The sequence below is a fragment of the Pagrus pagrus genome (assembly GCF_965226575.1).
Source record: "Pagrus pagrus genome assembly, chromosome: 14".
Taxonomy (NCBI): domain Eukaryota; kingdom Metazoa; phylum Chordata; class Actinopteri; order Spariformes; family Sparidae; genus Pagrus; species Pagrus pagrus.
The window spans coordinates 12,607,993-12,868,443 of record NC_140198.1 but is presented as its reverse complement, the minus strand read 5'-3'; the positions used below and the strand labels follow the sequence as shown (position 1 = coordinate 12,868,443).

Here is a 260,451-nt window from a genome sequence, read left to right as displayed (position 1 = left end):
CAGAGAAACCAAAGGTGGCCTTCTACACAGCTCTGAGTGATGCAGGAACTCTTGGACCATACAACACAGACACCACACTGAAATTCAGCAAGGTCTTCACCAACACTGGCAATGCCTACAATCCATCTACAGGTAATATACTGCAGATCACATGTGTCAATTTTAAATGAATCAATTGTTCCTGTTTTTCATTTTCTGCTCTCACTCTGTAGGTTTCTTCACAGCACCAGTCAAAGGGGTCTACTATCTCCAGTTCACTGTGTTTGGTTACTATGCTGGTACTATGGGTGTACATGTGTACAAGAACAACCAAAGTATTATGGCTAATTGGGAGAGGAACAAAGATGTGGATCCTGAGTATTTCACTAACTCTCTTGTGTTGGAGCTGACAGCAGGAGATGAAATTCACCTGCTCCTCCCATCAGGCCATTCTATCTATGATAACAACAATAATTACAGCACCTTCAGTGGCTCCCTCCTCTTCACACTGTAAGGATGTTGTTCAGGCTGATGTGTGACTGATTGTCACAAACCTTGTTCTTATTGGTTAAACTGTGAATCTTTATAAAAAGCCCATGTATCTCAGCACATGACAACTTTCTGTACATTTACTGCATGTATCAAATAATGTGATTCTGAATCTGACTTCACTTTTGTGTCGTCACATGAAAACAACACTCAAATAAATCAAAGGTTCACCGAACAATTTGGGATTCTGTTTGTTATCACTGAGTGTAGGTCTTCACATAGAAACTTTACATGAGACAATAGCATGAACTGTACTGACGTTAACAAACTGTAAATGTTGAGTCAAATCTGCATCAAACTACTGTATGCTGTAAAGCTTGAGAGAGGTTTTATTTATTCACTATTTGATCTATATTGGGCAAAGCTGGGCTTATTACTGTAAAGTTACATTTTTATGTTAATTGTTTAATGTCAAAATGATATAAAAATATGCATCTGCAATCTTTTCATTACTGTCCAAGTAAACAACCATGATTTATCACAACACAGCAAGTTTTCATCACATACGCTTTCTTTAAACTATGAAAAAGAGGGCCTCGGGAGAACTCTTAAACAGTGCATGTTGGGAAATATGCTAAAATGCTAATTATGTTTCTTTAATAAGCTGATTGAACTCTGAGCCGTATATTCATCCAACTCAACATTTCAAGTCAAAAAGACATGAAGTCAGAAAAACTTCTGAAAATAAAAAATTTTAAGTGTAGTGAACTTTGCGTATAAAACGTGAATATTTACAATACGTTAAGTTAATAGGAAAAGATCCATAGATCCAAATTCATTTTTGTAAGATTTTTTACAGTGTTGAGTCAAATTGTCATTAACAAACACACTTGGGGTCCGATCTAACACCTGGCACAAAGTGGACAAAGTGAACTCCGACTGATGCAGTTATCATTTTCACACCCTGCACCCACGTTGTGTAAGAAGCAATTGTACTATGAGGTGTGGTCAGGCAGCAGAAAGTCACTGGTCCATAGACTAACAAAAATATGTTCATAAGTCAATAGCACTTTGAACTGTGTTTATTTTACAGTTTGGACAAGTAGATGATCACAGAACGTTAATTAACACTAACTCCTGACTGATGATCGATGGAGTTAAGCTGTTGCACCTCATGTGTAATGCATGCTGGCTCTTACACATGAGAATGAACGCTTTGCTCTTCATCATCACCTGCAGTTGTTTCAGATTCTGGTTTGAAATTCTGACAAACATTTAACCCAATAAATGTATACAGCAGCCTACACTAAGGCTAAGAAACAGCCTGCAACATGTGCAGTAAAACAGTAATTGTTCATTGGATAGTTGATGTGATCAGCATACTGTGATATCCACATGCATAACATTACCCATCCATACTGTAGTTATCTACTCTGACCACATACTATCTCCCCATTACATTGCCTTAACTGTTGAAGACTGTTGAAACATTTTTATGTCCCCACCACTTTTCAACACAAACTGAAACCCTTTCTTGTGGACATGCCCTAAACACACTTGTGCCATGGACTTTAGACCTTGCGCCATAGATTGTTTAAATAGGACCGTTGTTGTTTTTCCCATTAATTCAACCAGCTGAAGTTTGGAGACTATATAAGACGGACCAACTCTACCACTGTACCTTTGTGAAGACAATGAGGCTTGTTCTTGGTTTGCTGTTGTTGCTGCTCGGTCTGTGTGGGTCAGGAGCTCAGGGGGAGGGTGGAGGCCTCGGCGAGGTGGGTGCGATCAACGAGAAGACAGCTCCAAAAGATCCAGCTGAGGAATCAACTGAGCAGACCACAAAGCAAACCACCTGTGACATCGGGACGGACCTGAGGGCACTGAGAGACATGGTGGTGGAGCTCAAGGTGTACGTGGAGCTGCTGCAGAAAGAGAATTCAGGTACAGACTGATTTGTGTTGATCATGTTTTCCTTGAAGAGTTTGACTGAAGTGTGTCAGTGCACTAAAAAACTTATTGTGAGCTCCAACAATAAAGCTTCAATCAATATGGATAAGATGAAAGCGTCATTTAATGAAACATATAACAGAGCTCATGTTTTGTGTTTTTGTATTTTTAGAAATTCATTTACGCATTCACAAACAAAAATCAAACTTATTCTGTTTTTCAGTCCAAGCCAGAGACCTGGTATCTTTGGAAACGAGACTGACGGCCTCCGAGAGCAAAACAAGTGACCTACAAAAAGAGAACGCAGGTATCACACTGACAAACTTCACCACAACCTTCACCTAAAATTAAGAACAGTTTATGGTGTCCAAAGAACTCCTTAACTACACAGGTGTTGGATGAAAAATGATTTTTGTGAATAATTTGTGTAACATGTACATTTTTTCGCACTGGTTCAGACGGACAGAGAAGATATGGGTCAAGATACTGTATATAACGTGTTGTGCATTTTAACAGTTTGATATTTTGATGTCTGCTCTGTTCTGTAATTCACTGTCATTGTATTAAATTCAGACCTGCAGACCAGACTGAGCAGCAGTGAGAGTGAACTTCTCATCAGCAAGTCCAGGATTGACCAGCTGGAGAGAGAAAATACAGGTGAGACTGTATCTACTCATCCAGACACACACACACACACACACACACACATTATTTATTTAGTCCAGGTTAAGTTTAATGACACAGATGTTCTTTTTGTGTCATCAGAGAAACCAAAGGTGGCCTTCTACACAGCTCTGAGTGATGCAGGAACTCTTGGACCATACAACACAGACATCACACTGAAATTCAGCAAGGTCTTCACCAACATTGGCAATGCTTACAATCCATCTACAGGTAATATACTGCAGCTCACATGTGTCACTTTTAAATGAATCAATTGTTCCTGTTTTTCATTTTCTGCTCTCACTCTGTAGGTTTCTTCACAGCACCAGTCAAAGGGGTCTACTATCTCCAGTTCACTGTGTTTGGTTACCATGCTGGTACTATGGGTGTACATGTGTACAAGAACAACCAAAAGATTATGTCTAATTGGGAGAGGAACAAAGATGTGATTCCTGAGTATTTCACTAACTCTCTTGTGTTGGAGCTGACAGCAGGAGATGAAATTCACCTGCTCCTCCCATCAGGCCTTTCTATCTTTGATGACAACAATAATTACAGCACCTTCAGTGGCTCCCTCCTCTTCACACTGTAAAGATGTTGTTCAGGCTGATGTGTGACTGATTGTCACAAACCCTGTTGTTATTGTTTAAACTGTGAATCTTTATAAAATGCCGATGTAGCTCGACACTGCTGCCTCCAAGACAACTTTCTGTACATTTACTGCATGTATCAAATAATGTGATTCTGAATCTGACTTCACTTTTGTGTCGTCACATGAAAACAACACTCAAATAAATCAAAGGTTCACCGAACATTTTGGGATTCTGTTTGTTATCACTGAGTGTAGGTCTTCACATAGAAACTTTACATGAGACAATAGCATGAACTGTACTGACGTTAACAAACTGTAAATGTTGAGTCAAATCTGCATCAAACTACTGTATGCTGTAAAGCCTGAGAGAGGTTTTATTTATTCACTATTTGATCCATATTGGGCAAAGCTGGGCTTATTACTGTAAAGTTACATTTTTATGTTAACGTGTATGCATGTAGGTCAGTATCAGTGTGTGTGTGTGTGTGTGTGTAACGCAGTTTAACAAATGAGTCAGGTTTTGGCAATTTGGGATGTGGGCTGGTAAATGAAATTCCATAGATAGAAAAAAAATGAGATTAACACTTGCCATGTTCATTAAGTTTTTGGTTTCTAATGTAAAGGGAATCATTGTAACATTTTAGTATGACAGTCCTTTTTTTTTTTCCATCCGAGCCTTTATGTACCCACCACTTTTCAACAAAATGCTTCAGGCATGCTGGTTAAACGCACATTCAAATATTTGACTTTGAGAGACCCCTCCTCTCTCCTCCCCATTGTTAGAGCTGTAGCTATAGGCTATCACTGTCAGGTTTCACAAAGTGGCAGGCAAGAACCCAATAGCACGACACAAGAACAGTTCAGGTGCAGAAACAGAGTTTTATTACCAAGCAGAGGTCAAACCAGGTGATCAGTCAGCGTAGCAAACAAATCCAAAGGAGCAGGCAAAGGGAAAGTCCAAGGTCCAAGAGGGCAGGTCAAAATTCGAGCAGGCAGCATCAGATTAACAGAATGCTGGAGAGCTAGGCGAACACACTAGACAATCTGGCAAAGAACTGAGGAAAAAGGATCTGTATAAATACTGAGGGGCTGATTAGCTGATGAGGAGCAGGTGAGTATGGGGGTGGGGCAGGCCAGGTGAATCAAACCAGCAGGTAATGCAGAGCAGGAGGGAGTGGCCGAGTCTGAAATGACATGAGAGTTAGTGTGGCAAAACAGGAAACAGACAGATGAAAAACTAAAGCCTGGCTGAAGTTGTGACAGAACCCCCCCTACAAGGGACGGCTCCTGACGTCCCACCGGGCTGGTCAGGATGGTCAGGATGGTCCCTATGGAACGCTGAGATGAGGCCAGGGTCCAGGATGTTACGGGCCGGAACCCATGAGCGCTCCTCAGGGCCATAACCCTCCCAATCAACCAGGTATTGGCAACCCCATCCCCGCCGTCGCGACTTGATGAGACGATTAACAGAGTAAGCAGGACCTCCGTCGATGAGCCGGGGGGGTGGCGGGGGTCTGGAGCTGGCTCTCCTTAACGGGTTTGACCTTGGAGACATGGAAGGTGGGATGAATCCTCATAGAGCGAGGAAGGCGGAGACGGACTGCAGCAGGGTTGATGACCTTACTGATGGAGAACGGGCCCACAAACCTAGGGGCCAACTTCCTAGACTCTACCCGGAGTGGGAGGTCATGTGTGGACAGCCAAACCCTCTGACCAGGGGTGTAGTGGGGTGCAGGGGTCCGACGGCGCTTGGCATTCTTCAGGTACCGGTTGGACGAACGCAGGAGAGCAGAACGGGCCCGCAACCAGGTGCGCCGACAACGCTGGATGAACGCCTGGACAGACGGGACACTGGCTTCTTGCTCCTGCTCAGGGAACAGTGGAGGTTGATATCACCGAGAGCACTGGAAAGGAGAAAGCCCTGTTGCTGAGCTTGGAAGCGTATTGTGAGCATACTCAACCCACAGAAGCTGCTTGGACCAGGAGGACGGGTTCTGGGACGTGATGCAACGCAAGGCAGTCTCCATTTCCTGGTTCATCCGTTCAGTCTGTCCGTTGGATTGAGGATGGAAACCAGAGGATAGGCTGACCGTGGCCCCCAACAGCTGGCAAAACTCTGTCCAGAAACGAGAGGTGAACTGTGGCCCCCGGTCTGAGACCATGTCACAGGGGAGGCCGTGCAGACGGAAAACATGATGCAACATAAGTTCAGCTGTTTCTTTGGCAGATGGTAATTTGGGCAATGGAACAAACTGCGCAGATTTGGAAAATCTGTCCACAATAGTAAGAATGGTGGTATTACCCTCTGAGGGAGGCAGTCCGGTGACAAAGTCGAGTGAGATGTGGGACCATGGACGATGAGGAATAGGGAGCGGCTGAAGAAGGCCGGAAGGGGCATGGCGAGCGGCTTTGTGCTGAGAGCAAATCTGGCAGGCAGCGATAAACTCCTTGGTGTCCTCTTCCATGGAAGCCCACCAGAAACGTTGCTTCAGCAGAGCTAGGGTGCGTCTAACCCCTGGGTGACAGGCAAGGCGAGATGAATGTCCCCACTGGAGGACCTGAGAGCGAAAATTCACAGGCACATACAGACGATTATCAGGGCAAGCACTGGGAGCCGGGTGGTCGGCCTGAGACTGTTTTACCTTGTCCACGATGTCCCAGGTAACTGTGCCGATGACCACCTTAGTGGGGAGGATACTCTCAGGTTGTGTGGGACAGTTGTCAGACTGGAACTGACGGGACAGGACATCTGGTTTGACGTTCCTCGAACCTGGGCGATAGGACAGGGTGAAATCAAAACGATTAAAGAATAGTGCCCACCTGGCCTGACGGGAGTTCAACCGCTTGGCTGACCGGATGTACTCCAGGTTTTTGTGGTCTGTCCACACCACAAACGGCTGCTTCGCCCCCTCCAACCAGTGCCTCCACTCCTCGAGAGCTATCTTGACAGCCAATAGCTCCCAATTTCCAACATCATAATTCCTTTCTGCTGGGGACAATTTGCGGGAGAAAAAGGCACATGGATGTAGCTTTTGGTCCTGTGCTGACCGCTGAGACAGGACTGCCCCCACCCCGGAGTCCGAGGCATCCACTTCTACAACAAACTGGTATTCTGGATCTGGAAGGATGAGAATGGGAGCAGAAGAGAACCGTGATCTTAACTCTCTGAACCCCCTTTCTGCAGCAGGGGACCATAGAAAGGCTACCTTCTGGGAGGTGAGGGCTGTCAGGGGAGCTGCCACAGAACTATAGTTGCGGATAAACCTACGATAGAAATTGGCAAACCCCAGGAACTGTTGAAGTTTCTTCCGAGTGGTGGGAACTGGCCAATCCACCACCGCTTTCACTTTGGTGGGATCCATGTGAATACGTCCGACTGAAATGATGTATCCCAGGAACGACACCTCAGTGGCATGGAACTCAGACTTCTCTGCCTTCACGAACAGCTGGTTCCTCTAGGTAATGCAGAGCAGGAGGGAGTGGCCGAGTCTGAAATGACATGAGAGTTAGTGTGGCAAAACAGGAAACAGACAGATGAAAAACTAAAGCCTGGCTGAAGTTGTGACAATCACAGCTGGGATAAAGGACGGTGGTAGGTGACAGAACCCTTCTTCCACGTCAAACACTTTGAGCAACTGGGAAGGAAACCCTTTTGAAGTTGTAAGTACTCTTTTTACTCTGCTTAACAAGCCAACATTAGGGATGCGTGATATATATGTAATACAATGTTAATTGCATTTTCAAGATCAGTTCTTCTGTTGGAAAGTGTAATTATACAATATTAGTGTTTTAGCGTTACTTTTTACAATTCTCTGTTGATAACTTAATTCTCTGCTAATAACTCATGTATGTCAGAACACAAGATTGCATTAATGGTAAATAACAAATGTTTATTGTATGAAACCTGAAACCACAGCAGAGAAGCAGAAGATACATGAAGAGAAGTTAGTTGATTGTTGTGAACAAGCTAAAGCCAAAAGCTACATAATGTAACGATTGAGTCTAATTAGTGATTTTCAAACTGTAGCCTTCATTGTCATCTTTACATTTCTTATTTGGATTGTTAAAGCTGTTGTAACAAATATTTGCTGATTAAAATGAGTTAAATAGCTCTCTATTCCAACAGTACTCACTGTTATAGAGTGTTTTGTACAGTAACCTGTGTGTCTCCTCCCTCTGCTCATGTAGTCAAACATGAAAGGGATCCAGAGCAGGATCATCCTGTTTGCTGCTGCCTCTGGCGATTACGCATTCATGTGATGACATAGAGAACAGGGAGGGGATTGCTAACAGTAAAACAGACTGGAAGTTAGCTAAATTACCCTAACGCGTACAGCAGCTTTAAGTAAAAGAAGAAGCAGTAACCCGCCTTTAAATTGGAGGGTGCACAGAGAGATTAGGATTAGGAACAGTCATTACTAGACCTGATCAACCCCCATACAACTGGTCACCAGGGAATGTCTCTTTCCAAGGCAATAGTCACCACACCTATCTGTCAGGTTTATGATTCAATGCAAATGAGCACAATGTGTTAATTTGCCTATTTCAGGTTACAGGTTTATAATTGATTTACAGATAAAAGTGCGTGGTTGACGAAACACCTATTAAGAGAGGAGATTAAAAAATTGTGAGCAGTTGTTGTACCCATGCTTCATCAGACATTCAACTCACTGTTGTCCCCTTATCTCATCAGATGGCTGGACAAACGCAAAAATCGCTTGACACAGTGAGAGGAATGTTCAACGAGGTTCACGCTAAGACTACTGTTGGTGATAAATTAGCTTTCTATGGCGCCTGGGCAAACAGCTACGATCAGGTGGGTTAAATATGAGGCTCTTTTGAATCATTGGTACCACACTCTTTGTCCATTAATGACGTGTCTAAGAAATAGTAGTTCACCCATATACTCATGTCTGTTTTAACTCCACTGACGTTTAGAGGACCATCGTAATAATACATAAGCTGTCAGTCTTGTCTTGAATGTGAAGTAAGAGATTTTTTCAGACTCCCAAACAAATGTAAAATCAATATCAATATGTCTTATACGTCTTGAACAGCATGATTAGTTTTGTTATTCTGGTTACACTTTATGTCAGGGTGCATATTAACCATTAACTAGTTGCTTGGCTGTTAGCATGCATGTAAGTAGCTTATTAGCTCTTTATAAAGCACTTAATGAAGAGTAATTTGTAAGATATGGCTAGAATTTGTATTAAAACATCCCAAAAAATGATAGAGCATGGTAGTCTGATAGCCGCCATACGTGGATGCGCCCACTGCTATGGCCCTGCCTGATCATGGATGCGCCCACTGCCATGGCCCTGCCTGATCGTGGATGTGCCCACTGCTATGGCCCTGCCTGATCGTGGATGCGCCCACTGCTATGGCCCTGCCTGATCGTGGATGCGCCTACTGCTATGGCCCTGCCTGATCGTGGATGCGCCTACTGCTATGGCCCTGCCGGATCGTGGATGCGCCTACTGCCATGACCCTGCCTGACACCCACCACTACTGTCGCTAATATTAGTCACATCTGTTACATACGTTCCACTACTATTATTGTAATGCATTACTACATACTATCCTTACCATTAATCACTACTACTGTTATCACTAGTAATCACATTTCCATGTGCATTTCAGTATTATTGCTGTAATACATCTTTATGTACTTTCACTCCTGTCAACCATCGCTTATAATTGAATACATTGTGATCTCGTTGATCTGCTCTGTACATGCGACATCTATTGCACGTCTGTCCGTCCTGGGAGAGGGATCCCTCCTCTGTGGCTCTCCCTGAGGTTTCTTCCGCATTTTTTTCCCTGTTAAAAGGGCCTTTTTTGGGGCAAGTTTTTCCTCACTCGAATCGAGGGTCGAAGGACAGAGGGTGTCGTCTCTGTACAGATTGTAAAGCCCTCTGAGGCAAACTGTGATTTGTGAATTTGGGCTATACAAATAAAATTTGATTTGATTTGATTTGATTTGATAATAAATGAACAAAACTAACCGACAAAATGTCAAGACATATCCCAACAGAAAAATACAACCATAGGCTATAGCCTACCTTCAGAATTCACTTTTCACTTTTACCAAACTAAGACGAGCTTAGTTGCCTCGTTAACTCATCATTAAACACACTTCATTCCAACTCGCAATACACTAAATAAAACTCAACAACGCAGTCTTGTTTGTCTCACAATCACCAGTGGTTTGGTCGAACGAAGTCTCAATTCACAGAGTAAAATGTGAAAATATTCTAGCTCCATACACCGTCAGACTCTCTGCTGCTTCACACCTCTCCCGTCTCCACCCACCATGTCTTGTCGTCCCTGAAGTCATAGTCAAAACCACTGTATCACTTCTGTAATGTATCCTGTTGTCCAGTCACAGTTTGGTGAACAGCCATGTTCACTCTCAGGCTGCTAAATCCAGTTGCCCTGTTATCCAAGGTGCTGCTCCATACAAGCTCTAGGGCCACTGGCTCCACGGCCAACTGAGACACAAGCTAATTAGCTAACAATACCTAGCTATAGCCAATGATAGCTAGAAAAGAGCAGCAGTTGTCATTTACTCTGGTGATACGCTGCGCCCCATGTTTTTGGAGCTACCTTTTGAATTCTGGCCATATATTTTGTACGTTCTGTGCCTGTGTACGAGAAAATATATCTTTCCATCTGTCTACAAGGGCCAATAAGGGCTGACTAGTGCCAAAGTGGCCAAAGACACTCACAGACAACCCCATTAGCCGATGGTCAGTCTTCATGACTAAATAATAAGAATTTACTTGTAGAGCTTGTCTTGGTAAGTTAGTGTAAAAGTGTGTGATGATGTGTAATAGGTGTGAAACTAATAGTTCCATTGATACTACCACCATATACAGTAAGGCCCATACTGAGCAAGGCACATTAAGATCATAATTCATGTTCAACAACTTCCTTACTTACTATCACTAAGCAGCAGTAGTTGTAGAATATGACCATAGTGACTAAAAGAGAGACACTAAAACGTGTATCTAAGTCATAAGAGGTATACAAATTCAGATATATGATGGGAAAATATAATTTAAAAACATATTTCTACCTAATATTTTCAGAGTTAAACAACCTAAATGAAGACAAAAACAAATGGAGTCGGCATGAGAGAAAATCTTCCAATTCTACTAATAGGCTCCAAACTACCCTGTCCTCTAGAAAGTATGTTTATATACTACTAAATGGTTTGGCCCTTGAAGCCTTTGAATGAACAGTTGTTAATTGAATGTGATTCATTTCTGTGTTAAGGATTATTGGAGAGTCTAGTTGTAAGAACCACTTTGCTCTTTTATTCCTACCTTTAATAGGATGCTGCTGTTATTGGCTATAGTGCTGCAAGTAATGCAGCTAAGAGCCTCTCCGCCCATTTCAATGGTGACCGTGAAGCTGCTGTCGTGCTGGATGTGGCCTGTGGTACAGGACTAGCGGCTGAACAGGTAAGAAAAGCTTTTCTTAAATCAGTTTTCAGTATCAACACTTCATCATTTTGAGCTTAGTGACATGTATCTAACCACCCGTGTGCGTTTTACAGATGAAAACTTATGGTTTTAGAAATTTTGTGGGCATTGACGGAAGCAAGGGTATGTTGGAGGAGGCCCAAAGGAAAGAGCTGTACCAAGACCTCAAGCAATGCATTTTGGGAGAACAGCAGCTACCTGTCCAAAGAGGTAGAGTAATTCTGTCTTCTGTACTTTCAGTACATGTTTAGCAAGAAATGAAGTGACTATGCTTGATGTAATGGAGCCACCCACAATGAACCAACTAAGAATTACCATCCTACTTTGCAGCTCTAATTGTCAGCTTGTTGTGGAACCAAAAAAAATGAAATGCAGCTTCATTGAGAGGAAGTTTGACAGGGAAAGGGTTTTTTTTTAATCTGCTTATAGTGTTAACCCTCTCTTCACTGCCTCTTCACTTGCTTGTGCAGGATCATTTGATGTGGTTGTGATATGTGCTGGGCTGAGTGTCCATCTGGCTCCTTTCACTGTGGTCAGAGAGCTGTGCAACGCCTGCAAACCAGGTAAAATTTTGTGTTGGGCACTATAATCCTCTTCAACGTCTTCAACAGCTCATATGACCTGTGGTGTCCCTCAAAGCTCCTTTATGTTTTCTATGTATATGCTGCCAGGTTAATTAAAATCATAAGATGTCTTCCCATTTTTATGCTGATGACGCTCAGCTATATATGCTGCTAAAACCCTCAAATCCCTAACAGCCTAGCTAAACCTACCACCTGTAAGTTGTTCATGCTTTTATCTATTCTCAGTTTGATTATTGTAATGGACTTCACTCCAGTGTCAGCCAGGGCTCCCTCCACAGTCTCCTGCTTGACTCATAACTGGTAGAAAAAGGCATGACCACATTACTCATGTGCCTGCCTCCCTACGTCGACTCCCTGTTAGTTTTAGAGTTGACTTTATCATTTTATTACTTACATTTAAAGACTTGACAGTGTTGCTCCTGAATACATTTCAAATGTATTAACCTGGTAGGACAAAGGCCCCCATCCTATGAATCTCTCTGCCTGCTGAACTGAGAAAAAAGTATTAAAGGATAACTACCGTTTTTTACAACCTGGACCTTATTTCTAGCAAAATATATGATCATTTACTCACCCAGATAACTTTGGTGTCATTTGAAGTCGTTCGGACGAAATTAGATCCGGTGTACCGCCGATATATCCATATAATGCGGGTGACGGGGCAGCGACACACAGCCTCTATAACGCATTATCTGTCACGAAACTAGTTCATTTCACCAATATTTTGTCATGATACGCTAGCGCTATTCCCCTCTGAGTCCGGGCTCGTCTGTTATCAACATCCGGGGTCAAACTAGCAGTAGCAGCTACAGGTAAACAAGCCGGGCTGTCGCGGGTGCGCGCGCAGCTCAGAGACGACATCCTCCAGGTCAGAGGTAGTAGGTCAACCTACAGACCCCGGATGTTGACAACAGACGAGCCCGGACTCAGAGGGGAATAGCACTAGCATATCGTAACAAAATATTGGTGAAATGAACTAGTTTCGTGGCAGATAATGTGTTATATAGAGGCTGTGTGTCGATGCCCCGTTACTCGCATTATATGGATATATCGGCGCTACACTGGATCTAATTTCGTCCGAACTACTTCAAATGACACCAAAGTTATCTGGGTGAGTAAATGATCATATATTTTGCTAGAAATAAGGTCCAGGTTGTAAAAAACGGTAGTTATTCTTTAATCTCTCCATAAAACTTTTTTTTTTGTGCAAGCTTTTGGAAATGTTTGATACATGTTCTTATATTTTTGTAATTGATCTTATTTCACTGTCCTTCATGTTCCTGCCTTTTTTTTTCTCTTTACATCTTTAGTGTCTGGTTTTATTTACTTTTGTAAAGCACTTTGTACCTTTGTAAAGAAAAGTGCTTTATAAATGAAGTTAATTATTATTATTATTATTATTATTATTATTATTATTATTAATCCTTTTTGCATGAAAATGATTTTTTTTTGTGTCACACACCAGATAAGTTGTTTCTGTTGTTTCTACTAGGTGGCTATGTGGTAATGACATGCGTTCACAGCCCTGAAAACCTGGAATACAAAACTGCCCTGGAGTGTGAGCTGAAGCAGATGGAGGAAGAGGGGCTCTGGAGTTGCGTAGAGTGCAATGTGATAGAAAAGTGGGTCTACAAAACAGCAGAAGAAAGCGAACCTGGTTCTGTGTACCTCTACAAGACAGTGTAGCTGACTCATGTTTCATGACACATTAGGCAATTGCTATCAAAATAACATTTGATTAATGTTATTTTTTTGTGTTCGAGGTTAGAACGGCAAAAAAACACAAGAAACATGCACAAATGTGTACTGAAGCTCTGAAGCAAAATATGGTGGTGTGTGATATAACATGCAAGAAACATACTTGGTATTTGAAAATATCTGAAATAAAATTTGCAAAGAAAAAGCATTTAAAATAAAAGTTATTATGATGATATAAATGTAAAATGAAAGTTTTTGCATCAATAAAAAAATTCTCCAGGAGCGAATTTTAAGTGTGAAGTTAACCTCTCTTTTTCCTTTTTTGTCCTGTATCTATACCAGACTGGATATAGATCTGCACTGATCTGTGTGTACGCCTTCTTTTGTTGCCATATATTTTAAATCTACATAACTGTGATGTGTTTTTTTCTTGTTTGGTCTTATTCACGAGGAGTTAAGCAATGAAAAAGTTTATCAGTTTATCTGTTTCATCAGGATTGTGTGGTTTTGATCAAATTTGATTGACACTGACTGAAACATCCCATCACTGTCATCAGTGGCTTAATCAGATGTTGCTTTCTGATGGGTGCGCAGAAGTAAGTGATATCATCATTTCCTAATTGAGTCAGAGGATACTTAAAAAAGCTGTCACCACAGTCTGGCACCAAAGCAAGATACAGTGACGTGATGACCCTTCTTCTTTTTGAGGGTCCTTGACTGAGTCCAAGGGTCTGATGTGTCTGTGTGCACCACTGACCACAAGATGGCAGTGTTTAACACTATGAGATGAGCATTATGCTCAAAGTCATGCTGCACAGCTAAATATTGTTCAACTTTATTTTAAATCTACACATCAGCAATACCACACATCAGGCAAAATTTTGGGGAGAATGTGTATAAAATTACACACAAGACATCAAGAATATTTAGTCTTGTATAACCTTACAACTCATACTATTTCTATGCATTTATGGACTTACAGTATCTAGTAAATACAATGTTACAGGATCAAGTATCTACAAAAAGTGAAACTTGTATTTTGCATTTTGAACTGATAGCATCTGACTAGATAACGATGCTACTGTACATTTGAATATGAAAAAGTACAAGGGCCTGTGCCATGAAAATGATTGACTGAAACTAAGTTCAAATCCTCAACAAACACATTGTGCCTCCCTCCTCTGACGCTGCACACTAACCATACTCTCTGTCAAACCAGTTTGTCCTGTGGATTTTAATAGCCAGGGAGAGGACTGAAAGTCCAGGGGGACGCAGTCAACCTCAAAGAAAAGGCTCTTTTCACCTCATGTATGACATTTTTGCAATGCATTTAGATAACAGAAAAAAGGATATGACTTGCTTGATCAAATTACAGTCATTTATTGACACATAAACATACGAATATCTTTCAATGTTACATGTCCAAATAAGATATTTGAAAACACATTTCACAGTTGTGACAAAAAGCAACATCTTAACAGAAACTCCTGTTTGCAGTCGATGTCCTACAGTAAGTGTAACTTTAAAATTGCAACAGGAACCAGAAAAAAGTCTGAGGTAAAATTCTTTATGGGGACGGATTCATCCTTATATAGTGCATTTAAACAGTGAGGAAAAAAGGATATCAGTTAACACAAGTTATTATTTGTCATTATTAAATAATGATTTTTATTTAAAGAAATTCTTGAAAAAGAAGACAACGATGGCATACTTCACTTGTACCTGGATTTAGTTTGTTTTTGTATTTGGTTTATATTCAGATTTAGTGCTAAATTATATCACTGCTATTCTCCTGCATATTGGTGAACATAGTCCAGACCTTTTCTCCTCTGTCCTTAGATCAAAGCAACATGGCGGAGGGGCGTCCTGGCAGAGCCTGTGCCCCACATATACCAAGTCCTCAGCTGGGGCTTCAATTCCAGCCTGAGTCCTCCCTTCTCAAGGCTAAAAGCCACCCCAAAAAATCGTAGAAAACATCATGGTGGAGTAAAGGTCACTACTTAACTACAGTGCCACACTTCAGCAACTTGTTATCAACAATAAGTAAACAATAAGAAAAAAATAAGTAAACAAACTACTTCTAAATTACTTGCATTTGTGTGTATCTGTGTGTTGTCCACATTACAGGTATGTTCTTGTGGGATTTGAGGACGCATCCTCATTTTCACCCTCAACTGATAAATTCTCTTCCATTTCTGCTCGTTTCAGCTGAGACTTTGTAGACGGTGCGTCACTGTCTTCAGATCTTGTTGACTCCAGTCTTTTCATCTGAGACTTTGTTGATGGTGCCCATGATCTCTCTGACTCCTGCCTCGAGCCCTGCCCTGACTTGTCCTCCCAGGGAGGTCTTGTGTACAGCTGAGACTTTGTTGATGTCCCCTCGTAGCTTTGAGACCTGGGCATCACGGCTCCAACAGGCTGAGACTTTGCTGTCGGTACTCTGCTCTGGTGAGGACCTGCCTGGGTGGACCCGTTGGAAGAGCGGACCACCAGGTAGCGGACCGAGGGGCTCTTGTCTGTGTTGTGGGCTTTGAGTGGACATGAAGAACTGATGAACAAACCCCCTCCCAGAATAAGTAGGATGGACGCTCCCCAGCCGATGTAGAGACAGGCTCCAATCTCCCTCCTCTGAGCGTCAATGGAGGCGCTGTAGAACTTCCTCACGACAGCCCCAGCCGCCCATGATGTGGGAATCAAACACAGCAGCCCCGTGGCAATCAACACTGCCCCTGCAGCTACAGCCACCTTCCCCTTAACCCCTTCTCCTTCTTCATCCAAGAAGCGAGTACACTTCCCTCCAACGAAGGCCAGAATGAGGCCCATGCTGCCCGTGGCGATGGCGAGGACGGTGAGAGCTCTGGCGGCCTGCAGGTCTGCACTGAGAGCAAGGAGAGACTCGTAAGGTTTACACTGGATCTGTCCTGTGCTCTGGACCACACAGGTCATCCAGATGCCCTCCCAGATGGTCTGGGAAGTGACGATGGTGCTCCCCACGAAGGCTGTTACCCGCCACATGGGCAGCATGCAGCTGATGATGACCCCTGCCCAACCCAGGAGGCACAAGGCGCTCGCCAGCATCTGCATCCCCAGAGAGGCCATGATGAGGAGGTGGAGGTAAAGACCTCTGAAGCCAATCGAGATATCCTCACAGTCCTTTGAAAAGTGCAGAGATGTTTTTTATCTTCTTTTGCTTTCTCTCCTGGGCTCTCTGTTCACTCTTGTCTTCGCTTGTATCTTTCCGTGAGCTTTTCTTTCTCAGTCTCTCTCAGCATGTACTGTTGCAGTTTTCATACGCCTCCATTTTTGTGCATTTCTCCAATTATTTTTTTCTTGCCATTGTTGCAGTGTTGTGAAGAAGTCCTCCCAGGAACAGAGAGTCCTGACCAACTATTATAGTTGTCAGTCCAGTCTCCAGGTGTGCCTCACTTCAACCGCAGTTCATTTGTTTACAGCCTTCTTTCCCTCTCACCCCCCCTCTTCCTTCGTGTCCCTAGCTGCTGTCCTCTCCTTCCCCCTCTCTCTCTTTATCTCTCTACCTGAGAGCGTTCTTTCTTTTCTGTCACCTGAGCGGCTGCCTGTGTGCTACTGGCCAGGTGAGGATGCACCACACCTACTCTTTTGGGAAGAGAAAGGGGAGGAGGTTGACAGAAAAACAGAGAGAGAGAGAGAGAGAGAGAGAGGTAGCTGTGAAACCGTGACATCATCAATTCCCTCCCTCATTATCTTCTTTTGACAAGATTATTTTGGAAATATCTTGGACGAGATTACTTTGAATGAGATAAAGCAGAAAGAATGATCAGCCTCTGGGCGTAAGACTTGTTTAGATGATTCACACTCTTGAGGCGCTGCATCGTTGTCTTTTTATTCAAACATCTTTCTACAGGAGAGCCGAATTGGATTGCAGATAGAAAAAAAGGGACCTGATTTAATTTGCCTCAAAAGTTAATACATGTGTGAGTTCAGTGTGTTTGTGTGTGCAGCTGTATTTGTGTGACAAAAGGAGAATGATGTGAAACATAATCTCCCGGGAGAGAACCAGTTTCATTCTAGCAGCGTCGTCAGTGCAGAAAAACCTGTTTGAAACATGCAAACCCCCTCATCCACACACACACACACACACATACACACACACACAAAAACACACACACACATTTTATCCTTTATCCTCGCTATTCTTGTTTTTGTCAGTTGTGGGGTCCATCGTTTTTTTAGTCACTTGTGAGGTCTGAAAAAATTTGAATAAGATTAAGAGCCACAGACCAAACACACACACACACACGCACACACACACACACTTGATCCAGGCCTTGCTATTCTTGTTTTTGTCAGTTGTGGGGTCAGTACTTACCCTTTTAATCAGGCTCAAAATAATCTTTAATCTTGCTGTCCTTGTAAAGTTCAGAGGGATACTTTTTGTGTTTATCCCTTTTTCCCCCACATCATTATGACACACAAAATATTCATTTGTGTTAAAAAGGACACAAGAAATCTCTTTCTCTTGTGTAAAAGTTCACAAAAACAATCAGCCTTATGAGATGAAAAGAGAGAATACTGGATGCACATTCAAAATGAAAACACACACACAAACACACCGTTATCACTCACTCTGTTTATTTATCAATGTTTCTCTGGCAGGAAGGACACACACACTGTCACACAACCTGTTAGTGAGGATTCTTTCAGGTACACTTGAGAAACCAGATCCACTGTTCAGCGAGTCTTTTGGCATTTGTCATCACTGTAACAGCTCTTCCTTTTGAAAAAATAAAACCCGACATGACGAGATGGAAAATGACTTAAGAGAAATGTCACATGCTCACAAATGTGTGTCTCAGAGATGACATGATACAAAAACAGAAGGAAAAAAAATGCAAACAACAACAACAGCTTTTCTAAATCAATCACATGATCATCGATGTTCTACTAATTTGATCAAGAAAGAATAGCCAAAATATCAGGCTCAGACACAAACAGTGATTACACAGGCAGAAAAATGAGGAAAACCATGTGAAAGTGTCCATAATGGTGTAAAATACAAAAACATCCTATCCTCATAAATAAAGAATCAAAAACCTTATGATTCTTATGGATGTTTTAAAGTTAACACACTGATACTGCAGAAGTTCCTATCATCTTTAGTCACATTATTGACATTATTATTCTAAATGGTGCAACTTGAATCATCGTCAACCTTTATGAACTCTTTGTCTTATCTCTTTCCAACACACTGCCCCAGTTCTGCTTGAGATCTAAACATACGCCTTGCTGCCCTCGACAGAACGAGCCTTCGAGTACTTTACATCATAGCTGTTCTCATCCCTGGGGGGACAGGAGCTGCAGAGGAGGCCCCCACCCAGAAATAGCAGCCCTGCAGCAGCCCAGCCAATGTAGAGCGAGGCCCCCAGCTCCCTCCTCTGAGCGTTGGTCAGGATGGGGTTGTAGAAATCACGAATGATGTTGTTGGCGGACCAGCAGACGGGGATAAGCACCATGAGGCCTGCGATGATGAAGATGATTCCAGAGGCGATGGCCACCTTGCTCTTTTGCCTTTCCTCCTCCACGAAGTTGGTGCACTTGCCCCCGACCACGCCAAGAAGGATCCCAAAGACTCCGGCGATGATGGCGATGATGACAAGTGCTCTGGCAGCCTGCAGGTCTTGAGGTAAAGCCAGGAGAGAGTCGTAGATTTTGCACTGCATCTGGCCTGTACTCTGGGTCACACAGTTCATCCACAAACCCTCCCAGATCACCTGAGCGGTGATGATGTTGCCGTCAATGAAGGCTGTGACTTTCCAGGTTGGGAGAGCGCAGATGATAATGCTCCCCAGAAAGCCGATTACCGCCAGGGACAAACCCAGAATCTGTCTTCCACTAGACACCATGCTGAGGTCCTGTCGATCCCTTCAAAGAGGTGAGTTGCTGATAGCTGGAGTAATTTACCAGTAAGAGAGACAGAGGAGTGGGTGGTGGTTTTTATTACCCACTCAGATTTGACAGTGGCCTTGTTCTAAAAGTTTCGTTGTTAAAGGAGAAGTCAGAGGAGGAGTTTGCCTCTTAGATGAAACTGGTTTATGAAGAAATCTCACCTGATCAGATTTCTTCTCAACGCTTGTAGAAAGGAGACTTTCAGAGACCATTATAACGACAAAATGACAGACATACATACAGTACAGCCCACAGACTTAGTTTCTCATTAACACACAAGCTGTTCTGGACATTTAATAAGCTATTTGAAATAATTAATCAGTTATGAAGATGGTATAGTGTCTGCCTGGATGGTATTAACTATGCAAAGAGGGACTCAAAACCTAAAAAATGTCGGTGCACTGAGGTAACCTCAGTTTCAGTGTCAACTTCTACTTTATGTTAAAGGTGCACTATGTAGTTTTGTGGAAGAAATGTTAATCAGAAGAGAAAGATCTTCATTGACCGAGTACAACACAATTTCATTCCGTTTTACTTTGTTTACATTTGGTGGACCCTGCCACCTTTGCCAACTTATTTTCCTCTGAGAACAGCTTGTTTATTCAGTTATGGAACAAAATAAATATTTCTGATGTTGTATTATTACCTCATTTATATTGTAAATATTAAAATTCCAAGTTTGAATTTATTCTCCAGAACTACATAATGCCCCTTTAAGATAACACAATCTTGAGTCTATATTGATTTCTCAGAAGGGAAGTGAGCACAGGAAAAAGTAACAAATTAATAAATAACAGGAGACATATAAGAAACTAACAATAGAAATAAAAATAGAGACTATGCAAGAGTTTCACCTTCTTTTTTATAAATAACAGTGATGTGGCTGGTTTATTATATTCAAACAGTGTTCACCAGAATGATATATAATATGAATAATTGATGGTTATCAGTGTTAGTCTGTATTAATATAGAAATATAATGAAGTATATACTGTAATAAGGCAGAAAAATATGTTAAACTGATATTAAAATATGAGATGAAGTGAAATGTAATATAGTATATATTGTATAATGTATAATAGGCTATAAAACAGCAAACAACGTTGATTATTGAACATAATGTGGTATAGCGTAGTACAGTTTTAATATTGTATAATATATAATACATTAGTATAGTATAACACATCAAAATATTTGATAACATGTAAAAATTAGTCCAACATAGAGACATTAGGGAGGGTCAGTTAGTTTTCATTGATTTCAAATGAAATGTAAATATTTGTCAAACCTGTGTGTAGGGTTGCACATATAGTTGTGAAAAGTGACAAAACTTGATTACTTTCTATTACTTTTCGATTCCCTGATTACCAAAGATATGCACATGAAGACAAGACAAAATAAATATCAGTAGGATGACTCTTATTTGATCTTATTAATGAGTGTGTGTATTTGGTTTCACTCAAAACCAGAGTGATGTTGTGTCAGACTCTGTGTGTGCGCAGATTATATCATTCTTTATTTCAAAATTGTAATCCTGTTAGTAATCCCCTTTTTTATTAAATGTATCTGTAATCTAATTACATCCTTTCCCCCCCCTAACTTTACCGTAATACAGATAACTTTTGTTTTGTATCCTAATCCAGTACATGTATTCTGTTACTCCCCACACTGCCTGTGAGACCATCCAGTTTAGGTTAACTATTATTGATTGATTAACTTAACACAACTATTTATTAACGTTTAAAAACAAAATTTAATCACTTTTAGGGAAGTTCCTGTTGAGAAATCCAAGGTCTTACAGTATCACTGAAATATGCGACAGTCATTCGCAGTGAATGAACAGATGCTCTGAAGCTTGGCAAAGATCAGGTGCATCACGTCCAGAGAGATCACACTGCCAACCGATACCAGCGTGCAATGACATGTAGCTGACATGTGACAACATCCCTGCAGGGAAACAGCAGAGGGAGATCGGCTTCACCACCAACAGCACCACATGTGTGATGTGTTCACTGTTCATCGTGTTGCTAAATGATGCAGCAGATATTCTCTAAACAGAAATATGTCCTGCAAAAGTGTCTTAAACACAAATCTAAAATAATAAAAAAGACACTGTATAATCAACAAACACTGACCAACAAACTTTTCATAGAGGCTGAATAAAACACAAGATTACAAAAATTAAAGAAAAACACAGCGATAGATAAATTCATAACACACATGTTCAGCCAAGACTTTGGAAATAAGTTCCTGTTGATATTTCCTCTTGATAACTCAAAACTCTGCCCTCCGACTGACCTGCATCTTCTCTGTCATCTTCCTACAATAATTCACATCCGTTAACATGTCATGAAGTTCACAGCTAAACCATTTCATTGAGTGAAAACTGTTTTGACTAGTGTTTATTTAAGGGTACAACCGTACTTGTCCATCCTCTATGAATTATTTTTGGTAACGGTTGAGATCAGTGAACACACTCCACGGTCTTCATTTAGAGGTTTATAGAGGTACGCACCTCATTTTAAAGCCTATAAATCATTATACATGTCATGCTGTATATGTATTACCTAACCTTAATTGCTTATTAATGAAAGCTAACTGTTACCCTTATTGTAAAGTTGATAATATGTATTTTTTAAGTAACATTTTACACCTTCTAAAACTATTCATTTATAAAAACAAAAATTAACTGTTATCTTTTGATGAAATGACTTAGCTGTAAACTCCATTACAAATGTTGATTAAATTTAAATCAAACATATGTTTGATAAACATGTAAACTTTATTTTGTTGACAGTTATTCAATGCTTATTTTTGTATTGATTTACTTTTACTTCATGCTCATTATTTTATTAACCGTTACATAATGTATAAATTAATGGTGTAGTTAACATGAGCACCTTCAGCAAACACACCACGAAACACATTAGTTAACTATTAATGAGCTATTAGTTAATACGTGTTACTGTCCTCTGTCTCCTTATTGTAAAGTGTTACTGGTCCTCTCCGACGATAAATATTATTTCTTATCTTGAAAATGCAAAATAAAAAATTGCATTACTGCAACAGCAAATATTTCTACTTTTATCTTAATCTGATCACATTCCTGTTTTCTTTAGATTGTACATGATACAATTATATATATATTGGCCTTTTCTATTTTGCTTTGCCAAAAAAAAACATACATAAAATGTGGTCCTCAGCATTTTGTCATCACAGCTTTTATAACACCAATAAATCTAGAGGAATGAACAGGGGCATTGCTGACCATCATCTACTGCAGGTAATACACTGAGTAGGGATAAACACCTCACACAGCCTCACATCAAAAGACCCCAACTATCCCTTTAACCACTTAACATACAGATTACTGTTTTTATTTTCCTACATATAGCTTTAAAGTTGATAAAATAATCTTGTTTTTCACAGTCGGTATGATATATTATGTTTATAATTTTCAAACCTGGGACTCTTTATGGCTGCCCCATTCCAGCTTACTCGTCTTTTTATACATAGTTCCCCAAAATTTGGCCTGACATATTTGTATATTTGGAAATGTTGGCATCTCTCTTTATTGATCTGTCCAAAGACAGTATTATTAACATACGCACAGTGACCACAATTGACATCAAAGTCATTTTTGTGTTCAGTTACTCTCAGAACAATGATCCATGCAGACCCACCCATCCAGATTTACTGCATGCTATAATCATCATTACTCTGCGCTGTTGTAGCTCCGCTTGGAACATCATGCACCAGATTTGTGAATAAGCTCTTCCCTTGTCTGGTGTCCCCGGTGTGTTTGACGGATTACTGTCCAAAGTCTCCCGTTGTGGTCCCCTGAGGCTGATCATACATCCCACTCCAACTCTGAGCTTTATTCGGGGAGTTATAATCATGCACTTGGGCTACTTGGTCGCCCATCCTCCTTGGTGACTGACGATCAAACATCCTGGAGTTGTTTGATCTCATGGCATCAGACTTCAGAGTGGCCATGCGGGATGAAGCATCGCTGAACTGAATGTTTGTGCCATACGGCATGTAGGAGTAGTAGGGAGGTTGGGTTCTCTCCGTCTCCCCGCAGATGAAGCAGATCAGAGCACCACCCAGCAGGAGCAGCAGGGAGGAGGCCCAGCCGATGTAGATGGAGGAGCCCACCTCTCTCTTCAGGGCCGCAACCACCAGTGGGTCATTGTAGACTAAGATGGTTGCTGCTGCTGACCAGCTGACTGAAACCAGGCAAAGGATGCCAGCTAGGACACACAGAGCTCCACCCAGCAGAGACGCCTGACCAAACAAAGGATATCAGTGATTTAAAATGATTTTCATGAGTTTTTTGTTTTTAGAAAAATGATTGAGAACAACATGGTGACACTGAAAGGGTTTTGCACATCATGGCAAGATACTCATCTTAAATAATAAAATGATCATGCATTTATTTTTATCTATAACTATTTATTTTTGTTTTTTGTTTTTATTGTCCTTTACATGCTATTTTAAAATGTTATCAATGTCTTAATGTCTTAGCTTAAATGCAATGCATGTCTCTGTAAAGCACTTTGAAATGCCTTGTGTCTGAATGATGCTATATAGATAAACTTGCCTTGCCTTAGAATTGACTTTCTGTGTTTTAGTGCCCTCTACCAAGCCTGGATTACCAACCAGGTACTTTACCTACATCTAAACCTTTACCACTATTATTTTTATATTTCCATATATCCCATGCTATGATTTATTTCATTACATTGATTCCCTTCAGAGACCCAGTCTGCACAGTATAAAATAGGGCTGCAACTAACAATTATTTTAATTATATTTTTTTTACTCTATCAGTTAATCATTTAGTCCAGGGGTGCCTAAACATGTTAGTCACAGGTCTGCATCTAGATTTTCATATTCACGTCAGGGGTCCAGAATGAATGACGATAACAAATGAACCTCATTAGATTAATTAGCATCAAATCTCTCACATCTGTCGTCTCTAGTATTTAATTATTAAAAATGATGCAGTGAAACAACTTGAAAATGATCAGAGATCAGGCACCTGTTTTACAACAATATGGCTTGCTGATAACAATTTATTTTTAATTGCATATGTAGAAATGAAGATTCATTTTCACTTCAGCAGCTAGTCGTTAAAAGTGTTGTAGTGAAAGAACAAGTAATTACAGAAGTAGCAATGTATTTCCACAAAGTAAAAAATCAAAACTTGTCTGTTTTATCAACTTTCGTAGCCATTCGAAGATACAGATACAGCCACACTGTGAATTCAGCATCATAAAAAATATATTGATCGATAGAAAAATGATATGCAAACTGAAACTATTACACTTCATAATGTATTGTAGTCTTCATAATACGAGATGTGGGCTGAGACTGGGTTTGGACTTTAAGAAGTCCTGCTTTACTCAATGAAATGTCAAAAATAAATAAATAAATAAATAAATAATGAGAACAATTGATCTATTAATCGTTTAACTGACTAATTGTTGCAGCTCTACAACTTCAGCACCTTCTTTCTGGACGAAGAGGTGGTCGGAGGCTCTAAAGGGTCAGGTGGAGCGCCGCTGCAATTGACCACGCCTCCTCCTCCGAGGGTGACGATGAAGCCCAGGAGGCCAGCGAGGATTGAAAGCAACGTGAGGGCACGTCCAGCCTGGATGTCGAAGGTCATAGTGTTGGATGTTTTGTGTCTCTTGCACTGCATCTGACCTGTGGCCTGAAAGACACAGTGTAGCCACAAACCATCCCACACCTGAGACAGAGACAGAGGGAGATTTAAGAGGCTGGACAAGATGTTTGTTTGATGATTGTCTATAAACCCCAATTTCAATTTAAAGTATTTTATTTATTTTTGTTTCTCTGTAAGTCAAAGGGTGAAAACAATGTCAATGTCCCAGCTTCTTATCCCTTCACTTTCATGCAGTTTCATGCAGTCTTTAAGGCGTTTTAGTTGGTAATCAGATACAAAAATGTCTGATAAATGATCTGTGAATTTATTCTGTGAATTGAATGTGTTTACGATATATGTATCGATGTATATCGACTTACCGTTTGTGCAGTCACAATATTTGCTCCGACAAAAGATGTCTCACGCCACATTGGCAGCCCACATGTCACACACACTAACAAAACCCCCATCAGAACCAGTGTTAAGCCCCCAATCTGCCTGCCCTGCCCCGCCATTCAAGAAACGCACCACCAAGCTAAAACCAGAGCTACAAAAACAAAAGCTAAGTCACCGGAAATATCCAGAAGTTATAATATTTCAAACTTCGTGTCAGGTCTTCAGAGGAGAAAAAGTCATTTCTCTTGTCTCTATTGAAATAGACAGTAACATCCTCCTGTCAGCTGTTATATTTTGCTGTTATGTTAAGTAGTCAGATGACTCAAAGATCAACAGAGATGTGCAAACGGAACACAAACAGAGGCAACATGTTGGGTGTCCGTAAATACACAGAGTATTCAAACACCTCTGAGCCAGAACCAAATCCAGTTTTTCTGGCTTTTATACACAAGGAAACAGCAGGTGCAAAGCAAAGTAATATATTTTTCCTTCATCTCTTGAGATAATTCAACTTTTGTTACTTTCAATACACTAAAAACCTGCAGTTGTAGAAAATATAGTGTAAGAAACATCTGTACAGCAATGCAAATTTACAAAGTGAATTTATTGGCTTGTAAAAATACAAGGATACAAACATTAATTGTTTCCTCCACTTGACATGGCAAAGAATGACCAACAACTGAACAACTTAAACACAAACATATTGTTCATTCACTGAATACTGAGGGGGAAGAAGGTGAACTGTGACATCTTTCAACTTCAACTATAAACTTTTTTCACAACTTTTGTGTCATAAGGAGGAATAATAACTCAAATTCGTGCTGCAAGCAACGAGGCATTTCCTCTACACACAGGCTCTAAAAAAAGAAAGAATATGATTACATCAGACCCCCATGATCTTTAAAGGTCTTACAGGAGACTTATTATGCTTTTTTGTTTTCTTCTTTACTTCAGTGTGTTATACAGGTTACTGTGCATATAAAAGGTGTTGAAAGATCACAGGATCAAAGTGTGCACCAACAGAAGCTCCTCTCTCCCCCAGAAAACACTGCTCCTGAAACGCCTCGTCAGTAGCCCCATATTTAGTTCTGTGACTTTGTGACATCACACTATGTCACCATGTCACACATTCGCACAATTAATGCTGTGCCACTAGTGTGGACACTTAAGAATAGTTTTAGCTCAGCTGCTCTGTTGTTGTTTAACGGTGCTGGCTCAGGCGTGTGTGAGCTGACCAATCAGAACAGACTGAGTATTTGGGAGGCGGGCCTTAAAGAGACAGGAGGTAAGACAGAGCGTTTCAGACAGAGGGGGAATACAGTGCTGCAGCACAGTATGAGAAAACTGATGTGTATTTTTTGAGCATTACAGCATGTAAACATATTCTAGTACTAACTCAAGATACAATTATGAATCTGAAAATGAGCATAATATGTCTCCTTTAAAAACTGATTATTTTTGCGATTGAAGTTAGTGCTTCATATTAAACACAAAAATATAAACTCAGATCTTTACATTAAACATCTTTTCTCAGTTAACATTTGTGTAATATGTTACCTCCACCAGACTTCGTTTTCAAATCCTTCACTTTAAAAATAACAGTAAACACTACAGGTCTTATTCATTGTTGTACATTTCAATATGCTACAAATGATCACATTTTACACAGATTTGGAGCTGATTGTAAAATGGCATTACAGTGCAGTTAGCTAAAGCTTAAAAAGGAGCTTCAATCAAAGACTAAAACAAAGAAAGTCATTCACATCTGTATATATTTCAACTACGTGCATCACGTGCTCTCTTCCTCTTCTCCTCATCCTCAGCATCTGGAGGTGCCACACAAAATCCCTCCTCCAATGATGAGCAGAGCTCCAGATGCCCAGCCCACATATATGGAAGCCCCGAGCTCTCCCCTCCTCTCCTGGGTGGCCAAAGGGTTGTAGAAACCTGTGATGATGCTGTGGGCCGACCAGCTGACAGGAATCACACACAGGAGCCCTGCCAATATAAACACCACGCCACCAGCCAGGCCAATGTTAGCTTTGTACAGCCAGTCGTCACGGAAGAAGTTGGTGCAGCGGGCCCCGACCACAGTCAGCCCGATGGCCACCACACTGACGGCGATGGAGACACAGATCAGAGCCCTGGATGCCTGCAGCTCCTGTGGTAAAGCCAGAACGGAGTCATAGGCCTTGCACTGTGATTGGCCCGTGCTCTGGATCACACAGTTCATCCATAAACCTTCCCAGAAGACCTGAGCTGTGACGATGTTTGCCCCGACGAAGGCCGTCACCTTCCACATGGGCAGTCCGCAGATAAGGATGGTGCCAAGAAAGCCAATGATTGCCAAACACACACCGACGAGTTGGGTCTGCATTTTAGCAAAAATGAAAGCAAATCCAAGGCAGATGTTTAAGTTTGCCACAAAGTCAAAGACAGCAACAAAATCTACCTTCAGTTGAGCTGAAAAACATTTTTACTTTCACTCTGCTGTAACCGACGCTGTTTTGTGTTTTGCTGAATGGTTTTGCAGTTGCAGGTGTGTGAAAGGAGAGCAAACAGGGAGGAGACTCTGCTAGATTGTGGGTCAGGTTTCCTGCTTGTCCTGATTCCTGCTCACTATGAATAAGTAGGAGGAGCGACTTTGTATGAAAAACTGCTTTGTGACCTGAAACATGAGGTTTTGGTCACCTTTTAAAGCTTTCACAGATCTTCTAGTCAGACTTTTTATGGGAGTTAACTTTAAACCTTACAAGACATCTTGTACAGTACGAATGTATGAACTTTAGGGACAGCTTCTCCAGAAAAAAAGTATGTATTGTAGTAAGTATTCTACCAGTAGCCTACAGAGCTTGGGGAAAAACACGTAATACAAACTAGGCCTACAGTATATCACAACTGGTTCAATTAATGTTCACAGTGTGATTGTTTAAAACCATGGACTGATTATTGTACTGCCAAGAAAGAAGATATGTTATCCTGGTTAGGAAATATATTGTAGATGAATCAGAACTACTTCGGGAATGCTGGAGTTAAGTGTTAAGGGTAACTCCACCAATTCTACTTTTAAAGTGTGTGAAAAGGGAATATAAAACCTTTTGTGGCTCCCAGAGGAAGCTGCATCCGATCAGATAAAATGCTTCCAGTGGTGTCACTCAGTGGCTAAATTGCATTGTGGGTGATGTAGGAACCAGCTTTTCATACCTTTCCTACATCATTGCCATGCATCCTGCAAGCAGTGATAAAAAGGCACTATGTAACCTATATTCGACCTATAATTTTGAACTGTAGGACCTCTAGATGACCAATTGGCTCCTGATATCACCCTACCAAAACTCAAAAAACACACCTGTTTCCCTCAAATGTTTACACATTCAAATGTACACATGACTTTCAAGTACTAATGTTTGGAAAGTTTAGGATTTGATCTGTAAACAAAGAAAAAAAAAAAAAAGGGTATTTAAAATACATAGTCTTTCATACTGCTTTTGTTCACAATCAGCAAAAAAAGCAAAATGAAAGAGGCAACTTTAAATATGCTTGTTTTGTGCTGAGCAAGTGTTTAAGAACGGTTAAGCAATTGAATGTTTTAGCCAGTGTAGATCAGCACGTACTCCCTCTTTTAGCCGATACCATGACTTTCATATAAAATTGCGTAGCGTTGTTTACACAACGAATCAAGCAGCTCTTTGGCTCAAAATTTACTCCCACTGAACAAGACACTGATCTTGGAAGCTAGTTTACTGGGACACTTTAAAATATGGACCGTTAATAAGTAGCACCTGTGCGTTTAGTCCTAAAGTCTCAAAGACAATGCAATTGTAAATGCTGGAAAGAGTCACAAAACTTTGAAGACACGTCTTAAGTAGCATTTTATCCCCCACTGATACTTTAACATTAAGGATAGAATCTGGCCTCAAAGTCAGCTGCTGAAATGCTTCTTGACAGCCTAATTGAGCCACAATGTCGGCATTTTTGAAAGTGGTCAACTCTGAAACGACTTGATTAGAGGCACCAATACCAACTTTGTTTGATTCTGCCGAGCATCTTGACTTTTGTCTCCACTCAATACACCCACCACACAACACAAGAGAACCTGGTGATTATATGAAAGTTTAATTTAATAAAATAATCAGTAAAAACCTTTAAAGTTAAGACCATTAAAAACATTTCAGGGTAGTCTCCTGGAGCAAGAGAGGTTGTAGACTTTCAGTTAGACGTATGCTCCCCCACTGGCTGCAGAGCGAGGGGCAGAATATTTGGCAGAGTATCTGCTGTCCTTACGCTGCTCACACTGACAGCAGAGAAGTGCCCCTCCAATGAGCAGCAGTCCTGCTGATCCCCAACCGATGAACAGCGACGCGCCGAGCTCCCTCCTCTGTGCGTCGATCATAATGGGGTTGTAGAAGTTCCTGATGACCTCGTGAGCAGACCAGGACACGGGGATTATGCACAGGATACCACCGACGATGAAGAACACCCCTGCAGCAATGGCCACCTTGTTTTTGGCCACCTCATCTTCAATACAGTTGGTGCACTTCCCGCCTGCCACAGCAAGCAGGATTCCCATGAGGACAACCAGGATGGAGATCACAACCAGGGCGCGGGCCGCCTGCAGGTCACGGGGTAGAGCCAGCATGGAGTCGTAGACCTTGCACTGCATCTGTCCGGTGCTCTGCTTCACACAATTCATCCACAGGCCCTCCCAGAAGATCTGCGCTGTGACGATGTTGTTCCCGATGAAAGCAGAGACCTTCCACATGGGCAGGGCACAGATGATGATGTCTCCCAGAAATCCGATGGTTGCCAGGAAGATGCCGAGAACCTGAAGACCTGCAGAAGCCATATTTGTCTCACGTTGAGCAGCGTGGAGAGTCAGCAACACCAGCAGTAACATACAGATTTGTTTCTCACCTGCAGCTTTTGTACCTACATGAAGGTGGTGGTTTCTTCTGATTGGTTGTTCAGGATTTCTCAAATTGAAAACACCTGTGGTCATTAAGTTAGTCCCAGGGATTCTGAGGAGTTTAAGGCTGTCTACATAACAAAGGATTTGCTTCATGTTTTGCTTTTATTTATTTAGCTGAAATATTCCTTTATATCAGGTTTTTTTCCTCGCAAATCATAATCATCACACATTTTTTTCTTCTGCTGCTGTGTCTCTATGTGTTTACTTAAATTTTATTTTATTATTCTTGTATCATTCCTTATTTTTTCTTTTGATTTGTTCAGATTTAAAACAGTCAAGTATATGAGTGAACTGGCTCATTATATCTGAACCATGGGGAGAAATGAGACATGGAAGGATGTATTTTCATGTTTATTTTTACTGCATAGCTGTCGTATGTAACAACAGTTAAAATTAGTTCCTGTTTAACATTTTGAAGCTTCTGTAAAGTCCATGAATGTGAGATTTTACAGGCAACTGTCTGTGTGTCACCTTATTTCATGGTCTGTGAGCAGCAATCAAGCTGAGTGATTCCACCTGCTCTGATTAGTCAGTGAGCCTCAGCTGACCTGTTGGGTTTGTTGCTTTACACTCTTGTTGCACTGAGCTGTTGTGCATGTGACAAACATCCATATCAAAATGAACAACAAAGATCGAAAAGGATATTCTATTCAATAATGAGTAAATATTAGTACTTAAACCCTTATAGAATAGATTGTAAGGATCATTTTTTACCTAATAATACAGATAGCATTTTAAGTTTTAAAGGGGAGAACAGCCGTGCTAGCAGCACAATGATTGGGATGGTAATGTCAGTCAGCTGGTCCAGACTGAAATATCTCAACTACTGAATAGCCATGAAATTTTGGACAGACATCCATGCTCCCGGGAGGATATTCACACAGAAGAAGGCAGGAAATGTGGTCCATACCTTCATGATTCATAATTGAGTTGTTTTTGGTTTATGACTTGTGAATGTTATTAGTTTTTCATCAGCCTCAGTTAACCTTTGTGTCTAACCCTGTTAAATGCAGCCTCGTGTGACTTCTTCAGGACTTTTAGCGATCCGTTTAGATATTTCACTTGCTGACTGTTTTCACATACTGTCAGTAGCAGCATGTGGTTGTTAAAATGTATGTTGTAGTTGAATGATATTGTTGCAATTAGTATTATTATTTTTTCATTGTCATGCCAATTTTGTAATCCTACTGTTGTGTTTATTTTCCAGAAAAGGTTTTATTAATCCATTATTGTTTGACATGTATAGTTTGAAAAAGCCTTGAGGACTTTGATGTACCAACCTCACAGTAGGTTAATGCCCTACATTACACTCGTTCATTCCTTAAGTTATATTTTCATGTTTCTCACAACATCAGACACTTGCTGTAGCAAGTTTTTCACTGAACCAAACTGTTTGAGCTTCTTTCATTTCTCAGAGCTCTGCTGGGGCACCAGAGGGCCTCTTTGGAGGAGAGAAACACCCCTGAATTCAAAGGCAGCATGATGGATGTTTATATCTGAGCGCTGAAGCCAGAGCCCGCCCAGAGGAGGGGGCTACTCGGGGGCATCTGCGGGTCATATAAAACTTCCCCACAGTAGGAGAGCTTTTTGTTAGCAGCCCAGACCAAGTAAGAAAGAGAAGCAGCACCAGCAAACAGCAATGGCATCTTTAGGGCTGCAGGTTCTGGGCGTAGGGCTGGCGGTGCTTGGATGGATTGGAAACATATTGATATGCATGCTGCCCCTGTGGAGGGTGTCTGCTTTCATCGGGAACAACATCGTGGTGGCTCAGACCATCTGGGAAGGACTGTGGATGACCTGTGTGGTGCAGAGCACAGGCCAGATGCAGTGCAAGGTCTACGACTCCCTGCTGGCCCTGCCTCCGGACCTCCAGGCGGCCCGAGCCATGGTGGTCATCGCCATCCTGTGCTCTCTGTTTGGCCTGCTGCTCTCTGTGGTCGGGGGGAAATGCACCACCTGCATTGGGGACAAGGTAGCAAAAGCCAGGGTGGCAATCTCAGCTGGTGTTTTCTTCATCCTGAGCGGGGCTTTGTGTCTGGTGACCGTGTCTCTGCCTGCTAACACGATCATCAAGGACTTCTACAACCCCCTGGTTCCAGACGCCCAGAGGAGGGAGCTGGGTGCGTGTCTGTACATGGGCTGGGGAGCATCAGGACTGCTGCTGATCGGTGGTGCTCTGCTCTGCTGTCAGTGCCCGTCAGGAGGAGACCGCTATAATGGAGCGAAGTATTCGGCGCCAAAATCCACAACACCCGGGAAGGAATTTGTCTGAGTTGCTGCGTTTCATGAGAGGCAGCAGCCTTTGAAAAGCACCTGACTTTGCATACAGCTCAAACCTGTTGCTTATCAAGTTGTGATTTGCATTGTGACTAACTGTTTTTGACTAACACACTGTGGCCTTTTGTTTCTGAAGAGACTAAGGTATGTGCCATGTTAGGATAGTGGTTTAATTAACATTGTTTTGTGTTATATTTGCAGTATTAATTCATTCTGGTGGGACTCTCCTGATGTTTTGCGACATAAGCACTTCAAAATGACTCATGTATTCGTCATGTGAGATTTATTTTTAATTTTGTTTTTCATTCAGACAATAAACATAACTTTTTTGTCAACAATGTTTTTACTGAGCTGGCAAACATTACAAGGTACACCACATGTGAACAGGGTAACATTTTTAACTCATAGATATTACCACGAACCTTCCCCAGTTGATTTCTTACATTTAGATTTTTGTAGCACAAGTTTCAGAAATGTCTTGAAATGAGGCATTATCCAGATGGAAATGCACCAATTTGCGTAGATTGCCAGAACGGAAATTTAAACATTGGATGAAGCCAGTTTCAAAATTCTCGTTTCATTTTACTGACATATAAAGTCAAAGGTTTTTACAGAGGGAATTTTGATTATAAATCAGAAAATACCTATAAAAAAAACATCTTTTGCCATCTTTTTAGGAATAAAATGTTATGAATGATACATGAACACACCTTTAGAATAAAGAATCAAACTGGTGTTTGTTAGCGCTTCTTAAGTGGAGATTTCTGGCTCAAAGTAGTCTCAAAAACAGCCTTTAAAGGTACGTATTGTAAATTTCCATATGTTTTTAGACAAAAATGGGGAATAGGGTCCTATTAGATATCACACGAAGCCCCAGCTAATAACTTACATTAAGAGTCACTGCTAACCGCTGCCGTCAGCTAGTTAGCTCAGTTACAGTAGGTGCAGCTGGTGGTCCAGACTGGGAGCCCGGAGTGGTAACAAAGGACGGGCCGGGGTTATGGATGAAGTTATTGTCAAAATAAATGATTCCCCTCATCACTGTGGAGAAACCTCTCTCTGAGAACCACTGGGCTTTAAAAAATAAAATTCACTTGACTTCGCTCTGTGAATTATTTGGATTTAGCTCCACCATGATTAGCTAAAAACTGTTGCATTGGTATGAAAAATCCAATATATAAAACACCGACTTGGCCTACTTTTTCTCATTACTTTTAGATTCAGTACATTTTGTTTACAGTATGCAGAATTTTTATTGTAATCAACTACTTTTACATTGTGGTGCTGGTGCTTTCACCTCGGTAACAGATCTTCCTCCACCACTGGCCTGGTTTCAGCCAAGTGGACAAAATGGAAACAGACACATAAGTGAAAAACTACAGTGGCGCATTGTTTTTCTTGTCAGACTGGTTTCAACTGAAAATGTCTGTAAACAAAAAGACAACCATTAAAGAGCTTTAGGATATATCAACCGGACAGGACTTGGCAGATGTGCTCTCACTGGACAAAGTGTAAATATCCATTCTTTGGAGATATAAAACAGTTTCTTAGCAACGTGAATCCGAGCAAACACAGAGCACTGTTGTCTCGGGCGGTGACGTCCATTTTACTCAAGACAGAAACTGTAAATTACAACTTAATATAAGGGCTCTTGATTACAGCATGGCAAACATCTCAACCAGATACAGTAAATTCCCAGAAGTTGACTCCCCTGAATTCCTGAACGCCTTATCACGAGTTCGGTATCACTTCTGTTACTGCAGGTGCAGAGTGAGCATGAGACAAGAAGAAGTCAATCTCTACCAGTGATTCACAACCTTTTCCTATCATTGAATAAGCTGACAAACCTTGACTAAGTTACATATTTTATGGATGCTTCACGTTATATTCAATACATAACAGTAACAGCATAGAACAACAGATACGACTGCAAACTGTAAAATCTGTGTGAGTGACTTGAAAAATCAAGGAAACCGATTACCATGAAGTTGTTAAAACTTTTAAGCTCTTACAACTAACAAATTAAAAGTCTACTTTACTTGGCTAAAGCCAAAGCGTGATTACAGTAGGATTCTTACAGTAATCAGTTTCCTGACTTTTTAAAGTAAAGTCAACTTTTAAAATTTAGTGTGCAATTAACCAAAATAGTGAACGTATTAACTGCAGCCAGTTTGTTTAAAACTCTTGTAAATATTGCAACCCAAATGATTTAACTGATTTTTTTATCTGAACATTTTTAACGATCATACATATTTATCAGGCTTCTCCGTGACAAATTCAGTGTTTTCTTCCTCCTGACACCTGCCCATTGTTCTATAAGCTCTTTGGTTGTTTTAGCTGTGTACTTATAATGACAGAGAAAAGACAGAGGAGGCTCTGTGAATATGTGTTCAGGTCTTAAACATGCACTTTTCCTGTGAGATTTTTCCACATGTGTGTCCTCATTATGATCCAAACTTTAAAAAATAAGAATTTAATTTAGTTTTGTTCAGAGAAGTGAATGAAATGCTGAGATACGGGCATGTTATATATGTCCTTTTTAAAAGTTTTCTTACACCTTTTAAAATCAAAAGGGCCTCGTGACCCAAAGTACTGCATTTGGGACCCTGACAGGGGGCGGGACCATTGATCTATATAATAACTGATATAAATTACAGCAGTTTAATGAAGACATTATGTATTCAGATGTTGCATCAGTCCTAATAGTAGGCATTTTGCTGGCAGTTAAAATATTGTCTCAGAGAAATTTTACATGTTCATTAAAGATACTTCCATGTAAAAACTGACAATTGATGTTGTATGTCAACCTTTGATAGAGACACACACAAACAAATCAACAGACAATATACTCTGCTGTGCTGTCTTTCATTACTTTAATGCTCCAAATTGTTTATTGAGGTTAAAAGAAGGCTTTTTTTCCCCCCCTAGTCAATCAAATACACAGAATTCTTACTTTTTTCGCAACATTTTGAATAAACAGACCTGTTTGTGCAACCTCTTGGTGAGAACATCAACATTTTATGAAAAACTGGAGTTATCTTATAATGCATTACCCACATTCACACATAGTCCACATTTGAAGTTGCGTTTCTTGCAGGTGCAAACTTGGCAGGTACGTAAGGTCTGCCGTCTTTCGGGGGGCAGTTGTTGCAGAGCAGGCCTCCTCCCAGCAGCAGCAACCCAGCGGAGCCCCAGCCGATATAAAGCGCAGCCCCGAGCTCCCTCCTCTGAGCTGCGATCACCATGGGGTTGTAAAAGTCCCTGATGACTGCGTGAGCTGACCACGACACCGGGATCAGGATCAGCAAGGCGGCTATAATGAAGACCACTCCGGAAACGATGCACGCTTTGGCTTTGGCCGCTTCATCCTCCATGCAGTTAGTGCACTTCCCTCCAACCACAGCCATGAGGACGCCAAACACCCCGACGATGACGGCGATGACCACCATTGCTCTGGCGGCCTGCAGGTCTTGAGGTAGGGCCAGCATGGAGTCGTACACCTTACACTGCATCTGGCCCGTACTCTGGACCACGCAGGTCATCCACAGGCCCTCCCAGATCACCTGGGCGGTGACGATGTTTGCCCCGACGAAAGCGGTGACTCTCCACATGGGCATAGCGCAGGTGATGATGGTGCCCAGCCAGCCGATGAAGGACAGCAGCACACCCATGATCTGGAGGCCCTGAGAAGCCATGGTCACGCCACTGCAGCCTCAACTTCTACCAGAAGAAAGTAAAGATCGGTCTTTCAGAAATGTTCACGTCTCGCAGATTATCACACTAAAAACGTACTCCACACTCACACCTGCTTGAGGAAGTGTTGGCTGTGGTCCGATGCTCTGAGGTCCCACTGTGAGAACAAACCTGCCTCCCATTGTGGTTCCAACTTTCAGGGTGGAGTTTCTGTGCTCCCAGACAAAAGGGGGGAAAGCTGAGACCGAATGGCCACAACTGTTGTTCTCGCTCTCTGTTCATTGTTCCCTCACATACAAGCTTTGTTACTTCAAGCAAGGTTTATAGACTGGGAACAATGGCTCCAGATCTATATCCCACCTGTGCTCACACAAACACACAAACACACACACACAGGTCAAGCCTTGAGCAAACACAAACTTCAGAGTTTGGGTCAATAGAGCAGGAAGTTAGCAAAGTTTCTTGATTCAATCTTCATTCCAACAACAGAGATTTAACCCTTGAATAGCTTTATTAATTCAGACTTTATTTAATTAAAACTGATCTGAACGTGATTCATTCTAGATTGCATGTGCAATTAATGGTTTTTAATCATAGCAAAAGGATTAAAGCAAAGGGATGTGACTGCTCACTGGCTTTTTTAATATTCACTTTCTGAACAATTGAAAAGTTGATCCTGTGAGTCAGGTAGAGTAAGGTGTACTACAGGACAAGTAAAGCATAAGGTACAAATAGCTTTGCCTGTAGGCTCACAGTTTGAACAAAACCAGTTTCAAGCCGGCGAGTCTCTTTCTTCCTGACACACCTAAACCTGATCTACAAGAAAATAAGACAATATACTTTTCAAGTGCTGTTTAAGCTATCCTTGTTTTTATTACAAGGCAGTGGTGAATAGACACATATGCATCACTACATGTGTAAAATGTAACATTAATACCGATACCATTCTTTTTATAAAATAAATTAAAAGTTAATGTTAGAATTTGTTTTATTTGATTGTTTTGTTGCACTTAATGGCCACTGAATGTATCACGTTGATACTGTGTGAATGCATGAGGAAATAAAAAGCAAGCACAAGTCATCTCACATTTGTTAACAAAATATTTATTTACAGTTTAACCGACACATCATCACACACATGTTCCATAACCCACATACAGCATATTCAAAGTCAAACTGAGATTATAGAACATACTGCTTAGAAAAGACTTAGAAAATACTTAGAAAAGACTTCGAAAAGACTAATATTCATATAAACAATACATGAAACAGTTAAGCAAAATTTCCTCTTTGGGTGTGGTCCCCTTTTCCAATTTATTCCAAACACTCAGGAATACTTTCTGCTCGAGTGACATCCTGATTTCAACACTCACAACCCAGTAGCACCAGTTCATCTGTCCCAGTATTCATTGTGGAGGCCATTTACTGATTCATAGATCTGATTCAAACATAGTCTTTCACGGACACTGGTGCTGAGGCATCAGATCTGGCAGCTTTGTATTTTGCAGTGTAGGAGCCTTCATCTTTAGGAGGGCAGTTGCAGCAGAGTATCCCCCCTCCGATCAGCATCAAAGCGGCTGCTCCCCAGCCGATGTAGAGCGCGGCGCCGAGCTCTCTCTTCTGGGCGCTGACCAATAGCGGGCTGTAGAAGTCTCGGATGATGGTGTGGGCGGTCCAGCAGACGGGGATGAGGCAAAGGACCCCAGCCAGGATGAACATAACTCCAGCTGCGATGCCCACCTTGGTCTTGGACGACGGATCCTCCACGCAGTTGGTGCATTGCCCCCCCGCTACAGAGAGCAGGATGGCCATGACACCCACGATGATGGAGACGATGGTGAGGGCCCGGGCGGCCTGGAGGTCAGAGCTGAGGGCCAGCAAGGAGTCGTAGACCTTGCACTGCATCTGGCCTGTGCTCTGCACCACGCAGTTCATCCAAATACCCTCCCAGGTGGTCTGCGAGGTGACGATATTGCTGCCGATGAAAGCAGTGACCTTCCACATGGGAATGGCGCACACAACGATGGCACCAATCCAGCCCACGATGCCCAGAGCTGCGCCCAGCATTTGTAACCCAGCAGACACCATGGTGGACAGCGGATTTGATCTTCAAATGTAACTTCTTCCTCTTTCAAAGTGACTTGAAAGATCTCGCTCTTTGCGTTGCGATTCCTCCCTTGCAGTGACGTAAGCCTGTGTGTTGTTTGTCTTCTTCTGTGATGGAGGCAGGTCCTTTGTTCGACAGGTGAGCTGCTGGATGAGACAGGATTCAGAGGAGAGCAGGTATATATGACTGCCTCTCAGAAAGAGGAGGAGCCCCTGCTCTTCCGGTCCACCTGCAAACCCTACATAACCTGTTTCCCCTCTCCCAACCATCCATGTAACACAAGACAATATGTGAAACTGCTTTGCATGTAGCACCACAATCATTACAACACACTCTTACACACTTTTACATGATATAAGCATCTTATTTGGGAAAAGTTGATAGTAACAGAATAGGGTTTTTTTTGTTCATCTCACCTCTCCACTCCCCTTCCCCCACGGTTTCACTCGAAGCAGCTGGAGGGTGGAGTGACGTCATGAGGGAGAGGTGTGTCAGTCTGTATTGAATGACAATTCCTCAAAAACTTCACACTGACCAAATACGGTCTTGTGCTCAGTGATTTTACTGCATTACACCTTCGCAAACTATGGTTGACATGCTGCTGGAGTCAAAATAGAGACCGTATATAGTAGTTATTATCTTTGTCAAAGACTCTCAAAGACGAAAACCACCTGTTGGTCAGTTTAGGCAGCAAAATAACTTAATGGTTAAGGAAACGGTGGTTTCAATTCAATGTTTATGAAGTAAAAACATTATGGTTGGTGCTTTAAGTTGCTCTTGACGTTTACAATTTAACCAAAACCATAAACTTTCTCTTACACATAACCACAAAAATGATAAACATTCTATGAGCAGATTCTGTGTTAGAAGATAGGATGTTTTGGGGAAACAAAATCACACACACTGAATCAAAAAAGATATATTTTCTGTATGAGACCCTGATCCACACATTCACCACTTCCAGACTGGACAACTGCTATAGTCTCATCTACGGTTCACAATCGAAAACAGTCAAAAAAACTACAATATATCCATAATCTTGCTGCTCGTCTTGTCACACACCTGCCGCACCTGTGACCACATCACCCCCGTCCTTCATAACCTCCACTGGCTCCCCATCCCCCAGCGTATCCACTTCAAACTCCTTAGTATCACCAACAAAGCCCTCCACAATCTGCTCCACTCTACCCGTCTGAGCTGCTCCACCAGCACACTCCCACCCGCACTCTCAGGTCTGCTGACATAAACCCCCTTTAAAATTTTAATGAGTCTTATATATCACATATTGTTTCAAATAAACTGGAGGCCACTGGCTAATCCTAGCCCTGAACACATGATCACTTATACACATCCCAAAGCTGAGCATTGCAACTCATCTGTTCTTCTTCTCTCACTTAGCTGTGCCTCGGCACTGTTCCTCGAGTTCAGTTTGCTTGAGACTGTTCCTGAAAAACACCAGCTTTCTCCTTGAAGATGAGGCGTTCTGGTGTCGGTCAAAGTAAACAAGAGTATTGTTGTTGATGTGAAATGTGACATAAAGGGACAATTTTAAAGATCCAGCTTCACAGAATCGATAGAAAAATGAATGAAAGACCAGAGAGGAAAACTAAATGGGGAAAAATGTTTGAAATGATTTTGCAGGTTAGACGTAACTTTAATCTACAAACAAACAAACAAACAACATTTCAACATCTAAAGAGGAAAAAAAACTGTTCATTGAGATTTTGTGATCTAATAAACTTATTGCCTCGAATTTGGCATTAAATGTCTTTGAGTTGTGGACAAGACAAAACAAAACGTCATTTCAGGCTTTTTTTCACAATTTTCTGTAATTTTATAGACCAAACAACTAAATGATTTTTTTTTTAAAAAGTAATCCACAGATCAATCAACAATGAATGTAATTGTTAGTTGATGCCCTACTGTATATAAAACTGGATAAATGATCAACATGTAGCTTTAAATAACAGCAAAAACATATCTACCTGAACAAACAGTGATTAACTGATTCTCTCACACCTAAAATCAGAATATTAAACAGTGTGTCCACAGTCTGGTTTTAAACAGGCCTCCAGTATCATTTATGTGCTTTAGTGTAGTTGTATTCAGTTTTATGGTGGATCTTCTGCAATCCACAATGTTGTTGTACACTGGTGTGTACAGAGAGGAAGGGGAAAGCTCACTTACACTGTCACATATTTGCAATTAAACCATTTTAATAAGGAGACACATAATGTGACCTGGCTCTGATATAAAACAGGTTGATCCTCCCACCAGTACACTCTCTAAGGTTAGATGATTAATGGTGTGCATGTGCCTTGCTTGTTACTTTATGAGGCAGAATTACATTTCTCACTGGAAATGTGACAGGTTGAAAAGCTAATACACTTTGTTGCAGATTAAAAGGACATAAATTCATGGTCTGTGATAATATTAAAATCTGTGATCTATAGAGTGGTCTTGATCTAAGACTCTGAGATCTGTGTTGAGGTAAATAGGAGTATTCAAGAGTTGAAAATGGGTTAAAACAATAAAGTGTTTATTTGATATTGTTTACATTCATTCTGTATTCTTAAATTTAAGTAGTGTTGATCTGTGATCTATAGAGTGGTCTTGATCTAAGACTCTGAGATCGATTGCTTCTGGCTCCACCCACATAAATGGGGGATTAGCGGTATTTTTCCTCATTGCAGTAAACTAGGAGCAGACGAAAAGACGCTTCATCACTGTTGTGATTATTTTTCCCCTGTTTCAGAGCTGTAATATTTGGAGGCACCGCTGGGATGTGTGCGGCTTGGGTCAGCTTCTACAAGAGATAGATGTCCCCAACTGTCACACAGCCCTTTTAAACTACTAAGACAGCAGGAGTAAGTGGCGAACTGGCTACAGTGGGGTCCTGACAGCCTGAGAACAGATTGCATGCAATCTGAGGTGTTTCTACATACTAGGAGAGCAGCTAATACTCCGCGAAGGATAAAAAGGAAACACTTCACATCATTACCCACACTCAGCTACAAGGATGGATTAATCAGAGTTGGAACAATTACAGCTGGACGTAATTGGTGAATTGTTGGTGCTGTCCAGAGATATCCTGGTGGAACTGTGTGACTTTCTACTCATCGCAGGACCAAAGTTTGAGCATATCACTGGCAAGAGTCGGACAGCTCTCATTACACTTATTTCTAACCACATACAGAGGGAGGAGCTAGAAGAGCTTGAGGACAAGGGAATGTCTGACTTACTCCATCTCTAAGACAAAATTTCTGCGCTTCAGGCGGCTGGTGCAGGTGACGGACACGTCACCTGTCTGTCCAAATTAAGTGCCATTCACACATGTATCATCCACATGAAGATACCACACTCATGTTTGAGCCCGATGTAAACCCCCGCTGGACAGAAGGACTTGAATTCTGTGACACGCACATAAAAGTGATTAAAGGTATCAAACCAACTATTACTGTAAGTGTACAGAACCCCACAGACCACGACATAGTATTGGCAGGGGGAGATCGGGAATGTCCAGCATATTCAGGCAGTTTATCCAGCCTCCATGCTGGAAGGGTCCCACCTTCCACCTCCAGCTACAATGAACCACATCACAGTTGAAAAGGATCAAGCTACTGATGATGTATGGGACCCGCCTATGAATCTGAGCCACCTCAGCGAGCAAGAGCGAGAGACAGTTCACAAAATGCTGGGAGGAAACTCCTGGTTCTCGCTCTTAGATCAAGGGAAAGCATATCACCAGGGCTTCATGGCAAAAGAGAGTAGACCTGTGACCGCTTTCGTGACCCCCTGGGGTCTCTATGAATGGCTCAGGATTCCATTTGGCCTGATGAACGCTCCAGCTGCCTTCCAGCGCTGCATGGAGGAATGTTTAGAAGGCCTGAGGGATGAGATCTGCATTCCATACTTAGATGACACCTTGGTCTTCAGTAGAACATTCGAGGACCACGTGGAGAATGTGAGGACAGTACTACAGCAACTACGGCGGCATGGAATAAAACTCAAGCCCAGTAAGTGTGAAGTGTTCAGGCGTGAGGTCCACTACCTAGGCCGGATCGTGTCCGCTGAGGGCAGTAAAATGGACCCCACTGATACTCATGCTGTAAGAGCTTTAAAGGAGAAGAGGCCAAGGACTGTGGGAGAGCTGAGGGCAGTCATGGGATTACTGAGCTACTACCGCCAGTACATTAGAAACTTCTCCCATGTGGCTGGACCTCTGTATGCTTTACTCGAGGCAGACCCGGGAGCAGTTAAACAAAAGGACAGTAACACAAGGACGGTGAAAATAAAAGGGAAGAACAGAGGGGTCCCTTCACAAAAGCCGATTACATGGACTGACCGGCATCAACAGATACTGGAAAAACTGATTGACCGCCTGGTTGAGCCACCCATACTCGGTTTCCCAGACTTCAACAAATCATTCATCCTGCACACAGATGCTTCTAACCAAGGCCTGGGTGCAGTATTGTATCAGGAACAGGAAGGAAAGCTACGTGTAATAGCTTATGCATCTCATACTCTGACCAAAGCCGAGAAAAACTACCATCTTCATTCAGGGAAATTAGAATTTCTCGCCTTGAAGTGGGCTGTTACAGAACGATTTCAGGACTACTTGATTGGTTCATCTTGCACTGTGTATACAGATAACAACCCACTTACATATGTGCTATCATCAGCCAAACTCAGTGGGGGTGTAGATGAGTTGCTGAACTAGCAGATTTCCACCTAACTATTAAATATTGCCCGGGCAAAGAGAACTGTGATGCTGATGGCCTTTCAGGGATGCCCTGTGACATCGAAGCAATGATGGAAAAATGTACAGAGGAAATGTCCTCTCCTTCAGTACAGGCTAAAGTACAAGCTGTGGAAACTAGTGATGTTAAGTTCGTGAACGATTCGTTCAATATGAACTAATCTTTTTTGTGACTCAGGAGTAATAAGTCGTCTCAGTGAGTGATTCGTTCATTTTCATGCAGTACCTTTCCTCGCCACATGGCAGCTGCATAAGCTCAGTCAGGAGGACAGGAAACCGAAATGATTAGTTCACGACTCACTCAACTGTGCGTCCGTCCCCAGGTCCTCGTTCATTTGTCACGTGACAGCCAGGCCGCTCAGGCTGTGTGACGAGCAGTAAGCACAACCATTCGTTCATAGGCCTATGGATCGTTCATCTGGATCGTTCTTTCGTTCACTTGTCACGTGACAGCTGTAGCCCAGCTACGGGGCTGTGGCCTGAGAAACGAACAAGGAAATGAATGATGTCTGATTTGTGACGTTCATTCATTTGTCACGTGACACCCGACATACATTATTTATTCATGAAATCATAATTAATTAGAGGTCTTCGGTTCTTGTAGATGTGTATAGTGTTATTGTGTATATAATGTAAAGTGTGTTTGTAAATAAATACTCTAGAAGAGCCTCTGTCTCTGATGCAGCCTCAGGTAAACAGGCAGAGAGGATGCTGACAGGGATCTCACAGGACTCTCAGAAGATGAGGAGCATCAGCAACAAGACATACACCAGCTGCGAGAGGCTCAGGACAGAGGAGACATGTTAGAGGAAGAAGAGATAATAGTTCAAGAGGAAACTGCTTTAGAGAGAGATCCAGCAGTGTCACCTATCCAAAGTGAAAATAACAATGAAACAGGACAAGGATACCAGCGGCCAGTGAGAGAGAAACGAGCTCCGAGAGTCTTCACATATAACCAGCTGGGTAATCCAGTTTGTTATAGCACTGGACTCCCAAGAAACACAATGTACTGGTACACTCCAGTGTCTTATGGAGCAACGCAAGCAACATGTGCATGGACAACTCCGGTACAGCCCTTTAACTACCAACCTGTTGTTGTACCTGGGTACTGAATAAATAGCGCTTAAAGAACTAGTGCTCACATGCACACGCACGCACTCTACACACTCATGCGCTCATGGACTTTGAACAAGCCGAGTGCTCACATTTGCACACGCACGCACTCTACACACTCATGCGCTCATGGACTTTGAACAAGCCGAGTGCTCACATTTGCACACGCACGCACTCTACACACTCATGCGCTCATGGACTTTGAACAAGCCAAGTGCTCACATTTGCACACGCACGCACTCTACACACTCATGCGCTCATGGACTTTGAACAAGATGAGTGCTCACATGTGCACACACACACGCACACTACACACTCATGGACTTTTGAATAAGCCGAGTGCTCACATGCACACGCACACTACACACTCATGGACTTTTGAATAAGCCGAGTGCTCACATGCACACACACACGCACACTGCACACACATGAACTTTTGAACAAGCCAAGTGCTCACATTTGCACACGCACGCACTCTACACACTCATGGACTTTTGAACAAGCCAAGTGCTCACAGGTATATAAACCACGTGTGAAAACTATTGTAAGGTTGAGCAAATGGAATAATGTGTGCTTGATAACTGCTTGTAAAAATAGTCAGCTTCACATCATACTATCAGTTATGATGTCGGGACGACATCTGCTGTGATATGGACTGTGAATAGACAAGGAAAATGACAAGGTGAACTGTGACCCTTGGCCTTTTGTTCAAGCATCAGCTTACCAAAAAGGATCTCCAGGGTCAAGTTCATAAACACTGTTAAAAAGAAATGTTGTGTAATTGGTTTAATGTCGGGACGATATTTATTTTGTAGGAGAGAGTGTGACAGGTTGCAAAACTAATACACTTATACTTTGTTGCAGATTAAAAGGACATAAATTCATGGTCTGTAATAATATTAAAATCTGTGATCTATAGAGTGATCTTAATCTAAGACTCTGAGATTGATTGCTCCTGGCTCCACCCACATATCTAGGGGATTAGCGTCATTTTTCCTCATTGCAGTAAACTAGGAGCAGAGGAAAAGATGTTTCATCACTGTTGTGATTATTTCTCCCCTGTTTCAGAGCTGTAACAGAAACAGGGGAAATTTAGTGACAAATGAAGAGACCATGTGAAATAAAGGCTGAGGTCGTCTTTGAGCTCCGTTATGTTCGGTCTGTGTGTGTTCTGTGAATCAGACTGAAGGCTGATTGTAAGTGTGAACATACAAGGGTTTTTGTTCAGAGAAGATCACAGGAAAAGAGCTTGTATTTGATATTTATGTGAAACTGGTGTGAACAGAGGCGGGAGGGGCAACAAAGAGGGGTCAGTGTGAGTGCAAGTGCTGTGATAAACAACGTATTTGACAGGTCTGGATTTTGTACCGACTAAATGTTGTAAACCTGCTGTTCTCCGCTCTGTCCAAAGAGAGGCAGCAGCTTCCACGTTCTGCCACTTAACTGTGTGTCTGTTTGTGTGTGTGTTTGTGTATGTGTGTGTTTGGTGGAGTACACACTTGTGCAATAACCCGCCCTGAATTCCCTGGAAGAGTCACTTCGTTTCAACTCTGATTCGGAGGAAGCAGAAGCATAATCTAAATTTTATCTTTTTAAGACAAAACAAAAGAACACCGTCAGCTTATTTTCATGCAGTTTGGTATGAGCTCGTATACACCCAGGACGCAGCAATGAAACACACAGCTCTGGATTTGTTTGCTCTGCTCTGGAGCTTTCCACACACGAGGAAGAGAAAGAAGGATGTCTGTGCGCTTGTGAAAGTGTGGCGTCACCCACTGTTCAAAGGGTTTTTAACTGCGGTTTTGAATGTGTCCATAAATCTCTGAGCAGCCATTAAATCCAAGGCTCCCCAAGTCTTTCAAAGGACTTATTACTTAGTAACTGAGAGTCCGCTTATAGAGCAATATTCCCACTGACCAGTGACCTAATAAACGCTACCAGTGGAAATCCCCGTCTTTCTTTGAAATGAAGGAAGGTGATTGGTTCAGAGATATCTCAGTGTGATTGTGACAAAAAAAAAAAAAAAACGTAATTGGATGTGATGAATCCTCCTCAATACAAAACTTCTTTATTTAAATATGGGGTGTAACATGTTAAGGAGGTATTCTCAGGCCAACAGTTTCTATTACATTATACGGACCCTGCGTCATCATGATAGACAGTTTAAGAGCTTGCTATCTTTGATGTGACAGAAGAGAAGGTGTTTCAGTTTTTAATGGTAGTTATGAACAAGTTTCGTTCTTGCGGTCTCACTCCCCTGGCAGACATAAACCATTTTCAACATGCCGGACATTTTTTTATTTTTTTACAGACTTCCAAAATGCTCACAGACTCTTATGACAGAGTAATCAAGGTTTTACAATAAATAAATACATTTTAATAAGTTAATAATTTAGTGTTTATCAGACAGAAATGTGCCTGGGAAAGCTATGTTTCTTACTGATCACAAAAACACAACTTTACATTTGTATTCATTGATTTGGGTGAAACTGGATAATATAACTCTGCCATTTACGGTTTCCTTATGGACATACAGCTTGAATTGCTGCCTAACTGCCGCTAATTTTAGCTGCCGTTAGCTAGGTAGCTCACTTAGCCATGCAGCTAGCAGTCCTATTAGCTGACTCTCTATAAATCACTGACATCTGAGGCACAGCAGTTGAACATCAAAAGGAAAATCAGAACATATTTTGACCATGAAATATCAATCAGATCATGAGTCCTTGTCGGAGTCGTTAATCACCTTAGTAGGACCGCAGTTTTCAAAGTGAATTTCTCTCCAGAACAGGAGGGGGCGACAAGTTGCAAAAAATACCAATTATTGCATAATGATGCTTTAAATCACAGATTGAATGATGGTTTTACTTTAAGAATTAATTTATCAAGTGCTTTAAAAGCTTTTAATATAATATTTAAAACCAATACAGTTTTGCATTAATACCAAGTAATTAATGCACCACATATTTATCACATTTAGCTTTTGTCCACCATAAATGTTTTTGACTAAAGGAAAGCCAGTGAATCATTCTCTGAAGCATGGCCTGTTTACATTTGACACACTGAAAGAACGGATGTAAAGTTATGAACAGAAACCACAAAGAACACATTCTTATTTGTCTACATATCCTGGCCTTGTCCGTACTTCCACTCTGGTATATTTTTATAGCTGTCGTCCCTCCTGTATTTAGGTTACTGTGCTCAGTTGTGGGCAATAGTTGTAGATCCATGCTCGCATGCTATCTGAACTTCCTTTGGCACGTAACCAAATAGATAAAGCCATTACTCATAAGCTGAAATACTATCTCCACACACGCAGTTCGATTTGATGATAGATCATTTCTGAGTTTTTCTCTGCAGCTGGCGAGAAGGAAGTGTTCACACTCTCACAAATACACCAACGCACACAAGGAAACAACAGGAGAGTGGATCATCCCTCTGCTCACTGAAACTCACTTATCAACTCGGGTGAGAGATAGAGCCGGCCAGTGAAACTCCCAAATCTACTTCCCTGGAAAAATATATGTGTTGTTGCACTCTTTATAAGCAAAGAGATGTGTCAGTACAGGGAATGGACTTCATGTTCAGAGGCTAATCCAGGCTGCCTGGGCTATTAATGTGTAGTGAAGGGTTGTGTTTGACAAGAAATTACTGTGTAGCTTGTTTCCAGACAGAGTCGCTGCCCACATATTCTGTTTTTTCAAGGCTAGTGAGATATATTGTTTAAGGTACTAGCTAAAAGTGCTCTAAAGTGCCTGAAATGCCTCATTTTCTGTGACTTAGTGACTTTACTACGTCACCATGTCACACAATTGCATAATTTGTGCCCATATTTACTGTAGAAGCGAAGCTAACTGGCAGCTGAAAACACGGACAGAGCCAACCGGAGACATGGTGTGCGGTGCTGGCTCAGGCATGTATGAGCTGACCAATCAGAGCAGACTGGGTATTTTTGACCTAAAAAGAGACAGGAGCTAAAACAGAGCATCTCAGACAGAGGGGGAATACAGTGCTGCTGCACTGGCCAGTAGGAGAAAACAGATGCATTTTTTAGCATTAAGGTAAAAAATTTTACCGGAAATTGTGCATAATATGTTTCCTTTACTTGTTTTTTACAATCAGACCATGACAGAGTGACAGGTTTGGCAGAAAGTACCGAGCACCATTGCTCTGCAAAGGCCTTGAATGCCAGGTAAATCTTTATTTATTTATTTATTTGTATTTGTTTGTTAATGCTGCCTTATGTAAATTTTAAAATCCCAAAGCTCCATTAATCAGAATTTTTCCAAATTGACATAAGGTGAAGGACTCACTTGCAACTCTACAGATCTACCAAGCTTTTTAGCCTCCTTTAGCCGATTGTTTTCGTTTTACCGCCAGCAAATTTACCTCGTTCATTGAGACTCCGCTCATCATTGCCAGCAGTGGCAGGCAGCAGTTTTCAGCTCTCACATCTTTCATAATGACTATCAGGCAATCAAATATTTCTTGTCTAAGCGTGCAAACAAAGTATTTGATAGTATTGGCTGTCAGATATGATTTGAATTGTTGAATTGTTTGTTTTCGTCCTTAATACCGCGATAATGTCAGCGAATTGCTTTTTATTACGCTTTATCTTATCGCGGTTACTGGGTTAACCATTCTTTAGCGATTGTGTTTGACATACAATATTGAAGTGTGATAATGTGTACATGTATACAAGATAAAAAAGTCTGATAGTGGCCCTGTACAAATCTGTGTAGACATGCACATGGATTCACACTGACAGAGTCATGCAGATCTGGTTTAAACGAGAAACCAGAATCTGTGTCGCAGTTATATCTCATCTGACAGTTGAGCCATTGATGTGTGAAGCAGGACTAAACAGCATTGTACCTCTCTTAATCTGCCTCATGGGAAAAAATATCTGCGTTTCAGCATGACCACTATTACATTTTGGTTAGAAGTTTTGTTGTTTGCTAATTGTATGCTTATTATGCCAGTGGATACTGGCTGAACCAACAACGTTCACTTTGTATCATTTTTCCAACTAGAGCTCAGTAACATAACACAAGTTCTTCATGGTTCTCTCCTGCAACTGTTTGAATCACATACTTTTTAATTATATGGGCTAAGGGGAACATAACCGGTATTTTCAAGTTAAAAGGCTCTGATGTCGTCATATCTGGGAGTCCACACTTCTGCGGGGTGACATGTGCATTAATTTTAAGGAACATGGGAACTATAGGTAATTTGTGTAAATCCCACTTACACACCTGCTGCCGTAAATGCACGCTAGCGCACCAAATGTGTATTAATCCGGAGCTAAAAACAGTCCAATATATCAAATTTTTGCTCCGGTTTGAGTATTTTTTTCTCAAAACTAGAGTGCTGTTTTAGGAAATTATTGTCAATATTAAAAAAAGAACTAAATATATGTGATCCCTTTTTGTAAAGATGTATATCTGCAGTATGTACCAACAGGCTTACAACTCAGATTGTTTGTTTCGGTCTTTTCATTGGAGTTATGTTTCAGTTTAGCTTTAAACATTAATCATTGACTGATTTATTCACGGCTGAAAAAAGTGGAGAGCAGTTGGTCCAAAGAGGCCATAGACAGGCCACATATCTGTAAAAAAAAAAAAAAAAAAGATTCCCAGCCTTTCTCGTTTTTCATTAACCTGAATTTTATGACTGTGAGTGAGCCAGCCAAGATGGTACAAGTTTCGTTTATAAAATCTGTCATGTTGTAGTCGAGACTAGAAAAACAACAAAAACAAAACTAAAAGGTATGACAACAGAAAACAGATAGAAGAAGCCTGCACGGATTTAATACATACTCATGTTCCCCTTTTGTCTTCTCCCTCTCTCTCAAACACAACCCCACTCTATGCAAACATACACACTGGATACATGTACACACATACACATCTATTAGAATACATGTCTGTGTATCCGTTACAGTCTCCTGTGGTCACCTATCAACCACATAACAGGCTCTTCCTTGGCCATTCATTACCTACTGACAGCAATAAAGCAAACACACCCAGCGCTACCATGGGCAAAAGGTTAAACCATAAAAATACCCTTCATTTGAAAAAGCACACATGCGAGCACCAACACACCCAGGTGGTAAATGAGGCCAATGCCCTGGGCTTATATGATTGGCTTGGCTGAGCGAGTGATGTCATCTCTTAGGAGGGCCTGACCACTTGGCAATAAAATAATACACATATAAGGGTCATCGACTCCTTACTGGCAGTAGGAGAACACGGGAAGCAGCATCGGAGCAGGCACGCACACGACGCCAAGAGTTTGTGGAGGAAGAACGCTTTGAAAAATCTACACCTCTCGATCCAGCAGCAGGTGTAGCGACAGCTTGAGGAGGAGGCTCACCTGGTGGAAAGAAGGGGCTGTCGAAGAGGAGCAAATATCAAGAAGGCTATCAGATATTTGCTGGAAAGGAGGAAAAGGAAGAAAGGAAATTCAATAAAGAGGGACCAAGAGGACAAATAAAGAAACTTAACTTACTTATCATAAGCGGGGACCCCTGTCTGGGTGCACGATGGCGTCTTTTGGACTTGAACTGACTGGCATTTCTCTGTCAGTGCTCGGCTGGGTGCTGAGCATCATCAGCTGCGCCTTGCCGATGTGGAGGGTGTCTGCCTTCATTGGCGCCAACATCGTCACAGCTCAGGTGTACTGGGAGGGCCTGTGGATGAACTGCGTATTCCAGAGCACAGGCCAGATGCAGTGTAAGGTCTACGACTCAATGCTGGCTTTACCTCAGGACCTGCAGGCCGCCAGGGCGCTCACCATGGTCGCCATTATCGTGGGGCTAGTGGCTCTTCTCATCTCTATGGTGGGGGCAAAGTGCACCAACTGCATCGATGATGATGGGGTTAAAGCCAGGGTGATGGCCTCCTCAGGCGGGGCGTTCATCACAGCAGCTCTGGCCGAGCTGGTGCCTGTTTCCTGGTCCGCACACACCATCATAGTTGAGTTTTACAGTCCGATTGTCCCCACTGGTCAGAAGATGGAGATCGGGGCGGCGTTGTATTTGGGCTGGGCTGCCGCCGCCTTGCTGCTGGCCGGGGGGTCCATCCTCTGCTGCAGTTGCCCTCCACAGGAAGAAAAACCAACGAGGTACAGCCTGCACCCCCAGAGTCGTATAGCGTACTCCGCCGCACCGAGGTCAATCGCTCAAAGCTCCTACAACAGGAGGGACTATGTGTGAGAGAACAACAGAGGGATCAAGAAGATTACTATAATATTTTTACATTTGCAACATGTAAAGAAATGTAGCTAAGTAATAATATCACTGGTTTAACTGGAACCAGTTGTTCACTAGAAAATGGTAAAAGAGCCAAACCAGGTGTTTGATTGGTGTGCGGATAGTAAGGACCATAATTATGTGTAAATATGAAGTTTTTTAAATACTTTTGAAAAGAAATAGCTCTTTACAGATGTTCAGTGGACCTGTTTACATTACCACTGGTCCAACGGAAGCAGCTGATAAGATCCGATTCAAGGTGTGACGAAATACAGCAGGTGAATTTGGTCTATGCAGTCAGTTCAGTCAGGATATATTTATTATTTGTGCTCATAACATTTACATTGTGAATGTTCCTTATTGTGCTGATGAGCGTGTACATATCAGGTATCGTAAACTTTTGTGAATGTACTGAGTTTTAAATGGCTTGTTTTTCTGGGCTGATAATATTTTTCTTGCTAATATTACAAAACACAGACACACACTGAGTCATAGAAACATTGTACAGCCGAGCAAAATGGAGCTCACTTTGGGCCCCAAAGCAAGGCCAACATGGCGGAGTGGGCTGTAAGAAGAATAAGGGAAGTACATAGTTTATGTGGTATATCTAGCGTGTTTAAGCTTTTCATCTCTATCACATGTCACTTCATTGTGTTTGGACATGTTCTACAAAGGTTTATGGTTTTATATAACCTGTCTTTTGTTGTATTATCATTGAACTTGTTGTGTGCGGTGGGCTTTATGAATGCAAATGTTTTGTTTTAAGATGTACTGAAATTATTGAAATATTATAAATAACAATACATAATGAATTAATAAAGATTTTCACTGTGAAACATTATGTGGCCGTGATTCAACCTGATTAGACTCAAAAGCGATTAAGTACTTGGCATGGGAGAAAAGGCTCAAAAGCTTAATAGAGGTAAGGGTTTTGATTCTGCATAGATGATGATGATCAATAAGTATAAGACAACATGAGTACAGTGTTCAGAAATGTAATTATATAATCTGTATGTTGTTATTTATTTGTTATAGCATGAGAAAAGATACTTTTATTGTTGAGTTAGTGACATCTTCCCTGAATATGTCAGAGCAGCATGGTCTTTCTTTCAGATTCTGTTGTGCAGATATCTGATAGGAAGAGAAGTCCCTTCTGTTTGGCATATGACTCAGTGCCTGAACCACAGATACCAACGTTTTTCCTGTTTTGAATACCCAAATTATCCTTCTGTGGTCCAGCAGGTGTGCTCAGGTAAAGCAGAGACGCCCACTAAATCTACACCAAAAACATCACTGAATATGACCTACTTCTGAACAAAACTCTGTCAACATCGTCAAACTCTGAGACAATTCTCCATTTCAAGTTTTTAAAGGTGAAAGAGGTATTTTTTACCCCAAAAATGAAAATTCAGTCATTATCTGCTCACCTCATGCTGTTGGAAAGCGTCGGTACACCCCGTCTGAAGTGGGTGCACAGGCTCAACAAAAGTCAAAAGTCCTGTATCTAAAGATTAACTCAACTGAAATACAAAAGTGTTAGCAGCAAAATATACTTAAAGTACTAAATGTATAAGAAATCATTATGCAAAATGACTCATTTCAAAACAATGTATATTATATTGTTACTTTAAAATGATTGATGCATCAATGTGTAATCGATTGAGACTTAGCTCATCTAGTTTTTTGTTGACAACAGATGCAAATTAGCTGCTGGCTAACTCTGGTGCAATTACTTTTAATTGTGACCTGCCCCTGCAAAAATAAACTACAAAATGAAAAATGTAATTATAATAATATTAATAATAATACACTTTATCTAGTGCTTTTTATGGTACATACATTTAACAGAGAAACAACACATTAAAACATTTAGGAGAAAAAAACGTCATCAGAGATTTAAAGCACCTCTGACTGCAACATGTACTTAGTTACTTCCCAGCACTGGTGATACTACAGTTTAAACTCATATGATCTGCTAATGTGTCTGTACTTGTTTTGGTAACACAAGCAGCAGGTGAACACAGGCGCACTGATACAGGTAGCCTACAGGTTGTGGCTGTTATCTCACCTGTGATGCATCAGCTGAACGTTGTTACATAAACACGAGAGACTGACTGATGGATGAAACGGCAAACAGCCTCCCTGTTGTTCAGCCCTCAGGTTTGTTTGTGTGTTGTTGTTTTAGGCTCCGCATTCATGTCATGAAGACATTAGGACATTTTTTTGTAAGATGTGCTTGTTATTCGAACCTGTAAGTGATGAGCAGTCTTTCAGTTTGGAGATGAGTTTAAGAAATCTTCCAAGAAGAGAAAAAGTTGCCCTGTTTTGTAGTTTTTAAAAGATTACAAAATTACATAACAGGCAGTTAGTTCTATTCTGCAGTTATTTCAAGACATGAATAAATAAATAAATGAATATATTTTGTTAATGTATTTATTTATGTATTTATATACTTTACAGTAATGTGTTTATTTATTTCCGTATTTCTGTTATTCAGTTATTTATGTATTACATTTTTCTAATTGAATAGTTAAAATTCAATTAATAAAGCAAATAAACATAAATAAATTCTAGAGAATAAAGTTAATGTTAATAAATAAATAGATAAATAAATGAATAAACATGGAATTCATATTTACTTTGGTTTATAATATGGACGTTTTGGTGAAGAAATGAAATGTTGAAAATTATTAGAAAATGAAACACCTTTCATTTAAGGAATCACCTGACAAATGTGGCAATTAGCTGACTTTTTTAATCAAAATTTAACCAATTTGCAGTAAATTATTCCCCTTAAAGTCTCAATTTTCTAATTTCTTAGACTTTTTTACTAGATGTTGTGCTTTATCTTACTATTTTTCCTGAAGAAAAACAGATACAAACTCAGTATACTGAGCCTCATGTGTGTCCCTGGGAATGTTTTGGTCAGAGTAAAGAGTTAAACCGATACTGAGAACATCACGCTGTCTGTATGCTAAAGGTGTCTGAGAATTGACCTATTATGTTTTCTCCCTGCTCATATTTACTCTGGGTGCAGTTATTCCGGTTTCCATCCGAGCTTTGGGATTGTTTCCTTGACACTGAACGCTGACTGTTTGAGAAACTCACACGACTGGAACCAGGAAGTGACATGAGACCAACAGTATCAGAGGGACGATCCACTCATAGCCTGAGTGTGTGTTTGCACCAGTGTGTGTGTGTGTGTGTTTGTGTTTCGGTGCGTACACACAACAAGATCTCTAAGTAGCCACAGGCAGGAGCTGCTACTCTGTTCTTCACTACTGCATGTGTGTGAGTCAGCATTTATGTTTGAGGAACTACTTGGAGAAGTTCTGTTTATTTAAAACAGAACTTCTCTCTCCAATAAAAGAACCAGAAGTCATTTAAGGTCTTGTTTGATCACGACTTGTATTTACTCATCTTATTCAAATCAACCACATCAGGAAAAATCAGCCTTTTTGAAGTGTTGATTTTTCTTGGTAGTCAAGAGGCCACCATCTTACCAGCAACCAACCCCCACCAACCACACACAAACACACACTCAGACACACCCTACCTCCATCACACCCGCCCTGCCTCCAGCTCCCCTCCTCCACTGTATGTGCACAGGTGGTGCTTTTTTTGTATTTGTGAAGACAGCCTGTTCCTGACATCATCACCAGGGGACTCCTCCTTCGCTTCCCTGAGGTATAAAGGATCTCTTGTTTCCGTAGCAGCATCTCACAGCGACATCACACCCTCCTGCAGGTGCTCACACTTTTCAAAGGACACCTGAACAATACAGGAGGAGACTCTTTTCTGCCGTCTGACAAGGTTTTCTTTGTTGGGCCTTCAAGGTTTGTTCTGCCATCATGTCGATGGGCATGGAGATTGTGGGCATCGCCCTTGGAGTCATTGGATTTATCATTGCCATCGTGACATGTGCCCTGCCGATGTGGAGGGTGACGGCCTTCGTCGGGGCCAACATCATCACAGCTCAGACCATTCAGGAGGGTTTGTGGATGAACTGTGTGACCCAGAGCACGGGCCAGATGCAGTGCAAAGTCTACGACTCAATGCTGGCGTTGACACCAGACCTTCAGGCCTCCAGAGCCATGATGGTCATCGCCATCATACTCGGGGTGCTGGGCGTACTGATCTCCATCGTCGGCGCCAAGTGCACCAACTGCATCGAAGACGAGCCGTCCAAGGCCAAAGTGATGATCATCGCTGGAATCTTCTTCATCCTCGGAGGCCTTTTGGTGCTCATCCCCGTCTCATGGACGGCCAGCGTCATCATCCGCAATTTCTACAGCCCCATCCTGACCAACCCGCAGCGGAGGGAGCTGGGGGCGTCCCTCTACATCGGCTGGGGAGCGGCCGCCTTGCTCCTGATTGGTGGGGCCATGCTGTGCAGCAGCTGCCCGCCAAAAGAGAAGAAGTACAAGCCACCTCGGATGGCCTACTCCGCCCCACGCAGCACCAGCGCAGGTGGAGGGTACGACAGGAAGGACTATGTTTGATTGGATATAATGAAAATGTTTGTTGCATATGAGTGTTTTTGTGTGTCTGTGTTGTTTTTGTTGTCTGAAACCACAGGGTAAACCCCACGAAAGGACTCCGAGATGAAGACGAGTGTACAAATATTGATGTTTCTGCTTTGCTTTGCCTAAGATGGTCATACACATCATTTGCTTTGCTATAATCTGCAGTGTGTCTTGTTTAGAGGTTCTCACGTTCAGTAGATGACCAGCATGTTTTCCAGTGACTTTATTCTTTTGAAATGTCTGAGTACACGTTGTATGTATACTAAAACCTCTGTGGCATTATGTGAATTGAAAACACCTGCTTCTTGTGTGTGTGTGTGTGTGTGTGTGTGTGTGTGTCTATCATTAGCTGTTGGCTGGCTGGTGTTGGGTTACAACGAGACTCTCAGTTAAAATGTGGTGTGTCATTCAGCTGACAAGGACAAGGAAGAGCCAGCTCTCGTTTTACATGGATTTGGTTGTGTGATTGTCCATTGTGTGTGTGTGTGTGTGTGTGTGTGTGTGTGTGTGTGTGTGTGTGTGTGTGTGTGTGTGTGTGTTTTGCATGTAATATTTGCTTAGGAGAGTTTCTGCTGAGACTGAAACTGAAGATGGATCCATGATATGGCCCCGGGTAACAGCTTTATCTTCAGCCTCACAGTTTCACTGTTTGGGGACGAGACTGTTTCAGTCTATATATGAGATTTCTTTTTTTATATTTCTGTAATAAAAATGTATTTGTAATGTATTTTGACACCACATATTGGTGTGTCTGTTTTTCAAATGTGTATTGTGTGTTAGTTTCAAACATTTTAGCATATTTTCCATCTGAGGCAACATCCTGTACAGTCCTCTTATTGTCAGACAAAGAGCCGAAGAACCTCTTTAGCATGTGTGTGTGCATGTGTGTGTGTGTGTGTGTGTGTGTGTGTGTGTGTGTGTGTGTGTGTGTGTGTGTGTGTGTGTGAGAGAGACCCTGAGGGAACATGACTACAACTGTTGTAGGATGTTTGTTTCCAGATCATCAGGATGTGTTTTGTGTGTAGAAATCAAACATTTCACTTATTCATCTCCGTCTCTTTCAAATAAGATTTTGTAACACAATCTGTCACTTTGGTGTTGTTCAAAAAATGTTAAAAGAGCTGATTTATAAAATAAAATGCTTTGTTAAATGTTTTATAGTAGTGCTTGTATGTTAAAGATTTAAATAAAAGTCCATTTAAAGGAATGATGAGCGGTTTCTTCTTCTTCTTTGCTCAACAAGTGCTAAAACATACAAGAGGAACATCAAAAAGCCTGAGCTAAATCAAACATTTTATAAAGCTGACAGTTGGGCTGGGCCTTGGGAGTTGGGTTTCTTTGTTTAGCCAGAGGTACAACTGAGTTACATTCATCTATCAGTTGAGCCGGAGCTAAATAATGCTTCAGTGCACAGTTTGCTGTATTAAACTGAAACATACCTCTCAGAGACGAAAAAACAGATGAAATGAAGGAGAGAACATGTACACACATAACATTGTTACTGCAGCTCCAGTGACACGTCAGGAGGAAGTGAAAACAAAAGGAGAAAAAGAAGCTGAAGCAGAAGACTGAAAAAACAAGAAATACAGACACATTCAGTTAGAAAATCAGTCCACGCTGTACAGTACATTTTAAAAGTTGACTTTACCTTATTTTGATTTTAAGTAAAGTAAAGTAGACTATTACATTAATGTTGTACTAATAACTTTTAACAACTTATATTATTAGTCTACTTTACTTAAATTGATTGAAGAAGTAATCGGTTTCCCTTGATTTCTTTAAGTAAAGTCACTTGTCTGCATTGGATTATGGGTATATTATTTATACACATGCTCCACCAGCTACACTTCAGTTACTAGATGCTTTATTAAAGGGCTGCCAAAAGTTGGCTCACCATGAGGTTTGATTTGGTCCAACGAAAATAAAGTAACATTTTGCTGTTTTAATGTCTGTAAGATAAAATATAAAGTATTTCTGAATAGCATTTTCTTCTGTAATCTGAGCACGGTGAGCAGAGGGACACTTTGTGCAGAAGTCAGCAAATTCAAGGAACTTGGGATCCAAGTAACACAGAAGCCCTGGAGATGCAAGTGAAAAGAGGGAAGCTAAAAAGATAATCCTGGAAAAACAAAATAAATACATTTCCTCTTCTTAAGTCAAAAACACAGAACTGAAAACAACATCAGCACAATTCATTTTCTCTCACTTCCTCATCTGAGCTACCATTTTACATTTAACAATACAATAAAAGAAAATAAGTGTTTTTTCTTAGTCCGCTGTTCCCCATTAACAATCAGTTTTGGCCCTCCAAGGGAAGAAAATCCGACACCGCCGCCTCATATCAGAAAGCAGCTCTTTGAGATCAACAACAGGAAGGACCTCAGGTCTACTGACCCTCCTGACCTCTCTGTCAGTTCGAAGAGACTCAAACTAAAGCCGACTGTTTATATCCTGCGTGTGTTCTGCAGTGTCAGAAAACTCACTGCTACTTCTACTGCTGCTGCTTTACGTTTCGGAAGGTCTCCCAATTCAAAAGAGAAACAAACTGCAGCGTAATTTGAAGGTGGATCAACTCATTTATTAAGCTGATATTAAAAGTTTATTTGTGATTGACTATTGATTGATTGATTTTTGCCTTTTTTTGTCCTTATCTTAAATTTTACATAATCGCAGGTTTCTTTGTTTAATGTTTGTCTACTGAAAGCAGTAGACTCGGGGTCACCACCACATGATTCATAACACAAGCTAGTACGTTGACAGCCATAATAAGAACTAACGGCCTCCAGTCGATCAGATGTGAGTCACGTTGTCAACACATAATTGTTAATTGTCCTGTAAATAAAGGTCAGTCTGCCATTTCAGTGTTTGTCTTCAAAAGATTTGCATCTCAATTCCTTACATTTGTGTTCTTTGTGTTTATCTCACGCTAATCACAGTTCGTCCAAAATACTTATTGGCTCTTTAAACAAAGAGCTGAGCTGTCCTTTTTTCCAGAGCAGCTTGTTGAACTGCTGAAGAGCGAGTTTGATTTAAGTGTACCTCTTTAAATTGACATTACTAATAAATAGATATTGAGAATAATCAAAACTCAGAACTAAAATATAATTTTTTGACGCGTGTGCTCAGATGGGACTGAGCAAATCAATATTTTCATTGTTAATGCAGAGTCAGGAATTGTGAGAGTGTCACCTGAGGGGTTTGAACCACTGAGTCGAAACAATTTACAGCCTTATCTGTAGAAAATGCAACCAAAGGTACTTTATCAGCCTTGAAACGGCCCTGCTACACTCACTTCTTCACAGAACAGCATGTTTTACCAGTCAGTGTCTCACACACACACACACACACACACACACATCTTGCCATAGCCCTGTAATCTCAGAGGACCATGATCAAGGTTGGTCAGTCAGTGGAATTTGACCAATTCAGTAGAAAATTGTCTGCAATAAATACGCTAAAGTGTGACAGTCATTACTTCAAGAACACAGTGCACCAGTTGTGAATAAATCGTCAGTTCAGTTGTGGAGTTATCTATTAAAGCGAGCATAGCAAGCCAGTATGTATCATTTTGTTATTGTCATCTTTTCTATACAAAACACTGGATATTGTTGATTGCTGAAAAAGTCCACCCTGAAAGCTGAATGAATTTTATCTATGTAGACAAAATAAAGAAACAAAGGTTTGCTGATGCCATTGTGCTCACCGTTATTCCACTAAAATTTAACTTGGACCTTGCTTTGTTTGTTGCTTCCCCTATCATTGTCAGTGATTGATAAAACATGTATGCCAGAACAAGTTTGACACAAAACATTAACACTGGGAGAACTGCATCAGAGAAGTTATGTGTACAAATTTCTTTTTCTGCAGTCTAAAACACAACAAAGTCACAAATCATGGTATAGATGTGCCTGAAACCAGGCGATCAACAGATTACTATCTGAGATCAGTTTTATTAAGTTCATCACAATTATTGTTTTGTTTTGTTTTGTTTTGTTTTGTTTTGTTTTGTTTTGCTTTGTTTTGTTTTGTTTTGGGTTGTGTTTTATCAGGGATGTGGGAGGTCACAGTTGGGGGTGCTGAGGAGTCAATGTATATAATGACGTCATGGTAAATGGTGCACAACATGTCTTCTCTATTAATTTGAATGACCAGAATAACTTATATTTAACGGTTATTAACAACAATTTCCAACAATTTGAAAACATTTTGCACGGCAGTAGATAACAATCTTAAACACAGAGATACTACAGCAAAGAAATAAAAGAGCAATAGAAATTCCCCAGACTCCATTGTAAAGTTTTTGATGTAGGAGAAACTTTATAAACGTTGTGAAATGCTGTCTCTAACAGATTCTTAACTATTTGGGCTTTCGTATTAATTTGGCATAAATCATACGCTGCACTCACTAGTTCCTGCCTCCATGTGTGCAGTAATACCACTGCATTGGAGCATCTCTATGTAAAGGTGAAACAATGTGCTGCTGATATCGATTACTATGAAGTTAGCAAAGAGAGAACTAGAGTAGAGTCAAAACAGCGTTAGGACAGGCAGTACAGAGAAGTCCACAAATGTCACTGACTGCACATTTGAATGTCAGCTTCTCTTTCCTGCACAAACACGTGAAGTTGACAGGTAGCACAAACAAAATGATGACCGCACAGCAAAGTCCACCAGGTCCCTGATAGAGACGCTAGAAAGTATTAGCTCAGGTTATCACAGATTTTTTAACCTCACTGACTGATGGGCTGTAAAGTTGTGTAAAGCAGATAAACTATCTGTTGCAAACACATCAGCAGGCGTGTGTCAATAAATATGATATATTTTAGACGCATTCTTATCACTATTTTGTGTATGCATTTAGATATATATATAAATTTGCTTTAAAGGAGCACTGTTTCCAAAACAACTTAATATATTTCATATATTCAGTTGTGTATACATTATCCCAAATGTTTCCAACAAAGCCATCATTTTATTCAAGGGTAATTTATCGAGTGAGGAAAGAGGATGGCGAACTACTCAGCTAGCTATCGCTCACTCACTTGAAAACTTCCATTATCCGATGCTACTTCCCAACGTCAAACTCCATCTTTTGTTATTGTTTTGATTGAAAGACCCCTGACAACATAAAATCACATACTGTGTGTTCACTTTGGTAATTTGGCAGCATGTTGGTTCATGCTGTGATCTATCAGAGTCAAGCTGTCAGCAATTCCATGAAAAACCTTGAAGCACTCAATAAATATCAGATACATCCCAGCACCAGAGCCAAAAACATGAGCATGACCCGAGATTCTACATAACAAATCTTCTAGAGTAAAAAAGAAAAGGGCACCATAAGAATTTTTGACCTCTGTAGTTTTGTTTTGCTGGAGATATAGATAAACAAGACTGACACAGTTTTCTCTGAAAGGAGAACATTCCGATAATCCTGCAGCTCTTATCAGGGAGCTTTGTGCTGTGTTTTATGACTTAATGAGTCATCAAACCACTTAAATCTGCAAATACAGATAAATTGGAGCTGTTGCGAAAGACTAAAATAGCGACTAATTGGACGGAAATATTTTGGGATCGTCGATAAAAAATAAATACAGACTCTGTTTTGATACTAGCAGCAAATCCTGTCTGAGTAAGAGCTTTCCTGGAAAGGGTCTGACTTTTATTTATGCAAAATACAGCGAGTATTACTACAAAAAAAGGCAAAACATACAGAGAAAATTAACCGTTGATTGTGGAAAAGTTAGCGATTTCTTGAAACAGTAAGGCCAAAACTTATGTTGTGAGTGACATTATATATGAAGGGTAGGATAACAATATTCTGCACTAGAGTGCATCTCGGGTCACAGTTTCCTGTACGAGTCTGAGAGTGTAGTAACCCGGCCTGACACGAACTCGACAGGCGTTCTGTTCTTTTAGAGTAAATGTAAGCTGAAGCAGTCCAGCATTCATTTTTTTAAAATGATGTAAGATTCCATTTAAATATCTCAAGTAAGTAAAGACACATTAAAAAAAAGAAATGTACAATGTTAACTGTATAATATAGGGCGTTAGGTATATTTTTCCGATAAATACAAGCCTAATCAATTGCTTATGAATACCAAAATGTATATGTTTATAACCTTGAATATATACATAATTTTATACTTGGTATATACTTTATATTTAAAGTAGATTTATTGTTCATTGAACTTTAGTTGAACGTAAATGCTTTATAAACCATTTATGAAGCAACTATTTATTGTAAAGGTGCAATGTTTATACTTTGTAAATGTTAATAAAAATTATTTATTATTTTAATTAATTATTATTTTAACACACACCTCTAAACATTTTTTTTCCATTAATAAGGGCAGTTTGGAAACACACCGAATATTTCCAAAACTAATCTTTAAATACAAACATATCGATGGTTTATAAAGGTGACATAGACAGTGGTTACGTTTACATGCACACTATTATTTGAATTTGACAATATTCAGATTTTGATCCAGATTATGTAAACAGCATATTCTGTTTGGACACTTTATTCCAATGTAACATTTTCCAATTAGGACGGTGGATACGCCAGATTTTTTCTTGTTTAATGAGCATTCTTGACATGAATACAGCACATTCTAAATTTGCGCTTTAAGTGGGGTTTTTTGCGGCAGTTTGCGACTCACGTCCTGTCAACGATCAGCTCTGTGCATTGTAAAGAGGATCATTTGAAGAGCACAGTGTTGATAAGCTTTCAGAAGGGTGACAACGAAGGTACACGGGAGCAACATGACTGCAGTCTGAACAGGAAGCGCTTAAATAGGAGGCACGTCATGTTAATCGGAGTATGCATGGCTGCATGTAAACACGAACATCAGTGGAATATTGATTTTCATTTGTCACGTAAACAACTTAGTCTGAATATTGTATTTTTCGGAATAAGATCAAAAAACTGAATATTGATGTGCATGTAAACATAGCCACTGAAACTGTCACAGTGTGCCAGTAAAAGCAGAAGTGAAGTGGTTTCTCCTGAGCAGATGTTTGATTCATGTGACTGACACCATGAAAGATCCTTCTGCATACAATCTAAGGGACAGCTCTGGGTTGACACACTTACAATAAATGCTCCTGTTGATGAATCTTCATTTAGTCCCCTCCTACGGTCTTCACTTTCAAAGATCCTGAATGTTTGTCTGATGACACAGGTCAGTGGAGGGAACAATGTGTGACTTAATACATTACAGGGTACTGTCTACAAAAAACAAGACAGGGAATAACCAACCTGACGTGCTCGTTTTCATGTGACGACCAGCAGTGACAAATGTTTGCAGAGCTTTAACAAAGGTAAAAGTAGTCGTACCACAGTGTGGAAATACTACAAGTAAAAGTGCTGCGATCAAACTTTAAAGTCAGTAAAAGTATCAAAATATAAAAAAGTTAAAGGACTCATTATGCAGAATGGCCCGTTACAGAAAACTGAACATTATATTAGTGGACTATAGTTATTTACACAAATGTGTACATTAACAGTACATTACTTAACATTTCATGTTGAGGTGTGTGTCCCTTGAAGCTGGTACAGTGAAGTTAATTTTAACTACTTTATATATATATTATGCACATAACTTTATATACCTGATCTATCATAATAATCATCAAATGGTATAAGTGGAGTAAAGAGTACAATATTTGTCCGATTTGGCCGAATTGTAGTGGAGTACAAGTATAAAGCGGCAGAAAATGTAAAGTGCAAGTACTTAAGTACGTTACTTGAGTAAATGCATTCAGTTACTTTCAGTATTGGCAACAGCAGCCAATCTTTCACTGTAGGTAAACAACATCTTGTATGTGACAGTTTAGTGAATTATCTCTAGAGTTTCTTCAGCTGGAACACTTATGTTTATGCTTTTATGGTGTAGGTCAGTAGTTTCGGAAGTTTATAGGTCATTATATATTGCTTAAGTTTATGTGAGTCAAGCTCTGTTATTCAATGTGTGATAAGTTTGGATTGGTACTAAAATTCAATATTTGTTACCAGCTACCGTGGCTTTTTTTATTGGTAAGTTTGTATTATACTGACTTTCTACCAGCGCAGTTTCAAGACATTTTGTGAAATACTGACAAAATGTAATCAATAGGAAGTGTGTACGTTCGACGAATTGTCAATATCTGACATGATAGTCACAATTTTAACATGGAAAGAGCTTAACTGTCTGGACACACAGCTTCATTACACAGTAAAGATGTAAAATCAAATCATATACAATATCACTTGAAATGACTTCCTTGAAAAATGATTTGAAATACAGGCCGTAATTCAGATAATTTCACCACTTAAGAAAGTGACGATTGAAAAATAACTGTTGAAAAAAGATCAATTAGCATCAGAAACATTTTTGCTGGCAGTTTTTATTCTTAGTTTAAGGAAAACTGTAGTTGTAATACAGCATTTAACAGAATAAAAACGCACACTCATCCACAAATTCCCCTTTCTTCTCCTAGTTGGGTCTGTACCATCTCCTCCCCCAGGCCTCTGCCTCAGGCCATTGCTATGGTGACAGCTCATCGCGTGCTTTGTCCCAGCAGACACGTCTCCCATAGCAATGAATGTTTGAAGACACGGCAGAGGAGGCCAGGTTCTCCAAGCCCGCAGACTGATGGTTTGTATTTGTGTTCCTGTATATGACTGGAGACACAAACACAAGGATGGAAATCTCCAGCACTGATCACAAATCAAACCAGTGTGAGTGATGAACACAGGGAGAAGGGTGAAACTGGACAATATAAAGACATACCATGCTGAGCTCCTATATAAACTCAGCAGTGGCTAAAATTTGTTCGGTTATATTGAGATACATGTACAGGTGAGTACATCTGGCAAGTTTCACAAATAATTCAAAGTCATACAGCTGGACCTGCTAACTGTCATAATGAGGTGTTGAGACCAGGAACAGTAGAATAAATCACTGGAAATCCATGTGAACAAAAAATAAACATAAATAATTATCATTTGACATGATACTGACTCATGTCTCTTGTCAAAGAACAGTTCACAAGGCCTACTACAGTATTAAAACACGATGTTTTAGCTTTTCCTGAGGTGACAGAGCAGCCTGGTGTAAGAGACAAGATAGGACAATCAGTAAGAAAATCATTTTGTCAGGAGCTGTTGCCTACATTGTGACACTGTGGCACCACCTAGTGGCCCAACAGTGCAATGTGTATATTTTTACTTCTGGTTGCTACTTTTTAGTCCAATTCAAAGCGCATACACTTAAGACAGAAAAAGTATGCTTTAGACTGTAATCATGTTGAAGTGAACATTAAAAAAATAGACTTTATTGCACGTTGTCATGTGGAGTCAAGAAAAGTAAACACAAGTCTAGGGTCATTTTTTATTAACAATAAAGCAAAAAAGGGGGCTGTTAAGCCTCCAACATTTACAGAGACTTTACAGGGAGTTTTTTTTTTCCTGTTAATTTGGGGGCTTGATCTCAAAATGAACCTATCGATCTACATCGTCTCGCTCAACATACGTCACCACCACAACATGGCCGCCAACTCGGCACAGAAAAGCTATTAAAAAAGATGAAAGTCACAATAAATCTGTCCACATTGACAACTGCAGTTATGTGAAATGGTTGTTCGTCATTTTAGTGAGCAAACTAATATACAGGAGGAGCTCTACAATGTTTAAGTTACGGTTTTGGTGACCGTTCATGGAGACGACGTCACTAACGCGACTGCTGGCTGTGTAGTCTTTATAATTATGCATTTTCAGTTTTATATTTCATCTGCTTTATGACAAACACCGACTTTATCGGTTTGAAAAAATGTCTTTTAAATTGACAAACATCTTATGTGTAGTTCAAAGCACAAATCAAACGGGATCAAAACATTATTAGTCCCTCTCCATTCACTACCATACAAAGTTTTTCTTAAGGTGTCCACCGGAAGTGGCTCAATTGTTGCCTTACAGTTTGTCAACGTGAATTTTGTAAATTACAACAAAGTGTCCATATTGTCAATGAGGTGGGGGGGTGAAATTCGTGTCAGCTGAGCATTGTAGTCTGCTCACAAAGGATGTTTGTTTTTTATATCACAACGCGGTTACGCAGAAGGCGATTTCCGGTGCCTGCGCGACCAAACTCAGGGAGCAAACACCCGGCTCAGCGTGCGTCCTACGTCACGACGCACCATCAGCTGTTGCCTCCCTTCAATCTCGACCTCCGGGGCGCTCTGCTCTCTCTGCATGCACACTCACCGAACCGCTGCTGTCATTCTGTCCGCTTTTAAACGCACATGCTGCTAGTGGACCACCCGGTACCGGAGCATATGCTGCCATGAGTTCTTTGTGTCGCCTGATCCAGAGAGGACTGCTGAGCGGTCGGCCGGCGTGTCGTCTATTCCCCGGACAGCAGGATGTGTGCGGGGTGGCTCCCACGGTTCGGACAGCCAGCTCATCCAGGTATCCCTGCTAGCTGCCCGGCTAACTGATGCCCTCTGTCTGCCTGAGGTGTAGCGGTGCTGCTGGGTGGACATGACAGTCCAGTATTTATCTTTTAAAGCTGACAGCTTGAAACAACCGTGTGAATTTGTCGTCACCGGGTCGAATTTTCATTAACCGTTAACTTTACACTGTTTACGTAAATGACATTCAGACGTCTGGTTAGCAAGAGGAGCAGCCTGCAGTTAAGCTATCATCATAGCCAGAAATAAGATGTTAGATATGGACTACATGTCCTACTTTATCTTATTGTGTTGTGAAGCTAAATAAAACGCTAATTTCTGTCGTGTATATTCGGAATATTGTATGCTAGGCTACATGTATGCTAAGTTGCCAGTTTGCTAGCTAAGCCTAGCTAAAATTAATGCTGTCTAATACAACACTGCTGTAATAAATCCTACCTGCATCAGTGTTACACTGTTTATTTTCAGTTAAACTGATTTAGAAATGAATTGTTTCAACTCGCTGTAATATTCCTTCATACTGAGAGGTGTATCTCAGATTAGATTAGTAGATTTGGTAAAGAAATGCAACATTTACCAAATTAAAAATCTTAAAAATCACTATCAAAAGCACATGTGTATATATAACCAATATTTATTGGATGTACTTCATTACTGAATAACCAAGGTGTCCCCAGGGGGCGATACGGTATGAAAGGTATGAGTATGAAAATTGTCCTATGATGGTTTGTTAATTCAGTTTATTCAGTCAGGGAAATCAATTATTATAGATTTTCTCTTCTGATTAAAATGTCTTCCCCAGACCTACATAGTGCACCTTTAATATTTGGCCCAATCTCAAAATGAAGCTAAGATTTATTGCAAGGTTGTACTATAGACTGGTGTACCAAATTGTAGGGCAGCTGATTGTATATGACATAATGTATGGAGGTTAGGTGTCTGCACAAGATAAGGCAATCTTAATATATTGGCTACTAAGATAATGTTTAATCTACAGAGTGCAGTGTTCAGTTTTGAGAGATAAACATATATTGAATACACCTCTAATAGTGCTCTACAACACATTATAAGCCCTAGAGTTCAGTGGTGAATCTGTCAGGCCATCGACAAAAATGCAATTTTGACAGCTGATTCATTTTTTAAGTCATTTTTCTAGCAATTGTGCCAATTGTTTGCAGTGTTCTGCTTCTCAAATGTGAAGATTTTGAGTTTTTCCCATTTTATATTATTGGTAATTGATCATCTCTGTGTTTGGGACTCCTGGTCAAACAAAATAAACAATGTAAAGATTTCACCTTGGGATCTGAGATGTGTGTTTCAAGTAAACACATCACCAAAGCAGAATGAACAGATTTATCAACAATGAAACTTGACTTGGCAAACAAAGGCAGTTTTTACTATTGTTAATACTATTGTATTGTTTTTCTTTGTCTAAGCGTTCATGTGATTGTCTCCCTGTTTACTCTTAGATTAACATCTGTAGTGACTAAATAAATGTTTTATATCATAATGAAAGAAAAATGGCTTTCCGTGTTTACACACTCTCATAACAATGAATTACGAAGTGAAATGTTCTTTTATATAAAAGCTTTCCTCAACTTAAGAAAGCAACGTGTCTGTACCTGTTTTGTGTATATTGTACCAGTAGGTGGGAGTAAAATAATTCTAACCAGTTAAGTCATAAATCATTATATAATGCTGCCACAGTGTTTCTTTCCTGATATTTTATCTGAATAGGGTAGAAAGACACTCTGCAAATTCCTTTCCACTGTCAGTTGAAGTGATTCAGTCCAGTCATTTCCTCTCACTGAAAGTTTCATCAGCCTGTAGAGTTTCATTACATAGATTTATGTATGAATCGTGACCTTTTTACCAAAAACATAACTGGAGAGACTCCCAACTAATCAATCTTTTTTTTTCCCCCTCCAGCCCAGTCAGCTTGACCTATGATGTCTTTGATGGGAAGGGAGAGAGCACTCCCCTGGTGTTTCTTCATGGCCTTTTTGGCAGCAAATCAAACTTCCACTCAATAGCGAAGTCCTTGGTGCAGCGCACAGGCCGAAAGGTAATGCAGTGATGAAGACATCACGCCTGTCTGTTGTTACATCGAAAACAATTCATCTTTATGTGTTGGCGTTTGCTCTCAGCAGACCGACTATAAGACCTCGTACAAAAGCAGGCATGGGAACGTACAATTAACCAGTGTGCGGCCAGTCATTTGATACAACTCCTCAGCAGTCCGTTTGTAATAAATACTGATAGGTAATCTGCTCTTTGGCATGCCAGAAGGAGCTCTTCACCTCATGGGTACAATACAGCCTTTGTTGATGCTGTCACTCATTAAAAAGAAGGTTCTGCTCAGTTGCCTCTTTCGCCCCGTTCCAAGTGTCCTAACTGTCCTTTGTCCAGTTAGGTGCTGACTGTAGATGCCCGTAACCATGGCAACAGCCCACACAGCCCAGTGCTGACCTATGAAGCAATGTCGGACGATTTAAAACACCTCCTCGCCAAGCTGCGCATCGAGAAGTGCGTCCTCATTGGCCACAGCATGGGAGGGAAAACAGCCATGACGACCGCCCTGACGCAGGTTAGCTGTCGAGAAATGTCATCAGGAGTTGATCATGACGCTACAGTCATGAGCTTTCTCCATGTCCATTCCTGTCCTCTCTAAACTTACTAATCCTCCTCTTTCTGCACCTAGATGTCCTGTTTTCATTTTTGTCAGTCCCATAATGAGGCCAGTCTCTCTGTCTGTGTTTGCAGTCTGGTTTAGTGGAGAGGTTGGTGGTAGTGGACATCAGTCCAGCCCAGACATCCACACGCACCAACTTTGGGTATTACATCCGGGCCATGCAGGAGGTGAAGATCTCCAGTGACATCCCACGATCCACCGCCAGGCGGATGGCTGAGGATCAGCTGCGCAAATTGGTCAAGGTCAGGAGTCCTTTTGAATATGAATATGTCGGCTGTTCTTCTGTTAATTAAACCTGGGATGTTGGTTTGTCAGGAGTGCATTGTATCTTGTCCAGTAGTTTCTGGTATTGAAACACCCGATGAATGTTAGTCGAGTATTGACTCTCTTTTGGTTCTGTTTTTCGTTTCTGCCAACTCCTGTGGGAAAAGTTTGGCTCTTTAGCTGCAAAATGTTTATTTTCATTCACCAGCTAGTCACTTCATGTGTCTGTCTGCTGTCTGGGTCTGAGCAGCTAGCGTACAGTCAGTTCTTAGCTGCCTCTAATTGCTGAAATGAAGCTATGAGATCGATGAAAATGAACCAAAACATTAAAGATGTTGTGGACCATGAAACCAAAACAATGAGCCAGGAGATGTGAATAAGGTCAAAGTCTTTGTGGGTTCATCTCTTGAAACAACCCCCTTCACATACAAGTAGTCACGCTATCCATTGTTAGTACAAAGATATTGGTTATAGCCTCTTTAAAGTCAAACTCTGAAGTCGGTGTCGTCATAAAGTGTCCCTCCCTCCCTCAGGAGCGCTCGGTGCGTCAGTTCCTGCTGACTAACCTGGTGGAGCAGAACGGCCACTATGCCTGGAGAGTCAACCTGGAGGCCATCTCGGCGCACCTTGACCACATTATGAGCTTCCCCCACTTTGACACCGCCTATGGGGGACCTACTCTGTTTTTGGGTGGAGCCAGTTCTGCTTATATCAGGTACAATACACTACATATCATAGCTTAAAAACAAACAAAAGAAAACAAATAAAGAAATTAATTGGACGGCAACAATTATTCCTGGGTAATTAAATAAAAAACCATGAGAAAATACAGTGTAATAAGTAAGAAAATGACCAAACAAACAAACAAAACAACAAACAAACCCCTCGACCACCACGATGCCCTAACTAAGAATGGTTTTAGCCTTAGAAATCTATTTTTACTGATATACATTTTAATAATTATTTATAATGTGTACTCATGCAATGAATAGGAAACACAAATCAGCATAAATGTCCCATTCAGCATCTGAACACACCAGCTGTGCTTCGCATGTATCAAACTAATTCTGTTTACTATTGTTCTTCTCTTTGTCTCCTCTGCCCTCGCACCATTTTACCTAATATTCTCACTCCTCCCTCTCTGTGTCTTCGCTCCCGATCCAGCTCCGATGATTACCCAGAAATCCAGAGGCTGTTCCCTAACGCTGACATCCAGTACATCCACGACGCGAGCCACTGGATCCACGCAGACAAACCCTTAGATTTCATCAGCTCCATCATCTCCTTCCTGCAGTCCTAGCCGCCTCCTGCCCTCCGCCTCTGAACTTTTTTTTTTAAATGCTCAGCACTTCTGAGCGTCAGCAGCTTCAGCGAGAGCGAGCGAAGTCATTAATGATGCTAATAGATGCCAACACTGGACCAAACTCACCCTTTTACAGCAGTCAGTTCTTACCGTCAAACAAACGTAGATTATTGTAGTGTAGTTGAACATATGGTGTTATTAGATTTGCTTTTTTTTTTCATTGGTTTTTAGATCAGTAGGTAGAAAATAGCAAAGAAAATATCTCCAGTGTAACATATCGGGGCTGTACTAATCCAAAGAAACTCTTGTTTGCACAGTGATTTCTTTATGTCGGAACATTTATGCCAGTATAATAGCAAAGCGGCTTTAGGTCAAGTACAGTCTGGGACTGCCCAAGTGGACCAGCAGTCAAATAGTTGGATATGAACGTTTTTGACAGCACTGGAATGAAACAAATACTTAATATCTGTGCGGCTCCTCTGGGAGAAAAGTGACGAATGTGCGACGCAAAAATTGCTTCTTTGCAGGAGGGAGTTTGGTTTCATGTGTCAGGAGGTTGAAGCTCTGCAAAATACAGACTTTATATGTACAGATAGTTTGTTGTAGGAATTTATTTTATTGTTAATAATAGTGATATATTGAATATTTTGGTCTGGATCATTAGTTCTCATGCCCTCTCCTCTGTGTATGTGCTGTGTGTTGGAGACGAGGATTCACAGGTCAGTTACTTTGTCTGAACTCGAGGTCATCGAGAGCACTGGTTATATTTTTTTCGTCTATGAAAACCAAGCTGAAACTCTCAAATGCAGCATTCACAATCGGTTTCCTGAATATCTCAGGTTACAACTGGATATGCTAATTATTATACACTTATACTATTCCTGTGTCCGTCTGGCGATAAGCCGTGGTAATGTCTTGTCTTTGTAGTTGGTCGATGTTTTGATGAAACATGTTTTACTGATTTATTATCTGTATCTCACTTATCTTTACAACTAAGGCGCAAGGCTGTATGGGTATCTGACAAATATATGCTGCAACAATGTATGGTGTTATCTAATCGTAATGATGTTGATATAATTTCCGTTTCCATGGGTTTGAAGAGTACAGTCCACAGTAGTGAAACTGCCATCTGTATGAATAAGCAGGGTGTTGTACATTTGTATGTGCCTCTTTTGTGGAGAGCTCCTTTTCCATGTCTGTAAAACTTGACATAAAGAAGAAAACTTTTATTCTACAATAATAACTAGCGGACTTTAGATTGGCAGCTGGGTTGCCAGTTCTACGTGAATTTTCTCACACGGAAGCTCAACAGATGAGGGTGAATCCCTTCATGGCGCTAGGTGTTTACTACAATCAGTGTTATGTTTGTTTGCTGTGAAGTCTAAAAGGCTTTAAATGATCAGAATTAAGTTGAGTGAAACTCTCCTAATTTTATTCTTTTTGTGAAGCTCCAGTTAGCGGAGAAGCATCCCCTCATCCTCCTCAACCACGGGGCAGATTTGTCCTGTCGCACAATATGAATAGATTGTTGGTGGGGTGGGCATCGCGGACATTTGAATGCAGGCCCTGCTTCAGCTTGTGTAGTGTCGCAGAGGGACAAGAACACGAGGGGTAACTCGGTGTCAACAGGATAGAAAAGTGAATATATTTAATCACAGTGAGAAGCTGTTTGAAGACTGTAATCATCTGTTCAGGATTGTAAATCGTTTCACTATGAGCATGCCTTTTCTCTTGTCATCAGGTGTAACTTTGCTGTGCTATATACGTCTCAGTTTGTTGAACATGTTGCCGCAGTGGTGGCGCTCCTTCTAGATAATGCCATATATAAATTTTAAATGTGTGCAAGAGTCATATACATAGGAGTGGATTATATATTATTGAAAATGTACAAACTAATATTATACAATAAAATGGCAAAAAACCTGCAGAGAAGTTCATTCTTTTTATATTTTTTTTGTGCAGCCAACGTGCCGGTGTCTGCAGAATATACTGCAGTCTGACTCAGCCAATAATCTGAAGGCGCTTTTGCAGAAGAATATCATTTATTTACAACAACTCACAATATTCAAGAACTCAAGTGTAAGGCTTAACAGCGTTCAAAAATACATGTCTCATTCATACTCACAGTTATATGTCACACATGCAGTAAATGAGTCAAAGATCCAACGCATGTTTTCCCAAGAATACTTAAAGGAATCCCACAAGACATCTTTTAAGACAAAACATTAAATACTCTGCTTGTTTGGAATGATAATCTGGTCTGATATGGATTTTCCACAAAAAGATAATTAAAATTCCTCCCTGGTTTATCTATAAATATGTAAATATTCATATAAGAAGTGCAGCTGCTGGATGTCTCCAAATCCATTCTGTTAGTACGTACTGAAGTAATACGTGTTGCATAGTGAACCACAATTGTTCAAAGCTAGTCACACAAAAGATGCACACAAAAACAGCCCCTTCGTGTCAAATGTCTCTGTTCACTGAAGCTCAAACACCCAAGTGAGAATAAGCAAAAACACATCCTAGAGGAAGACTTTAAATTGTTGTGCATCAGAATTAATGTGCTCCAAGTGCAAAGTCATCACCGTTTCAATCGAGCGAAACGACCTGGAAGCCGTTGTCACTCGTGCCCCACTCTGAATCCTGCTCTCCTTGCCGACTGCTCTTGCCCCTCCTCAGCTTGTCCATCCAGTTGCGCTGGGAGCCGGTAGGATAAGGCGCGCTGGGAGTGGGAGCAGCAGAGACCGCAGATCTGGAGATGAAGATTTGGCTTGAGTTAACTGTAGAAGGGGCTGGCGCTGAGGAAGGGATGGTGGCCGGCCGCTGGATGGGCGGCTTGTTGTGTCTCCTCAGGATGCCCATGCGAGAGGGCTTCTTCTGGGCCTGCTCTGCCTGCTGCTGAGCCAGCACCTGCTGTTGCATGAGCAGCTGAAAATCCTCCTGAAGCAAAGAGAAACAAAAAGCTGTCAGAGCAGAGATAAATGTGGTGAGAAGACAGATTTTTAACCTGTGACAGCAAACGATATGTTCAGTGTTGTAAAAAGTACCAAAAAGTCATCCTTGCTTGTAGAAGTAAAGATATGTGGTAAAATGTGTTTTTGTATTTTCAGACAGTTCAGTACTTGGATGCAGGTAGACTTTGATTTTTATCAATGAGAAGATGTGTTTTCAGATCATTATACAGACTCCAGTATACACCTTTACCCACCAGTATCAAGTAATTCAAGATGACAATCATATCCAGAAAAGGATCCGACCAAGATACATGATTTAACTGTGATGCTAAAAGCTCCAAACAGCAACACCTTATGCAATTGTGCGATATGCTTAAAATCTTAATATTTTTGTTAACCACAATAAAAAAATCACTGGGACACTAAATCATGCAAACAGAAAACTTCTTGCAGTGGTTGAGGTGACATCAGTTTGTGCTCTCACCAGTAAACAATGCTTGCAAAGTGCAGTGTAGCTTCAGTTTAACGCTGCAGGAGCTCAGCAGATGAACACACTCAGGCCAAAACCCCGTGGCAGGATACCAGCTGGCAGTACACTCTGCATGTGCTGATTATAATGTATGTGTGAACTCTAACTGAGTGTTTTATGGGTGAACACATTCTGCCACTAATTATATCGCTTGTGTGTTAGTGTGTCCTACTTCTACCAGACTTCTTGGACCGAGCTGCACATATTTGAATTATTCCACTTGCTCTATTTTTCTCACTCATATTCCAGTTCCTTATTTGTTTGTCTGTTGACCATTAAACTCGTCGCAGGTTTACCTTCCAGGCCTCCACCTCCAGCGATAGCTCCAGACGTTTCTGCACGGCCTCCAGCAGCTGGTTGTTCAGCAACATCATCTCCGTTTTACTCCGCAGCAGCTCCGCCTCCATCGCCTTCTTCCTGCACGGCGGAAACGGAAAGAATGACACATTCCTCAGAATAGACCCACATTTAAGAGCTTCCCCTTTCTGTCCTCCTGTAAATCTTGAATCTCGTCATTGAGAGGAGAGGTGAGCATGTGATCGTGTGTACTCACTTCTCTATGGCGTCATCTCTGTCGCACAGCGCCTGCTGGAGAAGAGCGCTGTCCCCTGCTCCCTTTCCAGATGTGAACTTTTGAAAGAACAAGCAGGAGAGGCAGGTTAGATTTTTATCACAGCTCTTTTTGTCATCTGCCTTTAACACTCCCTATCTGGGATTCGTGTCTAACCCCACACACACCTTGTGACTTTCTCTAACGAACAGTAAATACCAGACAGACTCAGATCACTGACACAGTCACTTGTAAACTTGTCAGGCCACATAGCTGAGCTCTAACACCTCACAGTCTGCCAGGGAAACAAAGAGGAAGGTGATTCATCAGGTCCTCTTTGCTTAATTTAGGACTATTTCCACAAGTATGTGCAAAGCAAACATTCCTCCAGGTAACATGCCCACTAAAATAAACTCACACTGAGATTGCAGGATGTAATAAGGGTAGGGAGCTTTATTTTGGGTGTTGCCTTTACCTGTTTGGTGTGGCTGATTGCCAGTTGGCGGGCCACTTTCTGCAGCTGGACCAGGGCATCGTCCAGGTTGTTCTCCCCATGAGAGGGTTCGTGTTGGGTGGACGCTGGCTCGGTCAGCGGGCGCAGCAGCCGCAGAACGGACAGAACCTCCTCTGTGACCTGAGATAGAAATGAACAGAAATAAATTACTGTACTAATACTCGTAAAGCGGTGTGCTGAAAGTACACTGCTGCATGTGTCTAACTTTTACCCTCTCTTTGGGTTGGCTCCATCCCACTCCTTCTCTGCTCTCCTGCAGTTTGTCCACCTGAGCCTTGAGTTTGATGCTGCGTCTCCGAGACAGCTCCACCTCCCTGCGCACTTCTTTAAGCTGCGAACAATAAATATCATGTCAGTGCATTTTAACAGCCACTTTCTGCTGCGTAGATAACCGCAGGCCCGCACACAGAAAGTACTCTCTCATGACATTTTTACACAATGTAAACAGAAACTGCTAATCTAGATTCCTGGGTGAGACTGTGGACAGGAAATCCAGTCGTGCCGGCTGAGATGAGATTCAACAGTTTGGATCACCACAAATATACACAAAGTTCATACCTTAGGTAATGAAATGTTAACATTTCCCGTTAACAGTGTTTCCTTTCTCACACTCAAGACAACAAATAAAGCCCTGTGATCATCAGGAGATCATTTTGATCACAATGTAATATGTTGAGGGAATGATTTCTTGGTTTTCTGGAAACAACTCTGCATCTTTGATTTTGTGCTTTTTGTAAGTGATAGTTAGAACCGTCTCCTCCCTCCAAACCACAGGTTTTATTGTCTGACAAGCCTGTTTCTGGCAGATTAGATTTGAATTCATGCACTGCAACCTCTCTCTCATTCTAAACAAATATAAAGTTTGTAATCTTACCGTCTCTGAGACATGTCCCACTGTCCGACGTCTTGCCAGTGGCCTCCCGCTCCTGATCAGGTCTGGTAAAGACCCGTCCTCGTAGCTCCTCTGGAAGGGGCTCCCACCTTCACCGCCTGCTGATTCGGAGGACTTGCCTGTCCCCGTTGAGGCTAGCTCACCCGGAATGTCTTTCTCCTCGGACGGTGAGGTGCAGGTGTCCTCGTCCACCAGCTCCTCATCACCCAGATCTTTTAAATTCAATTCAGTGATGAGGCATGTGTTGAAAAAGGACTGTGAATCAGCACAACGTCCTTCTTCTAGCCCATCAGAGACCAAATTCTGCTCTGCATCATGCTCAGGTTCCTCTGGATCTTCTGGTTCTGTTGTAGCCTCTTTTGGTTCTGGTTTCATGAACAGAACTGTAGGTCGGTTGGATGAATACATGCTCCTGAGCGAGCCTGACTGTCTCTCCTCCAGCCTGTTCAGAGAGGAGAAGAGCTGTGGGCTGCTGGTCATTCGAGGTCTCAGCCTCTCGTTGAGGGCTGAGAAAGACTGATGGTATTCCATGATCAGCTCGTCAGAAGTCGCAGGCAGAAGAAGAATCACCTGAACCACCTGGAGATACTGTCAAGTGATGTATAAACACGAAAGAGCAAGACAGCAAAATAAGGAGCAGGGAGGATTCAAAACAGAATGTCCTCCGACTGGTTTTTCCTGAACTGGCAGGGACACAGCATGACATGATGTGATGTCACTGGAGGCTGTGGTTTCATGTGGCCCGTCTGGGTTAACTTCTTCCTTGTCAGTCGCTACACAAACACATGACGCGCAAACATACCACAGCTGCAGGGGAACAAAGGGGGGAGGTCTTTTTGAGCCTTGGGGCACAATCAGATAATCTAGGCTTGACGCATGATACCTGATTTAAACTGTTCTTTTATCTAGCGACGCAAATGTGCGGAGCAGAGGGCGGGAGATGGTAACACAAGAGAAAACAAACAATAAAATTACTTTTATAAAAAAACCCGTCGGAGTCAAAACCACAGGCAGTTATCTAGTCATCAGTTTATTTGTGGAAACTAACAGCTTTGGGGAAAACACCAGATGCAGTCATTTCTTGGGTAATCTTTTCTGACAATCCTCCCACACACTTGTGTAGAGATGAGTCAGTGACAGATCAACACGTCTGATTTATAACTAATCACATGGCGATGCACCGGAGTCGAAGGGAGAACAAGAAGTTGTTATTTCTTCGAGGCAGGTGCGAGTTCATTTGAAGGTTGCCATTTCACTGCCAATCAAACAACTTGTTTCCTGGTTGCCAGTTTTGATTAATTGTGTCTTGTCACGTTTTTAATTATCACTTGCACATAATATCACATAATCTGATTAAACTAACTGTAATTATAGGCCTAGTTTTTGTCCTGGTGCAGCGTGTGGAGGTGGTTCGTGTTTGTGTTGGGCGGATTTACATTCTGAAGTGTTCTCCTTACCAGTGGGCCTCTTAAAGAGGTGTATTAAACTTCTTTTCAAGGAAGTAGGTCACCACTTAACAAGCCATCGTTCAACACGTGGACCCAGTCTTCAAAGTCAAACTGTCAATTGTTACCCCTCTTCTCCATCATCATCTCCATTTAGTTTCATTGTATGATAAATAGGTCAAACCTAATTAGAGTTTAAAGGAAACAGTGCCAGTGCCTGTAATTATAGATGAGGTGCTTTCGTCCTTACATCAGGAAACCTTCTGCCAATGAGGTGAGAGAATATCATTAATATTAATCGTTTGTTATTATTAGATAAAAAGTCATAATTAAGACAGTAAGTCAAAATTAGGAGATAGTCATAAATAAGAAATGAAGAGAATCACAATTATGAGAAGTCTTAATTATAAGATAAGTAAACATAATAATGATTATCATAATTATTAAATAAAACTTGCATAGTGTACTTGCTGTTGTGTTTTTTGTTTACCTGCTCAAGTACAACAGATGCAAATTAGCTGCTCCCTATCTCTGGTGCAATTACTTTTAATGGTGTGCTGTCCCTGTAAAAATAAACAATAAATTAAAATAAATAAAATAAAATAGATGAAGGGTCATAATTACAGTGGGAATCTTTTTTTCAAGAAGTTTCAATCTTTTTTTGTTTTATTTCCGGGCGGAAATGTTGCTTCTAGACTTCCACACTTGTAAGTATTGAACAAACGAGATATAAACGAGATGTTATCATCATATAAACAACATCATGAGGACAATTTTAGAGGCTGCATTTCAAAAAGTGCTTCAAATATGTGCTGTGGAGGTGCTCAGTGAAATGTGGGGGTGTTCAGACACAATGATTACAGATGAAAATAGAGAGAAAAGGTAAAATTTAAAGTAGTTTTGCATTATTTACATTTAAAACAAACAAAAAATAAAAAACTAGGCTACGTGTTCAATGTACAATTGCAATAGTTCCAACTCATATTGTGCCTTAAGTAAAGTAAATATTTGACAGTGAAAAAGTAAAAGCACATTCCACTTCACTTAATATGTCTGGATTGTGTGGCTTTGAAAAGTGCTCCATCAAACAGGAACAAGGTTTGTCTTTATACAGTTACTTGATACTTAAACAAAACTGGAGCTGTGATTAAACTTCTTATCTGTGCTGGTCGACAGAATCAGTCCAAACAACCACTCAGTCGGCCACTCGCGATGAGAAAGTAAACAAAAAGACAAAGACAGGATTAGAGGAGGCGGGGACCAAAAGAACGGACCAATTTACTCTCCAGTCACATAAAAACGCTCGACAAAAGACCAACCTAGCGTGTAACGTAGAGTGTCCTATTTCTTCCTTTCACTGAGACATTCCAGTATCTCTGCGTCTAGTATCAGCGTCAAGCTTTTATTGTCTCGGCGTGTGAACAACTACATTATGGAAAAAGGAATAACAAGGAACTTTATTGTGAAATGTTTTTATTTCTTGCATGTTAGGTATTAGTATGTTTATGTGTTCTTTATCAAATTCATTTAAAAAAAAAATCTCCACAGGAGAAATACAGTTTGTTTCTACTTTCACATCTTCCCGTCACAATCATCCCTCATTAATATTCATTGTTAGTCATTAATATTTAATTGGTCCCTGATTTTTCACCTTAAAAGTCATCAGATCCATTAAAATCTCCTGAATCATCATTGGTTCAAATCAACATATTGTTTTTTCTGATTTCTTCTTCTTTGTTGCTACAGTTCACTTTTGTCCTTTTTCTTCCCTTGTTTCTGTCCATCGCTGGCAACACACCTGAATCCCAGGTTATCAGAGGCGGAGTCGGGGGTGTTTCCCATCCTGATGGACACACAGTCAGAACCAATAGTTAGTCAGGACTGCAGTACAGTAGCTCTGCAGGATCAGAACCTGAAATGTTGCGTTTTCTTCTTTTTAATAACTCACCTGGTGGTGATTCGTGCCTTATGATTGGCTGAACCGTCCACTGTGTCAATCCAGGAGCCACCACGCAGCACAAACATTGGTTGTGCTCCTGGAAAGGGTGTGGACGTCCATTCCCATGTGTTCCCCATCATGTCGTACAGTCCTGCAGGAAGAATAATAATACCAACTCAGAAATATTCATCCATTTTCTGAATAAACAAGCTGTTTTCAGAGGAAAATAAGTTCCCCAGAACACTGTTTGAAGCTAGAAAGGTGGCAGGGTCTGCCACATATAAACAAAGTAAAACAGTATGAAACTGTGTTGTCCTTTAAGGTCAGTTTGTTTATTTACTCATGAAAACAAAGAGTTTGTTTATTTTGTTTCTATCTTTGTTTCTTTCTCTTCTGATTAACATTTCTTCCCCAAAACTACAACGTGCACTTTCTAACTATCAGACAGTTACCATAACTGTTCTGAGGAGGAAATGCTGTGACAGGAGAGACGCCGTGGTATCCATCTTCTGCAGTGTCTCTATCTGGAAAAGATCCCTAAAATGTACAGAAAAAAGATATATAGAGCACGTTCTTCATTTTAAGCCATAATAAAATACAGTAAATATACACAATATATATTAGCATTCACTCATTTAAAGAGTAAAATTGTACCCAACACATAATTTTTACTGCAATATTTTTAGAAAAGTATCACAGTTAATTCAGTAGTCCAGTTAGCAACACAATCAAATCACCAAGGTCTTTAACAACAAACAGTTTCCTTCCATTTTAATCTAGCATATTCATCTGAAGAAAATAGTGTCATAACATTGAGAAATGAGTGGAAAACTATTACGCGTCTGTTGAAAAACAAAACCATATCAATGAAAACTGTGCCAATGCAACGGCAGTAAGCATTTTTGTGGGCTAACCTGCCACAGGTTGCTTCTGTTGGCCTGAAACTTGTTTCCCCAGGGATAAGCCCGACCTGGAAAGAGACGAGATGACAGCAAACAATGAAATGGTATACTAATTATAGAGCCGGGTGGTCATGAAAACAAGTTTTTCCTCTTCGATGCATGCAGACACTTCTCCTCTGCATCTGAAACACGACCTAATTTGTTGTTCAGAGCTGCTTACTCCATGGAGCAGACTGATCAGAAGCATCTGTGTAAATTAACATGCAGTTCTAGCTCTATTTAATGGATGACAGTCAAGATTAGATGCAACAAATCATCAAAAAGGTGCAAAACTCCATCATAACCATGAAACATACAGCGTATACTGTATGCTTTCAGTGTACAGACTGTGTACCTTGCAGCCCTCCACGTGCAGCCCACTCCCACTCCTCCTCAGTAGGCAGTCTCTTGCCTTTCCACTGGCAGAAGGCCTGAGCGTCGTTCCAGCTCACCTGAACCACCGGGAAGCCCAGGCGCTCCCGAATACCTGAACCAGGTCCTGCAGGCTGAGAAGTAGAGGGTCAGTGAAGCAGAAGGCAATACAGGCATGCTAGGAGATGTGCAAGAAACAATGGAAAGCAGCTCACCTGTCTCCAAAACACTCGTTCTACAGGCAACCACCAAGGAGCAGACTGGATGGAAACAATGAGAAAACAAGTCAAAAGTTAAAGTTATTCACAAGACAGCCATACAAATACACTGCGGTCCGTACGGTCTATAGTCACATGAAAACTAATTTTATTTCCCTTATCTGATCTATTTGTTTTTTAAATAATTATTTATTTAGGGGGGGGAAATGTAACAAAAAAAATGTTTTTGCAAATTACAGTATTTTCCACCACTGTGTCACACTCAGAACAGCAGCAGATCTTCACACTTAAGATGCTTTAATGTTAATTAATGCTTAGTTGTACCTCAATCCTCTGTGTGACTTTGCTCTTCAGCTCCTCTGTCACAAAGTCTTGAAACACAAAACTCCAACCAAACGTCTCAGCTTCAGTTTTGTACTTCTGTGCTCTCACAAAGTCTCTGTGATGAATGAAGGAATATTATATTATTTTAAACTCATTATCAATCATTTTAATATCACGCTTCATGTTTATTACCTGAAATCGCCATTCGTGACAGGATATTTGTCTATTTGAAAAGGCTGCAGTTCAACCTCTCTGGACGGGGACTCTCCATCTCTCCCATCAGCCGCACTGGTTCCCATTAACATCTTCCCTCCTGGTATGTTCAGCATCTCATCTGCTGCTGGGTGTCAGGAGGAAACTCGTGTTGACTCAAACACACTTAATGTTTTGGTACGTTATGTTCAGAAATTAAAAAACAGTTTCTTACCCGCCACTGTCAGTAAACACAGAGCAGATATCCAGGACACAGCGTTAACGTTCATCTTTGACAAGCTAACGTTAGCTAACATTCATTTGATATTACGTTTATTTATACATTTATAAATATAAGTTTAAGAGTCAACTAGCTAAGGAAATTCCTAAACTTCGATATAACATGTTTTTACGTGTCCCTGTCGGACAACTTTTACTGTCGCGACGGAAGTGAGTTCAACGTCAAACACGTTCCGTGTAAACTTAAAGGTTCCGCTTTGTCTAAAACTAAAACACGCCGGCGGTCATTTCCTTTTTATGTATTTTTCTCTGTATGAACGATACCGTATGAAATTATACTAAATATGACACAGAGCTGTACTGTATTAAATCAACTAAAAACTTGCAGTGATCAATTGTCTTTTTCAAAAGGTTCACGTCACTTTCGACAGGGTTTTAGACTTTCCTTTTGGTTAGAGACTGATTTTGTCAAATATCAGTAGTTTATGATGCTGATTAAAGATGTAATATGAACTAACTTACAATGTGGAACTATTTTCAAGTGTTAAGTGTTATATTTCTTATGAAGAAGTGGTGATTTATCCACAACTTTATTATCAAAGCTCTGGAAGTTTAGGATAAAATCATTATTTTGCATGACTTTGATATGTTTTAAATGTTTAGCTTTAATATTTGTATTCCATTCACTTACAATTTTAAGCAATATATAGTGCAATATATGTAATTTCATAATGTAGCAGAATGAAGTGGCTGAACAGTGACAATGTTGAACATGAACAGCAGCTTAGAAAGACTTAAAACTCCAATAATATGAGAATTGTCCAACTACGTTGCCCTGAGAACAGAAAAATACGACTTCTGCCCTGAGACCAGGAGAGACTCACCTGCCCTCAGACAAAATTGTGGGAAACAATGGTCCCTGGCCTGGGACCAGATGAGACTAAACAGCCATGAGGAAAATCCTACAAAACAACTTATGCCCTGAGACAGAAAGAAATATTTAATATTTCTCCTTTTGTTGTGGTTACACCACTTGACATTTTCAGGGGCAATCAGTCTTAGCTTTCATAAAAAATAGTTCAAATGCTATTTCAAATTACATGAAACCAACATAAATACAAAATATAAATTTAGGAAACCTGATGCAAGCTTTTAAAACATTTTTTAAAAACATTTTTGAATTGCTCATAATGTAAACCCTTATTTGTCACTGACCCATATCCAAATTTAAAAACCAAGCGCATCAACAATAAATTGCTTTTGGTTTAGGTGCAATATAAAGAATTGGCCACCTGTTGAATTCATACTCCAAATAAGGGGAACCAGCGCAAGAGTAACAGTTAACTGTAGCTGCCTTTAGCTGGTTAGTTCGATTAGCTGTGCATCTAGTGGTTCAGACTGGGAGGTCGAAGCACCAGAGTATTATTTATTTGTTGTTGCCTGTTCTCTTTGCCGCGAAGCACGTTGTAACCCTGTTTTCAAGAGTGCTATGTAAGTAAAGCCTATCATCATAATTTCACAGCTAGCACAGGAATGTTAGACAGGCTGGGGCTAGCTAGTTAGCATGCTAACTTCAGTATCTCTGCAACACAACAACTAAACTGTTATTTCTTCACATTCTGTTGATGATTTGAGATAATTTTTGAATGTTTTTAACTAAAATTCTTTATTTTGTGTATAATCCGATTCTTTGAATTCCCTACAGCTTGTGATTTGCTTGAGTTTGATTTGTTTAGATATGTAGTGGAGAAGAAAATTGAAATACTGGCGTTCATGTACCATAAAGGGTTACTTTATTTATGTTACATTCCATCGCTGCTTGTGTGTTGCGGTTTGAAAAGCTTTGTCTTTATGTGGTTCATAACATTCATGCACTCCTCCAGGCAGGAAAAAGCCTATTTTTGAAGATGAGCAAAGATAAAACACAACAAATCTTTCAAGAGCCGAGAAAACCTTTAATGGGTGGAAACGAAACTGTGTGGCAGAGGTCAGTGCTTTTAACAAAATCTCATAAATAAACCAATCAGAGGGAGGTATTGACAAATCCATGAAAAAAATAACAAACCCATGACTAGCATAACGATGATTTCTGACAGACACTGCGATGGATGTCGTGGTGTCTACAGCGGGCTGTCCGTCAGACTGGGGTGCTTCAGATTCCGAGAGCGGGAACACGTTGACTGAACCGTTCGGTAAACAACTATCCCTGTGAGTATGAGAACAGCTGCAGCTTCTTCTGTTGACCTTTAACCTTTGAGTGAAGACATTCCAGCTCTCATGATCTCGTCCACCAACAAGATGTTGCTGGCGATCACCGTGCTGTAAAGGAACAAAGATCCACAAAAGAGATTGATTAAATAATGTATTGGGGTAATTTCAAATATTCAATTGGTCTTCTTGACTTTAAAATGTGTAATCTCACCATGAATGGAGAAGCTGTTTCTTAACGCTGTAATTATCCCATACACCCGCCTCTCCTGCAACCATGGGCTCCCCTGAAAAACAAGAGGATAAGTAAATAAACAAGCTTGTGATGACTGGAACAACTAATAGTGTCAAGAAGGATATGATACGAGACAGAGGTGAAAACTTAGCTACTCTTTAAATGTTCGTTTTTATTGTATTTATTCAAAAACATATTAAGAAGATATAGCCCCCAAAAAAGATTTTAAAAATCAGACAGAGCTTTGTCAAAAATATATAGAAATATAATTACATTGCGTCAGTTAAATCAAGTGTTTTTGAGGAGATTTCAAGATGTACATTATGTACCGCTATATAGCCTAAAAATATGGCATTATTATTCATAGGCCATATCACCCAGCCGTATCTAGAAATATAGTGCGTAACTCAATCTTCTATGAACAGGTATGCTGTGGTTCTGACCTGTGCTGAGGTCGACTCCAACTAGCTGACCAGACTCTTTGTACTCTGTCTGCAGCTTCAGCAGGGTCTCCTGTGGGTCGTAGCCAGAGTTCTGGGCCAAAACCTACAAAAGGAAAATACAAAATGAATAATCAACAGAGGCCGATACGGTATGAGTGCTTTTTATAGAACGCAGAAGAAACATTGAAAGCCTTTGGGGGTAAAGAATAAATCTCTTACCTTGGGGATGACTAGGAGAGCATCTGCAAATGCCTGGACTCCCAGCTGGGCTCTGCCTTTCACATTGGGCTTGTGTTTTACCAGAGCATCCGCCACAGCCACCTCTAATGCACCTGCGCCGGCCACGACACTCCCTGAAGAGACAAAGATGAAAAGGAGATACTTAGAAAACATACAATTGTCTCGGCTCAATAAGGCAAGAACAAGGAGTTTAAAAACAAAATGGATAGCTGGTTAAGAACTACTTTGTTCTGATCAACTTGATGCATGTAGGAGAGGATAAGACTCTCCTAGTGCAGAGGTAAGGACCAGAGTCACTGTAGCACAGACATAAGAGACCAGAGAGAGCCATGGTAACTTCCCTGGGTGTTCGCCGTGCAAATGACAACTGCATTTTACAAAACAGGAAATAATTTAGTCGAATGGATCTACAGACCTTTTACGTATGATTTATCTGTATTACATTTGGAAAACAATCTGAAAAGGCTTTACAGAGTCACTAAAGACAGGAAAACCTATCTACAGAGGAGGTGCAAAAGTACCTTGAAGGAAACTGATATTTCTGAAATTGCAATTTTAAAAAACTGCAAGTGTATAATGTTAAACATAGCAATGGATGTTTAATGATGTATATATAATGTATTCAAGCAGATTTTAAGAGGAATACAATCATAAGTTCAAAATTACTGCCAACCCTGAATTTGATTTATATTAGAAACACTGCAAACAAAATATTAAGCTGCACCCAGGTGGCAAAACAAAACTAGACTTTAACTGAATTACTTTTGCTGCAATAAATCACAGTTGGATTACTCAAGCACATGTGCTCCTTGGTGTCTTACCATCTTCTATGGCATTCTTGACTGCCCGCAAACCATCCCTTACAGCATCTTTGATCTGTGTGAGGGTGTGTTTGTTGGGTCCCTTCACCAGCAGGGTCACTGAGCGAGGGTTTCCACACTTCTCGATGAATGTGTACTTCTCCTCTCCCTGCAAACAAGAACAGAGAAAAGTTAATAACTCTTTCTTGGCATCATAAATGCAAAGAGATTCCAGGCATTAGACCTTTACATTTGGTTTTCAAAATATAACCCAAAATTACATCCAGAAAAACTTAAAAAAGGACTCACCAGTGTGTGTTCATAGACCAGACCAGCATTTCCCAAGCAATCGGGTGTGAGGTCATCAACTGAATTCATGGCAATGCCACCGCAAGCGAGAGTGAGCCTGCAGACGGAACAACACACACAACAATAATTCAGTTCTTTGGTGTTATTTAACATCACAGAAACATCATCATGCAGCAACACGCGGCTGGGGATGTGCAGCAGCCTGTCCACAGCTGCAAGTGTCTGTGCATGTGTTGCTGAGAGTGAATCAAGCTGACTCAATCACTGAGGTCTAATGCCTCTTAAACTGCAGATTTCTAAAACCTCTTTTTTAAAATACAATCCATGTCTTCATTGATCCATTGAAACAAAACATTCAATTTTTAAATGTTTTACAAATTAAGAAGTACTAAATGGGCCCAGAATGTAAGAAGTCACATCTCAGAATGTAGTAAAAGCAAATGGCACAAAACCATTATGATATGCAATGCCCCATCAATTTTAGCATCTTTGCATCTTCAAAGTGCCATCGTGAGTCAGCGATGTGATCACGTAAGAAGTTTCTGTTTCTTGCTCAGCCTTATGTTACAACTTCACATTCACAAACTGTTCACAAACTACGTCAACTAGCTAAACTGGCCAAGCATTTGCACAATAGACAGAGCTAGACACTACCCAAAGAAAAAAGATAAAGATAACATTAAAACATAGTCATAGGCTCAATGAGACAAGAGGAGAGTGCTCGTAACCATATGAATCCCTGGTTTTAAAAAAAAACTTTGGGGAGTTTGTGCTGATCAGCTGAATACATGTAGGAGAGACTGAAGCTCTACTAATGCAGAGGAAAAAAGACCAGAGTCACTGTAGCACAGACAGAGGACCAGGGGGAGCCACAGGAGCATCCCTGGGTGTTCGCTGTGCAAATGACACCAACTGCATTTTACAACAGACGGGCATAGAGTAAGATCCAGACTGACAATTCATGTGAACTTAAGTAAGAAGAACAGCATATCAATTTTTTTTGGCTCGGATGTAATCTTGATTTGTTGAGAAAGGGTTTTATTAATATTAATCCTGTCAACAGGTCAGGTAAAGCAATATTTTAGTCATTTTAGGGAAAAGCTTCCATGGTGTTTCCACATTACAACTTCAAAAACTCAACTGGGAACATATGAGGAGCTTGTGAATGCATCATGATTCCCAATTTCAATTGTTATTTTTATGATTCAATCAGAGATAGTAGAATAAAGAAATTACTGGAGCTAGCGTGGCCAAAAGGACAGCTTGTGGATCTTCAGAAATTCAAGTAAAGACTTTGCTTAAATGCATCTTAAGACCTTTGGCAAATGTTTTTTTCTTTACAGGATTCAGACAAGGAGAGTTGTTCGTTGGCCTGCTCCGGCTGCTCTGCCTCTGTTACACAGGCTAAAGAGCACTCCCTTGTGGCAAAGCAAACTAAAACTGTTAATGAAGCAGGAGCACTGTGGTGCATTCATGGTGCTCTCTGAAAACAACAGCTGGCTTTGTTTGAGTGATATTTTATTTTAATTTCTGCATACTGCGGTTAACTCTGCTTTTTCACAGGCGCTCACTCTAAAAGACAACCAAACCACTTCCATTATACAAGAAAAAGCCATGTTATTTTCTTACCTCTCCATGTTCCTCCTCTTTGCCCTGCGCAGGGCTACAATGCCTGCCTTGGCGAGAGCATCCAGGGAGAATGGGTCAATACCCTACACAAAAAAAGAGAAAATGTTTAACTTCCATTCTTCATCTTCATCAGTTCAAGAAATAAATATTTCAGTGATGTAAAGTTTATTCTGATCCGTTGAATACATGTAGCGAGGAGCGGACTCATCTAATGCAGAGGTACAGATCAGATTTACTATAGCACAGATGCAAGAGACCAGGGGGAGCCACGGTAGCATCCTTGGGTGTTCACTGTGCACATGGTGAGAATCTTAAAATGCCTCATGTTCTTATGTCAAACAGTGAAATGACCTGTAACTTGGTAAAAAGTACTAACAGGATTTGAGTGGCAGAGGCTTGATAAATCACATTTGTTTAAAATTTACTCAACTAATGTGTAAGATAAAGCCTCAGCTATCACAGAAGGAAAGGTCCAACGGTAAACAGATTCAGAGACAGAAAAAAAATAACTAGAGGTAAAGCCATGGGATAATATTGTGTTAACTGTATCCAATATGTTTAAAGTTTTATGAGCAGTATTTCTCACATAACATTTAACACTTCACCTTCTGGTTAATGACGACAAAACCCTTCTCCCCATTGGGACAGACTTGGTCCCTCAGGGCGATGATCTTTTGCACGCGATCCTCAATGAACTTCCTCTCTGCAGCCACGAGCTTCTCCCTCTCCCCTGCGCTCTTGTAGAAGAAGCCAGAGTTGACCTCAGTCTTTTCGTACTCCAGAGAGACGTTGCAGGTCAGCACGTAGGCATCCTCCACCCTCTTCTTCATGTCTGGGTGTCGGGCACCGTGGTCCAACACCAACCCTCTGATCAGTCTGAGAAAAGGAAGGGGAAAAAGCAGCAACTCTTTAATGTCTGGGACGCCCATACATTTCTGCAGCACCATCAGTAAAGAGACAAATTGTTTCTTGTTTAAAGTCTTTAGTTTTTTAAAAACTCACTGTGTATCACAGTCGGTTTTGTGCTTCATCTCCATGATTTCCACCATGTACAGGTCAATGGGCTCATTAGGTTTAGTGATGGCCAGCACAGCGTCTACTACAGCCTGCAGACAAACAAGTCACATTAAGCAGTTAAAATAGGACAACAAATAAAATAAAAAGCTCGCTACCAAAAGGTTGTTCCCATAAATCTCACCTCAGTGAGCAGGTCGGCCAGCTCTTTGTGGACCTTGGTCCTGAGGGAGGTACGCGCTACGTTGATGAGGGTCTCTCTGTCCATTTCCCGGGTCACCTTCAACTCCTCCAGAGTAGCCAGGGCTTTCTCTTTCGCTGCTTCAAAGCCCTCAGCAATGATTCTTGGATGAAGACCCTACAGCAGGAAATCAAAGGGAGTTACAGAAAGAAAATATATCCTGATGTCACCGTGTGTTCTGAAGAGATTCACGTGCCAAATCACATAAAAAAAAAAACATGGTGACAGTATCAAAAAGACTGGTGCACATTCTGGATGGATAACTAGACGGGCTTGTCTCTTTACCTCCGACACGTAGAGGTCAGCCTGCTTCAGCAGCTCTCCGATGATGAGGACGTTAGAGGTGGTTCCGTCTCCCGTGATGTCATCCTGCGCCGTGGCAACCTTTGCAATGAGTGAGGCTGTCGGGTGCTGAATTTGCTGAGGAGGACCAGGAAGAGAAACGATTGACAAACTTAAACATGTTGTTCTACAAAAACTCTTCAATCAAGGAGCAGGATTTCTTTAATAATGCACGTCTCCAAACATGAGCATCAAACTGCAGCGTTGCTTTTATTTATACACAATCCAAGACTGTCAATATCGTTGTTTATTTGAGTAGATCATTATTGGAGCTGTATTCCCCCAGCCCTATTAAGTAGTTAATTAATCATACATGCAACAATGCATCATGTGTTTTGATATGGGAATATGCTAAATATAATTATTCATTATGCATAAATAGCATCCATATACACTAATGAAAGTTAGGGATATTTTAGTGTTTCACTTGAGTTTAATTCTGAGTAGTGCACATAGGGGTGTGGTCACTCTTTAACAATGAAGAATGCAATACAGCAAGGAGGAGACAATAGGACAGAAAAGGTGCCATTTCATTGCTCAGCACCTGCTTACCATCTCGTGTAACAAGACGTTGCCATCTTTGGTCAGCTTTATGTCTCCTGCTCCAGACACCAGCCTGCGGACCCCAACAGACAGGGAAGGGTTAATGCTAACTGGACAAAGCAAAGGCTGGTTCCCCATCACTTACACTGGGCTTGTGTGTTAGTGGTCAACAGTTGGTTAATTAAAGTTTTCACTCAGACATGTCTTATCCATAAACGATAGTTAACTAACTGTTCAGTCAGTCAGTCTGACAGGCAGAGATTAGTAAGAAACTGTTAGCTGTGTGCCTAAACTTCCTGAATTCAACCTCCTGGTGTTGGATAATAATAATGTCAACTCATCCGCTCATTACTCACAATAGTTAACGTTAAAGCAAACGTTAGGTTAGCTCAAACTTTATGATTTTGAGTCCTAACCGATAATGATTATGCTGATTTTAGCCTAATCATAATCTGCTTGCCGGCTGATGCTAACATGCTAACGCTAGCTTGCTGGTTGTCAAAACGGGTCGTGACGATGACTGGGCAGGGCAACGTGCGTCAGGAAAATCCGTTATCCGGTTAGCAAGTGGGGGCCTCAATTGTGATATAGTTATTCTTAAAGCAGGGGAGTAATTAGTAGACAAAGGACTCTTTCCAGTTTTCACAATAACGCAGAATAAGGCGGTGGCAGAATGAAAATGTTGCTACCTGCGCAGACAGTTTACCGGCGCAGCTAGCTAACGTTAGCTACCTAGCAGAGTTAGCTTAGCACGCGTGCTGCACAAAGGGCTCAGTCGGCACTCACATTTTCATGGTCCCCTTCGGTCCCAGGTTACTTTTCAGCACGTCCTGGAGACCCCGGGCGGCACTGATGTTCACCGCCAGAGCAGCCTGGGCCCTGGCCACCTCTGCTTTCGGGTTCAGAGCTTTCACCGCAGCCATGGCGAGGCAGCACAACCAGCGAAGTAAAAGTAAAAAGTACCGCCGGCTGGGAGTGTGCACTGGTCGGGCTCGAAAGGAGAGACGCTTTCCAGAAGGCTCCAACACGTGCTCTCGTGCTGCCTTTACGATACCAGTCTCGGCTCGGACATTCCGGTTTTAGAAAAAAAAACAAAAAACACCCCGTTTAGATGCAATTAAATGAATCATGAGTCATCAAGTTTCAAGTGATTGCAGTCTTTGGATTATGGGGGAGTAAGGGAGACTCAGACTACATCTTGTTTTCTCATGAGCAAAGTTTCTACCCATCCATAGGAGTTACATTTAAGGGCTGAATATAAAAGCACACACATTGCTGTTTATAAAAGTCAAAGAAACAGATACACAGTTTAGATTTCTTAGATTAGCTTGTTTGTTTGGCTTTTTTTTTTTTTTACACATTAAATGACAAAAAAGTAACAATCCGACTGCAAATCTTTACATTAGCTGACTGTTGAGAGAGTCGCAAAGGAAAGATTTCCAGGACTCTTACTAAGGTCTTGGGTAGGCATACTTTAATTCGCTTAAATTAAAAGTGGCTTCATTGGCATGGGCAACAGACGTCCACATTGCCAAAGCAAGCCTGCAATAAAATAAAACAACAAAAATGTACAGAAAGACAATAAATATGATGTTTGCTGTAAGAAAAGTATATTTACAGATAAGAAAAAATATAACTTAAAGTAAAATAGAAACAACATAGACTCACAGTATTTCGTAACGTATATGTATAGAACTACATAAATCCAACATACTGCCAATTATAATCAAATGGAAAGCACAATTTCTGCAGTGATCACCACCTTGTCAAAGCCATTCATGCGCTTGCTCAAGGAATTTTGGGATCTCCGACATACACTGAATGCAGCATAGGTCACACCCTAGACGACGCGCCGGTTGTGGATGTTACGTCACCTTCAAGAAAGACTAATATGGAAATGGGGCACTTCAGATGAACAGGCATGGATGTGATGTAAACTATTTTGAGTCAGAAAAGCTGCCAGTGCTTCTTCATGTGTTTACTGTGTTATTCTGATACAAGGACTAGGGTGTAAACTCACATCTTCTTTATTCCTGCAAAAGAAACGAGTTTGTTCTTCTGCCCTGAACAGACAAATGAGAAACCAGCATCAATAACACATGATAAAAAAAGGAGGCCAAGACTTTTCTCTAATTTCATCAGAAGTTTAATTCAATATGTACAACTAGTCTTATTAAAGCACTGCAATTTGCATTTACCTCTTTCCACATCTTTATCAACATTAAGATAGTTTAGGATACCCCACTTCATTTACAGACACAGGACTGACCACATCTCTGCCTTGGTCAATAAGCCCTCTATGTTTATCTACAATCTGATCATTAAAAAAAATCCATTAATCTCTGTTCGAGCACACAATCAACTGGCTGGCATTAATTGGGTCATACAGGGATTAAGCCAAAACAGTCAGTGTGTAGATACCGATTAGCTGGGCTGAAATCAAAAATAACCTCATCATTTGAATCATCTTGTCCCCCTCCACACAGCTACAAGTGTCACCGTGTAAGAGTTAATAGAGAGACGTGGTCAGTATTACAGAGGAGAGACAAACAGAGAGAATGGCTTGTTCAGCACCCCACCTTCACCCCAAGAAATAAATGAAATGAGTCCAAGTCTAGCTTCCTGTTCTGACCCGTCTGACACTCTCGTGAACTTCAACTTTTGTGCGTCCTCATAAAACAGCCTTGTTATGAATCCTTTCATCCACCTAACTGATTCTGAAACAAATTACTAGTACACACCATAATCAGTTGGTTGGATCAAAGCCATGTAAACATAAAGTCACATTTTTAGTCAGTGTATACATGGTGAACGTTTACTGAACATACAGCAGGCCGCCATCTCTCACAATCAGCTTCGTTGTCTATTGAACACTGATCTGTAAACAGCTTGTTTCTCTTTGTAAAACTGACCGTCACCTGTAACATTTAAAGAAACCTTTCCAAGTCATATTCATAATGCACTGTGAGCTCTGGATGTTTTTGTTGCGAGATACTGGATCAATGCTAGTTCAACAGGGTTAACGCGTCATGGGCCGGTTTCGTTTGTAACTAGAGCTGCAACAATTCGCCAAATGATAGAAGAAAATTAATCTGTAAATATTTTGAGAATTGATTATTTGCTTTTCAAGCAAAAAGGTCGAACATTCGCTGGTTTCAGCTTCCTAAACATTCACTTTTCTTTGCTATTTATACAAGTCAATAAAGAGTATTTGTGTTTTGGAGCGTTGGTTGGACAAAAGAAACCATTTAAAGACAAAACTTTGAGCTCTGGGAAATTGTGACTGTCGTTCTTCACATTTTTTGACATTTTATTGACCGAAGGATTAATCGATTACTCTCGAAAATAATGAAAATAATTGTTTTTTGCAGCCCTAACTGTAACACACATTTTTTATGAAATGACCACAAGACATTTTCAGCCCCTGTGACCAGCACTAGAACTTCTAAATGTTTGATTCACACCTCCTTCTGGCAGCTCAACATTCAACCACTACTGAAAGCAGCTTTTAATCGCATCGTAAAAATATAAGACAAGCCATTTAAAATCTGACTCTTTAAATGACGGACAGTGAAGAGGAGAAGCATTTCAAATCATATTTTGTCTACATACGGCGCCTTAATGGATCAGTAACACAGTAACTGCTGTAACAGATACAGTTTGGTGACAATCATTTGAACGTCATCATCTGAAAAAGACATTTTAGGCCAAAACAAAAAGAAAACCAGAGAAAAGAAACAGAAAAAGAAACAAAACTGAAGCAACACCATGATGTTACGCAGGGATCCCTGGCAGTGCACACTCCGATGGTTGGTTACACTCTCTACAGATCAGTGTGATAGTTGTAGTGGCTGTCGAGAGTTTCCCCCGATGTCTGTGGTTACTTCAGGGGCGAGGTCTTCATGGGAATCATTATTCTAGATTCCATGTGCTGAATAAGAGGGACTGTGGGACAGACAAAACAAGCGTCTCTGAATCACGCAGTGTCTGCACACACACAAACTGGAAAGAATCTGACCATGTGTTTACATACCCTGCAGTAACCTGGACAAATCAACGACCTATTTGTTCTGACCCTTACAATCTTACTTCATTTTGTTACTATTTTGTGATTTTGTGTTTAATGGATATTTTTTAGTGGAATCATCTCAATTCTATGTTTAGAGAGGCTTGAAGACAACGACAATGCCAAGAATGTGAAACATTTTTTATTGTGTGTTGAGTTCTGGTTTGTAAAACTGCCTTTACACATTTCTTTCTCCTGTAGGAAAAGATCATCCATCCCTCCTCCGTTGTCACACCAACAATGATGACTATCAGTCACGTTATGTGATGTCACTGTTGTTGTATTGTTGTCTGTATTACCACCACCTTCTGAACTGGAGTGGAGCAGTTTGTTTCATGGTTACCCGCAAAAATTACGTGTAAAAACAACCATTTAATTACATGAAAAAAAATTCTAGGACCAAAAAATACAGGTACTTTGTGTAGAAAACTCACTTTTCATGTTCAAATGTGCATCCCACACACACGCCACAGTTTTACCTACAGTGTGAATGTTTGGATGCATCACTACGTACAATGATCCATCCCTGTCTGACATTTTTTCATGCACATACTGTCAACAAAGCCAAATAGATAACTGGTGAGACAGTGGCTAGTAAAATGCAACAGATTAAAGGGGCTCTGTGTTACAATTGGCAAAATACATGAATTTATCACTGTTTTATTGGCCAGATGTAAGCTGATTGTCACATGACATGAAAAATTAGACGTTCTCAGTCTTTCTTGGTTGATTTGTATTTATTTTTGAAGTTGTCTGATGCAGCTGGACTGTGGATAACTTTGGGAGGGACGAATTTTCCGTGACAGTCCAAAGGAAGTGACTTCATGCACGTTCTCAGTGCCTCTCTGCTCTGCTTAAAGTAGCTAACGTTAGTTTAGAAATGGAGTCAAGTGGCATAAACTAACAACTGGCTTCCAGCACAGCACAGAAGTTGCAAAGAGCCTCTTCAAGATGATATCTTTATCACTATAAGATCCTACTCAGAGTTGATAATATTGTCCAGTGCTTTCAGAATGGTAAAGAGAGTCGGCACTCAGTCAGCGACTGAGACTTACCTGTGTAGTAGACAACCTCGTCCCAGCCATCACGCTGCCAGGCTGCGTTTCTGATGTTTTCTCTGGACTGAAGGTCTTTGTAGGCTGAAATTAAAAGAAAGATAATAAGATAAAAGGTAAGATAAAAAAAGATATTGCTTAGTTTAAATTGTTGCATAGAGCTTTGACTCAAATCTACATACGACACCTAAAGTCTCCACCCTTAGATACAATACTTTAATTTTGTAGTAACGCTTGTGTGTAGTTTTCTCTAAAAATATCACAATGCAGCACAGTTCATTAAACTTGGAAACGGTGCTCACCCCATAGATGGTGAACCGTGTACAGACTTCCAATCTGTGAGAAAAAGCCTCCCACAGCCTCTTGGTTCTGCTGGCGAATCTCAATAGCACGCGCCCTGCAGAGCAACAAAGAGTTAGGTCTTACATGAAAAAACACTCACAGCATGTTATTGAAGGGGTGCATCAATTAAACCACAAGCATGTGATATCCCAAATTTTTTTTCAAATCAAGACATTCAATTTGGATGGTTTTAACAAACCCACCATGTTTTATTTTAGAGCATTAACAGGCACATTTTCCAGTTGTTATCAATTTAATCGGATTCTTAAATACAGAACATTCGTTGCAGGGTAAAAAGGGCAATTATGCTCAAGATTTACAAGTTATGTGTGATATGTCATGCTTTGAAGTCATGCATAGATTTTGTAGTCAAAAGTACCGTTGACTCATATTCATCTGCTACAATCTGTAAAACCAATAAAATAGTGGTGAGGAAATTTTAAATGGTACATACTGATAGTAGCTCTAAAATTACAACAAAAAGAAAGCTTAGAAGCTTCTCAGATTTTCAAAACAAGTCAATTTTTATGACTTTCTGATACTACTACATGTAAAAAGGTTAAAAAGGAAATATTAAGAAAAGTCATGTGTTACCAGTAGTTCCCCCACTCGATCATTGTCCCTGGCTGAAATAAGAACGTGAAGAGATGTTTAGAAGAAGTGGTCTGACTGCTCACAACAGCAACAGAGATAAATGTATATTAATGCTTAATGGGAGGAAGGCGATGTGTCCACTATGTAAGAGAAAAATGTACCCTGAGTTGGTATGATCGGAGCTCATAGATGTTGGGTCCGGGTCGAGGGACAGGTTCGTTCCAGAAACTGAACTCCAGCAGCAGCTGATTCCTACGAGACAGCAGCATCTTCCCCCTCTCGTTCCTGTAGTCCATAAACTTCTACAGTAACGACAAAGAACAGAAACACGTTACTCAGGACATCTGGCTCAGTCCACCAACTCCTAAATACATTTGTAAAAGTATTCAAACTCAGCCAGAGAGCAGGAAAGGTCTAGACAGTGAAGTCAAGTAGATTGGTTGCACACATCAAACGTGATCATTTAAGTGCATTAACATCCTATACAACAAATCACGAGGGTGTAAATCACCTGTTTCATCATGATACTATGCCATATTGATTCTTTGGACAATGATGCAAAATTTGCCGATATCACAAAGTCTGTCAAAAGTAGACTGCGAGTCAATTTAACTCGGAGGGCTGCCGTCGATATGAGAGGATATCATCTGCCCATTTAACATAGTTACAGAGGAAGCTGCCAGCACTTTCTTCTCTGCATTTTGGCCATAACAACAGGAGAGAAAAACACTTGTAAATAAATTATCGACACCGGTTAAGTGCAGTAAAATTTACTTTAAACTGACTCCATTGACGCATATTAAATATGGTTCAACAACAGGAACGGTTTTCAACGTTGTCGAAACAGAGAAGCTAATCGCTGTTGCGTTTGCTGAGCGAGACGCTCCATTTGTCTGTTTACCCGTCTTTTCTTTGGATAAGTCCACAATATTTTCACACTGTTCATTTGTTCCTGAGAGGAGACTAAATATCCTCATCGTCTTGTTCTTGACAGCTTGCCCTGATCTGCCTGGAACAAGCACTTTTTGAATGTTTAAAAAGGAGGTGCACTGGGATGGACAAGGTGCCAGAGGGCATTTCAAAAGAAAGGCGCATCTTAAAAATGACGATATGGATCGTTGTTTTCACTCTGCATCGGCATTGGATCGTTGATCATTAAATCCATCATTACACCCTCAAAAATCACCAGTTCTCATGATGAGGTATATTAAGAAATGTGGCTATGTAAAACAGAGATAAAGAGCAACCATAGTTAGAGACTATAAATCTCTGTTTTGGGAATTAACATGCAGTTCTTGCACAAAAAAAAAAATCTTTTATTATTGAATATATTTTGTTGGAACATGAGAATAAAATCTTGCACAAAAATACAATTTGGATGAAGCAGGATTGGATTCATTCACTACACTTACCTTATTTATGATCTAAAATTGCATTTTCTGCACCAAAATTACAATCACACCAAACAGCTGGAAAATCACAAATAGATGGGTGAAAAAATGGTCTGTGAGTCTAATTTGAGGGGTGCGCTGCCAAAAAATGGCTGCCTACAGGTCACAAACTGCCAGTTAGCTGAACTAGTCTGAGCACCCGTTACCTTATTCTGCCTGAGTTTGTTCATGACTTCGGTGAGAGCCGGGTATCCTCCCCGATATCTCCACAGGTGAACTAGAATAGAAGGAGCAGAAGAGCCAAACATAATGCAGCTCTCGAATATATCTCTGTGCGTCTGTCTTTTACAGTAGCAACTGTAGTTTAATTATTTATCTCTCTAGACCACCTGTGGTCTGAGCTGGCATGATGACATCTGGTGTATCACTCATTTCCAAAATCACCTCACCACTACAAACACATCTGAAATGTGAGATTCTGACTGGAAAATGCTGCAGCAGAACAAATGCTATGATACTCATTAATCTAGTGAAATGAGAATGAGATAATGTTGATGCTACTACACAAGACCGTATCAGCTAAATCTGATCAGTATCATAAACACAACCACAATGCAGGGTAATAATAGACTAAATCCAGTGTTCAAGATGAAAAATTAACAACTGAGTGAAGCAATCAATTATGAAAACTTCTAATTTTACAGGACTAAACATAAAAAAGCGACCGCAATCTCTCAGAGAGACTGTTTGAAACGAATCCCTCAGAGGACGGTACTGTATATTGTTTTCTAGGGCTGCAAATAATGACTATTTTCACTGTCAATTCATCTGTTGATTATTATTTTTTTGATTAATTGTTTGATCTATAAAAAGGGCCAGATAATAGTGAAAATGTTGTCAGTGTTTCGAAAAGGCATAAATTAAGATGTCTTTGTCCACAACCCAAAGATATTAAGTTTACTGTCATAGAGAAGTAAAGACGTCAGAACAAATTCACAGTTAAGAATCAGGAATAAGAGAATTTTAACTTTATCTCTTAATAAATTACTTGCGATTAATTATCAAAATAGCTGAAGATTAATGTAACAGTTGATAACTAATCACTTAACCGTTGCAGCCCTGGCGCACACGTTGTGAATGTGTTAAGTGAGGCAAATTTAGATTATCTTTATTAAGCCTTCTAATATTGCTGCTCTGTAACGTTAGACGCAGATTACAACTGAGGAATGATAAATGTCACCACACGGACAAAATGGACAGCAGCCCGGAAAATTGCAATACAGTCACGGCTATAATTAACTAAAATATAAAAGCTGCCAAATGGCCAGTTTGTGTCACTGGGGAGGAGAGAAACTGCGATATTATTAGGAGATGTTTTTTATTTTTAAGTCTTTATAACCTTTACAGAGTCAAACACGGAGAAGAAATGAGCACAGTTAGAAAAATCCACAAAACATCATTCTGTTCCTCACCAGCAGCAGCAAACTTAAAGGAGCAGTTTCCTTCACAGATCTATGAGATAATGAGATACATTTTCAAGCTGAATTATTTCTGACTGATTTGTGTTTGGATGCAGTTGAACGAAGTATGAACAAAAAAATACACATATTATATTTGCCTTGATTCATGCGATTGTCTTATGTAGCCCACTTCAATAAGTCCCAATTAGTTTTGGGAAGTATCCTAATTTTTTCAACCGAACCAATTAAAGTTTTAGTGTCGAAAAATGTGATCTAGATATCCATCTCTAAACTCTTCACTTCATAGCCCATAAACATTCGGTTTACAAGACTACAGAATAGAGAGAAATAAAAACATCCTCACGTTTAAGAAGCTGGAAGTGTTCATTTTTGCTCGTTAGATGAAGATTGATTCATTATATGTTAATTGATTAACTGATGGATCCTTTAAACATGACTATATTATTCCTGTTTTTAATTCATGTGTTCTGTCTTAAAAAGAAGTTCATGTTTTATTTCTACACCTGTTCAAGTGTATGGAAACCTTCAGACATGGAGCGTGCTCTTACCAGCTTGATCCTGCTCTCCGTACCACGTGTTCCAGGTGCCCACAAGCTCACAAGGGTATTCGGGGTCAGCGTGGATGGAAGGCAAGACGTTCTCACTAAAGGATATATAACACACACACATGTTTAAAAGAGAGAAATATCTGCAGTGTTTATAAAAACAGCACCACAGAACACGGACTTCTTACCAAAGTTCATTGTAAGCATCAAGGCACTCAGGCTTCACATTGTGAACTGCATGGAGACAAAAAACATGAACTAAATAATGTCATCTAGCAGATTTAATAAGACTATTCTAGAAGAAAACATTTAAATCCAATCTGAAAACAACGAAAAACACACACAGTCAGGATAATCAACAATTCCCAAACACATACACTGTATTTTGTACAGATTGTTGTCTTCCTTCTTGGCGAGCAGATGAGAGTGGGCATCTTTTCGGGGATCGACCTTTCTAACAAAAAGAGACTTGAACCAGCTGTCTTCACGGAAACCTGAGCGGCTCCTGTGACAAAACAAAACACAAAAGTTGGATACAACCGACTCTTCTCTTCTCCAACACGAGGAAAAAAGAGACTAACAACAAAAGAAAGGCAGAGCAACAAGTGCAGCCTACAATTATGCCGCCTGAAGTGCAAGTGCATTACGCCGTTCCTCAGTACACTTCTGGCCTAATCAGTGACTACAGTCCAGTCCAGGTAATCAGGAGGTGGTTTTCTCACTGTGCCTGTTTTGATGAAGGCCTGATGACCTGAGATCTGTCACAACTGAGGCCTATTTCCAAAAGGTTATTTAATCTACATAGCCACTTTTAAAATCATAATTGAGTACTGAACACAATTTAAATTAATACTTAAACCTTTCATCTGCATTTTTGTAGCCAATAAGGCTATCTGATCACAAGCGGGCCAATGAAAACCCAGACATAGGAACAAAAACACAAACTCTGCAGCAGGCCCAAGTTTGGAGAGGCGACCGTGACCACTGAGCAGAACAGAGCAGAGATGGGACGAATTGAGACTGAAGATTTGGAGAAACAGAAACCCCTTTGATTGTGCGCCTGTGACTTATAATGCATTAAGCATCAACAGATAAAAAGTAACTAGTACTCTGAGTAGCACCAGAGAAGAATACTTTGTGCTTTTACTTAAATATTATTTAAAACTAGTGGTTTTACTTGTAATTGAGCAATTTTTCAGTACATTTCCCACCACTGTTTGTCCATTATAGGGCACAGACTAGTTTAATCCTTCTCTGAAAAATGTCCTCCTCCGTGAATTAGTGGTCACGATTCCTTAAAAGCTCATTTTAAAGATCCTAATCAAAAAACAAAAAGTTTATTGCTATATGTTTATGATTAAAACATTACATTTAGTATTTTACATTTTAATGGTTGAGTCAGGTTAAACTTCCATATACTGGTAGGCCTTTAAATCAAAGTTTACTTGTGCCTTGCTTTGCAATTAATGTCAGTGTAAATGCACAAGGTGGGACTGTATACTGGTTGATGAAAGCTGCAGCAAACTAAGAACTCAGACACTCCAGCTCAGGGGCCAGCAGCAGAGAGGGCTATAAGCTGTACATACTGCACATAACCAGAGGATTAGTCTACATGGGCTCCTAAGCTGCCTTGCCACATAGGAAGCATTTCATTTTAAACTTAATTCAAAAGTACTCCATGCATTGTTTACTGTTGTTTATCAAGAAGCTGCCCTCTGACAATTTGCCAGCTCATGTAAACACAACTATTACTTTACAAAGTGCATTCAAGGCTGTCAGATTTTAGCAAAACTTTAGATACATCGCAGCATTTCAGTCATAAACATGTTTAAGCCAGCTTGTTGAAGGCTGCAGATCTGTCGCAGCAACAAAATCGTGCCATCCACTAATCAAAACAAGTACTGCCGAGCAGCGATTCATTGCATTTTGACCTTGAAGTTTTTGGATTGACAGAAACTCTGTTGTGATTTTGTATTATTTACGCACAGGGCAACTACAACTGCACACACATACTTGTAAAGTACGCAAGGGTACGTGCTAACGAAAGTTGCCTCACAACTTTGTAATTCGGGGGGACGAAAATTAGCATTACGGGAGAGTTAGCGAGTTTAGAGCTACGGGGCTAATGCTATCTACGTAGCACGGAGATGCAAACGTAAGTTAGCCAACGTCTCCCTACGTTAGCTTTAGCTTAGCCACCGAGCACACCGGACTTTGTCATTGGTGACAACGCTACAGGACATAAACACATATTAAGTTACACTGCTACATTCAAGGTGGCAAATTCAAAGAGGGTAAAACTTTCACCTTATGACGACCATGACCAGTCCGTTCGCCTGAAGCCCATTTCTCGTCTGTTTAAGGCCTTTGCCCACTCTTTGAAGGACTCTGGTCGCCATCTTTCCCCTGAACGCTGCTGTCAGTTCACGGCTGCAGCCGCAGTCCGGGCTGCTCCTGCTGGGGCTGACGTTAACTCACTTACGATAACGTGACCCCGTGTTAACTTCATGCACCAGGATCAGATCACCGTGTGTGCGGTTGATTCAACACCCAGGAGACGTGGTGGCGGTAGTGAACACAGGAGGCTTGAAATTACAGCAGCTGATCATGGCCATAACTTTTGATTTTCCAACTAACTTGACTCTTGGTGCTGTTCAGGTGAATTTCTCGTGGGCTGCACCTGATTTGAATTAAAAAGACTGAGCGCTCTTGTTGTCTTCTAGTATCCTTCCACTCTTAATATAACTTATTTTGTTTTAAATAGCACTCACATGGTCCTTTAAATAGGACATCTGTTGCTTTCACTGACTATTTTCAATTATTATTAGATTAGATTAGACAAAGATCAGTGAACACATTCATATTATCATCACCCAGAGAAGAATGCACCAATGACTGCTACTGATTACACTGCTTTTGCATATGCACTCTATATAGACTATAAGCAGAAAGATTTACAAATAACTTTCAAACATTTTCTTGGTTTTACAGTAAACACCATGCATACATGCTTGTGAACGCCACCATGCGGTCATCATTTTATTGTAAAATCCTCAGAAATGTGTCTTGAATTCAAATCTACCCGAGCAGCAGGCAAAGAAAATGTATTTAGGCTGATTATTTCATACATTTATATTTACAAAAACACCAGAAACAGACACATAATTGCAGAGTCACATTCGAGCTAGCATTACTTCATAAAACAATGCAGTTTTTCGATCATGAAGTAGGAGTTTGTGCTGGTGGAGCGTCGGCTCCACTGGATGCAGCAGAGATGTTGAGCTCCTGCAGTTTTTCTGTTAACGTGGTATCCTCGCCCAGGCTGAGTGGAAGGTCAGTCAGAGGCTCCACAAACTCCGTTCCTGCAACTTTCTTTCCGGTCAGTGGGTCGACCACCCGACCGACCTTATACACTATCTCAGCTAGTTCATGTTTCACATGTTTGGACCTGGCCTCGGACAGAGCCTTGAGGAGGACGATATCTCCCTCTGTGCATTGTCGCAGGGCATCATGGGCAAAGTACGTCTTCCTCTTGTTGTAGTACTGTGGGGGAGAGAACACAACATTAGACTTGATCATTGTGCAGAAATCGATAAATTAATCAATGTGGCAACAGGTAGTGAATTGTCAAATACGTTCTTGACTAACTGCAATTTTGCAGCAAGTTTATTATTATGATTTAGGGAAGTGATTGACGTGAGTGACTATTAATTATCATACAACGGCAAGAGCAAATCACAAGTTGCTCCAGCTCAAGAGCCAACTTAGTCAGACCACAAGCAAATAATCCAATGTATCCAATCTATAATGATGAAACAGAAAATAGTTTAAAAAACCCCGTATATAACGTTATATACTAGGGCTGTCGCGCTATACCGATATTGACAATAATTATGATATCTAAAAATGAATAGTGAATGAAATTAATTAAAAATAGTATAAATGTGATAACATTGTGTAAATATACCTCACTTGTCAAATGCACCTTAACTCTGGTTGCCACTCACCATAAAACAGAAACATTTATTTAGTTTAATTATGCTTTTTGTCAACTTCTGTAAAGTTACAGTTTCAGAATCTCTCCACCTCCTTACACATTTCTTCTGAGCATTAATCATTTGCCAAAAAAGAGACAAAACACACAATGAAGTTAAATATCCACCTGACGGAGCTTTTTTAATATATATTTAATGTATACATTTTGATTCGTGAATTCTTTATGCCACACTAATCGTGTAGTGCAAATCTGATATTGTGACAGCTGTGTTATATACTGATGCAGAGAGAAGTCTCTATTTGTCAAACTGAGGCTCTGAGAAAAGGTACCAGAACTCAGCTGTCAGCGTGGCTCCAGTACAATAAATAAACCTCCTGTAATTCATATGTTTTCATGTGACAGAGTAAGTTTACATGATATAAAGGAGAAGGTGGGTTTTGTGTAACCCATGCCACCGGTGCTTAAATGTCAAAACCTCACCTTGAGCAGGTAAGGGTCCAGCACGAGCCTCGTGACTCTCACTTTGGCAGTTTTGTACATCTTGGTCCCGATGACTCTGCCGATGATCCATTTCGCATGGACTGACGCGTGCTTGACCGACATCCTTGAAACCTCTAACCCACCCTGTAGCACAGAGGACATTAACATTTACCATCAAACATTAATTGACACACGGTGATCAGCTGAAGGATCTGTATCACTTTTATTTAATGCGACTTCTGTGAATAAGCGTTAAAGGTAACGGTCGTGCAGTTAGCATAGCCCCATATTGTGCTAACCACAGCAAAACAGTAACATCTGAAACCTTTGTGTTGAACATCACCCCATCGGTATTCACATCGATGTACAACCAAGACTTTGGCTTTAAAATACACTACAATGCGAATTATGGGGCTACACAGTTAGCTTAGCTGCAGCTAGCGTTATTTTAACTTCACAACCGCACTCATTCATAAACAGGAAATACAGGCCACAGCGAATTAATTTGACAGTAACACAGATCAAACATGAAGGTAGGGTTTAGAGAAGAAACTCACCTAAGCTAAGTGACAGGGATGATTCTTCAGAAGGTCAAAACTTCCTCAGCGAGAAGGCTCCTCCATGCTGCTCCAGGTCGGCTTGTTTTGATGACGTACTACGGCAAGTAAAGAGGGACAGTTTGTGCGGTCAGTGGTTTATTAAGAATGAATGAAACCCTTCCTGCACTCTAGTTTTGGGAGATTTTAATCAGATCACTGACTGTTTTTTTAAATACCTAAACAAACTAAACAAAGAAACTCGTCATTTCCATGTCTGAATAAACAAACTGAGCTTTATTCAGACATGGAAAAAATTAATATTTCTGAGTTTGTATTATTACTTCATTAATATTGTAAATTATTATAATTCTGAGTTTGAATTTCTTGTCCAAAACTACATAGTGCCCCTTTAAATACTTTTTTATTAACTTTTTTTTTAAATTTGCGACATAACCTAATTTCTTTATATAGAATGCAAGCAGAAGTGCTTCTTGATATTGACTGCAAAGTTAAATTTCTTGGTACTTTTTAGTGTTTGTTCAACTTTAAATTAAATTAGTCTTATTGAAACAGACCCTTGTTGTCATGAGATAATGAATATGTTCAGTATTGCCTCTATTGTTTTGTAGTTTGCATCATATTTGGTTAATGGTTTGCATTCACATTGTTGTTTGTTCTTTCATACAAAGAAGAGCTCTCAAAACTGTAAAATTGTGACTTGTTACTGTTTATGAGCCAAGCTAATCATTTCATCTCTGATTTATTCTGTTGGTGCTGTTCATCTAACTGGTTAATTTGTTTTAGAACTAAGTTAGCACTTTATGTTTTGGTTAGGTTCCTGAATTGAGAAAGATTAAATTTTCATTTTGGCCACAAGATGGTAGCAGATAAACATCACTCCCCAAACATGGAGGGAAAATCTCAAAGCACTGAAAGAAGAGACTTTAATGTTCCCAGTTAAGAAGTTGGGTGGCAAGAGCTACAAGATACGACCAAAGGCAAACTAATATAAGCATTTATTATCACAACAGGACAGGTGTGATGGATTCCTTCCATGTTGCAGCCTGTGTGATACTGACACAGCTGCAGATGGTTCCCCTCACACCACCTGATGACACACATTTTTTAAGTGATGTAACCACGACTGCAGATGAGACCTGGATGGCTTTGAAAACATGTCATCATAAAAGAGAAAGGAGGCTACAATTAACAACAGATCCACATCAAGACTCTTTAACGGTGCAAAACTTTCAAAAAGAAAAGTAGATGAGTATCTGGTCATCACAAAGCCCCCATGAAGAGCGCCAGGCTTTGAAGCCAGTTTTCATAGTGGCCGAACCCGGTAATTACAACATCATGTGATGCGCTGTGGCCCAAAAAGACCTTTTCCCATAAGCTTACATGGTAAAAGAAGCATCTGTAAAACAGTGCATACATTTTTTGAACCTTCTAACTCCCATGAAATGACTCGTTTCCCTGTCATAATTTGGACCATTCGGTCCAATAACATTCGGAAAGTCTAGAAGAGCCACACGACTAAATCATTATATCCACATTCAAGTTAGCCAGGCGCTAAATCAGAAGTTAGCTGGCTTGGTTGGTGGAAGTCTGTAGTGCACATGCTCTGTGGGCCTCACAACATGAGAGATCCAGGTATTGTCATTCCTGGGAAGTCGAGCTTTTTTGGCTTCAAAGCTGAGCAGCTTTCATAGGAATGAACGGGGCTCCGCCTCCGAGGCTGAATCCACGTTTTAACGAAACGTCCTTGGCAAGGCAGTGCTGTAAGCTAAATGCTAACATCAGCATCCCAATATAGTCAGCTGATATGATATAGCAGCTGTTCACAATCTTAATTTAGCATGTTAGCATGTACTTTTTTACTAATTAGCAATAAACACAACATTCAGCTGAGGCAGGTTTTTTGGTCATAAACCAAAGCTTTGAACAAACTGATAACTTGATCTGATATGGCACTCCAGAAAAGTCACCGGATCACTAAAGTTAGCAGGATTTATCCACTGGAGAACATGAATGTCAGTACAAAATGTCCTCGCAATCAACCCAATGCTGTTTTTTCATACTGAAGTGTTGTTTCGACTTACATTACCATGTAGAGAGAAAAGTATCATTTGCGACCATTTGCCTGCATTTCCTTTAATGAAATGATGTAACTCTTATCTTAAGATAACAATATTCATAACGAGACAATTACCCTGTTATCTTTACAAAAATACCTCTTCCAATATCACGAGAAAACAAGCCATGAACTTGAGATAACGATATAGGAGAAGAAATGCATCCTTCGAGAGCCATATCGTAAAATGTTTTCAGTCCTGCACCAATTCATGTCCTCTTGGACACTGATTTCTTTGTGACATACTTCTGTAAAAGGACCACACATTTACCAATACCCTATCCAGCCATTCAGCAATGATAGAAACCCTTCTGGATCTCCACTAAAGCAGATGTAAATGACTGAGAGGGGGGAGAGATTAACACAGATGCATTCATACCACAGCGTTAACGGTCTTGTCCCTGAGTAGGACTTGGCCGTGGCTCAGAACCAACCACAGGCGGACCAATCTGGTCTTAATCAGGGCCATGTTGTAGTAAAGCACAGGTCTGGGTCTCTGTTTCCCATTTAAGGCAGTGTTGCATTGGTATACCTCTGCCAGAATTACAGCATTAGCCAACTTTAGTCTCCTTCATACAAGAACACTGAGACAATTCACATGGTACCAACTGTTTTCATACTGTTAAACGTGTAATGTAAGGCTAAATTGATGTTGAGCAGCGTTCAACAGAATAGAGATGCTGCACACTGGCTGCCACGACATCATCATATAACAGTTATGGTCCAAAGAATAGAAAGTCTGTTTTATTGCACTCATAATGTAAAAAAACACAGGAGCAGCTCCACTATGAGGTCTATCTCTTATCAGATCTGTGGGTAAGCCTACGAGGCCCGATCACATGGTATCAATGGCCATATTACAATATTTACCCAATGATAATCACATACATACCTAATTGCAAATGCAGCCAATGTTTTTATATATGAGAGAGCTGAAATGGTCAGTTATCAGCTCTGAATCATGCGAAAGCACGGCTAAAGTGACATAAGACAGAGGCCTGATAGCACATAGACTGTGTGATTACACATGTATGTTTTCTATGATAACACACTGACCTCTTAATCGGCAGGTTTTATGTTTTCAGATTAACATGCTAGAGTAATGCTGGCATACATGGATGTTATTAGTCTTCAGATATGACATTTTTTAATAGATTACAATATTTAGCTAGGGTGTTTGTGTTTGGCTTTGACGGAGCCAATCGCTGAATTAAAATCAGCCCTTAGGACCTGTGCATGGGGTCGTTTTAAAGCTGGGAACAGTTGAGCAACTGTATTGTAGAAATACTGGGAAGATTTGGTCATGAGAGAATGTGTTATTGATTTCAGAGTTTAAGAAAGGGTCACAATAAACGTGGTGCGATGATTTGGGACTTTCTTTTCTTGAAATTAGGCCCCAAGAAACAGCACTTCTACCCAGGCTGTGCTCTACTCGCACTGAACTCTGAGTGAAATGATTAATAGATGGTTTTAATTAGGGTCAGGGAACCAGGGGTTTAATTAAAGGGACAGTTCATCCCAGAATCAAAAATCCATATATTCCCTCTTACCTGTCAAACTATTCATCTATCTAGATTGTTTGGGTGTTTTATAGACATTGATGTCTACCCATTCCTAAATATGGACCTCAAAGCACAAAAAAAATTAAAACTAGAATTACCATCTCGCGGTTGTATGCCTCCGCGCACCAGTCAAGTTGCTGTTCCTGGGTTATGGCGATGGTTAGTACATTTTTCGCAGAACATTATGATGTCACAGTGAAGCTGACCTTTCGCCTTTTTGATATAAAATGTCATCACTACATAATTTTAGTCTTTGAGACATTTTTGTGAAATGTTGTTTTAATTATCATATGACGTGTTGAGTAATGGCCAAAGATGTGCTTTGTGAGAGGTCACAGCGTCTAATCCTTGAGTCCAAGTGGACATTTTTGCTAAATTAAAAGAAATTACCTCAAGGCGTTCTTGAGATATGGTGTTCACAAGAATGGGACAGACAGATGGAAGGACAACCCTGAAAAGTAATGCCTCCAGCCACGGCTAACGCTGACACAGAGGCATAAAAACCTTGAAACTTTCCAGAAATCATGACCATTACTCAAGATAATCCACAGAAAGCAGTTTCATGTAGGAACTATTTTCTTTTCTCAGCTAACTAAGCTAGCTAATGTTACAGCTCAGCCGCAGATGACACCATTAATGTTTATCGATATTGATGTGGATTTTTTTGAGTAACCTACTCATGATTTCTAGAAAGACGCACTGCTGTTGTGTTGTTCTTAAATATATTTTTCGGTGCTTTGAGCACTACTAGTTCTGTTATATTTGAAAAAAGGCAGACATCTCTATGGTCGATATCTCCAATACTTGGAAAGTCGGTGTTATACACTCTTAGACAGTCTGACAACACTGTGTTTTGATTATACTGAGAAGCCCAAGGAAGGTCTACCTGTTCACCAGTTCATGAGACACGGAGCTGTTGCTGAGGTTTTATTAATAAGGGGGCATCTACAGCTGGTCCTGGCCAAAAAGACAAGTAAGTAATAGACAGTAAGCCTATTTGTCTTTTTATTTTGTGTTGGAGAATTGGATTGCTTTAGGACTCAATATCTATCGAGAACCAGCAGGACTAAGACTCTGTCGTCCTAAAAAATATGCAAAAAAAACATCTTTAATAGATATCATGAAGCTCGGCCTGGTTTGTTGGAAGGATAACATCAGACAGTCTCCGCCTCATTCAGCTTCCAGCACTAAGGGTTAAAAGTTGAATGTGAGATAGCACGGTGGTGGCAGCAAGAACCGAGGAAGGGCGAGGCACGGCGGACAGGAAAAAGCTCGGCAGCGCTAACGTTTGTGGGCGATGTGAAAGGGCAGTGACTCATAGGATGGCAAGCTAATGTGTTTGTTTTCATGGTGGATTGACCGTGGGGTTAATGAAAGTGTTCCCCTTTTGAGCTGCAGCCAAAATTCAAACAGAGCTGGTGATGATTAGGCAGAGATGGTTATCCTCCAGGCCCTGTCTGTCTCAGACTATCTGTGCACTTTCTTTCATCTTTTTTTCTGCTCATTACAGCCGAAGTGTTGGTTTAACCCCAGTCACTGATGATTCGCCTTCGAGACGGCAAGTGGCGGCGCGTGGCATGTGGTCCGGACAGGGAGTTCACAAAGCCAAAAAAACAAAGCGTTGTTAAGCTTGTGGTTTGGGTTTGATTGTTTTGTTCTGAACCCTTTAGACCCGTCAAAATTAGGCGTCAAAACGTAGATGTTTTGAAAGTAAAGAAATTAAAAAGTAAATATCGGAGGACTATCTGCCAAACTGTCGGGTAAATGTTTGTACCAAAATAGTGATAGTTATAATCTGTACTCTGCTCTCTGCTGTCTTCTGTCACACAGACACACACACAAGGACGTCATGGTGCATTCAATTTAGCATATATACGTTTGGCAATGTCTTGATTAATATGCATGATGACTCCTACCTGTCAGAGGTGAGAATTTAAACTGTCACTAAACTCCACTCTTTGACGGTGTGACACTGCCACAACACATGACATCCTGTCTTTTCCTTGGCCTTCACACCAAACTTCCATCATGCAGATTATTACAAATCGCAGTTGCAGTATGTTCTCACTCTCCTGCCTCTAACAACATTTGTTGTCACGGCTCGTGGTAATAGTTGAAAGTGACTGTTTATTTCATATTTTGCATGCGAGTGAATGTGAGGTGAGTGTGTCCCTGTGCTGTGTTTATGCTGGTGTGCACAGGCCTCCTTCTGTGCCTTGACAGACGTTAAGGGATTACATCAACATGGAGTTCTGGGTCCTCAGGGACGGGGGCATAAATCATAGTATTAGCCCAAATAATATACAGCTTTTGTGGATCACATGCTGAGAAAAGAATAATGCTCCCTGTCTGTTTGTCTATCGCTCTTTTGTAGTCGCTGTCACTGACGTACCTATGTTTAATTTTCAGACACAAAATCTCAAGCTCTATATACATGTGTACGGTGGATATAGAGAGCGTCTTAATGTAGTGTTACTTGTGTTGATTTTGTATATTCAGTTCGGTTATCACAAATGTTAAATGTGTGCAAAATCAACTGAAAATACACACATAAGTAAATATTGACATATATTTTCTAGCTGCAGGTTAAAGTGTTTTGGACATTGGTGGAAGATGTATTCAGATCCTTTAGGACCTTTATTATTATCATTCTACATATATTATCATTTTGGATTATAACTTCTGATACATAAATGTGTCAGCAACACTTTGATTTAGCATTTTTAATAAACTATAACTACTACCTATTGCCTCATCTTTAATAATGCATCATGTTGTAGGCATATCATCAATCATGTTTTGCTTTCAAAATCTCATTCTGCAAAGTAACAATAAAGAAAATGTAGATAACAACGGTAAAATTGGAAGAAACACACAGTGTGGCCCGCAGAAAAGAAACACCGCTGCCACCAGCGTACGAAAACAAACAGGAAGTGGAGACATAATGTTGTGCATTGAGCCACAACAAACCTCTTTTAATTTTCACTTCACCAACTTCTGTTTTACAGCAACTCTGAGGGGACACACTACGTTTTTGTGCTCTCAGGTGGGGCACCTTTTACATCACGATATCACAATGGTACAGGGCTCAGTAGTGGATGATTGCCAGCCATCGGTGATGGACTTACAAGTTGTTGTAGCTGGTGTGTCTAGGAGGATTGGGGGATTGGGATGCTGAACACATGGAACTCTGCCATCCCTCCTTTCTCTCCTATCAATTTCTGTCACTTCTCTACTGTCCTCTATGAAATTAAGGCAAAAAACTAAATCATTTTTTGGTGTTATTAGTAGTATTAGTATTAACAGTGTAGTTTTTGCTGTCTCAGGCCTTACATTGGTCTCTGTCTCCGCATGATCTAAAATATCCGAGTCAACAAACAGCAGGTTTCACATACAGCACATTGGCTATGCTAACAAAGTGGGGTTGGGGTTTAGGTGCGACACTGTGGCAGCTGAGTTATGTCACCCTGCATGTAACGGCACCAGAGTCGTGTTCGGTGCCATATGTTCTACCACAAAGACAAATTAAACATTAAAGTGGGTCAGAGGTAACAATATGGTATCACTTTGGCTAATGTGCTGTAAATTAAATATCCAAGTCGGGAGGGATTCAGAGATATTCCCCGGGCAGTGACTTCATCTCTTCCTGTCTCCGCTGCCAGCCCCCTGACCTTGTACAGTGCGTGTTGTAAGCGAATACTCCCTCGCAATGGAGCGTCACTCGGTCCGGTCCAGGCTTCATAATGGGACTATGTGGTTTGACGTAGGTGATTTCCTTGTCAATACCTGAAACACATGAGATTCCTGTTTGAGCCGTGTGTCATACTTCTGAGCGTGTGGAGCAGGCTTTTTACCGTAAATCCCTCTGATTTGAGATGTCGGGCCAGTAATATGGTTCATATTTGCAATTCATAACTCACGGTTGAATAATCTGATTGGCTTAATAAAGTATTTTTGTCTTTGCATAATACAAACAGTGTGATCAGGTGGTGAACAGACAATGTTTATTCTTCTGATTATTACTGTAGAAAATATTGATTATAGTGGCTCTAATCAGTAAAATAAAATACTAAAATACTTTTTATGTTAATGTGGGTTTCTGTGGATGTTTCGGTACATTTTTTGCAGTTAATCGGGGTCGCCTCTGGCATCAGTTGTAACAGTTGTGACTCCAAACCGATCTCAGCTTCATTCTCTGCAAAAGGGCAACATACAAACACTTCACCGCCACCTTTTCCCACCAGGGTAAGGTATTTGAAACTCAAACGAATGTTTTCAGAGGAGTGTACCTTTAAGAGTCACTGGGAATCCCAGCCACATCCACGTGAATCCCTATCAGTACATGAAAAACATGATTGAATTAAACAGCGATGGAGGTAGAACACCACATATATTTCCCACAGTGCAGTGAGGTCATGGTTTTGGCTCGAGTCTGCTGGGACCTCCACAAGATAATTGAGCTCTATCTCTGAACAAGTGATGAAAAGACAACGTAAAGTCTCCCCAAACATGAAGCATGTTTGGGGAGGCAGCCTGTTCGACCTGAATTAGCAATGATTGCTAAAGGAAAGTTTAAACGTTTTAATTAAGTGCCAACAGCTGGGTCGTATTGTGCCGTGCAGACATTTCCATTCTGTGTGGTTATTGAATCTAGAGCAGTCATCTGTCCATGTTGGACTGCACGTTTGAGTTGATAACCCCTTGTTATGTGTTGCAAAGACGGCATTCATCTTTTTGCCAGTATCTTAAAATGTGACAAACTGTCTCTGATAAGTCGTGTGAGGCAAATCTCTTTCAATCACTGACAAACTCATGTGAAGAAAAGTCAAAAAAGATTTTTTTCAAGGTATTTTTAAAATGATTGATGGAAGTCACACAGTAGAGGTAGGGTAAGGCAAGGCAAACAAACTACAGCTTTTAAAGTGACTATAAAGTTGAACACACCTCTCTAAACGAGTCTAAACCAAAACTGAACACCATAACCTCCATGAAGGTACGTATGAGACCGCGTTGGTTTCAGTTGGGTGCACCTAATGAACCGGCAACTGAGGGTGATTTTCCAGCACAAAGCAAGAAAATACTCAAAATAGGATTATTTAGTATAAAGCATGCTGTTGGGAAACAGATCCTGGTTGTGGTCCAGTATTTTTTAAACCTTGACGATTGTTGTTTGTTTATGTGACTTTTCTCATTCACTCGATGACGTTTACAACTGAGCTCATTTTTTAATCCATCCAACAAAGTCAAAAAATCTACTCAAGTGTCTCCACTCTCTAGGAAACCGAATGTTAAAAGCAATAACAACAAAGCATCTCCATGGCCACTGCTGGCTGAGTATACTGTACCAGTAACACTGTACATCAAACTAAAGGCATTGTGTCACCATCTCATGATTTATGGCACCGCCGACCAGACAGCTCAGATAGTCTATAAAAAGATTACAGTAACTTCATTAGTTTTATTTTCTCTCCTGCCTCTAAGAAACACCCGTCAGCGCTGCTCATAGTTTCAGCATTTAGGTCACAGTTTCTGCTGCCAAAATGTCTCAACTCAGTATTCATATCACGGCTGTCTGATTGTGCCTGATTCTATGTATGGTCAGGAGGAGAGGACGTATCGCAGGTATGCGCCACAAGCAGAGCTCATGAATCCTGCTGCCAAAGTCTTGAGTGGCAGCTCGGTCCAATTGTCTCATGTCTCTCTCTCCACTCCATCTTTTTCCCTTTCAATCTCTCTCGCTTTCCTTCGCTCCCTCTCTCCCTCGCTGCAAAGTGATTAAATTCTCCTGTTGCATTTTGGATGCAATTCAAAGATCAGACACTTTGGAGTCATAGCTGTGGCATGCACTGGCAACACACACACACACACACACACACACTTGACACACACAGTCCTGCACAGCACAGACATCGATGTGCAGAAGACAAGTGAGTTTTATGTTTATGCTCTCAATCTCCTGTAGGCCAACGCTCTGACTATCAGACTGGAAAGAGATAATTGTAATTGCTGCATTAAGTCATCGTGACAAGCTATGAATCCAGTCTCGAAAGCACAAATTTAACCCAGTTTTTTTAATGACATCATTAGTTACATGATTGCCTTTGTTCATTGGCCCTCTGGGTAAAGAACAAACTTTCTCAACTCTGGTCAAATAACATCATATAAAGCTGAACTTCCTTTCGTATCTTCCTTTTGTTCTGCACAAACCAACCAACCAATTGTTGATGATAACTGTTGAACACTAACTGATGGGGTGAAACCAATGTAAACATATTTTATGTGCGCTAACAGAGGCACTGATGAGAGGTTTTTACAGCACATTCATATTTTCCTACTCTTTACTCCAATGTTGCTGTAAGTTATATTTCTCTTCATGCACTCCTGATAGCTCAACTAATGCTTTTGAAGCAATATTTCTCCTTTTCAATGTTTCCTCTCACGTTGTTGGCAGATGCCTCAGTAAACCAAACTTTATAGAGGCAACACATCCCTCTCTGCTCTGCATAGTCGCAGTAATTACCGTAATTACTGTGTTTGCGGTGGTGTAGTCATTGCACAGGTCAGTGGTGTTGTTATCCCACACACACAAACACGGCAACATCCTTTCACTTTGACAGCCAGACGCTGTCTGGCTCACACACACACAGATGCTAATGTTGTGAGGCCTGTAAGAGGAGCATCAAAAAAATATGGCAGCTGATGCTCTTGAAAATATTGAAGTCACTTTAATTTTAATTCAGTTACTCTATTAGGCCTATATGTAAAGCTATACTTTATGTTTTTCACTCTATTGACGAAATCTACTTATACTACTCCCTAAATTGTGCGTACAAATGTACAAACTCTACAAAAACTCATTGTATATGACCAGGGGGAAGGCTTAAGGAAAGACATGAAAACACATGTCAAACAAGCTACAACAAAAAAGAGCAACGGTGAGAGGATAGTTGCTCAGTGCCACAAAACAGAATAACCACAACATGTTGTGAGCTTCACACAGTTAGTATGTATAAATGGCAGAGATCAACATGGATATGAAGCACAGCTTTTGTTCAGAGTATAACATTTGAGATCTAAATATAAAGAGTTTACAATTCTGACGGCAGCTGATAGCATATGCTGAAGGAGTAGAAAGGTGTTTTTTTCCCACAAGTTCACACAATACATGCTGGCAATTGTTCAGGCTACATTACAGCATTCTTTACACGTGTATACAGCACATTTGGAAAATGCATCTCAATCAGGGTTTTCACGGCAATTTGCGGCACACGACCTCTTACCTGTTTATGGTCAGGTGTGGGCGATGCTTAGCCAGCAGTTTGTAAGGCTGGAGTAAGGTTGCATTTCTGGTCAGAAGGAAAAACACAAATACTCTTACACAGGGTTTTGAATATGCGCCATTATCACAAAAGACTGAACGAATGAAAGAGGGAGGCTGCTTTCGATAATTAGAGCATGTAACGGCTCCATGTAAACAGGACTATTAATTTACACCAGCCATGTAAACAGCTTAATGGGCCATTTGTCTTTTTTGGAATAAGGGCAAGAAGAATATTTTGTGGCTGTAAACGTAGTCACTGTTCCCATGTCCCAAGATGATGATGTCACCATGTTGTACGCTGTTAATTTCAAGATTATTTTCACAGACATCAGGGATGAAGTCAGGCGCCTTCAGTGACTTTCGATGCCTGCGTCATTTTGCGTGCTGTCCTGTGAATAAATAAACGTTTTAATAAATGTAGGTATGACGCAGCAGAAGACATGACGGACAAAGTAATCCGTCAAATGAAAATGACATAGAGCACTTCTGTGAAATGATACAGTAAAATGTTACAAAAGCAGCCTTTGTGTTTTTGCCAATCTGCTTCTTCTACACTGACAGCACTCACTAAACCTTTACTCACGACAATAAAATGTCACGGTAAAGATTAAGGGTACAAGTAAAATGTTACCCAGAATTATGTTTAAAGACGTTTTCTTCATCATTTTCTTTGTGACATTACCACTAAGCATACATGGAGGCACACATATTCCCACAGCACATTTTTTAAAATAGGTGACGCAGGCGTTCCTTCAGTGCGAACACACTGCAGCTGTCCCCTGTCTGCCAAGGTGCCAAGTAGGACTGAAGCTGCGGCGCTCCTGCTCCACATTAACCACGTTACATTCATTTGGTATCAAGAGTTTCTCACTTCAGTCACATTTGACTCGTTTATTTAAGCCTCTTTCTTTAATGTGCTCCCATCAAACGTAAAGTCTCATTATATCTTTCTCACAGTAGTTAAGAAAACAAATAAAACAGGAATCGAAACAGGTTTCAATGCCAACTAAAATGTCTCAAGTGGGCCTTTGTGCATAAATGATGTATGTGCTGTATGTGAGTAATGTGCTGAATCCCAGTGGATATGATATGGTGAGAGACGGCGTGACTGTGTAACATCACATGTGACGGACCCACAAGCTCTGCCACCTGCCCACTGCAGCGGTGGCGTTTAGACAGCATTAATCAAGGGGATAAGAAGCTGACACTTGCCACTTGGTTAGTGTACAAGTGAAAAGAGTCAGCAGTTACAATCACAGGAGAATGAACTGTAAGATAAGCGTATGGACAGTGTGACTTGGTCAAGTTACTGTTCAAAGCTGAGAAGCTGGCGATGCTTCAGTCTCACTGAAGGTTAAATGTACAGTAAAGAGTGGAAGACATTTTTTACCACACTGAGCATCGACAAATATCAGGCTTTTTGCTTTTTGACATATGCTCAATTGAAAACAATACAAAGACAATATATGTAATGTTTTACCTCTTTAGCTTCATTCATTTTTTGCAAATATCTGCTTCCTATGGAACAGGGCGCCTGGTGAGCGCTCATCTCTTGCACCTTGCCTACATTTTTCTAGAAGTAAGTAATATTAATTAAATATGATGGCCAGTTGCACTCAGCCAGGCTCATCCCGCTGCGTTTTGGAGCGACCACACCTTTAACAACGAGTCTCTGTGTGATCAGGGCCTAACACAACAGGATGTGAAAGAAAGAGCCACATAATCTTAAGAGCTGCAGGTAAGCTACCCCCAATATACTATATTTGTATAGTGACATATACAATTAGTGCAGTTTTAGGTTGCCTTATGAAACATCAGAGGTCTGGTTAACACACAGTATTGTGGGTATTAACTGTATGTGTTAATAACTAAGGCCTGATCATGCATGTCCTGCGCTGGTGTGCAATTTTGAAGGGACTGTGTTCGGAGAGTGGAGGTTTCAGAGGGATTTGGTGGATGCATGATGAATCAAGGATATGTTCAACAAAATAAAGGGCCGGATTGATTCAAGTGACTTCTGCTTTTAATTTACTGTGTGTAGTTTCTCTCCACTGGGGCACTTCATGCTCCAGCATGTACTATGTATAGTATGAATTATAATATGCTATTGATTGATGACGTATATGAGGTCTTATTTATGATCTGATCGTTGTTGTCCTGTCATACGTAAACATACGTAGCACAACCTCAGTGCTGTGAGCGTTTGGTGACATGTGTTCCTTGTTTTGAAATAAAACAAAGCTTGATGAAAAAAGCATGTTCACAGACATCTGGTGGTCTCATATTGGCTGAATGCTTGAGGCTGCAGAACAAACTGACACAATAATAAATAATGAACAGACTCTCTAGTTTTTCTTTCTTAATTTCTAAAAGTGCAGCTTCGATGCGACTTCAGATACTGTAACTGTTATCTGTACGGTACATGAATTATGCCAGGTGTGTGTTAATTCTCTCACTCTTGCGTGTGTCGGTGTCCTTGTTCTGTCAATGTTTCGTCACTCTGCTGTTAACATAAGTAAGCAGCAGGTCATCATTCACACTGGAGGTGGCGAGAGCTCCAAGTGGGCTCTTCATCAACTGGCCAGCGTCCATCTGTGTCCCTCTCCTAATGAAACAATACTCATCTGTTCCTGCTGGGACCTCCGACACCGTTTGTCATCTTCCCTCTTTCATAAACTGCACTCACACTTACAGTTATATAGTTGAAGTCCTCATTGTCCAATCTCAGATCAAAACTGGACTAACATGCACTTTCTGGAGGTGTGTTACTCACCTGTCATCTTGCAGCATGACGAGCGTCTCCGACCTCTTCGTGATTTTTTAACCTTCCTCGGTGTTCGTACCCTGTACAAACATGCAGCAAAAAAATAAAGTAAAAAAAAAGATTAATATGAGCATCATGAATCACTTTTACACTCAACTTTCCAGCATGAGCAATAACTGGCTATCAGATGTCAGAGTCTGCCTCCTTATGGCATTAAAACGTTGAGTTTGAGGGCAATTTCCTGTAGCTGGTACAATTATGTTCTCACTGCTCATGAGCTGCACCGCAGTCCGCTTGGAACAAGACCAAGAGCTGTTGTGTTTTCAGGTGGCGTCGATACAGATTGATTGGCATTTTTAGCACCTGACTAAATGCAGAGAGCCGAGGGAGAGACTAATATAAACCATTTCAACATGCTTGGTGTTGAAACGACCTCAGAAACAAGCACACACGCTGTATGCTCACACAACAAACACAACACACACAACACACACGTGCCGACTGAACGCTGTCATTACAGATCGCGCACCTCGTCATCGTCACATCACCAAACTCATCATCATCATCTCTCAGCAACTGCAGACAGCTCCGTAAGACAATGGATGGATGTGAGCTGCATCAGCAGGGGTCTCGTCAGGTTTTCAGCGTGCACATTCGCAAGTGTAAAACCGGCAAGAAGATAGATGAGCATGCTGTCTAATTGTCACCCTCTGATGATGTCAGCAGGAGAATGAGGTGATTTACTCGTGCAAATTGCCTCCATCTGGTCACTTCGACCCTGATGTCGAAGTGATGACAGAGACGGACTCATCGTCGGGGTCCTCGGTTGGGTGATCCTCGCTAAACGGAGAGCTGAATGACCTCACATTGCATGATGGGGGTTCCTGTCGCTGTGATGTGGCGTCACAATTAAATCTGTTTGGACTTGTGTGCTATAGGCCTGACCCAGGCATGACTCTGGATGGATTACAGTCCTGGCACTGAAGAAACTCTGCTATATAAACGTCTGCCACTGAATGTGGTGAACCAGGGAAGAGGTCAGGAGTTCATAAAGTGAAGAAGGCTGAAAAGAAGCAACACAGGCTGTTTGTGTTGAGGATTGAGTTACTTCAAAGATGATTTTAGTGTTTTTAATTACACATTATGAAGCATTGTGAAGTATCAGCATTAACTACAACATATTTTGTTTGTTAAACGTCTAGTAAACAAATTCAAATTGGCTTCATTGGCATGGCAAACAGACATTTACAATGCCAAAGCAACAACTACGAAAGCAAAAATTGTATTTTAAGAGAAGAAATGTAACTTTTTGTCTAATTTAAACCTGCAGTGTGGGACTTTTGTCTGCCCCTGGCAGTGAAAGTAATTACACAAATACCGGTGTTCAAGTGCAGGACTGTTATCGCAGGCTCCAGATTTGAAACTCTGGTATAATGAGAAAAAATGGGATTTATCTGGCAGTAACAGGCTTAATCATTGTTGCATGATCTCGTTTGGCAAGTTCTTAAATGTAATTTGACAGCCATTTATGTGTAAAAGTTCTTGAAATTTTAGAAAACCATCTCTTATCTCGACAATTCTGTCCAATATTAACAAGGTAGAGTAACAAAATCAACATGCGGTGTGAAGTGGCCTACTGTATCTGGAGAGAGATGATGACTGGGAAAGAAAAACCTCTGATGATTCGATAGATACTTTTTTCAAGGTCCTTAAGTATCCGATGGTGCGGAGCCACGGTGGAGGGAAATACAAACCATTCATTTTGTACTTAAATGGCTGTTAAGATAAGAAATAATTTCAGAAAAAAATCCGCCTTTATCAGTAATATTCATTATAAATCAACTGCATAACTTTGCTCACTTCCTGTTTTATGCATCTGTCATAAAAGACGTTTTTCCCATTTAAAGAAAATCCCTTTTTTAGAACTACAGGTTATTATTACCAAGCCTGAGAGGTTAAAGATACCCACCATTAAAATGTTATTCAACTTCAGAGCTCAAGAATAAAATGATACAATTGTCTTTTGCAAGAAGGGAGTATCATCCTTAGATTGTTAGGCAACAGAGGCCATCTTTATAGTTTACAATGTTAAGTTATCATGAGATTTACATTGCTGGGATGTGGCGATGAGATGGCCCAAAAAAATACATCAAAAAGACCTACAAGTTACTAAACTTGTTTTGAGTTTAATTATGTGAACAGATGAGTTTCCAATATCAGCGATTCATTGTTGTGACTTTGGTCTATTTAAGGTACAGTAGGTGATTCTGGAGAAAGAAAGCCATCAAATGAAAGCATCTGTATTTGATGACCTGGGAATGACACTCTCTGACACAAATTGGTTGTTGACAAGGTCATGAAATTATACAAAATGTACCGTGAAGGGCCCTAAAATCTACTTAGTATTAACAGTATTTTTAATATCACAATTGCCTCTGCATGTGCAAACACGCATTAGTTTGCATGAATGTTGTGTTCTAGGAATACAAAGTGTGAGGCGTGTGTGTTTGTGTATGTGTGTCATGTCAAAGGATGTCTGGCATGAAGTGAAGCATTGACCTCATCATTCCACTTACATCAGTCTGCCTACAGAAAGCGCAACACAAAACATCTGACGGCGAGACACGCACACGCTCCATCGTTTACATACGTGGAGAAACTTGGCAGGAAATAAGATTGTCTCTTTTTCATGTCCTCATATCTGAAATCCTATCTCTGACCTCACAGAGAAATTACCTTCTGATTTATGCTGCCTCGCAGCACAGCATGTGTGACTCTCACATTCCCACTCAATCACTTCCTAAACCTCACTTTTTGAACTCGGGGATTCACAGTTGACACAAGACACTGCTGCTGATCTTTTACACACACACGCACACATAAAGTGCTCTGAACTCTCCGGCCTCTCACTCTTCTCTGTATGACCTCCTAACCCAGCTTTTTCCTGTATCCCTCACGTCTTTCAGTCTCTTTTTTTCCCTCGCTGCACACTGATGGATGGCCCCTTCTGTACGTTACAGTACTGAGTGTTTATGTAAGGCGCTGTTCTTTCTGTGTTGTTTCAACCCTCCGTGGAAGAGAAGCCTCCCCCCTCCACGGCGAGGGTCGTTATGAGTCATGGGAAGGGGCCTGCTAGTAACGGGCGACATCGTACAGCATAATTCATCCGATGTCACAGTCCTCAGCTGCTTTTTGTGGTATAAAACCTGTGTTATAATGTCCCTTTGTCTATATACTATTGGTATAGTCTTCTTTTCCTATGTGAAAGCAAGAGGAGAAAACACTTTTGGGAATTGTAAGTGTTCCCATGTTATCATGATGTAATTCTACCTCAAATACTTAATTAAGCCACTTAAGCAAATGCTCACCGTCTTCCATTTAAATGGTCTTCCACATGCTGAACCACTACTCATCGGGACATGCCCCCACTTTCTTTTTCTGTGTTTTTTTCTCTGTTTTCTCATTTCATGTCATTAACAATACTTCTTTGTTAGTCACTATCATCGCTGACCCATCTGTTGTCCTGAGCAGGGCGTAGCCTATAATCAACACATGGTAGTCTGCAGCCTCAAGGACCACACGACCAGCTGCACTGAAATGTTTGGGTCGGGATATCAGTTAAAAGGTCCAGTGTGTAGGATTTAGTGACATCTAGTGGTGAAGTTGCAGATTGCAACCAACAAAACAACCCTCACCTCACCCTTCCCTCGGAGAGAGAGAGCCAGCGTTTGGTTCGTCCGTTCTGGCTACTGTACCAATCTAGTTTTGTGTTAAACCACTCATATATATACATATGACACCAACACCAACATGGCCGCCACCTCGCGTCATTAAGTGAAAGTAGAGTTTGTCAGTTCTGTCAGCAGGCTAACATACTGTACAGGACCAGCTCTAAAATGTTTAAACTACGTCACTAGCGCAACTGTTGGCTGTGTAGTCTTTATAATTACATATTTTCAGAGTCGTTTACTTCATTAGTTAAAATGTATCTTTTAAATTGACAAACATCATATATGTAATTCATGGCACAACTCAAGCGGGATCAAAAAATTATTTGTCTTTCTCCATTCACTACCATACAAAGTGACTTTGGCTCTATAGATCCCCCTCCAAATTTTACACACTGGACCTTTAAAATAGAGGATTTAACTTAAAAGTTATAAGTATATACATATGTATATACACATACGTATACATAAAGAAAGCTGTTATTGGTTAGTCCGCCGCAGTTTTTCATGTCAGCCTCCTCATGTCATCCTGCGTGACATTGTTCAACGCTGGCTCGTCACTCATATTGCAAACAGCTGCTAATAAAGCTTTGGTGAAACAGCTCAATCCTTCTACACGATCAGGAAGACCTGCAACAGCACTGCTAGGTGCAGAAAACTTCAATATCTGACAAAGACTCCTAGCTAAAGTGGATACAAATAGAGACTGCAGCGTGTATTATCTGTAACAACTGTGGCTCAAGATAGGTCCATGGCCAGTGTTTACATTACATTTTGCTACATGGCACACTATCCTACCATGTGACATAAGCAACTAGGTTACAATAATAGAAATGTTGGACCATAAACCAAACGAGACAGTTTCAGATCCACCAAATGTTGTGAAATACAGTCACAAAGACTTTATAAGAGCTTAGAGTGGCGACTGTGGCTGTTTCACAAGAATTCAAGACAGATGTGACTGGATCACTTGGGACAGATTCAGGGTCAGTTCTCTGTAACACATTATAGTGCTGTTAATTTTATATCAGCTACCACTTAACTTTAAACTGATACATTTCTTGCTAAGTAATAATTATGTTTAGACACTGATAAGGAGGAAGGCATCGCTTTCTGATATTGTAATGAAGAGGTTTTGACATATGATTAGGCCAGCAACAATCATAACAGAGACAGAAAAGCCCATTTGTGGGAACAGATTGGTCCGACAATGAGTCAGGAATCAGTCAGCAGCACGTCTCCCTTCCTCATGCAGTAAAAGAGGAAAGACATTTTCTGGTATCCCTGCCCACTTTATCCGATCAGGACGGAGAACTCCAGGAGAGCAGGATCCTCCTGTTCTGGTACGTACACCTGCAATGGTGGAACAGGGAAAGCTACCAATTTCAGCACTCCCAGTGACGGCTTATACTACAAACAGGCCAAGCGACGAAAAACGTTTGAAGAAAAGAAAGAGGCAAAGAGAGCTGCCTCGAAAAAATGAAAGGAGTCGTGCAAGTGTGGTGACGTAGAGAGGAGGGAGGGATTGCTAACTGCAAGACGGACAGGAGGTTAGCTAAAACGATGACAGCAGCTTTAGTGCCAATCAAAATAAAATTTTTTGTTGTTTTATTGTCTGACCGCACCAGCACTTCCTCCAAATCATCAGATTATCATGTATAATAACGATTGTACACCACCAGCAGACCTACTGTGATGTCAGACTATCGTTTTAAAGGCAGGAGCTTGGATTCATGGCTGTTGTTTATTGTCTATTTTACTCTAAATGGGACCATAATTTATAAAATGAACATCTTGCTGCATTGAAAAAGACTTGAAACTAGAGATCAAGACCGTAAACTCATTTGGAAACTGTTTGCTGAGGTAATAAATCAAGTGCAAAGTAGGGTCATTTTTTCATAAGCTTACATACAATCGAATTTCGTTCTGAAACCAGTGCTGTCGCCACCTGCTGGCCGTTAGAGAGAATGAAGGTTTAAGGCTTCTCGAAGGCACCGTCCATATTTATGCAGTCAATGAACTAGTCAGAAAGCCTCCTTCGTGATTCAACACTTCAACCAACAGCTGCCTAAAACTAACAATTCCTGATGTTGCACTTTTACAAGGAGACAAATGATTCCCAGTTGGACCCTTCATGCACCTGACTACATCCCACTGTGCAGTGAAAGATGAATTATTTCCATGAAGAGGTGTGTGTGTGTGTGTGTGGTTGGCTCGGGGCCTGTGGATTTGCAGATGTAATTCTTTGGCACAGATAAGTCGTGAAAGTCGATCCTACGCAGGCCTTTTAGCCTGATATTCACCAGCACTCCAACCAGTTTATCACGTCTAACAAGTGCACGTCTGAGTGTGCACGTCTGTCTGTTTTTCTGTCTGTCTGGGTCACGCCTTTTCTGTCTCCCTCTCTGCATTTTACTCCCTTTTCCTCTCTATCACTCGCTTGCTCTCCCTCCACCACCCAGAGGGGTAAATGAGCAGTCTGGCGGGAGGGGGTGAGCAGTCCTCCAAGTACACGAACGCCCATATATAGGCAGCAGACGTTAGGTAAACGCTAGGTAGACGTTAGGTAAACTCAACACAGGCACTACTCAGTCGGCTACTTTATTTGTAACACCGATACACTCCTGTGAGCTGGCAGAGGTGACAGCGCGTGGCACTGGAGGTTGTGTGGATGGATGTGGGGAAGTGGGCAGCAGGTGGATGAGAGAGGCTGCGTGAAACTGTGAAAGTGTGTATGAATCACACTGTCTACACACATTACCACACACGGACATTTTCGCCTGAAGAATAACATCTTAACTTTGTTTAGGACATTTTTGGCAACAGAGCCTGCATTTCTGTGCCCATTTGGAGGTATTTTTCTTATTCCTCACTACAGCCGGCCAAATGCAGACAACATGATGTCATGTCTACACGTTTCCACTGTAACTACATTACAATACAGTTTTATATAATGATAATAATCCATTTCAACATTCCTGACAGACTTTGTACTAAAGTCAAACCAGAATAGGCAAAAATCCTTTTTAGAAGAAGCAGGAATCAATCCTCCTCCTTCAGGTCTATGTGCGTCTTCTAACGCTTCTTAACTGGAAACATTTGCTGTCTCACTCTTACTATGCCATCACTGAAGCTGCATCCTACATGTGTAACCTACAACCGAACACATGAACTCTACAGTCTCTCAGCACATCACATTAAAAGCACAGATCGGAGAACTCTTTTCACTGTGAGATGTTTTGGCTTTTGCTGTCTGTGTTCTCGTGTATGTGACGTCTTTGAGATGAAGCCTGTAGGAGCCATTTTCTGTTAAAGAACTACAAAGCCTTTCTGCTTGAGCTTAAAAACTCAACTTAACTTTCCGAGCATAACAACAGATGCAAAGTCTGTGAGCAACACTAAACATTCTGGCCCTTGAGGCTAACGTCACCTAGCATGCTACTGTTGACAGAAACTCAAAATCTCACTTTAGTTCAGTTAAAGAATATGAAGCCTGTGTTGACTGTGTCTTCCCACTCATTCACACTTGTTTAACCTGCTGCTTTTGTTCTTTTCTCACTGCAATGCATTGCTACGAGTGGTTGCACTACTCTAATCTCCATTTTGTTTATGTCTGCTTCCCCATGAGATCACCTAAGGGGGGGTCACGTGTGAGCCCAGCTTTAGTCTGCAGAGCTATGAAGCGCTGAAGGCACATCCAAGCTGTGTTTGCGGTTTATTCAAAATTTATTAATATCGAACGTGTCCGAATTGCACCAAATTCAACAATGAACTTCCTTTGGTCCTCAGCAACACACCTGTCAAATGTGAAGAAGATTGGCTGAACGGTTCTCAAGATATGCAAAAAAACATAAAGACATACTTTGAATCCACATAGTTTGATGCCTGCATCGAAATAATGCACTCCACTGTTTCAACCGAAATCTAGACCTTCAATCAACCAACTCAGCAACTAAGTGATATATGTTGTGGATATTATGGGAGTGTGTTGAAATCCATCACTATAGGCTGACTGACATTGGCTCATCTTCATTCACTTTTTAAAAATAGATACTCAGAGTCCAGAATCAAAGAGGAAGGGCGAAATGCCGAAATATTTTTTGGGTTAGCCACTGTTTCCATTATTGTGCTGTATTACATTAAAGGCCGTTATGGCTTTGTTTTGGCTTTGTTTTGGTCATTACTCTGTTTTTTATGCAAGACATGTTTGACTTTGAGGATATGAACGGCGGTCTGTTAGAAAGTCAGCCGCAGTTCTCGACAGTCTCCCATCCTCCTCGCACAATCGTAGCTCAGGGGAAGCAGAGGCGTATCCCAGCATGCATTTGAAAGGACGTATGAAAAGCTCACATTTACAGTTTTACTCTTCATTTCTTCAGACTCTGTATGCCTCTGAGTTTTGGGCAGAAATCCACATTAACTTCAGGTCAACATGCAAATGTTTGTTATTGCTTCTCTCTGTGTTTACACGTGCAGGTGCAATTATGTCACTATAACTGTAGTGGAAAATTGTACTCAGAATGAATAAACAGGTCTGATTTTCTCCTTGTGCATACTAACTGTAGTCTATTTATGCACTACGCTCTGGATGCAGGAATTTTCAGATGTTTCATGTTAAAATTGTGGAAAACAAACATCAGTAAAATATCACATGCAACAATGACATACTGCCTATCCGAACCTACTACGCGAGAAAAAATTGTGGTCTATCGAACTTTTAATTAATGGAAAATGACGTCTCTGGTGTCTACTTGTTTGTCTGCGTGTTTCCTCTTGACTTCACACCTGAATTAATGACAACAAGACTAAAAAATGTATATGGCTCTCAGCATATAGTTTTCATTTTCTCCCCGCATACTTCAATTTTCTTGCCCAAGCATTATTTCACTGCATAACTATGTAGTTCCATCAAAGCTGAACACAAAGCACACCAGGTCTGAAAACAGAGCAATAAAACCAGACTTTAGGACCAATTATGGGTGCTCAGGTAGCACTGCCTCTCTCTCCTTCTCTCTCTAACACACATACGCTGGTGAAGAAATACAAATATACAATACACTGTTTCTAATTGAGCCATTTTGGACAGAAGTCAGAGCCACAGGTTTCTACATGATCACATCTCAGAAACATTTGCCACATTCCAGACTGGTGTAACTCACATCAGCCTCTGCTGGTGGTTCAGTCAGTCACTTGTGATAAACTACTTATCATTTCAGTCAAGAGTCTGCAAGTGGGCTCGATAATGGGCCACTTCTAGCCCAGAGCAAGTTTGTTATCCACGAGCCACAGGGTCAAAGCGCTGCAGGTGAATATGATTTATACACTCGTGTCTGCCTCCCAGAGGCCAGTTAAAACATCTTATGTCCACTCATCAACTGTGAAGCAACACTCTTCTGCAAAAGGATGAGCAACACGCTCTCTGTAACAGCACCGTGTTTCTCCCCTCCTCAGTCTCTCAGTGTTTAGGTGTCATTACTGTAACTCATTTACTTCATCTGTTTCCAGGCCCATTACCTCCAGACAAAGAAATTGTTTCTGAATCTTGCCAAGAGTCAGACATCGACCCTCAGGAGCTGGGACAGGACCAGCCAGCCCAAACATGGAGAAAATCCCCAGCGTTACCACTTGTTGAAATAAAAACACTGATTGGTTCCAGGTATGCTGACTGGTGTGTCTCTATAGCAGCTGGGACGCTGTTGGACAAAAGCTGGTGAGGCTTTGTGGATGAAAGTCCTCATGTCCAGATGTGACTCACAGGGCAGGTGACACCTCTGATGGTTATCATTTAAGATGATCTTTCTTATTAGGGCCATGTGCAAGTCACTAGTAAGAGCCTGGTCTTCTCTTTGTCTTCTCTTTCATGCTTTCTTGCACAGTGTTTCCCCGAGGCTCAGAAGATGCTATGATCTGGTTTTAAGGTCACAGCGATTCACTTGTTTCAGGTGTTCCTCTACTCCCCTGGTCTATAAAGGAACAGCTTTACATTTCAGGTTTTATTACTATTGACATAACTTCATTTTTTCTCTAGCAACAAGCTCCGATGTGTGAGGACGCTTGCCAAACTACCTCCACCCCCCGATGTGCACACACACATTTCAGACAAAAGGCTGCAATAACAATGTTTATGTCTCCATCAATCATCCATACTTACAAGTTTCACAATATTTATGTTATCATCACTGGATTTTTTTAGTACCACGCACTAAGTTGGCTGCTCACATATGAATCATTCAAATTAGTCAGTCACTTGAAGAAAGTCTAGGAGGAAAAAAAAAGTTTAATCAGGATAAACTGTCGGTATGTAGCAGGATAATGTTGTAACCTCCTTGTTTTTTTGGGTCTGAGTATGTATTACCAGTTTGTAAAATTGCAGTGTTTTGCAAATCCCATGTAGGATGGGCCAGATGTTTGGCATGAAGGAAATTAAAATCAAACTGAGTATTTATGTACAGCAAGCAACTCATCCATCTTTTAAAGCTACAGGGCTCCTCATAAATGCATACCACAGATTAAAGATTAATGTCAGTTCTCAGTGTTTCCCCTCCACTTAAACATGACACTGTTTGGAAATCTGTAAGGAACTTCTGGCTCAGTTCCTTTCTCTTGTTGAGGTGCCCGGAGAGAAAAGCAGGGAGCCGCAATTCTTTACAATTCAGACTCTCCTGCGTCTCATACATGTTCTCTCTCTCTCAGCCCCCCACCCACCCTTCATACTCCCTCTTTTTTGGCAGTAAAGGACCAAATAAATGCAGCCTAACAGTCATTGGGGGGTTAGAACAACCCATTTGGTTTAATGAGGTGATCCAGTGTGTTTTCTCTCCTCCTCTTGCCTTGTCTATCTTTCTCTGTGTGTCTCTTAGCCAATTACACAGTGTCCTGTCTTGCATCCTGTCCCCATTTTTTTTCCTGCTCTCGCTCATTTTCCCTCCTTCTTTCTTAAGGCCTTGTTTAGTCCTGATAGGCTTGCTGGGGATAAAACCTGGAGCTTTGGAGAGGAGAGGGACATTTGGGAGCGAGATGGCGAGAGGGACGGTGGCCACTTACCTACATGGAGTCCTTCTCCTGGCTCTGTGGAAACCATCGCTGCAAGGAGGTGGGTTCCCTTCACTGCATGTGCTCGGCGCTCAGCGGTGCAGCACCTGTGGATCAGGTGTCACATAAAGTTAATGTAGCAGTTTTGGCAGGACAGGGATGCATGCACTTAGGTCCTCTTTTCTTTTTACTGTTAGTTTAGTGCATTTGTGATTTTTTGAGCTTCAGCAACTATGTTTATGATGAAGATGATGAGGTTGTCGTGGATTCTAGTAGAAATTCACAAAAAACAAACATGTTTCAAGTTGGAGCATAATCATACTCCACTAGTGCAAGTTTTTTTTATTCTTCTTCCTCTTTTCAAAGCGCTAAAATTAAGAACTATTTGCAAATATTCTGTGTATTTATTCACTTATTTTTGCTGGAGCAGGTCTGATTAAGTAAATTGATCTAAAAAAAACAAAAAACTGAATTTTACGCTTAATTCAAGCCTTTCAACACGTATCGGAGCCAATCACTTCCAGACTAACAAACATATTTTCAGATCCCTTGTTAAGAAAATGATCTTGCTGCATGGACAGATAATTTCAGTAGTATTAAGTTAATGTATTATTTCTTGTATCCCCAAACCAAACTTTTTGCAGTGTGATCATTATAAAATTGACTTCCTAGAATGCACGCTGTAAAACATTTGCAAAAATTTGCCAAAGATTCAAACTTCTTTCAGCGTGATTTCACTGAAGAGAGGTGACAGCGTTTTCTGCAGTATCATAGATGCTCATCACTGACATCATTATCATTCCTGCAGTCTTACAGTTTACATCTTGTCTGAGGCAGCTGTGAAGCAACGACTGAGAATCTGAATTGATTCGTAATGTCTGATCCAAAGATCAAACTCAGTCTAGCTGCTAGATTAAGAATCTGATTGTGGGGAATACTGGACAGTTGGACAGTCTTTACCTTTCCTGCATCAAAAGGTATTCAGGAGTACTGACATCACCTCTCAGAGCAGAGAGCTTTTGTTCTTAGTAATAAACAAAACTGTTGTTGTCATTGTTGACATTTTTTTTGATTGACGTCACGTTCCGCACATGTTTTTTAAGGATGTACAGATAGCCACGAAGTAATTCCCAGATGTTTCTTCAGTATGTAAACATGTTAACTTAGGACAACAAATCCTTAAACAAACCATGAGCCCAGGTGTATTTCCCTGCTCTTCCTCCACAGTGTTATAGTTAAAGCTTTTAATTAGGTGCGACACCCTGTTAAAAGCTTTAATTATAACCGTGTGCTCCAGACCTCATCCCTCCAGAGCCCGTCTAATTGTCTTGTCAGTTTAAGCTTTGTGTTGGCTGATGTAAGGACATTCCTCCCATTCTCATCCTCATCCTTGTCTCACCCCGCTGCACACTCAGGAGACGTGTCACTGGTTGTTTCTGTTGTTGAGTTTCTGGGTGAGTATTTGTACTTCGATCTCTACATTTATCAGCGGTCAGTTTCAATCACAAGTTAACTGGCAACGTTTCAGCACAGGATATTCATTGTAACTAAAAGCAATGGTCAAAGTGTTGGAAACGACAGACTGTGTGATACAGACAGTAAGTCTGATGCAAAGTGCATTTTTAAATAGTGATTTTTTCTGAGATTCATTTTGCATTTCTTTTTTAAATTTGTTTTAAAATGAACATTAAAAACAGCAACAGCAAACGCTACAACCCCGTCGTCAGAACAAAATGCTGACAATTTACTTTTCTGCAAATCTCGGATATTGAGACTTTACGTTTCTTTATGTTGCAACTTTACACTTCTTTGGTCTGGTTAGGTTAAGGCACAAACAACAATTGCTCAGTTTGGAAAATATCTTGCGTTGGCTTTCCTGGTTCTGCTGCTATACAAACACGGCTTGAAATTGTTTGGATGTCTTGTCAAAAATAGAAGTTTTTTCGTCTCACAGAGCTGTAATGCCACCACCATCCCCTCCACCTCCCGACACTGAAATCAGTTCATATACATGTAACGTGAAGGTGATATGACACATATTATTCAGGCGACTGTGCTGAAGGTTAATGGCTCTGTGAAGCTCGACGTAAAGAAAACTAAACTGTTCGAAAGACAAACCAGAGAGTTGGAAAAAAATAGATTTTGACCGGATGGTGGAACTGCTTCAAATTGCACGGTAATTTATCCAATGTTGAGACATTTAGTCTCATCCGCTGTAAACAATGAATGCTGCAGATGTTGAGCGATCACACTAAATAGATGAAAGGTTTGACCTGCTGGTGGCGCTAGAAAAGAAAGTCAGGGGATCAACAAAGCCAGTAGAGTTCTCAGAGGATCATTAATGTCTGTACAAAATTTCGTGACAATCCATCTAATAGACTGGAGATATTTCAGGGACGACTGACAGACCAACTGCTGTCACTAGAGCCACACCGCCAAAGTGATGATCACAGTTATACGATATCACTGACAGAGTGATAAAATGAGACAAACACTTCTAATTCAATGCTGAGATATTAATGTCACTGTAGAAAATCTGTGAACTCTGGACCATCTCTACATGTCAAATAAAGAAAATATCTTTATTTGAATTCCCTTCCAAGACCAACTGCTGTTTTACGTCATGTTGCAGTGAAACACGTCTCTGCTGACTTCGAGTGTGCAGTTTTACCTGTCCAATGTTTCATTTCAATAAAAATTCCTCCAGAAAAGCTTTTTGGGTTGGAGGCGTTGTATCTGTCCAGCAGAGTCCAGCAAGCAGAGCTGAATGACTGAATAGTTCAGTTATTTACTGTGTGTTGTTAATGTGCTGTACATGGCATTACTGTGAGATCAGTAACTCACATTCTTTAAGAATCCCAACAGACCTCTTCTTTTCACATCTGGACGGTGGGATCTTGAAAAACCTTTCCTTTTATAGTTGTTCACTCTCTGTGTTTCTATTTTTGGCTGATTTGTGATTTGTGAAACTGAACGTAGGTGCAGAAAAGTGTGAGAATTATGACCAAAGCCACATGCCTTTTGGATGAAGGGGTGTTTGTTATCAGCTGCAGAGAGACTGAAACACAGAGCACGGGGTTGATAATCACTATACACAAACACACATATAAACACACTGAACATATGGACGCACTCACACCTTTTTTTCTCTCTGCTTGTGTGGCATCTGATTCTATTTGTTAAATGTGATGCTGGTTATTAAATTACATTGTTTTTATTGAGTGCTGGCAAAGCGGAGAAAATCATGCCTCATTAGCAGTGAATGATGACTCATACATTCCACAAATTCTGTCATCTGTTAGGAGTAAAACACAACGAAAACACCTTTCAACATTAGTGCTGCAATGTATAAAAACATTTTTTGTTAAATTACTAAAATTATCAACAGAATATGAAGAAATGACGCTGTCAAAGACATCTGTGTCGCAGGGACATCTACTGAAGTTAGCATGCTAACCAGCTAGCCATTGCCCGCCTTGTCGCTTAATACCACTTTGTACCTGAACCTTCTACCTGGTCCAGCCATGTTCACTGAGAAGCTGTTGAGCCCGGTTACCTTACCCGCTCCCAAAAGCTCCTTTGCTAGAGGTCCAAACAACACAGAATCACTGTGGCTTTTTTATGTATAAAAAGTGATATTTTCGACAGAGCAACTAGTAATAACTTGAAACCATTACAAAAACACATTGTTTCTGTGTGTCAGGTGTATATATACCTGCTGGTGGGGCAGCAGGAGGAGCTGGAGCCGGCGTCGGAGCTGGTGTAGGACCTGGAGCTGGATTCGGACCAGGTGGAACTGGAACAGGATTCGGCCCTGGAGGGGCTGGGACTGGATTTCAGCCTGGTGGAGGAGCTGGACCAGGAGCAGGTGGAGCTGGTGCTGGTCTAGGAGGCTTTGGACCAGGAGCTGGTGGAGGTGGATGTCACTTGTGTTTTCTGTTAAATTTTATAAACACTGATTGCGGCTCAACATTTCAGATTGTGTCGTCACTTACAGAACTGCCGTTTTCTAAATTTTATTTTGTTTAAATGACACGAGTTACTGGAGGAGTTCCAGGTTACAACCCTCCAAAACAGAAGTTGTGTTTTTTATGTCTTACAGATAATAAATCCCTCAAGTTGATTTTAACCACAAGAAACAAATCTTGTATAAATATTTGTGCAATGTGTTGATGCTTTCACTTCTGCACCAATCATTCAATCAGGTTTGTCTTCATCTACATGTGTTTTGTATCTTTGTACGTGTTTTCAACTCACAATGTCCCGATGACCATATTTCATAGGCGGCTATGGAGGTCAAGGACCGGGAGGATTTGGACCAGGTGGTGTTGGACCAGGAGGATTCGGCCCTGGAGGAGTTGGTCCAGGAGGAGTTGGACCTGGAGGAGTTGGACCAGGAGGATTCGGCCCTGGAGGAGTTGGTCCAGGAGGAGTTGGACCAGGTGGTGTTGGACCAGGAGGATTCGGCCCTGGAGGAGTTGGTCCAGGAGGATTTGGACCTGGAGGAGTTGGACCAGGAGGATTCGGCCCTGGAGGAGTTGGTCCAGGAGGAGTTGGACCTGGAGGAGTCGGCCCAGGTGGAGTTGGACCAGGAGGTTTCAGGCCGAGCACCTTTGGCCCAGGTGGTGGTGGACTGGGAGTCGGACCTGGAGGTGTTGGGGCTGGTAAGACAGATATGACTGGTTGACACCTTGATTATCTACTTATGTGCTTCTAATGATCTGATCGCTATGACTGCTTCCCTCTTACAGGTGGAAAACCTCCCAAAACAGGTAAGACTTACTTCCCATCTGCACTGATTTAAGATTGTGTTTTTTAATATATAAAAAAAGAAAATTGAACTCTTCAATCGGGACAAAAAGAGACTCTCAAAGACAGTGAAGCTCAAACATCAGTTACAGTTAGGTGTGTAGGAACAAATCTACAAACTATCATAATGGCTCGTACCTCTTTAAACTGATTTTTCATGATACTTGTCTCCAGGAGGTGGCTATGGTGGTCGTGGAGGATTTGGACCAGGACAGGGAGGCGTAGGAGGAGGACTGGGACCAGGTGGTTTTGGACCAGGTGGTGCCGGCACTGGAGGCTATGGAACTGGTCCTGGAGGAGTTGGTCCAGGTGGTTTTGGACCAGGAGGCACTGGTCCAGGTGGCCAAGGCACAGGCATGGAGTTTGTTTATATTTTTGGGGCTCATAAACATATTTAATGATAAATATTAGATCTTCTCTTGAAAGGATTTAGAAGTTTTTATGTTGTTGAGCACAGGAGCTGCTGGAAAAGACAAGTCAAACAAAACACAAACACTTACTGAACACACACTTTACAATTGGATCGCTTTGTTAAAATTTGACAAGAACCTTTGAAGATACCTTTGTATTATTAAAATGTAGTTTAAGCTCATTACCTACAAACAGATTGCCTTCTGTGTTTACTTGCATCAAGCAACCTTCACAATAAGTGGAAGTTCCCCACACATGGATCAGTGGTCAGCCCCTCTACAGAAAATATTGTTCCACTGGTAAATTCAATGAAGCAGGATACGGATTACATACATGTACCATTATTTCATTTCCTCTTTACCTCAAGGTTATACGCTATTGTTGAGGGGCCACCCACCCTCACACACACATGCACTGATAAAGGCTAATGCATTAGGTATGGCAGTTCCCTGATAAAGGACGGAAGTCATCACGTCAGTCAGAAAGACTGATTTGCTTTGGAATTTCAGGCCTCTCTGTTTTTCATCCTTCAAACATGCGTGTTGCCTGTGCAGGATGAGGAATGTTGGTGATAATATCCACACGTTTCTTAAGAGGTTAAGCCTTGGGTTTTTATGCAGCCTTTTGAATTCCACCCATTATGCCAGTAGGTAAGAAATAGGTTAGTGTGAGAGCAGGAAACAGACTCATATGTCACACTTTCCAGTTTACCAAGTCTGGCGAACACATTATTTAATCTACGCTACACGATAATTCCCACAAAGTGTGTTTGTGTTGCCCTGCTCCACCCTGAAGAGTAAGACACAAACATCCTGGTTCACCTGAACAAGCAATGGGAGACATGCTGTACACTGCTGTAACTTCAAGCAAAAATCCAGAAAACTAATTAAAGCCAAAATTGTGCACACACACTGACCTGGAGCCTCTAAAATAAGAAGGAAATGTATTTATTCAACCAAAATTAAGAACCAGAAGTAAGACTAACCTTGTTAAAAAGCTTGTATTTTAATATGAGGTATCATGTGTATCAGCTCTCCTCTAACAGGGAGTTATAGTATTTAATTTACAGCTTGATCTTGCAGCAGTCATTCTGGTCTCCTTGTGATTTCGCTCAGTCATCTCCCCTCACAGGCTTCACTTCCCTCACTGCAGCCTTGTAATTGCCAAGGCTCAGCCAAACCCTGTATGAGATTTAGTTTTAAAGTCAAACATGCACACTTCAAACAAATGTTCAAAACCTTTCCGGAGAACAACTTAATCCTTGTGAGGTTTCTCTTGGGCAGCCATCATACATGTATAACATTACAAAAGGGTGGAGTCGCATAGGGACACACTGAACTCATTAATGTATGATGTAGTGTATTGTTGTCACTCGAGCGAGTATAGGAAGTACCAAGTACTGATTCTCTTTTATCGGCTCATTAGGCCCTGGGGCAGGAGGTTTGGGTGGAGGAGTACTTGGAGCAGGAGGCCTCGGGACTGGAAGAGGTCAGGGAGCTGGAACAGGCTACGGACCTGGAGGTCAGTGGTTTTTATTAGTCTACATATGTATGTTTACATGACAATCATTGATAGGCGTCAGTGCAAAAGTCTATTCTGATTTCTTCCTAACAGCAACAACTGCATTATTTAATAGATAAAGTAAATCGACCTCCATGTGTTGTAATGTGATGAAACTTTGAGACTCACTGAAGAGCATATTCAATTTATTCACTGAGAAAGCCGCCTCCTCCTTTTAGTGTTGCACATTACTTGTAATTTTATATATTGTTTATCTTGAAGGATATACGTGTATTAAACAAACATTTGTCTTGATCCAGGAGGATACGGAGGTTATGGACCTGGTGGCACTGGTCCCAAACCACCTAAAACAGGTAACTGCTTTTTACCTATGATCGGTACACAGTTTTAATCACTTAAATATATAAATAAATAAATATTGTATTTTTTCATCTGAGGTGGGGCTGGAACGTCACTTGGAGGAACCGGTTATGGACCTGGTGGTGCAGGATTTGGGCCTGGAGGTGCTGGATTTGGGCCTGGTGGCGCAGGGGTTGGCCCCGGCGGTGCAGGGTTTGGACCTGGTGGGGCAGGGATTGGCCCCGGTGGTGCAGGGTTCGGACCTGGTGGTGCAGGGGTTGGCCCCGGTGGTGCAGGGTTCGGACCTGGTGGTGCAGGGGTTGGGCCCGGTGGTGCAGGGTTCGGACCTGGTGGTGCAGGGGTTGGGCCCGGTGGAGCAGGATTCGGACCTGGTGGTGCAGGGGTTGGCCCCGGTGGAGCAGGATTCGGACCTGGTGGTGCAGGGGTTGGGCCAGGTGGAGCAGGATTCGGACCTGGTGGTGCAGGGGTTGGGCCTGGTGGAGCAGGATTCGGACCTGGTGGTGCAGGGGTTGGCCCCGGTGGAGCAGGATTCGGACCTGGTGGTGCAGGGGTTGGGCCAGGTGGAGCAGGATTCGGACCTGGTGGTGCAGGGGTTGGGCCTGGTGGAGCAGGATTCGGACCTGGTGGTGCAGGGGTTGGCCCCGGTGGAGCAGGATTCGGACCTGGTGGTGCAGGGGTTGGGCCAGGTGGAGCAGGATTTGGACCTGGCGGTGCAGGTGTTGGGCCTGGTGGAGCAGGATTTGGACCTGGTGGTGCAGGAGTTGGGCCAGGTGGAGCAGGATTTGGACCTGGCGGTGCAGGTGTTGGGCCTGGTGGAGCAGGATTTGGACCTGGTGGTGCAGGAGTTGGACCTGGAGGAGCAGGATTTGGTCCAGGAGGAGGTACATAATATAATTTACATTAGACTACACTGTATGCAACAACATATACATACCTATAACACATATGTATTCTACAACAGAGAACAAGTTACACATAAGAAGCACAGAAGACTGAAAGCACAGACATGAACATTAGTTAAAACAGTGTATATTGTATTTCTGAGGGAAAATCTACGCATGTCAAGCATACATACAGTTACGATAAGTTTCAAAAAGACAACTCTTAGAACTACCAGGTTAATAAAATAGGCTGTTTTAGTTCTGTGATAAAGTTAGTTCTTGTCTTTTTACTTGTTCATGTTTCAGCTCCATTGCTGCCACAGACTGGTACTGCTGGAGGAGGGCCTGGAGGAAAGACTGCTGGTAAAGCATCAAAACAAGTTCCAGGTAAACTGCAAAAGAAGAAAACCACTTCGTAAATAAGGATGAATAACACCAGTTCTGTTCATCAGTTATGATCAACCAAAAACACTGTTTCTATGGCGGTTCTAAATTTGTATATGCTGTCACACAGGAGTTGGGGTGCCTGGGCTCTATCAGGGTGGATACGTACCAGGCCAAGGTATGCTGTAACACAAAAACATTTAACAAACATGCAAAAGCACATTTTAAAACTATACAATAATATATCATGCGAGGATTCAGCGTGTTTACAGAAGAAGTTGTAACAGTTGTGGGATTTTTTTGTCTTCTCGTCTTTCCTGGAAAGGTTTTGGAGGCCGGGGCGTTCTCCCTGGGGTGGCCACAGGATCTGGACTTGGGCCTCAGACCGGTTTGTTAATGCACTCTATGTTAACTAATCTTGACAAATAACATCTTAGTGGGTACACATGCCTAAAAATAAAATATTTTATCTTGTTCCTCACAGGAGTACTCGGCCAGGGGGGTGCTGGACAAGGAGGGGCAAGCAGTAAGGGTCATAAGTCCTAAACTGTGTTATATGACAAGCAGATCTTTATGCATAATAATATCATCACAGGCTAAAATTCAGTATTTTACAAGTTGGACATCTCTGTATTGTATTTCTACCATTAGATGGTCGTGGACAGCAGCTGCCCGGCGTTTTCCGTGGTTACCCTCTCATAACACCAAAATCAGGTACACAGGAACCAGCAATGGACTGAACCCTGCAGCTGCATGTAGAGTTACATGACGTCAATGATGAATGTAAAGTAAGGGTAATGTATTCTTTCAATCACAGGGTCGGGCAAATCAAAGAAGAATCCAGCCAAGGCTGCAGCTAAATATGGTAAAGACACATATAGACACCACATGTGACCATTACATAATAATAATAATGTTGCAAAAATAACTGGCATGAGGCATCAGCATCATCTAACTGTAACTTTGCATTGCCATTTTTATAAGTTCACCTGTTTGTTTGCTCAACCAGGTGGAGTTGGAGCTGGAGGAGGTGCACTTGGTCAAGGAGGCGCTTTGGGGGTTGGGGCTGGAAGACTCCCTGGAGGAGGAGCAGGAGTTGCACCTGGATTTGGAGGTGGAGTTGGAACAGGCGGTGGGCCTGGAGCTGTACCTGGATTTGGAGGTGGAGTTGGAACAGGCGGAGGACCTGGATTTGGTAAATCTGGAGTAATGCACCGTTTTCAGGTCTTTTAAATGGAGATCAAGGTGCAGGATGCACCCATCAAATTGTTTTCCATATGTAAATTAGCATTCCTAGAACATTTGTCAACAAATATGCCAAAAATCAATATGACATATAATTTTTTTTTTTTTTTTCATTTTAAGTTTGCACCGGTGATTTTTTGTTTCAGTAACTATTTACTTGGGTCATTGCTTTGGGCCATAGAAAACAAAATAACATGATGAATAAGTAGTGTGTGCATAGAACAACCTCTGTCAGGCCTTAGCTGAGAGACACTCAAAATGTCTTTTCTCTCTTGGTGCAGGCCCTGGTGCAGCTGGAGGACCTGGAAGGGGAGGACCAGGTGGAGGAGTTGGAGTTGGTCCTGGCACAGGAGGAGTCCCAACCTCTGGGGTTGGAGCAGGTGGTGGCTACGGTTTTGGTCCAGGTGGTGCAGCTGGAGGCCTTGGAGGCGGAGGACCAGGAGGAGGACTTGGCCTCGGCACAGGACTGGGACCTGGTGGTGTTGGTTTTGGTCCAGGTGGTGCCGGCACTGGGCCTGGCGGAGTGGGTTATGGGCCAGGTAGAACTGGAACTGGATTGGGAGGAGCAGGAACTGGAGGTAATTATGAGTCAGCAGATTTGGGGTTTCGAAAAATGTAGCCAATAATAAACAAGGACAAATATATAATTATCATATTATATTTCAGGGTATGATGCCAGTGCCAAAGCTCGTAAATATGGTAAGAATAACTGTGTAACTGAAAAACTGTATGCAGCTGTATAATTATTGTATAACTGCAATAAACATGACTGTTCTTCTACTCATAGGCATGTTAAGTGGAGCACTTGGAGGTACAGGCACTGGAGTCAGGCCCGGTGGCGCTGGTACAGGCTATGGACCAGGTGGAGTTGGACCAGGTGGTGCTGGCTATGGACCAGGAGGCGTTGGACCAGGCGGAGTCGGACCTGGTGGTGCTGGTACTGGCTATGGACCAGGTGGAGTAGGACCTGGTGGTGCTGGTACAGGCTTTGGACCTGGCGGTGCTGGTACAGGCTATGGACCAGGTGGAGTTGGACCTGGTGGTGCTGGCTATGGACCAGGAGGCGTTGGACCAGGCGGAGTCGGACCTGGTGGTGCTGGTACTGGCTATGGACCAGGTGGAGTAGGACCTGGTGGTGCTGGTACTGGCTATGGACCAGGTGGTGCTGGTACAGGCTATGGCCCAGGTGGAGTTGGACCTGGTGGTGCTGGTACAGGCTACGGCCCAGGCGGAGTTGGACCTGGTGGTGCTGGTACAGGCTATGGACCAGGTGGAGTTGGACCTGGTGGTGCTGGTACAGGCTATGGACCAGGCGGAGTTGGACCTGGTGGTGCTGGCTATGGACCAGGTGGAGGAGTTGGTCCTGGGGGTGCTGGTACTGGCTATGGACCCGGTGGAGTTGGACCTGGTGGTGCCGGCTATGGACCAGGAGGTAGGATGATAGATGAAGATATACTAAATAAGGACTCTGGTCTGAATTCACACAGATCCAACAGTTAATAAAGTATATATATAAATATTTTGCCTTGTTTGTATTTGCAGGTTATGCCGGAGCCAAAGCGCGCAAATATGGTGAGAGACAACTTAAAAAAAAAAAATGTACTACATATAAGAATGTTTGCCATGATAACAGCCTGTTTTTTGTCAATAGAGAAGTGTGGGCTCTTTGTGGGTTAGTTTATTTTCTGATAAGATGAAGATAATATATTTTCTGCTCTCTGCAGGTCTGCCTGGAGGTGCTGGAGGTGCCCTGGGTGCAGGAGGACTTGGTGGTGGGGCTGGGCCTGGCACTGGGCTCGGAGTTGGAGGAGGGGTCCCTGGACGAGGTGTTGGACTGGGAACTGGTGGTGGACCTGGAGCAGGACTGGGGACTGGGGGGATACCTGGTTCTGGTGTTGTAACGGGAGGCGGACCAGGTGGCTTTGGACCAGGCAGTGCTGGAGGTATGAACAGCAGAACAACATTCTCACAGTTCCTCAGAAAGGACGTACATGCACATTACTAACTCATTAAATTATTGTAACTTATTAGTAACTAATTAGTCACACACCACCTCTTGCTGATCCTCTTTGCAGTTGCCTGTCTTTAACGGCCGTCGTTAATATGAAAATATTGATTAGTGAAGTTTTACCACCAGCATACTGCAGCTGTAACAGCCTTGTCAGAATTACAGGACTGAATGAAAAGTTGTGGATGTGTGCTCATCAATAATATTACTGAAGCCACATGTTTACCTGAACTTCTTTTGTGTTGTGCACAGATTTGAATTCTTTAGCCGTTATGAGAGCTTAAGTCCTCACCCATTTGCTCCTTGCTAGGGCTTCCTGGTGGCGTTGGGACCGGGAGAACAGGATATGGACCTGGTGGATACGGACCTGGTGGATATGGGCCTGGAGTTGGTTACGGTCCAGGTGGAGGCTATGGTGTAGGACCAGGAACTGGATATGGAACAGGTTCAAGGAGCAATTTCAATTCCAACTAAGATCAATTTTGTAAAACTCAAACTAACCTTACAGGAATCCCTAAATTCAATGATTCCTGTCATTTACAGGCTATGGAGCTGGATCAAAACCTGCTAAATACGGTAATAAAATATATTTTATAACCGTCTTTAGTTTCATAAAACATGATGATGGATGTTTAATCGAAATTCAAGTAAAAACTAATTTGTTTTCATATGATCCTGGCGTAGGTCTAGGTGGAGCAGGTGCTGGTGGGGTACTTGGAGGTGGAGCAGGACGAGGTGATGAGTTGTTGTTGATGATATTAAGCATTGCAAGCTGAGAGCTAAATAGATTTTGTTTCCTGTTAGCACTGATTCTTTCTTCTATTTTTCTGGTATTTTTGTATTTTTTACTGTATGGGTTTTCTATACATTTGTTATCTTGTGTCACTTTACAGGTGGTTATGGACCAGGAGGCTTTGGACCTGGCACTGGAGGTCTAGGTTGGTCTTCAGTAGAGTTTTTGTGTAGTTAGTTAGTAACGTGTAGTTCTAAGAAACTTTTAGGTATGAACTCTTTAATTGACCTTTATTGGTCATCTGCACGAATTACAGCAACAAGTCTCATTCACCAGACCCGGCCTGTAACTGAAACACATGATCTGGTTATGTACAGAGTGATAGAATAGCAGTAGAAATTATCCATGCTTATCCTGCTTAATGATGACAGTTGAGGCTGAATACCAACAGCAGCATCAAGGTGTGATGATGTAATGATTGTGATATTAGTTGATCCACCATCTTTGCTGTATTTGAAGAGTGGCAATGTTTGTGTAAAGTCAGATATTTTGGCTTTGAAAACAAAGAGGAATATTTTTTTTGATTCAAAGAAGGGCTCGATACAAGTGGCCAGGCTGCAAACTGGGCAGCAGCTTTTGGTTGCCCAAACTGAAAACATGGTTGCCATTTTTAGTAACCTTATATTGTAATAAAGATACTATGCCATTATATGTCTGCTCATTAATTAAAATGTGGCATAAAAGAATTTTGCTGTTTGCTGTCCCTATTATTTATCTGTAAAAAAGGCGAGACTTCACTGCCATTTTCCCAAAAAGGTTTACCAATGGCAATCTGTTGACCACTGCTGTTGAGTCCTGTTTCGATGTCACAGAACATGCTGGAAAATGAAACTAGATATCCAGAAATCTCGGTCAGGAAATGTGATTTTGTAACCGAGCACCAGTCAGTTACTCTATTCGCCACCTTTAACTGTTTATCTTATCTGTACAAATGTTGAATTACTATGTTTTTACTTACACCACATCTTATTTGTTGTCATCCTCAGGCTATGGTACAGCTGGATCTAAAGCTGCTAAGTATGGTAAGGTGCTATTTGACTTTTTTTATCAAGTGTGACATTATATGTTTATCATACAGTTATTTGAACTGAGGAACAGAGCTGTCTATAAGTACATCCTTTAAACTGACTAGAGTACCTCTTTTATAAACCGTAGGGAAGCCTGGTGGAGTTCTACCTGGGGTAGGAACAGGAACTGGCACTGCAGGAACTGGTACTGCTGGAACCGGTACAGGGACTGGCACTGCAGGACCTGGTACTGCTGGAACTGGTACAGGGACCGGCACTGCTGGAACTGGCACTGGGACCGGCACTGCAGGAACTGGTACAGGGACTGGCACAGCTGGACCTGGTACAGGAACTGGCACTGGTGTTTCAGTGAATGGCACCAGCACAACAGCTGGACCCAGTGGTAAGCTTCCAGTTTCCAGGGTTAAAAATACACATTTTGGTTACGATGAATTATTACTTATTAATCAGATAATCTATGTCTCATGATCTATGTTGTGCTGGATCAGGAGGAGGACTTGGAGCCACAGGAGGCACACCACCTCCATCAGAAGGTATCTGTACAGTGTTAGCACAAAGATGATGATGGCAAACATATTTTTAATCACATATTACCACAATAATACATATACTCATATACTATAAATATAGTTCAAATATAAAATATGCCGAACAAGGATAGAAAAGACAGTGATGATATCCAAAATAAAGGAAGAGGAAAGAGAAAACTAGCTTTTCGGAAAAGGACTATTACTTTTTTCAGGATTTCAGATGTTTTTGTCTCACCTCCTATTTATTTTTGACTTGATACAACTGTTTACTGTGTTTTTTAACTTCCAATGTGATCATCTTATCTGATTACTTAACATAGATTACTATTTTCCTATTTTAAACTTCAGTCCTTTTATATTTTGCCCTTATTTCAGGTGATGGCAGTGTGATAGAGGGGTCTGGAAGTTCTGGAGGAGAAGGTGTGTTTTAACTTGCTGGATTCTTGAGAAACTGTCTTTTCTTACCTTGAATTAGCACAGATTTTGTGCATAGATGATAACAATTATTACAAACAACACAAACACTATAACTCAGATCCAATGACGCAATGGCCTGATAGTCACAGGAGATGGCCCACGTGGTGAACACCTGTGAACACAAAGGGACAAAACACTAAAATGTTAAAATATGATTTCCTGAAAAATATAAAACTCATTATTCTGATTAATGTACACATATTTATTCAATATTGCATTGCAAATCCTGTTGAAAAAAAAGAGTCCACAAGTAAAAAGGCTATCACACCAATATTAAACAGGAGGTACTGGTGTAGCTGGCAGCCCTACGGGTGCAGGAGGTGATGGAGACGCCCTGGGTGGAACAGGAATCCCCATCATCGGAGCAAAACCAGGTATTTTGGTCATCTATGCAACAAATTCAAAATGCCAGCTAAGGTCTTGATAAATGATCCTGCAGCAAATTCATTCAGGAGTGTTTTTAAAGTATTATTAGATCAACTTAAACCACTCTATTTAGACTTCTAACTGTTGTCTCAGCTGTGTTGTCTTCCCGCTTTTATGTTTTTTTTGATTATCTTTAAAAAACAGGACTCGGTGGGAGAGACGTTCCAGGTCAGTGTTTCATAACCAGAGCTTCTGCATGTTTGCCTACCATCACTGCATGTTCATCCATTTCAATCAAAGTGCATCTGTGGCTATGTGTTGTTGTGTGCACTGTTAAGGAGTAGGCCCAGGTGGATGTTGTGGTTCTGTATCTTTCTTTCTTTGCTTAACTGTTAACTCCACATAGTATTGTGCATATTTCATGTGATTTGGTGGAAGGCCATGGCGTTTCCTCGATTTTGTTGTAGACCGCGCCATCTAGTGGCCAGTTATAAACCACTTCTCACCTGAATTTTGAGATGGAGAAGAAAACACATTCTCATCCAGCATCCAGTAATCTTTCAATTTATTTTATTTTATTTTATTTATTGTTTTTATTTCTGCATTTCCCCAGCAATTTTCCTCTAAACAAAATTCACCACATAACAGCTTTGTCTCTGGAAAATGTTATTATTATTACTGAACCATTTTTCTAATTGGTCCATGTACTGCATGTGACATCTGCAAGGGATCAACAAAATGTACTTGTTCCCTGTGTGTTAAAAATGACTATGACTAAGACTATGCTCTCATGTCCTAGGTTCCACAGGAGCTGCCCCTGGTAAGTTGACATAAAGGATACTGCGCACTGACATGATACTGTTGTCACTGAGGTTAATAGAAGTTGCTATACAGTAAAGGGCTTTGGACTTTGAAATAGATTGACCATAATGCAACAATAATTTGCTGCAGATCACAAAATGTATCCACTTGAATGCTCTCACAGCTTACACTGGTTTACTTGAACTAGAGTGAGTGTTTTTCTAGTGGCACTGGCACCACAGAAAGCTGCATGGCAGACTGACAGCTAATGACTGAGGCTGGCTACAAACATATTTAAAGAGGATTTAGCTTTGACCATTTATTGCAAAACTGTTCCTCATTGAAAGCTGCTCAAGATAATCTGTATTTCTGTCATTACAGTTGGAGGCGGGGCTGTACAACCAACTGGTACGTACACATTCCTCCGTAAAGTGCTTTTATACTTACTGTTTCAGGATTTCTCTAAACAGTATTTCTACCCTTGTTTAAAACTGATGGAACAGGTGTTGGTACATAATATATTGTATAGTATATTTCCTGACTTTTCTTAAATTTCACAATATAATTTTGCAGGTTCTGATGGTGATCTCAGTGGGACACTGCCTGGAGCCAAGCCTATCAAACCCCCAGGTGAATAACTAATCTAATTGAGTAAAATGTCTTAATTTTAGTGATTTGCTATTACCAAACTGCAAATTATCAATGGAAAAACATAAGTAACATATTGTATGGCCTCCAATGACCGAATTATCAGCCATTTATCAAAATCTATTTTACGCTCAGAACAGGAATTAAGTGCTGTGTTTTCCTCTAGTGTGGTAGTAGACGCCCAAATTACAAGTATGAACCTGAAATTGAGCATAATATGGGACCTTTAATTCTAAGATAAACTACAGGTCTGGGTTCTTCCTGTGTGCAGGTGTCCCCAGAGGTGACACACCAGGTGAAGGAGATGGAGAGGGTGGCCCTGATGGAGAGAGAGGTGGTACAGGAGGCACAGGTGGAGGACCAGGAGGAGTAGGAGGGAGCCCAACCAGTGCAGGAGCAGCAGGGGGTGTTTCAGGTGGCATAACAGGAGGGGGAAGAGGAGACAGTCCTGCTACTGGAACTGGAGTTGGAGCAGGAGGTCCAGCTGGTGGAGTAGGGGGAACACCAAAACCACCCAAAGGTGCCATTATTGCTATCTGAGTATACACAGGACCTGTAACAAAAACATGAAGGATCATCTCTATTTACTGATGAACACTATCTATTGTATCTGTTCATTTTTTTAAATGTAGCAACTGATGGGACTGCAACAGGAGGTGTAGGTGGTGGACCTGGTGGAGTAGGTGGGGTGGCAGGAGGAGGCACTGGGGCAGTTGGAGGAGGTCAAGGAGGCGTTGGAGGCGGGCCTGGGGCAACTGGAGGAGTTCCAGGAGGAGTTGGAGGCGGGCCTGGAGGAGCTGGAGGAGGTCCTGGAGGAGTTGGAGGCGGGCCTGGAGGAGTTGGAGGGGGTCCTGGAGGAGCAGGTTTGGTACCAGGGGCTGGTGGACCTGGTGGAGTTGGAACACGACCTTATAAACCTGGAAAAAGTGAGTTGCTATCATGTTTTTGTATTCATTCTAAATCTGCATGTCTATATTACAATGACACTAAGATTTATTTTTTATACTTTTCACACATTATCCATCATAGGCTATGGTGCTGGGGGAGCTGGAGTTTTACCAGGTGGAGGTATGCTCCACTATCCGTACTATCAGAAAGATGACTGAAACTTAAGAGTAACTTTAGTAAACCTAAAGAGTAAATATACTATGTCTCTATTAAATATTTCTTTTGTTTTAATTTGATGTCAGGCATTCGTTACCCGACTGGAGCTGGAGTAGGACAGGGAGCAGGAAAACAGGGCAAAGGTTCTATAAACTGTCAACGATATTCTCTTCTCTTTAACAAGGATGTATTTTGGCTCCAGCAATGAAAAAAACAACATAATGCATCTAATGTTTTTATCTTTCTATCAGTATATGGGACTCTTGGAGCAGGAGGCCAGGGTGGATTTGGACCTGGTGGTTATGGAGCTGGTCCCGGTGGCTTTGGCGCTGGTCCAGGAGGTTATGGTGCAGGACCCGGGGGTTACGGGGCTGGCCCAGGTGGATACGGAGCTGGACCTGGAGGCTATGGAGGCAGCAGAGGTGTCGGGGTTGGTCCTGGGGGTGCCGGGACCCTCGGAGTTGGAGGGGTTGGAACTGGAGGTGTGGGAGGAGGAGTAGGAGCAGGCCCTGGTGGAGTCGGTGGAGGATATGGTGGTGGTGTAGGCCCTGGTGGTAAGTTGAACTGAATGTAATTTTAATAATTAAGTTTAGCTTTGATGAAAACACATCTCATTTTAATAGCATGTAATTCAAATAGTGGTTAAGTGTTTATTTTATATGTTCTGTTATACAGGTTCAAGAGTTGGCACAGGTCTTGGACTGGGTACCGGAAAACCATCAAAAAGTAGGATAAGAAATGACCGATATACAAAGTAACCATAGATACAAGGATCCACACAGAAAACTGAAACTGAATCGATATCTGTTTTCAGGGTATGGAGTCGGAGCTGGTGGTACCGGGGTAGGACCTGGTGGCTATGGGACTGGACCAGGTGGATATGGGCCCAGCACTGCAGGGGCAGGACTGGGTGGTGCCGGAACCAGGCCAGGAGGTTTCGGACCCGGTGGTGCTGGCACAGGAACCGGAGGATTTGGACCAGGTGGTGCTGGCATAGGACCAGGTGGCTTCGGACCAGGTGGTGCTGGCATCGGACCAGGTGGTGCTGGCACAGGAGCAGGTGGTTTCGGACCCGGTGGTGCTGGCACAGGACCAGGTGGGTTCGGACCAGGTGGTGCTGGAACAGGACCAGGTGGCTTCGGACCAGGTGGTGCTGGCACAGGAGCAGGTGGTTTCGGACCCGGTGGTGCTGGCACAGGAGCAGGTGGCTTCGGACCAGGTGGTGCTGGCACAGGACCCGGCAGCTACAGACCTGCTGGAGGTCAAGGACTGGGGAAAAGAAAGCCACCGAAATCAGGTATAATGGTCATGTATTTTAACACTAGCAACAATATTTAATAATTTTGTTTTATGATAATTCAAGCTGTTAACTCTTCTGACAGGCTATGGATCATCCTCACTGGGCGGAGCTGGCTATGGGCAAGGTGAGAAATTACTTAAATCTATTACTTTAACCCCCCTGAAATGTACAGGTTGTTTGTCTTCGTGTTTGGCATGGTACTTCTCTGAAGCAGCTGCATATGTGTGAAAAAACTCCAAATGACAACTTTTTAGCAGGATGTATAAAACCCAATGGTAGGGCAAAATGTGTCAGCATGAAACCAGGTAAAGGTTATTTAAAAGCAATGTTGTGTTCTCGGTGCAGGGGTTGGACCTGGTGGAACAGGTACTGGACCTGGCAGATATGGGCCTGGGGGTGTTGGACCAGGTGGTGCTGGCACAGGAACAGGCTTCGGACCAGGTGGTGCCGGCACAGGAACAGGCGGCTTTGGACCAGGTGGTGCTGGCACAGGAACAGGTTTCGGACCAGGTGGTGCCGGAACAGGAACAGGAGGCTTCAGACCAGGTGGAGCTGGCACAGGAACAGGTTTCGGCCCAGGTGGTGCTGGTACAGGAACAGGTTTCGGACCAGGTGGTGCCGGAACAGGAACAGGAGGCTTCGGACCAGGTGGTGCTGGTACAGGAACAGGTTTCGGACCAGGTGGTGCTGGTACAGGAACAGGTTTTGGACCAGGTGGTGCTGGAACAGGAACAGGAGGCTTCGGGCCAGGTGGTGCTGGCACAGGAACAGGTTTCGGACCAGGTGGTGCTGGAACAGGAACAGGTGGTGTCAGGCCAGGAGGCCAAGGAATAGGAAAAAGAAAACCGTATAAATCTGGTAAGTACTGATCATACAGGCAAGGCAGGTGATACAAATATCAATTTCACTGATGGAGACACCTATTTGATTTTTTAAGAAAAGTAAATAGCAGAGCACTGTTTGACTGTACTCTTTCTCATCCCTTTCTTTCAGGTTACGGAGGAACCAGGTATGGATCAGGTAAGGTTCGGATTAGAATTAGCGATGATAAATGTGTTTTTATTGGTATATAAGTATCTTATATATTTGTATTTGTTGCCCAGCAGGAGTATTAGGAGGAGGCACAGGTGGTCCTGGCGGAGCTGGAGCTGGTGCTGGACCTGGTGGTTTTGGCCCAGGCGGTGCTGGAACTGGTGGTTTTGGCCCAGGAGGTGCTGGACCTGGTGGTTTTGGCCCAGGCGGTGCTGGAACTGGTGGTTTTGGCCCAGGTGGTGCTGGAACTGGTGGTTATGGCCCAGGAGGTGCTGGACCTGGTGGTTATGGCCCAGGAGGTGCTGGACCTGGTGGTTTTGGCCCAGGAGGTGCTGGAACTGGTGGTTATGGCCCAGGAGGTGCTGGAACTGGTGGTTTTGGCCCAGGAAGTGCTGGACCTGGAAGCTATGGCCCAGGAGGTGCTGGAACTGGTGGTTATGGCCCAGGAGGTGCTGGAACTGGGCCAGGGGGCTTTAGACCTGGTGGTGCAGGTGGATATGGACCTGGTGGCCAAGCACTTGGGGGCAGGAAACCTCCAAAATCAGGTTACGGCTCGTCGTTGGGTGGAACTGGCTATAGACCAGGTAAAATTCTCTACTGACACACATTTTATTAAAAGGTTCTGATAATTAGTGATGCAAGTACATATTGTCACTGGATATTGGCCACTGGTGGCATTTCAAGCACATGTTGCCACCAGTGCTCTACAGATTACACAGTAGACCATCAAATTGATGTATTGATGGATGTTTTGATTTCATCCATATTGTTTAGAATTTACTATCTATCCCAGAAATTCAGCATTGGCTTCAAAAGTAAAGGCCAATGTCTTGTAGGAAATTACATCTAATACTTTGATTAACACCAAAATAAAACCATTTGGACATTTCTATATTATAATGTATGAAGTTTATATGACAAAATACACTGAACTTGAAGCATATCCCTCATAGTAAAACTGGACTGTAAACCAGTCTCCATATTTTTGTTCATTCATTTTTTTCTTTTGTTTTCCCATTTACTCTGTGTTCAGACAATAAACTTACTGAGATACTAATCCATTATGTTACTGGCCATTTGTGTGTAGTTTGTCTAATTTACTTCAACCACACCTATGTTCATCAGGTGGTGGAGTAGGAGTGCTTCCTGGTGCAGGAACAGGAGGTATCATCGGAGGCCCAGGTGAGTTTCATGTTTAGAATGGAAGATTACGAACTGATGAGTTACATTAGGTGTGGCAGAGTAAATGCAAGAGTACAACCCCATATATAAGAGCCAGGTGTTGTCTTTGCAACTGCTGAGGATTTTAAATGCTAGACTGATTTCTCACATGTGCACTCACCTGTCCAGGTAGTGCAGCAGGAGGAGCAGGAGGTGCTGCAGGAACAGGCCAGGGAGTAGGAGGTGGAGCTGGTGGCTTACCAGGTCAGTTTAAATCGAGCGCTGATAGAAAACAGAACAAAAATGTGTAGTGTATAAACTTTTTGCAGTTTTACATTTTGAGATCTGAAAAACAAATGCATTCACAAAATTCAGACCACTTCACAGTAAATACCTCTCCTGCCTGCTGGTGGGTTCAGTCTGATCAGGGAAGTGCGTTGTCAAAGTGATGCTGTAATGTGTCCATTGTTCCAGCAGGGGGTGTTGGTACTGGCTTTGGTGGAGTTGGCACAGGTGAGATGTGCATTTGAACACACTAACTTCCTCCTCTTTTTGACACTCTGCATACTCTTGTTGTAAAGATTTTAAATGTTGAGCAATAAATTCGAAATAGTGATACATCTTATAAATAGCTACCCAAAACGGGATCAGCACACATTGTTACATGAAAACAAAGTAGGAAACGGAAAAAAGCTTTTATCCTGAATGTCAGGCCTTGCCGAGTGAATATTTGTTTTGGCATATTTTCACTCATGTCATAGCTGAGATAACAAATTGGGTAAATGAGACCATTGTAAAGATTATCTGTTGTTTATTATGACTGTCTTTCCTGTTATTGTTCTCTAGGATATGCAGGGGCTGGACAAAAATGTAAGGGAACACACTGTGTCCTCTGGCATAAGCATGCTCTAATTACTTTCATTTTCTTAACACACATATATCCAGCATAATACATCAATATACTATACAAACACGGAATGATCATGTTTGTGTTTGTTTTGGAAAAAGTTGCAAATGTTTTTATAATTTCTATTGCTTGGTATTCTCTGAGCCTGTATATATCTGCAGATTAACTTTCCTTTTTGTTTTCATGTCGTTTAGCCAAAGCACAGAAGGCAGCCAAATATGCAGCCTTGCAGGCCATACTGGGAGCTGGAGGCTACAGAGGTAAACAATCACACACAGTATATAACTTTACAGTAAGCCATATCTCTACACTGTAAACCCCTTCCTGGTGTTTGGGAAATCCAGTCAAGTCAACTTAAAATTTCCATTCCAGAGCTCTTAATCATGGGTTCTTCTGATTTCAAGTGTTGTAATTTTTTATAAGTTGAATGAATGACTAACAGTTAGCATATCGGCACACTTCCCAGGTTGCACTCTATAAATAATAAAAAGCTCCACAAAGTCTTGTTTCTTTCTGAAGAAAAGCGACAATGGAAATGTTACGTAATTTACCAGCTCTTCTCAAAAACATTTTTCATAAAACTGGCATTTTTAAGAATTGTCACACAGTCTCACGACCACAAAAAGAGGAACATGTGACTGTGTGGTAAATGAAACAAAATGACGTGTTTTGACGTGTTTTGCGTGTTTTTATTGTATGTCAAGTGAATAATAATTGTCTCTGCTCTGGCACTTAGGCGTTGGCTGTCAGGGCAAATACTGTGGCCGAAGGAGGAAGTGAGAGACCATCAGACAGGAAGTGACCTCATTCAAACAACAGTGGTGCTATTGCATGATCCCAGAATGTAAATGTCTAAATGTCAGTCTATGTCAAACCTGCCATAGAAGCTAAAGCTTCAACACATTCCACATGTTACACTTTCATTTTGTAAGATTTTATACAAGTGTCTCTTTAAAAAAGAGCAATGGTTCTCAACCTGCTAGTGATGATTCCTTAGAACAAGGCAAAGACTCTGCTGCAGGCTGCTGTGGTGAAATGTATGTCTAGTTGTTTTATGGATCATTTACTGGTTTGACTTGAAAGAATTAAAAAATATTCAGCCTGTATGGGGATACATTTGTTCTAATAGCATTTGTTCACCTGATGAATCCCCTTGTGACACTCTTGGATCCTGACTACCAGACTGAGAACCACTAAAATAAAGGATCAACATTTCTCCTTAATGGGGCTCTGTGGATCTTCTGTGTTGTGCTGGAGGCCGATCAATAATTAATGTTAGCAGACTCCACTTTTAAACTAAACGTGCATAAAGTAACATCCTTTGGACTGTCGGCAACCAAGAAAGACTGGGAAGGTCTCATTTTTTTCACCTCATGTTACAATTCACTCACATATGGCCGATAAAAAAGTGATTAATACATGTTAATTGCTTCCAATTGTTACACAGAGCCCCTTTAAGCTGTACTATAATACTCTTTTTTGTTTTTGTTACATCATTTGTGTTCCTGTGAAAGTATCACCATGAATCCTCTGGGTGAAGATTGATACCAAGGACACCCTCAGGGCAGCTCCTTCAGACCTGTCTGCATGCTGACACAATGTTTTTTTGTTTTTTTTAAATCTCCAAGGCCACATCCAGTTTGACTGGAGTTTTCTTTGGTCTGCAGAGTGTAGTGTTGTATTAATTCACTGTTTTTAGCTTTGACATCAGTGCAAACACTTGGATCATCTGTCCAGCGATGTGTACAGACACAGAAATAGACAGCTGCTATTTTGGAGGAACTGACTTCTGTTTTGACTGATCATTATCTGATCTTTGAAGAGGCAGTCTGTGTTCATTTTGACTGCGCTCTGGCCTCAGCAGTATCAACAAATGGAGGCTGAAGGTCCTCAGCTGTTAACACACTAAACGCTGCGATCACAACATTACAGGCGCTGTTTTATAGCTACATGACACTAATTGGTTTGAATGTAAACTTTTGGTTAACATGCATATTTTATGATATTATGGTGTGGCTAAGATTTGGCTTCTACATTCGCTGTTGAGGAAATCATTCAAACTAACTGTGAGGTAATAACATAATAGTGCTTTTAAAAGACATCTGAGGATTATTGATTACTGTGTTTTTTATGTACCTCTTTTGACACTGTTGGGAAATTGTTCACGTTTGCTAGTCTTTTTAAATTATGCTGACAAAAAGCAGAACAAGCTAAGTGCTTTATCTATTTATCCTCAGTCTCAAGTGCATTCATACAGTACTAAATATTTGAGTTATTTTGTGTGAGTTTTAACGGTTTTTAAACTTTTGTACTACTATGATAAAGAGCTTTGTTTTCTATATTGTCCTTGAATGTGTGCTGAATCACAATGTAGTCTGTGATGTCATTTGAATATAAAGTGTAATTGAGTCTCATCTTGCATCTGAGCTAACGCCTGTGTCTCTATCGTGTAGCTCAACATGTGTTTTTAACATCTGTGTTCTTTATGTGGCCTACGAAGGCAACGATGCACTTTTGTACACTTTCAGACAACGCTCTCTGAAATAAAGAAAGGACCAATGACATGTGTGGGTCAGGTTATTTGTATTTTAAAGGAGATTGAATAATTGACTTATTGCACAAACTGTGAGTCTGTGGGTCTTTTGGCACAAGGCAAGAGAAGGAAGCTACGCATTCGGAGTCAGATCTTGGTTTTTATGTGTTAATCTCTTGTGGCTTTCTTAACCACAGGTTAGGCAGAAATGAGAAAAAGGAAACAACAAACTCCTGTCTGGGCAGTCTAAAACAGTCAGAGCACCTTTGCCTTCATGGTGACTCATATCGAGAGTACGCAAATCCTGACCAAGTACACACTACAACGTATTATGCAGTATGCTTATGAATAAATAATATGATAATGTGCAGAGCAGTAGAGGTGCAAGTCTTAAAGATAATGAGCACAAACAAAACTATAAGGATGAGAACTCAACTAAAGAAGACGTAGAGAAGAGGAACTGAACTGATCCTCACTGTGACACAAACAGACACACAGTATATCACTAGTTTTCACAGCCCACTGTAACTGCTGCACAGACTGTATCCATCTTCCTGCATTCATTTCACTCTCTTCATACTGATCATACTGTACTTATCTGAGCGTATTCATATACACCCCTCAGTTATTTATATATCTCTATACACATGTTAATACACTGCTTTTTTTTGCACTTCTGGTTGGAAGCTAAACTGCATTTTGTCGCCTACTTACTCTGTGCAATGACTATCAAGTCAAATTTAATTTAATCCCATCTGACAAATGACTTAGTTTTATCACTTTGTCACGTTGATTATAGAAGCACCTCCTCCACACGCATAAAAACACACCTGTTTCTGTCTTTCAGTTTGCAGGACCTGCACTCTGCAGGTCCTGCAAAGCTATAAACCTAGTGGCTGGATAAATTGTAGAAAATGTACTTTGAAACAAAAAGTAACATATAGTGAGTGGCACTCTAAGCGTATCTAAACTTCACACTTCTCTTCTCCTAACTCAGAGCTGTTTCCCATTCCTCTGCCCAAACTGAATTCTCCCTCTTTGTTTGTTGTCTGTGATGAATAGAGGGCTTTACAGCAGGGTCAGGACAGTGCAGTAATTGGGGCATTCATAAAGAGATTATGCCTGTGCTGATGGCAACTGAGTTCTGTTCAAAACTCTCTCTCACACCACTTTAGAGAAAAACACATGTATCTTAGCTCACTCCACATTTTAGACTCTGTGAGATTAACCCTCCAACACTGTGTGGACTCTGCAGATGAGTGTAACTGTATCTCGCAGAGGTCTACATACTGAAAGTAACAGGAGAGGGACGGTGGAGCAGAACTTCTATACTGGGATTGGTCTGTTTCTCGGCAGCCGGCAGAGGGAGACTGGCCAGCTGGTGTCCGTGGGTCAGTTTTTTCTCACACAGCTTCTCTGCACATTAGAGAGGGAACTCATGCACAGGAAGCCTCCGAGTGCATGGAGGGAGAGAGAGAGAGAGAGAGAAAACGACAACGCCTGGTAGCAGTCATAGCAGATTACATACAGGCTCTGCTCATGAACGCTGAAGCTTCTTTCTTAACTGGCTGGATTGTGAACTGAGGGGCCACAATGTCACGACGGGACCAGAGGTTTCGGAGAGGAATGAAAGGACGGTAAGAGCAGCTGTTATAATTGGTAAAATGTGTATGTCTATAGAAAAGTGAACTAAAGTGAGTGAAAGAGAAACTGTAGTCAATGTCTGCAATACTTCCTCAAACAGTCCAGCCGCGTCAAACAGATACTTCAGCAATTCTTTCTACTATCACAGCGACTATGAGTATGTGAATGAGTAAAGTGTGAAACCATAACAATAACAGTTAAAGTTTTAGCCTCGCAATATTTCCAAGCAGCCTACACTACGATCCATACCTCCAATCCAAGATTTTTTTTGTTTTTTTGTTTTTGGGATGCTCAACTGTTTTACCTCATCAACAATTACTCTTGCTCAGGTCTATATCAAAACATATATACAGAACAACCACCAGTGAGACAATACCCCTGCAACACCAAGTACAGTATGATTAGATCAAAAATAAATGTTTCCTCTGAAGAAGTGCTGTTGTTTAAAAGGAAATCCAGCAGGCTGACACAGACCAAACAGAGAGGAAACCATGGCAGGAGAATACGTCACCAGATTCCTGACATTTGACCCAGGTTAACGTCCTGACATCATAACATGTTTGTTTTATGTATAGCAGGTGCTGGTGTGTCCGCAACTCCACTTATTCTAGCACAGGAACAGATCTCAGAACAGAGAGGATATTTATAAATGGCTAAGATGCAGCACGGGCCAGATGAGGGGAATACTTTCAGTTGGGGAAATGTGAGGAGATGGTAGGAGCAGTAGGAAAGAGGATGTATTCTCCGGATGTAAGTCTGGGCTGGTTCCAGGGGTTTCTCCCAACCAGATGTTCAGGTGGAAGTGCAGATGTTGAGTTGGTTCCACATCCTTTGCCAGCAGCACAATAACAAAGAAAGGAGGTCTAAAATAAACCTGCAGCTGTTTGTTGGTTTTATTACTTAATTATTTCCTCAGTTACGAATGGTAACGCAGGTCTTATAGATCTCTCGCAGCACATCCCATAATGCCCCAGCAACATACATTAGTATGTGTTTGTAGTAGTACTGAGTCAAGCCCTACTTGAAGGCATGTTGTTAAGAGCTCACCACCTTTACAAATTTTTCATCACATTTAATTAATTAAGTCTGATGTTTTCTTATACATGTGGATATATATATATATATATATTTTTTTTAATTATTTTATCGCATAAGCCTGATGGCTTCTTGACCTCTCCTTACACACCTGTTATTGTTTTTTAATCATCTGATTTTACTGTGTAAATAAAGTAAATTACTAAATATGAGCCGCAGTAAACCTAAAGCTTATAACTATCAGCATAGTTGTCACACTGATGCAATCTCTGACAAGCACATTTCAAAACCCCCACAGCAATGACTGATACCAAAAATACAAAGTACTAAAAATGTACAACATGTAGGATGATTCCCATTACCACTTGAACCTGAATTACAAGTTTTAAGACTGCACTGCTGAAACAAATAACTATTTCCCTAAAGAAATCGAGAAAAGCTTTTAATAAACTGAAATGATTGATCACAGTGACATGCTGTCATTAGTTGAGTCTTCCCCTCCCTAACTACTTCATTTTTAATAGTAAGTCAACCTTTTCATTCCCTATTGTAAGAACAGAATGACATTTACAGTTGAGGGGAAACATGGAGCTTTACTCTTTCCAGGAAGTCAACTCCCACTCTGATTGTAGTGCCGGACAGATAAGAAAGCAGGTTTTTGTTGTACGTTCAGTTTAAGCCAGGATGCAACATAAAGTATCTGGTTGCAGACTATAAAGTACAGAAGTGAACACTGCATTTAAGAAACGGGGGGTTTTACGTAGCTTCTGCTTTATTATTTGCACTTTCATTCTCTTTTGCAATCTTTGAGTGGGCGTGATGACTGGAAGCTAACATTAAGTTCCAGTGTTTTTGTGAAGACATGTGACCGCCCATTGACCCTACATGAGAAGTCCTTTTGTATAGAGCAATATTAGCTTGAATGTGCTCTCAGTCACGGTGACATCAGCAGATCAAGATCTATAATGCATCATTTCAACACTGCCGCTGCAGTGAAGATAACTGCTTTTCCTAAAACAGGAACAGCTCGGTTTCTCAGTCTCGACTTATGACTAAAAGTCTCACACAGGGTCAGACACATCAAGTGGATAGGAGTTGTGTATCAGTGACACAGACTACTACAGTGTGTCAGAAGATAGCCTCAACTAAAGATGATATTTTATGGTCCAACTGACCTGGAAGTGTTCTACCTGATCCCGTGTGTGACGATCCAGCAGGTCGACTTTCCTCGCGAGTCTCATGTTATCCATCACTGATTAGGCTCACGTTACTTTGCTTGAGCACACCTCTGAAGTATCTCTCGTCTTACAGCCTAAATCTGAACCTAATTCTCTTGCCATCTCGTCCCTGCTTCCCTTTCTTTAGGTGTTGTGAATGTGGCTGCATCCTGTCTCACTGGTACTATGAACGAGAGGCACAGCTCTACTGTAAGAAGCACTACTGGAACCGTTATGGAGAGCACTGCCATGGCTGCAAGGAGACCATCGCAACAGGACTCATTATGGTAACATGATAATCACTGAAAATAAGGAAACAATCTATGATACCTAAAATAATGGCAATATAATATGGTTAATATCATAATTCAATTGATAAGACTTCAGAATTCTTTCCATTAAATAGTCGCCTTTTTTTGTAATAATTAATATACTATAAAATCAAAAAAGAGGGGTCAAAGCCTTGTACCACAAAGCATTAAAACACAAACCCATTGTGGAAATACTGTCATCTAATCAAACAGTAAAATGGTTCCTTAACAAACACTTTTTGAAGAAAGACTGATTTTCCAGTTCTTCCCTTCTGATCTCATTTTGTTATGCTGTGTTACGTCCCTTCTTATTGTCCAGGGGGGAACAGGGAACGACAACACGACAAACCAAGGATTTAGACAAGACAACGTTTAACGGTTAAAGGAAAAAATGTTTTGATGAGGGTGAACTTAACTCACAATGTGGTTTACAATATGTGGGGGAGGAAAGGAGGGAGGTAAAGTGCCAAAGCAATGAAATCAATAATACAAAACAAGGCCTATACTACTTCTTATTCACAACACAAAAACCTGTTTTCTCTAAAAAAAGGAGTTCAAAACATCTTTCAAAACGATACACAAGTGGCATCCATCCACCGCTTACCTAGTGTTTCTAGACAGAGTTTACTTTCTCCCACCACATGCCTTTACCAATCCAAAACAAAACAAAGTCTGCCTGAGCATGTGTATCATGTGAGGACCAAATGAGCCAGGCTCCCTTTTTTTGGGCCTCCAGTCAGGTGATTGGCCACCCCAGAAATTACTGCAACAGGGGGCGGTGGCTTCATGGCCTCTCAGGTGCAGCTCGTCACCTTGTCAGCACCTGAAGGAAAACTAGGGGAGGGAGAGACAGAGAAGAGAGGGAGAAAGAAAACAAACCCTCTGCCCCTGCTGGGCACGTAACACTGACTATTGTTTCATTATAATGAGTCACAACGTCGCAATTAACAAACAGACCCAACAAACATTCCTGAGCCAAAGTCACCTCAGCAGATAATCCTCCTTTTCTGTTTCCGTGCTCACTCACTCCGAAACATTCTGAACTCAGCCAGCAAGAAATTGATTGATAGATGGTGTGATAGTTTAAAAATAGCTGCTTTATTGATCATTCAAAGCCGTCACCGTTTGTTCAAACTGACCAGTGGCAATACAAATACCAGAAAAGTGCATTATGTAATAGTCATTTATAGAATGACTATATAATAGTCAGTCATACATTCAAAGCCTTCCTGCCTCTTGGTTTCCTACGGGCATGAAACTAAATGCTTCTTTCAACTCTCATGCCAGAGGATATCCTCTGAAAACATCCTGACACTACAAGGCCTTGATGCAGGAATGCACAGAAAGATGTAATTCAGAGTGACCCCTAAAGTCTGAACCCACAAAATATCATCCTGTCAAAACCAATATTATTCCCTTGGCCTCTGCACTGTGTTTATAAACAGGTTGCTGGAGAGCAGAAGTACCACCCTGAATGCTTCACTTGTATGAGCTGTGAAATGTTCATTGGTGACGGAGACACCTACACACTCGTCGAACGCTCCAAACTCTACTGGTAAGTTTCAAGCTGAAAATAACAAAAGAATCATTTTTGATTAAATAGGTTTTTGATTCTGATCAGTGTCCTTTCCTCTATCTCTTGATTTGTCAACTCAGTGGGCACTGTTTCAGTCAGGGTCCAGTATCCACTGTGGGGTCACCTTCTCCACTCACCAAGAGTTCCCACATGGTGGCGCTGGTGTCTTTCCCTCCACGTGCAGGTGGCCGACGAGGCCTTACTGTAGCCACTGACGTCTGTCAAGAGAAAGGCCCTCTTGTCACTGTCACGGGGTGAGTCTCTGAATTTAACACAAGTGTAAATTTTGTGTTTCATTAGCCAAATAAACTCCAAATCTGATCACCCCTGTCTTACCCCTTCTTGACTGCAGCCTTCCACTCACTGTTATTCTCCCTCAGGTTAGACTCAGCTGTCCTCAGTCCTGACCTGCTCCCCTCTATACACACTGGTGACCGAGTACTGGAGGTCAACGGCATCCCTGTTCACAACATTTCCGCAGAGGAGGTAGGCCTCAAGCTACCAAATCCTTCAATAAAATCACAACTAAATAAGATGCAGATACACCTCCTGGCATCCACATAAACAACATACAATAGAAATAAGACAGGTAAACGAATCGTCACCAAATTTCAACGTCATATCCTTTCCTCTAGATAAACTTTGTGATCCAGGACACAAGCAGGCCGCTGCAGCTGACCATTGAACACAATCCGCAGTCTCCTAATGACCCCCTTCGCTCAAAAAATCCCCAGGACGACATCAGCTGTACTGACCCCTGTGTCCACAAGAAGCTTGCTTCAACCCACAAACTCCCAAGTCTGGAGGAAGAGCCAAATCCAGAGGAGGAGACAGGCGAACCAATCAGGATGAGCCTGTCACCGCCTCAGCAACAAGGAACCCTGGGAATGAGATCCAGAAATATTCTGTAAGTGCTGACTCTCGGATAACTTTGATTAATTAGTCCCCTCTCTCTCCTCATCTAAGTTTTTCTTTTCTTCCTCAGGCGCAGCTGTAGTATAGATAAGTGCCCTCTGTCCCCTGGAGCACTGTCACTTTTAACTCAAAGGAGAGAAATGGTTCGCTCAGAGTCTCTTCGTGTGGATTCTGGAGATCGGACCCATCGCATCTTCAGACCTTCAGACCTCATCCATGGGGAAGTGCTAGGAAAGGGTTTCTTTGGACAGGCTGTCAAGGTACCGCAGTTAAATTTTTACTCACTTTCACTTTCTTTCTTTCATTTATGGCTGACTTTGTTGTCGGCATTGTGATTAATCTGTTGCTGTTAACACAGGTAACACATCAAGAGACTGGGGAGGTGATGGTGATGAAAGAGTTGATAAGGTTTGACGAAGAGACACAGAAAACTTTCTTAAAGGAGGTAAGCGGTGATCCAAAAAAGGCTCATGACTTAGAGATATATTGTGTAACATTTCCCCATTAAAATGTCAAGACATAGTACATATTAAATCTAAGGGGGGTAAGTTCAGGAAGATGAGTGCTCTTCACGAAGTTGGTACCTAAACTGGATTTAATCAGGAATGTTCTTCTGCAACGTTTATACCCATTTTACACCATCTAGAGGGTTTTTAAGTGACTACCATACCTATGAGCTATTTTCATGTTGCTAAATGACATGAGGCATTTGTTCTACATTTTGTCTCAATTCGAACAGGTTAAGGTGATGCGCTGTCTGGACCATCCCAATGTTTTGAAGTTCATAGGACTGTTTTATAAAGACAAACGAATACACTTCGTCTCTGAATTCATCCAGGGAGGATCTCTCCGAGAGACCATCACAAAAATGGTACGTTTAAATAGATGTTTATGTTTCTACATCAGTGCTATCAAGAGTACTTGCAAGATTACTCAGATATGGTCACAATCTTGTTGTTGTAGGAAAAAGATTTTGCCTGGAGTATAAGAGTAGGTTATGCCAAAGACATTGCAGCAGGAATGGTAAGTCTTTCTGGTCAAAAATCTTAATTTAAAAGATATTAAAAAATTTAAAAAATCTTTATCTGTACCAACTTCCCTTGATGTTTATAATCTCTCTCCTTCTAAGGCCTATCTACACTCCATGAATGTTATCCACCGAGATCTAAACTCACACAACTGCCTGGTCAGAGAGGTAAGCGAATGGTTTCCTAACACAGCACACAAACCCCAGATATCTTCACTGTAGTTAGGTTTTTTGGAGTCCAATTCCAAGTAGTTAAAATAATCTGATTTGTTTTAAGGCTATCAAATCTTTTACCTGTTTTTAAGATAACTAGCAAAGACCAAGGTACAAAACGCAGTCATCTGGCTAAAAAGTGATTGTGAAATCTATCTTGATCAACCTGATTTGACCTTTAATGTGAATGTTTTTCTTCTTAAAAATGAAATCTACATCTAAATTTTGTTTGCTTAGGTTGTTGAAAGCAACCAAGTCCAACAAGACCATTTCCCAGCAATTGCCAGCATCTGTATCCATGTATTCTTGTTTCTATTATGTGTTTGCATTATCAAACTGAAACTAAAAGCTAATCATCAAACTGTTGTGACTTCATGGTTTTAATTTAATGTTAGCTTTTCCTTGACGCATGCATAATTGATTTCAAGGCAGCCAAAGAAATCCATTAGGTTTAAGGGAAATGTGATTGGTATTTTGATAAACACACTCTACCACGCATAACCAACATAAATCCTCAAGCATAACTCCTCATTAAATGTTCATAGCATTCCTCTCTCTCTTTCCTTTTCTTGTTTAGAACCAGTCTGTGGTGGTGGCAGATTTTGGACTAGCCCGGCTGGTGAGGGAGGAGAGGAATCAAGGCAAAACACCCTCTCTGGAACGGCCTGCTAAGGGGACACTGTCAGAGCTTCGCAGGCCTGACCGGAGAAAGCGGTACACCGTGGTGGGAAACCCCTACTGGATGGCCCCTGAGATGATCCATGGTGAGTGCACGAAGTTCTTGGCTATCAGTTTTAGCAGCAGATGGCTAATCTCTGAATCACCTCCAGAAAGGGTCAGTATAGGACAGTAAAGATGTCGTTCACATTTTCTTATGTTTCCTCTGCACCTCTCAGGGAAAAGCTATGACGAACGGGTGGACATCTTTTCCTTTGGTATCATGATATGTGAGGTAAGAACATCTCAGCAGATTAAAATAATCCTAAAAATATGAAGCACTTGATTGCAATTAAGTGTTGACGGAAAAATCAAATACATTTTTGTATAAACGTTGTGTAAAGGTCAAAGAAAATAACCTGTATTATTCATACTTTTTTGTTAATTCATCCATCTTAAAGCTGAGTATTTCTCTTTATCTCTCTTTAGATAATAGGCAGAGTGAGTGCCGACCCTGACTACCTTCCCCGGGCGAATGACTTTGGGTTAAATGTAGCCGGTTTCCTGCAGCAGCACCACCATCCACAGTGCCCATCGGCCTTCCTGCCGCTGGCTGTCCTCTGCTGTGACATGGACGCTGATAAACGGTATGATTACACAAAACTGACAACTGCAGAACTATGCGCTATATGTGATAAATTACATCTGGTGTATTTGTTAATTATTTAGTTCATTTTCAGAAACAGAATAATCGTAGGCAACGCTGCCATTACTTAAAATTTAAACAACCGGTGTACAAAGTCTACTTTATCATATTAACTGATGTAAGCACACATCCAGCTTTCATGCAGGGCTCTTGAGGCTGTGTGCTGCCCATAAAGTGAATAATAAATTAAGAAATGCATTACACAAACAAACTAAACAAATCTAGTGCCAAATAGCTGACTAAATATTTAGTCAATACTGCAGTGGAGTACGAAAGGCCCTAAAACCTCTCACCACAACTCTGTCTTTCACTCTTTCAGTCCTTCCTTTTCAAAGCTGGAGGAGTGGCTGGAAAACCTGCTGATGCATCTGGAAATCGGTCTGCCTCTGCTCTCTGAGTTAGAGCAGCTCCGCAGGGCCTTCTGGCAGAATCACGAACACCAAAACCACTTTCACAAAGAGGACAACAGCTTAGATTCTCACGAACAAACCCATTGTTCAGAGCCACAAAGACACAGACCAGACACCAAGCAACGTTCAGACAGTGACAATAACCACGTAGAGCCTCATCACCTCACGCAGAGCCAAGACCAAAATAGCAAACCTGAAAGCCATTCGGACGGACAGCAGCACACGCATGACACCCATGACATGAGAACTGAGCGCCACCACCTGAGCAAAGAGAGCAACGACCGCTCAAAAGACAACAGCCGGACGTTTTGCGTGTCTGAGAGTGCAGACTCAGACAAGAATGGGTCTGAAACACATGAACACAATAACCCCTCAGGACAGCCCGAAACACAGCAGGAGGCCTCACAACCACTACAGGTCAATGACTCGCTGCTAGGCCAGTCCAACAGAATCAGAAGGACATGCAGCGTGCTGTGGGACTCAAATACAGAGAACAGCTCTTTTCTTTGACTACTCAATTCAGTTTCCAAGATAGGACACATCTACAAAGCCCAGCTTAAGCAATAAAAACACATACTGAAGACTTGTGTGCCTTTCTCAAACAATTTGGAGAGAAGTGAGAGTCAGAACTCTGTACGTAAAGGAAAAAGGAGGAGAGGAAAAACAATCACCACACAATGATATCTAACTTTTTGCGTGGAAAAACACGCAGAAGATTTGTATGCAGCTTGATGACATTTGCATAGCACGTAACATTTGCCTCATATTACTCTGTGAAACAGTATTTATGTGGTTTAAATTAGAGCCTGACTGCATTTAGCTGTTCCCGTTTCTTTACCTGATTCCTTAAATTCTTTCAAATTTGTTAGTGCTCTCTGGTGGACAGACTATGTAACAGTGACACCGTTTCGAAATGACCTTAAACATATCTTTCTTCTTACTTATCGCTCTACATCTATGATGATATAAGTATATCTGTGATAAGCTAAAATTGTCCAGCCAGTTGATCGGTTGGGTCCTAGTGTCATCTTTCTCCAGAAGCTGTGAAACACAAAGCACTTTACACTTTAAGCTACATTGCATGGGGCAATTATTTATCCGAATGCCTTGTACTGCATATTTTCTTTTGAAGTTTTTAAGACCACTCACTGAGCTGTGAACATATAAAACTACAACTGTAATATGAACTAACTTAATAAAGAGAAATACAAATTCATGTGACAAAATTTTAATTTGAATCACTTACCATTGTGAATTTACTCCTACTAATCAAATGCAGCCATTTTCTAAGGTAGTTCTTTGTAATTTAACACGGAGAGTGTACATTGACTCAAGTACTGTACTTCAGTACAATTTTGAGGTACTTGTACTTTACTTGAGTATTTCCATTTTCTGCTACTTTATACATCCACTCCACGAGATTTTGGATGCAAATATTGTACTTTTTACTCTCCACATTAATTTGATAACTTTAGTTAACAGCTACATTTCTGATTGCATGCTGCATCAGAGCTAAATTAATGCACTTTTTTTTTTAAAATTGGGAAATCTTATAGACAACCAGAACACTTTACAGAAAACGTATGTATGAACCAGCTATCAAACACTTACCTTATGTAGGCTTGACAGGTGGCTCCGGGTAGTAAATTAAGTTAGCCATTTGTGCCACTCACGTAGCTATTCTCAAAGTCACATATCTTAAGCTAACATCTCCTTACTCAATTTGTAAAATAACCTAAATTAAAAAGTTTGATTTCAGTTATATGTGTCTATTCTAGCATTATTTTCCATCATTAAAGATATGCAAAAAAGTTTAAGACATTTTCCTGGTGCTGTAAAAATGAAAGGATGTTCAAGCTAACCTAGATTGGTATCCCAAGCTTCAAGGTTAAATAAATATATGAGAATGCTAGCTAGCTAGCTACCTAACTAAATTACAACTTTAAAACTCATGGCTTCATCCTCCCCATATAAATCATCCATCTCTGTGGTCAGTATGGGCAAATACTCATGTTTAAACCTAAATTTGGCAGAAAAATAAAATAAAATGTGGCTAAATACAAAGGCTCTAATGTTCGGGTCCTGCCGTTAGTCTTTTTTGTCTTTGCTACGAACTTTACGTTACCAAGGTTACAAACTGTAACGACCTACAGTTTCCAAGGTTACACAGTGCTACGAACATGACCTTAGCAAGGTTACAACGTGTTATGCACACACACTAGCATTTAGCAGCTGGCCTGTTTTTACTTTTTGGAAGAAAAAAAAAACAGCAAACGTGGATTTTAGTGTTTTGCTGTGAGCCTCATTGTTGCATCTGTCACCGCTGGACTTTGCATATTACTCCATGGCTATGTCGGGCAACACTTCAAGCGACAGAAAGGTGAGGCGAGACATTCAGGAACAGGGCTGACATTAGCTAGCTACATGAGCGGCACAAATTAGCTTAAGTTTGGTATGAGCTAATGTTCACAAAATCATGTAAAATTGATTAATAATGTTTTTTGTTCTATATATAATGATATAATAAGAATCATTGCTACTTTTGGCAGTAGTAGCTGCTACTGTTAGCATCCTGCACTAAGTCACATCACTGAGCTAGCTTGTTAATTAGCTTTATTAAGCTAATAAAGGGGAATATCAGCCTGTGTGGCTCCACTTCGCTGCACCGTCCTCTACTTAAATCCAAGTCAGAGCGACAAGACTGAGCGGACTGTACCCAGACACACACACACACACACACAGAGAGAGAGAGAGAGCATATGCCTCGTCAACTTTTATTAGCTTGTGTGTAGTTCGCTCTTGGCATCACCAACTAGAAACGCGGCGAGAGTTAACCCATGTTCTGCCTCTGGTCCGAGGGCAGTTGGGGAAGCCGATATTATGCAGCCCATGTCGTCTCCCGTCAGGTTCCGCAGCAGTAAAAAAGACTGTACAGGTACGTGTTTACCACTAACTACAGCACTTAAACACACCTAGGTCGCATCAGCGGTATGTTTAAATACTAGTTTCTGCTATTAATAATGTAGCAGCCTATAAGATTCCTGCAGTGGTTTATTTATGTATGGTACTTATTGTCATTTTAACGACATTTTTGCACCTTACTGTATTTCTGTTACTTCACTATTGTTAGACCTCTGTCCATATGTGTGATATAGACGACCATCTACTACTTTTTAATCTAGTTTTAACTTGTTGCTTTATATTTATAGTTGTGTTTACTGACATCAGGAGTCTGATCATAAAGCTACTTACTCAAGGACCAATAAAGTATTATAATATAATAGTCTCAGCAACAAGTTCAATAAGTCTTTCTGCAGTTATATTGACTTTTTCTTTTACAAACTGTACATTTTCTCCCATATTTACATTTTCTTTGTCTCTGCTCAAAAACTGCAGCTTTCTCAGAAAAAGAGGTAGGACATGTTTGTAGACTAGTGTTTAATGATAGTGTTTATATCTTGTGTTTGTACGTGTGTGTGTGTTTAAGAGTTAAGTCTCTAACCCCCACCCTGTCAGAGCATTAGAAGCTGGGTTAAGCCTGCTGCAAAGCTTTGTGGGTAATGAGAGCTGACAGGTAGCGGGACGCCAGATGAACCCTGATCAAGCCAGCAGCAGTGTGTGGGCTGTGTTGTTCTGCTGTCTTTAGACCAGGTCAACAGGACAAAGTGAGTCCGGAGAAATGTGTGTCTCCTGTAAAGCTCGGCTGTTGACTGATAACAACTATGACTTCAGTCTAGTTAGTATATCTAGTGTGACCCTAGTTTTTACTACCCACCTACTGCAGACTGTCTGCTGTTGTGTCCCCACCCTGCCTGGACAGATGGATGAAGACCTCTGTAATGTATAATGAGATCACAGGTCAGGACTAATCAGTGAAGAAAGGGTGTAGTCAGCCACTACAACAAAAGACAAAGAAGACTCATCGTGTCATGTGCTCAGAGAGCATGGCCCTGACTGAGTGGCCACCTGTAGTGTTATCAGAGTGTCATGCCAACAATTTATATTTTAGGTCCAGTATAATTATTCTTTCATGGATAAAAATATGATATCTCTAACAGTCTCATACTCGTACTGTTGCTGAGGGAAAAAGGAATAAATCAAAGTGGAATTGCCAACATCTTGACTTCTTAGTGCCTTGCGTGGAATAATAATCCTTTGTAACTGCTCATAAACGAAGAGACCATGCCTAATGGTTTTCCCTTGTTAAAGGTGGGGTGAGCGATTCTTGAGAAAAATAGTTGATTGTTGAGTCTCATTCCCAGTTTGAGAAATACCAATACTTTGGGTATGTGGCTTGATCCGAGCCACTATTGTTTATTGTTTAGTCTCATTCCCATGTCCGACCTGGGAATGATCAACTATTTTTTCTCCTGAATTGCTCACCCCACCTTTAACTGCCCATTTTAGGTTTTCCTGCGCTTGTTGGCTTTCTGTCTGTACCTCAGTTTAGACCCCACATTGTATTAAGTAGTAATGTACAAACTGCAGCAATATTGTGTTGCCACCGCAGGGTTTGCAATTTCCTCGCTTGCCAATTTCTCTCCCTTGTCTCACTTGACTGCAAGCCTGAAAGTTCATTGTACTGCATTTCAGGTCGGATCTTCAAATATTTATTTTATCAGTTTACCAAGCAGATTGGTAAACAGCAAAGACACATTATTTCCTTTTTAGATTGGATTAAAAGTGAGTTATATTTGTGAGACTTTTGATAAACCATATAAAACTTTGCTGCTTCCTGTCATAGTTTTCCGGTCTGTCCATTGAAGACCAGGAGGACACTCAGTTTCCTTTTGCCATGAGGGATCTGCCTCCTGTCTCTCAGCCTGGCGAACAGCATCAGACGCCAGGCCATCATGCACCAGTCAACCATGAGGCAGAAGGAACAGCACCCAACGGGAGACTCCCGAGCCTTCCCGGGACTCCCCCCCTGCCCCGTCCCATCCCCTGCCACCCTACTGACTCTCCGACAGCCCCTCCAAGAGCACATCGTGTTAGACCGGATGCAGAGTTTCAGCCCATGCCACTGAGGAGACAACTCGTATCTCAAGTGTCTCTGGACTGTCCGCCCAGCCCGTCCTCGCGACCACACAGCCCTTGGGGACGCTCTGACCCCTATGACTCTCCAGAGGTTTGTTTCCATGTACTTTTGTTCTTCTATGATGACGTTCTATGATGAATGGAGCAGTGGCGATGGTATAATTGTATTGGAAGAGAAAAAAAATACAATAATATCCCAGTATTTACTGTGATATTTGTGTTTACTGTCTGCAGGATCAGGACAAGGAGTATGTGGGTTTTGCCACATTGCCCAACCAGGTTCATAGAAAGACAGTGAAGAAAGGTTTCACATTTACGCTCATGGTGGCAGGTGAGTCCTCCTGTATGTCTGGTAGACTTCTTTTTTAAAAAATCTTGTTTTTATGCAAATGTTTTGCAACTATATATGTATAAATAATTATGTAGTTTCACTGTCAAATGTGATATTTTCCTTGTGCATCTTCAAGAATCAGGGTTGTAAAGTGCCTCTGTTTCTTTCTGTAGGCGAGTCTGGCCTTGGTAAATCGACACTAATCAACAGTTTGTTCCTCACTGACCTCTACAAAGACAGGAAGGTTCCTCTTGCACAAGGTGAGATAAGCGTTATTATTTTATATATGTGGTCGATGGAAATGACGTAGGAAAGCAGCTGTAAACAAGCTATGTAGATATGTGGTCTTGCTGCAAAATGTGAAGTTGGGATTACTTTCCGGCCTTGAAGTGTGTGTGTGCTCTTGAACATGTTTGTACACACTGCTAACTTGGTGCCTGTGTAGATTTAGTTACTCACACATGTATGTGTCTGCAGAACGGATCGATCAAACAGTGGACATCATCAAACACACAATTAGCATTGAGGAGAAAGGAATCAAATTAAGACTCACCATCATAGACACACCAGGGTTCGGAGACGCCATCAACAACACAGAATGGTGAGGTCATCAACATGCACCTGCAAACTCAAACCAGCTTGACCCAGACAATTTTGGAGCGTAGACAGGCTCCAAGGAATACGCTTTTATTTTGAAATAGCTCACGTTATAAATTGTCAGTTCTCCATCAGGGTTGTTTTTTCACTCAGATTTTATGTGTTTGCAATAGCTGGAAGGGAATAGAAGACTACATCGACCAGCAGTTTGAACAGTACTTCAGAGATGAGAGCGGGTTGAACAGAAGGAACATCCAGGACAACAGAGTCCACTGCTGCCTCTACTTCATCTCTCCGTTTGGCCATGGGTACGACCGACAACACGCAAATACTGCACTTTAAGCTAAACTAGTGCAACACTCCCTGTCCAACCTGTCTGTATGTCTGTGCTCACACACACACATGCGTTTGTGTTACTCTCCCGTCAGTCTTCGACCTATGGATGTGGAGTTTATGAAGGCCCTGCATGAAAAAGTCAACATAGTTCCCATAGTGGCCAAAGCTGACAGCATGACACATGATGAGATCTGCAGAAAGAAAAGGAAGGTATGAGATCATGAACACACACACACACACACACCACTCTCTCTCTGTCTGGTTCTTTCAAACATTGTTGCTTCAATGTGTTGATGCATTCCAGATCAGAGAGGAGATCAAGCAGTTTGGGATTAACATCTACCAGTTTCCTGAGTGTGATTCAGATGAGGACGAGGACTTTAAAACACAGGACCAGATACTCAAGGTGCATCTTTTGACTTATTCTTTTCTCACTGGTGAATTTTGCTGCCTCGCCCGCATTAAGACTGACATTGTTATTGTTTTTTCTTCACTCTGCAGGACAGCATCCCGCTTGCAGTAATTGGGAGTAATGTTCAGGTGGAGAGTAAAGGGCGCAAGTGCAGGGGTCGCACCTATCCCTGGGGTGTGGTAGAAGGTATCACGCACAAACCATTTTCATCTTAATTTCACTTTGTTTTTACAAAAGCTTTTACTGTGGAATGTTTCACTTGGGTGGTGTATGTAAAGGTTTATGTGTAGTTTTGGTTCACTTTGTCATTGCATTGGTCAGTGGAGGACCCGGCTCACTCTGACTTCCTGCTGCTGAGGAACATGCTGGTGAGGACGCACATGCAGGACCTCAAGGACGTGACCCAGGAGACGCACTATGAAAACTACAGGGCCGAGTGCATCCAGAACATGACACGCATGGGGGTGCAGGAGAGGAAACGCAGGTGGGTGGAGGCAGGATGTGGTTTGATTGATTGATTGAACACACTTAACCTCTAACAGTCTTACTGAGACAGATGTTCACAAAGACTATGTTCTTCTTGAATGCATGTTGGTGTGAATATGCGTCTTAGTTTGCTTGAGAAGTGTCGAGATGTGAGCGACGCAGATTTTCCTCTGCCGCTGGCCACCTTTGACACGGACAGGGAAAGAATCATCTTTGAGAAAGACGAAGAGGTATGTCTCTCTTCCTGCCTCTTTCTGCCTTTAGTTACTCAGTTAATGAGGTAATCACCAATTCTGTTATCTCTGTAGCTGAGGAGGATGCAGGAGGTGCTGGAGAGGGTTCAGGAGCAGATGCAGCAGAGCCAGAGAGCTGCTGCTGATTCTCCCATAATCCCCGCAAGACAGGAGGTCAACAAGGAGCAGCCAGGAACGCAAAGGAGGCCATGTTTATGAAGCCTTGAATAAAAAGGAAATCAGCCATAATGCATATAATCCTTGTTTGATTGCTGTTCTCCAACACAACTTAAAGTCAGAGAGACTGGACTCATTGTGTATCTGCACAGAGAGGCGTATGATGGGTAAACTATAAATTTACAGTTTAATCAATTGATCAATCTTTATTTGAAGAGCAGCAATTCACAACAGAAGTTATCTCCTGAAACTTTACAATTGGAGCAGTCTCTTTGATGAATCTATATACAGAGACCCAACATTTCCCGTATAAGCAAGCGCTTGGTGACAGTGGCGAGAAAAAACTGCCTTTTAATAGGCAGAAACCTCAAGCAGAACCAGACTCAATGGCTGGCGGCCATCTGCCTCGACTGGTTGGGTTGAGAGAGCGAGAGATAATAATAATGACGATGCTGGTGATGATAATTTGAGTCACGCAGGACCACAGCAGCAGGGCTAACCACGAATCCGACTTAGTAGCATGCATTAATGAGACATGAAATGTGTACAGCTAGAAAGGAAGAGAGAGGAGCTTAGTGCATCATGGGAAGTCCCTCCAGCAGTGTAAGCCAAGGAACTTAAAAAAGAAGCAAGGGTCATTATGTCACCAAATCTTGCTTTGGGGCCGGACTGTCGTGTTGGTTGTATTGAAGTCAATGGGAGATGCATGGAGAAACACATTTCAACCTAACATATCTACATCGTATGACTTCAGATGAAGAGATGTCTGCAGAAAATGAAAATCACACTTCAGAGCTACTGATTTTGTTATCGATTTTGTTCTTCTGTTGCTTGAATTTGTGTGCTCATGCTGCTGTTCGGGGTGTAAGTGCAGTCTTAACAGTGGAAATCGGGACTTGCCTAGTTTGATCACAATAATTTGCAGCCCTGAAAATCATTTGGAGGGAAATCTGTGGTTAACCTACTTCCTGAAGTGTGTTCTTTCATTTTCTGGAGGCCTTTCTTTAACAGAAGTCATACGATGTAGATATGTCAGGTTGAGCTGTGTTTCTCCATGCATCTCCCATTGACTGTCACCACAGTCTGGCACCAAAGTTTTCTGGGTCTAAGCCTATGGCAGAATAGCTAAGAGCCTCTACTCTGAACCACAAGTAACCCTGCATCCTGGGAGCGCAGTGTTCGAGTGGGGTAATAGGGTACTATGATGTACCTTTAAGGGCTTTGTGTGTGAGGAGGATTTTAAATACTATTCCTTACAGGAGGCCAGTGCAGAGAGGCTAATATGGGAGAAATATGATCTCTAATATTAGTTCTTGTCAGCAGCAGCAGCATTCTGGACCAGCTGGAGAGTCATTAGAGACTTATTGGGGCGGCCTGATCAAGGTATAATCTTGGTGGTTATTATAAGGTGACATGTTTTCTTACGTGCAGCCAGGAGAAGGATGTCCCGGCATTGAGCCTTCAGTGTTGTGTTCAAGAGCACTTCAGCAGGTCACACCGGCTCACAGCCAGTTGGAAGAGTTGCTCTGCTGCTATAATGAATTGCTTATATTCCATTTGTCTTATGGTTGTGTTCCAGGACGTCTTGATAAATAACCTTCGTAGTGATGTAACACTGCCATCTAGGGGTCATTGTAGTGATGTTGACGGTTTTTAAATATGTAAACTACATTTTTTATGTTTCGTTACTTGTGAGTGGAATGTTTTTCTCTCGTTTTGTATTTTTAATCTCTTCATTTTGCTGTTTCGTAAGAGCAAAACATCAATAAAAAGCTTTCTCACTTCAGTTCATGTCTGTGTTTATATTTTACAGAAGAGCAATAAACACAGGAGCAAGATATGTTGTAAATGTAATAAGATTTATTAAGAATCTTTATTATTTCATCAGCATAATTCTTCATCATTAATATGTTGTATCCATTATCATCATTGTTATCTTAAACAGTGGACAGTTAGATCTAAAAGGCAGCCCAAAGTGTACAGGCGATATATAACTTAAAACTTTCTCCATAGGGAAAACATGTTTTTATATTCATATATAATATCAATGTAGCATGAGGTCCAAGATCCTGCCTGCGTTATACAGTATTGTACATGGTCCCAGAAATACAACGGAAAAACAAAACCTTTAAACAAAAGAAACTAAAACGGCAATCTACATGCAAAACGAAACCAAAAAGAAACAAGCATTTTAAAATTTGAGAATACATACACTCATATGCCAAAACGTGCATACCATCACAAATTCACAAAACTTTCATACGTACATACAAATATTACAAAACTCAAATTGAATATTAGACATTATTGTGTTATCAAGAGCAACTTTTTTTTGTTTTTTTTTTAAACATTTTTCCACTCCATGTCTCAGTCCATGTCACAAAATGGAAAACTTAAAAAACATTAAAAAAAACAAACAAACAAAAAAAACAAATAGGACAGTAAATCTTTGTCTCTTCCATTCTTTCCATGTGTCCGTGTTTTGCCAGAGTTGTCACAGTGTTCAGGAAAACTGAGTATAGGCACACACGATAGCACCCAAGCAGGCTCATACCATAAATCACCTCTGTGTAAAAAAATAGCTTGCTTGCCACACACACACTCGCACACACACATCATACGCACATCATGCACAGGGCAAACTGTATAACCAAAAAACAGAGCCATGCTACAGGTACAGTAGGATTAACTATAGTACAGAATATAAAACATATTGAATACAGTCACATACACAGACAAGACATACAGAAACAGCAGAGGAGGCGAGGAGCAGATCCACGCAACATTGACGACGTATACAGACACCGACAGGAGGTTTAATGCGACACGTATAGGCTGGCAAGAAGGCGGTGAAGCCGTGAACGTTTTGAGTATGTGCACATAAACACACATAAACATACACACACAGAAAAGTGGGCGTCACAACAGCTACCATTTTGAAACTCCAAATTACTGTCAAATTATTCTTCACAAAGCTGCAATAACATTTTTTCAGTACTTTTTGTGCTATTTCAAGACCGTTCAGTGAGAGAGAAGTATGTCTCTGTTTGACAAAAAAAATCTTAACTCAAGCTTTTTCTGGAGCTTTCATCCTCATCTCACTATCTTCTCAGCAATTGGAGTTTGTCACGTGACAACAGCTCCATACTGTGTACAATACAATGCCGTATGAAACCTGAGTTGGGAGTATTTCTTTCATAGATCTGCAATGATTAGTCAATCAAAAGTAAATCAATTGCAAACTCATTTGATTATTTGTTTCAGTAATTTTTTTAGTGAAAATGTCAATTATTTTCTAGTTCCAGCTTTTGAAATGTAAGGATTTACTGCTTTTCCTTTCCTGTTTGTGATAGTAAATGAAGAGTCTTTGGATTTTACACTGTTGGTTGAACAGAAGAGGCTATTTGAAGACGTCATTTGGGGTTCTGGTATACAGTGACGAGGATTTTTTTCACAATTTTTAGATTAAATAATCGATTTATTCTGAAAATAACTGCTTACGTTAAGATTTTGTTTGTCAAACTACTGTTTAAACTGTATTGTGCCCCGAAGTGGTGTGTGAGCAACATCAGCATGAGGTCTGGGATGAAGCAGCAGAGGGAGCTGTTGCATTAGAGTGAAGAGGATGAAAACCTGCATCGCTCTACAGCGTGTGAGGGGAGACGTCACTCATGACAAGAGGAAACCTGTCACTGAATGTTTTGAGAGCAGTTAGCAGTGGTTGTACAGGCAGGCATTCAGGCATCTGAGATACGCAGACAACTTTCTGTGCAGATCCTTATTCAACATGATGCGTTACTTTACTGCTGTCTAAACAGTTTATATCAGGCCTCGATGTGGCGGAAAACATGATCTCAGCTGATGAGAAAACGCATTAAAAGCCAACGCAATGCAGACACAAACATTGCTGGGAGTTTTAAAAAGATTCTGGCTGGTTTCCTGAGCTTTTTTTTCTTTCTTTTTTTTATTACAAAAATCACCAGTTATTACCAAAACTTGATAGGAATTGATATTCTCAAATGACAAATTTGAGTAACTCTGATTTCTCACTGTGAATAATCTCAAACTTGCTGCACTCCTTTTAAATCTCTATTTATTGTGGCTTCCTCAAAGGAAATCTAACTCTGGGCAGTAATCAACAGGCTAAAGGTCATGTTGTGTCTTGCCAAGACTTCTCCACAAGGAGAATCATCCTTTTGTCGTAAGTGCAGATTGGATCCAGTTTCATTATGAACTCTATTTGTAAGGTGTTTGGTGCAGTGCAGTGATCAGGGACCTTCATTTGGAAGGAAGATGGGGAGGGCTGAACAGTCACTTCATGTGATAGAATCACAGTGCAAAATCAAATGAAAAAGAAACTGGAAAGCAATAAATTAGGAACTTCTTGCCTTCCTGAACTGCATGGTCTCCTTCACACTCTATCAAAGCCCTTTCCTGTGTGTCATTAACTCAGATTGAGCCGCCTCCTCCTGCTCTCAAACAAATCAGTGACGTTAATCCACCAGAATGTCCCACATGACATCATGAATATATGACTACAAAACGGGCACGTACTGTATCACCATACAACCTGACGACAAACAACTCTCTCTCATGTGTTTTCTCTCAGTGAGTGAATGAAAAGTTAAGGTAAATCCTTGATGCCTGAGTGTGAACTGAGCTTATTATGTTAGTGCTTCTGGTTGTAAAGGAAGGAGAGAAGGAAGGAAGAGAGGAAGGAGAGAAGAAGGCAAGGAAGGAAGGTAAAACAGAGGTCTTTCTTTGCAGCGCAGACAAATGTCACAGTCTTATTTTCACGAACAATGGCCTGACCCACTCACTCTGCTTTCATGTTATTGTTCACAAACTAACATAGCTGTGACCAAAATATCTCTGGAGATATTCATCACATTGTCCAAAAACAGTTTGTTTTTTTTGTAAATTTTCATGTGTCCGTCTCTCAGAGATACTCTGCTATTGATTATAGATAGGAGGGTCAAGTTCTGAATCATTCTCTCCTTCTCCTGTCTTCCACCCCAGCTGTTTTTGCTCTTTCAGGCCAGTTTGAGCGTGCTGACAGGGAAGGTTGGGACAGTAACCATGGTGACAGGGTTGAGGACGGCAGCCTGTCCAACCAGCTGTGGGTGGGGGGCCAGCACTGCCGTGGGCTTGCCTATCGACGGGTTCCCCTGGCTCATCACGGCTGCGCTGTTTACCTGTGCTCCGTTAGTGTTAGCTTGAGGATTGGCCTGGACGTGTGGCAGGGTGTGATGGGTGAAGGTGTGGGTGATGTGGCCCACCATGGTGGGCTGGGAGACAGACACCCCCTGGGGGTAGAGGGTCGGCAGGTGGGATGGAAGCGGACCTCCCAGGTGAGCCACCGGGTGGACGGTGATGTGTCCGATGGGCTGGGCGGCTATCTGCTGGTGAGTGGCGGTGGCAGCTGGAGCCGCCGCAATTGGCTGAGGGGTGGAGGAGGTGGGGCCAGGCGACGGGGCGATGTGCGTCAGGTGCTTGTGATTGGCAGGCAGGCCATGATTGACAGCCTGGATGACTGACGGGTGGGAGACGGCGGCGTGAGCGATGACGGTTGGCTGGACCTGCATAGCAGGAGGATGAACTGGCATCGGAGGGGGCGGACAGGGGGCCGGAGCAGGAGCAATGGCTTGAGGGGGAAGGGGAGCTGAGGGGGAAGGTGAAGTCAGGACACCAGACAGAGGCAGGGCTGCGTGCTGGATTGACAGGTGAGTGGGGAGGAGCTGCTGGGCTTGTATGATGGGAGGTGTTGGTTTCGGGAGGGACGTGGGAGCAGGAAGTGGAGCTGGATCGTCATCGTCAATATCCTGCTCAAAGTTGTCTTCTCCTTCTGTAGAGCAGAGAGGAAACTGTTAGTCATGACGTGACGATACATGAAACAGTGCCATGGTTGTACTCTGTCTGTGTCGGGCTCCAGACTAACTTTTTTCACCACTGTCTGGGAACTATCACTGAGTATATGCAAACCAAACCAAACCAAACGATGCGCTTGGTTCAGTTTGTTATTTGCTAAGCGACAGTAAAACATACATACTGCACATAAAGTTAAATATAAAAACCCTTTTGTCCTGGAGGCGTCCCAGGGAAGATTTTTTTTTTCTATCATCCCTGGGATGAGTGGACAACATTAGTCTCAAGTCCACCGAGAGACAGTCGAGAGGTTCACTGAAATTCAAACCAAACCATGAACTACATTTCCCCACCTCCCCTATTAATAAAAAAACTTTATCTGCTGTTGACTTCTAGCCTCTTGTGATTAGTTCTGTATAGAGTACCAGGTATGCAGGTTATATATAAAGTGTGCTGGAGAGTTGTTGCATCTCATCCCTGTACCTGAGGCAGTGGACGTGGACGCCTGGTCATCCTCTGGCTGGATGGTCTGTCGGAGGACTCTATCAATCTCGATGACATCCATACACTGGCTGAGCTCGTTCTTCAGCTCGGCCAGCCGCTGCTGCGTGGCGATCTTCTCTCTGGCCAAACGCTCCATCTCGTGCTCATACTCCTTCTCCTTCCTCTTCAGAGTCTTGTAAGGGAGACACAGACAGGAGAGTAGATGAGGATCTCTGGTACATGTAGAAATTCTTCTTCGTCACTAAAACTGATCTTATACTCTTCCTTGGGAATGTCACAACTTCCTGTTAAAATATTAAAAAGCATTTCAATAAGGCAGCTCATAAAACAGGGAAACAGGCCAATAAAACTGTCTCTCATAAATAAAGATCCAGGCCACGACTTGAGAATTAACCTTATGTTGAATCTATGACACTAGAATTAGTTTTAAATATCTACTGTGCAAAAAGCTGACAGAAAACAGAAAAAAAAATTCAGACCAATTTCTCTTTCTGTGCAGTCTCAGCCACATTTCCCCCCGCTTGCAAAATCCTGAAACACAGCGTTCTCCAGCAGGAAGGCAAGCATGCAAATTCAAGCACGTTCACACTGCTTTCGTCTGTATCATCTACTTAAGCTCCTCCTATTTCCTGGATAGCATGCTTCTTTTTTTTTGAGAGAAAGGGATCAGAGTGGGAGTTTTACTTTCACCTATTACTTAAGTTCATCATCGTCTCAAAAGTTCTGATGTCACAGGATTACTGCAGCGCAACAATTAGTCACATTTGGCTGATGATCCAAAGTATTCATTCACAGCACGGCACGGTCATGCACTGAATATGTTTGCGGTTTAACAAATGACACGAGGGAAAAAAAATCGCAGCAGGAGGCACAAAGAGAAAGAAAACTTAATGAAAGAAAGATCCAGAGAGACCGAGCACATTTTTTCCAGCCTCACCACCCTGTCTCTGTGACCCAGTTTCTGTGTGGGTCAGCTGATGCATGAACACCAAATAGTACGACGGGCTAAGGACATTAACAGAGATTACAAGGAAAGAATGAGGAAGAGGGGGGAGGAGGGAAAAAGATGGCGAGGTGGGAAAGGAATCGGGCTATAGGATTAGGTCGGTAAACAGAAACCACTAAGTTTTTGCTGTGTGCAGCTGGTTGACTTCATTACATTTCTGGAAACTCATTCAAGTAGACTTGTGGTAAATAGTCAACATCATTTTTTGGGGAATAAAGTTCCCTGCCTAACTGTTGCAACCAAAAAGAAAACATAAACACAGGATCCTGTTTACTCTCTGCAGACATGTGGCAGCCTCTCACACATGCCCACTTTCCTCAGCGCTCCCGTCCTATTTCTCAGCCCTCTTTGCTCCAACAGCCCCGAGCCCAAACCTGCTGAACTCTGCAATCTTATAACAGCCTGGCATTTCTCATTTAACACCCTCCCCTCTTCCCATAATTGCAGGGGCAGATTTTAGGGATCATATGTGAAAAGCAGGTGGTTTTGGAAATTACAGCAAATCCGCTCAAGCATTTCCAACAATTACGTCATAATAGTCTTAACATCTGACAACAGATTTAAACATATCCGCAGTTTGGCTTTTGTCCTGGCTGGTCAGAGTCCTTCCTGTTCCGTGTCAGTCACCCTCTTCCACATTTGTTTGTTTGTGTTGCCTTCATTGAAACTTCCTTCCTGTATACATGCCATGTGTAGGAATACAAAGTGTCGTCCAAATGACAAATAATATTGCCGTAAAGAGCGTGATTTGCAGCAAATTGAATTATACAACAAGTAGTTCTGATCAAGCAATCTGATTGGTCAGCGAGACATTTAGAACATGCTCAAATCAGCATGACGGCACACCTTACTCACCACTAAAAATATTACTCCATGCTAACGTTATAACTGCCAGAGCTGGAGCAAAACCAATATATTTATTGTTATACACAGGGTGCAATTTGTGAAATAAATCAGAGTGGGATGGGTTTGAAATGTTTTTAATCATGAAAATAATTCACAAACCACAGTGAGCCTATATCATCTCTAGTTTGGCTATTTTTCTAATAACTTTTATAGAATAATAATGAACTTTTGCAAAGCTCTCCAACATACTTATATAAGTGATTCATTGGATTAAGTAAGTTAGTCCTATTTTATTAAATCAACTCTCTTTATGAATATAATTCATCGTGCTGCTAGTTTGCTGTTTGACTGCCCCCTTAATGCATGTGCGTGCCTCCCTTGTGTGCAGCGAGCCAGAGTAAACGCTATTTGAAATTTGAAAATGTTTTTTTTTTTTAAAGGTAAAACGTTGAAAAATATGGATCGAAGCAGAATATACATTAGATAGAAAATGTTGTGAATCTTTTTTTTTTCCAACACAATTTCAGTTTTGCACTTTTTAACACTCAACGTAGTTCGTGGAAATGTTTGGATCACACAGAAACTGTTCAACCTTGATGAAATGCATCCTCCGTCAGCTGAGCCGGCGAACAGGGCGCATAGCGCTATGAGCTAGCTTGATACATGTGTAGTTTGCGCAGGTAGTACCTAAATTTGTCCGTGTAAAAAAAAAATTTCAGCTGATATCTGAGTTAAAACAAGTTCTGTGTTTATGTGCGTATAATTATTCATTTGGGAAATCCCATGATCTCTACAGAGCACTAATGTCACCTCAAGGCAGACTCAACAGGCTAGAAATCTGCTCTGTTGCTAGGTCGCTACTAAGGGTCGGTCTACTTGCTGACGTAGTAAACTAAGTTTCATTACACGTTACACTTGTTTTGCAGTTATTAGTCAGATCTCATGTATTTCCAAGGAAACAGAGATAACCCTAGCAAAAAGGTTTATTTTAAGTTAATTGCTCCACAAATAAATTTGAATTATATATTTTATTTTGTTGGTAATAGCTGCATTACTTAAGTGATGCTTTCGAACCGAGCCTACAAATGATGTTAAAGCAAGCCCTCTCATCTTATATTGCTTAAATAAACAATAGAGCATACAATGAAACAACACATCTTCTCTTTGATTTCTTTTCTATTTTTGTTTAAATATATATATTCTTGGCTTTTTCATGGCTTTATTTGATAGGACAGCTTAGAGATATGACAGGAAATGGGAGGAGAGAGGGGGGATGATGAGCAGCAAAAGGTCCACAGGGCAAATTAAAACCCTGGGGTGAACACAGCCTCTGTACATGGGACACAAGCTCTACCAACTGAGCTACCAGGGTATCCCAAAACAATACATTTTCTATTGTCACACAATATGTATCGCCATATCACACAGCCTTGTGCCTTAACATATCATCTATCTAGTGTGTTTGCTGCATATGCACATTCACTGAATACACTTCATTACAAAGCATGACACTACTGACACACATACACAGACAGCAGATATTCTTTGAAACACACACACACCATCTAGCTCAAGCTGGCCACAGAGGAACTACAGCTGCTTCTGTGTGTGCGCCTGTGCACGTATGAACATCATTTCAAGGTCCTCGCCTACAAACCCAGACACCATTAGGCCTGCAGCAAATCACCAAGGAAACAGCTGTCACCCATAGCAGTTTCCTTGGCAACCTCATCCGTGAGGATTTGGCTGCTTTGTAAAAAAAAACATAAGGAGCTATCTAATTGGGTGAAGCATCGGGGTAATTACATGTAAGGAGTGATGTGACTGGACGCTTGCCAGTCTGGTGCGTCAGATCACTCCCAACCCGGCCCCTCCTCCTCCTCCTTCTCTACACTTTCATCCAACACTCCCTCTCCTTCCACTCCCCCATCCATCGCTCCCTCGACACCCTTCCCCCCCTTTCCCCGGTCCTCCTCCTCAGCTTCATGTACACCTCCTTTATCTTTCCTCTTTCAACACGTCCCCTCTAATAAAAAAAGGTGAAAATGACTCAACTGTGCTGTTATTTTTGGCCTGACAGGTGTCTTTGCCCTAAACACACATGCATCTGTGTTGACGTGTGATCTTCACAAGGTTGATATGAGGACAAGGATTGTCTGTTAGGACTGAATGGAAACACTTCAAGTCCTGAGGGCTCACATTGGTGCTCCATCATCCATAACCATTGACAAAAAGACCAATAAAAGCAAGATTTGATTGGTTTGGTCACACTCATACACACTCTCTCATGCAGACAAACATGGAGGAAAGGACTGACTACAGCGCCCTGACCACCTGCTGCCCGTTGCTATGGTAACCAAGTGTTCCAAGACAGCAGGGACGAGATGGACAGAGATCAAGACGAGAGATGGCCGGGGGGAAAAAGACAAATAAAATCTGATAAAACTGTTGCAACTCGCAGCTTTTCCACTGTTATAAACCCTGCTGCACCGCTCTGTTGGTGCACCCTGTGCTGCACACTGTGTCTGCAATCTAACGATGCAGAGCAAATCAGAGTGGGCGAGCTTCGGTGACGTCATCAGGCTTGCGCTAGCCATGTGCTCAGATCTCACATGGCTCTCAGAGAGGGAGCGAGACTGAGGTTTAAATGAGGAGAGGTACCGCGAGAGGAGGGAAAAAGAGAGGGGGCGAGTCACTCATCTACAACAAAAACCTGCCGGGTGTATGATAGATCAGAGGAGAGGGAGCGCAGAGAAACATACTGAGAACTGGCTGAGCATTTCACTTTCAATTCTAAGGTTTGGTAATGGTGCAGCTGTATAAGATTAATTTAGTGATTGGGAAATAATTTCAGATAATTGTTATCGACTCTCTGTAGAGTCATATTGTGTCTATATCAACAAACCGTTCATTTTACATTTACAAAGACAAAAAAGGCATCTTTAGGTTTTACAAATGTGAAGAGTTTTGTGAAAAGCGATGCATAGGAGTGAAACATTTCAATGACGTTACATTAGTTTAGTTATTTTATGTGTAGTTCATATTAAATTGGCCATACAGTGTTATTGATAAACATTCCTACTAATATTGTGATGTTTTCAACCATATTGCCCTGTTAACCAGCCTATGCATGACGGTGTCTAACACAGTACCTACTGTTAGCTGTGGCATTACTCTACCCTATGCCCTCAATGCCCTTGATAATTTCCAAGAGACTACAGGAACATCAACAAATTGCTTGCTGTGTCCGACGACAAACACAAAATCCCCATTGACAATCATATAAAATGGAGAAAAACAGCAAATGCCTAAAATCTGAGGAGCTGTGACTGTGAACATTCATGCTCAATTAACTGTCCATTTCCAGCCGACTGACAGACTAACCAACTAACACTCACAGCTCCAACCATTATGCTGTCGGCTGTTGGGATTTGTTTTCATGTCCGCTGAACAGAAAGACCAGTCCGCTGCACATCACTTTTTAAACTTTCCTCAACCTTGGCTCTGCCTCATATCAAACCAATCACCATCTCCTATCACAGACTGCCTCGAATCCTTCTGATGTGTGCTCCCTGCAGGTTGGCTCAAGATCATGCAGCCAGTCTCGTTATGAACAAGCTCTTCCCTCTCATGGCCTAATTTAGCTTCTTCCACTCACTCCCCTTTGCATATTCCATTGAACTCAATACCATGAATCCTCTCCTACGCAAGAAAAGGAACCACTGCATCTGGCTCCAGGCGGCAACTCATTCGTGCCACAGTGCAGAAGTCCTCCATCGTTTATCTCTGTAGACTAAAAACTCACCTCTCCAGGCTATACAAGTTCCCTCCTCCACACCACCCTCAGCGATGCAATGTTAGTATCCAACACAACTACAATATGCTACAAATCTTTCCCCATATAAATGTTACTCACATCCTTTCCGGTTATTTAGTTCTTCTAGGAAAAACAGCTCCTTTTCTATTTCATAGTACATGACAACATGAAAACAGGATGGAGTTACACAACGTTTCTAACAGATAAGAATCTCACTGAAACACTAAAAATGCAAACTAATGTTCTTAAGAAAAGTAAACTTCAAAATGAGTCATTACATTGCATAGACTCAGGACAACAGTGGATTTATTCACTGCTTTCTTATAGGCTGATTCACCAGTATTTGGCAGATGCCATATCATAGTCACAAGAGTCCAACCAACACAGAACGGCTTAATGGCCAACAATACAGGCATTGTTTATCAATCACACTGGACCGAAGCCTGTGCTGTTCCCAGAGCAGAACCAATCAATTCAAGACCAGAGAAAGATGAAAACAATACAATGAAAAACAAGTAGTGAGTAGTGCCCAGAATATTGTGTCAGACCGCACCGGTGTGTAAAAACTGGAGGGAAAGCTGAGAAAATGTATTGAAACTGTACCTGTATGTAACGCAACGCGCTACGGAGAACGCTGAGGTTGGAGGTTTTCTTCTCGTCAACATTTGGAACGTTCTTTTTCAGCGTCTCAAAACACTCTTTGAGGTGCGCTCGCCTGAAACAGAGAAATGAGAAAGAGTCATTAGTCTTAGAAGATATTCATTTGTTAATTAATCGATCATTTGCTTGAGAGGTTCACAAAGTTGTTTTCATTAAAAGAGGCCCCATGACTCAAATTTTACATGCTTGATAAAGATTTCATGGTTGTGTATAGGTTGAGGAAGTGCCATCACCCTAGGGCTGTCGAAACTCTTACATACCTCACTACATACACAGAAAAATGTGTGTATGTGGTGGTCAAGCTCACAAAACAGGGCTTTTCTCCTTAATTCCTGATGAATTAACTGACTGAAGAGAATTTCACAATATTATCACCAACCTGTTCTTCTCCAGTTTATTATGCACCTCTCTGGTCCCCGCTCTGTAAAACACACAATAAATGATTAAATACAACCATAAACACATCTATACTCTTATATCAACTTTAACACTCACACACACACACACACGAACTGACCCTCCGGGTCTCCTCTTTCCTTCCATCCCCCTCATATCCTCCATCGTCACTCCATTAGGCCGTGGCTGGGACGTGGGCGGGGCTTGATGGGGGACCAGTGCATGTTGAGAGCCAGAGCCATTAGTGCTGATGGAGGTGGGGTACTGAATCTGAACCTGAGGCTGTGATTGGCTAGGCTTTGCACCAACCAGCTGCTGACTGGTGTCTACCTTCATCTGGGGGGCGCACAACAGGTGAGGAGAGGTCGGCTGCTGCTGCAGCTGTGGAGGGGAGGAAGCGTTCTTGGCTGGCGGGGAGCTGTTGAGCGACGTTGCCGCCGTAGCAATCTGCGTTGTAAGCGGGAGGGGTGGGACCGAGGGAGTCGCTGTGACAACTGGGACCATTGGGATGACAGCGATGGGGACCTGAGGAGGTGGGAGAGATGGGGGCGGAGGGGCGGGAGGCTGATGCGGCGGTTGACGGTGAGTGTCATCACTCCAGGTGATGTGGTTGGCTCTGACTGGCTGAGACAGAGAGGTCACAATTTCCACACGCCTTGACTCTGCCTCCCTGTTGATTAGCTCTTTCTCTTTGCGCTGCTCTTCCTCTGTAGGAGGCAAGAAAAGGAGATGCAGAAAATGAGTGAGCAATGGAAAATAATGCAAAGTAAGAAAGGATGAGAAGTAAGAGGAGACAAACAGAAGAGTCAACAGTACAGTGAACACAACCTGGTCTCCATTCAAATTTAAGGAAAAATCATGACTCTGTTCCCAGTGTCTTTCAATCCCTAGCAAACAGTATGTGACCACATTGATGCATAGACACATGCATAGACACACACAACATCCTGTTTTTAATAAGTTATTAACCAATATCCAATAAATGACAAAGCTTCGTTTAGGCTATCTTTTTAGCTGTTTCATTGTTGTGCTATAGATCACTTTATCAGTGTGGATGGCAAAACGTGCACAAACACACACAAGGAATGATGTCATTGGGGAATCAGATCATGTGGAGGGGGGGGGTTAACTACAGAAATTGTCTGTGTATCTGTTTCATGGCTGGAGAGAACACCCCTCTGTCTGCCCTGTGATTGGACCGCTTCGAGCATGCTTGTACCCCGGGGCTACGTCAGGGCCGTCTGACCAACAGCAGTGGACTGTTGTCAAGGATCCACTCTGCTGCTTCATCTCCAGTTGGCACGATGACAACATATGACTGAAGCATCGTCGTAGCACAAAAAGCAAAAGAACAAGCCTAAGATAGATTTTTAAATATCACATGGTAGGCCGGGAATGTTCCCACGCTCATGGCACGCACACACACAGGCACACACACACACACACACACACACACACTTAATGATATGAGTGAGTAGTTACTGCACAGCGTAGCAGGCAGACTCAAAGCAATGTGGAAAGCCCTCAGTTACCATAGAAACACGAACATTAGAAGATCCCAGGGATTCCTCAAACTTGCACAAAACCAACACACAGCCCGGCAATCACCACCATTATAGACCTGAACAGAAACATCACACGCCAACATGCCTGGTTGCTTGTTAAGTAACACATTTTACTGCATCTCACCATGAAACAGCAAACTCCCAGTGACGCAATTTCCTCTCACCCGGGGGCAATAGTTCACCTCAGAGAAGGCCTGCACAGTTAAATACTGCCCTCATGATGATGTGCACAACAAATCTATTACACTGCACTTTTGGAAACACATGTGCTTTTTTTATTTTGGGGGATTTGACAACATTCAAATTAGGACACTATTAATAGTGCAACCTCAGAGTAACACCATAAATCCTGACGACTAATTCCCATTATTGGCTGCATTAATGAACAATAAAGTTGTTTTTGAATCTGAATTATTCATGTGTTCTCATCTCTTGGATCTCCTGCTGAGCAGTGGAAAACAGACATACCACTCCCTCTTTTTGTGAGGGAGTACTGGATGGGAGCTTATCATAGCACTTTCAGCTGAAAGAATAATTTGATTAATTGGTCAATTGACAAATAAATTGATTTACAATTTGGATAATTGATTAATCATTTCAGTGATTTGTCAGTCATTATGTGGTTCTAAGATCTCCATTGCAGTGGACACATTTCACTATTTTCTGACATTTTTACAGAAAAAAAGCATTCATCAGTTAACTGAGAAAATAATCATTAGTTGCAGTCACACTAGTATTGTTTAGGGTTGGAAAATATATCCATATTATATCTTGATTGTGAAATGCAGTTATATATTGTCTCAGATTTTCGATAGCGTTATATCGTGATATGACATAAGTGTTGTCTTTTCCTGTTTAAATAGCTGCTTTACAGCCAAGTGATGTAATTTTCACACGTGTTTCACACATATTTGTAATACTCGCCTTTAGTCAGTGGGGATTTAACTCTGCAATGCTGATGATTATTTATCAAAAATCTCATTGTGTTAGTATTCTGTGAACGCACCAATAGTCATCCAAACAATATCAATGCAATATTGAGATTGAGGTGTTTGGGCAAAAATACTGTGATATTTAATTTTGTCACCCAGTCCTATAATTTATGAAATGCATTTGAGATTTCAAATTATTGAGAAATACATGACGCAAAAAATAGTTAGGGATATTGGGATATGGGTGCATATATACGCAATAAAAGTCAAATGAAATGTTTTGGGGGGACCAAAAATAATTTTAAAAAAAAACACTTGCCATGTGGTAATTTTCAATCATATTACAAAACATCCCCTAAAATATCATGAGTATGATTTCAGCTCTACTCTTAAAGATGCACTTTTTTCCACATGGAGCAAAATGAAGTTGCAAAACTTAACACAATTATTCTTTGTTTTGTTTGCTAATGACACAAAAAAGCATACATAAAAATATGCTAATAGCTGAGAGTATGTTGTTGCCCATTTCTTTTTCCAGCTTGTGTACTACAATCTAATCCACACACACACACACACACACACACACACACACCATGCTCCAGATTGTCAGATGCACGCAAACGTAAATTACATAACTCCTGCATTGAGAGAGGCTGGGCCGCGGTGGGGGTGAGCAGGCTGCCCTACTTACCCCCCTTCCTCTCTCTCTGACCCGCCACTGTCAGTAGTCTGAATGGGAAGGGCGGGGACGATGGGTGCGTGCGTGTGAGTGTGTGTGTTTGTGTGCGCGTAGGTGTGTATCTAAGAGGAGGGAGGGGAGGGAAGGGGGGGTTGTGTGCACGTGGTCGTTGTGGGTGGATCCTAGCACGCGGTAGGGTAAGTATGCGGGGGGGGGTTGATTTGTCTGACACGTCATCAGAGAGGGGAGAAACACAAAAAGCAGCCCCCTGTCTGCTTCGGTCGAGCCTGTGATCGTTACGTTTATTGCCAACTGATCGGTTTTGAATCGATCGGAGGAACACTCACACGAGTATTTCATGCGCTCGCGCGCATATACACAAATGGGACGGGGTGAGCGCGTGAGGGCCCGCCCCAGTGTGTGTCATAAGATAGCTGAGCAATGTCAGGGTATTATGTAAAGAGCAGCCTCTGCTCGCCACCGCCCTGCCGGTGCTCGACGGACAAAAAACTGGGGCAAATCGATTCTGAAGAGACTCTTTGATACGGAGATACGTGACGTGTTGAACTCTGTTTGAAATAAAACTGATTTTAGCTGAGTTTTGGGGGGGTATATTTTCGTTTTTAGATTAGTATACTGCAGAAAAAAGGTGCACACTCTCAAGCTAGCTGCTCCATAACAAAGATTCAGTCCATTAATGAACCACGGTTCCTGACAGGAACTCCTCTGCAATGTCTCACACACTCACAAACACACACACACACACGCGTACAGCCAGTCACTTCAGTGTGGAAACTGTCTCTCTCTCTCTCTCTCTCACACACACACACACACACACGCCGAGAGCGCGCAAAGTAGTTCGCAAAACAACTTTGACCGTTTCCGCATTGGGGGAAGACAAATGTGTGCAATGAATAACCACTCGGGAATTGCGGATAGTTCGCAGTGACTTCGGTCGCTTTTTTTTTTGGCATGAACCCAGGATGATTTACAAAAAACTACAAACGCTTCCGTTCATCATAGGCGGGTCGGTTGAAAATGCAAACCCCAGCCGATGATAGTAACAGGCTACGGTGCCCGAAAAGGCAGTTTAGGATGTGGCACGGACTGTTAGCGGGTGTCATGTATGTTCAGCACAATGCACCAGTCCGCTGATGAACTTACCACGTGTGATCTGTTGTTGCTGGGCTTGCCATTCCAGATATCTGGCCGCCTCCAAAAGTGTATCGATGCTCATTGCGCGTAAACCCTCACGGCAGGCGACCCGGTGGCCCGGGACGGAAGGAGGAAAAAGACCGAGGGGGTAGGTAGTGTCCCGGTAGGAAGCGCCGTATGCACGGTTCACACTCGCGGGCCCGAGCTGTCCGTCCCCTTGTGTTTCTCCTGAAAGCAAACGGGCGATTTTTAATCCGGCCGAACTGAAAGTAGATCCTCGCATACGTAAAAAATAGGATTGCAACAAGATGGCGATGAGAGCACGGGAATACACACAACAAGGCGAGTCGTGTTCTCGTCAAGGCCCGCCCCTCCCGGATTCCTGCCCCGCCCTGTTACTACGGCCTCCGACAAAACCCGGCGACCGCATCGCTCCCTCCGACTCCGCGCTCGACCACCGTGAACCCTCCCAGCTCACAGCGTTGCCCTCGTACTTTCACTAAAACCTCTTCTGACATCCCTGAGAGCAAAAAGTACTCACGGTGTCGTCGCGTATTTCTGTGCCAGTCGCGAAAGGGAAGTCCGCTTCGTGCCGCCAGTCCGCCATGTTTTCGTTCCCGCCGTTGGCCCGCAGCGCATGAAGAACAATCAGGCAGCAGCGAGCCAATCAGCGCTCAGAACAACAAGGCATGGTGCTGGTCCACATGGGCACCCGCCCGGCCCGAGCGCGGCTCATTTGCATGGCGAGAGCGTGACTGGCCACCCTGCTGTCTCGGGATCAGAGCTGTCAATCAAACGATGAGGGGCGGGGTTTACCAGTGTATGGGAGTGAATGCTGAGGAGAGGAAGCTGCCCAAAATGCACTATTATTAATATTATTAATATTATTAATATTATTGTTTAGTAGGATGATGTTTAAAGAGCATAACCATTAATACTGAATTCAGAAGTTTTATCAATTAATTATTATTCAGGATCCTTTTTTACAACATAGGTACTTCATCATTATTTAATTAATTAAAATAGTGTGTGGGTTAGGATGAGAAACTTATGTTGTTAAAGGTGCACTATGTAGTTTTCAGGAAGACATTTTAATCAGAAAAGATAGATCTTCATTGGCTTTTTTTTATTCCTAAACAAACTCTATAAACTAAATCTCTTCGATTTCATGACTGAATAAACAAACTGACCTGAGATATTGTTTTACTTTGTTTACATTTGGCGGACCCTGCCGCCTTTCTAGCTTCAAGCAATGTTCTGGGGACCTTATTGTTCTCTGAAAAAAAGCTTGTTTATTCAGTTATGGAAAAAAATAAATATTTCTGGATTTGTATTAATACCTTGTTAATATTATTAATAAACATAAAAATTCTGAATATTTTTATTTCCCCTAACAAAAATGGCATTGCCTCTTTATGGAAAAATAAAACAACTATGACTAATAATTATAACTATAACTATAAATAATAATTTTCCTCAAAAAGAAAAAAATAAATGTATAATAAGTGGCAGCCAAAAGACCTTCAGGATATTTCTAATCAATTTATCAACTTAAAAAAAACTGAATATGCAGGTATGTTATAGTGTTCATGCTGGGTTGTAATTGTTTGATTGTCTTCAGTTTTTATTTCCCTTCTCTTGCCAGTTTACTGCATCCTTTTTCTAGATTTTTCATCTCACACCCACTATTTCTGTCTCACTCACTCAAAAAGTCTGTGATTTACTGCATCACAAGGATTTTCTCTTTTTCTGCACCTACTCATTTCCATATGCCATGGTGTACTGCTTCGTCTGTGGATATTGTGTATGTGAACGTAATGTTGGATGCGTTACATGTTATGTGAGGACATGGTGGTTTATGTAATATATCTCCGTCAGGGGAAACATTAATTGTCACATTGTCTTAGTGTTATGATTTATAGTTTATGTTACAGCGGTGTGTTTGCCTCTGTATTGTACACAGATGCATGTATGTAATGCATGCATGGCTGCATAGTAACAGTCTTTGATTGGGCATCGCTCAGTCGTATATATCCTTCAGCGCATCATAGGGTCTGACTGCCTCGACCAATCAAAACAGCAGCTCAGAAGTACATAAGAGCTGCCATCGCTAGGCCATGTGTCCTGCCTGCACATACAAACCTACTAACACCATTACTACCTGTAAAAAAAGTCAATATTATGAGACACCCATGAAAGTGACTGTGTGTGTGTGTGTGTGTGTGTGTGTGTGTGTGTGTGTGTGTGTGTGTGTGTGTGTGTGTAAGGAGGGCTGGGGTGGTCATTTTGCAACAGGCTGAGATATCATGTGAGGATGGATGACAGAAAATGAAACAGGCAGAATAGTGGGAGGAGGGAGAGAGCAGGGAGGAGAGAGCTGCTGCACATGGTAAGCACATGAGCAACAGGAGAGAAAAAAAAAACTATACGGATGCATATACCGAGGAAAAAGGGGAAGTGGAGGAGGAGGTGGCTTTGAGAGACAAGGAGGGTGGGAGGGATGTGAGGCAGGGACGGGCTGACCCAGTTAGAAGTGCTGCATCACTCGTGGATAGACAGAGCAAGCAGAGACAAAGAGGAAGCAATGCAAGAAAGGAGACATAAATCAAAGAGTGTGTGGAGTCACAGGCGTGATGAGCGGACAAAAAACACCTTTCTTGTTTGGCTTTGATCAAACTTAGAACTTGTGGATTTGTTGCTTGCCTTGTTATTGAATAATGGCTCTTTATAGCAGGCGGTTCTGATCTTATTTTCATCACCCCAAAGCTAAATATGACCATGTCCATAATGAAAGGCTAAACTTAAATAACCAAATAAATCAAATGGATCCAAATTTTAACTTCACAACAACTTTTTTTTCATAACTTTATTTATAAAGTTTAATATAGCATCTTTAAAACATTGTTACATAGTTTTCCAGAGAACAGTTAAAATAATAAAATAAGGCAGATTCATACAGTACCTTTATATAAAAGAATAGAAAAAGATAGGTAAAAGAAAAACTTCCTGTGAAGCAATCTCAGAGAATGACAATGTGCTGTAAATGAAAAGTGGTAGACATATTATCACCACTAGCCTGCTCCCTGAGGGTGGAAAGCTGAAATGTAAACTTCTTGGACATCTACACTAGAGCCTGACTAATAAAGTGGTTGGCCGAAAGTATATTAAATATATTGTATATTGTATCAGTGTATTTGTTGTCAGATATGCACTGATACGAACACTTTTTTTTTTAGAGATTATAATGCAGAAAAAGAGGCTTTTAAAAAGGGCACAAAAAAGTTTATTGATAACTATAAAATATTCTGCCTCTGTTACATATCTTTGTCACAATGTGTTTAATGATTTGGATGACGGTGACACATTTGAAGGATCATTACAAAAAACATGTATATCTGCATCAGCCCCCAAAATAAAGCATCGGTCGGGCTCTGATCTACACATCATCAGATCTTAGATTCATTTCGGTGTTGAAAACTTAGCATTCATTCTGAACCTTAAAGCAAAAGTTCACCCATAAATGAAAATTCGGTCAATATCTGCTCACCCCCATGCTACTTTGATTTGAAAAGATTGTATTTACGCCCGTTTTTAAGCCAAAATCTCAATGTAGCTGCTGCACAAGCTTGACTGAACAGTGTAAATAGCGTCTTTTTAAATTAATTCAGGATCTGCTTCTGTAGACTTGGGTTACACCAGATCAGTATGGATCCATTTAAGGGTTGTTTTTTCCGGTTGTTTTCGAGGTTTTAAAACAAGTTCCCATCTTCTTCAGTTGTTTAGGAGAATGCTGCAACGCTGTTTTGCTGTGAAGCTCCAGAAATGTATTTTGTGGACTATGAAACTTCACCCAACTTTCCATCGGCATGCGGGTGAGTAGATAATGAATGAATTTTCATTTTTGGGTGAACTTTTCCTTTAAGTAAGTTATTCTTACACAAACCACAACTCTTATTACAACCGCAGCCTAAAACTTGGAAAACATGACTCAGTCAAGTCCACTTTTTCCTTGAGGATCTTACTTTCATTGTAAAGACAAAAATATCAATTTCATGCTCTGAAGTTTCTCCTCTGCTGCGTCCCCTGACACACAAGATGTTAAGGTTTATTATCTTTGTCATGACATCCATGTGACCACTGCTCACTTATCCAGGGAAGTGGCTGTTTTTTTTCCTTATAGGGACATTGAACCTCTCCATATATGCTCCCACTGGAGGGCGCCACATCCCATATCTTACCTCATTGGAAGCTGCTTCCAACCTCCCCACCTACCTCCTCAGGCTTTACAGGGATTAGAAAGCTGGTCACGTAAACTATAGTGGGAGTCACGTAAGTTATACTGGGATGACACACAAACCTATATATTAATACAGACCCTGCAGCTGTCTGCATGTGAAACTACTAGTATCTGCCTGCACGTGTTAGTGAAGAAAAGCAATCCTGCTGAATGAAATTGTTCAGTCGTCTCCGACAGAATCGATAGTGCTGCATCTGACAGAGACAGGCCTGCTGTATACACTGACCTTGAAACCTCTCAACACTTCCGTATCATGCCAGCTTAATCTGAATCAATGCTGGCTAATACTTCCCCTGCAGCTCCTTTCGCTTTCTCTCTTTGCCATGAATCTTTATCAACAGTTTTGTCAGAGGGAGAGGAGAGGAAATGGGTGACCTAGAAGCAATATAAATGAGAAAGTGAGCTTCTACCACCCTGTTTTGATGCCTTCTTTAGCTTGCATGAGGGGAAATGTGAGTGGAAGGCATGAGAGAGGAGAGTGGTGGCGGGCGGATGTAGGCCAATGTTTCTACTCCAGTGCCTCTGCTTAGAAACAGGAGTTGCAGACCGAGACAGGTTTATTATCCTTTCATTAGGTCCCATGAAGCCACCTCTCACTTCTCCTTGCACAAGTCTGGCTCACCAGTTTCAGTCCAGTCCACTGTGTCACAATTCATGACATAAACCTTGTGCTGTAATAAATGTCCTTTGTAAGCTTTACTCTGCCCTCGCAGACCTGCAGGAGAGATCAAGGTGTGGTGCGTGCACACTTGCCGTATCGCAGAGCACAGAGAAAGGATAATTGCTGTGTGGGTGAGTGAGCAGGTGTGTGTGCGCTGTGGTACCGTACATAATTGATAAGGGGGCCTGAACTGTCCCTGCTGCCTCCTGATGTCTTTGCCTCTCCAGTCTGAGCTTGTAGTCTAAGTAACTGGGCTACACCTGAGGAATACACGTCACAAGTTATTAAACTGTCTGTTATACGAGCGTCCTCCTCTTTCATTAAAATTAAAACCCACCAGGTCAGGACTGATCTGTTCCTCTACTATCTGAATTAATACCAGCATTGACAGTCTGCATGTGACCCCTGTTCAGATAGAAGTTGTCTAAAGATAGGCCGCAGTGCAGCACCAGATCTACATTTGTGCACCACAGCCAAGCAGTTATACATAAATAATATTCGCTGTCTAGAGCAGTGCTTCTCCAGTTTTTGTCTAGTGACCCATTTCTCTCCAAACACTTCAGTCTGATGATTTTAAGTTGTCAGACCCCTTTTTAAAATAAGCACCTAAATTTGTGGGACAGTCAAAGTTTTATAATGACAGGTTAATTCATGATTCCTTTATGCTTCTTATAAAAACAAAACTTACATAAATGGATGATTAACTAATAAATTATGAAAATAAAAAAAAATATTTCAGCTGGGGTGATAAGGAGGAATTGAGGAGTCTCACAGCCTGAGAAAAGAAGCTGCTCCTTATTTTCGTGGCACACCAGCAGATACTTCTGTATTGCTTGCCAGACTGTGGCTGGGGTGGATATTGTCTTTTGATATCCTTTGGGCTCTGCACAGGCACCTCATCAATAGTTGATAATGCACTTGCAAATTGAAGAAAAAGTTGAAACTGTAACAATAATGAAAGTTACAAGGACAACACTTTCACAGGAAAAAGCTTCAAGGAGATTATAATAATCATTGTGGAAATATGCTGTCAAAATAGGTTAAAAATTGTTTTTTAGCTGCGAATCAATATTTAGCAAGATCTGCGTCTATCCATTTTTTTATGCTGGACCACATATTTTTTAGATGTGATAGAACAAAATGTGGTCAACATTTGGTTGCAACAAAGTGAAAACTGGTGGAGATATGATTTTTTTGAAACTGTAAGATTTTTCTTTTGGGTAAAAAATAAATAAACACATGTAGCCAAGTATCTGTAGGGGTTCTTGAATGTTTAGGACAAATTTCAACACAATCTAGTGAAACGACACATACAAATAATCACAGAAATGATTAAATTTAGCTCTAAGGGCCAAAATAAAAAAAAATCCTAACTACAAAAGTATTTGGAGTACAGCTTTGGGATTTTACAAGGTCCGATGAATTTAATATAATACTCTGACAGATATAACAACACTTCCAATATAACAGTCTGCTTTGAAATAGGAGTACTAACAGAGATTGACAAAGCACAGGTATGTTTTTGATGTGAGATGAACTGAAGGTGTGCTGCAGTATCTGACCTCACAATGAAACTTTGACTTGGTAAATCCTGTCTGATTCCCAGAAGTCTTTTCCATCTCATCTCCTTCCCTCAAAAGAAAAGCACACACATTGATATCTTATATTTACAGAATTTTATTTCATTATGTTGCAAACAATGACATCCAGATATATTGATACACAACTTTTACTGTGCGTGTATGTGCATTTGTGAGTGTATGTGTGTGTAAAGAGAGCAGTGAGACCACAGAAAGCAGAATGAAAATCCCGTGTGAGGGAGCCCTCAATGGGTTAACAAGGCAGAGATAGCGAGCGAGAGGGCACTGGGCGATTCTCTGTGCCGACATACACACACACACACAAACCTCATAAAAGGTGAGCAGATTTTTTACCTCTGTAACACACACTTTTGCTATGGGGCGTGTTTGCCTGTGCTCTCAGCAGCTTAGGGATCATTAAGGTCCTGTGAGTGTCTACTAGAAAGCAAGTTTGTTAAAAGAGATGAAGTAGTACGAATGAACACAGTGGGTGAGAAGCTTTGCCTCCTCTCTCTCCTCTGACCATCAGAGCAGACAGCGGAGAGATTCTCCTGTCATAATATACAAACACACACACACTCACACAATGTATACACACATGTACACGTGCACTCGCCCACAGAACCTTGTGTGATTCGACTAGGGAGCTGCATCCTGTTTAATTTTTTCTTCCACTGGTAATCGTCTTCTCCCGGACAGCTTCCACTCGTTCTCTTTCTTTTATGCTCACTTTCCTCGCACCTTCTCTATCACCATCCACGCAGTGACAGAAACGCAACAATGGAGGCATGGAGTAGAACAAAACAAAACCCCCTCTAACAAGGGGTGCAGTCAGTCAGTTAACCGAAATCCACCTGCGCCAGCACACAAGGATATTTACCCTTTGACCCGACAGGAAGTCATGAGAACAGTATGCAAATTCGGCAAATTTAACAGTATACAATTTTTTTTTGTTTGATTCACCATGCAAGGAATACTTCTTATCTTTTTGAGTGTGTTTATGTGTCAGAGATTGCGTGACATTTATTAAGCGTACCCTACATCCAGGATAATTTACATAAAAGGACAATAGTCATCTTAATAGGGCTGGACCGATGTAGGGGAGGAGGGAGGGAGAGAAGGGAGCAAGGGGAGGGGACGGGGAGAAGGTAAAGCGCCATGGTCAACTATGGTTTGGAGTGCGAGAGGTGAGGGTCTGGGCTGGGAGTAAGGGTACAGGGGAGGGGTGGGGTAGGGTAGGCTGGGGCTGCTTTTGGAGTTAGGGGGGCGGGGAGCAGGACAGGGCTCAGCGGCACTCCCAGACTTTGACTGTCTGATCGACACTGCCCGTCACCACGTAGGGAGCAGTCTTGTGGAAATCTGCAAAAGAGGTAGAAATGTGTTCAAGAACGCTGCATTAAAGATATACTCAAGAATTTAATCTGAAAAGTGGGCATAAGTTCTGCGTTTTAAAAGGTTCAGCAGTTTGAGATAGAGGAGATGAACTGTGTCTTACCCAGAGAGGTAACAAAGTGTTCATGGGCACACAGGGTCTTCATGCAGCGTTTGTTCTTGTAGTCCCAGATCCTAAGGGTTTTGTCATCAGCACAGCTCACTATGAATCTTCCTCCAGGATGAACCAATACCCCGCGCACCCAGTTGTCATGTCCAACCTAAAGAAACACGGCTGATTATCTGCCACTCCCCTCATTCACAAGCTGTAACGCTGAAATAGTAGAATACCATTAGATGATACACTATCGCTGAGACTACTCACCAGAGTCATAAGGCAGATGCCGATGCTGACATCCCACATCTTAATAGTTTTATCTCTGGAGCCAGAGAGAAGGAAGGGGCCAGGTTTTCCACTCTTCTTGCTCTGGAAAACAGAGTTACAGGGAAAATGCAAGAAACAGTAATTGGCTACATGAAGGACAACAAAATAATGCTTTCTTAGGGATGATGTGGCAATGTTTCATATTATGGATGACTCTTATGGTGTTTAAAAATCTTAATTTGCCTGATACTTACAAATAGTGATGCACGTTATATTATAGAGAATTGTATATTACCCTCCATTTATAGGTATCTGTGAAATTATAGCTGATGAATGGAGCTGATAATATTTAGCCAAATTGCTTTCAGTGACTTCACCTACACTCTGATACAGAAGGTGGTGGTATGCACCTTATAGAGTTGGGTTGTGATGCACTTTTATACACTAAAGCAGAACGAGAACATGCACAACAAACTGTTGTCACACTCATGACCTCAAACTGCTGCACATGGGTAGAGCTACGCTGTATAGACAAAGAGAGCCAAACATGTCATCACTGGTGTTTCTTAACCTCAGGTGTGCAGAAACTGCACGTTATGAACTTCTTTTTAAAATACAAAAATCGGCCATGAGAAGGTTATTGTTGGTTATCAGTAAAAAAATCCTTGTCGTGCATCCCTACTTACAAAACTCACATTCCCATCAGCCTCAGCTGTAAGTTTTGGTTTACTGCCAATTAGCAAATATTAGCATGCTAACCATTAAACTAAGATGGTGAACATGGTAAACATAATACCTGCTGAACATCAGCATGTTAGCATCATCTATGTGAGCATGTGGATGTTAGCATTAAACTCATAGCATCGCTGCACCCAAGTAGTCTCTCAGAGCTGCTAGCACAGCTGTATAGATTTATAAACAGATGTAGATACGTGAATGCAATGTTTTTGAAAGGCTACAACCTTAAGATAAATATAAGTAGGGGAGTTCTTCACATCCCCAGTTGTTTGTGACAGAATGATAAGAAACATGTGATGTGACAGTCTGTCCAATCCCTGTAACCTTCTGTCTAAAAGATACTGATGGCACCTAATCTTCTGTGAAAATTTCAATTACCAGCCAGGCCACCGTCTTCACAAAAGCCTCAAAGAAATAGTGCTTCTTCTGTTTATTATTAAGAGTTTTAGTTAATAAAAGTGCATGAATGTCTTATTAGGCTGTCATTATTCAGTGCACATGGTTCATCGTCATAAATTAGTGTGGGAAACCCTTCAGCTGAACCAAACATACACAAACATCCTCTGTAGGTAAATGTCAGATCCTGCAGCAGCTATACACACCTCTGAACCTGTGGCCTCCAGGATGGTGGGGTGAGCGCTGTCAGGGGCCCAGGAGATGCACTCTACCACATGTTCATGCTCCCGCAACTCTGCTTTGCACTCCTTCGAGGCGACCACCCAGACACGCACCGTCTGGTCGTTGGAGCAGCTGGCAATCAACGAGCCGTCCTGGTTTGGACGCACCATCCTCACCCACTCCCTGTGGCCGGTGAATGTCTTCACACAGTACCTGTGTGAATGGAAAAAATGTAAGTTAAAAGAGCAGGTTTCAGCATAAGTTAATAAAAAATAAATGCATAATGGCTAAAATTCAGATCATAGGGAGGAATGAAAATATAGAAATTGGAATATGGGGGGGGGGAGGAAAAGCTATGATAAAAATTAAAAATTACATCAATCTGAGTCTCTGTGAGAACTTGTGGTACTGAGAAATGATAGAAGGCTCCCCCTTACTTACCCAGTGGCCACCTCCCACATCTTCATGGTCTTGTCTCTGGAGGCAGACACTATGTGGTCACCATTTGGCATGATGGCTACAGACGACACATTGTGATCGTGGCCTGGACGACAAAATCAAGAGTTTAGTTCTGCAACTGAGTTCATCTTAATAATTAGATTTTTTAGTATAACCGTAGTTAGTTCTGTAAATATCTCTTACCATGCATTGTTCGGATGCACTCAAACCCCTGAAAGTCCCAAAGTTTGATGCTCATGTCAGCTGAACATGAAGCCAGCAGCTTTCCCGACTGGTCAAAGGAGATGTCCTGCACAGAGTCTGTGTGGCCCTTCAGGGTTCGTTCAAAGTCCCCGGCCTCATAGTCCCACACCTAAAATCAGACACAGACTGCCACAGTCAGCAAGGCACTTCAGTCCCACCCACCTCACATATTTAATTATGTAGAGATGTATTTTAAGTGTTTAAACAGTTTAAATGGTTGAGAATATCCTTAAAGACACAATGAGGTTATACAAAAGAAACAATCTACTGGCACCGTTTAACTTTTTAATGATTAAAAAGGCTAAAAAAGAAGGAAGGCCAGATTTGCATGTTTCCTAAGGTGCTGCGCTCTGGGAGTGTTGCCTCTGACAACACGAGCATCAGCCCATCTCCACACAGATGAGCAGTGACAAAGCAGAAAAAAAAGAGGGGAGGAGGGCAGGGAAGCAGGGAGAGAGGAAGGGAGGGAGGGAGGATAAAGGGAGGAGGGCAGGGAAGCAGGGAGAGAGGAAGGGAGGGAGGGAGGATAAAGGGAGGAGGCAGGGGGGGGAAGGCGTGTTGAAGCAGAAGCATTGAGGATAAAAAGGGAGAACAGGCTCAGATCTGCAGTACAGCTTTGATCTGGAGGGTCAGGGCTGCAGAGGCTATGTTGTGGTGTGCTGCAACACCGATTTTGCTCATGATTACTGCTGTACATAGTCATCAATGTGCTTTTATATTACAGCTAGAGACACATTTGAACATGAGAAAAGCTAAATGAGTCTCGATGAATCCAGAGAGTACAAATGGGACCTTTATGAACAAATTCATGCATCATATATCAGTGTTTTTAGGGCACTGTTACAGTACTACAGTAGGTCAAGACTGTTTTTAATTTCCTTCAACTTTAAAAATGTTTTATTCAAAAGTTTAAGCAGTTTATCATATTGTATCAATACATCACTATGCAACATATCAATACCATTTCTCCCAGTGTACCATGATACATCCCTACCAGCTGTAATGCAGGTACACCAAGTTAAATGTAATAAGATCTAATACACACACAATAAACCCCAGTGTTTCCTGAAACTGTGTCAGAAAGGTATTGATTTAACTCACTAAGCATTCTTGATGCTGTAGTGATATGGATTGTATTGCATCAGATTAAATGGTGTTTCAAATCCCTGTGGGTCGACAGTCTCAACAATATTATAGTATTAGACTATAATATTAGACTGAAGATTTAGTGCGGGGCTGTTGTATTGGTTACATCAGAAACCTTTGTTTATAAACACACACCTTGATGGTAGCATCCTCAGAGGCTGTGACCATGACAGAGAAGACGGGGTGGAATATGACACGCGTGACTGGCGCGCGGTGCCCACTCAGGGCGTATCTCTCTGGGGGACGGGGGATCCACTCCTTGGGGTCCCTCTTCTGACCGACAGATCCTCCGTGTGTCATCTCCTCCTTCGCTTCATTCAACTTTGACTCCAACTCCATCACCTGAGGCAGGGAAGTGAGTCAAGGAGCAAAGGAGTCAGAAAACTCATTAGATACATGTATGTAATCATTTGTTTTAGATAGGAAACAATTTAATATAAATCACACCATCGATCTTTAGATTTCTAAAAACTTTTTTTTTCTCTATAGGTTAGGGTTGGCCTGGCTTACACATGTGAAATTATTGAAAAATTATATATTAAACATCAGCTAGCACAAACTTACCTTCTTCTGTAATCTGATGACTGAGGTCCATTTCTTTTCCAAAAGCCCTGCATACTTTTTATCTGGCTCTTCATTCTACAAATGGAGAAAGGACAGACACTGACAGAGGGATCCACTCTCTTGAACATGGATATACACATAGTTTGTAATTTGACATTTTTGTGCACCTGCATCTCCTTACCATATCTATCTCTGCCTCTTTCTTGAAGGTGGAATAGGCCTCCTCGTATCCATTGGAACGGAGATAGTCAGCTATAGCCCGGTTTCTGAAAAAATAGGAATAAAATTGATTTTTGAAAGGTTTCAGATTGCATCACTAATTACAGATCAATCCTCACAGATGCCAGCATAAACCTACTGCTGTAAAGTATATGATCAGCCAAACATGAAAATTTAGTCATTATCTAGTCACGCCCATGCTGAGCAAGTTGCATTGTCCACAAAACATTTCTGGAGCTTCACATCAAAACAGTTTTGCAGCATTCTCCTAAACTACTGAAGCAGATAGGGACTTGTATTACACATTAAAAAGTCAACCAAAAATAAAGAATTTAAATGGCTCCATAGCTTGTCCAGCATAATTACAACAAGTCCTCGTATACTTCAGTTGTTTAGGAGAATGCTGCAAAAACCTCACCTGACTTTCTACTGGCGTGAGGGTGAGTAGATCATGACTTAAGTTTTATTTTGGGTGAACTTTTCCTTTAAGCGGCCAGTATGAGGGCAATTCCATTTGACCATGCCCAAAACAGTGCTAAATGAATTACCTGTCAACAAAGTCAGAGTGAGAACGGGAATAAGAGAAATGCTGGTTCCTTCTTAAAAGAAAGGAGACCACACCCTGTCTAACAAATGAGAGCAGTGGGGATTCAAGTTTCACAGTTCCACCTTAAATGACAGCAAATCTGAGTAAGTGCTATAAGAAATTACAATCCTTCAGTACAGAAAACAAAACATAAAGGCCGAATCAATGGGAAACTATGTTTTGCACTGCCATGGAAACCAGAGCTTCGTCACAAAGAGAGAATGGACGACGCAGGGACTGGCCAACCACAAGCACATGGAAACAACTTTAAACACACATATAGACTAACACACAACTACACACAGATGTGTGTGCACAGTTATATAAATGAGTGGAACCACTCTTTTATGAGAAGAAGGGTGAATATTTCATGAGTAACGGAGCTAAATTTAGGCTGCAGTTTCAGGACTACTTTAAATGGCTGATAATTGTAACCCTAATTCAAATGTCTGTTATAGACTGCAAACATCAGACCGTCAATGGCAGCAGGATTTCCTCTTAATTCTCCAAATCAACATATTCAAACTCATCAGCACAGATATTTTCTTGACTGAGAAGGGTTACACTGCGAAGATAAAATATCTGCTGTTTGGAGCCGTCTGGACTGGGGTGCATACCGTATGATCAGCCACCGCACAGTGCTGCTCAAACTAACCAGCCATCATTTGTTAAGTTCCTCCTTCTCCCCATCCCCCTCACTTCTCTGCTCCTGTCATGTGGGTTATGAAATATTCAAAAAGCAGCTATCAAGTGAAGCACCTTCAAGCTCACATCTCTTCCTCAATGATTACACATTCTTGTGAAGGAATGCGCGTTCTCACAACATCTGCATTAACCTGTTCTGGATGACTTTGCTCAAACAGCTTTCCATCAAGAGGAGAAAACATGTGACGTAATCTTCACCTTGTGGACAAACTTCAAGGTTTTGTTAAGAAGACTACATGTACACACACTTAAATTCAAGTGCTCCTCTTCATGTGTGTTCATCTACATGTCTGTTCTTGTTTGCATGTCTAATGAGCCTGCACAACCACATATTTATATCCAGGCACTCACAGTTCATCTCTTTGTCTCTGTGACAGCACCATGGTGGCTGCTGTTCTCTCCCTCTTGGGGAGGTAAGGGTGAGGTGATGTGCTGGGGGAGTCTGGCTGGGAAGCGTGTGGTGGGGAGGCGTCCGGTCCCTCAGTGATGTTCTTCCTTCAGAGACTCAGGGCGTGGCGAAGAGAGGGCCACGCAGAGGGAGGTGAACTGGAGGTTCTGCTGTCAATCAACTTGTCGGGACGAGGCTCCACAAGTTGTTCGCTGGCCCAAATCTCACTCACTGTTTAGATGTGCCCATCACCTGATGAAGAGAGAGAGAAGTGAGAAAAACAGGAAAAGTGAAGCAACAGAGCAACCTGTACAGCTAGGTTTCATGACAAGTTATTCAAAGCAACATTATGTAGCTCTTTCCCCTTAAAATAACAGATTCAAATTCATAATAATGTTATATTAACGGTGAATGGATTGTCAGCCACTCCGCCCCTTCGTCGCTTGTTTCTGCACCATGTAACTTCAGCTAGTGGAGTCCAAACTCACTGCGTAACGCTTTTCCAGCACTACGTCGCACACAGTACCAACCATCACTGACTTGGTTAAAGCAACTCATATTTTATGGAGAAAATGTTTTCCTTCTAATGTCCTCCAGCTGCTCTGCTTCTATTCTGTGATTTACTGAGGTCCCTGAAGCAACCTGTAACTGCTACGTACTGTACTGTCTCACTACAGAACGGCTGTGTTACACACAGAAGTGAATACAAACTCTGACATAATGTTGCTTTAAAAGAAAAGTCCATTCTTATGAGATTTTCCTATCTGCATGGTAAAAATACCAAGTTGCTACAAAAACTTTCAGTACATAGGCCTGTCACAATAATTATGTTAGTAATTTATCGTACAAATTTAATGACTTGTAGATTATATGTACATGCCCTCAATAATGCCTGTTGTGTTAACATGCAATTTTTGTTCACAGAGCCCAATAATCCATTTTATTTATTGTTATTTATGTTATATTTATATTATATTATCTGTTTTACATTCCAATTCCAGTGTCTAATATTATTAAGCATTCAAAGTTCACTGATCTTTTAAAGGGTGTACTTGAATTATGCTATCATATTATTATGACAATTATATTGTTTATCACAATTTCTTGGACAGTATAATCTGATAAAAATAGTTCCAGTGACAGGCCTGACAGTGCAGTTTAAGTTTAACAAGGTTTTGGTGAATGAAGCAGAGAGGCAAGAAAGTAGGGAAGTACAATGTTTTCTAAAACAATGATGGGAAGTAGGGAAAAAAGCCTTCAAAGGGGTTCTTTGTCATCCTCCTGTTCATTCATTGATGCGTTGATGCATGCGCCTTTAGACCAGTTATTGCTGCCACAATCAATTTCAAAACATACTTACAAAAAATGTTTTACTGTACAACGCAAGACTGGACAAGCAGCGCTCTACGTGTTGGATGTAGGGCGAATATACATATATAAAAATTTAAATAAAAAGTAGCAACCAATTCTACTAATTCTACCTGCAGGGCTTTTTAAAAAATGTTTTTCTTGATTATACTAGGAGACCATCCCCACAGAAGAGCACAGATCAACAGCACACGCTGACAAATCAAAACACACCACCCAGGGATTGTGAAGCTAATAAGAACATTCACTTCCTGAGCTTCAACACTGCTGGCACCTGGGGCCACAATAGCACTAAGCTGCTTAGTGGCTAGACCAGACAACCTACAGTCTGTGTGTGTGTGTGTGTGTGTGTGTGTGTGTGTGTTGGTTTCTAAGTGATAGAGACCACAAGTCCTCCATACAGCTGACAGTGCAATGTAAAGAAGGGACTGGACGGTAGCTAACAGGATTAACCTCAGACACAGAGAGGACCTTAATAGCGAGCCGCCCTTGCCTGTATTATTGTCTGGTGCATCGTTCTTTTGTCTGCATCTTCGTTCATCGCCAGTTGCCACTTCTAGAAACAAGACTATTTCAAGAAAATAAATAATTGACTGATACTCTTCGAACATCCAGATTTTTCCTTCTGCATATATTTCTACTTTAAACCTGAGCAATGGAGTATTTCCTTTCAGTGAAACATGGCAGCCGCAGAGGATAACAAAACATTTTGCCAGGGATGTGCCAGCAGTGTCCTAGAAAGAACTCCTTCTCCTGCCTGCAAACATGACGAATGCTCTGAGCAGACAGGACAGAGCTAGTGATTTTAGCTGAGCAGCACTCTCAGCTTGGTTCAAAAATAGCCATTTGACCAAACAGACCAACCTCTAAACTATTACGCAACCAAGACAATCTCTGTAGCTTTTGCACCTGCCTGAGACTCCTGAGCTTCACTGGCAACTGTATTTCAGGTATATGTTTGAAGGGGACCCATAGATAAAAGTGAAAGCAACATAAACAAGTAACAGGAGAATGAGATGTGGTTTCGATAAGTAAAAATTATCTTCAAGGCCTGCACAAGTCCTTCAGTTATCATATGAAAAGAGGGAACATAGTCAGAGTCATAAATGAAGAAGGGTTCAAGGTCCTGTCTATATATCAGGTTTATCAAAGGACATGATGTGGAGGGGGTTTGTTTACAACCTGTGAGATCATCTGAACACTCGGTTCACTTCTCCTAAAATGCAATGATTGCTTTGAATGAATTTGCACACATAAACAAGATTGTACCAAAGGAAGAGGAAAGCCAAATGTTATAATACAATATGCATCTGTTCAAGTGTAGACACATGCCTACAGTCAGTCTCTAGTGAGAAATAAACATATTTTGGCTTAGGGTTTCACTCTCTGGATAAGCTTTATTATAGCAGTATGAAGTTTGATCCCTCTGTCATTAAAGAAGGTGCCTTTTGACAACATTACAGAATAAGCGGTCAAAAGTTTGGCTCTGAAAGACAGTAGCACAAGCTTAGATAAGTGCTGAAACAGAGAATTAACTGCCAACTTTGATAAAATGTGAGCTAAACTGCGAGGATATGCTTTTTTCCTATTTTACTTCCATTGTAAACTGAATGGCTTTTGAACTGTAAGCAAAGTAAGACATTTGAGGTCATCACCTTGGACTAGGTAATTTTGAAGTAAAGAAACAGTTGTATCATACAACGGTCAGATCAACATAACGTCATGAATCCGTAACCAAAATTTGACAGCTATAAGATTACGCCCAAGTGAGGAGGACAGGACCTCAGTTTGATCTTTAGTATGTTTGTGCAATAAAGTCAAGTCTCCTTGAGCAAGATACTGAACCGACCCCTTCCTACCTCTGGAACACCATAGTCAGGCTGATCTTGCAAGCAAAACAAAAGGGAAAAGACCAGTTTCTTCTGTAGTCCTTGAATACATTTGTTAATTGGGGGGGAAGCTATGACATAGTCTGAATTTCAAGCAAGCTGATGTCCACTTAAAGTATAACAAGGACTTATTTTCTAGAAATGCCAGTGAGGGACAAGTTCAAATGATCACACAAGTCATTGTTTCTAAACAAATTTAGCATAATTTGCCAAGGACAGACGGCAAAATGTACAAAAGCACAGCACCACGGTGATGAAATCAGAGACTCGCGCAATTTACAGATGCTGGATGACTCAATCAAATTGAAAAACATACAAGAAACATAATTTAAATTTACAAATTGAAAAAGTGAACCACAAGAAGAGAGAGGCTTCGACTAATTTATGGTTCTGAATGGGTAACCACAGGGCTGCACCTATTTTTATAGTCGATAAATCTCCTGTTCATTTTACACGATGAATCAATTAATCATTTAGACTATACAATGTTAAAAAATTGAGAATAATGCTCAGCACAATTTCCCAAACCTAAAGTAACGTCTCCAGATTACTTATCTTATTCAACTAACAGTCCAAAAGCCTTCATGAATTTTCTACAATCAAAATGAAGGCGCTTCATTCACTATCACAAATGACTAACTAAAGCAGTAAATCCATACATTTAAGAAGCTGGGACCAGCAAATGTTTGCTTGGAAATGACGAAAAAATGGCAATTAATTTTCTTTAGATTGTCAAATTTCAATTAATCAACTAAAAGTTGCAGCAATAGGTAACCATGTGGCTAGTTCTTACAATGAAGCCAATGAAAGCTGGTGTTAGTTAGCAAAAATACTGAGACAGCAATCTAAAAGTATGGCTGGTCAATTACTAAATATTATTGTTGATCAACTGAGTGTGTATTCATATTGTAATTACATCACACACATCATTTTATTGTCTGACAAATGTCTGTCATCTAAATAAAAAATTCTGTGCAGATGGTAGAGAAATGTTGTGTCACATGTGCAAAGAGTTTAATCTAATGAAACTCATTCAACAGTTGATTGTATTGGTCATCAATTTTATAATTTTATGTTACTTTGTGATACAAAACACAATGTACGAGCTAAGTTTTTAAAATTAACTACTTATTCAATCTGGTGGCTTGCTATTGCTATTAAATCCGCAGTGTGTATGAATTAGAGATGTATCGGCTGATACTAGCATGTTGTAGTTGCACAAGTCATCACCATTTGTGTTAATCGATAAGTCACAAGAAAACTGAAATAAAGAAATGCCAAAGATATGTTCTGAAACAGTATCATCATTCAGTAGTACCAATGAGTGGTGATGTAGCAACACTTAAATATGGAAAGGGTTTTATCCATGTTATGGGTTGCGTAAAGAAAATGAATATCAGCCCATATATCAAACTGTGAATATGAAGAATTATTTCATCGCACCAGTGATTGACAGTGATACAAATCAGCAAAGATTAGTGTACAAAATATTCAGAGATCAGCCTCTCATTTGGCCAGCACTGATTGTTGCCTTCACTGTCACTAGCCATTGTTGATTAACTCTCTGAATAACTTGACAACAGGCCAAAATAAAACGTGTCTATTGTCATGTTTGTGTGTTCTATGAAAGCCAGTATCTACATTATGCCAAAGATTGTTTGAGGTAAAAGAAACATCACTCTAACTGCTGTGTTTATGTTGTTTTTGTAGTTCCAAACAACTACAACAGTGATCTTCTCTCTAACTTCTCACAAAATTAAGTAAAATTTTCATTCATATCAATCAATAATTTAAGCTTATAAACTTAACAGTTTTGACCCAGGACCTCTGGTATATGTATCAATACACTTGTGAAAAAGAAAGTGTGCCAAATTTAGAAGGTTACAGCTTCTGATTCAAAATACATTTAAATATACCATCAACATTTGGGCAAATGTAAGTATCATATCAGACTTGGTACCAGCACTATGCAGTATTAAAAAGGACTCCAATCTGGATCAGGACCAAACAAACTTGATTGGGACATTTGTAGTATAAATCCAAAGAAAACATCTGCTTTGAATGCTGAACAATTGATATTTGAGTCATAAAAATGCATTTTAGATGGAGAAACAATCTTACCACAATATGTGACAGACTACATGCGTCAATGTAAAGGCCATTGGGCATAGGCAGCATGACACCATATTTAAATTACCTGCCAATAAGTAAAACAGACGTCACAAGGAGGTGGAGCAGCCTCCTATCTCTCTTCATCCACTCATTATCACAACACCGACGCAACAACTTGTACACCTCTATTGCTTTCTCAAGAACTCCAAAACGTTATCACTGTCTTGGTTTAAACTGTGAAATTAAAAAAAGCTTAACAGAAGATATGACCAAGCTCCCATAGGGCTACAATATCAGACTGACGTCAATGATGCCTCATCTGTCTTCCCTGGCAGCACTGAAAATTTGCCTTGAATACAGAGCCATGTTCGGTAGAACAAACAGCTGTGATGTGCCCATGTTCTCCAACTGTTATTAGTTCTGGTATAAATGAATTAATTCTTTAACACAATGTAGAAATCCATTTGCAAAGCAGATCCTCATATGACTCAAATACAATCTGTCTATCAACAGGGCTCCTCCTCAGGGCTTTTGATCATGACGGTGGAGTGTTTAGACTTGCTTCCTGAGATGCATCATATTATAAACTGAATAACTTTGGGATGTTTGCCTGTTAGTGAAATGATGTAATCAAATGGTACAACATGGCTTTGGGCTATGGTAACATCAGATGGAAACTAACTCTACCTGATAATTATTATCCATTTCAACTAAATCATCAATTATTTTCTCCAAGCTGTCCATCACAGCTTCCTAAAGCCCAAGGCGACATATTCGAATGTCTTGTGTTGTCACAGTAACAGTCGAAAGCCCAAAAGATAGTCGATTTATAATGATACCAATTACAACATTAAAAAAAAATAGCAAATCCTCACACGAGAAGCTGGAACTACAGAACAGTTTTCATTACATAAGCAATCCAATAATCCAAATGGCCAATCAAAAAATCGATTAATCAACTATATGTTCAATGGGCACTTTAATTAGAATTTTATGTGTTTAAATGACGACTCCATGACTTCACACGATTTATACACTGAGGATTTAAATAAAAGTTTCATCCCATGGGCGGGGACACCATTTCACATCTGGATTACAGAAGTAGAACCAGACGGTATACATGTCTTGACTCTCCTGACTCACTTTCATAAATGGATAATCAAGTCAAACATCATTAATGAATAAAACAAATGCAACAGGAAATTAGAATGGCACTCAGTAGAGAGCACTGAAACACTCCAGTCCACCCATGACTGCTTAACCATAATTTAAGATCACCAGATCTAGGGTCAACTTCAAATTGTACTCACTCATAGATAGCACACTTGGATTTTCTCATCAGGATCCATGCATTATTTCCTGAGAAGTTAACAAAAATGTCGAACCAACAACCTATCTCGCAATGTTAAAGAGAGTGAGAGAAAAAATTCCTGGATGTGTCCTTTTATCTATTGTTTATCCTGGTTCGAACCCCCTTCCTTCATCCAAGTTTTGTGGAAACTGGTTCAGTAGTTTCTGCGTAATCTGGCTGACGAACCAACAAACAAACATGGTGAAAACATACCCTCCTTGGCAGAGGTAATCAAAATACATTTCTATACTGCTAAACTGTTTTTCTTGTAATTTCAATTTTACTTTTAAAAGCAGGAGTGAATTTTTAAAAACAAAAGCACTGACTTGAGACAATCAGTGTAAACCTAACAAAGACCAATTAAACCAGCCACAGGCATTCATTCGACTGCATATCAAGTTTTCTGTCATTATGCTCTGGTTGTGTCAAGCTGCTGTACAATGCTCCTCCTTATGGGTGACCTTCAGGCCAAACAAGTCCCTGCTGGCACAAACTCAACCATAAGGCAATGTTTGATTACAAACCAAACATTGAGGCAAATCCTTGCTCTCCTTTAACTGGCCGCCTACAACAGTTCATTACGTTTCCTTTATTGATGATGTCTCTTGGGATTTATGGTGGTATTAGTCTATGGCCCCACAATAAAAACACTAAGTTCAAAAGTTACTCAACCTTTATCTAAAACATACAGCACGTGTCATCCATGCCAGCAATCAGGACTTAAACGTGAGAAGACAGTGACAGAATATCAAAACAGCTGTGACAAAACATTAAAACATGACACCAATCCAGCTTTGAATTCACATTTAATTAGGAAGCATTTTACTTAATAAAAAAAATAAATGTAGTTCAGTAAATTAGTAGGGACTCGTGTAAAAATAAAGCAAAGCCTTCTCTGCACTTTCAACATCATCTTATCATATTAGAAAACAGGTAAATAATATCTTAAGATGCTGGAGTTAAAATGTGCATATTCCTCAGACATGGGCCTTCAGATCTGATGCTTTGCGATAGACGCTACTAGACAATTACTGGCTATCAAATTAGCTAGAGCATTCAGCTCATGAGTCAGTATCAGTATTTCGTACTGATCCTTTTTTTTTAGTCTCCACCCTGATTGTGATTCATCAAACCTTGATGGATTACCTTGAGGGAGCTTGCAGTATGCATGAAAACAACCCAAATTAGCTAAAGACAGTTATCTTTGTTTTTTAAGAAACAGGTCTGATTTCAAAATCTAGCACGGGTGACGTATTTCCAAGCTTCGATGCCCACAAGGGCAAAGTTGCAGCAATGGCTCAGCAACGCCCTTTCCAGCTAACGTTAGCTTAGCACGATAACGTAGACGTTAACTGGAGCTGTCAGTTTGAGCAGGCTAGCTTTAGCTTTACACTACCGCACAGTCACCATACCAAAACACACAAAGGGCGTTGGTCCACGCTGAGCAACATCGTCACTTGTTGAGAATGAAATATCAGTTAGCTGTTAAAATGTGTAGGGGAATGAGATATGTAACCCAAGTTTGATTTTAGGGCTAGTAGCTAGCGTTAATATTCCTCAGTACAAGACAACATTGGTTTAACTGCTACGCACACACATTTAAATGTTTACACAACACATAATATCACTAGGTCAATGTAAGCATTTAATTTATGCATTTTCTGGCAAGATCAGAATATATATATTATTTAGCCATTACCCGGCTAACGTACCACGTTAGCTCATCCCCACTGAACTTCCATAAATAGACGCAGCTAACGTTAGCCAAATGTTCAGCTAGCTAGGTCTCACAACAAGTGTCTCCATGCCAAATCACGTATTCACCGCGACGTACAGAAGTGGGTTTCACGACAGCAACCACCTTCAACATAACCGAGTAATATTACCGCTGGAATATCGTAATGTCCAGTCGCTCAATCGATGCTCTCGTGAATGCCAACTTTGCCACTTAGCTAGCTTAGCATTCGGCCTCTCCGCCATTTTGAGATCGCAACGGGAAAGCGCAGACACTGCAGGCAATTCGTCGTCAAAAATAACAAGTCTTTCTAAGTGTCAAAACAAAAATATAGACGCTTGCAATAAACACAAACTTACCCGCTGATAAAAGGCCATTCTCATATCCCCTCGACTAGTCTAAGCATGCGATGGGAAAGCCTGGTTTTGATGTGGTATTGTGACTTTTCACATCACCCGGCACGGTCGGTCAGATTTTTTCTCCTCTTTGGTACCACCGCATTTGCCCGGCCCCAGCTAACGGTCGCGATTGGATATCGGCTGCGCGCACGTCGAGGTGAGCGGAGGCGCGCAGCGTGTACATCTGTCGCTCCTGAATTAAAGGGGTAACACACCATCAACACAAGTTACATATACCTTATTTTTTATTATCATTATCTACAGACACAGTTTAATTTACATGAAAAATAACTGTAAACAAGTTTCTCACTGAGGTGGACAGACAAAATCATGCAGCTGCTCCACAGATGGTAAATAATGAAGAAAACTGCCAGGAAACTATTACAGAAACCATAATTATTTTACACTCAGAGCATGGGTACATTTAAGTAGCAGTAATTTGGGTTAAAGGTGCACTATGTAGTTTTGGGAAAGAAAGTTTCATCAGAAGAGAAAGATCTTCATTGAGCGGATGGAGGCATGTTTTGGGAATTTGTTGCAATGGTGTAACTTTTTGTCTGTCGATTTTTACTTTATTAGAGGTACCATTGAATTGATTGATACTGAAAGAGAGAGAGAATAAATGTGTGTGTGTGTGTGTGTGTGTGTGTGTGTGTGTGCCTTTGTGGGGGGTGGGGTTGTTTGTTAAAGTAAAGATTTGCAGTGTAATGTATTGCATAATAATGCTGACATTTGTACTAAGAAAAATCAATAAACACATTGTTCAAAAACAAAACAAGCTGACCTTAAAGGACAACACAATTTCATGTTGTTTTACTTTGTTCATATGTGGCGGACCCTGCCACCTTTCTAGCTTCAAACTGTGTTCTGGGGACCTCATTTTCCTCAGGGAACAGCTTGTATATTCAATTATGGAACAAATAAGTTTGTATTATTACCTCGTTAATATTAAACGTCACACAGTGCCCCTTTAACATCTCTAATAAAATTCAGTTACCTCACAACCAGTCACTAATTTGGTGTCAATGGACCAACTCCACAAAATGTCACTTGACGACAAAACCAGTTCAAAGTTTAATGCTTTCATTTTCATCTTAGTGAGCCACTAATCTCACTTGTTCTTGTAGAATGAACGCATAAGATGCTCAGACACCTGCGTATTCATGACAAAAACATGGATCAAATCACAATGGACTGCTAGTACACATCCAAAACAACCATAAAGATGATTTAAATGTTCAGGAATAGACTGTAGGCCTATACTTTCTATGTATACTGAATAGATATAGACATAGTCACGTTCTTAGAGGTCTTTGTGGCACAAGTGTGAAGCCCAGTGGACACACAGGGAATTGCAAGACAACAACAACAAGTCATTTAAAAACCTAACAAATCTTTTAGTACACTGTTGCTATATTGCTTGTTCTCAGTAGAAGTTGGCCTAAACATACTGTGCTTGTCCATTTATCTAGCAGTATAATCAGTACACATTTTCTTTAATATGCATTTCATTTCAGAGCGAAAACACTGAATTTCCTCATGAGCATTCATAAAGTGTGCCTTCTTCTTCTTCTTTGACAGAAACAAGTAAAGTAATACATATTTGCAATCACAGTTACAGCCTGGATCCTGTATATTTCAACAAGAGCTATATCATGGCTGTAGGCATTAAATGCAGCTCTCTTCAATGTCCACAGTCCTCCACACACAGCAGCAGAATAAAGTCCTCTTCAAAAAGGAGACGGCTGCACCTGTTTGTTACTTGTTGTCCAAAGTAGGTTAACCTACTTATTAAAACCAGCAATTTTCACAGCTTTTATTCGCCATTGTCATTTTCAGAAGTCTGACGCAAAACACAGACGCTTCATTGTGACTCTACCTATCCACAGATTTGCTGTCTGCACTTCTCAAGTCTTTTTTTCCAGCTCTTCCACTTGAACCTTTCCTTGCAACTCAGTCCTCAGGTCGGCAATTTCCTTTGCACTAGAGAGAAAATACATAATACACACATTATGTGAGGAAATCATCATTTACTATCTCCTTTTATGGCAATAATATTCAGGTGAGAGTTAGTTTTATTTCTTGATGCTCACCTGAGGGGGATGAGAATGATTCCACACGTCAGGTTGAGCTGCTGAAGGATTGTGGGAAGGCTTGGTGTGGAAAACTGGAGAAGAAACACGGGTGAGATAAACAACCAGAAATGCTTGCATGTGTTTATACATGTATTTACAAAAGTCTACACACCTTTGGAGGAGGAATACAGGCACTAGGTGTGTTACTGTAGATGTGGTTGAGGGCTTTCTGAAGAATCACAGCCTGCTGAGTGAGGCTCTTCAGGTACTCAGAGCTTTCCTTCGTACTGTCGTGGTCCTCGCCAACCTTCACGTGTGGAACAAAGAAGTCTCTCAGTTAAAGTAGCATAAACACAACACCAGCAAATACTATATTCCAGCATTTTATAGCACACCTGGCTCTTATATATTGAATAAGCCTCTTTCTCGTGTTGCAGAGCCAATCGAAACTCTCCTTTGCTCTCGTACACAGCGGCCAGCAGATGATTACTGCACAGAAGATAGACGTGTAGAGGCATAAAGGTAAAGAGAACTTTGATATGATGGAACTACAGGAAGATCACAGCATTTTCTCAGGTTGTAATCTCTGATTTTGGTCTTTCCATCTACTTGGTAAGAAGAACGTGAGGCGGCCAAACTGTGTTACCTGTGTGCATGCTTCAGAGATGTGGCACCGTGGTATTTTGAGGTTAAAGTTAAGGCATTCTGTAGGAACTTCAGGGAAAGCTCATACTCCATCAGTCCATGAAGCACCAGGCCCAGCATGCTCTAATGAAGCGGAGCACAACAGGGACATTAACAGATGATTTCTCAATTGACTATATGCAGATTCCTTGCCTGAATGTTCACACGTTTGTTTAAATAAACTAGACAGAGAGAAACTTTTGGCAGTGAGGTCTCACTTACATCCAGCTGTGCGACTTGTGGATGGTCCTCTCCAATCACAAGCAGGGTGAGGTACCGAGCACGATACAGCAGCTGAAGGGAGGTCGACAGCCGGCCACCAGCGAAACAGTACAGGGCCAGATGAGTCTGAATCACAGATAGGAGAATACTTCCATGTGAAGACACATACAGCTCATGACATATCAATAGAGTTAAAATGTTAAGATCCATCTGATTCTGGATCTATGAGAAGTTTAAGGAACTCACATAGTCTTGTATGGTCTGTGGATGGTCTATACCTTGTAGTCTCTCACTACTCATAACAGCTTTCTCCTGGTGGCTGAGGGCCTGTGAGACATGGAGATATCATTCAACAAGATGAGGGTGATGATGGTAAAAAGTCATGGTAGAAAGACATTGTAATGTGTATTTACATCTGCGTATTCCCCCATGATGTAGCTGATCCGTCCCAGGAGACGCAGGCACATGCACACATCCTCATGCAGGACCCCACACACACTGCTGAACAGAGTCAGGGCCTGGCTGATCGATTCATAGCCATCTTTGAGAAGCCCTGAAAGCAAACACAAAAACTGCTGATGAGGCTCGAATGTACCAAAAACTATGCAGAAGAAGAGTCCGTTTTAATAACCCAATGATGGGTTATTCACTACCAGCAGAGAGGAGAGAAGAGATACCCACTTAAAGGTCCAGTGTGTAGGATTTAGGAGGATCTATTCTACTCTATGTTTTAATTAGTGTGTAACCACCTTAAACTAAGAATCATTGTGTTCTGTTGGGTTTTTTTTTACCTAAGAATGAGCCTATTATATGTATAGAGGGTGAGGCGACTCCACCATGTTGCACCGCTGTGTTTCTAGAGAAGCTCAGAATAAACAAACCAAACATTTATCTGAGGTTTTAAATGGCCACCATAGGTTCTCTTACATGCTTGGAAGGGTACTCAGTATTCATGTGGTCGCAATCGCAATCTTACCGCTAGACGCCATCCTGTACAAAAATGCATGATTTTGATCTTAAGCTTAAGAAGCTAATGTAGCCTTGAGCAGTCTGAGTTAGCAAAATAAACAAGGTATCCTCCAGAGCTACTGTCGATTTAGATTGAAACTCTTCAAATGTATACATATAGTATATGTTTATGTGAGTATCTTGTTTAAAGACACTTAAAATGTGAAGTGACAATACAATACATATTTAGAGTTGTTAGTGTTGGTATTTGTGTCTCTCACCCTGCTGTATCGCCACCTGTGCCTGCATCACAAGCCGTGTAGCATCGGTTCCTGTGGGTTTGAGATGTCTGACCACAGGGAACATGTTAACGACATCTTCCTCGCTAAACACTGGCCTGTGTCGAGACTCAAACACGTACTCCCTCATCTGCACCTAAATACAGAGAAAAGGAAGAAGAAGAGGAGGAGTTGCATTTTAAAGCTGCACTAGAAAACTTTGCACTTTTGGCAGCCTCGAGAAAAACAAGTGCAAGTGAGACCAGTTTTCAGTTGAAAGACTTGCTGTTCACAAGAAAACTTTCATTCCTGTGACACTTCGCTGAAATAAAGCAGTATCTTAGGTTGTATGGCTACATTTCATCACATAGGTAAATGTATTATGAAGCGAAACATCGTCGATGTCTGACCTGGATGCCCGTCTTGTTGGCAATCTCTCTCAGCAGGGAGATCCTCTGAAGGCCGTGCTTTTCTATCACTTCATCTATACTTTCACTGGACACAGAGAGGATGACAGTGTAAAATCCTGTTGCCCATATCCAACCACAGACACACACACGCACAGATACACATATATACCTGTCTATTGTGTAGTGATAATAATCTCCAGCCTCAGCTCTGATCCTGCCCCACAGCTCGCTGGGGGTCAGTCTGGCCCACACGCTGTCCGTCAACAAGGCGACTCGGCTCCCGTGGCTCCGTCTACGTCGGCTCCTGCGACGAGAGAGCAGCTCGTCCGAGCAGGAGTCGGGGAAACAGGAGGAGGAACTCAGGAGGCAGTTTAGGAAGTGACTGACAGCAGCGGAGAATGCTGCAGGTTCTACATCCTGGGACAAAATCAAATACATGATGTTAGAAAAAATTGCTGGATTGCAAAACATTACATATATTTTAACACTGTACTTTATTTAGTTTACCTGTAGATAGGTCCTGAAGATGTGTTTTGCACTTCTGATGATGATTTCACTGACAGAAATTCTCTGTGTGGGAACATTTGATCGGGAAGACTTTAGCAGTGATTGGAGTGGAAATCTTATCATTGTGAAAGTAAACTCGAGAGTAAGATGTAGGCAGTTGTGATGACTTTACATTCATGGTTTATGGTTAATAAAAGCTGTAACAAACTACCTGTATGTGGCTGAGTCTTCCTCTCTCCTCCACCTTGTCCAGCTCGCTCAGCAGGGTGCCAAGGTATCGTACGTTCACACCCCGCTGGTGTAGCGCTGAGGTCAGGGTCGCTCCGTCCATCGGCACTGCTGCGTGGTTGAGACAGTCCTTCAGCTACCACACACACACACACACACACACACACACAGACACAGACACAGGGGCAGCAGAATAACTTCAGATATCATCTTAATTTTCATGCACATGATAGACCTGAACATTATTTCTACTCACCACTGCTGGAATCTGACTGGACAGTAGAAAAGCAGCTGCGTCCCATAACAAGAGCCTCTGCATCTGAACCTCCGCAACACACTCAGAGGAGAAACGGACACCTGCAGCAAAGAACCACAGTTCAACTTAGTCCGATTTTTCCATGATGACCATGTGTGTGCTTAAGTGTGTCCAATACCTGGAGAGCAAACATCAGGATTGAAGCGGATGTCAAAGCAGGAGTCACTCACTGATCCGACAGCCTTACATGCGTTCATAATCACATTTCTTCTTTGAAAGTCTGCAGAAGTAAAATGAAAATTGCAGTATGAGTTGGATAGAAAGAAAGAATCCCCACTGCTGTTCCCGACCCCAATCATTAATTAACAATCAAAACAAAATATCATTTCTTTTAGCTGATTACTCACCCGTGTCAGGAACGGCAGAGGCTTCTCCAGTTCTCGGCTCTTCACTCTGCTCCATGGATTTATCCTGTTCCTCCAGCTGGATGAGCTCCTGGGACGCCATCTTGACATAAAGTTCATACCTGCAACAGGAAATAACACAAGATAAGAGGAATAAGATTTGAATTGTTACATGGTGGCTGCATTCAGGGTTCCACATCTCTTCTTCCTCACCTGTGCTGGACGAAGGCCTCGATCAGCTCTGGTCTCAGGCTGGCCAGGCTGTGACGATGTTGCCGTGGGTAACCGAAGCTCTGACACACCTTCGGCACCTCCCTCCTCTCCTCTGCCTCTGGGTGCTGGAAGTTAAGGTCGGGTGGGAAGGTCCGGAGAAGGTCCAATATGTAAGGTCTTCCGTCATTACCCAGGATGCCTTTGGTCTCGATGCCAGAGCAGAGCTCCACTGGGCTGTCGCTATGGTCCAGCACTTGGTGACGCTGGATTCTTAGCGGTTTACTGGTTTTATCAAGAAGCTCCAGAAACCTGGAACAATATTGAGGAAAATAAAGGTTGATTATGTTTGAACTTGATCAAAATCTAAATACTTAAATTAGACTTTTTTGTGTGTTACCTGGTGTGTGTAAAAACTGTTTTTCCGTAGTCATTAGAGCCATAGACTACACTTTGCTCCTGATTTTTCTCCAGTATCCCAGGAACGATCGTCTGAGCAATGACACGGATGCCACGATAATCCACCACAGCTGTCCCAAGAGTGTGAAGTCCCTCTGTGTCGACAGATGCGTATGCCTGCAGCAGAGCACCATAAGTATTTTTGTTTTGTTTGCCAGAACATATACTAAAAAAAGTAAGTGCAGAGAAGATTATTTCCTTGGTGTATAGAACATAGTTTTTCCTTATAATATCCACACAATGATACCCTTTCAGAAATATTAAATATAATACTGTCCTTTCTTCACCAACATATACTTTCAAATGGGACAGATGAAACGGTAAATGCATCCCAAGCAGGTATTCCTGTAATGATCTGTACCTGTGCTCCCCTCAGGTCACAAGTGGCAGCAGCATGAGCAGCACTGTTGCCCCCTATTGGACTGTAGTGGTCAGATATGTCGAACCCCAAGCTGAAGAAGAGGTTGTTCCAGATGAACATCTGCATATGAGGCGCCTCCCCTGGGTTCAACGGCATGACGTTACCGTCGATGACAGCTACAGCGCCTCGTGTTGCAGCTTCAGTAAAGTCACTGTTGGTCTGTCAGGAGGGGTTAAACACTTGATTTTGATAAAAAGCAACACAACTTTCCTACAAAGGCAGAGCACAGTAACTCAAGAGAGGCTGATTTTGAGGAAAAAATGGTGTAAAGCTTTCAAGCTGACTGGGTCTAAATATATAGTCTAATCCCAAAGCAGGAAGAGAAAGTTTGCGTTATGTCATTAAAAGTACAAAGGATAGGACAAGGCTGGTCCTGTACTCCTGGTCAGTGCTTCAGGGATTTAAACTGATGATCGCACACTCACAAGTCTGCTTTTCTCACCATTAATCTGGGAGAGAATTGGAAAAGTTTATCTGTGGTCTTACCTTGAATATGCTCCTCTCTCTGTGCAAACGCTCCTGAAGGGACATCCTGGGGAGTTCCTTGCATCCCTGCAGCTCCTCATTCCAGTCCCGACTCTGTGGCCATAAATATCAGCATCACCGCTATCATCACCATCAGTTAGCGCCAGATGCATCATGAAACCTTTGATATTGTATGTATGTATGTGCATACATGCATGTGTCATGAATACTGTACTTTACAGCAACATCATATTTCTCTGTATTTCCAAATGTGATGTCTGCAACCTGCCCAGCTGTGTGCTCGTCCTGGCCCATGCGACTGGTGTGTGTCTCCTCCGCTCTGACACAGTCGAGGGTGTGGTCTCCCTGATGGGCGATCCAGGTGAACACCTGGAAGGGTGTTGCGATCCGCTCGTAAGGGTGCTGCTGGACTCTGGTTCACAGCAAGTGACAGAAAAAAAATTGAGTATTTCTGTTTTATAGGGATGAAAGTATCTCCTGTTACGTTACAGACAGTTTGCTCACCTCTTCTTCTGCAGGGCACTGAAGGTTTTCCTGAAAGCCGGGCTGACTTGATTCAGCAGCTCAACAAGAGAGTGGCAAAGGATTTTGGGAACTGCAGGTTTAGGGTTGAAGCTGAAGGCAGTTGACCTGGAGCAGTGAGAGCATAACACAAGTTGAATCCAAGTAAGTTTCTACTGTTCTCATCAGACATGTATAAGGAAGAAATACAATATTAAGAGGAAACTCATAACTAGAAAACAAGACTGAGAGTCTAGAGTCAGGCGCATGGCTCTGTAGGACGGTGCATGCTAACATGCTAACAAAGACATTGCGAGAGGAAAAGCCCCAAAAATCCCCCAAATCTTTGGATTCATCCTCTGGGGATCATTGAACATTTCATGCCAACTGGACTGACAGTTGTCCTGGCATGGCTACAAACTCATAGCTCTTATTTCTAGGCAAACATGCCAATGGCTGATCAGTTTAACACTCACTGGTTGAGGTAGAAACCGCGTGTAGATGATGTAATGTTGAGTTCTTTGTCCTCCATTGTCAGGACATTGAGGTACATTAAGTCCCCGTGCATCTTCCTGTTTCCTGGAGGGGGGTTCCAGCTGCTCATGGTCAGAACCCGCAGGCACTGTAACGGCTGAAATGATACTTTCATAAATGTCCACCGTTGCCTCATTAGAACTTTAACTTGTCATTTATGCATACACAAAAGCTGATCTCTCACCTTCCAGTCATCTCTGACAGGCTGCAGTGGAGTAAGCAGTCGGTCCTTACACCCAGGCAGAATATATTCTGGAGGCCTGAAGTCAACAGACTCCTTTTCAGGAGCTCTCCGGTTCCCCACACTGTCACCATCTGGAGGGATGGACAATGGGGTGAAGAGGCTGAAGGATTACTGACAGAAATACTCTGATGTGAGGAGGCAACGAGGGAACAAAATTACCCCTGTCTCCTCTGGTGTAAAAGGTGAGGTAAGATAGTGAGCTGCAGTTCACTCCGTTGAACGCATCTGCAGGGTCGAGGCTCCTCAGAAGATCACGTACATGTCTGAGATGAAGACGAGCATCACGCACCGAGTACGAATCTGCAACAGGGAAAAGGAGAGGAGATGCTTAGAATGCTGAATTAAATCATCACCAAAAGACAAGTTATAAAGAAGACAGAAAAGGACGAGGCCGTTACCCTCCACCACCTTGATCAGCGCTCCGTCCTGGATGCCCTGGATGGAGCGCAGCTCTGTGAGGCTGTCGAGCGCGGTGCCTCCCAGCTGGAGGGAGAAGCAGGTGCGGTGGCAGGTGATCTCGTGCTCCATCAGCACCTGGTGCAGCTCTGCCACCAGCAGCTGGCCTGACACCTGAGAGCAGAGGGGAGTTTAGATTAAGAACAACATGAAGAGACAGTGAAGTACCTCTAAGAAAATAATGACAGTTGTGCATCATAACCTGGAGCTCAAAACTTTCGGTTCCAGGAGGCTGAATTCTGACAGTGAAGCCGGTCTCCTGGAGATCAACTATGTCACTGATGCTCAGTTCTTTGCTTTTATCACCATCAGCCTGCTCTGGAGGTTCGTCCTCAGGGCTTTCTTCAGTTTGACTTGGTGGCACTGTTGACAACACAAGAGACAAAATGAGAGTGTGACATTGAAACCAGGCTGCGTGATATGGAATATTATATTTCTGGCAATAACTAAAAAGAAAAAGAAGGAAACTGGAAACGGACATTCTCTACAAAAATAAAAAAATTATATTTCAAATTAATTAAATCAAATTAAATAATTACATTTAAAGGTGCAATATGTAAAAATGGGTCATCAAGTCATACTCAAAACAAATGGAGGGCAGAATTTCACTAGAGATACGCTAACTACTGCTGACTGTAGCAGTTGTTAGCTAGTTAGCTCAGTTAGCCATGCAGCTAGCAGTCTGGACTGGGAGCTTGGAGAACCAAGAAAGTGTTGGTGTTTATACTGATAGCACAGGAGGTTTGGTCCAGGACAGGGTTAGCTTGATAGCATGCTAACTTCAGTAGACATCACTGCAACACAATACACAGATGTCATAATGTCAAAACGAGTAATTTCTTTTTATGTCATCTTAATCTTACATACTGCACCTTTAAAATAGCTTAAAAGTACATATTCAAATTGAAACATGAAATTGAAATGAAGTAAAATGTGAACCTTTTAGTATGCCTTTTCCTTTTTCCATGTGTCATCCAACATTTCACATTTGGCTTTTCACTTTTCAGTTTCAAAAAGCCATTTACAATATTTACTTGTCAAGTATATGTACAATTTCCTTTTCCAGTTTCCTTTAATTATGACCTGATAATCCTGAGTAATAAAATGTTTTATAATAATTTAGCCATTCTCTATTTCCAAGTTAAATTTAGTACGAAAATAAGTGAAGAAGCCTAGAAGCCTTAGGGACATGTCTGAATATTGCAAAACATAGACAAAAACACCCTCAACAGAGAAAATACAAGCAAAGATAATCACAGTCGAATAAAACGACACACCTTTGACATGTGGTGCTGCCAGAAAAAGCCTGTCAACTGAAAACAAGGTCATCTGCTTCCTCTCAGCCCCTTCCTCCTCCTCCTCCACCGGGACCGGGACCGTCTCCAACTCCAAAGCATTCTGCTGCAGACCGTTCCTGTTGTCATCCTCTTCCCTCTTTCCATCCAAACTCGACTGATCTGTGTGCTCCTCAGGCAGACTGTTTGTCATTGCCTGGATAACGTTAAAGTCCTTTTCATTGATATTCTGACCTGACACCACAGTCTCCTGTCCCATCTGTTCATCATCCTGACTGCTCTGTTGTGTCACGTCTACACGACACTCATCAGGGTCAGAGTTCTCCATAATTTCAGCGTTGTTGACGCTGTATTTTGTCGGCAGTGACTCCTCTACAGGAATGTTTTCATCCATGTTGTGTTCAGTGTCTTGCTCTTTGTCTTTAACACTCTCCTGTGTGGGCACAGTGTTGTGCTCAGTCCAGGCAAAGTCTGTATTCTGCTGCAACTTAAAGACATCATTTTCATCTGTGTTTAACTCCTTCATTAACTCGGCGTTGTGCTCTCTTTGCACGTCCACCTGCTGCTTTATTTCATGTTCTTCACAAACATCCACAGCCATCTGCTTGGTATTGCCAGTGTTTGTTAGTGCAATAACTTCCCTCTCCATGGTCACATTATGATACACATGTATTTCTGTTTGTGCCTGTGACTCTGTCTGAGTCTGCACCCCCATACCGATCTGTGTCTCCACTTCCGTCTGTGTCTCAACCTCAGAGTACCCTCTGTTTCTCCACCTGTTGCTCCTTTCTTGTAACTCATCCACAGGCTCATCCACCCTCACTCCCTCCTCCTCCTCAGACACCAGCAGACACACCATCGGCTCCACCAGGGTCACGTCTCCTCCCAGGTTGCTGCTCAGGATGATGTCGGGAAACAGGAAGTTCTCTGGTTCGAGGGTTGGGTTTGTCACACCGGTGGAGACGGTTAACAGGTCGTCCTCCAAGTCATCGAGCAGGCTCGGAGAGTCACATTCACTCTCTTCACTGGAGAGCAGAGGGGATCTTTCAGGCTCACCCCGGGCCGGTCCATCTTTGCACTTAAAGTAGTTTGACAGTGTGTGACAGCACTGGACTATGTTTCCCATGGTGCCTTTGTGCTCAAAACAGCAATACAAACTGAGCAGGTGGCCTAAGGGAGAAAAGACCACAGAGTTGATAAGGGTTAAGTAACAATGGGCTAGTAAGAGAAACTTACAGCGTGCAGGACTTATGGGAATAAACTGGCAGAATGGAATACAAAATGAATGAATATGTTTTCATTAGCGTATAATATCGCGTATCACCTGAAACTAATAGCAATAGTGTTTACGTTACCTTAGAATGAGACGTTTATTTATACAGATGGTGCGGGTCCTCTTCCACAGTCCAAACACTGGCTCTAGAGAGGACCTGTCATGCTTTTTTGCATTTTTCCCAGCCACTAAATCCAACACAGGCGACCCTTAAAGGTTATTCTACAGCTGATTACAAATGGGTTTTATTTTTGCGGTTCTAAACAGCAAATCTATTGGTGATAATAACGTTGCAGTCACCAAAGTATTGTTAAAATAAGCAACTGGTAAGTTGGGAAAGTATGGTCGGCCTAAGCTGGACCAGGATGTGCAACTGTAAACTGTGCAGACTTTGTTTGACTTCCCTGGAGGATTGTTGCACCTGTTGTTCACATTGTTGTTGCATTTTCAGATGCCAGCAATTATTTGGTGAGTATTATGTTATCAGAGCTGATATAACTGGCAATAAAACACTTTTCTCTGGTTCCTAGGCATGCTGCAATATATAAAGTAATTGAGTGTTTAATGGTAACCCTCTCTCCACCTCCCTACACTTTATTTTGAGGGTAATTTATCTTCCACAAGAAGAGACAAAACACACAATAACAATGTTAAAGATAGATTTGATTGATACCATTTTTTAAAATTTCTATGCAGTAATTTCGTTATCATGAGTTCAGGAACGATAATCATTTGGTAAAAATTGGATATCGTGACAGTTTCCGGTGTTATGACCACACTCACCCACTGCTTGGGTACTCTGACGTGAAACTGATACAAAACTTTTGTCCAGAGAGAACAACCAACAAAAATGCATGTTTTAATTAGGCTGCTAAGTTTAACCTGCGAAAGCCTTTGTCTGTCACATGTGTAACTGTTTATGCCAATGCAAGCAGCTTAGAGCCTCACAACAGCTGATGCCAGGGAGATTATGAAGTTCCTGCAGAGGTGTCACCTTACAGTGGAAAAGGCTGGAACACCTCGGAGACTAAATCTCATCAGATGAACTCTGGAATGATGTTGATTAGGTGGGAATCCTGGAACGCAGATGAGAGGGAACGCTGAGTGTAATCTTAGAGTAAAATGCCTCAAAGTTACATTTGTTTGGTGATATAAAAGCAGCAGAGTATCCTAAATAGATTCAAGTAACATGTCTTAATCGAGCTCATGAGAACACAAAAGTGCAGCAGCAAACGTGCATATATCTCAAACAACTGAAGGATAAAACAGCATCAACGTCACATTAGTGTAACCAATCAATGGGACCTACCAGCCAGTGTAGAGAGATGGAGACACAGCCAGTCTGTGTCATCTTCTCCTGACTCCTCTGCTGTTCATCCTGCTGAAATCAGAGAGCTCAGTTCCCCAGGCTTTCCTCTACAGCAGGAGGCTCCACTATCCCGTCCTTGCTGCGAATCCACGTTACACAAACTGTGTCAGTGCATGTGTGTCTGCCCTTCATGGGTGGAGAGGAGCTGTGAGAGCATTCAGGCCCTCTGTTCACACACACACACACACTTAGTACCCATCCAAGTCCAGAAGAGGGCAACCTTTCTGCCGTTCATGATGTAACTTCCTGTACTCACTCTCAGCCCCATGCACTCTCTATCAACCTTGAATGTGAGCGCATGGAGAAGGTGTATAAATAGCAGCAGCAGGAGGTCTGGCACCTCTACACATTTTACCTCCTCTGTGAAAACACAACACAAGGCAATGCATGACACGGCACACACACCCACCCACACACACACACACACACACACACACACACACCCCTCCTTCACACACTGTCAGCTCTCTGGTTGCCATGGCAGCGCTGCAGGGAGACATTAACATTCCGAGCACGCTGCAGAACATTCTAGAATGGGACGTTTGCTAGGAGACGAGTTCCGTCACACCGACGAACACAAGAGAGCGACTCCGCGTCTCTTCATGGCTGTCGGTGGGCTCATGAAGAAATGAGTCCATGAGTGTTAATTTGGCAGCTCTCCCCACAGTGCTCACTGGGTTCATTTACATTTTCAGCTTTCAGTTTTATTGTAAAGCAACCTTATAGCCAATCGGAAATAAGTTAGCATTTTTTCAGCCTTGCTTCCAGTCTGGCATGGTGGCCACTCGCTGTGTTGTAGCAAAAAAATTCTACAATTAGCTTTACTTGTTACTAAAGTGACAGCTGCTAACAGTAGCTGCCATTAGCTTAATTAGCCTGGCAGCTAGCGGGGTGCCACCCTGCTCCCCACCAGCAATAAGTTGCAGCATGCTATCTAAGCTAACAGACAAGCTGTTTGTTTTGCCTTTAAGACTATTACAGTGCGCTAACATCACTGACACTTAGGTTAGCTGAAGTTAACTTTTTAACTACTTTAATTAATCTGTAATTTAAAACATTCTTGCTGAATCTTGCTAAAGTTGGTCATCCAAGTAGGTAGGTGGCTTGGTTGTGAAACACTAAGGTCCCAGAAACGTGGTCCTGAAATTGCTGCCTCCTCTACCGCAGGCACATGCTACTCCCTGGCTCCTTCTCCTGGCCGTTCAAGCCTAGCCTAGCCTAGCTAACAGTTACATTTCACATTTGTGACCTGATAAACAGTAAATTCATTCATTCATGTGTGTGCATTCACCTGTCTTCATTATTCAGTGGGCTGCTGTGGTGTGTAGACAAGGAGACAACAATTTCAGACAGCAGATGAAGGACGGTCGGTCTGTGAGTCATCATAATCTTCCTGCATACCTCCTCAGAGTCCTCTGAACTGCCCACCCCCTCTCTCTTCTAATATTTTATCTGTCAACTGTAAAAGGCGAGAAAATTCAGAGATGTGCGTGTGTTTGCGTGGGAGTTTCCTTCTTTGGCCCCTTCTGCAGTGCAGGTAGATCAGATTATATTTAAGTCCTGGTCAAAGTTGGGTTGCACTGCCACTCAGTGTAGGACTATACATTAATGGTTATGAGCAGATGCTCCAAATCCAGAGGTGAACTGTGAACCATTCTGACAGGGTTATGCTGATGTATCATACAATGCAGGGCAGATTATTCCGTTGATTAATCAAATTATTGTTTGGTCTAGGTAGTCGAAAACACCTGTAACAATTTGATGAAATGATGCTCAAAAACCAGAGGAAATCCAGGCATTACGAATATAAGAAAATGTATCAAACGATTCAGCCACTAGAAAAAAAGCTTTTTAATAGTTCCTTCCTTGTTCGATACATTTTCTTATATTTGGAGGGCCTGGACTGCCTCTGGTTTTTGGTTTTCCCAAGAGCACAGATCTTTTTATCTACATTGTATAGAGCAGTCCAGACCAGTCATCACCTTTCAAATGTCTGACCAGCAAATAATATTTCTGTTGATTGACTTAATTGTTTCAGCTCTTGAAATACAATTTGAGAGCAACTGTTTAAAAACATATATGTAATTGCCATACAATAAACCTTTTTCACAGCAGTTATTTGCTACACTAGGAATAGCACAGGTGTAACTAATGAAATGTATGTGAGCTGAATTGCAGTTAGTTGTTTGAGTTTCAGGGTCCTGGTGTCGAGGCTGATGGTTCACTGTCACACTGTCATGTCTTACTGAGACATTTAAATAGAGCCATTATTAAAGCAGCTACGAGGAACTTTCATTTTTTTGTTGATTTGGGAAAATCTTGATCTGACTCGCTCCTGCATTTATTTTGAAAGTGAGTGAAAGATATGGAATGCCATTAAATACATAAACAAATAAATATGTCTCCAAAATAAATCCCCAAATAAATAAATGGGGCAATAAATATATAAATAAATGTAAACATAAATATATAAATGAAGTAATATAGTTCACTAAATATTTTTAAAGGAAAAATATGATTTATTTTCCTAACACCATATTTGTTTTCCAGCTTTTTATTTCCATGTGTTATTTGCAAATGAAGGGGGCGCGGTTATGTCACAGATTCAGACCAAAGCAACAGCACAAGAACACCACTGAATCCCACACTGAGGGACAGTAAAGCCTCGGGGTGCCAGGTGGCAGTAAAGCAACATCGTAGATGTGACTGCAGCAAAAAAATAAACTTTCTAGAGAACAACTGGCTAAAGTAAGCTCCATGATTATTCTTCATTATCCACTATGTCAGACGCTGAGAAAAGCATCTGAGTTTTATTCAGAGAGGCTGCAAAGTGCTGTGGTAGGATGGTGAAACAGCAGCCACCACCTAGATATGCCAAAGTGAGCACCCCAAACCCCAGAACCTTTGTCCGAGGGAGGTAATGTTAGCTTGGTTACAATAATCCAAAATCGTTCTCTGGCTAAAAGTTGTTAGCACATTGCATAAGTATGACCTGATAAAACGTTTTAACATTAATAACAGACAACACCAGAAGTACTTCTCTGCCATTATTAGGCACATTGCATGAATTTAATAAAGTGCAAATCATACAAAATGTCCCTACACCTTTCTGGAGTGACTTCTCAAACCTGGAATATGGCTAGTGCAGTGAAAAAGCAGGTTGCCACTTTGAACAGTACAGTGCGAGTGTTCATACACCCGGAGGCAAGGCTACTACTTACAGGCAAAAGCCGTGATCGACAGTGTTAAAATCAAAAGGCATCCATATGAAACAGTCCCAATATTCAGACTCACTCCTTTCTTCACATCTTCAAAGTACAGGCTGTACTGTCAATGTGACAAATTCAGTTAACATGTGTAGGTTTGATCACACACTCTTGTGCAACTAACTCTAAATATCTACCTCACTTCCTGAAATCTACACACAATCACATGGTTACATCTCTCTCATCTTGAGCTTCTTCTAGAATAACTGCATCAGATGTTGCCTGACGTCGGCCGAGACCTGCTGGAAGACATCTTAGTCTCTTCATCTTCATCACAGAGCGGTTTCTCCCTCCCCTGCTCCCATGTCCACCCTCCTGTGCACCCTGCTGTCCTCTATATCCTCCCACTCGTCCTCCAGCCCCTCTCCGTCCTGCGTTCTGATTGGTTGGTTCAAGCGGAGGAGGCGGTATCTAAGTGGCACCAAGAAGAGGGCGGGGTCAGGCATTGGGTGTGGCCTCTGTGGTGATGTCACTCTCTCCTGTGGGACGCAAGCTCTGACCCTTTCCTCTCTCACGGTGACACGCCTCTTGTGTCTCGCTTCTGGCTGGCTGGGAGAGGCCGGAGGAGGCGGAGACAGAAGCCAGTCTGAGCCCCCTCCTTCATAATCTTCATCCTCTTCTTCTTCATCGTCTTCATCCTCCTCTTCCTCTCCTTCTCCTACCTCCTTTCCTCCGGGCTCCCCCTCTCCCTCCGCGGCAGACTCTGTGCTCTGCCGTTGCTGGAACAGTTTTAAGCGTGCGCTGTGCAGCTCGTGGCAGAGGCTCGTCGTGATGACGTTTTGGCGCTGCAGCTCACGACTCAACAGCGTGATCTTGTGGCTGCGGCGTTTCAGTTCCTCCAGGAAACATCGCTCTTCTTCCCTGAGGCTCCTTCCGAACGCCGACGCTCGCGCCCGCCCGGCCCGCAGCTCCCCACGCGCGGCGACCATCATGCACTGCTGGTCCTCTAGGAGGCGCTCTGCAGCCTCACAGCGTGCTGCCAGCTCTGCTTCCTCCTCTGAGAAACAGACATAAACAAATAAAAGATTGAGGTGAAACATCGTTTTATCATGCACGTGTTAATAATAATATTATGCACATTTAAACATAACATACCAGAAAACTTGAAATACATAAATTAAAAGTCATAATGTGAGAAATGAACTAAAAATGTCAGGAATTTTACATAACATATCTTTAAAGGCCATGTTGTCAAAATCAGTTTTGTCTCATACTCTAAAGGCCAAAGCAGTAACATACAGTATGTATCTATATTAGTTAGGTTCTTATAGAGAGTTGTCCATATTTTATCCATAGCCTGATTTATATACATTTTTTATACACAAAATTCCTGCTGGAAAAACCTTCGACTCTCATATGTTGACAAAATGAAACAAGGCAACGAAGGCCTAGTTTCCTGCAAGTTTTGTATCAATCAGGACATGCTGGACAAAAAGACCTAGCACATACAGCTAATGTGGCTGTGGGTCAGGGGTAGAGCCAGTGTCTGGTTATCGGATGGTCGCTGGTTCGACTCCCCTGGTCTGCAAAGTGTCCTTGGGCAAGATACTGAACCCCAAACAGCTACTGATGGTTGGCACTAACGGCAGCCGCCGCATGTATGTATGAATTACTATAAGTCGCTTTGGACAAAAGCGTCTGCTAAATGTAAATAACGCATTGTGCCTTCCATCCAACTTTTCCTCTCCAGATATGATCCTCATACCTTAGATCAGGATATCTGCCAATACTGAGCAATGATCCAATACCAGTGGCTGCTTTTTCCAAATTTAGCACCACCCGTTTTTTATGTCTTAGGATGCTGAGGCACTAAAAACTAAGTCAGTGACAGAAACAAAGAACTTGATAAGCTCAACATAGTCAGTATAAGAGCTAATACCAATCAGCAATGTTTAATCAAGGGATGAGTGAGTACACAGTTATCTATGTACATATTCAAAATGGCGGGTTTTGTTACTTTAAGTCTGAAAGTGATATGGGTTGATCCAAAGTTGCTATATTTATTATAATTAGAAAACTATTTACAGAACAGCCTCACGACTGAGCCAGCAATTACTGTTGTTGATCAGAAAAGTAAGTATAAAAAAGAAACTCCTTCATCACAGGAACGGATGTCGACACATTTTACCTGGATGATACTTATACTCTTAAAAAGACTGGATTAGTTTCAGCCGATAGCCGCTCAAGGATCGAAGGATCAATAAAGTATTTCTGATTCTGATCAAAATATATCAAAAGGTTGATGTCAACTTACTGAAATAATGTTGTAAAACTGAAAAATACTTTGCACACATATTTCAATATCCTGCACACTGTCTAACTTGCAAACATACATTTATTGCAACATTTTGGTGCTAGACCTTCAACAACAGTTCTCATAAATGTCTTTTTTTAGCAAGTCAGACAGAGCACTGGAGTTTTCTTGCACCTTTCGTAATAATGTCGTATTATGCCGTGTCATTGTATCCCTGTCTTCTGAGTTCCCAGTCGTCCTCTGTACAGCTTTTGTGCGTTCCTTTCCATTATGAGAATATTACATTTCATTATCTCCAACGTATCATTTTCCATCTTGTCAGCAAGGAGCTGTAAAGTCTTACCTTCTGTGTTTCTGTCAGGAAACCTGGAGTCCAGCTCACAGCTCAGTTCTGCAGCCAAGAGGAGGAGAAACAACACGCACATCAAGACAGGGTGACACACAGGTTCAGAGACACTCGAAGGGATGGAGAGGTGATCACCAGCAAACTGACCAGCACAGCGCCTTTCCACTTTTTATCTCATAATTATGACTTTTTATCTCATAAAGTTGACCTTTTATCTCTTTTATAATCTCATTATGTTGACTTTTTATCTAATAACCTCAATTTATATTTTTTAAATCTCATAATGTTTTGATCATCCCCAGCAGACTGACCATGACAGCGCCTCTTCAGGTGAGTGATCTCCAGCTGCAGACCGGTCAGCATGGCCAGGTGCTCCTGCTTGAGGAAGGCGATGCCTCTGTCCACACTGGCCACCTGCTGCTCCAGCCGCCCTGCGTCCATGGCTCAACCCCCACAGGACCTGCACACACAGGCTGGCAGCTGGATGACTGAGGAAGGGGATTTCCCACTACAGCATGTTGACATTACAGCAGGGTCCCAATGTGAGCTCTGACACAGAACAGTGCCAATTCCATGGAAATCAATGTAAAAATGTCATAATATATGTATTTATGTAAACAGAGAGAGAAAGCACCACTCAGTCTATAACGACCCATATAACTGTGCTTTATTCTGCAACATTCAGGAGGTTTATTAGGTCATTAAGCTTCTTTGCGAAACACTCTCTAATATAATCTCATTCAGTTTGATTTTGCGCCCATGGGAGCGCTCCTTTCCTGCACCGTTGGTCAGCAGTGCTCGCAGCGTCTACCTGTAACTGCACTCATCCCTCCGGCCGTGGCCTACCGTGATACTGAAGCGGTCTGCCGTGCAAAGCGCTGCTCATGGATCCTCGTATCGCCCTGCTTTTCTGTCCTTGATGCAGCAGAGATGGAGAAAACAAAAGAGCCGTGCAAAACGTCCAGTGCGTAAAAAGAGGCACGTTTCTGTTTCTGCGCTCAGGTGAGCGGCTTCAATGCAGCAGCCGCGCTTCAGCGTAAATGAATCCTGCTGCAGTCAGGAGTCAGAATAACCTCCTCATAACCTTCCTGTTGTACGTGCGGTCCGGTGCTGCTGCTGTATTCACAACAAAGCAGCCGAGTATGAGGAGTGATCAGTGCCACGGCGCAGGAGGAGGAGGAGCTCCATGTAAATGATGTTGGCAAAAGGAAAGGAAATTAAAAAATCTTTTATTCCCTGATATGAAAGAAGGAATGTATGGAAGAGCATTTCTACCACTTGAAGAAAAAAATGATTCAAAGTTTACCTTGATGAAAGAAAAAAAAATCCTCGGTAAGTCATTATAAAAAGATTAAAAGACTAAATTATGAGAAAAAAATCTGAAATTATTACACAAAAAGTTAGAATTATGAGATAAAAGTCAAAATTAAGAATAAATAAATGTTCATTTTAAAAAAAAACCATTATTTTAGAATTATGACTTTTGTATCTCGTAGTTTTGCCTTTTTATCTCATAATTTTTACTTTTTAACCTCAAATCTTCAATGTTTAATCTCATAATTTTGAATTTTAAATGAATGTTGACTTTTAATATTGATTTATCTTTTTTTTAAATTTTTTTTTTACCCCTTTAACTGGTAGAAATGGGCTTCCACACACACCTCATCCTTCCTCTGAGCTACGATGTGTATTTACATATATTTTTTTATCATTCTTTTGGGAAAAGTGTTCGTGGCAATAGTGTCAAATAAAGTAAAAATACTCTGTTACAGTTAAATATCCTGTATAAGTATATTTAGCATAGCAAAGCAAAGTATCAAAAATAAATAGTTATGTAGAGCGGCCCCTTGCCTTGTTAGCATTATGATTTGGCACAGCCTCATTTTGTTGCTGGAACCAACAGATGTTTGTCGTTTTTCCTTAAAAATTACAAATGATCTTTATTCAACAGTCAAAACAAGTCATCGATTACTTTTCTGTCCATAAACTAAATGATTAATCATTTCAGCTTTAATTCTGTTACATCTTTTTTTTAATGTAGCAACTTTAACATGGTTTGTCTCGCTGTGTGACATTGATCATCCCTCATATACATGTTCAGCATGTTTGCTCAGCAGATTTCAGTGCAGAATAAAGTCATTTATACTCAGGTACCCAGTATAAATATCCACTCTTAATTGTTAATCCTTTTAATATAAACACTACCTGGATGACTGATAACTCTACATAAACTATACATAGCTGGTTGCATCAGGCCAGAAGTATTGCAGTAAATCATTAATCAATTCAGGTTGATTTATTTCTTGTGTGGTGATTTGTGATGCATTGGTTATAAGACATCATTCCTGCCAGTGTAATTTGGCCATCTGTGTAAATACTACACATATAAATTATTCTAAGGTACACACAGCAGGTAGAATTGAATGTTTTCCTTTCATTGTTGCCATCTGCTTCCTGTGAAGAGGTTGACGAGGCTGATCCTCTCCTTTCTGTCCTCCTTTTTCTTACTCATGCTGGGGAGGGGAACACGCTCGCTGTGCGCAGAGGTCTCGTAGAAAGGACAGACTTTTAGATGAGCAGATATCGGAGGGATGTCTGCCATATGCCACGAATCCACCGTGGAGAAAAGGGGACTGAACTCCCATACCTGGAGAGAAAAAGGAAAATACAGATCACAGCTAGTACAGGACTCATTATTGTAAAATAATGGATGGACTGGATGATTCAGTATGAAAATCTTACAGGTTTTGCCTTCCACTTGGCTCCTCCATGTGAGTAGGTCTTCCTCTCCCAGCGGAGGGTGACCATCCCTCTCTCCTGCAGCAGAGAGGAGCACACCTGCCTCATGAGCCGGGACACCAGAGCCAGCTGGGACAGGGACAGGCTGTCCAGGAAAGTGGCCATGTGGCACAGCACCTCGTAAGGCAGCGAGCTCAGGGAGTCCTCCCCTCCCGCTGCCCGACCTCTTCTCCTCCTCTGAGCAGTGGAGGAGTCCGCTGAGCTCCCTGGTGGCTGGGAGGCGTCGCCTACTGAGTCTACAAGTGTCGGACGCAGGTTGAAGCTTCTGAGCTGCTGACTAGGGAGGAAAAGATACAAGTCAGAGTGCAATGTGAGCTTTGAAACTCATCTTTAAATAATTAAAGGTTTTGCTTTATTTTACTTTAGTGTGTGCAGGTGTGGGCAACATATGTGTGCCCATATTATGCCCACTATCAGGTTCATACTTTTATTTTTGGTGTCTACTAGAATAAATGTGCTTTGGTTAGTTTTCTCATACCCTCCTCAGTCTGAACGCTTCATTTTAGTTCCTGTCTCTTTGCGGCTCCCTCCCTGAAAAGACCAGACTGCTCTGATTGGTCAGCATCAGTTTGCACGTTCTCCCCGTGCTTGCCTGGGTTTCCTCCAGGTAGTCAGACTCCCCCCACCATCAAAACATGCACAATAGGTTAATTCTCCAGTCAGTGCCCTTGACCAAGGCACTGGCTCAGATGTGGAGTGGTCACCGGGTGCGACCGTTGCCGACTGCTCCCTAGGGGTGGGTTAAATCCAGAGTACCAGTTTCACTATGTTGCACATTGTATGATATTTGACCTAAATTAAAATTCTTGTTGTTCTTCTTCTGTGTTCATGAGTTAGTTGCTTACTTCATCTGTCTGCTGTTTGTTGCTAAGAAGGTGGCGTACAGAGGGTTTTTTTTAGAGCTTTCTCACTTAAAATAGTTGTCTGCTGCAGCCGAAAACACTATTCGAGCTGTGAGAGTGAGCCAAAACAGTCAAGTTAAAGCCGGGCAGCTAAAAAATGAGCTGAAATTCACTATAAAGCTCCATAAAGCTGAGAGGAGCTGCAGCTTCAGGTGAAAAACTCTGTATCTTCATGAATATGAGCTGTGCTCACTTATAGGAGACGGTGGCTTTATGTGTGGCCGGCTGGAACCTCCTCCGGCTGTAGCTGCATCCCAGGTACGCTAGGGGGCATCTCTGCTGGAACCATCCGTCCAGAGACGTCTGGATGTCACCGTGGACGTTTCTGAGGAGGAGATGATTGATAACACATTAATGAAACATGCCTCACACTCACAGCGAGGGAAAAAGCACTCATAGCCAAGTGTTTTAGAAAGTGGTGGACAAATACAAGACAATGACAACAAAAAAATTATTCTGCTCCTATTTTACATGAACAATATTTATCCAAAAGTTCAAATTTCTACTTGTTTGCATCCTTTTTGTACTCCTTTGAGATAACAGAGATAAAGTGCTGGAAATGACACATGTGACAGGAGTAAGCACCTGCAATGTGTGGCGAACTCCTTGCGGTGGAAGGTGTGACCACAGAGGAAGGTGAAGACACAGCTGCCTCTGCTGTGTCTGCCGCTCACCCTCTCTGTCTGCAGCTGAAGGTGAAGCTTCAGGGGTCTGTCCACCATCACCTCCGCCAGGGTCGTCTTCGCTTTGAACGGAGCCGTGCGGAACGAGTGCGTCTGCGTTCCTATATCAACGATGAGCCCATCGGCTGCCTTTAACTCGCTGATCTGCAAGAAAACCAACCAGTTTATTCTAGTTAAAGGACCATACCAGTGTTTTTACATGTTTCAGGACATTTAAAGAGTCATAAGTCATGTATACTTGTCAACTTCTGACTCACCTTGTGACCCATGACCTCCTCCTCAGCGTAGCCCAGCAGGGTGGCTGCTGCTTCATCACAGAACCACTCCTCCTCGCCGACTCCCAGGTCTGATGTGTCCACACCGCGAGTCTCTGTTGGCGGCCGCATCGCCGTGTCGTACACCCGCTGGCGGTAGTGGTAGCTGTCGGGTACCTTATAAAAGAAATACGAGAGTGCATTGAACACATCTTTCATTTGTAAGTTATTAGGTCAGGTTGACTTGTTGATTATTTTAAAGCTGCATTTGGGAAATGTTGGACATATAGTGGCTGCAACAGGTAACAGTCTTTTAAATAAAAGGAGGATTTTTTAAAACACAAAATATTTAAAGATTTTTTCCAATTTCTTTCTTTTTGTACCTAACATTTTTAAAAGTATTAATTCTCAATCATTATGATGTTTTTATGGAAAAGTGATACTTTTAATCTGTAACTTTCTACAAGCTCTGTAGATTTGTCTTCATAAAAATGTTATCAATATGACCTTTAAAGGTCCAGTGTCCAACTAAACATCCCTCGTCTCACCCTTCCCTCCAGTGGCTACAGTAGAAATGAACATAGCGGTGCAGTTTTATCAGGCAGTAGCACATCTTAGTTGCATCTTCAGTTGATGTAAACCGATGAATTATAATAGACACCTTTAAATAAAAGAAGCTTTAATCATCACCTTGAAAGAGCGCAGGGTCTGGACTGGGATAGGCTCCAGGCTGCCGTAGACAAAATCTTTCTCCCTGGGTGTACAGGCCTGGATGTGTCCAAAGGCCATCAGCATGCGCCCGTGATGCACCACGTACATGTTGTACTCCTGAGGGGTGAGCTCCTTCCCCAGACGTTCCAGCACCCCGTCCTGCCACGGGGCCAGCCCTGTCTTACTTGTGTCTGGTGCAGCTGCATCGTCTTTCCCCGGATCTCTGTTGTCTTCCTGTGATTTTTCCACCACGCTGTCCTGCCCCTGGCTTTTCACCTTCTCAACAGGCTTTGGGTTTTGTTTGGGATCGTCTTTGCTTGCCTCAGCGACAGCACAGGCGCCTCTCTCCATGCCGAACATCATCTCGCAGATGTTGTATTTCTCTATGTTGATGCTGAAGTCTCCCCTCACGCTGTATTCTGCAGGAGCGGATGTAGGGAGATCTACAGTATTGATAAAGACAACAAAGGAGGAAGTATGAAGAGTTTTGACCCTAGTATGCCGTATATTCATTTCTCATCAAAATTCATCAGTGTTTTGAAATCACTGAAAACATTTCTAAATATTCAGTTTTTCTCTATATAGAGTCAAATATTTGTGATGAAATATGCAACAATAAACACATTTAAGTATTATTTATCAAAAGTTCATACTCAAAGCCGATAATCTGCTTCATCAGGACTGTGCAGGTGTGGTTTGATCATATGTGTTTGACTCGAGGACACCGCTTTATCCTCTATTTTCCCCCACAACATCATGCTGTGTTGAAGAAGACGTCAAACTACAGATTTAAACCAAGAAACTCAGGAAACTGTCTACTGAGGGAATAAATCAAGTGAGAACTAGGGTAATTTTCTCATAAGCTTACATACAATCAGACTTCTTTTTGGGGTTTAAGGCTTCACTTTTCAGATCCAGACACTCCATCCAAACAGTACTGGCCTTTGCAGTGACCCCTGACCCAAACGATAACCCATAATGGACTTTTTTTGTTGCATCCTTTAAAATGTGTTGCAGCACTGTGATTTACCCTCATTCGACTCTTTGTTCGCATCACTGTCGACGCAGCCTCCCACTGCAGTCTCCTCTTTCTTCTCATCCTTTAGTTCCTCCTCTTCTACCTCCGTCAGCTCTGGATAGAGCGGCTTCATTTTCAGGCGGCTGAAAAGTTCTGTCTGATCCACCAGGGCCATGGCAAGATCCAGAGCCTCCACCTCCCCCTGCTCCTCTCTTTCCTTCATCACCTGCTCCTTCAGAGCTATATCATTGTGTGGGTTTGTGTCATCGCTCGGCCAGCGGAGCCACTCCATGGAGCAGCACACCACGCTGGCCGGACACACCTGGAGGTGAGCTGCCTGTGAGGAGCGAGGCAGGTGAACCGGGCAGCCATACTCAACATTAAGGCAGGGCACCCTGACGTTAGGGCAGAGCAGCAGGTGATCCTCCTCTTTGCACAGGTGGAAGAGAGCTCCACAGTGCAGGCGGCAGGGGGTGAGCGCACAGCTCACAGAGACCTCCACCCGAGCCCTGCAGCGCCGGCTGTAGCAGGTATCACAGTGGACATGCTGTCGCACCCTGGAGGCTCGAGAACGATGACTCTGATGGGATGAGAAAGAAGAAGAAAGGGGCCAAAAGAGATAGTCTATTACACATGGTATATTAACATTTTATACGCTTAATCTTTAATTTAACATCTGAAAGTCTGCTACTCACCATATCTACAGGACTCAGATGTTTTGCAATCCTGCAACAAATCCAGAAAATTGACACATGGATTCATACTTCAGCCAGATCCATTCTGTGACCCTTCAGGGCGTCTGTACTCGACCCCTAGGCTGAGAAACCCCTAGGCTGTTATTTGTAAGAAAAGTTGATTTTTGAGTCACATTCTCAACTTGTAAAATAATGAAGCTTCGGGATTGTTGGAGACTCAAAAATCAACTTTTCTTACAAATAGCACCTTTAAAGTTTTAATAATATTGCGATGATTTTCGGGAGAATATCTTGAATCACAGTTATGTTAGACAGGATAATCGTGACATGAAATTTTCTTATTGTCCAATGCCTCGTGGTGACAGAACCAGGTAAGCCAAAACGTGACCCTGACCAAGTGGTCTTCACCTAACCAGGCCACTAGCACAGTGTTATCACAACATAACTTTGAAAATTGAACATAAAGAAACATAAAATAACATCAAACGCAAAGTTTCAACATATCTGTGGTCCTACAGTGGAAGAGGAACTAATAAATCTAGCAGTAATGTTCAGTTTTTATGTCATGTGGCACTATAACTGACTCTCAGCAGAATCTGATAAGCTCTCGAAGCAGCTGACATATTGAACTTTCACTGTGCCGCTCACAGTTTAGATCAACAAAAACAGACATTATCATTTTAACGCACTCGCAAAGGGATCAGTCTTTATCCAGACCAATGTCTTACCAAGGTGGCCCTGCAGACGTGTTGACATGCTCCTCTCTTAGGTTTTGTAATGTTGCTTTCAGTCGCCGTGCTCTTTGTACTGACAGGTTAAAATTAGCCAAGAAGCAGCCGGCAGGTTCAGCAGGAGGAATGACTCCCCCCTCAGCCTCTCGCACTGCTGCAGTGGATTCAGGCCAAACTTTATCCAGATTTCTTCACTCTGAGGAGGAACGACTGTGTCTGAGCACCTGTTCCCAGCACAGAATCAGTGCTCGACCTTCTGTATGAATGAGTGCAATCAAATACACACTGAAAATGCTTTGGTTACACTTAAACCTCCACTAGAGGACACTGTTTGGATGTCACATGAGACTTTATTTTGCTCTCTGCAGGCTTAAATCAACTATAGAGAGCAGCACAATATCAATCAGAGGGAAGAAGGTGAGCAAGATTTACTGATGTAAGTCTCTGAGGCAACTGGTAACCCAAACCATGTTTCTGACCACCTGTGTAACATTTCTCAGTCAGTGCTCAGCTCTATTTATAACACACACACACACACACACACACACACACACACACACATAGCACAGACACACACACAGACAGACAGACACTTGGGTCTTTAAAGCACAAGACGGACATGCAAGCAGTTTGTTTCTCTTCTTTCCAACTCTTACAGCGGTAGGCTAAAGTCTGTAATTGACGCTTCCTGTTGACTCAGGACTCTGCAGGTGTGTTTACAGGCATTTTATTTCCAGCTGGTTGTACTGAGAGACCTTGAGACTCATAGTTTCCTCTCTGTTTGCAGGACAGACCTTCAGCTTCAGACAACCAAAAGAAAAGAAAAGTGGTGCCAGAGGAGCTGAGGCATGGTATGGTTTGATAAATGTAGTTGTTGAAATCATCTTATTCAACACTGTGTGACATTGTCATATACAGTATTTTCTGTTTTGGCTTTTGATTGAAGATGTAAGATGTTTGCACTTTGTTTAATATTCAAAGGGTTTTTTAAAATGGCTGAACTATTTGATCAATATTGAGTTTGTAAACAGCGATGTACCTGCAGGTCAGAACGACTAATAGAGGCTAATCAGAATCAGAATCAGGATCAGAATCAGAATTGCTTTTATTGCCAAGTAAGTTTACACATACGAGGAATTTGCTGTGGTCTGTAGGTGCAAACTAACAAACAATACTAAAAATACTAAAAAAGATAATAAAACTATAAAAATATAGTGTGAATATAAATGGAGTGTGACCGATTTTAAAGTAGGTGAAGACTGTCCAGATTTATCCCCTAGTGCAAAAAGTTTGACCTAGATTGTGCAAGGTCGAAATAAGAGCATCTGGTGACTAAAGCTTACATTAATGTAATGTAAGTGAAGGGGGAGGGAGGAGGGTGAGGGTCAGTGGGGGTCACGGGCCTTGTTGATGAATGTCTACATACATGCTGTACAACTGACCATGTAATGCAAAAATAATACGCAAATGTTTCATGTTACTTTTCTATGAGTTCACTGAATTTGAAGTGAAAAGAAAAGTGACTTTTCTTGATTCTACAAAGCCTACATTTCCCACAATGCAACTTAGCCTCTGAGTGCCATCACTGGAGGCAATTTATCAGATTACATACAGTTTCCTCTGGAGCCATAAAAGCCTTCATACTACTTTTTTCACATATGCAGTAGTACTCCCCAAGTTACCCTTTAGAAAAATCACCTAAGAGGACTTTAGGGGCTCTGTCAGATTCTGATATTCAGTCTCTTTTGTCGTCACTAAACCACTCAGAGTCATCGTTCTCGAGCCTCCAGGGTGCGACTGCATGTCCACTGTGATACCTGCTACAGCCGGCGCTGCAGGGCTCGGGTGGAGGTCTCTGTGAGCTGTGCGCTCATCCCCTGCCGCCTGCACTGTGGAGCTCTCTTCCACCTGTGCAAAGAGGAGGATCACCTGCTGCTCTGCCCTAACGTCAGGGTGCCCTGCCTTAATGTCGAGTATGGCTGCCCGGTCCAGCTGCCCCGCTCCTCGCGGGCCGCTCACCTCCAGGTGTGTCCGGCCAGCGTGGTGTGCTGCTCCATGGAGTGGAACCGCTGGCCTGCCAACGACGCCCACTCCCATCCGAACACAGAGCTGCATGAAAACCTGCTCAGGGAAAGAGAGCAGGGAGGATGTCTCGACCTGACCATGGCCCTGAAAGACCAGGACCGCCTGTTTCACTCGATTAAGATGAAGAAACTGTTCCCAGAGCTGATCCAGAGTGTGGAGGAGGAGGAGAAAGAGGAGGAGAGGAGGGAGGAGGAGAGGAGGAAGGAGAAGAAGAAGAAGAGAAAGGCGGCAGAAAAGGCAGCTGCAAAGGAAGCCAGTGGTCACACCTGGCAGTCTTTTAACAGGTTTGACTTCCCTAGAATTAGCGGAAAAGAAGATGAGGATGAAGATGAGGATGAGGATGAGGTTGAGGATGAGGTTGAGGTGGAATATCAGCGGGAGCTGACCCAGGAGGAGAGGGAGGCTCTAGCCAGGGCCTCAGGAGTGCATGCTGATCTGTTAGAGAACTACAACGCCTGGGAGCGCATGTTCAGTATGGAGATGAGTGGCTGCAGAGCGACTGAGACGGCAGCTGGGGCAGGCAAAGGGAAGGGACCGGCTAAAGGGAGAGGAAGAGGCCTGGGCACTCTGACAGAGGAAGAAGAAGACGCCTGTATGGGTGCCACAGCATCAAACACCTGCAATCAGGTGAGCAGTGCATGCATTGCTTCCTCCTCATCCTCCTGTCTCGCTGACAATCTGAAGAAGAAGAAATATTATTATGGATATTTGGAGCCGATGAAGATTATCACTGTGCGTACCTTTAAAATCCCGACCAGCTTCTCCGCCAAGCAGGGCCGCATCCGCAACCCTGGTTTCTACAAGAGGGAGAGTCTAGCTGTGGATACCAGCGACCTGGGGGTGGCGCTAGAGGAGATGCCAGTGTGGGAGGAAGTTCAGGTGAGGGAGAGAAATTCATCCTCTTTTATGAAAATGTCCTTTTTTAAAATAATTTTTTCTACCCTCAGCTTCAAACTGTAGACAGTAACAAATATGCAAAATAAAGTCCCTACAGGAAGTTGCAACAGACATTTAGCTGAGAAGTTATCCCAGAAAATGAAGTGTGATAAGCCCTTAAATTAGTTTGAAGAGAAAAGAACACGACAAGATAGTTTCAGATGAGTCCAGTGTCATTGTGTTTGTTTAATACCTCCGTGTCTCTACTTAAACTCTTAATAAATCCTGTTAAAAGTGACCACAATGTCTGGTCTTCTCCTCAGGCCTCCCTGCTGTGCTCACTGGAGAAGGAGCAGAGGGGTCACCTCATCGCAGAGAGCGTGTGCACAGATGGTCTGTTACAAGATGAGGGCACACAGACCTACAACTTCCTGTCTGCTCCTTTCCGGAGAAACACGTCACTGGCTGACCTTACAGCTGCGAAACCGCTGGAGCTGCACCTCCAGCTGCAGGTGGAGAGCGTCACCAGCCGACACCACAAGGCCAGCTCGGCCTTCACCTTCCTCTGTGGACACAGCTTCCAGCGCAGAGAATACGGCAAACATTATAAGTGGGTTTCCTTTTTGTCCAAGACATTTCATTTCTTCTTTATATATTTGATATACTTTGATCATAGTTTTAAGATTCTGGTAAGAAATGGGACCTGAAGATTTCAAATATCAATCAAATTTTGTTTTTAAACTAGATTAGGTAACCATGAAAATAACACATGGAGATAAGTTCTTCACACAGAGAAAAGGAAATTATTAATTACTGTTCTGCCAAAGCAACACATTGAAATTGTTTCATTTCTTTTATAAACAATGTGCTCTCGTTTGCAGGAACATCCACAGTGACATCCAGATGGGTGTGAACGGATGGTTCGAGCAGAGATGCCCCCTGGCGTACCTGGGATGCACCTACATCCAGAAGAGGTTTCAGCCGTCCACACATGAAGCCAACGTCTCCTACAAGTGAGAAAACAGTTCATCTTTGTCTTATAATTCATGTTAGAGAAGCACATTATGAACGGAACAAAGGAAATGTAAGAGTATAAACAAATTCAGCAACTGGGAGGCAGAAATAATCACTGACAGTGTTAATTTAAATTTTAGAGAGTGTCACTAAAGCCTCTACAGTGTGTGTAGAAATCGAAAAGAAATTGAAATCAATATTTGAAGGCGAACAATCCTCTACAGCAGGCAAAATAAAGCCATTATTAGTTCTCTGATGTTGGTCAGTAAACCCATTAACCCCTTGCAGATAAATGACATGCAAGTTGGGAAAAATTGACTGCATACACCTTTAAAGACCAGTTTCACCTTCGCTTTCAGTGAAGATCTGGGCTGCTTTAGCCTGCATCCCACCACCCCCGTCTCTCTGGGTGACGCCTCCGAGCCGTCCGGGGCCTCAGCGGACTCCTCCACTGCTCAGAGGAGGAGAAGAGGTGGGGCAGCGGGAGGGGAGGACTCCCTGAGCTCGCTGCCCTACGAGGTGCTGTGCCACATGGCCACTTTCCTGGACAGCCTGTCCCTGTCCCAGCTGGCTCTGGTGTCCCGGCTCATGAGGCAGGTGTGCTCCTCTCTGCTGCAGGAGAGAGGGATGGTCACCCTCTGCTGGGAGAGGAAGACCTACTCACATGGAGGAGCCAAGTGGAGGGTGAAGCACAGTGTAAGAACCAGGATGTATAAAATGTGTTTTTTTCTGCATCCTGAAAATTACCTTCCTGGAATCAGAAGTGAGTCTTCGGTTGTCTCTCTGGTCTGTGATTTCAGGTGTGGCAGTTCAGCACCATGTTCTCGTCTGTGGACACTTGGCGCTTCCAGGACGTCCCGTCCATGTCCGAGCATCTGAAGGTGTGTCCCTACTATGAGAGAGAGTCCAGGACAGAGAGGATTCACCTGCCACGTATCAAAGAAGAAGTCCAAACCAAAACAAGCTGCAAAGCTCCCACTCTGGTTACCTTGTTCCAGCAGAATAGGATCATGATGTAAAGCACTTTAGACTTGCCACTATATGAAACTCTAATCGGTTATTATAAAACAGTGACCTTGTTGCATGTTGTCAGTTTTTTTCCCTGTCGTCACTGCCCACTGTTATTTTAAAATAAAGGAGAAAAATGCCATGAAAATAAGAAAAACACGAGTTGAGCTCTGATGTCTTTACAGCAATTATGAGCTTTAATCTTTGAGTTCTGACTTTAAAAGCACACTGACTCAATGAACCTTTATTTATAACTTATGAAAAGGAGGAGGTGGTGTGTTCGAGGACTGTCTTTATACTACCATACCAAAACAAACTTCAGGCACTCGCTACAGAACAATAAAACAAACAAGGTTGAAGGTCTGTGTTTCATTTTTCTGTAGCCATGTTTTGAATAAAAGCTTTTTAAAACCTAATTCAAGTATCTTTGTTCCTGCTGCACTCACGAGTGCCCGTTTGTTTTTTTCCAACCTTTACCTATACTCAGGAGATGAGTGAGGATGACTCATTTATCAAGTCAAAACAAATCAACAGAACGGAAAAAACAACAACAGGGAGACATATTGACAAAGAAAAAGGCCACCGCACAATTTGTGAGTAAAGAAACACTTAAACTATTGTCTGACATTATTTCGTGGCAGCTCTCTTTGCCTCTTTCTTTTCTTCAAGCGTTTTTCTTCACTCGCTGGAATCGGTTGCTCTCCCTGTTCTGTGACTTTCGTTGTTGGTACCAGAACAGGAGGATCCTGCTCTCTGCAGACGGGTCCGCCTCTTTATGTAGTTCTTTGTCCTGATTGGATAAAATGGGCAGGGATACCAGAAAATGAGAGACATGGCTGACTGACCAGTCTTTTACAATGATTACTGTTGGAACATAGAGATATTTAACATTTATTTCAATATATTTTATGTACTATACTATTGTTCTTATATTAATATATTTTATATAATGAGAAAATAACAGTTATAGCAACTTTAACACAATTGCAAGTAGAGGCTGGGAGGTTTAAGATCAAATTTCTAAAATGAAAAATGTCACACTTGTAGTTTTCTTTTAATTTAATTTATAAACTGAAGAACAAATCAGGAGCCCATGCTTCAGAGAAACCTCGTCTTATGACTTTTACAGTTAATCGTCACTGTAGACAGTGAGCATACATTTTTGGAATATCACACACAACACGAAGAAATACTTGAGGGATTGTACATGATAGTCCCTTTAATTTACAGCTTATTTAATATCTTCATTTGTCACATGTACGGAGACACAGTAAAACATGCAGTGTAATGAAGGAGATGCTCAGTTAACGTGTGAGGGAGCAACAACAAAAACAGTAAATAGATCAAACAAAAAAGAATAGAATATAAATTACTGTTGTTTATTATTTCACAAAACATCAAAGTTATGAAATTGAACTGACAATATATTAATAAATGGTAAGAATTACATAAAAAAGTATATAAAAAAATAATAAATTAGCTAAATTATCTTGTAGACACACCCTTTAGTAGGATATCTGAGCTGAACGCTGTCCTTACTTTATCTTTGCTTTATATTATAATGACAAACATCACACGTTACAAGCAAACACTATAAGTTAAGGAGGTCTTCAGGTTCTTGAACCACTTATAAATTATACCACGAGGTAGAAAACTGAATCACTGGAGTCCTTTTTGACCAGGAGAACCGCAGCACTGCCTCCCTCTAGTGCTTTTTGCTTTTGTTGCATGTGTTGTTGAGGATGTCTGCTCTGAGCAGTCTGTAAAACAGCACCATGTTCATGGTGGTGATGAGACTCAGGCCGACCGTCCCCATCATCAGGACGTATCGAGGCATATGTTTACCGTTAGCTGCCAGCCAGCGGGTCATCCAACCTGTCGTATAGACACGAAACACCAGTAATCTGCAGATGAGGCAAAAAAACCAGTGAGGACATCTTCAGTCTTTAGTCCAACATGATGCACATTCAGTCCTCTTCACTCTAAACAGAGAGATTTTACATATTTTTATCTAGAAATTCAATTTTATATCAATGATTCTTTATTTTTGCAGTGCAGTCATGCAGCAAAGCACAAAATACATCTAAGCTCACATTTTAAACGTCACATGCTCACATATGAAAACTGTCTTTGCCCGAGAATCAGTTTGATTTTTTCATGTGACCTTTCCAGAAGAGAAGCCACCTACGTTCCCAGGTTGAGCCAGCTGGTCACGCTGTAGGTCACAGAGGGACGAGGGGCTGAAATTTCAGTCCCTGGCCGGTTCCTCCGTCCTGACAGGAGGAGAAGCTGTCTGATGTGAAGGAAAACAGAGTTGATCTCAATCAGCAGAGACACCACAGCAAAGCCCACATAGAGGCGGGACGTTGCAGCCAGAATGAAGCAGGAGATCACCTGAGAAAAACAGATGGAACGGAGGAATCACAGGTTTACACCAGTGGTGGAAAGTAGCTGATTACATTTACTAAATTAATGTATTTAAGTTTAATTTTTAAGCAATTTTAGGTTGAGTATACTTGAGTGTATTAACTTCTTGCTACTTTATGCAACTCCATTACAACTCAGAGGAAAATAATGTCTTCTTACTCCTCTACATTTATATTGATCAGCCCTGAAGACAATGTATAGTGCAGTTTAAAGTAGCTCCTCCATTACAAGCTGCAATATTAAAGTAATGTATACAGCAATACAGTTGATGCATCAATCATTAGTTTCCAGTAAAATAATGTTTTTCTGATAGGGCCATTCTGCATACTGAGTACTTTTTTTGGTAGGAGCCACAAAAGACTTTCTACTACTTTTTTCATATATGCAGTTGTACTCCACAGGACCTGTAAACACTGTAATGTGTAAAATTGGCGGAGTTACCCTTTAAGTACAAATACTTTTTTGACACACATGCATACACAGAAACATTCAGCAGAACTTTATTGACAACAAAATTACACAAGTAAAAATTCATGGAAAAAAGCTCCTAAGGCCACATTTAGTTACCCATTTAATTTTAGTTAACGAAGACATACACAGTGGTACGTTTCTAAGTATTAAGTGTATGAAGTAATTTATTTATTGCTATTTAATTAATCATTTGACACTGTAATAAGCATTTAGAAGGAAATGTTTCTGGTTGCCAAGTTGCAAAAAGTCCATTTAGCTGGTGTATATTGTCCTCCAGCAACTTGTTTCATATTTTATCCTTTTAATTCATCAGTAGGGCCTCTGCAGCTGTTGATAAACTGTTATAAGCAGATGTTGTGGTTGAGATAAAAAAAAGACATGTAAGAGTATTTTTATAACCTATTAAGCCCAGAGCCTTATTAGAAAGTTGCACTGAGTCGTATTAAACGCCCACACAACACTTGCACCAAGCAGACCTTGACCCATGATGAATAACTGAAAGTTACGTCCATGTAGAGATAAATGTTTTACAGCCTCTTCAAAGAGATGCACAAAGAGACTCATCAGCTATAAGTGAACATACACACAAGGCAGACTCTACGTGCTGCCTCAAAACACATCTTGTAATCTGCAGTGTTGTGACAGTGAAGTGACACGCCGAGGGGACGAGCTGCCGGAGGTGAATCAGGTCACGACCTCTGCAGCCTGAGATTAAACCGTCACACAGATCAAAGCTCGACAAACAACAGTGAGGGATGACTGTGCAATTTCATTCAGCGACCTCGTCATTATTACAACACACAGATATGTAAAGGGGTGGACAAATTAAGATGAACACTTCACCATATTATGATAAACACTCTGGACATCATGAGCTTCACAGAGTTAATGTTAGCTGTCTGTTGCATCAGACACACACACACACACACACACACACACATTGGGTGTAAAGTTTATTACCGCAGAGTGGTGGAGCAGCACCTCCCAGGACTGTTTAAGCGGCTGGTTCAAGGCCCCGTCCAAGAAGTCATTGATAAAATAACCTGGGGGAGAAAGTCCATGAGTTGTATGCATGGATGCTGCACCCATATACATTTACATAGACACATTCAGAATGAACTCCAGCTCTTTTCTGTTTTTTCCTGTCTGTCCTCCATGTGTGAATGCTGTCCCACCTCTTCTGTGTGTGACCCTGCAGGTCGTTATGGATGAGAGGAGGTCGTGTGGCTCAGGTTCTACCTATCTGGCAAAATCTAAGACGATATATATCATATACGTATATTGCCCAGCCCTAATCCACACTTTTCACCTATGTTTTACAACCCACTTATATGTATTTTTCGCAACAAAATTGTGATTTTTGTTGATCCTTCATTCGCTTTTTCCTCATGAAAGGGTTTTTTGGGGGAGTTTCCTCATGTTAATCAAGACTCTAAATAAAACTGATGTGAGCTGACTTTACTATACCCTGGTTTGTTTGTCATTTGACTTGCTAGTTACGTAAACTAACTTCTACTTGATTCAACGCAGAAAAACATTGCCCTCGTTCTAAATAGATCATATTGATATTATCAAGATTGAATCCAAATCACTGGAAAAAAAGTAGCCTGTCTGCTAATGTAATGTAATCCAATGTAATTCTGATGTAATTTGTATTAGCGTGTCACCTGTAGAGACAGCTACAAGGCTGTGGGAGGACAAGGAGTGAGAGGAGATCAGGTCCTTTGCTATCTGAGGTTGACGGTACAAACTGCAGAGACAGAGAGAGGGAGAGAGAGAGAGAGAGAAATTACATGAAGAGTAAAAATGGAAATTAATGAATGTGCCAACCCTGATGACGCCATCTTTACGCACCATAAAACAGCCCACGTTCCTGTCAGCGAGCTGTGAGCTAAAGACGTGCAGATATTCCTCCACTTCCAGGCTTTCTTGCGCGCCGACTCTGGTGCTGGCAGGCATCTGACAATCGTGTTCAGCAGTTTGAAAGAGCATGCAGATCCTCCAATGACCAGAAGCGTTGACCTCAAATCCATAACGAGACTTTACGTCAGAGTTCGCTTCAAATCTCATGTGCTCCTGTGTTCAGGGCACATTTCAGCTGTGAGAGCGTCAGCTAAAATACACTGTGAGGAAAGAGCGGGTGAAAAACAAATAGTTGAAGTCTCTTTGACATGCAGTACACGTGTATGCAATGATCTCTGTCCTTTAACACACATTCCTCTTCTCACTTGAAGTGATAAACTAGTCACTGATAACAGACGAAGGGTCACGGTCATGCCATGGTTACATGATTCCCGTCCTGGCAAATAATAGTTTAATCCACACGCTGTTCAAACAGTAAGTTTTTCAGTCACTGTTGCTCTCAGGATACAATAAGCTTCACATTATAGGCATATCTCAAAACCATGACAATAAGAATAATATTACAAAATATGATCAACAAATGAATCATGATGTAATATTATGGAGTAAGATAAAACTTGAATGAATGATCTCTGAGGATAACTCCCGAGCCCGAACATTATATAAACGTTATTGAAATGACCCCCACTTTCATAAGGCTACGTACACATTAATATATATATATATATGTATATATGTATATAGGCATTAATCTGAATTTGGCCATTGGGCATAGTGAGTACTATCAACACTTTATAATGACCATCATTAATAAATGAAAAACTTTTAAGAACTATTATTAACATCAGTTGCAACTTTACAATAAATACTTGTTTAATAAATGGTTTAAAAAGCATTACAAAAGTAAAATAACTATTATCTAAAGTTTCATTAACTAGAAATGTAACATTTATTATGATTTAAGTTACCTGAGTACTTTTACTTTTGATAGGCCTACTTTAAATGCATTTTAGTGAAAATACTTTCCTGCTGATTTTGCATTTCGTATATTTTCATTACAGTAAAATATCTGAGTACTTTCTCCACCACTCCCCATTTTAAACATTTAATAAGCGATTGATTTTCTATCCAATATTTTAAATCCTTGAGCTTCACAGTGATGAGTCTTGAAACTTGAAACGACGTGTGAATGAAAGTACCTATCCGGTTTTGTAAGTGGTGCTTTGTCGCCTGTCCATTCAGAGTCGACTGCCTCGTCAGCCTTTCTCTATACTGCCTGACACAAAAGACCACCATCGCCTTTCTCTGCAACAATAACGCTGCTGAACATGACCAGTGACATCACCAAAACTGCTCATTCACTGGACAGACATAAGTAACTTTTTGGTTGATTTTGCCTTTTGTCTTAACAAACCCAACATCTTCCACTTTTCACAGTCTCCCAGGACCAAGGGATGAGGGTTGGGGATGGACTGGTTGCCGTGGAAATGGACTCTCATCCCATCATTGAGCTGATGAGCAGAGAACAAAGTGTGGACACGGAAGGACTTGTTTCAACGGAGCAGCTGTAGAGCTTTTAATGTTTCTGGAGGAGTTTTGTGTATTTTTGTGGTGTTACAATTGAATCAAAAGACATGTCTGGGACCAAACCATGTGAGTAACCTCTTCAACTTCATATTGTTTGAATAGTTGATAATTAGCTGATGCTTTATCGATCTGTTTAGTCTCTGTGTTCGTTACCTGCGTCATTAATTAAACCACATCTGTAACAATTAATGTAGTTTAACTCTGTGCATGTGTGTGTGTGCAGCCCATCAAGAGCTTCCAGACTCTGATCCAGACGACTTATCAGAGGAACTGACAGAGATGGTGTGTCTGGAGTCAGACCTGCAGGATGGACAGTAAGGAGGGGGGATGTTCACAACCTGGCAACCTAAAACTTGTTTTAGTTATCCAGCAGGGCTTGTTACTGATGTGTGAAAATGATTTATAGGCTACACTGTTAATCAACAAATGATATCCACACAAATATAGAACTAACCAAGCATATGTCTGATAAACAAACAAACAAATAAACAAACCAAGAACGCGACAACCTAAAAACTGTTAATCAAACAAGATTTACAGCCGTGCTGGCAACCCTGTGAAGCTGGTTAATAGGGAAACGATTGAGGGTGCTAACCTATATCTCCAGGAATGATGAATATAATCATGATTTGACGTACAAATCACTCTAAGAACGAGGATTAGCGCCGGAAGTCGAGCCCATCCATGGGATAAACTCTGTATGGTAGTGAATGGAGAAAAACAAATAGTTTTTTGATCCCACTTGAATTGTGCTGTGAACTACACGTATGATGTTTGTCAATTTGAAAGATAATTTTTCAAGTCAATGAAGTAGCAGTTTGTCGTAATTTAAGTAAAAATATCATCTAGTTTTTTGTTAAACCGCTCAGTGAACTAGATCATCTCGCTCAACATACGTCACCACCACAACATGGCCGCCGACTGGGCTCAGAAAAGGTGCTAAAGAATATGAGATAGGATAGCTAGGAATATAAAGTCGACACAGCTCCGTGAGGCTAACATGCTCTGGCTCACAATATTAGCATGCTAATGGTTAGCAGGTACAGTGTTTACCATGTTCCATGTTGTAGTTTAGCCTGTCACCATGCTAACATTTGCAAATTAGTACTACAAAGTACAGCTGAGCCTAGTTTTGCTGGTATTTTGGTCATAAAACAAAGTCATTTTAGATGATGGTGCTGTAGAAAAAGTCAGGGAACCACCAAAGTTTCCAGGTCACTGTTGAAAAAAAGATTTTAAACATAATGAGGCTTTTACCTGGTTAGATAAAGAATATATTGGCTAAATACAAAGACAGTTGGATTTATATAAAGGATTAATAGACTTTATGCAAAGTTAGTTTGATTCATCCCCGGGAGACCAGGAAAGTTTGCAGAAAATTTCACAACAATCACACTCAATTCAATCAACCTGGAACAAATAGAATTTTAAAAAATTTAAAACATACTTTATACTATATCTGTGTGTGACGCTCATTGCAGTGTTTGTATCTGTGTGTGTGTGTGTGTGTGTGTGTGTGTGTGTGTGTGTTTCCTCAGGATGAAGGAGGTTGAAGTGGGACATCACAGCGTGCTGTTGACACGCTGTGACGGCAAATACAGTGCCATTGGTAACCAGTGTACGCACTACGGCGCGCCACTCAGCAAAGGTAAAGAGGAACAAGGTGTGAGTTGCGAAGAACAAAAGAGGATGAACACCATTTAATTTACTGACATTTTTATCTGTGACATAAAGTTTATTCACTATACGGGTGGGTTTTATCCACATAGACAACTTCATTCAACATTTGCTTGCTATACTTTAAAAGTGTAAAACACGGTAAAGATCGAAACATTTGGAAAGACAGCATTTTCAATACGTTCTGCAGTTTTGTAGGTTGTCTTAAATTATAGCTACTTTTGTTGACACTAGCACCAAGCATGTAAATGATGTGTTTGTGTGTGTGTGTGTGTGTGTGTGTGTGTGTATGTGTGTGTGTATTCAGGGGTAATCACAGGCCACACAGTGCGCTGCCCATGGCACGGCGCCTGTTTCAATGCCCATACAGGAGATCTGGAGGAGTACCCCGGCATAGACTGTTTACCCTGCCACGAGGTACAAAGTAGACAGACAGACAGACAGACAGACAGACATTCACCTTTCAAGGACATTTGCTCTCATCTTATAATTTGTCTTTTTTCTGTTTTGAAGGTCAAAATAAAAAACAGCAAAGTGTACGTGTCCGTAAAAAAAAAGGTTAGTGTGTTGACTTTTTTTTTCTGTTAATGTTACTTTGTACTTCCTGTCTCATCACGTCATTGTAAATGCACTCTGTTTAGTAAAAGGAAATAGTGACACGTGGTATATGGGTTTGCGGGGGTGTTTGCATTTGTATTTTATGAAAGTATTTTGTGTTTGTATTCAGCAATTCTAACAGGATTTTTGCACTTAAAGAGGTTGAAATCAAAGTGCTCCTCTAAAACATTTCAGACCATAAAACTCCCCTCTGTGGTAAGTTTGGGAGATATTGGGCCTCATGATGTCTGCCTTCTCATGAATATAACTGAACTAGATGGCATTTGGCTTGTGGTGCTCAAAGAGGCAAAAAATACATTTGAAAAACTCCACAGCAATGTCTCTCTCTAGAAATCATGAACTGGTTTCTCATGATAATCCACAGACCTTCTTGTAAGCAGTTTCATGTAGGAACTATTTTCTTTCTACCAAACTACACAGTATCACTGCACAGATGGAAGTGTGCATCTACTCATACACGAGAGGCTTGTGACAGCCCGTGATGTGAACATTAATTGTGTCTGACCTCCTCAGATGTGCCAGTATGTTCCTCCTATTGATGAGTTTATATGATTGTGTGTTTTCCATGATTCAGATTCTGAGGCAGGAAAAAAGAATAAAGAATATGGGAGCTGCAATACCAGGAGACACTCGCACTATTCTGCTGCTGGGAGGAGGTGAGTGTGGAAACCTCTACGTGTCTTTATGTGCTGCTGTAATTTAAAGGTGGAACAATTGGTGGATTGATTGATTAATCGATTGACAGAAAATCAATTTGCTAGCAATTGATTCAATCACTTTGGAAGCAAAACATTTTGTTGGTGCCAGCGTCTCAAATGTGAGGATTTGCTGCCTTATCTGTTTTATAACATTGTAAATGATGTCAATTAATCAGTTAATTAATGTTTCATGCTGTCAACAATGCATTTGCTCTTGAGACTCCTGAGGACTACTATATTAATATTACCACTACTTTCATGGCATGTTTACCATCCCTGCCCTGCATTTTAATGAGTTTCTGTATTTTGGTTTTGGTTATACCCATTTATTTACGGTTAATAAGCGTAAATAACTAAAACCTCACCTACAAATTGGACTATAACTATGAGCTAGGGCCATACTTTAACTCTAAATATATACAAAGATGCTGCCTTCTTGTATTCTGTACATGGTAAGTATAAGTCTAGCAGATATTATATATTGTCTTGTATTAATAAAGTGATTAAGGTGCTTCATTTGAACTTTAGAGATGACTATTGCCAATAACTTCTGTATATTGTGAATAGTAAATATGTACATACACCGTTAACAACAGGTATGTAAAATACAGAAAAAAAAGTACAAGTATGTAATAAACAGCTAAGTTTACTTCATAACTCAACAGTAAGATATTCTATATAATATGAGGGAGAAGAAGACGAAAAAGAAGTTATGTCATAATTTGAAAGTTCGAGTTGACAGTAAATATTATTGGATGATAAAAAGCTTAACTAGTAATGTAATCAGTGTCATAGCATGTAGCCTATGTCCAGATGTTTTCCTGGTGTGTGTGATGGTGTGTTAACTCTTTGTAAGTACAGGAGCTGCGTCGTTGATCTGCGCTGAGATTCTCCGGCAGGAAAACTATGGCGGCAGAATCATCATGGCATCCAAAGACGAACTTTTACCTTATGACAAGACCCGACTGAGCAAGGTGCTGAAGTGGAGTAAATGACATGATATGGACATCAACAACCTTTTAGTGATTTTTTTAATTGACACACACACCATGCACCTTTTTTTTTTTTTTTTTTTACAGGTAATGAATGTGGAGAGCGACACTATTGTGCTGAGGAGGATGGAGTTTTTCCATCAGTACGATATTGAAGTGTGGCTCAGGAAAGAAGTGAGTCGATCTCTCCTCACATCTTGTTGTGTCAATCCTCAACTTACCTGTGACTACGTTCTACTACCTAATACTTGTATACCCCTGACAAAAAACGTGTATCTTGACCTGGATGGATTCATAATGCACTTTCAAAAGCCATGTTGTGTGGACCCTTGCTGTGTTTACAGGCACTGTCAGTGGACACAGACAAGAAGACAGTCACGTTTGATGATGGTTCAGTCCAGAGCTATGATCAGCTCCTCATATCAACAGGCTGCAGGTACAGACAAATACACACAGCCCGAGCCTTTCTGGGGCCTAAAGCAGCCACTCAAATGTGCCAGTGTTCACACTCACACTTAAGTTGAGTTTAGACAGTTAAAATCAGTGAAAATGAAAAAAATGTAAAAAAAAACAAAAGTACCCAGTAAAATCCTAAAATTAAAATATAGTACATCACGACTTTAACAACTGCTAACAAGCATTTACCTCTACTTTTTCTGAACTTTTTTTTTTCTTGTTATTAACAGTTTTTATTATATCGTTGTTACCATTAAACAAAACAAACATTTAACAAAGAAGGTTATAAGACAACAACACATCATGAATTAAGAAAAAAAGAGGGAATTTTTTTTTTTAATTGACAAAGACGGACAACAGAGCGTAAATAAACATAACACGAGTTAGTTAATGTTCTGCTCAAAACCACATTTTGACAAAATGCCCAAAAAATACTTTGTGTATATACACTAACTCTATCAAACCATGGTAAACTGACTCAATATCAAATCATTGTTCCAAAACACCAGCGCGTTTTCTATCCAACCCGAACATATAGTCAATCGTAGCACAACAACTTTCAAAAAAACTTTTGGTAGCATTTAGATTATTTTTGTTTCAGTTCCACCTGAATACAATAGACAACACAATACAAGGCAATTTTAACATTTCTTAGTTAAGTGCAGAATGTGTGCAACATGCAACATATAGCAACATGCTATATAAAAGTGAGCTAGTCGTCTTTACTTCATAGAACGCACAATAGAAAAAAAATAGTAAGGGACAGATTTGTTGCAATAAAAGTTTTTTTAGCGACATGAAATTACTGCCAGTGATGATATCAACATAAAATCATAAATGCCCTTTGGTTCCAAATGTGTGAAATTAAAATAAACAAATACAGTGAAAAATGGCACAGAAGGGAAAACACAAAAAATCACAATCCTGTTCTGATTTACTAAAACTCTGAAGACTTCATCTTAACTCTGTATAAGGAGAGTGATCATTGTTGCAGCACCACTACACTGCACTGCACTGCTTATAATGGCCTATCATGGCATGTCCTTTAGAGCAAAGGGTCTTGATGTGCCCGGCATGAAGCTGGATAATGTAAGGATGTTGGAGACTCCAGAGGACGCCCGGCAGATCCACGCGGGCAGTCAGGGCTCCAACGTCGTCCTCGTGGGAACCTCTTTTGTTGGTACGCTGTTTGCTGTGTGTGAAATATCTGCATTCTGATCATTAGTTGTTATCATTAAAAATGACAAAATGCCTTAAAAAGTTAACAGACAGTCAACGTATCAAAATAAAACGTATTACATAAATAAGTAAGATAAAACAAATATATAAAAATTAAGCTTTATAAGTTTCTTTTAACCTTTAATCAGTCGATAAAAAAGAGAAAAGATGATTTTTTTCCCCTTAACTTCCATTCAGATGATAACATTGATTAAAACTTACTTTGTTTTATTCCTCTACAAATCTTTAACTATCGCACTTTAGGTTTTTACTCCTTAGTTTTTCTATTTTTATGCACTGGCAGAAATTTAATTCCATATTTTCCACATCCACAAATATTTCCTGTTTCCCTTGAAATTATACGCTTATTAGATGGGACTGAACGTGTATGTCTCGGCAAAGATTGGATGAAAAGTATACAGCTATATATTGATTTAATAATCTATTTATCTATTTATTTATATTTTAACCCTTTCTGACCCTTTTACTACCTTTTGTCAGCTTTGGGCCTTCAAAAAGTGGTAGTTGTTTTTATTTGTTGGGTTTTCATCAGAACATTTTTTCTCTACTGCACCCTCATTAAGGTATTTCTTACGTTATAGGTATGGAAATTGCATCTTATTTGATAGACAAAGCCTCCAGTATCACAGTGATTGGCAGCAGTGAGCTGCCGTATCAGAACACACTGGGTCGTGAAATTGGCAGAGCCACAATGTTGGTAAGGAAGAGAGACAGAGATAGTGCATCGTGTACTCATTTACTTCTCTGCTCAGTCAGGTTGTTTAAACTTCTCCTGTTGCTTTTCCTTCAGATGCTGTCAGAGAAAAATGTGAAGTTCTACATGAACGCTAATGTGACAGAGGTCAGAGGTGCGGATGGCAAGGTAAAGTGGAAAAACACACAATTTGCTTTGTCAGATTCAAACTTGAACATCACCAACAATATGTTTGTTCTGAGAAAACATACTGTAAACACCCTCTGATCTATCTGTCCTCTGTCTCATCATCCTTTCTTCCTCAAGGTGAAGGAGATTGTGCTTAAAAGTGGAGAAGTTATCCCAGCGGACATTTTGATTGTTGGTATCGGTAAGAGCAAACATTTTTTTATGATCATATTTATGTCTTTTCAGCTCATCCCCTTTTTTTACTCTTTAATGTTTTTGCATTATCAGTCAGACATCACTTCCTATAAAAACTGAAATGTCTTATAATGATCCTTCGAGAATGCCGGACAGCTTTTATAGTAAATTAAAGATATTTGTTAATTTGGTAACGATATTTGATCATCACTGGTCATTGAGTAAATATAATCATTTTTCACATCAGCTAAACAAAGAATGTGATTGGCGTGTTCATCGTCCTATACACTATTTTGCCACAAAAGCTCTGAAAGGAATAATTTGAAACTTTGCTTGTTCACTTTCTGACAGAGAGATGATGTCTATCAATCTGTCTATGTATAATAGGTATACATAATGATGTAATTCTTACTTCTGTGGGCCCAAATTCCCCTTAAAAAGTCAATTTGCTGAGTTATTTCTTGGCTGTAGATGGTAATCTCCATTCGTTGCCTAGCAACTGCTCAGAGTTATGAAATAGTCTGAAACAAAACCATGAATTGTTGTTACACCCAGTTTTTATAGATATAATTAAATATGTATAACATCATATTTAATCAGCTTTAGAGGCAGGCTAGCAGTTTCCCCCTGTTTCCAGTCTTTGTGCTAAGCTAAGCTAACCATCTGCTTTCTGGAGCTTCATATTTACCACAGAGACATAAGATTGGTACCGGCCTTCTTCTGTAACTTTCCACCAGAAAAAAAGACAATCTATCTCCCAAAATGCCAAGGTTATCCTACGACACAGAAATAGGCCTCATAGGTTTGATGACTTTGAGATGAGAGCTGAGATAAACGGCCTCATGACATTAGCAGCACTCCTACGAATCCTGCTCAACCCCTTTTTTGTCCTCCCTCTTTCTTCCACCAGGCATCAAACCTAACTCAGACTTCCTGCAGGGCAGCAAAATAAAGATGGACTCAAAAAACTTTGTTACAGTCGACAAGGTCAGCAAGCCGTCCGCCTGATTATCTATCTGTGCAACACATAACGTCTCTGACGAAAATGTGTGTTTAATTGAGCTTGAATTCTTCAGTATTTGGACCCCATAATTCTAGTGTTTTCCTTTTTTTCCTGACATTATTAAACCTTAATATTTAGAACAATATTGTAGTGGTAACCCTGCTGTTTGCTGGAATATATACTTACGTATAAGCATCCCCTGTAAATGAAGTATCGAGCTGGTAAAACAGCGGTAAGCATGTTTTCTGAGCAGTTGAATAGAGCGCAGGTTTTCAGGAGCCCGAACAGAACAAAAGGGGTTAATGAACTTGTGCCTCCTCACAATAATCAATACATTCTGCGCCATATATCATCACTTCTCTCCCTCCTGCAGTACATGCGCACCAATGTCCCTGATGTGTACTGTGCGGGCGACCTGGCCACTTTCCCCCTGGCGATGGCCAAGAACCAGCTGGTCAACATTGGACACTGGCAGATGGCACAAGCACATGGTAATGTAGTGACACTATCCTAGTAGATAGACTTTGACTTTGGCTGATAGACGTCTAAAATTATCTTGTCACACACGGATATTTTGGTCCTGACCGAGCAAACCAAGTTGTTGTAGTTGTCTGTAATTTACTCAGATTTACTGACTTCTCCCCCAGATATGATATCAAAGCTCTGTGTAACATCAACTTTCAGAGCTGGAGTGTCTGTTCTTCGGCAGCAACATAAATAATACAGATCTGAGTTGTTTTGCGCACTTTCTGCATGTGTTACAAGCATAAAAACACATTTGGAGCTAATTTAGATCAAGTAACAGATGCTTTGAATGTGACAAACCTTTTGCTACTCATAACCTTCTCCAGCCACCTCAATATGTCTGTTTCCTTTCATCATGATCCATGCCTTATTCCCAGAGAAGTTAACGAAAATGTTGCCTATCTCGCAAGAAATTCCTGGATCCATCCTTTTATCCGGATCTGCACCAAAAGTTCATTTGGTTTACTCTGGGCTGAGACTTTATCCAAGTTTCATGGAAATCCATTCAGTAGTTTTTGTGTAGTCCTGCTGACAAACCAACCAACAAACAGCCACAGGGTGAAAACATAAAAATAAGACCCCAAATCAACAATATGCTGATTCGCACAGGACTGATATCATCACATGACCTCTTTTACTTTACAAATTCACCAACATGACACATTTTCACAGGAAGAGCTCAGAGATCAGGAAAATATGGCACTGTGAGTAGAAAGTGGAGCAAGTATATACTGGGGTCATGGTATGTGTTATGTTTAAAAAACAGACTTTAAACTATATATCCAGACATATAGGCTGCTTGTTATCACTTTGTTTACCCCTTACTATCTATTATTGTTTGTAATATAATATGTGTTTAATATCTGTGTCCATAATATCTAGTTAAGTTTTATTTCTAGTTAAATGTTGTTTCTATTGTTGTTCAGGGAGGATAGCAGCTCTGAACATGCTGAATAAACAGATTGAACTCAGCTCAGTTCCTTTCTACTGGACCGTCCTACTGGGTAAAACCATCCGATATGCAGGTGGGCACACACACACACACACACACACACCTGTGCATGCTGTATGTTTTTGTGTATTTTTTGAATTGTTCAATTTGTACACAGGACCTTAATAGTCATATGATTGAGGTTGTTGCAGCTCTGTTACACAGAAACTACAGCCCTTCAGGAGCAGATGTGTGAAGTCAGATGTAGGAATATTGTTTGGACCTAACTGGATGCTTGAATCACACAGATCCAGTCCTGCTCCTGTGTGATAGATTGCTGATTTTCCCACTTATTATGTTAAATGTATCTTGTGTTTTGTTCTGGTCGTGTGCAGGCTATGGCGAGGGATACACTGAGATTGTGATGAAAGGAAACTTTGAGGACAAAAAGTTCCTGGCATTGTACATCAAGTATGTTGAGAAATACAGCTGCTGTTGTTCACAAAACACATCTGCGATCAGAAAATAAATGACCAAATATGTATGTTTTAACATTTTTACTTCACCTGCAGGGATGATTCGGTCATAGCCGCAGCGAGCCTAAACTTCGACCCAGCGGTGTCTGCTGTAGCTGAGAGGCTCGTATCAGGAAAAGTCATCACAAAGAAAGAGGCTGAGTAAGTCGAATCTGTCTGTAACTTTCACTTTCCTCTCAGTGATGGATGACTGGGTATGTTTGCAGAGATGTAGAGAGATTAATTTGCTAACAAGTTAAATAATGATATTTCAAAGTTAACAACTTGCCTCTGCTGCCCCCAAGTAGCCAAGAACTCACTGACTGCAGGTTGGAAAGGATAAGTTCACCTAAAAATCAAAATGCAGTCATTATTTACGCACCGTTATGCCGATAGAAAGAAGGTGAAGTTTCGTAGTTTACAAAACATTTCTGGAGCTTCACAGCAAAACAGTGTTGCAGCATTCTCCTCAACAACTGAAGTAGCTGGGAACTTGTTTTAAAACGTTAAAAAAAACAAAGGAAAACAACATAAATTGCTCGTCCGGCAAATCCAAGTCTCCGGAAGCACCAAGATCCCAAATTGATTTGAAAAGACGTTATTTACACCCTTTTTTAAACTGAACTCATCACTGTAGCTGCTAGGCTAAAAGCGTTAGCATGCTGGGTGCATGAGCTCGACTGCACATCGAGGGTGTAAATAACATCTTGTCCTCGTCTACTTCAGTTGTTTAGTTGAATACTGCAGCACTGTTTTGCTGTGAAGTTCTTTCATTTTTGGGTGAGCTTATCCTTTAATCGCCCTGGGTTTTTCTAACATCGTCAAGTAATATCTATTTTTTGTTCTTTCAAATGTTTCGCCAATACGTGAGAGGAACAAACTGGGGCAAACCAAGCACATCAGCTGATGTAAATCCATATAAAAGCATATCCTCTCTTTTTTTTCTCTCCCCGACAGATCAGATGACCTGAGCTGGCTGCAGTTGTCCTGATCTACGCTCTCCTCCACTCTAGTGCTCAACACATCATCCGTGCGGTGTCGACACGCAGAGTGTCGTTCATCCGTCTCACTGTCACCACTGTTCTCACAGAGGACAAAGACTTTGGAGACCTGGATGACAACGTTTGATCCAGAAAAGACAGACTTCACTGATGGCGTGGTGTCAAAAAAAGTGAAGTTTACATTTACAGCGTTATACTGTACGTCATACAGTCATGTGAGGGGGACTCCACCATGAAAACAACAGATACCTCAGATGAATGCAGCTTTCGGGGACTTCACTTTTTAGTCTTACTATTTTTTATTTATTCACTAGATCTTATTTTTTAATTTTATGGTCAAGAGACATCACGTTTAAGATGCCTCAGTATGTTCTCTGCTGTTCACATTGAAAAGGCGGTGTACGCTGCTGGAAAAAACACAAGTGACCTTAATGGCCACTGTGGTCCGGTCAATGAGTCGGAGGGCGGATTAGGGGAACAGAGGGCGGGTGTGTTCAGCTCTTTGAAGCAGAGATGCTGAAATAGGCAACGGCGACAAAACACAGCAAAAGGGGACAATAGGCCTTCGCCAAATAGCACACAAAGGCAGTGCGACAGAAACCTGCACAAAAGAAATGCTGTGTTTTCCTCTCTTTCCCCCTCTGGCT

The 260,451-nt window shown here is 41.4% G+C and overlaps 29 protein-coding genes across 52 annotated transcripts in view; 10 read left to right on the top strand and 19 right to left on the bottom strand.

Annotated features, from left to right (window-relative positions):
* Positions 1–3,840, top strand: part of cbln17 (cerebellin 17) — a 6,016-nt gene extending 2,176 nt beyond the window's left edge. The window contains exons 1-5 of one of the 3 annotated variants that reach the window (XM_084373084.1): positions 2,289–2,412; positions 2,642–2,725; positions 2,992–3,075; positions 3,184–3,312; positions 3,393–3,840. In XM_084373084.1, the coding sequence (XP_084229210.1) occupies positions 2,361–2,412; positions 2,642–2,725; positions 2,992–3,075; positions 3,184–3,312; positions 3,393–3,673 (630 nt within the window). In that variant the 5' untranslated portion in view covers positions 2,289–2,360 and the 3' untranslated portion in view covers positions 3,674–3,840. Of the gene's footprint in view, positions 1–3; positions 133–212; positions 685–2,288; positions 2,413–2,641; positions 2,726–2,991; positions 3,076–3,183; positions 3,313–3,392 lie in introns of those variants that run through there. The other 2 variants (XM_084373082.1, XM_084373083.1) reach the window with 2 other exon arrangements.
* Positions 3,841–7,216: 3,376 nt separating this feature from the next.
* Positions 7,217–13,732, top strand: LOC311268874 (methyltransferase-like protein 27). The gene is made up of 6 exons (XM_084372805.1): positions 7,217–7,333; positions 8,367–8,489; positions 11,014–11,142; positions 11,238–11,373; positions 11,634–11,726; positions 13,240–13,732. Exons 2-6 carry the CDS (start codon positions 8,367–8,369, stop codon positions 13,431–13,433), a joined length of 675 nt encoding a protein of 224 aa, XP_084228931.1. The 5' UTR covers positions 7,217–7,333; the 3' UTR covers positions 13,434–13,732.
* A 1,077-nt stretch (positions 13,733–14,809) lies between these two features.
* Positions 14,810–16,954, bottom strand: LOC311269329 (claudin-4-like). The gene has a single exon (XM_084373404.1). The coding sequence runs from the start codon at positions 16,542–16,544 to the stop codon at positions 15,567–15,569; it is 978 nt and encodes a 325-aa protein (XP_084229530.1). The 5' UTR covers positions 16,545–16,954; the 3' UTR covers positions 14,810–15,566.
* Positions 16,955–18,694: 1,740 nt separating this feature from the next.
* Positions 18,695–19,327, bottom strand: LOC311269336 (claudin-4-like; the record flags this gene model as incomplete). The annotated part of the gene is made up of 1 exon (XM_084373412.1): positions 18,695–19,327. One exon carries the CDS (start codon positions 19,325–19,327, stop codon positions 18,695–18,697), a length of 633 nt encoding a protein of 210 aa, XP_084229538.1.
* A 3,730-nt stretch (positions 19,328–23,057) lies between these two features.
* Positions 23,058–25,665, bottom strand: LOC311269330 (claudin-4-like). Its single transcript, XM_084373405.1, has 3 exons — positions 25,421–25,665; positions 24,882–25,124; positions 23,058–23,656 (listed from the first exon to the last, which is right to left on the bottom strand). Exons 1-3 carry the CDS (start codon positions 25,553–25,555, stop codon positions 23,180–23,182), a joined length of 855 nt encoding a protein of 284 aa, XP_084229531.1. The 5' UTR covers positions 25,556–25,665; the 3' UTR covers positions 23,058–23,179.
* Positions 25,666–26,990: 1,325 nt separating this feature from the next.
* LOC311269338 (claudin-4-like) lies at positions 26,991–27,910 on the bottom strand. Its single transcript, XM_084373415.1, has one exon. The coding sequence runs from the start codon at positions 27,811–27,813 to the stop codon at positions 27,256–27,258; it is 558 nt and encodes a 185-aa protein (XP_084229541.1). The 5' UTR covers positions 27,814–27,910; the 3' UTR covers positions 26,991–27,255.
* Positions 27,911–29,536: 1,626 nt separating this feature from the next.
* Positions 29,537–30,340, bottom strand: LOC311269331 (claudin-like protein ZF-A89). The gene has a single exon (XM_084373406.1). The coding sequence runs from the start codon at positions 30,331–30,333 to the stop codon at positions 29,650–29,652; it is 684 nt and encodes a 227-aa protein (XP_084229532.1). The 5' UTR covers positions 30,334–30,340; the 3' UTR covers positions 29,537–29,649.
* Positions 30,341–31,001: 661 nt separating this feature from the next.
* On the top strand, positions 31,002–33,850 carry LOC311269337 (claudin-4-like). 2 transcript variants are annotated; one of them, XM_084373414.1, is made up of 2 exons: positions 31,002–31,489; positions 31,821–33,850. In XM_084373414.1, exon 2 carries the CDS (start codon positions 32,045–32,047, stop codon positions 32,675–32,677), a length of 633 nt encoding a protein of 210 aa, XP_084229540.1. In that variant the 5' UTR covers positions 31,002–31,489; positions 31,821–32,044; the 3' UTR covers positions 32,678–33,850. The 2 variants fall into 2 exon arrangements, with proteins under 2 accessions (XP_084229540.1, XP_084229539.1); XM_084373413.1 differs by having other exon boundaries at positions 31,002–31,691.
* Positions 33,851–35,386: 1,536 nt separating this feature from the next.
* LOC311269334 (claudin-4-like) lies at positions 35,387–36,491 on the bottom strand. The gene has a single exon (XM_084373410.1). The coding sequence runs from the start codon at positions 36,375–36,377 to the stop codon at positions 35,742–35,744; it is 636 nt and encodes a 211-aa protein (XP_084229536.1). The 5' UTR covers positions 36,378–36,491; the 3' UTR covers positions 35,387–35,741.
* Positions 36,492–37,458: 967 nt separating this feature from the next.
* LOC311269333 (claudin-4-like) lies at positions 37,459–38,619 on the bottom strand. The gene has a single exon (XM_084373409.1). The coding sequence runs from the start codon at positions 38,461–38,463 to the stop codon at positions 37,819–37,821; it is 645 nt and encodes a 214-aa protein (XP_084229535.1). The 5' UTR covers positions 38,464–38,619; the 3' UTR covers positions 37,459–37,818.
* A 12,007-nt stretch (positions 38,620–50,626) lies between these two features.
* LOC311269047 (uncharacterized protein) lies at positions 50,627–57,336 on the top strand. The gene is made up of 3 exons (XM_084373026.1): positions 50,627–51,561; positions 52,846–52,855; positions 55,417–57,336. The coding sequence occupies exons 1-3, from the start codon at positions 50,896–50,898 to the stop codon at positions 56,103–56,105; spliced, it is 1,365 nt and encodes a 454-aa protein (XP_084229152.1). The 5' UTR covers positions 50,627–50,895; the 3' UTR covers positions 56,106–57,336.
* An 8,960-nt stretch (positions 57,337–66,296) lies between these two features.
* Positions 66,297–72,769, top strand: abhd11 (abhydrolase domain containing 11). The gene is made up of 6 exons (XM_084374564.1): positions 66,297–66,576; positions 68,508–68,643; positions 68,992–69,165; positions 69,342–69,512; positions 70,068–70,249; positions 70,699–72,769. The coding sequence occupies exons 1-6, from the start codon at positions 66,452–66,454 to the stop codon at positions 70,832–70,834; spliced, it is 924 nt and encodes a 307-aa protein (XP_084230690.1). The 5' UTR covers positions 66,297–66,451; the 3' UTR covers positions 70,835–72,769.
* Positions 72,770–72,816: 47 nt separating this feature from the next.
* bicdl2l (bicaudal-D-related protein 2-like) lies at positions 72,817–76,977 on the bottom strand. Its single transcript, XM_084373204.1, has 6 exons — positions 76,262–76,977; positions 75,599–75,718; positions 75,349–75,507; positions 74,877–74,953; positions 74,620–74,740; positions 72,817–73,780 (listed from the first exon to the last, which is right to left on the bottom strand). The coding sequence occupies exons 1-6, from the start codon at positions 76,808–76,810 to the stop codon at positions 73,430–73,432; spliced, it is 1,377 nt and encodes a 458-aa protein (XP_084229330.1). The 5' UTR covers positions 76,811–76,977; the 3' UTR covers positions 72,817–73,429.
* A 2,182-nt stretch (positions 76,978–79,159) lies between these two features.
* Positions 79,160–82,146, bottom strand: sumf2 (sulfatase modifying factor 2). 2 transcript variants are annotated; one of them, XM_084374490.1, is made up of 9 exons: positions 81,946–82,146; positions 81,711–81,858; positions 81,519–81,633; positions 81,192–81,236; positions 80,960–81,110; positions 80,578–80,633; positions 80,116–80,200; positions 79,673–79,814; positions 79,160–79,567 (listed from the first exon to the last, which is right to left on the bottom strand). In XM_084374490.1, exons 1-9 carry the CDS (start codon positions 82,025–82,027, stop codon positions 79,465–79,467), a joined length of 927 nt encoding a protein of 308 aa, XP_084230616.1. In that variant the 5' UTR covers positions 82,028–82,146; the 3' UTR covers positions 79,160–79,464. The 2 variants fall into 2 exon arrangements, with proteins under 2 accessions (XP_084230616.1, XP_084230617.1); XM_084374491.1 differs by having other exon boundaries at positions 79,161–79,567; positions 81,711–81,855.
* A 1,574-nt stretch (positions 82,147–83,720) lies between these two features.
* cct6a (chaperonin containing TCP1, subunit 6A (zeta 1)) lies at positions 83,721–90,944 on the bottom strand. Its single transcript, XM_084372764.1, has 13 exons — positions 90,741–90,944; positions 89,964–90,027; positions 89,355–89,489; positions 89,013–89,186; positions 88,817–88,920; positions 88,420–88,690; positions 87,815–87,897; positions 86,186–86,282; positions 85,898–86,045; positions 85,056–85,189; positions 84,837–84,939; positions 84,373–84,445; positions 83,721–84,269 (listed from the first exon to the last, which is right to left on the bottom strand). The coding sequence occupies exons 1-13, from the start codon at positions 90,875–90,877 to the stop codon at positions 84,197–84,199; spliced, it is 1,596 nt and encodes a 531-aa protein (XP_084228890.1). The 5' UTR covers positions 90,878–90,944; the 3' UTR covers positions 83,721–84,196.
* A 2,205-nt stretch (positions 90,945–93,149) lies between these two features.
* Positions 93,150–102,230, bottom strand: LOC311269829 (protein NipSnap homolog 2-like). The gene is made up of 10 exons (XM_084374271.1): positions 101,736–102,230; positions 99,806–99,933; positions 99,617–99,662; positions 99,432–99,526; positions 97,609–97,679; positions 96,173–96,313; positions 96,012–96,043; positions 95,378–95,472; positions 95,076–95,159; positions 93,150–93,899 (listed from the first exon to the last, which is right to left on the bottom strand). Exons 1-10 carry the CDS (start codon positions 101,825–101,827, stop codon positions 93,835–93,837), a joined length of 849 nt encoding a protein of 282 aa, XP_084230397.1. The 5' UTR covers positions 101,828–102,230; the 3' UTR covers positions 93,150–93,834.
* A 206-nt stretch (positions 102,231–102,436) lies between these two features.
* mrps17 (mitochondrial ribosomal protein S17) lies at positions 102,437–132,921 on the bottom strand. Its single transcript, XM_084374272.1, has 6 exons — positions 132,701–132,921; positions 128,998–129,092; positions 118,235–118,305; positions 104,463–104,560; positions 103,906–104,049; positions 102,437–102,971 (listed from the first exon to the last, which is right to left on the bottom strand). Exons 5-6 carry the CDS (start codon positions 104,026–104,028, stop codon positions 102,648–102,650), a joined length of 447 nt encoding a protein of 148 aa, XP_084230398.1. The 5' UTR covers positions 104,029–104,049; positions 104,463–104,560; positions 118,235–118,305; positions 128,998–129,092; positions 132,701–132,921; the 3' UTR covers positions 102,437–102,647.
* A 5,903-nt stretch (positions 132,922–138,824) lies between these two features.
* On the top strand, positions 138,825–142,628 carry LOC311269828 (uncharacterized protein). Of its 3 annotated transcripts, none has more exons than XR_014624161.1 (7): positions 138,825–140,028; positions 140,139–140,168; positions 140,321–140,539; positions 140,915–141,049; positions 141,148–141,542; positions 142,384–142,419; positions 142,553–142,628. XR_014624161.1 is itself a non-coding variant. In XM_084374270.1 (7 exons), the coding sequence occupies exons 1-7, from the start codon at positions 139,326–139,328 to the stop codon at positions 141,572–141,574; spliced, it is 1,248 nt and encodes a 415-aa protein (XP_084230396.1). In that variant the 5' UTR covers positions 138,825–139,325; the 3' UTR covers positions 141,575–141,696. The 3 variants fall into 3 exon arrangements, 2 of the variants coding, with proteins under 2 accessions (XP_084230396.1, XP_084230395.1); XM_084374270.1 differs by lacking the exons at positions 142,384–142,419; positions 142,553–142,628 and having other exon boundaries at positions 141,148–141,180; positions 141,289–141,339; positions 141,498–141,696; XM_084374269.1 differs by lacking the exons at positions 142,384–142,419; positions 142,553–142,628 and having other exon boundaries at positions 141,148–141,570.
* Positions 142,629–143,455: 827 nt separating this feature from the next.
* On the bottom strand, positions 143,456–165,098 carry LOC311269827 (uncharacterized protein). Of its 9 annotated transcripts, none has more exons than XR_014624156.1 (10): positions 164,607–165,098; positions 150,239–150,337; positions 150,026–150,126; positions 149,796–149,829; positions 148,006–148,440; positions 147,191–147,620; positions 146,645–146,899; positions 145,919–146,134; positions 145,540–145,800; positions 143,456–143,544 (listed from the first exon to the last, which is right to left on the bottom strand). XR_014624156.1 is itself a non-coding variant. In XM_084374268.1 (9 exons), the coding sequence occupies exons 3-9, from the start codon at positions 149,803–149,805 to the stop codon at positions 145,780–145,782; spliced, it is 1,224 nt and encodes a 407-aa protein (XP_084230394.1). In that variant the 5' UTR covers positions 149,806–149,829; positions 150,026–150,126; positions 150,239–150,331; the 3' UTR covers positions 145,684–145,779. The 9 variants fall into 9 exon arrangements, 4 of the variants coding, with proteins under 4 accessions (XP_084230391.1, XP_084230394.1, XP_084230392.1 ...); XR_014624159.1 differs by lacking the exon at positions 164,607–165,098 and having other exon boundaries at positions 146,645–146,860; positions 147,191–147,235; positions 147,329–147,620; positions 150,239–150,331; XR_014624157.1 differs by lacking the exon at positions 150,239–150,337.
* LOC311269824 (LIM domain kinase 1-like) lies at positions 154,783–164,211 on the top strand. Its single transcript, XM_084374262.1, has 15 exons — positions 154,783–154,921; positions 157,329–157,467; positions 158,937–159,046; positions 159,148–159,321; positions 159,448–159,553; positions 159,703–159,974; positions 160,053–160,242; positions 160,341–160,427; positions 160,722–160,853; positions 160,946–161,005; positions 161,112–161,177; positions 161,800–161,986; positions 162,119–162,174; positions 162,369–162,526; positions 162,905–164,211. The coding sequence occupies exons 1-15, from the start codon at positions 154,878–154,880 to the stop codon at positions 163,503–163,505; spliced, it is 2,382 nt and encodes a 793-aa protein (XP_084230388.1). The 5' UTR covers positions 154,783–154,877; the 3' UTR covers positions 163,506–164,211.
* Positions 165,099–165,185: 87 nt separating the features above from the next.
* LOC311269826 (septin-5-like) lies at positions 165,186–170,676 on the top strand. Its single transcript, XM_084374264.1, has 13 exons — positions 165,186–165,375; positions 165,859–165,930; positions 167,740–168,123; positions 168,267–168,363; positions 168,537–168,623; positions 168,841–168,964; positions 169,134–169,268; positions 169,389–169,506; positions 169,601–169,702; positions 169,798–169,894; positions 170,030–170,192; positions 170,322–170,424; positions 170,503–170,676. Exons 1-13 carry the CDS (start codon positions 165,340–165,342, stop codon positions 170,644–170,646), a joined length of 1,662 nt encoding a protein of 553 aa, XP_084230390.1. The 5' UTR covers positions 165,186–165,339; the 3' UTR covers positions 170,647–170,676.
* A 1,768-nt stretch (positions 170,677–172,444) lies between these two features.
* mntb (MAX network transcriptional repressor b) lies at positions 172,445–188,375 on the bottom strand. Its single transcript, XM_084374263.1, has 6 exons — positions 188,039–188,375; positions 183,820–184,405; positions 183,682–183,723; positions 183,246–183,357; positions 176,953–177,145; positions 172,445–176,449 (listed from the first exon to the last, which is right to left on the bottom strand). The coding sequence occupies exons 1-6, from the start codon at positions 188,310–188,312 to the stop codon at positions 175,638–175,640; spliced, it is 2,019 nt and encodes a 672-aa protein (XP_084230389.1). The 5' UTR covers positions 188,313–188,375; the 3' UTR covers positions 172,445–175,637.
* A 6,271-nt stretch (positions 188,376–194,646) lies between these two features.
* On the bottom strand, positions 194,647–210,971 carry pafah1b1b (platelet-activating factor acetylhydrolase 1b, regulatory subunit 1b). Its single transcript, XM_084373977.1, has 11 exons — positions 210,804–210,971; positions 201,953–202,241; positions 200,273–200,357; positions 200,092–200,166; positions 199,663–199,869; positions 198,322–198,490; positions 198,121–198,223; positions 197,664–197,892; positions 196,324–196,425; positions 196,063–196,219; positions 194,647–195,926 (listed from the first exon to the last, which is right to left on the bottom strand). The coding sequence occupies exons 2-11, from the start codon at positions 201,982–201,984 to the stop codon at positions 195,853–195,855; spliced, it is 1,233 nt and encodes a 410-aa protein (XP_084230103.1). The 5' UTR covers positions 201,985–202,241; positions 210,804–210,971; the 3' UTR covers positions 194,647–195,852.
* A 932-nt stretch (positions 210,972–211,903) lies between these two features.
* LOC311269861 (clustered mitochondria protein homolog) lies at positions 211,904–224,493 on the bottom strand. 4 transcript variants are annotated; one of them, XM_084374349.1, is made up of 30 exons: positions 224,043–224,493; positions 223,682–223,809; positions 221,443–222,630; positions 220,368–220,528; positions 220,108–220,279; positions 219,869–220,009; positions 219,650–219,780; positions 219,408–219,562; positions 218,935–219,060; positions 218,650–218,842; positions 218,431–218,523; positions 217,885–218,103; positions 217,465–217,640; positions 217,068–217,376; positions 216,858–216,976; positions 216,629–216,730; positions 216,451–216,551; positions 216,178–216,330; positions 215,967–216,029; positions 215,629–215,876; positions 215,460–215,544; positions 215,053–215,206; positions 214,237–214,376; positions 214,070–214,150; positions 213,824–213,949; positions 213,564–213,685; positions 213,313–213,406; positions 213,090–213,224; positions 212,936–213,009; positions 211,904–212,825 (listed from the first exon to the last, which is right to left on the bottom strand). In XM_084374349.1, the coding sequence occupies exons 3-30, from the start codon at positions 222,584–222,586 to the stop codon at positions 212,750–212,752; spliced, it is 4,893 nt and encodes a 1,630-aa protein (XP_084230475.1). In that variant the 5' UTR covers positions 222,587–222,630; positions 223,682–223,809; positions 224,043–224,493; the 3' UTR covers positions 211,904–212,749. The 4 variants fall into 4 exon arrangements, with proteins under 4 accessions (XP_084230475.1, XP_084230474.1, XP_084230477.1 ...); XM_084374348.1 differs by having other exon boundaries at positions 223,733–223,809; XM_084374351.1 differs by having other exon boundaries at positions 218,695–218,842; positions 223,733–223,809.
* A 2,643-nt stretch (positions 224,494–227,136) lies between these two features.
* On the bottom strand, positions 227,137–231,265 carry LOC311269914 (coiled-coil domain-containing 92B-like). Of its 2 annotated transcripts, XM_084374465.1 has the most exons (4): positions 230,815–231,265; positions 230,280–230,428; positions 229,966–230,013; positions 227,137–228,365 (listed from the first exon to the last, which is right to left on the bottom strand). In XM_084374465.1, the coding sequence occupies exons 2-4, from the start codon at positions 230,407–230,409 to the stop codon at positions 227,641–227,643; spliced, it is 903 nt and encodes a 300-aa protein (XP_084230591.1). In that variant the 5' UTR covers positions 230,410–230,428; positions 230,815–231,265; the 3' UTR covers positions 227,137–227,640. The 2 variants fall into 2 exon arrangements, with proteins under 2 accessions (XP_084230591.1, XP_084230592.1); XM_084374466.1 differs by lacking the exon at positions 230,815–231,265 and having other exon boundaries at positions 230,280–230,509.
* A 1,129-nt stretch (positions 231,266–232,394) lies between these two features.
* On the bottom strand, positions 232,395–238,091 carry LOC311269913 (F-box only protein 40-like). 4 transcript variants are annotated; one of them, XM_084374462.1, is made up of 9 exons: positions 237,759–238,091; positions 237,031–237,168; positions 236,348–236,915; positions 235,297–235,760; positions 234,610–234,783; positions 234,255–234,496; positions 233,863–233,994; positions 232,711–233,044; positions 232,395–232,615 (listed from the first exon to the last, which is right to left on the bottom strand). In XM_084374462.1, exons 2-9 carry the CDS (start codon positions 237,031–237,033, stop codon positions 232,403–232,405), a joined length of 2,130 nt encoding a protein of 709 aa, XP_084230588.1. In that variant the 5' UTR covers positions 237,034–237,168; positions 237,759–238,091; the 3' UTR covers positions 232,395–232,402. The 4 variants fall into 4 exon arrangements, with proteins under 4 accessions (XP_084230588.1, XP_084230589.1, XP_084230590.1 ...); XM_084374463.1 differs by having other exon boundaries at positions 237,031–237,152; XM_084374464.1 differs by having other exon boundaries at positions 237,031–237,147.
* A 54-nt stretch (positions 238,092–238,145) lies between these two features.
* Positions 238,146–243,110, top strand: fbxo40.1 (F-box protein 40, tandem duplicate 1). 3 transcript variants are annotated; one of them, XM_084374460.1, is made up of 8 exons: positions 238,146–238,197; positions 238,420–238,471; positions 238,549–238,612; positions 239,529–240,725; positions 241,046–241,332; positions 241,604–241,735; positions 242,096–242,432; positions 242,537–243,110. In XM_084374460.1, exons 3-8 carry the CDS (start codon positions 238,610–238,612, stop codon positions 242,753–242,755), a joined length of 2,175 nt encoding a protein of 724 aa, XP_084230586.1. In that variant the 5' UTR covers positions 238,146–238,197; positions 238,420–238,471; positions 238,549–238,609; the 3' UTR covers positions 242,756–243,110. The 3 variants fall into 3 exon arrangements, with proteins under 3 accessions (XP_084230586.1, XP_084230584.1, XP_084230585.1); XM_084374458.1 differs by lacking the exon at positions 238,146–238,197 and having other exon boundaries at positions 238,332–238,471; XM_084374459.1 differs by lacking the exon at positions 238,146–238,197 and having other exon boundaries at positions 238,341–238,421.
* A 1,339-nt stretch (positions 243,111–244,449) lies between these two features.
* Positions 244,450–247,675, bottom strand: LOC311269046 (TLC domain-containing protein 2-like; the record flags this gene model as incomplete). Its single annotated transcript, XM_084373025.1, has 5 exons — positions 244,450–244,648; positions 244,933–245,138; positions 246,603–246,685; positions 247,310–247,392; positions 247,497–247,675. The coding sequence occupies 5 exons, from the start codon at positions 247,673–247,675 to the stop codon at positions 244,450–244,452; spliced, it is 750 nt and encodes a 249-aa protein (XP_084229151.1).
* Positions 247,676–249,094: 1,419 nt separating this feature from the next.
* On the top strand, positions 249,095–260,069 carry aifm5 (apoptosis inducing factor mitochondria associated 5). The gene is made up of 19 exons (XM_084372803.1): positions 249,095–249,158; positions 249,316–249,406; positions 250,631–250,740; positions 251,077–251,186; positions 251,283–251,327; positions 251,962–252,043; positions 252,947–253,059; positions 253,165–253,251; positions 253,422–253,513; positions 254,583–254,713; positions 255,354–255,469; positions 255,563–255,634; positions 255,773–255,836; positions 256,740–256,816; positions 257,206–257,323; positions 258,284–258,382; positions 258,684–258,759; positions 258,861–258,965; positions 259,761–260,069. The coding sequence occupies exons 1-19, from the start codon at positions 249,140–249,142 to the stop codon at positions 259,792–259,794; spliced, it is 1,641 nt and encodes a 546-aa protein (XP_084228929.1). The 5' UTR covers positions 249,095–249,139; the 3' UTR covers positions 259,795–260,069.
* Positions 260,070–260,451: the final 382 nt, after the last annotated feature.

Coding starts and splice junctions, on each gene's coding strand:
- LOC311268874 (XM_084372805.1), top strand. CDS start 8,367: ATGGCTGGACAAACGCAAAAATCGCTTGACACAGTGAGAGGAATGTTC. Junction 8,490..11,013: donor GGGCAAACAGCTACGATCAG/GTGGGTTAAATA, acceptor TACCTTTAATAG/GATGCTGCTGTTATTGGCTA. Junction 11,727..13,239: donor GTGCAACGCCTGCAAACCAG/GTAAAATTTTGT, acceptor TGTTTCTACTAG/GTGGCTATGTGGTAATGACA.
- LOC311269329 (XM_084373404.1), bottom strand. CDS start 16,544: ATGGCCTCTCTGGGGATGCAGATGCTGGCGAGCGCCTTGTGCCTCCTG.
- LOC311269330 (XM_084373405.1), bottom strand. CDS start 25,555: ATGGCGGGGCAGGGCAGGCAGATTGGGGGCTTAACACTGGTTCTGATG. Junction 25,125..25,420: donor ATATTGTGACTGCACAAACG/GTAAGTCGATAT, acceptor TCTCTGTCTCAG/GTGTGGGATGGTTTGTGGCT. Junction 23,657..24,881: donor CCTCTTCGTCCAGAAAGAAG/GTGCTGAAGTTG, acceptor TTGTTTGGTCAG/GCGTCTCTGCTGGGTGGAGC.
- LOC311269338 (XM_084373415.1), bottom strand. CDS start 27,813: ATGCAGACCCAACTCGTCGGTGTGTGTTTGGCAATCATTGGCTTTCTT.
- LOC311269331 (XM_084373406.1), bottom strand. CDS start 30,333: ATGTTACTGCTGGTGTTGCTGACTCTCCACGCTGCTCAACGTGAGACA.
- LOC311269337 (XM_084373414.1), top strand. CDS start 32,045: ATGGCATCTTTAGGGCTGCAGGTTCTGGGCGTAGGGCTGGCGGTGCTT.
- LOC311269334 (XM_084373410.1), bottom strand. CDS start 36,377: ATGGCTTCTCAGGGCCTCCAGATCATGGGTGTGCTGCTGTCCTTCATC.
- LOC311269333 (XM_084373409.1), bottom strand. CDS start 38,463: ATGGTGTCTGCTGGGTTACAAATGCTGGGCGCAGCTCTGGGCATCGTG.
- LOC311269047 (XM_084373026.1), top strand. CDS start 50,896: ATGGCGTCTTTTGGACTTGAACTGACTGGCATTTCTCTGTCAGTGCTC.
- abhd11 (XM_084374564.1), top strand. CDS start 66,452: ATGAGTTCTTTGTGTCGCCTGATCCAGAGAGGACTGCTGAGCGGTCGG. Junction 68,644..68,991: donor TGCAGCGCACAGGCCGAAAG/GTAATGCAGTGA, acceptor TTGTCCAGTTAG/GTGCTGACTGTAGATGCCCG. Junction 70,250..70,698: donor GCCAGTTCTGCTTATATCAG/GTACAATACACT, acceptor CTCCCGATCCAG/CTCCGATGATTACCCAGAAA.
- bicdl2l (XM_084373204.1), bottom strand. CDS start 76,810: ATGGAATACCATCAGTCTTTCTCAGCCCTCAACGAGAGGCTGAGACCT. Junction 74,954..75,348: donor CAATCAGCCACACCAAACAG/GTAAAGGCAACA, acceptor TTCTTTCAAAAG/TTCACATCTGGAAAGGGAGC. Junction 74,741..74,876: donor AGAGATGACGCCATAGAGAA/GTGAGTACACAC, acceptor TCCGCCGTGCAG/GAAGAAGGCGATGGAGGCGG.
- sumf2 (XM_084374490.1), bottom strand. CDS start 82,027: ATGTTAGCTAACGTTAGCTTGTCAAAGATGAACGTTAACGCTGTGTCC. Junction 81,237..81,518: donor AAGTCACACAGAGGATTGAG/GTACAACTAAGC, acceptor GTTTCCATCCAG/TCTGCTCCTTGGTGGTTGCC. Junction 80,201..80,577: donor ACAGAAGCAACCTGTGGCAG/GTTAGCCCACAA, acceptor TGTACATTTTAG/GGATCTTTTCCAGATAGAGA.
- cct6a (XM_084372764.1), bottom strand. CDS start 90,877: ATGGCTGCGGTGAAAGCTCTGAACCCGAAAGCAGAGGTGGCCAGGGCC. Junction 88,921..89,012: donor TGGCCGACCTGCTCACTGAG/GTGAGATTTATG, acceptor GTTTGTCTGCAG/GCTGTAGTAGACGCTGTGCT. Junction 86,046..86,185: donor TGGTCTATGAACACACACTG/GTGAGTCCTTTT, acceptor TCTTGTTTGCAG/GGAGAGGAGAAGTACACATT.
- LOC311269829 (XM_084374271.1), bottom strand. CDS start 101,827: ATGGCGACCAGAGTCCTTCAAAGAGTGGGCAAAGGCCTTAAACAGACG. Junction 95,160..95,377: donor CACGGTTCACCATCTATGGG/GTGAGCACCGTT, acceptor TTTTAATTTCAG/CCTACAAAGACCTTCAGTCC. Junction 93,900..95,075: donor CGAGGTTGTCTACTACACAG/GTAAGTCTCAGT, acceptor TCTGTCCCACAG/TCCCTCTTATTCAGCACATG.
- mrps17 (XM_084374272.1), bottom strand. CDS start 104,028: ATGTCGGTCAAGCACGCGTCAGTCCATGCGAAATGGATCATCGGCAGA. Junction 102,972..103,905: donor TGGACCCTTACCTGCTCAAG/GTGAGGTTTTGA, acceptor TCTCCCCCACAG/TACTACAACAAGAGGAAGAC.
- LOC311269828 (XM_084374269.1), top strand. CDS start 139,326: ATGCAGCTGTATAATTATTGTATAACTGCAATAAACATGACTGTTCTT. Junction 140,029..140,138: donor TGCCGGCTATGGACCAGGAG/GTAGGATGATAG, acceptor TTGTATTTGCAG/GTTATGCCGGAGCCAAAGCG. Junction 140,540..140,914: donor TGGACCAGGCAGTGCTGGAG/GTATGAACAGCA, acceptor GCTCCTTGCTAG/GGCTTCCTGGTGGCGTTGGG.
- LOC311269827 (XM_084374265.1), bottom strand. Junction 147,621..148,005: donor TCCAGTACCTGTTCCACCAG/GTCCAACCCCTG, acceptor TCTTTTCCCCAG/TCCTTGACCTCCAGCAGGTC. Junction 146,135..146,644: donor ACCAGCTCCATAACCACCAG/GTCCAAATCCAC, acceptor CAACTCCACCAG/GTCCACCAGCCCCTGGTACC.
- LOC311269824 (XM_084374262.1), top strand. CDS start 154,878: ATGTCACGACGGGACCAGAGGTTTCGGAGAGGAATGAAAGGACG. Junction 161,178..161,799: donor ACAACTGCCTGGTCAGAGAG/GTAAGCGAATGG, acceptor TTTCTTGTTTAG/AACCAGTCTGTGGTGGTGGC. Junction 162,527..162,904: donor GACATGGACGCTGATAAACG/GTATGATTACAC, acceptor TCACTCTTTCAG/TCCTTCCTTTTCAAAGCTGG.
- LOC311269826 (XM_084374264.1), top strand. CDS start 165,340: ATGGCTATGTCGGGCAACACTTCAAGCGACAGAAAG. Junction 168,364..168,536: donor ATTTACGCTCATGGTGGCAG/GTGAGTCCTCCT, acceptor TTCTTTCTGTAG/GCGAGTCTGGCCTTGGTAAA. Junction 169,269..169,388: donor ATCTCTCCGTTTGGCCATGG/GTACGACCGACA, acceptor CTCTCCCGTCAG/TCTTCGACCTATGGATGTGG.
- mntb (XM_084374263.1), bottom strand. CDS start 188,312: ATGCGAGGATCTACTTTCAGTTCGGCCGGATTAAAAATCGCCCGTTTG. Junction 183,358..183,681: donor AATAAACTGGAGAAGAACAG/GTTGGTGATAAT, acceptor TCTCTGTTTCAG/GCGAGCGCACCTCAAAGAGT. Junction 177,146..183,245: donor GCGCGTTGCGTTACATACAG/GTACAGTTTCAA, acceptor CTCCCTTACAAG/ACTCTGAAGAGGAAGGAGAA.
- pafah1b1b (XM_084373977.1), bottom strand. CDS start 201,984: ATGGTGCTGTCACAGAGACAAAGAGATGAACT. Junction 200,358..201,952: donor CAGAGACAAAGAGATGAACT/GTGAGTGCCTGG, acceptor CTATTTTTTCAG/AAACCGGGCTATAGCTGACT. Junction 197,893..198,120: donor ATGTGGGAGGTGGCCACTGG/GTAAGTAAGGGG, acceptor CCATTCACACAG/GTACTGTGTGAAGACATTCA.
- LOC311269861 (XM_084374349.1), bottom strand. CDS start 222,586: ATGGGAAACATAGTCCAGTGCTGTCACACACTGTCAAACTACTTTAAG. Junction 220,529..221,442: donor GGCAGCACCACATGTCAAAG/GTGTGTCGTTTT, acceptor TGTTGTCAACAG/TGCCACCAAGTCAAACTGAA. Junction 215,545..215,628: donor TATCACTACACAATAGACAG/GTATATATGTGT, acceptor CTCTGTGTCCAG/TGAAAGTATAGATGAAGTGA.
- LOC311269914 (XM_084374465.1), bottom strand. CDS start 230,409: ATGGACGCAGGGCGGCTGGAGCAGCAGGTGGCCAGTGTGGACAGAGGC. Junction 230,014..230,279: donor CCTGAAGAGGCGCTGTCATG/GTCAGTCTGCTG, acceptor TCTTGGCTGCAG/AACTGAGCTGTGAGCTGGAC. Junction 228,366..229,965: donor TCCTGACAGAAACACAGAAG/GTAAGACTTTAC, acceptor TCTGTTTCTCAG/AGGAGGAAGCAGAGCTGGCA.
- LOC311269913 (XM_084374462.1), bottom strand. Junction 234,497..234,609: donor AGGAGGTCATGGGTCACAAG/GTGAGTCAGAAG, acceptor GTTTTCTTGCAG/ATCAGCGAGTTAAAGGCAGC. Junction 232,616..232,710: donor CCAAGTGGAAGGCAAAACCT/GTAAGATTTTCA, acceptor TTTTCTCTCCAG/GTATGGGAGTTCAGTCCCCT.
- fbxo40.1 (XM_084374460.1), top strand. Junction 240,726..241,045: donor CAGTGTGGGAGGAAGTTCAG/GTGAGGGAGAGA, acceptor TCTTCTCCTCAG/GCCTCCCTGCTGTGCTCACT. Junction 241,333..241,603: donor GAATACGGCAAACATTATAA/GTGGGTTTCCTT, acceptor TCTCGTTTGCAG/GAACATCCACAGTGACATCC.
- aifm5 (XM_084372803.1), top strand. Junction 253,514..254,582: donor CTCATATCAACAGGCTGCAG/GTACAGACAAAT, acceptor CATGTCCTTTAG/AGCAAAGGGTCTTGATGTGC. Junction 254,714..255,353: donor CGTGGGAACCTCTTTTGTTG/GTACGCTGTTTG, acceptor CTTACGTTATAG/GTATGGAAATTGCATCTTAT.